At 43.1% G+C, this 288,358-nt stretch overlaps 8 protein-coding genes and 1 long non-coding RNA gene across 18 annotated transcripts; 5 read left to right on the forward strand and 4 right to left on the reverse strand.

The window, feature by feature from the left end:
* Positions 1–23,059: 23,059 nt before the first annotated feature.
* Positions 23,060–140,978, reverse strand: kcnq1.2 (potassium voltage-gated channel, KQT-like subfamily, member 1.2). The gene is made up of 21 exons (XM_049007882.1): positions 140,575–140,978; positions 128,910–129,000; positions 123,012–123,138; positions 121,629–121,707; positions 121,059–121,155; positions 120,050–120,190; positions 118,119–118,229; positions 117,480–117,575; positions 116,981–117,109; positions 113,737–113,887; positions 113,003–113,066; positions 112,827–112,853; positions 112,396–112,531; positions 111,325–111,473; positions 111,139–111,201; positions 56,415–56,490; positions 55,836–55,930; positions 53,882–53,922; positions 53,726–53,787; positions 24,151–24,325; positions 23,060–23,603 (listed from the first exon to the last, which is right to left on the reverse strand). The coding sequence occupies exons 1-20, from the start codon at positions 140,976–140,978 to the stop codon at positions 24,188–24,190; spliced, it is 2,277 nt and encodes a 758-aa protein (XP_048863839.1). The 3' UTR covers positions 23,060–23,603; positions 24,151–24,187.
* Positions 104,904–107,025, forward strand: LOC125738430 (uncharacterized). The gene is made up of 3 exons (XR_007396836.1): positions 104,904–105,016; positions 105,139–105,223; positions 106,730–107,025. It is a non-coding gene; the product is annotated as an uncharacterized LOC125738430 (long non-coding RNA).
* Positions 140,979–153,298: 12,320 nt separating the features above from the next.
* Positions 153,299–160,505, forward strand: mrps35 (mitochondrial ribosomal protein S35). Its single transcript, XM_049007344.1, has 8 exons — positions 153,299–153,457; positions 153,674–153,744; positions 153,947–154,114; positions 155,237–155,297; positions 155,778–155,917; positions 156,888–156,997; positions 157,145–157,214; positions 159,915–160,505. Exons 1-8 carry the CDS (start codon positions 153,349–153,351, stop codon positions 160,176–160,178), a joined length of 993 nt encoding a protein of 330 aa, XP_048863301.1. The 5' UTR covers positions 153,299–153,348; the 3' UTR covers positions 160,179–160,505.
* A 566-nt stretch (positions 160,506–161,071) lies between these two features.
* On the reverse strand, positions 161,072–168,197 carry LOC125738426 (uncharacterized). The gene is made up of 3 exons (XM_049007342.1): positions 167,838–168,197; positions 166,980–167,114; positions 161,072–163,733 (listed from the first exon to the last, which is right to left on the reverse strand). Exons 1-3 carry the CDS (start codon positions 168,055–168,057, stop codon positions 161,953–161,955), a joined length of 2,136 nt encoding a protein of 711 aa, XP_048863299.1. The 5' UTR covers positions 168,058–168,197; the 3' UTR covers positions 161,072–161,952.
* Positions 168,198–172,776: 4,579 nt separating this feature from the next.
* LOC125738424 (DENN domain-containing protein 2A-like) lies at positions 172,777–201,211 on the reverse strand. 2 transcript variants are annotated; one of them, XM_049007337.1, is made up of 20 exons: positions 201,124–201,211; positions 190,188–190,286; positions 183,631–184,545; positions 183,267–183,394; positions 182,537–182,652; positions 182,212–182,373; positions 181,591–181,684; positions 180,662–180,706; positions 179,968–180,155; positions 179,595–179,704; positions 179,057–179,126; positions 178,721–178,798; positions 177,621–177,761; positions 177,226–177,374; positions 175,376–175,553; positions 175,088–175,129; positions 174,540–174,645; positions 174,062–174,334; positions 173,624–173,710; positions 172,777–173,521 (listed from the first exon to the last, which is right to left on the reverse strand). In XM_049007337.1, exons 1-20 carry the CDS (start codon positions 201,165–201,167, stop codon positions 173,490–173,492), a joined length of 3,057 nt encoding a protein of 1,018 aa, XP_048863294.1. In that variant the 5' UTR covers positions 201,168–201,211; the 3' UTR covers positions 172,777–173,489. The 2 variants fall into 2 exon arrangements, with proteins under 2 accessions (XP_048863294.1, XP_048863295.1); XM_049007338.1 differs by lacking the exon at positions 201,124–201,211 and adding an exon at positions 196,541–196,939.
* A 1,756-nt stretch (positions 201,212–202,967) lies between these two features.
* Positions 202,968–210,206, forward strand: adck2 (aarF domain containing kinase 2). The gene is made up of 8 exons (XM_049007343.1): positions 202,968–204,398; positions 204,817–204,963; positions 205,064–205,192; positions 207,771–207,866; positions 207,942–208,187; positions 208,269–208,397; positions 209,214–209,267; positions 209,463–210,206. Exons 1-8 carry the CDS (start codon positions 203,490–203,492, stop codon positions 209,601–209,603), a joined length of 1,851 nt encoding a protein of 616 aa, XP_048863300.1. The 5' UTR covers positions 202,968–203,489; the 3' UTR covers positions 209,604–210,206.
* A 460-nt stretch (positions 210,207–210,666) lies between these two features.
* LOC125738425 (SRSF protein kinase 2-like) lies at positions 210,667–246,308 on the reverse strand. 6 transcript variants are annotated; one of them, XM_049007340.1, is made up of 16 exons: positions 246,200–246,308; positions 245,909–245,975; positions 223,687–223,826; positions 223,207–223,315; positions 222,590–222,677; positions 221,194–221,281; positions 220,971–221,077; positions 219,575–219,740; positions 219,153–219,178; positions 217,622–217,880; positions 216,472–217,185; positions 215,914–216,014; positions 215,697–215,804; positions 215,263–215,332; positions 213,601–213,693; positions 210,667–212,760 (listed from the first exon to the last, which is right to left on the reverse strand). In XM_049007340.1, exons 1-16 carry the CDS (start codon positions 246,213–246,215, stop codon positions 212,576–212,578), a joined length of 2,337 nt encoding a protein of 778 aa, XP_048863297.1. In that variant the 5' UTR covers positions 246,216–246,308; the 3' UTR covers positions 210,667–212,575. The 6 variants fall into 6 exon arrangements, 3 of the variants coding, with proteins under 3 accessions (XP_048863297.1, XP_048863296.1, XP_048863298.1); XM_049007339.1 differs by lacking the exon at positions 246,200–246,308 and adding an exon at positions 246,068–246,181; XR_007396834.1 differs by lacking the exons at positions 210,667–212,760; positions 246,200–246,308 and adding exons at positions 215,470–215,516; positions 246,068–246,181 and having other exon boundaries at positions 213,633–213,693.
* An 856-nt stretch (positions 246,309–247,164) lies between these two features.
* On the forward strand, positions 247,165–257,277 carry pus7 (pseudouridine synthase 7). Of its 4 annotated transcripts, none has more exons than XM_049008980.1 (17): positions 247,165–247,244; positions 247,968–248,303; positions 248,414–248,498; positions 248,652–248,768; positions 248,937–249,081; positions 251,077–251,094; positions 251,753–251,864; positions 251,948–252,025; positions 252,106–252,234; positions 252,344–252,469; positions 252,560–252,621; positions 252,751–252,911; positions 254,757–254,883; positions 255,389–255,490; positions 255,600–255,729; positions 256,462–256,553; positions 256,707–257,277. In XM_049008980.1, exons 2-17 carry the CDS (start codon positions 247,978–247,980, stop codon positions 256,841–256,843), a joined length of 1,947 nt encoding a protein of 648 aa, XP_048864937.1. In that variant the 5' UTR covers positions 247,165–247,244; positions 247,968–247,977; the 3' UTR covers positions 256,844–257,277. The 4 variants fall into 4 exon arrangements, with proteins under 4 accessions (XP_048864937.1, XP_048864938.1, XP_048864936.1 ...); XM_049008981.1 differs by having other exon boundaries at positions 247,201–247,263; XM_049008979.1 differs by lacking the exon at positions 247,165–247,244 and adding an exon at positions 247,298–247,573.
* A 1,095-nt stretch (positions 257,278–258,372) lies between these two features.
* Positions 258,373–267,978, forward strand: rint1 (RAD50 interactor 1). Its single transcript, XM_049008983.1, has 13 exons — positions 258,373–258,631; positions 259,611–259,852; positions 260,193–260,366; positions 260,558–260,698; positions 260,896–261,052; positions 261,846–261,956; positions 262,068–262,293; positions 262,581–262,718; positions 262,906–263,105; positions 264,556–264,773; positions 266,799–266,979; positions 267,268–267,386; positions 267,553–267,978. Exons 1-13 carry the CDS (start codon positions 258,476–258,478, stop codon positions 267,761–267,763), a joined length of 2,274 nt encoding a protein of 757 aa, XP_048864940.1. The 5' UTR covers positions 258,373–258,475; the 3' UTR covers positions 267,764–267,978.
* Positions 267,979–288,358: the final 20,380 nt, after the last annotated feature.

The following is a 288,358-nucleotide window of genomic DNA, read 5'->3' on the forward strand; positions in this document are numbered from 1 at the left end:
TTTTGTTATATACAATTATTTACATCGTTAAGGATTTTAAGTGTTATCATTTTAACATTGTTAAAACAAGTTAAGATTTTCGCGGCCAATCGCACCTCGTCCCGAAAACCACATTTCATTTTTTTAATATTTCGGGGAAAACATACACATCGATTCGATCTCAGATTTAGAGGGCGTGCGATTTTTTATAATTGCGTGTTTGGACTCTTATACAAATCGCTTTCCTAGTAATGGCGTGAAAAAGTTTTCGCCCCCATTTAAAGCGCAAAAAAATCTCGCAAGTATTCAAAGAAAAACACCCTGATTGACGTGTGTTTCATCCAATATGATCATAATAATTCAGATCGCCCCGCCCCATGTAGACCGCCCCCTCGGTTCAGAGAACCGATTGTCTTCGCAGTTATCCGGCTTCTCCGCAGTCCTAAAGTCAGCTTTAATTTACATACTGTAAGGTTTTTTTTCTTTTTTCTTCTGTTGCTGATGTCAGCAGAAAAAACACTGGTGTGTCTTTTCATAGTTTCAGTTCGAAAGTTGAAAGAAAATGAGTGTAATTAAAACATTTGACTAGTATTTCATGATTTGCGGAGAAAGGGGGTGCTAAATAGAAGAGTTAAGATTTACGCCGCGGCCAACTTTCAGATGCCCGCCTGCATGATGAAATTCCCCTTTAGGTTGCACAATTCACTTTTTAAAAATTCTGCAACGTGATCTTTTTTTAGTAGAACTAGGCAGAATGATACCCGCGCATGAAAAACACTTCCTAGTTCACAGGAACTCAGTCTGCATTTGATTAGTTACAGTCCCAAATAAACTACGGCAGTGTATTTCAGTGTTATTTTAAATACAGGGCTTTTTAGTTATACGTTTAAGTGACACTTAAAAGTATCCTAAAGTGCCTACTTCACATTCAAATATTGTGCATGAACAACGTATGGAAAACAATAAAAGTGCTCCTATTTGTTTCGTGATTCTTATTTTGTAATCATTTATCGCAGTCCTTTCTAAATCACGATGACCTAAATTGGTCAAATACGGAGCTGTACATGAAATCCAGCAAGTCACGCTGACAGATGTTTACATATATATTACAATCAGCATTCTAACATAGCATCGATCATGCTTTAGACAAGATGTGAAAATAATAAATTAATCAAACAAGACTGACTTTTATTTATTTAATTCATACCCTCTGATTGTCAACCACCATTTCAAAAAACGGATGCAGTGTAATTCACTAAACTTAAGCAGTACAATACCCAGCCTCGGTTTAATGATTGGCTGCAAATATACTTTTAATCGCTATTTCATAATTGCTGTTTATCCTTTTAAATTTCCTTTCTGAAGAAACATAACCTTAAACAGTCATGAACAAATTATGGTAGTTAATCCACATTATCGCTCACGAGTGCTTCTTTCAGATAGGTGTGTAATGAGGATTACGACTGGAACTGTAATAAGGGACTTACATCTCATACTTCTAGCTGATTTGAGCCCTGCTGTCTGTACTGTTAAATTCACCAATGTATTCTGCTTTAATCTATATTTGATTTGCTAAAAATTTCAAGATGGCTCTGGGTGTCTGAGGGGCTGAAGAGCTGCTCCTAATAAATGTGTGTAGTTTGGAATTTAATTAGAAATGGAAATAATTGTGAAGTGATTCGTCAGTGAACATCTTGTCTTTCTGCTCAGAGGTGAGAGTAAAAGTTATGCCTCATTGTATGCTTTTTTAACAGGATTCTGTTAGCTGGGCAGGTTTTAGCTATGTCAGGGCTTGAAGGATTATGTTTTTGGCCTGTGAAAGTACCATCAAAAGAGGTAAAGTGAACTTTCACAACAAATCTGAATGTTATCCAGACCAGCAGCCTAGCATTTAAAAGCATGTTGTAAGGATGCGTATATCTAGCAAAAACTTAGATGTACTTTTATAGTCATGTTTACCTGTTACCTGGTAAATCTTCAGCGCATAATTATTATTTAGCTGCTTAGCTGATTTATCCAAAATGGCATGCAGTCTCATGTATTAAAATATTTTTTTCAAGTCGAATCAAATCTCAAACTGAAGGATAGAACTGCTGATTCCCCCCCACCCCCGAAAGCTAACTTCAGGACAACCCTTTCATAACCCATGCTTGTCAATCAAAGGGAGGCCAGCTCCCCTCTAGGTGGGGGAAAGATGATAACCTTGCCAACTGTTATTAAAGAATCCCAGGCTGAGGAATACATGGGTGAGCAAGGCTCATCTGTGGCCTGAGCACTGGCAAGGTGCTGAAAGATCAACAGGAGTGAATCAAGCTACGCAAACTAGAATGTGAAACCCTCTGATCATGTGATCTAAGATAAAGACTAGTCAATATGGAAACAGAGTAACATACTGTCTTTATGGTCTGACTAAACATACTGTTAAACTAGATTACTGGAATATATTATCACTATAAAAGCATCAAGAATGCTATCTAATTTGCTGTAAGACAGACATTTTTTTAAACATCAAATCATTATAAAAATCAGTCTGAGATGTTTTCTTAAGAAGGATGTCCACTGTTTTGACACCTCTTAGTCCTAAAATGCTCTAAGGGATCTGTGTGAGTTGTTTAAATCATAGTAAGGTGAATTACTAGCCCTAACAAATTCCTGTGCCATAGAAGAGTTTGAAATAAAGCATATTGCATGTGTATGATGTCAGTGAAGTTACTGTGAAAAATAGGGCCTGGTTGATTCACTAGAATCCCCCCGCCCGCCCCCCCGGGGAGGTATTGTCCATGCCAGAAAAACAACCTTTATCTCTCGCTCCCACAGTAGCCGGTACTTCGGGCCGGCTAGCGCCAGCCTTACAACTGGACCGACAGCGTCTGGAAAGTGGCTCGCTGGTGATGTCACTGCTTCCTGAGGACACGGCATCATCCCCTCTCTGTATTATTCATTTGGCCCTTCGCTAGTTTAGCAACATAGCCCTGTCACCACCAACTTGCCTGAGCGCTGTCTCTACGGGCCATGTATGCAGCAGTGATATCTGCAGGCATGGTCACACTTCGATATCAGCAAATGGTATGGTATGGGGTTGTGGTGAGGAACAGCCTTTCTCACGTAAATGGTTACCACAAGTCCCCTGTCTGTGTGTGAATATGGTGGTAGAAGACCAACCTACAGATCACACAGCTGATCAGGTGTCAGTCACATCAATGATGAAAGACATGGAACTTGCAGGTAGAAGAGTGTAACTGTAGCCTAAATGGCGTCACATTTGCTGTAGTAATTCTTCAGCTCAGTTAGCTCACAGCCTTTAATGAGGGGAAACCCACCAGGGCATCTCGGTTCATTATTTGAACGCTGGCCGAAGGGAAAAGCATAAGTCATTTACTGACAACCAGCCAAGGATATTAACAAGCTAATGGTTGCTAATAGCCCCGTTAAATGTGTCACGTGCAGCCAAGTCGAGTCGTAATGCAGGGTTTACTGCTGGAGTGGTAGGAGTGGCCCACGGTAGGTCTATGACAATGAGCCAGCATCCCTGGGTATAGAGATATGACTGCCTTTGTTTGGTATTAGCCTTTGGTACAACATATCAGGCCTCTCTCTACACCAGCCACACATTCTTGTTTTGTTACGGCCCATCTATAGCGTGATAGAGAAGAGCACTGGTTCAGAGTGAACACCTGACCTCTCCTGACAAATTTATGTAAAGTTGAGTGAAATCGACACTCTCTATACTAGTAGAGGATGTACCTGTAGGCTAGTGCCACCATGATGTTCTGGGAGGGACTATTAGGGCTCTTTTCTGCCTGCCGTCATCAGACTACAAGGCCTGCTCCTGTCAGCACAATTTCTCCATTGACCATCGCACACTAAACAACACAGAAGCTTGTTAAATCAGTTTTGATAAAAATACACATAATTACAATAATGCTTTCACAGAATATCACAGTCAGTATCACTGTGACGGTTCTCTGCACAGCCCCACCTAAATTACATGGTACTTCCCCTTTCGGACGGCAGTGCGGCTTCTAATTCTGCTGTGTCTCTGTTAGGTCTCTAGAATGACTGACAGACTCAAAGGTATAATATAGACTAATGAGAATGAAGCATGGCGATCTAAGGTGATGGGGCAGTAGGAAAGGGCAGCAACATGAGAATAAAAATGCAAAGATGAGTCCACACCATCCTGCATGCTTCCCCTTAGTTGTTACTTAAACCTATTGTCTTTTAATAATTACTAATTGAAGCTTATGTATGTATTCCCCATTTCTGTTTGAAAGAAAGCAGTTCCCTTTAGATCCAATAAGTATGTGTTTTATGTAACAGATTCCTCCTGTTTAGATCTACATCAGGTACCTCGTAAACGTCTACTGTATGCAAGTCCTTTCGTGATGCCAAGCAAAGAAAAAATTAAAATGAATGCTTTGGTTTTAATTTGGTTTTATTTAAGTTTACATGCACAAAACCACAGAAAAAACGGACCCACCTCAAGTTAATATCAGTAGACGCTTAGTATCAGAGCATTGAAGTATCAGAATCAGAAGATGACCCTACTCCTTACTGGGTCCTAGACATTAAGAAATTGTTACAAAATAGTATAGAATAATAATGTCCCAGTTATTTAGTCCACTACTGTATTTCTCTGTGGAAACTGTCCTGCTATGGCCGTTTGCAACAAATACTGAACTGTGACTGTTACTTTTGTTAAAATTCCAGCTTGCAAAACTGTCACTGTACTTTCAGAAACAGCAAGAGAGTATTAACTGTGTGCAAATAATGCAAACATTTTATCTCTTTGCATGACAAAAATATGAATAACAGTGTTACTGACAAACAATTGAAAAATTATTGGTTCAGAGAGATAAACAATCAGATTGTAGAGATGGTGGGTCCACCTACCTTGCTTGGAGCCACCTACTCTACAATCTGATTGGTGATCTCTCTGAACCATTTTTCTTTCTGCCCTCAGAACATTTTTGTGTAAGTAAAACTAATCCTCAGCTAACTATAATTACTGGAAAGAATACAATATCAATGTTATCAGTCTGAGAATTGGGAAAGTGGGGCTTCACTGAAAAAACCATTTGATCATTTGCTGTTTGTGTTCTTTTTACTTCTAGCTTGGGCACTTTGTACATTCTGCTTACACTCTTGCCTCAATTGAATGAAGTTACAGCATGACTGTGGCACTTTGTATCTCTTGGCCACACAAAACAAAGAAACTGATTCATTTTCTTTATCTGAGGGCAAATCTTTGGTCTCTGTGGGTACAGTCAGTGTGAGTCAGTAGAAATGATCTCATTCTTGTTGGGTGATGGCATGTGCAGTTTTCAGATCAGAGCAGTTTTACCGCTCACTATGTCAGTGTGTATAAGAATCGAACAGTTTTGAAACTGTTTTGTTATACAGTAAATACAGTAAAATTAGGAATTTTCTAATAATTGCTCATTAAATATCTGTATATTTAGAAGGTATTTTCTATAATCAAGTATTGCACATCCTAGCACAAGGCACATTTCCGCCTCGTACCCTCTGCTGCCCAGGAAAGACTCCAGCTGTGAGTAACCTTGACTGGAGTCAGTGGTTGGAGATGGCCGGGGGGGGTGGGGGGATGGTTGGACTGATGAAAAATAAGACAACATAAATGGTTTGGACTTATTCTGTGGCTGTTATTCCATTCAACAGTTGAATGACCATAACTGATCATGTTCAGCCGAAAAGAATCAATGAGGATGATGCACACCTACGAGCTAATGCTGGATTACAGGTTTTAGTCACAGGCAGATTTCACATTTTCAGAGGAGTCAGAGCAGATGGTTTTCCAGAAACTCCTGACTATCGATAAAAAAATTACACAGCAGCACTTTGAATTTACATGTAAGAGGGAAGTTCAAAACCAAATATGGCACATCTTGATTTGAAAACAAAGCATCATTAAAAATTACCTTCAAAAAATAACTTACGCCACCATGGACAGAAGGTTGGAGTTGGATGAATGGATGGTACAAAAGTATTTCTGCTTTTCATACATGTGAAACAAAAAACCTCTAAATGCTTCCCATAGACTCATCCTACATTCTGCACTTGAACATACAGTGCCTTGCAAAAGTATTGAACCTCACATTAAATGAAGAGATTTGCCTGAATTACAAATGACACATGAACATATTCTTCTGTCCTGTATTTTTTATCGCAAACTCATAGTCTCTCACAGAATAGAAGTCAAAATCAATTATTAGTAAGAAAATCTTAGAAAGAAAAAAAAAACTAAACTTAAAAGTAGTGCTTTTATAAGTATTCAACCCTGTGTATTAGTACTTGGAAGAGCCACCTTTTGCTGTAACAGCAACTCAAAGTATTTTGGGGTAAGTAGTTACCGGCTTTTTATACTATCCAGAAGTGATTTTTGACCATTCTACATGGCAGACTCCTCTTGGTCCCTCAGGTTGGTTGGATGTTATTGACTGCAATTTTCAAAGCCACAGGTTCTCTATTATTTACATTTGGACTTTGCTCACTGTAGGAGATTCACCTTTTTCTATTTAAATAACTTCTGTATTGCTTTGGATCATTGTCCCACTGAAGCCAATTGGGATGATGCTACCACACATATCGTTTTGAATTTCGGCCTAAAATCTCTATCTTGTTTTTATCAGACCACAAAACTTGTCCCATATCTTAGCTATATCACTCTCAGACATTCTGGCAAACTCTCGACGTTCTTTCATATAGCTCTTCTTGAGTAATGTCTCCTTTCTGGCCACCTTCCCATACCTGACAGCAGTATGCACTGCTTCAGTATGCAGTATGCACTTGAAATGGTGTAGGGGTGCAATTTCAGTCCACTCTCAGGTGTTGAACCCTGTAGCTCGTTTAGAGTCAATTACTTTATCATTGACGTCTTTATAATGTTCTTCTGTTCTTGTTTGCTCCTTACCGACACCCTTTCCTATGATCGTGAAACTGAGGGGGGACACAGGGGTTTTCACAGGTGGAGGCCAACTGAAGGACAATTGCGTCCTTGGTAGGGGGAAGGTTTGTCTTTTTCCTTCTTCATGTGGAGCTTCCAAAGTGCAGGGCTCGAATACTTATGCAGGCAGTATTTTTCAGATATAGATTTTCTTGAAAAAAATGCAAACATCATTAATTTGGACCATGAGTTTGCAATAAATATACTGAGGGGAAGAATATGTTTTTATATCACTTGTAATTCAGGCAAATCTCATCATATTAAGGGGGGTTCAATACCAATGCAAGGTACTGTATTGGTGTCACAATGATCAGCGTTGATTGTAATATCATATATTACCATGGTGTACATGTGTATAGTTCCATCCATCCATTTTCCAAATCGCTTATCCTACTGGGTCGCGGGGGGTCTGGAGCCTATCCCGAAAGCAATGGGCACGAGGCAGGGAACAACCCAGGATGGGGGGCCAGCCCATTTGTATAGTTGATATATACATATCTGTACTCCATGCAAAAGACTTGGTTTGTCAAAACAACCTCAGATTTGTTAAAGTTGGCTTGCAAAACTCACTCCTTTTCATAACATGGTGTATTATTGTTGCTTATATTAATGGTCCAGTGGGTAACACTCAGACCTCCACAGATGGGGTCCGAATCCCACCCCTGGCTCTCTATATGTGGAGTCTGCATGTTTCCCCCATGTCTGCATGGGTTTCTTTCTGGGGATGGACTAGCATCCCATTTTAGGAGTCCCCTGTCATGTGCCCTGGGACAGGCTTCAGGCCTCCTCAGTAGCCGAGTACTAGAAAAGCAGTGAACCAACAGAATTGTTCCTAACATGAACCCTTTCTCCTCTTCGCCCAAAACCTGTAGACTGCAGTTCTAGAACACAGGATCGGTTACCCCACTAAGACTTGACCCCACACCTTCTGTGACCCCCCTATTATTGTTCCTAGTCCCTCTCCTTTGTCACTCTTACTCCCTAGAGACACAATAAAAGCCCCTTTAACCTTTTGCGGTGCAGTTCATAACCCCGAGTGATACATTACAGTGAAGGATATTCCTACTGATACATTTTACTATCGGACAGTTGTTCAACATCATTGAAAAAACATATGAAAATTATGGTAATGAACTTCAAGTGAGAACACAGTAATAACAGAATAAACCACAATGCTAAGTTGCTGTTTTCATAGAACTGAGCAGACATATGAAAGTGTTGCATTCTGAACAAAAGCTAAAATGTAAAGTGTTACATGTTAATTCACATAATAGGTTTGACTTCTTGAATCAGGAGTTATTGAATCAGGAAATATTCCACAGTAGTTATTCCACAAGAACTACGATAGAGGAAAGAGCACAGCATCTTTTAAGAGCAATTTATTCGAGACAGGGTCCCTCAGGAGCTGTGAAAAATGCAAGAGGAAAATCAGAATTGTAAATATAAATGAATCATAATACTTCATGACATGTATCGCTACTAAGTGTATATCCAGGAAGTCAGAGGCAGGTGGTCTAAGCAGATATGCTAAAAGACACAGAAGAATGAATCCATTATACAGCGACACTGGATGCCAGGTCTCTACTCTGTCAAGGCCACAGATCTTAATCACCATCACCCTGAATGTTCTCCCTTCCAGCACAATGCAGAAAAAAACCCCAATGATTCAGCCAGCACCTGCAATCCTCTACCGTGACGTCCCCAAGTTGGCCATTCAATGCGTCCAGTGAGAGACATTCGATCATGAGGATTGCGGTCATATACCAACTACCTCCCTGCAGAAATGAAAATCCCCACTCAGTTCTAGGATGGAGGGGATGGGGGGGGGGGTTACCGTACCTATACATAAGTGAACAGTAAACCATTTCCTGCCTCGATGGAGTGAAATCTGGACTGACTGGTCCTGACTGAACAGCTGAAAGCTAACATTGTCCCCAAGACTGCCGGTAACAGTGTTTTCTCATCAGCAGGTACTGTAAAGAACCTCCAGGAAGTAACCAGCACTCCAAGACCCACCAAGGATGTGGGCAATGACACCATCATCTGATACAACATTGCGAAATGTTGTGCCCCCTCCCCCAGCAGGCTTGGCACATCTGAGGTGGCTGTATGCCATAGAAGGTTCCTATTCAAGTATCAGAATTTACTTCAAATAGTGAGTGGGCTTCAGCTTGGGTATTTTGTGAAGTAGCTAAAATAGTGAATAACTCATTAACAATTACAGTACTTCCTGTATGTCAAATCTGAAACAGACCAGGTGATATCAACACAAGACAGGGAGCAATTTACTATCATCAGGGCTTGTTCCTGTACTCATGCATTCTTCATCACCTCTACAGGGATTTCATGCACAAGCAGATTCTTGTGTCACTGGTCTGTAAAATATTGTTATTGCAACAGAGTCGACGTTGTGAATTTGGCTTCATCCTTTCCATGTGAAGAATGCCAACTGTTCATGAAAAGCACATCCTGTTTGGGGGTGAACGCTTTCCCTCCAGCATGTGGTGGCTGTACACCTTTATAAACAAACACAAGAAGCATCAATGGAATCAACTGCATGTGCTGTTAAAAACAACAGCTTCCCATTCAGTGGTGGCATAGGTAATTTTCTTCCACACCACTGTTCTCGGAATCTCCCATTATGGCGAAGTGGTTTTTCACGCATATTACTGTTGCATAAATTTTACTCCACACTGGGGCACTTGACCCAGCTATAGTGCTACCCCATCCACTCAAACCTTGAAGCTGAAGGCTTCTTCCTGCATGCTTATGGTCCAGTGCAGTATATTTCCAAAGCAGACACACCTTAGATCAGTGTGATATTTTTCATGTCAAGCCACCTCAAAAGAGTTCAAAGGTTGTTCTGAAGAACTGCTGGAGAAAGCCAACACGGCACCGGTGGTTTTTGGGTCCAGCGATGTGAATTTCACCAGTGAGGACATGACCTGATATGGCCTAGCATACAGTTATGTTTGCTGGTATGGCACCTGTGTGGTTCTGTGTTTGGAGAAGTTGCTGGTACCATATTTTATTTCAGGTTTTGTTCTGCTTTGTTCCAGCTGACCCCATTTACCTGTGCAGGTATGTAAATGCTGAGATTCACTAAGATCCATTTACTCCCAGTTACTTATGTCAGTCTGTGTATGTGATTATTTTGGCGTGTGCAAGGCTTTCAAATTTTAGTTCAAATAATTTACTTGGTTTATTTTTGTCCCATTCATTAGTATAAGGACTTTTCTAGTCATAAATTAGCATATGTTTAACATTATCATTAGCTTGATATTTAAAATTGATGTAAAAAAGCACCTAAATGAATCTTTTTCTCTTGGGTATGTTTCCTATTGCTCAGCAGTATTTTCACAAGACATTGCATTTAACCAATTAAAAGTATTACAGAACAAAAGCAGCTGTAATTAATGTATCGCTGTTTTGGAAAGAGAAACCAAAATGATAGGCGTAAAACACTAATGTCAAAAATATACTGTATAAATCTTAAGGGAAAGTAACACACACACTCACACCAAGGTTTGTAATTATATCTTTGTGTGGACTCTCCATTAATTTCTATGGGGAAAGCTCTAATCCCAACATGATGACCTTAACCTCTACCCAGCCATAACATTAACTTATATTAAAATATGAGACTTTTGGCATTACTTTTGATTGTATTCACAGATATTTGTGGGGACCTGAGAAATGGTCCCAGCAACATCAATACGGGTTTTATTATATAGTGGCGGACATTCAGTGCTGGCTGCTGTGGGTGTGGCATTATCTGTGTGGGCGGGACTGTTTTACAGGCACTTTTGGGAAATGGGGGCTCCAAGAAAAAGGGTATCCTCAATTCAGATGAAACGCATTCTATTCGGTCACAAGGCCGTTCTAAGAAACATGGTTCTTAGAGAAAAAGCAGTGGTCATTCTCTGAGAGATAATGAAAGTATTGAAATGAGGTGAAGTACTGTGTTTGCACTTATGTGTATGTGAATGTAAGCAAGCCCTCAGTGCAGGACTGTGAACATTGGCTTTGCTTTCTAGGATATTTCTGTCACATCAGGTGAAGGGTTTCTTGCTCCTTACCCAACATGCACTCTACTGTGTCACCACGGTCACATACTGCAAACATCCACACTGTTAAAAGCCTTATGATTAATGCTATGCTGACTCTAACTATAGGCAGAATTGGCAGTTAACCTTAATGTGTTGTGGAGGAAGTGAAATGATCATGAATATTCTCCCAAGTAAACGTTTGCCTAGGGCACTGAAAAGGTAGAGCTGGACTTGGATATATGTAAAACATCACTTTGAAATTGGGCATAAAAGATTCTGTGAGATTACTCATAGTAACATTTACATTCACATTTTAATTTACATTTTTTTAACATGGAAAATGGATCCCTGGACATTGAGGGCCTGACATTGGTCAAGGGCCTGATAATGAACTTACTCTACCATCCACAAGATTTGAACCTGCCAATAAGAAGCACAGATATCTAAACCATGGAGCCGTACAGGGGTCTACAAAACGTCACCTTCCTTGTGGACTCATGATAATGTTACAAAGTGGAATGCTCCACGTGAGTTGAAAAAGAAAACTGTAAGTTATAAGATCCACCTGGATTAGGGTTAGGTTATACTACAAATATACCTACAGTAAGGTTTTTTGGGAAGATGCCCTGTTGGAACACCCTCATACTCAGCTACAATGCTCTAAGCCACACTGCTGCTAAGTTACACACTGCTAAGCTACACTACTGCAAATGTACCCCATTGCTAAGCTACACCGCATGCAGCAAAGCTTCACTGGAATATGATATCACAGATACCTGCCAGTCACCCTCATTTCCTCACTCCACCTCCTTCCTGGCAGAGGTGCATGAGCTTGGTGACTGATTAGTTTCAGCTGCTGCTGATGATAAAGCCAGCGACTGTGGCCTCTCATAAGTCATGATCTCTTCACTTCATAAAATACCCTGAAGTTTCCCGTGAGGTTTCCTCCGGTGACCACAGTAGTCGTCACTGACGATCAGACGGGGCTGCTGAGACCAGAGGTGTCCACGGATGAGAGGACCCAGCTGAGACCATATTGCTCCTTTTTCCTAATTAATGTAATGTCATGTGATGTAGGATAAAAGCAGAGGTTAATTCTGTAGCATGAGCTCTGAGAGAAGATCTGGGTAATGTATAGGGCCAGTTTTGCTACAAATGAATTGTTCTGAAACCCGCAAAGGATCAGAGGTAAGAAGCACACGAGTAAGACCTCAAAGATAGTCTCATTGATAAATGCTTCACCTGACTTAGACAAAGCACCAGCCTGAACTGTGAGGTCCGTCCTCACGAGTCAGCAACCCAGATGAGTCTTTTATTGTGCTGACAACAAAGCTCAGGGTCCCAAACATAGGACTTCATTTCCATGGATTTCATACCTCATGCGGATAGTCCATGAAGTCCTTGTAGACTGAGAGAGGTTTACAAGGGTTTTTAACTTGTGCCACACTTTCCATTACAATTGTTTGATTACAAACAATATAGCTGATCTTCATAAAAATATACTGTGTATACAAATCCAATCATCGCTGCGCAGGTATGAAGAACCATAGACTATAACCAAATTCTGAAATTAAAATCGAATACTAATAACCAGAGATGCACATAAGTGGTACATAAGTATGCAGTCACCTTTAAAAGTGATATGTGTGGCAATCGATTGTTATGATAGCGCAAGTGCGTATGTATTTTATGTGCATTTGCATTGCTATGACAAGAAGTTACGATGCATTTTAACATTTATACTGCAAAATAAAGATTAAAATTCACAATAATTTCTTGCTATATCAGCATAAATGCACATAGAATAAATATGCATTTGTGCTGTTACAACAATCGATTACCAAATGTATTATTTTTAAAGGTGAATGCATACTTGGGTACCAGTTATATACATCCCTGCTAATAACTAACCCTTAGTCTAAATAGATCCTGTTAAATAACATGCAATCTTGCAGGAATAGGAAGAGGGTTGGAGCACCCTCATACTAAGCTACAATGCTCTAAACCGCACTGCTGCTAAGTTACACACTGCTAAGCTATACTACTGCAAAGGTAGACCACAGCTAAGCTACACTGCAGCAAAGCTTCACTGGAATATGATGCATGCCCAGTCACCCCCGTTTCCTCACTCTGCCTCCCTTCCTGTCTGAGGTACATATGCATGGTGACTGATTAGTTTCCGCTGCTGATGGTAAAGCCAATGGCTATTGCCTTTGTTTTTTCATAAGTCATGATCTCTCTACTTCATAAAAAACCCTGAAGTTTCTCCACTGGATCTCCTCCAGTGACCACAGATTAAGACACTCTCTGGGTGTCTTGTCTGTTGTCTCAGTGTACGCTCCGATGGCAGTGAGTGATGCCTCTTTGAGAGAGACATTTTATTCGCAACTTTGTTTGTTGTTTGATAGGTGCTCGCAAGGTGACACTCCTTTGGTCATGGGTGACCATTCATTGATGCGACCACTGGAACTGACAGTTCTGCCTATGAGGACTGTGTCGGTCCCCACAGGTCTGGAAACTGTAGTGAAAGTGGGTACGTGTTCCTTGACATTGCAAAAGGTCAGGGTCTGGGGGTTGCTGGATCCTGATTCCAGCATCCAGAGCTGCATCGTTGGACTTGGTACTCCAAGAGGCAAAGGATGTTGATCACATCCTCGTGGGCAGATGCTGGAGGTTCCTACAGAATTCCAGGGTCTTCAGAAGTGCCCAGTTTGTGACTTCTGACCACAGACTTGTTGTTGTTACTAAGAAGATTCAGCTTAGGTCCAGTAGGCAAACACATACTAGAAGAAAGAGACTAGAGTTAGCCGGACTCCAAGGCTGTTTCTAATGGGTTTGCATGCAGTTTGTATGAGGAACTTTCAGAGTGGGGTGTGACTGCTCATTCTAATGTGATATGGGAGACCTTCTCGCGAACGTTTTGCCCAGGGGCCCACACAACCCATAATCCGTCCCTGATTGAGAGGACGCACAATACGTGGCTTGCCAGCAACTCCAATCTGTATGGGGAACTGAAAAAGATGCCTGTGAAGTCTCTGAGGGCAGAAATGCAGGCATTTGTTAGAAGTATCTGTAATGCAGTGACACATCCTCTATGGTCTAGTGACCCATGTCCTGCTTGCAGAGGAGTTGAAGCATTACATGCATCTGAATCTGTTTCTCAGAGAGTCGCAATCAGGGCGGGTGATGTAATGGTCCTTTCAGATGACACTGAAGTCATGACTCAATTTGAGCAGCTGATTAAAGCTGATCCTTCGGCTAAGGTGTTGGATATTCTTGAGGCTGATCCTCAGATACCGCAGGGTCTGTGGTATCTGGAGTGAACTTCTCTAGGGTGGTGGCAAGGCTGTCTACTTAGCATTGCAAGCAATTTTTGCTTTCATTTGTGGGGCAGGCATCATTGCAACTGACTGGAAGATGGGATTTGTCATCCCTTACTGGAAAGGGAAGGGTGATCTCCATGGTGATACCATTGCTGTCAGTGTTAGGTAATGCCCCTTACAAGGGTCATCCTTAAAAGAATCTGTGATATCTTTGTCACCTACCAGCAAGTTGGTTTCTTGCCTAGGAAGTCTAACATCGACCACATCCTGGCAGTGAGTGTCAGAGTCGGCTCCTGTTCCACTCCGTGTCCCGTCCCCGTTTTGGCCAGCAGGCATTGCTGGTCATCCTGTCCCTTGTGTTGTCAATCTTTGTATCTTCCCTTGCACCCTGTCAGCCGCATGGCTCAATGCATTGAGCATGTGGCTGCCTATAATCCCCTCTGTCTTATGCTCAAATCCTGCCTCCTCTGTTTTTGTAAATTTTGTTCCCTAGTGTTTCATTGTATGAGTTTTTCCAGTTCTTGTGTCTTCTGATTTGTATTTGGTTTTGGTTAAATTCTTTGTGCTTGTGTTTCTACCTGTCTGTTACTCCCCAATGTTGGTTTCTGTTTCCCTGTTTCCTTGGTTAGTTCTTAGTTCCCCTGTTCAGTTCCCTGAGTTAATTAGTTTCACCTGTTCCCCATTCTTGTGCCTGCCCTTGTGTGTTTTCCTGATTGCTCATTGTCCTGCACCTTTGCCTACTGGCTAATTGTCACTCCTGCTTGTCATTACCCTGTTCAGTTTTTGTATTTAAGTTCCTGCCTGAGTTTTAGTCCCTAGTGGTTTATTGTTTGTGATGGTTTGTCTTTGTTGCTTACTGCCTACTTGCCTGGCCCACTTTGTAAATTTATTCTTTGTCTATCCCTTTAGTTGTTTGACCCTCTGTGGTCCTTTTGTTTTTTTTTGTAGTGTTCTTAGTGTTTTCTGTTTTGTTTAATAAATCCCCATTTGTCATGTGAGCCGCCAGTGGGTCGTCCATTTCTGTTCCAACCTGCATTATGCCTCGTCCCCACTCCAAACCCGCTCAGATTCCTGACAGAGCGGGTTCTTATTGAGCACAAATGTGAATATCAGCTTTTTTGCAGCGTCGATTTTCTTAAAGCGTTCGACTTCGCACAATCCCATTGATGTTGCTAGAGGTCATGGCCGGCTTGTACTCTGGTACTTGTAAGTACTGTGCATAGTGGAGGCAGAACCTCCTCATTCTTCCCAATTGATTCTGAGGTTTGTCAGGGGTTTGTTCTTGCTATTACTCTGTTCATTGCTTGCATGGATAGGGTGTTGGGCAGGGTTGTGGGGTCCAGCGACTGTGGAGCACTTGTTAGCGAACAAAGAAACAATGAAGTTTCTGATAGGGGCTCCCGATCCAGGACACTAACTAAAAATCAAGATCCAGGCCTTAAAAGACCTGTTGGACACAGCCAGCAGCAGTGTGTCTGATAGCAGGAAAGGGGTGTGTGGAGCTCCTGATATCTTTGTAAGGTCCAAGTCTTTAGAGTCCTGGTGCTACCAGTTGTGTGGTATGGCTGCGAGACATGGATGATATCCAGTGACTTGAGATTAACACTGGACTCCTTTTGGTACTGTGTCTCTTTGGAGAATCCTTGGGTACCACTGATTTGACTTTGTGTCAAATGAGCAGTCACTTAGGGACTTCCGATATAAGGCACATTACCTGTATTGCGAGTGTGTGTCAGTTATGGCACTATGGTCTTGTGGTACCACTCCCTGAGGGTGATCTGGCTCGCAGTATTCTCATGGCTGAGGACCCAAGCACCTATATCAGGCCAAGGGGATGCCCACATCAGACCTGGCTGTGGCCGATAGACAGCAATTTCCAGAGGGTGGGATTGTACCACGTGTTGGCCTGGGGGGTTGCTAACCACGATCCTGAGGTGTTTTGTCATGTGGTGGGTGTCCAATTGCTATCTGTGGACATATTGTTACTGTGTCTTTATGTACAAAATGCCACATAATGTGTTATTGACTGATATTGCTAATAGCTAACAATTAACTGGCTTAGAACCGGAGCCTGTTTCAGAAAACAGGATTTCTTGCTTAGGTGCATAATTTGTCAGACTTAGTGTAGGCTAAATGTAAATGAACAAACATCAAAGCCATTTAAAATGGGGGTAAATCCAACAAGTTATTTGGCTAAGCAAGAAATCTTGCTTTTTGGAACAGGTCCCCGGTATCGCTAAATAGCTTTCCGACTGTACTAGAATTTGGGCGTGATGTCATTTCCAGTTATGAGTTCCGATCTCCGGGGTAAATGGAATGCAGCATAAGAGAAGGGAACAATGGAATGTTTGAAATCCATTGGATGTGTGTATGGTAAAGGTCCAGCTGACCACAGCTCATTAGCTTGTGGCTGGTTATGCAAACATAGCTCTTCTTGAGTTGGGCTGGTATCTGCCTGAACCCTTTTATAAAATGATGCAAAGCTTTTCCCTCCCTTTTTCAATCCAGTCCTTCAACAGGTGCTTGAAGAAAATGAAGAAAATGACCTCGTCTGAAGCTTGCTGGATCTTAAAGGCACACCTGTAGCGAAAGAAGATCACGGCAGATTTATTTCATCTGTCAATACTTGTTAGGTCTTGATTTTTATCCATGTAAAATGGTTTCTTCACCTCCAAGGCAGTGAGCGACATTCCCAACTTCCCACTGTCGTTAGGTGCTGGAGTCACAGGCAGTGTTAATTTTGGCAAGAATTTTAAATTTGTTTTAGTCTTTGTCACTTACTGAAAATTGTAGTTGGATTAAAGTCACAGTCATCCTGATCCTCACATGTGCCACGCTCCCCTCTCTACCTCGTGTGGACTCCCCGTGTTCCCAACCATGTTAATTACTGTGGTGTATTGAAGTCTGTGTGCCTTTCGTTAGTCTGGTCATTGACGTTGCGAAGTCAGTTCTGTGTGGTACTTTGTGATGCCCAGTTGTCTTTCCTGGATAACCCCTGTGTTTCTCTGTATCTTTGGACTCCTGTGCCTGATTCCCCGCTCTGTACCAGCGTGTCGTGATATTTTTAGTTATAAGTTCCTCAGTCAGGTTAATGATCCTGAAACCGATTTTGCTGAATGATATTTTTCATAGCTGAATAAATTTCCTTGAGAAGCAAGCATACCCTATGATGGTTAGTTATCTTGCCGGAGAATGTTACTGAGTTTGTCTAAAGTTTTTTAGAAAAAGTACATACATCCATTTTCCAAACCGCTCATCCTACTGGGTCGCGGGGGGTCCGGAGCCTATCCCAGAAGCAATGGGCATGAGGCAGGGAGCAACCCAGGAGGGGGGGCCAGCCCATCGCAGGGCACACTCACACACCATTCACACACACATGCACTCCTATGGGCAATTTAGCAACTTCAATTAGCCTCAGCATGTTTTTGGACTGTGGGGGGGAAACCGGAGTACTCAGAGGAAACCCCACGACGACATGGGAAGAACATGCAAACTCCACACACATGTGACCCAGGCGAAGACTCGAACCCGGGTCCCAGAGGTGTGAGGCAACAGTGCTAACCACTGCACCACCATGCTGCCCCAGAAAAAGTACAATACAATCATATTTCCTTCACAGGTCATTTATTTTCTGCATACATCAACACATACTTATACTTTTCTCAGTTTCATTTTTGTTATCAGGGCATTAAAACACCCATTGAATTTAACTGCATGGCCATTTTGTACTGTAATAATTTTTATTAGGGCATTAAACACCCATTTAACCATGTGCAAAACCTTCAGAATAACACTTCTTGAAAAGAGAAACTACATACAGTAAAATCACTGAAATTACAACAAAAAAAAACATCTTCTCTCCAAGATGACCCTTGCACATGTGTCTGTCCTTGAACACGAAGAACAATTCCTAAGCAAACTAAACTTTACATCTTTATAACTTCATCCCTCAGGTTTTGCCTTAGCCTGTGTCTTGCACATTTCACGCCTACAGGATTTGATGTCGCTGACAGGTCCAGATATTTAGCCTGCTGTCAGGGATTCGGGAGGTTCTAGCACAGAGGCAGGGCATCATGTAGGTGGGGAAAGGAAGTGGCAATCCACTGACGACTCACGGGAACGCAAGGGGTTTATTAACAGAAACTGAAAACACTGGGAACTCTACAAATCAAAACGGACCACAAGCGGTCAAAAAGCAAATAGGAAAAAACAAAGACTACAAAAGTTAAGGGACCAACGTCCAGGGACAAGGCAATAAGGATCAGCCAGGGAACAAAGTACAAATATAAAACAACACAGGGAAACTACTAATATTCTGTAATACACACTGAAGAGCACATGAAATGCATCAATGACGCACTAGGGAACTGAACTAATGCGAGAACATATACAGTATACAACAACTGAACTGGGTAATAATGCAGCAGGAGTAAGAAATGAAACAATTAACCAATCAGGGTAGAACACACAAGGACCGGCACAAGAAAACAGACAACAGGTGAAATGACTAATTAAATCAAGGAAACCAAACTTAGAGAAACTAAGATACAGAATCTAACACTACGGGAATAACAAAGACAGGTAAAAACACAACCATGGGCACAACCAAAGCAAAAGACCAAAACCGAATACTAGTTACAAAACACAGGAACTGTTACAAATGCAACACTAGGGAACAAAATCTACAAAAATACAAAAAAACAGGACACAGGACTTGAACACACGACAGAGGGGTTTAGTGACCACACACTCAGCTCAGTGAGCCATGCAGTAGACTAGGGAGCTGGAGAACTACACTAAGGACTTTGACAACGAGGACAAGATGGCAAGTGACACCTGCTGGCCAAACGGGGAGAAGAGGGGTGCTGACCCTGACAGCCTGCTAGATATCTGACGGCCGTTTGCAATGCACTGGCGACTCTGTGGGGTCGCTTTGTAAACAGTTCACAAATAGCAATCAAGTGGCAATTTGCCAGCTCCGATGGCACACCGATGCCTCAGATCTGGGGGTTTTGTCGGCAATTACCCAAATCGGAAAATTGGGGCAATAAGACAGTAAGAACTGGTATGTGCACTTGTGGATTTATGCATATGTAAATGATTAAAAAGGATAACAGTCAAAGTTTTACATGGCTACTGTTGATCTAGGTTGTCTGCCCAAACAGAGGCAGCAATTTTGCCTCGTCATAATGAACAGAGATTGTGCTGAAATATTCATTGTCAACCATTTTTTCATTTACATCCTCGTTGCAGTTTAGTCAATGAATATTTATCATCAAAATTTTCATTGACGAAATGAGCACTGGTCAGAGGTTTATTTACCATGACCCCGAGGTAATGCATTTACTGGACGAGGTAGTCCAGTGGCTGAGTGTGACCGGGTTGCCGGTTTCGTTTCTGATTTTTCCATGTGTGTGGAGTTTGCATTCTCCCTCTTTGCTGCCCAGGTTTCCTCTGGCTTCCTCCTGTAGTCCAAAGACATGTTGTTAGGCAAAGAAGAGTGGCACATTTCCATTAGCATACGGGAACTGAGCTGTACCGAAAAGAGAGACTAGTTACAGTGTGGTTCCAGCTCACTCCTGTTTTCCACTGCAGAGGGGTCAGCTTGGTAAAGGTGTTGCCCTGTTTGGAGAGCAACAGCGACATAAAACCAGAAATGCTTCTTTACTGTTTACATGGTGTACATTATGATTTACTATGTGCTAACTTCCAGTGGCAAGTCCGTGAGAATCGTCATATTATGTTATAATCAAAAACAAGCGTAATCATCATTCGCTTGTGTAAATTTGCGTTATGAATCCATTCCGTTCAGCTGTTATATTAATAGTCTATTATTTTTAAGTAGGTAGTCTGAAATGTTCAAGTTGTGAGTTATTGAGAATGCATCAATACATTGCGATATGTGATCCAAATAATGAAAGATATATAGAATATGCATTTTTTTCCCTTCAGTTAATCCATGCATTTTAATGCAGATCACCGGTATTTCTGTGCATTTCAACCAATCAGAATGTGGTGACACTACCAGCTCGGTTTGGTCTCACTTTTGGCCCTGGTAGGAAGCAGGGCCATGTCAGCTTGGGGACGGCTCAGATACAGCTCGAATAATTCAGTTTGTGGTATGGCTTGGTTCTTGGTTGCAGTGAAAAAGCAGTATAAATAACACATTGGACTGGCATCCCATCAGGGATGTTCCTAGGATAGGATTCCTCAAACTTGTAATGGATAAGTTACATTCCTCCAGGATTCCCACCTTAAGTCTCAGTGTGCAGTTTGCATGTGCTCCCCATATTTCTCTGGGTTCCTTTGGGCACTTTGGTTTACTCCTGCAATCCGAAGACATGGTGCATGTTTCTGTGCCCTGAGACTGGCTTCCTTGACTTGATACTCTAAGCTAACTAGGATAGGCTCCAGGCTGTCTCAAACTGTGAAAAATACTTGTGTGATCTCAAAATACCTCATATCACCCAGTAATGGAAGCCTGGTACTTTAATTCAACCAGTCCAGTTACATTCTCAAGCTTGCTTTGACCAGGGGAGTGATGGGAAAATGTTCTTCCTTTTTTTTACTTCATCAAAATATTCCGAAACTCAAAAGGACCCATATAACAATAGTGATTGACCCATGACCCATGTAATAAGAGTGTTATTTTAGTTTGTTCTGCAGTTTTATGGAGTCTGTGTTAACTGTGGTTTCTTACATGATATCAGCAAAGCTCCCTCATGGTGAGACCATGGCTGATGACACTTGTACTGAAAGTAGACATAATTTTAGTCACGTCATCCTGTGATGTTCAAAGCTTATAAAAGTCAGTTTTCTGCATGCCACTGTGACATGTAAATAAATGCAGAGGCTCTTGTAGCAATGTGAGCTAGCCTAAAAAAGTTCAGCTCCATGAGACCTACAAACCTCAGGCTGCTCTCTTATAAATAGATATAAACAATTGTTCCCTTATTAATGACTGTGATTGAGTGCTCCCTTTTACATGGTTATGAATGACTACTTTACTTTGGTTGGTTCTAAATGACTGCTCCTTTTTGATTGGTTTTGAGTAATTGCTTACTTCTATTTAGCTATGAATGGCTGCTCCCTGATTGGCTATGAATGACTGCCCCCGTTTCATTTAGCTTTGAATGACCACTTTCTTGCAGATGCCTATTCTATACAAGAAATAATTCTGATCTACAGTATGCAACAAATGTTGCTCAGACTTGGGCCCTGGTGAACTGTGGCTGTTCCTTATAGATGACTGTGCATCTGTGTGGGCTTTTTAGGTACAGCTCAGAAACTAGGCTATGCCACCAGCTGGTTTGGGCCGAGCCCAGAGGGTACTATCTGGTTCCCTCACACCAATGACACACAACACAGAGCTAAGGCATACCCTGCACTGCTGATGTACACACCCCAACACTCACATGAAAGCTCTTTCAGGCCACCAGGTGTAACTTTTACTCACTGATGTAGTGTGATGTCTGCATTGGGGGGGGGAGGCTTACCCCATACCTGATGCTATTATTATTAGGGCACCAATAAACCACTTATGCAAAGGTGTAAAGTGCTGGCATAGAATATAGTGCAACGCTGGTCTTGCCAATTATTGGCAATTTCTACTTGGGCAACTGGGGGGGGGGGGTACTGCCCCCCCAAACTCCTCCCATGCTTTTAGCCTTTCCATCTACTCTAGTTCACAAGCTTGTGGTTGGAAAATACAGAACTTCAAGCACCTTTTTGCTCACAGATTTTAGTTTATTTTTCATTAAGTTGTCACTTAAAAGTAAAATTCTCTGTTCAGGACCAAGACATTTGAAAAAATAAATTATAAATGAACAGCCTGATCTATCTATCCATAGTCCATAGGTGTGATTGTGGACTGAAAAGTATCTGTGATGTCAGATTCAGACTCTGGCACTGTGTCCAAAGCTACCTAAGATCCTTTGTCAGGTTGTGGGCTTGTGGTGGACACTTCAAAGGTTCATTTGAAGAAGGAGGCTCCTCTTAGGTTCATCACATGAAAGTCGCACAAAAATGCAGGAGCACAGTAATGACAGGTGTGCCGTACCCTCCCCTGACTAAAAAACAAAGATTAAAAAGGAGAAATTCCACTTAGCTTCCACCCTCGACGTTCCTTGTCAGCAATTGTGCTCAGTCCTGGCAGTGTTTTTGTTGGACGCTGGCTGGGTTTTTTTGGCTGCCTTGGAGAAAATGTATTTGCTCAGTAATCCGAGACCCTTTCCTTTCCCGCGCTCAAGAGCAACTGCAGCAGAGCGGTTTAAAGTCAGCAGTGGGTTACGGTGTCACCAGGCCCGACTCGGAGAGAAACCAGAGAACAGCTGGTACGTCTAAGCAACAGAGAGACCGAAGAAATAAGCATCCATTCACTGGTGTTGAACGGTTCCCACCTAACATTAAAGGATAAGATCATCAATGAACTGTTCACTGTCTTAAAGAAGAATCTTTATTTTACTGATATTCAACAGGAACTACATAAAATGCAAAAAGCTCTCTGAGGTATTTTTCTGTGCTATTTGTAGTCATTCCTCCACATTCTGCTGTTCCGAGAATGCCTGATAACAATGGGAAACTCAGATCATGTGCCTGTGTTATAAAACGCTACAGGTGACCAGTGGGCCTCATACATACAGTAATTTTTTATCTGTAAATACATTCCGGCTAACAAGATTCATTTTTACAACATTCACAAAAAACAAGAGTAAAATTTCAAGACTGCAGGGGATGCTAGGTAGCATCCCATTTTTCCATTCTGTTCTCAAACATGCTCATGCTCTCATTATGGCAGGAGTCCATTAATACATCGAAATGTCCCCAGATCTTTCTCTAATGTTCTATATGTGAAAGGGCTCCACGAATATTAGAGAGTGCAAAGCTTGAGACAGAGAGAGGAAGCAAAACTCAAATGAAATGAGTGTTAGTTCCATGGATGAAACTACTGGTACCAGTCTTACAGATAGCACTGAGCAACAGAGCGTCCAGTATGGGGCTTACCCGCCATTTCACACCCCCGCCATCAAAACCCATGAAATATGTGGCCGAATTCTCTGGCATTAGTATTTTAATTGCTACTTTGGGAGCAGAATGATATGCCGTCCACAGGGAGGAATGTTAAAATGACCAGTCTTTTGTGGAGCCTTGTAGCTCGACTCCAGACAAACGGCACCGCCAGGGACCCTGCTGCGGCCCTCCCGTCAGCTTCGCCACTGATTCATGGGCTCTGCAGGCCTGTCGTTGGCACAGCGGTCAAACAGGCAGCTAGCACAGATTGTACCGCAGCTGAAAAATATGGGGAACAAAGTTTGTGGACTAGATGCCGCGTGGCAAAACAGTCGACCAACTGGATCCGTGGAAACAGCAAACAGGCAACAAAACATGTGACACTCTAAATAGGAACACATGTATGTGGCATAGATAAGAAGCACAACAGGGGAAAGAGGTTGTATGAAGCTTACTGTGAACTGTGCCGGCAGTAACAGTGTACTTCCAGAAAATTCTGCCAAGTCGTTTGCCCTTGATTGGGTCACCATTCTTTTTGTGTTGCTTTCAAACATTGTCTTTTTTGTTTTCAAGTTTCCAGTTTCATCAACAACCACCCACACACTGAGATAAGTAAATAAATTAAAATAAACTAGCTAGAGGTTCATTTTTGTTATTGAACAGAGAGCATATTGTCGGCCTGTTATGGGACAAACCACTTGAGCTCACACTGTGTCACTCCTGAAGGAGGCCAGAAGACAAGACTGCCAGCGGCACGCAGCTCTGATTTGACCGATGGACACATCAGGAGGTGGTACCTCACTGCGGGGTCGGAGGTCACGCTCACCGGAATCCCGTGTCGAAGTGAGGCGGTGATAGTGAGTTCACTGGCCCTCCTCCATGCTGGCTCCCCAGCGTTTGGTTACGGCGACCCGTGGCTTCGGTGACAGCTGTGCCTGGCTCCGGAACCGCTCCAGTACGATCTTCAGGATGTCGTCCAGCTTCCGATCCATCAGCACCACCTTTTGGACAGGACACTTTAATGTTAGCTTTGCACTGTGTTCGGGTAACACTTTGATATATCTTCATTCAGCCAATGGCGTGTCTTTTGCTTTCGGTCTTTTAGGTTTATATTGACAAAACTCAACATTTTAGTAACAAACAGGCAAGAATCAGGCCTCCCTTCCCCTCTCCCTTTTGTCTGTCGACTGCAGTGAGAGTGATTTGTAGGCATGAAACAAAATACTTCAGTGTTGCCAAAGCATTTACATGCCATTCAAGTAATTCAGAGAAAAATATAAATACTGGTAAAGGGCAAAATAAAGGAATGTAAATCACAGAACACAGACCTAAATATTTTTTATGTGAGGAAGGAAATCATGCCCCCCAGTAATGGTTATTTTATGCAGAGAATGCTGTAAGCTACGATTACTGTCATGTTTGAGAAGCGGACCATTGTCCATTCGGCCCTTGTGTGATTAATAGTGTTCTCACGGTCACCAGAGCCCCGCCCAGGCTGGACAGCAGACAGCCACATGCAGATGCATGCCAAGGGGCACACAGTGTGCCTGCCCGTATCTGCCAGGGACTGGGGGCATGTGCGCTACCTTGTCATGCCTCATTCCCCTCGGTGTGTATGAGCGGAGGGAGTGAGGGGGAGAAAGAATACAACAGGAAATTATAAATGTTTACTGGCTCAAACTGAACCCAAATTGGAGCCAAATGGACCTGATAATTAGAGGAGCTGTGACAAGGCACTGCAGAGAAAAAAACTGCATTGAAGCAAAGGCCTCAAAAGATCCACAAATCCTGTCTTTTAGGACCAAAATTCAGGGATCACACTTAATGAGATTCCTCCAGCTTGGGATCCTGCAGTAAATAAGCAAAGGACAAAAAATTCCCAATTGAAATTTTATTTTCTTCAGTTCTAACACATTTTATTTGCAACTCACGCCTCACTATAACTGTATGCTGCAACATCTATTTTACCAGAGAAAACTGATGACAATACAACAAATGCTAGATAAGACCCACTAAACTCATCTTCAGCACATGTATCTGGTTCAGGACAGAGGCAGGCAGCCCATAATGAAGATGACAGTGTCCCTTGAATCAGGCTCTTTTGCACATTCTCAGTTCATCTGTCCTTACAAAGAGGCAGGGGACCTGATCACACACTCATTCTGTGAAAACAACATGAAAGAAGAGCTAAACCAGGGTGGCGCACCACAACAGCGCTCATGTACGGCTGACTGGTGCAGCTGTCAGACCGAAAGGAAACGTCAGTGAGTCAAAGAGGACACGCCAACTTGCTCTGAAAGATAACACGGCACAAAGGGGCCATACATTGTTTTAGACAAACAAGGTATAAATCTGATATATGAGCTACTGTAAACGTGTGGGGTCATAAACACTCCAGGGATGTTTTTCTGGAAAGGCCTGACCCTAAGGAGACCCAATAAGACATAAGAAAACAGACCCCCAGTCCCAGGTCAGAACTGGTAAAAGAAGTGGTTGGATCGGGGAAGATCTCACATGGATTCTGGATGGTCGATGATGAAATGGGTGAGGCCTCACAGGACAGGAATGTACTATTTGTGTCCCATGTGTGAATAGGCTTAGCTTGTTGGGTTAAATTTTCAATAATACTTGCAGCTGAAAAAGCAGACATTGTGAGATTATGTGTTACTGAGACACACTAAACCACTTTCTTAAAAAAAAATAATAAATAGCTAAAAGTGCTGCCAACTATTTATTTTAGTTTCATTTTACAACGTGTTACATCGTCAAATGTAACATATAGAAGTGTACATGTCTATGTGAACATGTGATTATGTTTGTTCATAATGGGCACCTTGAGAATGTGTATGTTTATATGTGTATATCAGAGTAAACATGCATTAGGCTGATGTGTGTACAGTCATGTGAAAAGAAAGTAAATCCTCTTTAGTCTATGGTCTTTCATATCCATCCATCTATCCATTTTCCAAACCGCTTATCCTACTGGGTCACGGGGGGTCCGGAGCCTATCCCGGAAGCAATGGGCATGAGGCAGGAAACAACCCAGGATGGGGGGCCAGCCCATCGCAGTGGTCTTTCATATCAGGACATAAAATGAAAATCATCTAGTTCTCACCAGATTCGAAAATTATTTAACTCTAACCTCAGTTGTAAAACACACAACAGATTTCACCAGGGCATTATTTATTTTACAAAAAATGAAGCCAAAATGAAGAAACCATGTGTCAAAAATTATGAATCAATAGCTTGAATTTGAAGCACTTTTAGCAGTCTCACACATTTTTGTGGAGGATTTTTGGCCCACTCTTCTTGCAACATTGCTTTGGTTCATTGAGGTTTGAGGGCATTCATATATGCACACCTCTCTTAAGGTTCTGCCACAGCATTTCATTCAGGTTGAGGTCTGGACAGGGGCACTGCTAAGGATTTTGGGCCCCATGAAAAGAATCTTGACAGGGCCCCCAACACATTTATTGGGGTTCAGTCATGGGCCCCGAGAATCGTCATCGTTTACCCCCCCTTTACAGCGCCCCTGGGTCTGGACGCTGACTAGGCCGTTGCAACACCTCGATTCCTTTTTTTTTCAGCCATTCTGTTGTAGATTTGCTGGTGTGCTTGGGATCATTGTCCTGTTGCGTGAACCAATTTCATCCAAGCTTTAGTTGTCTGACAGATGGACTCACATCTATCTTTACAGTACTTTCCTATACAGGGGACTCAATGACTGCCCGGGTCTTGTGGCTGTAAAACAAGCCCAAATCATCACCTCTCCATGACTGTGCTTTATAGCTGGTATGAGTTATTTCTGCTAATGTACCATATTTGGTTTTCACCAAATGTTGTGCTGTGCATTATGGCTAAACATCTTCACTTTGGTCTCATCTGTCCAAATGAAATTGTCCCAGGAGTCTTGTGGTTTGGTCAGATGCAAGTTTGCAAAACTAAGCCATGTTGCCATGTTCTTCCTGGAGAGAAGAAGCTTTCTCCTGGTAACCCTTCCAAACAACCCATACTTGTCCAGTCTTTTTCTAATTGTACTGTCACAAACGTTAATATTTAACATGCTAACTGAGGCCTGTAGAGTTTGACATGTAGCTCTTGGTTTTTTTTTTTGCAATTTCTATGAGCACTGAGCATGGGATACATTTTCTGAGACATCCACTCCTGGGAAGATTGGCAGCTGAAAATCTTTCTCACTGTAGAACGATGGAGTTCAAATTGTTTGGAAATGGCCTTATAACCCTTCCCAGATTGAAGAGTAGCAACATTTGCTTCTCTAAGGTTACTTAGAGGTCTTTCCTCCTTGGCATTTTGTTAACACACACCTGAATTCTCCAGACCAAAACTTCTTCTTGAGGTGGTTACCCTTGCTGATGATCAATTAATCAAGTGCATTTGATTAGCAGCACCTGCCTGCTACTTACCCTTTTATTTCCTATGGAAGCAGTACAGGTGTACTTAATTTGTCACACACTGCTTCTGCATTTTGGCTTACTTTTTGTAAAAATAAATAAATAAATAAATAATTATATATATATATATATATATATATATATATATATATATATATATATATATATATATATATATATATATATATATATATAAAATGACATGGTATGATATGTCATGTATTTTATTCGTCCGAGGTTTTATTTGCCTGATTTTAAGACCTGCTAAGGACCATATGATTTTTTTATGTCCAGATACATGAAACCATTGAAATTTGCATAAAAACTTTTCACATAACTATACAAACACAATATTTCTTTGGGTATTCATGTGGCTGTGAGTACTCCTGGACATGTGAGGTCTTGTAGGTGTGTCTGTTTTTCACTGAGTGATAGTGACACTATCCCTGTGGCTGTCTGCTGTCAGTTGTTCGCTGCAACAGCGTAGGGGTGAAAAATCATAATTGTTCAGAAATACACACAAAACACTGCCATCTGTTGGAGGAACAAAAGAGATATTAAATCACTGAGCTTTGTGGTCCACTGCAGTACCATTAAATCACCAAGCCTTGTGGTCCACTGTAGTACCATTAAATCACCAAGCCTTGTGGTCCACTGCAGTGCCATTAAATCACCAAGCCTTGTAGTCCACTGCAGGGCCACTAAATCACCAAGCCTTGTGGTCCATTGCAGGACCTCTATATCACCAAGCCTTGTGCTCCACTTTAGAACCGCTAAATCACCAAGCCTTGTGCTCCACTGCAGTGCCATTAAATCACCAAGCCTTGTGCTCCACTTCAGAACCGCTAAATCACCAAGCCTTGTGGCCCACTGCAGGTCCACTAAATCACCAAGTCTTGTGCTCCACTGCAGAACCTCTGTATCAACAAGCCTTGTGCTTCACTGCAGAACCACTAAATCACCAAGCCTTGTGGTCCACTGCAGAACCACTAAATCACCAAGTCTTGTGCTCCACTGCAGAACCACTAAATCACCAAACCTTGTGGTCCACTGCAGATACTTACTGATATTTCCATATAAACTCAATGAGATGTACTGGTAAAGCTCAGATGATACTTCTCTGCTGGCTAAGGGTGAAGCCATAGCTACCTTCCTGGCCTTCACTGTACACTATAATATGTCCTCTGCTAATTGACAATTAAGAAATAATGTAGTAGACCATCTCTAAGCAAAAAGAGCCCAAGATTTGTTGGGGTTGGTGGTGTTTTCTCTCACTGCACCTCACTTCTTCTCTCTTGCACATTTGCTTCTGATGATTTGGCAGCTCACCCACGAGCCTGTCCCAGATACTTCCAGCCTCGACACGACTGCATGTGTTGATGTGCCAGAGCAGGAAGAATTTGTATTGGACAAGAGGAAGAGACCCCAGGTAACCCTGTCCTCATGGTCTTCATTCACAAGAGCAGAGCCAGTAGGATGGGGCTCCACCCTACCAGACTGAATTGAATCCTTTTTGATGATATGTTGCACTAAGGCAAGCATGAATCAAGGAATATCATGATTAGAAACAGAAACAGGGAGAACACCTGAAGTACATGAGAGGTATGATGACCTCTACCACAGGCGGCTATGCTATAGCTGTGTGGCTGGTTAATCTCCTTCAGAGGGGGCTTAGGCACAAAGCTGCTTTTGTTTCAAAACTGCCTTCACCTTTAGCTACAACCCATGATCTTTCATAGCTGCATTTTCAGGTCCAGTTTTATGTAGGAACAAACATATCCTCAGTGAATAGCCTGTGGTTTATTGTAGTACTACAGCCTATGATTTACAGTATAATGACTGCCTCTGATTTACAGAATCAACACTGATTTTGTTTTATATTACCAAGACTGCCTTTAATTTACAAAAGTAAAAATACCTTTGAATTACTGTATCAAGACTTCACAATAGTTAGAATGCCCCTGATTTACAGTGTCACAACTCCCTTTACAGTAATAACAATCCTTTTGATTTACAGTGTGAAGACTGCCTTCAACTTGCAATATACTGCTTCTGATTTAAAGCCTGTGTTTGGGGGCTGTCTGGTGTAGATGAATTTGTGATGCAAATTTTTATGAAAGTTGAACTGAACCACAGCCATTGTGAGCTCTGGAGAAAATTCAGAAGAAGTTTCATAAGATGGATGGAATGAGCTACTTGACAGTGTATTGAACAAAATACCCAGTGAGAATTCTTCCTCCAAATACTTAAATTTCTTGTGGGGAGGGGCTTAGTATATAATGGCATAGTGGGGCAGACTGGGGGAAAATGGAGGAAGGACTATAAAATATGGTGCTGTAGAGATACTGGGGCATCCCAATGGATCTTTCCACCAGTCAGTCCCACAGCTGGAACTGCCAAAGCCCCATTTACCTGCATTTTGCCAACACAAAGTTTCCTCAGTCTGCTTTTCACCACAAGCTAACTGACACTCGGAGCTTGAGCAAAGAGTTAGCCAAAAACCAGGCTTGTAAAATGCCTCTGCAAACATTTAAGCAGTTGCCTTTTCCACCATCTGTTTAAAGGGACAGCTGTAGCTGCCCCCCCCCCCTTATCTTTTATAGCCCATGGGGCAAGTGATGGGGCCACCAGATCGCAAACAAGCCCTTTTCACCTCCAGCATCTAGAGCAGGGCTCCATGCGTCTCCCAGAGAACCTAAATTTATGTACCATAACTAATGGGTTCAGCTTTATTATGACTATTAAAATGCTTCTGTCTGCTCCAGCAGGGGTTCTATATTTACTGTCTAGGCAGAAGTTCTTAACCAATGACCCGGTGGGCTGCGGCATTTGGAGCTTTTCAGGGAACTTAAAAGAGTACAAAACACTGGGTAGATCAATTATTACACTAAACAAGCGCTGTCTTCTTTCATAGTGCTGAAGTTGTTGGTGGTGTAAATAGACATGGGAACCTTCCACATACACTGATCAACCAGGACCTTGCCTGAGAACCACCACCCTGGGTTGTAACTACTCTAAATCTACCATATTATTGAGAAGGCAGCATGGGATCACAGATGTTTTTTAAGTCCAAAAAGTATCACAGTACCAGTGCATATCCTTCCTGATTAATGGAATAGTCAGTTACGATATGGAAGCCATTGTACATGTTTGAGTCCCTTTTCATTATTTGCTAATTAGCCAGTTATTGGTTCAGGAAGCTATAGGCAACAAATAATTACTATATACCACCATGGACTCCAAAGATGAAGAATATAAGTACATCATTATATATGCATGCTGTCTCTCACTGTCAAAGTTCATTTTCAAGCAGAAGTCTCCCTGCAGGTCTTTATGTCATAGACTCAAACAGGAAGTTTTAAAAAACAACGCTATATGCAGCATACTCATATAATGCCATAAACAAACTTATACTGGTGACTAACTCCTCTTCAGCTAATGATGGAGGGTTTGTCCCAGCACTCCAAGGCCACGCCCGAGGAGCACTGTTTTCCCTGGCAAGACCTTAGCGCAGAACAAGATGTTTCTGATTATGTGGTCCGCACAAAAAGCCCCAAAACACTGGAACACAATCCCCCCTGTCCCGCTTACACAAGTGCAAATAACCTCAGCTGAACTCCTATCCACAGCCACGAGATCTGCTTTGAAACGATGGTCTCCTTTTTGTTTTTGCTAGTAGATGGGGAAAAGATGGGGGTGATGGGCTGAGCTCTTGCCTACTAATTGCGATGCCTCCGCATCTGCATAGCCACTGGCCCTTTCTGACAGAAGTCTGCCACCCCCAGTAGGAATGACAAATCAGATAGAGCCAGCTTTATGTTCTGCTCCTCAGCTCTTAACTTCATCATTTTCCACGTACCAGAGACATTTCTGCCAGAATCATCCCCTGCTTGCTACGATTTGGCTTAAAGCTTTTGGTTATGTGGAATTGGGGGGCGGGGAGGGGGGATATGTGGCTCTGTGGGCTATACCTCTTCCTGAATAGCTCAGAAGTGACTCTCATTCTGCCATTATCAGTTATGAAATGAATAAAGACGCTTAAGAAAGACCCAGAAGCATGACTTCAGTAGAGTGTGCAAGGCTGAAGAAAAGTACATTTTGATATTTGCTTGGAAACATCCAAGGATGCCCCAAAAGCTGGATTGGTATCAAATATCTTTATTTTATGTTGCCATAGATCATTAGCAATCCTGTGAAGGCAACTGTCTGAACAGATTTTCACACCTCCAGTATCAAAGCTGTACCACGCTTTTGCTGATTAAGTAGGGTCCATGTGACCTCGCTCTGAAGAGAAAGCAGGAAGTTCTGCATTCTATTGAAAGTGAACAGTGAGCTTTTCGCTATAGTTTCCCTATAGTCTCATTGCTTTGTAAGCATTGGGCTCAGTTCGATTCAGAGTCCCATTTTAGCTAGTGTTTTTCTGCTGGGTTTCTTTCTGAATTTGTGGTTGTTTGCCTGTGTCATGTTTCTGGAAGCACAATTTTGAACTTCGTAGCTGTGGTATCAGAACTCTGGAGTAGAGTTGTTGGCAAAAATTCTACTTAAGGGCCATGCTTTTAGTAATTCATAAACATATTCATAATAAATAATAATGCACTCATGAAACTTCATAAACATCAAAAGGCATAACACATTATAGCCATGTGTATTATGCATTATGAATGCTTAATGAAGCTGGCATCTGTAACGCACTATACATAACTTCATAATGCATTATAATTATTGTTATAGCCCAGTTGTGGGTTTCCTCCATCAGTTCTGGTGGTAAATGTGTTCTGCTGAGCATTCCAGTTTTCACTGAGTAACACCTAAATTCTCTGTGCTCATTAGTCAACTTGGCATCACAGGGATGACTCTGGCTGGTTTGAATTACCTATCAGACAGAGCAGTCCAAGAGGTTTGGGGTACAGAGGTGTCAAAATTACATCACATGTTGCTTCGGACAAAAGAATCCGTTAAATATCCATCCATCCATTTTCCAAACTGCTTATCCTACTGGGTCGCGGGGGGTCCGGAGCCTATCCCGGAAGCATTGGGCACGAGGCAGGGAACAACCCAGGAGGGGGTCCAGCCCATCGCAGGGATCACTCACACAACATTCACACCTACGGGCAATTTAGCAACTCCAGTTAGCCTCCGCATGTTTTTGAACTGTGGGGGGAAACCAGAGTACCCAAAGGAATCCCCACGACGACATGGGGAGAACATGCAAACTCCACACACATGTGACCCAGGTGGAGACTCGATCCCAGGTCCCAGAGGTGTGAGGCAACAGTGCTAACCACTGCACCACCATGCCACCCCTCAGTTAAATATGTAAATGTAAATTATATATCTCTCCTCTGCACATTCAATCATCTAGCTGTCTCATCTACTTGAATTGTAATGCCTGGCGTATCATAGTCCAAATTCTTCCAGACCAGTGCAAATATTCTCAGCTTTCCAGATATTCTCAGAACATCTTTACCTATCTTTGCGGTGTCATAAGTGCAGGCAACCATTGAGAGCCTGGTTGCCATTCCTTTGTGGTTCCGCACAAGACTCTAGGCATCCGCAGCCTAATATTCGTGCAAAATTTGGTTGTGTAGCACATTCCGCAGCTTCACAGCCTCGACACCTGCTCTCCTTTTACCCGGGGTTGGGGGGGGGGGGGGGGGGTGTTAGTGGTGGTGGTTTCCAGCTGTCAGGCCAGAAGTACCATGTGAATTTTAAGACCAAGGAAGCACACACGGCCTGGTCTCAAGAAGAGTCCCAGAATGAGTCTGCTGGGAGAAGGGATGGGGGTGCTGGATGAAAGGGGTGCTCCTCTCTGGCCCCCTTCCACACCTCTCCAAGACGGGGCTATCTATTTTTAATCATGAATGTGGTGTCACACTGTGCTACTCACTTCCTGCACCAAGCTTTTTTTGTTTAAGGCTCACTGTTTGCAGCCTCTCTCTGTTTTCCACCACAATGGAAAATCAACCTGCCCACTGCTACTGAAGAGGGTGAACAGCTATTTATTTCTCTGGGGTCAAAGTTCAGCATATAGAGTAGATTTTTTTGCAATGCTTTACTTGAAGGTGTCACCTATAATACACTGGTGTACAGATACCTTTATAATGTGTTCTAATGGTTGGTATAAGTATTAGTAAAGCATTACAGTGTCTTTTATCGACAGTCAGGAATTATAGTGTTGATTATTATACTTCGTAAGCTCCAATGAAGCTCTCATCTATAATGCACTATAGATACCTTCAATTATGTATTTGTGTATTTATAATGTCATGCCCTTTTTTATAAATGTTTACTGCCATGTTTATAATGCATTATGAATGCATTATAATGCGTTATGAATCATGACACTATGATGACATAACATTCATAGAAAAAGTTATAGAGTTTTCTCATACAACCTAATAACTTCATTAATCCAGGCAGAAATCAAGAGAAGATACCTTTCAGAAACTCAGTATAACCCTGGAATATCCACCTATCTAGAATTAGTATTGTGCCTGCAATTAAAGTCCTACTGATAATAAAGGCCATTAGCTAGACGGGACTATTTTTAAGCCGTTATGGAGGTTCAACAGTCTTGTACTGATAAGAAAGGTCAAATTATGATACTAATGCTACCCACTGAGCCTCTGTGCTGTCGTTAACCTGGAATCTGCAGCCCAATACCCACATGAACTAGTACTGCATGAAATGCAAACAGTCTGATTAAACTGCCTACCAAAGGAATAGTGGGCATCGCTCCTCAGTTAGGGTGACACGGAGACCATGGAAGAGCTATTCAGGGTGGTTGGATATTGATTTTACTAAGATGCTGGTCTGCTCTGAAGTAAATAAAAAACCTCCCACTGATTCTCAAGTGGAGCAGTTTTCAATGGGTCATGAAGTATGAAGTAAAATTTTTTTTTATCAACAGTACCCCCCCTCCAGCTGACAAGTTTTATCTACTATTACTGCTCTTTTGATTAATTAAATTTGGTTCAAAATTTAAAAACTTGTTTATGGCCAAGGAAAAATGTGGAACCTGAGGCTAAACCAATTGAGAACCACTGGTCAAGACAGCTCAACAGATTCTCTTGATCTGGATGGCTATATGACCTGTCTGGATGGTTGGGGTGATACCCATACCTACCACTGAAGACATCAAGGTCAAGTCCTCAGTATTTATTCTACAACTCCAATAACTGTGGTCCATTATAGGGTACAATTTGGAAGGGCTAATACTTTTGACCTTTGGTATTTTAAAAATCCTGGTTATGGCCCCGGGTGGCGTGCATGTTGTTTTGGAGAAGAAGTGAGGTGTTGTATTTTGGGCTATTGTGTTCGATGATAAGTGTATTCTTTTTGATGGTACCCAGAATTATGTGGTCACAGAAAACCTCAAAACCAGGCACTTGGCCCCATAGTGCAGATGTTGCCCCCTCCCCTTTGTCCATTTCTGCTTACACAATACCCTCTCCTCTTTGTCCATTTCTGCTTACACAATACCTTCTCCCCTTTGTCCATTTCTGCTTACACAATACTGCTTAGAGTTTTTGAGCAATTTATATGACAACATTTTACATTGTATGGGTCTAACAGGTCACAAAACTTCCATCTTTACCCATCACACAATTCCTCCTGGATGAAGCAAAGGGCACAAGCAAGGGTGCAGGAGGGACATGGATTCAGGTGCCCAGCCCTTTATAGGGGCACCAAATGCTGTTGTACTTAGCGAAATCAGCAGCGGGGGACCGTTCTCCTTGCTCTGCATTTTCTCAGTGGGTTCAGAATTTTTAGCTATGCCCTTGGACACATGTCAGGGGGCCCTCTGGATAGAATGCCGTTCATTCAGTAAGGGAGATTTAAAGAAACCAATTCATATGACCATATGCTTCAGGACCATGGAAGAAGACAAAGGTAATTGGAGAAAACTTATGTAAACATTGGGTCTAGTGCAAACTCTCTCTCTCTCTCTCTCTCTCTCTCTCACACACACACACACACACACACACACACACACACACACACACACACAGTCGGGTATACCTATCCTTTTGGGACCCGCTCATTCACTTCTATGCGAAAGATGCTAACGCTAACTATGACAGCCTTAACCCCAACCCAGCCCTAACCATAACCATAACTAACCAAGCAAAATACAAGAGGAAATCGGTCCCCGTAAGGGGAAAAAACTGATATTTATCATGTTATAGGGACATTGTGTCCCCATAAGGATAGGTATACCCACTCACACACACACACACACACACACACACACATACACACACACAGAACTGATAACAAGAATCTGGTACCATAACTGAGGGCATGAGGCCATAATGCTACACACTGAACCACCATGTTAAAAATGTAAAAATCCATCCATCCATTTTCCAAACCGCTTATCCTACTGGGTCCCGGGGGGTCCGGAGCCTATCCCGGAAGCAATGGGCGTGAGGCAGGGAACAACCCAGGATGGGGGGCCAGCCCATCGCAGGGCACACTCACACACCATCCACTCACACATGCACACCTACGGGCAATTTAGCAACTCCAATTAGCCTCAGCATGTCTTTGGACTGTGGGGGGAAACCGGAGTACCTGGAGGAAACCAAATTAAAAAATTAAACAGAAAAATATTTGCTGTTTCACTGCCGTTGTAAGGTAAAGTTCAAGGCCTTTTGCACAGACTTAAATTCATTACACAGAACATAAACATATGCTTTATCTTGAAGTTTCAAAGAACTTGCTCAAAGATACTTTTCCTGTGTAGATCACTCCTTCATACAGACCACAGGGAGACCTTTGGGGCTTACTTGCCTGAGTGGTTTGTTCTCAACTTCGAGTGATCATGAAGGACCTTCAGAAGGTTAGCAACAGTACTTTTGGAGGCATGCCAGAGTTAGCTGGAACACTGTTTATGTCGTTGGTGCTCTATGAAAACGGCCTTCCCCAAACTGTTCCCACAAAGTTGGAAGCATAGAATTTTACAAAATATCTTGGTATGCCCCTTTCTGCTCCAGCATGACTGTGCCTCAGCACACAAAGCAAGGTCCATAAAGACATGGTTGGGTAAGTTTGGTGTGGAAAGACTTGACTGGCCTGCACAAAACCCTTGCATCAAGCCTGTCGATCTCCATAGGGATAAACTAGACCAGAGATTGCGAGCCAGGCCTTCACATCCAACATCAGTGCTGGACGTCACTTCTGGATGAAGGGGCAAAAATTCAACAGACACATTCCAAAATCTTGTGGAAATTCTTACGAGAAGAATGGCAGCTATTTTATCTGCAAAGGGGGGACTAGCTCCATATTGATGCATATGGATATAAAATGGGATTTCATAACAGTCCCTGTGAGTATAATGGCCAGGCGTCCCATAGTTTTTGTCCATATAGTGCCGATGGCAATGTGAAATAAAAAAGCCTGTTTGACCTTAACAGTGCCTGCTCCTTTCCTCTCGACTTCTGATTTTCATGGGTGTTGAGACTCCAGATGCTGGCAAACACGGTGACGTCTGAATAAAGTAATAATAACAGCAAGGTGCAGTGGGGGCTGGGGGTGGAGTGAGCAGACAAGGTCCAGTCACAGGACATCAGATGACACAGCCACTTGCTTTCCTCCCCCAAGTGTATTTTTAAACATGGAAATTCAGTTGTCAAAACAAGAAGTCACTAAAAATTGTCAGCTATCCCTCAGCGAAAATAAACCTAAGTAAGCAGAGGGCTGAGTAAACAGGTCAACAGGCACCCAGGGGCGGATGCACAAACAAATAGGTCAGGAAGGAACAGGAGAGTCTCTCTTCCGGAACGAAAGCATAATCAAAACATGAAAACAAGTGAGGGCCGCTTTGCCTTTTGACCTGGGCTTTGTTTAAAACAGTGACAATCAAGTCACCAAGCGTGACACCAACAGGGTGGCACCCTTATTTACAGTACACAGGAAGGGTGGGTGACACCGCAATGTGCTACAGAAATATAGGGTGCAGATTTTTGGCACAGAAATGTAACCCAGGCCACATCACCACAGGGGTAAATTTCAGCCCAGGGAGAATGTATGACTTAATCCAAAATAACTAACCTTAACTAATTAATAAACTGTAATACAAAATTTGTCATGACAAACACCCTGTCTATGAATCCATGACATGAGAAGGAAATCTGCAAGGCATCATCAAGTCCCAGTTTTGTTTGTCATTATTGAATCCAGGACGATGCAGATCTTTAGGCTTGAGGGCATGAGCCAGGGTAATTTTCCATGGAAATGATGGAGAAATGACACCATTCCTGTTTATTGACTCTTTTTATCTATGACTTTACAGGCACCAGTATAGCCATTATAAAAGGGCCATCTGGACCCCCAGGGAAGCAAAGCTTCCACTCAGCTGCATGGGAACCTCCGCTGTTCCACTGATTTTTTATTTTTTCTTGGTCACTTTAGTTTCCAATGTCTGGAAAATTACCCCAGGATTAGCTACTGCTAGCAGTGTACATTAATGCTAATCTAATTACTGTTACCAGTGTGTAAGCATTAGCACTAAGCTAACTGATGCTTCCCATCCCTTCCTGTGTTTCTAGTTCTTGTGCTGCATTTGGTTATGAGAAATTGATAGATGGATAAATGGGAGTCCGTCTTGCAAGTATTTGTGTCAGCAGTGAAATAAGCTAGTGCTTCCAGAAAGTAAGGAACCGAACTAGTTTCCTGTGTGGGTGCGTTAGTACTTAAGAAATGAATGGTTATTCTTACTTCTGTCTATGACACACAAAGACCGCTTCTGTTTCAAGTAAGTGAGCAGTATTGTCAAAATGTCTGCTGCTTCCAGAGTGTGAGCATTACTGCTCTGCTAGCTGCTGCATCCAGAGCGTTAGCCCTCAACTAGCTGCCAATTTCACTATGTGGACTCCAAGCTGGGCTAAGAGGCTCTCTAGTCTGGTCTGGCACACATGTGTACACACTCACACATGTGCGAGTGAACCTTTTAATCTTTTTTTCCTTTGCATTAAAAAGGCTAAGAACAATAATACCATGACGATGGTATTTTCTCATAAAATCACTCTATAGTAAACAAGTACCACCCAATAAAAATGATAGAGATGGGTACAGTCTGGTAGGATTTAAACCTCAGAGTATTCCAGTGAACTGACTTTCAAGTAGCATGAGGATGACAACCAAGGCAACTTTGGATTGAATTCAAAACACAATAGATCTGATGATCTTATGCACATATAAGTCAAAACACAAACACAAGCTTCCACAGAAACTGCCAAAAATTAACACTAGAGCATTTTATGGTTTAAAAGAGGCAGTAACTGGTCCTTTGCTTATACATTTTGATTGCTTAGTAGATGCTCTTATTTTAGAGTACTTAGGAAGCTAACAGTTTTATCTGGATATTTTCGCATACCAAAGCATACCAGTGAAAGGTAGAACAGAGCAGCTCCTTATGAGGTCACTAAGCCTTAGCTTATAAATCCATTTGCGGCAACAATTATCTCCTGGCACTACTTGCTACCAACTTTTAATCCATCTCTTTGCTTGAGCCCTTTGGTATCCTTGGCAGACAGACCTAACCTTCATCACATCATTTCAGACTCAAAATTAAAGAAAAATCCAAAGGCCTAGTTAGACTCTAAAGTAAAGCGTTACTCTGTTTACAGGCAAGACAGACATCACAATGGTTATTCCGTGTTAAGATAACATTCATTAGAAAATTCCAAGAATATTTCTCTCTGATTACTGAGTTAGAGCAAACTAGCAATACATTAGAGATGCTGAGTTATCTAAGGTCTAATTACAGGTATGATTAATATGAATAAGTAAAACACAGGGCTTGCACAAACTGAAAGCACACCAAAGGTTTCCCCAACCCAATGAAAACTGCAGGCCAAGACTGCAGACTAATGGAGAAGAATGAGCATCCAAAACTTTAGAATCTCGGATTTCTCCTTCATGAATGTATGTGTATGTGTGTGTGTGTGTGTGTGTATGTGTGTGTGTGTGTGTGTGTGTGTGTGTGTCAGTCCAATTAAACAATGTGGAGCAGAAATGTGGAGCCTGTCCCCCAGCACAGTCAAGTTGTCTGACCTGAAATTTCATGCCTGACCAAACCCATGCTAAATGAGCATGAACCCGGGCACAAACAAGTCTCTTTCTTGCAACAAACCTGATTATAATAATCGCAAATAAAATAGATGGCTTAGTGATTAACATTACTTCATACCTCCAGGGTTGGCCATTCAAATCCTATTCCTAGCCTGAGTGTTTGCATGCTCTCCTTCGGTTGCACAGGTTTCCTCAAGTACTCCAGTTTCTTCCACTGAGCTGCGCATAGTGTTTGTGGACTTTGGCCCTCAAGTGGTATCCCATTTAGGTTATCTCTTGCCCTATATGCTGTGCTTCTGTGGAAAGGCTCCAGGCTCACCATCACAACCCTAAATGAATTAATAAGGGTTAGAATAAGACTTTGAATAGTCTTAGGACAAAACTTTCCACAGATTCAAAACATTTAAGAGACAAACATATGTTTTTCAACATGGTCAATTCTAGGTTTTTTTTAAGGTGGCAGGCACAAGAGGGACCAAAATTCATACGGGGGGGGATAACCTTATCATTAGCCAAAGTTTTCAATTACTGAGTGACATGAGAGGGCAGGAGGCAGCTGGGGCCAGTGGCCCATTGGCCTCACCCCAGTTTACACCCCTGTCTTTCAGCATCATCATGATCTTAACATCAGGAAATAAAACTGTTTTTGTTATTGGTAGACATCTGGGAATTCCGAATGCACACGTTCATACGGAACTGTGTCAATCATGTGCCAACTTGCACCATCCTTCTCCCCATGGTAACCACTGCAGGAAGGAGGTGAAACCACGAGGAACGCTGCTCACCCGGCAGGGCTGCCTGGTGCCCTACGGTAGCGGCATGTTGCCGCCTAATTACCCTACAGGTGACTCTCTGTGATCTAACTCACTTCTCCTCCCATCCCCAGAATTCTGTGATCTGACTAGACCATAATACATTGCCTTCACACTGAATGACTCAGTGATTATGGATTTGTAAACAAATAAAATTTAAAAACATTTTCAGCAAAACCAGAATCTGATATTCCTTGGAGGAAAACAGAGACAGCATCATCTTTTTAAAATGTGGACAGAAGAGAGAGAGTTACTTCTGACGTTACTAAGAAGAGAGGAAAGGTAGAGTATGTCCATTAATTCTTACTAAGACCAGATGACTCAAGTCCTTCTGGTTTTCATTTCCCACTAAGAGGACAGATGTTCTGGTTTTACTAAAGGGGTCTTCCATTCGTCTCTTCTTACTAAGAAGGGCAGACAAAGATGGTTCTTTCATTCTTATTATTCTTATCTCCATACTGAAGAAGAGGACAGGAGAATGTTTTTTTTTGTTTTTTTTATGGAGTTTTCAAGTCAACACTTGCATTCATTAAAATACACCTTATTCTGTTTACAATGAAAGTGGAAGTGACTCAGATCTGCTTGCTCCTACATGGTGTGGGTCACGAGTCTCTTTGCAGCTCTTTTAATCCCGTGCAAACATTAAGAAATCATTATTTGTGGAGCAAAAAAAAACAGGTGACATGCCCCTGACTTTCCTGTGTGAGGAGGGATTACTCAATGACTTCATAATCTGTGCAATTATGCTTCATCAAGTGGTTGCTATTTATGATGAGATGCTGACCCCCCTGGCCAAGGTACATGGAAACACACAAAAAAAAAATACATGTACAAAGCTTTATTTGTGAAGGAAACAACCTGGCTCATGTCAGCTGACATTAGTCTGTCATGCCAGGGCAGGTCTTTCCTAAGACTTCACCCCTTATACTCTGCCTTGCATGGCTTTTGGAAGATGCTTTTCTTCTCAATATCATCTCACAGACCAGTGCACATAATACGTGCAGATAGGATCAACTCAAGCACATTATCGGTGCAGTAAGTCCTGTCACTGATGCTGAGACTGTTCAGTATCGTTCATCTCATGGGTTCTGCTCTGGGGAATAACCTGCAACCCCTGATGACAAAGCTTAGCCAATGAGGGTAAGCAAACCAGTACGATGCTTTGCAACCAGGACAGACTTATATCTCAGCTGCCAACATATGGGGAACATGACAAAATAATTAAGAGACTGCACCAATGCAAAAAGCAGATGGATGTCAGATGGGTGCTGACTGACTGCGTGAAGACAGAGGTGTAAGCATGCTGCAGAGTGCACCTGCATGTCCAGTTAGACATGGGTATGTGTGCCTGCCAGTCTGAAGGTGAGTATCCAATCAAAGCAAGAGCTAGCACGTCTAACTGATGTATGCCTGTCGAGGACATCACTTTTTCCAACATCGTTATTGACATCATCACTGTCACATCACTGTCTTCACGTTAATCATCACATCATCATGAACATTTAATTGAACTCTCTCCCAATGTTATGCATACAGTTCATCATTTCTCTGTTTATACAGCTGGATACTTTACAAGAGAGGTTCAGTTTCAGGCTATAATGGCATAAGATCAATCCTTAACTACGAAACTGTTAGTGTCTTCCTAGTGCCAGGCATCTCATGTAATTATCAGTTATGACCTGATGCCACGTGGACATTTCTAAGACCTCGCAGAGAATCCACAGACCTGCAGAGCAGAAAGAAACAGAAATTTTCGATCTTTGTTATGAGTATTGGTTTTTGCCTGTCATGATCCTGGTTTTCAGACCGACCCTTCAGCCATCGATGCTGCTGTTTCAAAAAGGTTTCAGCTGAATCATTTTAGGTTAAGCAGCCTGGTCAACATACCAGCAGCGTGTCCCCGTCTATGGGATTTCCGGTAGAACCGCGACGCTGCACAGCTGCTGCAGCTATGTGGAAATAGTTCATATCAGGTGCACCCATCCCCCCCCACCCGCCAAAGCATGCCTCTCTCAGGCTAGCCCGAAGGAGCGCATATATCACCTGACCAGGGTTGATACTTCTTTGGCGAGGTCAAGTCGATACAGGTCTGGGCTCCTTGTTTGAGGTCACAAGTCTCTGCACGCTCAAACAGTTAATATCCCAGTGCATGTCTACACTCGTGCCAGCCAACCTGACGCCCATCTAGCCAAGCAGGAAAAGGCGGGAAAAGTCTCTGTAGCTCCTAATAGTGAAATCCCTGCATGCACGTTACTGATGCTCCTGCATGGAAATCACAGGTATTTTAGCTAAAGTAATGACCGCAAAAAAAGTTTAAAATGAAAATCTTGGCTAGATTACATGTATTTGGACACACTTGAATAACAGGTCATGTCAGGCGAGGGAGTGTTTGATCTGTGGAGACTGGAATAGGTTGACTGTGGTCTCAAAGATCATTAGCAAGTCTGATATTTACCAAGAAATATATTACTTGTCTCGTGAGAGGGGTCGACTTCCAGGAACCAACCTGACATAGTCTTTTACTCCCAGTTTGTCGGAAGAAGGGGAAGAGCATCAGTAATCTGGAAAGGCAGAGTGTTTAGGAAACACAGAGTGGGGTGGTGGGTAACGATTCGGAAAGCTTTTGTTCTACATTTAGCTCACAAAGGCGCCCATGGAGCGATGTGGTGTTTCACAAGAGTGGCCCGCCGTAATCTCAGAAGGCTCCTCCTCGGTCGGCGTGCTGAGCTTCTAATTGGCTGTAATTAAAAGGATCTTGGGCATCTTGTGTGCCCGGGCCACTCGGAGAGGCGCCACCCCTGCTGTCTGTAATTAGGCTGCCCTCAGCCCATGTCTGGGGGGGGGGCGGCACGTTTGCTGTTGTGCTTCTGCTGCTGCCGACCACGCCCACCTTTAACCTGAACTCCCTTGGCGCCACCAGGTCCCTGCATGGGCAGGGCGATCGAGGAGCATACTGGTGCATCAACACATGCATGCACGCACGCAAGCACACATACACACACACACACACACACACACACACACGCACACGCAAAACTTTCTCTTTATTATTTCCATTTGCCATTTCTAAATGCAGACAGACAGAAAATAAATGGTTCTGCAATTTAGTTTTTGAGAAAATGCCATTTGCTTTATGTAGAGGTCCCAAGCAAACCAGTTTTTCAGGATTGGTTGCACTCACTGGGACATTTTTTCAAAAAAAATTGTCCAGACAGACAAAAACACATACACGCAAAAAAATAACAGAGACACCATGCATGTGCACACGCAGCCTGCTCCTTGTTGTTTGGCCATATTGTGGAGCTTCGCTGTAACAGAGGGCTCATGTTGTTGTCTCATCGTGCATCAGATGACAAAGCGAATCCGGGGCCATCTCTCCATGGCAGGAAACACCCACTCTGCCTTGGAGATTTCATGACACAGAAACTGCTCGCCCTGCTGCTTGTCCCCTCTGGTCCATTGCCCCTCTTCCCAAAAACCTGCGTGTTGCCTCACAGGCATTTCAGACCATGGAATATTGTGAAAGTACATACTCGAATATCAGATCATTTAAATGATGATTTATAGAACACAGAGCGGTTTGCTCGGTCTGAATCGACACTCTGTCATCTCCCACGTGTTTGTCATGCCAGCCTTGATCATAGCAGGGAATTTCACAACACTGTAAAATCCTGGGTGAAATGACTCTGGTTTACAGACTGAAATGACTCAATAAACAGCTTTAAATTCAGAGGATGAGGAAATTGATGTTAGGCAAGGTGATGATTTGACAGAACTGAACAAGCAAACAACCAGGATCTACTAGCTAACCCTGTCCTGAAGAGTTACACAATTAATGTGTCTGTTTCACGGTTAACTTATTATATGCGAATATAAGACAAAGAAATAAATATGACATCTTTCCCAGTTGATTCATAGCCAATGTGAATAATCTTCTAATAGAATGTGTAGCATTATACCAATAAACTATAATAATTAGCTAAGATTCTACTTTAAAAGCAAATGTGTCTGCAATAAGGTAAACATTTATATGGACCATAATTACAGTAAAACCCTGATTTAAGTGGGGTCAAATTTAATAGCTTTTTTAAGCTTGCAACATGACCTGAATAAATGCCTTTTTACTCATGTATAATCATTAAGCAAGGACAGACTGATAAGAGAAGACGACAAAGTTCAGCTCAGGACAAGTACGGTGTGGTGTTTACCGATATTTGGCATGTGTGAGTGTACTTGGGTTTTTCCATCTTGGTGGGGAGAAATTTTGAGAAACTGCCCCCACAGTGATAGCAACTCAGAGTAACTGAAGTGGAAAATTTAAGAAACATTAATAATATTAAAAAGAGAATATTTGAGCATTAGTGATGCTGTTAGCAGAAGGTGGGGGTTTTAAAGTTCCCAGCTGTCCCTTTGCCTGCAGTAACAAGTTATTTGACAAAATTCTTTGGCAATCTAAGCCTTTTGTTATTCCTGTGGAGTTCCTTTCAATTTTGAAACTGGGAGAAACAGAAAGAAAGGCAAAACTGAAAAAAAGAGGAGAGAAACAGAAAGCAACAGAAAATGAGGCATTCACAGGATGATTTGCTGCCTGGTGGATTTTGCTTGGGATATTGGTATTCCTGTTTACTTGAATGTTAAGTAATCATTATTGTAACACCAAATTGCCTGGGCATTAATAAAGTTGCCTTTGAACTGAAGATCCGGATGGAGACGGACAGAGTGGATGATGGGAAAGGATTGCAGGCAGGGGCGCCGCTAGCAATTTTGGGCCCTATGACAAAATATGAGGTTGGGCCCCCCTACCACACCCATTCAGATCTCTGGGGGCCCCTAAAGGGCGTGGGCCCTTAGAATTGTCCCAACTTTCCCCCCCTTAGCGGCGCCCCTGATTGCAGGTAGCCCCAGGCTCTGTACAGGCTTCCAGCCCCAATGGCATAGTCCCCTGTGACCCATGCGGCTGTTGCCACAACAGCAGGTAGAGGACACTCAGGTGCTAACAGACAGTCCACCGGTCAAGGGCGAGTGAGAAAACAACAACACTGTAATCGAGGAGTACAATGCCCCAAAAGCCCACCACAATACAACAATAACTGAATGAGCCAGTCAGCTAATTAGTGACAAAAATAACAACTGAGTCGTGCCATCAGCACCACGAGTATCCTGAACTCTCCTCGCTGACTAGACATCCTCATGAAGTTTGTAAGTCTGAGTTTTGGGGCCAGGACCCTTGTCTTTATTTTAGACTCCCCACTTAAAGATGACCCAACTAAGGGACTTCCACAGGATTCTGATCACTCATTCTATCAATAAGAAAGCTCACACAGTCATGTATGGATATGATGATGGGTTTGCCACAGAACAGTGAGGTGTTCCTGCTCTGATATCAATAAGCCAAATAACTACATAATACATTATAAGGCATTATTTCTTGGGATCAGTTTCACAACAAGTGTGTTACTACTATCATTGACTGGTACTGTTATACACCCAACATACACTTTCACCAGTGTAGTACTACATGAACTTATAATAGGCCTTAAATACAAAAAAAGCAGATTATATTCAGACCTGCCAGTGCTGAGGATCAAGTCAGGAATTCAAGTCATTTTCATCCAGGCAAAATGAGCTTGGAATGTTGTAAAATCGGCAGACTTTCAGATTCTACTTAAAAGCTTTTGTTACAGATCATAATGATGGACGGAGTTTTGATCTTGTGGATCCATCCGCAGTTTAAACAAGCTTTTAATGGCTGCGGTTCCTTACTGGAAACACACTGGCCACAGCTGTGACATTAACAAATGAAAACAGAATGGAGATAAAATGGAGATAACTGGGGCTTTGATAGAGTAAAAATTCTGACAAACAACATATGGTGGGCAGTGAATTCCAGAAGATAAACTAATACTGCTGTCTAATGTTATCCTCACATTACAGTATAGAGCTGGTCGTGTTTTGCCTTTTTGGTTGTATTTTTATATGTTCTTGCTATGTTTAAAATGCATTGTATAGCTCTTGCTCTAATTCTGCTTACACTTGTTGCTGGATTTAAATTGAATGCTTAGTCTAGCTACGTTTATTGACTCCTGGGCAACTGTATGTTTGTTATGTACTACAGTATTTGCCTCACTTGTATGTCATTTTGGACAAAAAAAAAAGTCTGCTGAATAAATAAATGTAATGTAATGTGTTAATGTAATGCTACGTGTTCACTTCTGGAGTTACCTTAATACCACCAAACACTGAAACCCATCTTAGTGTGTCCGCTATAAGACAGACACAAAAAACAGAACTGCAATGAAGCAATGAACAAATGTGTCTGCACTTCCCTGGCACGATCAACGCAGGCACGGTTAATGTCTGACGAGCTCAGGACAGCTGAGAGATAATACGTTTCCTTACTGCACACTATAAACTCGACAGTGCTGGCTCACTACCCAATTTCCTCTATAAGCTGGTTCTTCCGGTCACAACACACATGGGAGTATTGCCAGCAGTCTGTCAGTTTATAGTAATTCTGTTCCACGATGAGATGTGGCAGACTTTACTTTACTCTAAAGCAGTCTTGGAGGACCTTATCCTCCTCATTCGAACCCTGGTTTTTGTGAGGAGGGTCGCTCCATTAAGCAGGATCACCTGGCTAGCACATCTCAGTGATGGTCATTTCCTCTGCCATCTCTCCTATTGGTCATGAAGAGGCAAAAGACCCATGTAAAACCGATCTCTTCCTCACTCCTTACCAGTATCAATGTCCACCATCACCACACCTGCCCAGAAACATACCCTCTGTGTTCAAATGATGCTGACAAATCTGGAAATGAAACTGAACCAGACTAATAATGTCAAACACCAAACAGCCTGTACAAATCGGACGGCAATCTGGCAGCTGCTTCAATCCTCTGATTTACACGCCTGTGTTTCACTAATTGGTATTGTAATAAGGGTGTGCACCTGTGATTTAACCTACCAGAATAATTAACAAAGCTGCATTGCATGTAGTTAGTTGCCAAATTGGTTATAATCCTGAGTTACCACAGGGGCTGAAAATGAGCAACTAGACCAGCCATGTTGTCATAAATGAAAGCCTATACGTTCATGTATAGTCATGTACATTGCATGGGTTTCCATACGTGGTCCAGAGATATTCATTCAAGCTAACTGATCTCTTCCTAAAAGTGCCTACAGAGTTTGACTGTGTATTTGTTCCCTGTGACAGACTGGCATTCCATTCAGTGTGTTGCCCAGCCTTGTGATCTGACAGCTTGAGGCTCCAGGCCTCTTCCCCTTGGACTTCACTTGGATAAGCAGTGAATGAATGGAGGTACATCCAGTTTTGGAAATAGAATACAAGGGAAGGGGAATACTTCATAATCGGCCTCTTTCTCCTGTACTTCTGGCTTGTATTTCTATAATCCACATCCAAAACACAGCAGGAATAAAAAACTGAAATTAAAAACAGACAATTTGCATTAAAGGACCCAGGAACAGGTTGATCTATATTCAATCTATCCTGGCTCATGAACAATAGCTCATCAAAGTAAATTAACACTGAAATGCTTAACACTTTACATTGCACATATACCCTTATCTACGTTTCTATGGACTGGACCAAAGATCCAGAAAGCATGAGTATTTTGTGTGGTTATGCAGTTACCACATTCCACATTACCAAGGAGCGGGATACGACTTAAGAAAACCAGACCAAACCTAACAGAAACCCATCACTGCTGCAGCTTCACACAAGGCCTCTTACAATCAGAGGCAAAATTTTATCATCTACCCACGTTTGGTGAAAATCCACCTTCCTGTTTCAATCAGAGCCCTTTTCGGTTAATTATTCACCATTTTGCTTTCCCTTATTTCCTTGTTCCCCACACTCCGTCACCTGCGCTGTGCCCAGCTGCCTGCGGTGGGAGTAAAATACGGTGAGTTTCCTCTGTTTATGGAACGCTTTTCCCTGAAGCCCTGACTGTGTTTTGAATTCCTGCCTCCAAGGCGCAAACCTTTTACCGGCAAAATTCCTCACTCTATTACTGAAAACTGCGTATAGTATCAAAAGTTAAAAAACTAGACATATTTGAGCTATTAGTCATATTGAGGTCTTATTGTAATATTATTGCGCAGGTCTTTTTGCAGGTCTTGTGATTACGTAACAACAAGAATGAAACTGACCCTAATAATTTGTGTCCTGGTGCACCTCTCATTGTCTGCGGGTCCTTGAGCAAGGCCCTTAACCCCCAGCTCCCTGGGTGCCCCAACAGGTGGCTGCCCTTTGCGGACTGCTTGCTCTACAAAGAGCAAGTTGAGGGAGGTGTAAAAAGAATTTCCCCACAGAGACAAAAAAGGATTGATTATTATTATTATTAACAGACAATGGGACAATTAAGTAACTAATAGCTGTGCTGTTCATAGGCCATAGATGAACTAGAATGTTGCTTAATCTCACAGCCAGTTCATCAACTGTCACATGCTCTGTGAAGCTGATGTGAGGTAATGTAGGACTGCAGCTAATGCAGATTAATCAGGCTCTCACAGAGAAACCACTAGCTTCTGGATAACCAGCGTCTGTTCTTTAAACCCTGACTCAGCTCCTAGCCTTGGAAACAGAAACACATTTCCTTCATGAATCACTTTCTTTTTGTCATCCAAACAGCAGGTGCTGAAAAAAAGTGTAAGGGTTGCTTGGTAAGCTAAATGTACCACAACTGGTAAGCTGGAGGCAATACCAAGGCAGCAAGGCAGAAAATCCACCCATCGTATATGCAGCAGCAGCAGCAAACATTATAAAATAAGATTTCTGAAAATGCTATCAGCATCACCCAGTGGCAAAAAAACACCAAGAACAAACCCATGTCATATGATTGGAGTGCATGTAAAAGCAAACGGCATGACGGAATCAGGATGGGGGGTATTCAGATGGGTGGGGACCAGCAGACAAGCGGACAGATAGACAGGCGAGTGGACAGACCAGTGTTGCTATGCCACATATACTGCAGACCTGTGTTCCTGCTTGACTGTATAATCTCAGCAGTGGGGTGCGTTGTGCCTGCTTGCAACTCATTTTGTTTACCAGTATGACCTAAAAACGGAAAAAAAAACTCTCTGGTCTGTTCTTTTACACTGAGGTCATAGTTAACCACCACGGACCAGGCCTGGGACTGAAAGCAGGGCCGCAACGCACCAGTGAGATAGCTACTGGCCTGATTCTGCCTGCACCCCTTTAGAAAGCTCCAGGGTTTCATTTCTCCATCGCGTCACTTGCCATCGATTCCTGACAAAAGCAGAGAAGTACCTCTGGAATTTTCTCCGGTCACATACAGAGGACATGTCTTTTACTACACTCTAGACGATAGGTAGACAATGACAGCCTGAGCATGAAAGATCTTTATGCTATCTGTAGATCTTAATATTAGTTCAAAAAATATTTATGAATCAAGTGTTTCTTTCTGCTGCTTTTTTTGATCATTCATAATGCATTTGAGTTTACTAGTAGTGACATGAAATGAACAAAAAAAGTCATGGGTACCATCTTGAGTTTCACACACTTCCTGTGTCTGTCACATTCTATGCCAATCCCAAGGCCTTCTGGGAAGGAGGAAGACCAATGGACAAGGGAACTGCACCTATGGCCGGGTGAAGGTGAAATCTGTCAATGCTCATTCGGCAGGTGAGTCAAAACTCTTCAACAAACCACATGAAAAGGAACACTACAACTTTTAACTGTGGTGCCTAATACCAGCATTGTTTCCAATGAGAGACCCAAATCAACTGATATCAAGCATGGTCTCGAGAGATCTGAAATAAACAGATCTTAAAAAAACATTCCTACTTTGCCCTGTACAGTCACCATTTTATACAAGCTTCTTCTACACTGTACACCACCTTGACTGGTTATGAGATGTAAACAGGGCTTTATTCCATGTTCCTTTTTGATCCCACAGTGGGCCCTGAGACACACATCAACAGAAATTTTTAAGAAATGAAGAATCCAACATAGTTTCAGCCAGAGATTAACTGCAGTGATAAATGAGGAGAATGTGAGGTTTAAAATCTGACGTTCAAGGTGCCTAGTGAATATAAGCCTCCATGCGATTGTGTTTCAGCTCTAATTCAGGCCAAAGGACTCACAAATGATGCACAGTATACAGGGGATTAAGATTAATGGCTGGTATCTGCTTTCCCACCACACAGAGCCTCAGTGTGGCCACCAAAAGAAATAGGCACTATACCCAGGATCTAATTAGTGTAAAGAGGCGGCGTCTTCTGTCCGTCCCCTTAACATTCCCACCAGCAAAACTCAGTCTCACCAAGCTACAAAAAGCCCTAATTACAGAAGCCAGTTCCCCTCTTTGAGTGGAAAATTGTTTGAGTTGACTCTGCTGCCACTCGGTCTGCACGGGGTAAGCACTCAAATATAGGCGTGTCTTTGCCATCCTGTACGGTAGCTCCAACAGAATGTTCCAATTGTGTGGTTTTCCAGGAAACATTCTGGTGAAAGGGACTCACAGTGCCAGGGACACTCGTCAATCGGCATTTTACTCTTTGATATGCCGGATCTTTGACAGTGAATGGGTCCTTAACACTAACTCAGCAATTTTGAACAGTCATTTTTATTTCAGCTTTTTCAGCCCAGAACTACCTTGATATATTCTTTTTAGCTTCTTTAATTTGGCTTCTTTTTAGGTTTACTGATGACAAGGAAAATGTCCCTTTATTTTACGTACTTAAAATATGGATCACATATTGAAATATTCTTTGCCGATTTTATTTATTCCATTGTGATTAAAAACCGAAAAATTAAAAATCATTGCATTTACTCTGACAAAATACCTGTCTGTGTTCAACAAACATTGTGTAAATATGAGTACAGAATCAGGGTGGGACACTCAGCTGTGTCTACAAATTACTAGGCAGTACCTTCTTCCTTAACAATATCCACTGGGATTTAGCATTCCTAGTGTGCATTTCTAGTGTGTACTTTAATCCGTGGATGCTACGCTTGACAATGGTAGGTTATACAAACTGCTTTACAATGCATCATTTATACACCATCAATTAGCCTGTCTCTGACTGCTCCACTTATTCATTTCCTCGTCCTTCCATGCTTTACGACAGGGGGATAATGTCTGTCTGTAATCCATCTCAATGAAGCTCCCGTGCAGTGCATTTAGGTCAGACCCCCATTGTCGGTCTGCAAAACAGAAGTAGGGCTAGCGTTTCGTGTACATGTGAATTTCTGAATCAGTCACTGTTCCACAGTGTACTGGACAGAGACACTAAGAAGGCATTATGCATGACACCACACAGAAATGCCAGACAATAAAAGATGAATTTGTCTTGAGGAGAGAATGAAACTGAAAAAAAGAAGCCAAATAACAACCACCATTAGGCACTTGTGAATGGCGCTCTCACAATAGAGGGCAAAGTACCTTGGCTGGGCCCAATGACATGCAAATGTAGGGGACCTAGGAGAAGTATGATGGGGAGATGCATTCAGCCCTGACCTATATAATCCAGATCACTTTATGTCCTCCTGTGGTCTGACAGGTTCTTCCTAATAACCCTGACTTTATTCACTGTTCTTGGTCTTGTGGCCAGTGGTGGCAGCTCCACTGAGGAACACCTATCAAATCGCACGGATGGATTAGGATAGAACATCTTGCTCTCAATCTTGCCCTGAGTGTCTGGTGAAAGATGCTTCAGCACAGGCTTCCAGCACAGCAGGAGTTCCCTTTTTTTCATAAATATCAGTTTCTCCACTATTTTAGGCTCTTCTTGGCAAATTTGTTGCCAGTCTTTTGGAGTTTTGTGGGACAATTACAAGTTTTCCATTGCTTCCCGATCAAATTATGTTCAGGAATTTGAATAGGCCACTCAATGACATTCACACTCACTTTACATTCTTTTATAGTAAGAATATGGTAAGAGGGGAATAAGGATTAAAGAATGAACATAGTCTGGCAGCACCTGAAACTCTGAACAACAGTGAAATTTGGGTTCAAACATCTGCTGCCTGCAAAGTTCTGAAACCACAGGGGCTTCCACCTCTGAAATTAGCAGGTGCCCAACTAGTAAATCATCTTAACAGCCCCTATCACAGGTGCCGACACAAGGGCAACGGGTAAGCAGTAATCCGTGTGCTGGCGGGTTCTTTGTTTCTTCCTCAGTCAACATTAAGTTAATGAGGTTACTATCTATTAGGTCACATTAGTAACATTTCCTTGCAGACATGCATCATGGGTAATAGCTGTCCTTTGGGCATTTCAGAAGTGTTTGCAGGTATGGGTTCGTGAAAGAGAGAGAGACCGTAAACAACAGGCAGTGCAGAGAAGACCGTAGACAAGATGAAAAAATACTTTCTGGTATTCAAAACTTGCAGAAGCAGCTATATGTGATGTCATCATGTAAACAGAGGAATGTGTGTCATTGTTTTGGTGTAAAATCACTAAGACCAGAGCAGCGACAGGGGGAAGACTCAGAGGACTCCATGAGGAGAGTCAGAGGGACAGTGACGAGCACCTCTGACTGGGATGACTCCATGTCGTTTTGTTCAGTAGAACGGTCCGTTATACTTAGTCACCTTTGTGTGCTTTGAGTCAGACTTAATATATTTGATATTAAATCATTTTTAGCCAGGAAAGCGTCTCCCGGTTTTAGTGTCTGTTGTGCTTTGGGCTCTGCATGACCTGGACGTCCATTTAAATCAGAAAGTCTACAATACTGTGACTCATGAAGGAACTGTGTCAATATGTTTCATTCATTTCCCTCCTGCAGTATATCCCCTTTCTTGTGGCATAAAAATCTGTTTTGACTGTCTTTCGTAGAACAATGTAATGCAGCCTGTCATAGACAAAACAATAGAACGACTAAGCAAAGCCGGGGAAGTCTGTAACACCTTGCTTGTCAAGTAAGAGGCAGAGATTAGAGAGATTTCAGTCAAAAGATAATGTTATTGTTGAGTGCAAGGAGGGAATTTGTCTGTTTGATCTGGAGATGTGCTGTGCGGAACAGCAACACGTACTGCATGAGAGATAAAATCACTGCTTCTGCTCCTCTTTAGATCTGTCCAGTCAGAAGGCTAGGAGAGGCACTTTTTACTTACCTTATCCTCCAATCGGTTCAGTCTGGCTCCAACAGTGTAGTACTCTTTGTCTACACCTTTTTCTGCAAAAAGTAAAATATAAGTGGGTCATGGAATGTGCTTTAGAGAACCCAATTTGCCAGACGCAGACTGATTAGGCCTCAGCTGTTGCTTTACCTGGCAGAAACATTCCTGGTTTTCCTATAGTGTGATCCAATCTGTAAGAAAGGGGGGAAAGCAAGAAAACGCTGTGGTCATCAGCTAAACACACCCTTGAAAGTCTATGGCTGCTGCTTGTGGACTGATCTCTTGTCATCCACAGGGAAAGATGGTGAATTGGAAGATACTGATATACTGAGCAAGTCTGACTGGATGTGTTGAGAACTTGGACATTAGTTACATGAGTAGAATGTGAGATCCTATATAACCGTTATAGGCACTATAGTTAATAAAACACACATTGAAAATACATTTAGTTTGTCTTTCCCTTATCTCAAATTCTTATATAAAATTAGATTGCATGTTTTTCTCCAAGCTGAGTAAATTCAATCCCTCTGACATTCATCCTTCTACATAGGTGTAGCCTTTCCCTGCCCCAAGACCTATTGTGTTTTCTTAATTTCCTCATTTTGATGCCAAAACTCATCATCCCACAATTTTATTGTAGTTCTTTATTTCGTGTAGTTTTATTACAGTATATAAGTATATAATCCTTCCACTTACACCCAAAATCTATTTTTAGCTACACACCTGCTATAAACTATAGCTATATACCCCAACACTACATTATTCTTGTTAAGGAAGTTCTCCATGGCCAGAAGGTTTGTTTCTTTTCCTGTACTGCTCCATCGTCTGTACCTGTCTTCCACAGAAACCCACATCACTTTCTTCTAATAGTATTATATAATAACCCCCCCACTACTATAAAATGCAAAATGACAGCAAGATGTAGAAATTAAATTAAGACTAACTAATCAGTTGATCACCTCTGTTTTAATTAATTACGTCACACAGCTGAGGAATTGAGGAATACAAAGAGCTGTAGAATATCAACATAAAACATCAATTTTGAATGGATGACCGTGCAAAAATTAAAAGATAAATGCCTGCTACTTGTGTAATTATGGTTTTCTTTCTTTTAATATGTATACTATAAATCTTCCAAAGAGCAAATCTCATAAATGCTGAAATTAAAAAAATACTGTTCTGAAAGATTGTACGAGGACAGAGCACATGTCCTGCCCCGATCGTCCGCTCCTTCCGAGTGCCACGCCCTCCTCGTGAGCCTCGTGTGGCATCCCGTGTCATCAGCTGCTTCTGGTCATTAGTCCTCTGTAGGACTAATTTAGTCCGCGTTTCAGTTTGTTTCCCCAGTCCGGTCATTGTATTGTCAGTCTGCATTTGCCTGCAATTAAACCCCGTGTTTTCCCCCATTCCTGGGGTCCTGCGCTTCTGTCTGCGCTCCGGGTGCCTTTGTACATGACAGCACATAACCAATCAAGGATTACAATGTAAAATGACTTCAGCTGAAGCCGTTCTGTGACACTGATGACTCCTCGTGCAAAGAGCAGGATAAATACTCAGTGAATTTCACAGCTTGTCGCACAAGAGATAGAGCTGGAATAACAAATCATTGCGGTACATTCAAACATGGCTCAACGAAAATCACAAGATGATTTGTAGCAGAAATAAATGCTTTGAGATGAAGGTGGATCAGAAAAAACAGGCAATAAAAAAGGGAAACAGTTAATCTGCTTTTGAGATTCATCAGTTCAGTTATTCAATTCAGGCCTAAGGCTCAGATCAGGACACCTCTGTAGAAGCAGTAACGAACTTGGCCTACAGCACAGAGGAGACACTTTCAACAGTGAGTCACTTCCTTAGTTACTACTGCCAGCAGCCAGCTGCATGCGGGCGAAACCAAATGAGCTCCCCACTCCATTCTTCCAGTAACTGTGGACCCTCCTTTCCCCATCTGCCTTACAGATCTGAGCAGGAGTAGTGAAATGCAAGTTCAGAGGTACTCATTGGCTTCCCTCACAAGAGATGAAATGCCTAATTGATGCTCTCCTCGATAGTCTTCCTCAGTTCAGCAATGAGGCATCTCATCGCCGTGACATCAGACCCATACCTCCTCTGTAGCTCCTTGATCCGCACCATCATGTTGAGGTGGCCCTGGGAGTACTGCTCGATCACATCCCGCACGTCGTATGGCTTCCGCGCTTGCTGTGGAGACAAGTTGCCAGAAGATCATGGCTGTGTCTCCCATCATTACCATATTTTCCCCATTAACACACCTGATGCAAAGGCATATGTTCATGCAGTCTGCTCTGAGTTTTTAAGAGGACTCTTACTGCTTTTTGAAACTGTAAACCCATAACACTATTCTGTCTTTTACTTCTCTTAGAGGCACCTCTTTTAGAGTTTTTCAAAGTTTGTATTATTAAAAATCCTCCGTAAAATAACATCTTGATACATGTAAACTTTACAAAAAAAAATAAAATAACAGAGTTAAGATATGGTTTAAAATGTATTTGGCTTCTGATGTGTGTGTATCCAATACATGATGATCTTTGATGTCTGACCAGATGGGTCAAGCTCTCCCCAGGTCAGTCAGGGTCCCCAAGTTTAACCGTGAAGATATGGCTACAGTGTCTCTCCCACCCATCCTACTGCACACCCTGTAATCTGAGCCCTTTCCCCGTTATACCTGAAACTTTCGCCTGGCCACAAAGTACTGCATCCTCCTCATGACTCTGACAGCAGACCTGTGGGCGTTAGACAACCTGGAGGAGGTGAGACAAAGTAAGGTAAACTCTGCTTCAGTCAGTCTGGACCCTGCATGCAGGCCACCTTCAGATCCTCTGACACCTTGTCTGGCAGAACATTTATAATAATTTAATATGTGCCTTAGAAATAACATTTGTAAACTGCGCATGTAAGGACATACAAGTGTGGTAACATGGTGGCTCAGTGGATAGAGCTGTTGCCTCAAGCATTCTGAGTTCTGATCCCACCACTGCTTTGTCTGTGTTGAGATTTTACACATCCTCTCCTCCTGTTCCTGTGGTTTGCTCTGCGGACTCTGGCTTCCACCCACAGTCCAAAGACATACCATAGCCGGTGTCTTGACATTGGCCAAAAAGTAAGACAGCTTTTTTGTGATCTCTGCGATGGACTAGCATCCTGTCCTGGGTGTTCCCGAGCTTCATGTCCTGAACTGCTCGGGATGGGCTCTAGGCTTAAAGGGCAAGAATTTGTAAACATGTCTGGTTTAAAGATCATATTTTAGTAGTAGGAAATGCTCTTCCATCATCATTTCTTACAGTGGTGGTGGTGTGTGAAGCTCAGCGCTATGCCTGTGATCAGAACGTCATCGGTTCCTATCTGGTGGTCAGCAGAGGGTTTTTTCCACCAGGAACTTGAGCAAGGCCCTTAACCCCAATTGTTCCAAGGACTCACTAACCCTGCTTTCTCAACTGTATGTCTCTTTGGACAATGGCATTTAACAAGCAAATGTATGGATGGATGGATGGATGGATGGATGGATGGATGGATGTCCTATTCTTGGTGATTAATGAGATTCATCTCACTATCATTTCTATTATTTTTTCTGCCCTTTCAATAACAGCTGTCAGTATAAAACGTAATGCAAAATCATTGAGCTGAATGTCATATCTTTACACTGTTTAAAGTGGTACATTGCACTGTCCAGCATTTCTCAGACGCAGTACTCTCATCTCCCCGTTTCTCATACACTGCTCACCACTCCACTGACACCTCAACACCAACAAACTGCCAACCGCCAGCTGAACGGAACCACATGTACAAAAAATACTTGGAAAAAACAGTTTATGTTTTCTCTTAACCACCAAAGAGCCCTGCATGACCACATACTTCTAAGTCACACCAGCTCTTGATGGGCTTTTATTTGTTTCAGGGTTAGAAGAGCTGTTTCTGCTTTCTCAGTTTGAAGGGCTACACTTCGTTGGTTCCTTAGCTTGGAGGGCTATGATTGGTTACAGAGTTTAAAGGGCTGTAACTGGTTGATTCCTTAGCTTGAAGGGCTATGATTGGTTATAGAGTTTAGAGGGCTGTAACTGGTTGGTTCCTTAGCTTGGAGGTCTATGATTGGTTACAGAGTTTAGAGGGTTGTAATTAGTCCACTAGTTTTGAGGGCTATTATTGGTTCTGTGATTTGGAAGACTATGTTTTCAGAGACAGAGCATATACCTGTTTTCGAGGGCGGTACCTGGACAGGGGATTGTTCGTTGAAAAAGCCCCTATAAAATCTTATCTCTGTAAATATTACTTTGAGATGCATTATTGTTCTTTATTTGGCCAGACACATCAATGGTTTTCTTTCTTCTAGCTACCTGAAATAATAAGGCCTTATTGAAGTTTTTAATGTGTTTGTCTTTCTACTAGTGCTGACACACATTAACCTATCTACAGACAGATGACTCACACACTACAGATAAAACAAAATCAGGAAGATGGAACCTTACGGTTTGAGTGCACTGTGGCCTGGAGTGCTGGGAGGGGAAGCACAGGTGGGTAAGTGGTGTGGGATATAGGATGAGGAGGTGGATCACTCTGCTTCACAAATAAACAGTGGAAGTTCGTGACCATTCTTTCCTAAAAAGGTTATGACCCATAAGTAACTAAAGGCCTTTTGTTACAAGTTGAGCTACAGAAGGTCACATGCCGTACACATAACGTTGACCTAATAAAGAAACATTCTGTAATTATCTAATGGTAAAAGCAGGGGGGTAAGATCAGGAGCTGCTAAACAAACTCTGAATAATCGCAAAGCGGACAAGCGACAATGAACCCAAAGACCTGCTCAAGGCCACGTATGATGTAAGAAGGGGTCAGGAGTGGATGGAAGTCATAGGATGAAGGGAAAAGGGGGTGTCAGGAAATGAGGTCACTGCTGCCCAACTGCACCTCACGCACTATTAATTGGTCTGGCTCCTTGTACCACGTTAGAAGACGGGCTTGTTTTGACTACAGCACTTTCTAGGTTCTTCCCATTGTGAACTCAACAAGTCAGTCTAGGCCTCAATTAGAGGGGCGGATAAGAGAAGGGTTTAGCTGACAATAACAGAGCCAGGAAACATAAATCATGGATCAAAGAGAGCTTTAATAAACACGCCTTTCCTGTCCCTGGGGAGTGTGACCAAATGTACACAGACTCATTGGACGGCGGTCGGGACAACCACCTCGGGATGACGTGTCACAGCAGACAAAGGAACAAGAGGAGCAATGCCACACGTTGGGGCTGCCATCTCCTCTGTCCCACTTCCCTGAGCTTCCTGTCAAATGATCGACTGTTCTCTGAGACTGGTCAGAGCTACTATCATCCTCCATAGGTGATGCCTCATTCATTTAATATCACATATCTCAAACAGAACTCTGTGGTATATTATTTTGGTCCAAACTGTGCACTGATAACAGATAACAGTGGCTCCTGCAGACTCGTCCTCGAACTCCCCTTCTGTCTAGAACTCAAAACATCACCAATCAACTTGAGAAACCAGAATGCAAATTTCTTCTATAAGTATGATCTTTCACCAAGGAGAATTTCTTAGAGTTCTCTCCTTTCTCAGGTCATTGCTAGCTCCGTCATCCCTGTCAGACCTTCTTCAGAGAAATGTAGCCCACATAGAACTGCAGCTTAAATGGCATGCAGAGTATCTCATGTGAGGATTTTTGAAAGAACTGTTGCTGAAAAAGAATGAATAGTCAGGCAAGATACAGGGTTAATTAAAAATAATTCAATAGTCTGCAAAAGCAGAAAATTGCACAAGTGGTCATAACTTGTAAAGCAACTGCTATCTATCAAGTCAACTCAATCATTACATTTTAACAAAAAAGAGCAAAAGAAGGGAAGGGGAAAAAGAAGACAAGTGCCCGTAAAGTGTAATAAGTTGCAATTCCAGGACCGTTGTGTGTCTGCAAGTTACCAAACCACCAGAAAAATAGATACTGTAAAAGGAGAGGATTGCTGGAAAAAGTTTACTCAGGGTGATGTGTGACAGTTGATCTCTATATAATACTTTCACTATTAGCAGGAAACAAAAATAACCTCGATTAGCATGTCTGCAGTTGTGTACGAAGGCCATAAATGATGAGGTTAACCCTAATAGCGTTGACGCAGCCCCCATACACAGATGACTCAGCAATGGTGCGACTTCATCCAAAGTGATACGCTCATTTTCATGTCAAGGGTGAGAGGAGTCAGAAGCAGAACGCGCTGACAGCGCTCAACATCCAAATGTTTCATCTGAGGCAGATGAACGAGCGCGTCATAGTCTTTAGTTCACTACAGCAAAGAAAAGCGCCCCCCCCCCCCCCCCACCCATGTCTCGTGCTTTTTGACCACAGAACAGGATAATCTGTCGCTTGATTTCTGAATCCCTTGTACATCGCCTGAAACAGTGAGGCAAGCAATCATTCGACACAAAGCAAACACAGACATGGATGGGAGGAAAAGTGAGTGAGTGTGCAAAAAGTGAGAGACACGAAGGCCTGCTAATACACAGCTAAAAGTAGGTGTGGAGGCTGATCAGGTTATAACCTGGGATCCTCTCACAAGAGAAACTGCTAGAAAATGATAAAGAGCGCACAGAGAATACCTTGTCTTCTTTGTGGGACCTGCATGCATTAATCATCGTGGCAAATATGAGGAGCAATGGATTCTCTTCTGGAAAAATCACAGCTAAAAGACTTACAGCAGGGAAGATCACTACAGGGAGTACACCCAGAAATATCTAGAAATAGCTACATGGAATATGATTATGCAATAAAACATAATAAACAAGGTCTGAAGAGATACTGTACCTGGACTGGCTGGATTACTATTACTATTACTTTGTCAGGTGTGATAGAGGTTGTGTCATGTCACTATCATTTTCACCAAGGATCTCAAGTATTGTAAATAGAGTGCAAATTTTTCCCTGGGCTGGGCTCTGAAACTCACAAACAGACATTCACACACAGACAGGATGCTGACACACAAACAGACACACATATACAAACAGGCATAGACACTCATACACATACACAAAGATAATATACAGATATACAGGCTTACAGAGTGACACACAAGCAGACAGCTTGCTCACTCACACACACTTACACACACGTCCTTGCACCAACCCTCAACATCCAGACTGCCGCAGAATCCAAAAGCAGTTCCAGGCGAAGGACCTAGACGGACTGAGGGAGGTGGTGGCGACCTGAGCTCAGTCAGCGGCTTATCGAAGCCAAAGGACAAGTGAGGCGCTGCAGTGAGATGTATAACTCACAGGCTAATAGGATTGTGCTGTTTAGCGGGATTAGGCATGTCACAGAAAGATGCTATTTACTGCGGTTGGGGGGACCACACAGAACCATTGTTTTTCCAAGCAATTTATGGGATTACTCCTCTCCTTAGAAGCGCCTCCATTATCCAGGGTTGCTTTTCACCCCCGTGTGATAATCCTGGCATATGAACCGAGCGTGGGTTCTGGGGGGGGGAGTGGATGAATTCTCTGACTGGGTTGTGAAGAGGTGTTGACCTGCTCAGCTTGTGACATCATTCTTCACCTTTACATAAACCCGAGGTTTTATTCACTCCATTGCTATTCTAATGTCTCGTTCCCAGTTCTGGTTGACTACTATGACCCAAACTTCCAAGGTGGACCCCTCCTGACGTAACGACGGAGGGCCGGTGAAATGGGAGGAGTCACACCTTTTCAAATTGCTGCCAAGGGATCTCTCAGGAAGCCGGACCCCCCCGCCCGGCTGCCTGTAGAGCACCGCTTCTCTGTTGGGGCTGTTAATGGCTTTTCGGCATGTCCTAAACTCACTGCAGGTGGGAGTCCGTCAGCCGTTGTCGCGGAGACATGAGAAAGGGAAGAGGGAAGAAAAAAAGGGTGACAGGACAGCAGGAGCAAACAGGAAGCAAGATGAAAAACAGGAGAAGAAGCACTTAATACTCCTCCTTCCCATTACACGCTCAGATTTGAGGCCAGTGTTGCCATACTCCTGACGCAAGATGGAGGTGTGGGGGGCACACACCGTGAAGCCAATAATCTAATGCAGTGGTTGGCAGACTGAACCTTGGGAAATACCAGGAAAGTAAAAAACAGATACACAAAAACATACTCCGGCCAACCTATTTATAGGACACAGAAGAACATTCCGGTTTCATTGCGCTACCTCATAAACAGGTTCCCATTTGCAATAATAAAGTCCACTGTAACCGGCGCCCTGCTCTGACTCATTGGCGTCTAGGGAAAGTCTGGTGAGAAAATGACGACTATTTACTTCCCAGCCTGCCTTGTATTTCAATACACCTGAGGCTGGTAAAGAGGAGGGGGAGCTGAGGGGGGGGAGTAACAAAGGTCTGCTGGTTCACACAGATTACAAAAAAGGCTTTGGGACTAGCCATCGACAGAGAGCAGACTGGTATTGAACCCACACTCTATAGCTGACGTCTTCCCTACACAGTGTTCTCTCCACATGACGTGTCTTACCTGGCGGGATATTTAACATGCTACATGACCCTGGCTTGGAGACCATCCAGATCTGCTTGTGTCCTCCAGGTGCTCCTCAGGTACAGCCTGGGGCCTTGGGCAGATCATGCTGTCCTAGATGTTGTCGGTTCCTTTGTCTTAGGGATTTAAAATAAGGTGCATAACAAGACAAAAAAACAAGGGCTCTAAAATGTTTTTTGACTGAGAGGACTTCACACCGCATTACAGGTAAACCTCTCATGACCTCTCAGCGTAATGTGTCTCTTCATAGTGTGTAAATCTTGACCAAGAGCAGCCTCTGTATTATTTACCATTGTTTCTTATTTAATCTTATTCATCACCGGCTACTGTACTTATTGTTTTGTGCTTCATATTTTGTTTGGTATTTATTACCTTGATTTATCTGTCACTATGTCTGCAGATGTATATGTGACATTAAAATACTGTGAACCTTAATGGTTGGGATATGCTGTGTGACAAACAGTGAAATGTCACTTTGTAGCGAAACTTCTACAGTTCCCTTGCTGGTGCAGATGAATCGTGCCTCTGAGGATGACTGTTTCTGCCCCTGAATCCATACAGCTGCATGAGGAGAGATGATTTAGAACCCTATCTATCGGAGATAGGGCAATGCAGCCATATACACACTGCCCACATCACAGTCTCCACGGCGATGGAAGGAGGCAGGGTTAGAGGTTGGAGGGAAAACCTTGTGATGAAATGGGGAAATTCTGTGTAAACTATAGCATAAATCCCAGTGGGGGGGGGGGATCCAGTTACAATTCGCTGTTGTTCTTCAAAAGACAAAGTTGTGGAACAGCAGGGAGAACATGTTGCAAAAGTGTTGTACAAACTGCTAGTGGAGTATTTCATACTCCATGCCAAAAAACAACATATTCAGTACCAGTTAAAATAAGCAGATCAGGTTTGCTGCTTCTGATTTGTTCCCAGTCAAATAAATGGAGAAAAGTCTTAAATGACCTTAAAATCAGACTTTCAGATAAATAATCCGATTTCATGCTAAAATCAAACCAAATGGTCAAAATTCAGGAAAAGGCTAAATGAAAGGGATGTTACAGGGCTCTTTCGGGTTACAAATGATGCATCTCAGAAATGACTTTATCTCAGAAACGTCTGTTCTCTCTGAGAGGAGCCACTGAGAAGTCAGGGATCAGAGTCCACAGCCCAGATAAAACCATGCACACACACCAAAGGACGTAGAGGGGGGCAGCAATGGCAGCCTGTCAAGCTCAAATACAAAAATAAATAAGAAAAATTACTGAAACGGGCCTCTGACCTCTGACCTTTAACATCACACCCGTTCCACAAGAAACATATAAGGCAAACATATTTAAGTAACATATTTAAGTATTTAACGGGGCACAAATAATATAGTATTATGCTATTACTTATCTATTAATTAACCACAAACTAAGTTTAAATTACATACTGATCTCATGTGAATACATCATTAATGAATCGTGATGCATGTTTTATCTCAAGCAGTTACTATAATTGTTACTATATCCGTTAATTCTGTAAACCATTGTGGACTACTGAAGGAACAAGTAATGAATAACAAGTAAAATACTGATCTCATGTTTGTTCATCATTAATGAATTATGACACATTATTTCAAGTAGTCTATATTTGTTCATGATTTGTCCATGATTTGTGTTTTAGTAGTAACTGAGTTGTTACTAAGTATTTATGCCTCGTCAAGTAAGGTGTTACCAATATTCAATTATGTGCCTCTCTTTTATGTTGTTTCCTAGCTGGCTGAACAGATTCCCGGCCTCAGGCTAAACTGTACAGTCATACAACGCAGGCAACTTCATGGAAGCGAAAGCTTGCAAGCCAGTGAGGGCATCCGAACTTGCCTTCCACCTTAGGTTGCTAAGAAACTGCATCCACAGACGCAGCCTGAAGCACTTACGTGACTCCTGGGAGTCAATGACAGGATGCTGCCAGAATGAGCTCTATTTTCAAGCACTGATGGCTTAACTTCACTGTTAACATTAGCTTTTCCCACAACACAGCAAAAGCAGGGAGGGGGCAGCTGGAGAATCACACTTTGCCATTGCAACACTTTTGCTTTGGAACAGCCTACCATGGGCATCGCTGCCATTAAATCTGAGGGGGACGTGTCCCCCTCACATTTCATAATTATTCATTTGGACCCCCCCACATTTAACATAAAACATTAGTTTTATGCCAGTGTGTCCCCCCCCCCCCCCCACATTCAAAATGCTTCTGACGCCCCTGCAGTGTACCCATCCATATTAGCGGTGCCTCCTCAGTTTCTGATTTTTAAATTAAACTGAAAACTCATTTTTATTCTTTAGCATTTAAAGAAACTTGGGAATATTTGGAGCGGGCCCTTTACGTTATGTAATGTGTGTTTCTGTATTCTATTTTATATTACTTTATTTTATTTTTAATACTTTGTATAGCACTTTGGTTCATGAAGGTTGTTTTAAAAGTGCTTTATAAATAGAGTTCACTTATAAATATAGAGTTTACTTATAAATAGATTTACTGTTGGACAGCATGTTAGCAAAGCTGCTTGAGGCTTTAGCCACATCCCCAGCACAGCAAACATATCAAGCACTGGCACTGACCAAAAGAGCGTGTCTTGCTACTCAGACATTTCACAGCTTGCTATTGTACGATGCTAATCGATGTCTTTGACCTATGAGGCACCAGCCTAGCCACAGCTGACACCAGATCAGATCTGTTGATTTGGAACTGCTCGTTTCAGCTTTGGCTACCTGTTAGCAAATCAGGTCTGAAATCAGGCAGCTTCCTGTGCATGCAATCCTCCAGACACTCAGTTGAAGGAGATCCATCTCATTGACATTCCACCAGCCTGCACACTCACATTTCCGTCAGATAAACTCTTTAGGGCGGGGTATGATAAGGATATGGTATAACCATATACACACTATCATCATGAACTCAGTGACATCGTAACACACACTAACCTCACAGTATACACATAATCACACAAATACATCTTCACACACATACAAATCTCATCATACACACAATCACACATACACAGACCCTATCACATCAGACCTTATCACAAGTGCAGAACTAGGCAGGCTGTGAATGTCCCAGGGAAGTGGGCCTCACTGCTCTTACTCTGCCCCCCACACCGAGGGCCCGCCCCCAGAACCCAGCGCCCGCCTCCAGCACCCAGCGCCCGCCCCCAGGTCTTAGCACCTGGTCTGCTTTCCTGTGTTTTCCTCAGGTTATTTCTCATTTCCGTTCATCTTTGATGTTTCACAAAACTCCTCTGAAGTCCCTGTTCCCTCCTCCCTTCCCTATGTCACATGGTCTGCTGTTCTGCCCCAAGAGAGTCTTACACCTGGCCTTTAGTTGGTGTTAAAATTGTAGAAATGATTGAGAACACTCCAGCAGTCGCAGGGGTAGAAACCAAGAGAGGTGATCCTTACTCAGATGGGCTATTAAAGGCTACCTGTTACTGAGGGCAACTGTCTGACAGCAGATTGACTGTAAGGCCATCGGGACACAGCCGCTATCTGCTGATTAACGGAATAAAAGTAGGGAGGGATACTGTTACAGAGAGTATGCTGATCTCTGATGCTGGCTCAAGCACATGTGGTAGTCAGAGCTGGTGTTCCCTTTGTTCTTTATTTTATTTGCATATTCCTCCAGCTTCCAATCACAGCAAAGGCTTCAAAGGACACCAGCACCTTCAAAAAGACCCACAGGAAACCAGGAGACATTGAAAAGGAAACAGTTACAAACAGGCCCTAGTGCCACAGTTAGACCTGTACACAGTGCCCCAGTCTCACTGTTAGGCCAATCCAAAGTGCCTTGTTCTCACTCTGGGGCTTGTCCATAGTGCCTTGGTGTCAATACTGGGGAGGCACTTACAACGATAGCTTGCTGATTTTTTTACCATAAGCACTGCCACTAACATGGGAGTTATGCGTAAGTGTAGAAAAAGAGATGTTGCAGAGCAAAAATTGAGCAGATGGAATTGTTTTTATACCCCAATTACATTTAATCCATCAATTTTCTTTTTGCTTGCATCTCCAATTTTATCGCTAACCAATATATCTTTGTGTGGTTATATATCGCTGGTGGCACCGGTGAAATTTCCTATCGCTTATTAGCAGGATAATTTCACATGGTTTTTTATTCTGTGGAAAACGAAAGATCAATCTGGTCATAGTACTTGTTGTGTGGTATTATTATAGCGACACACAAAAGTTCTAGGTAACACAACCCAGGGACTTGTTAACCAGGACCAGGTTCCAGAACTTCAGTGTGAAAGCGCCTACTGTAGACTCGTCCATAATACCCCAGTCTCACTGGTAAACCCATCCACAGAGCCCTAGTCTAACTCTCAGACCCATCCATAGTGGCCTAGTCTCACCAATCAGCCCAGTCACAGTGTGACACTATGTACACAACTAAATCCATCTACACTAACCTAAGCTCACTGGTAGGTCCACTACAGCCTCTCCCTCACACTGTTAGCCCAGCCCAAAGAAAATCACAGGTTACTACAATAAAGGGAGGAAGTATGACAATGTGAAAGGGAGCGAGAGAGACTGAAAGAAGCGGAAGGCAAACTGAATGGGTAGCTTTGTCTTTCATTGTTTATCTGGCCATGCAGGTAGGTGACCTTTAACGTGATGTGTGACACGGGTGTGCATCATGGAACACAGGGAACTGCACGACAGAAAATTCTACCAGGCAGCTGGACTTGCCATTTCCACATTTCTCCATCTGGCCCAAAGCCTATGAATTAAAAACATATGATTAAGACCTTTAATCTTTTAGCAGTAATCTGAAAGTATGAGAAACACGCATGTAACTCTGTGGCAATAACTTCCCTGCCTTCCATTCACCAGTCCCTGTTTTTTGTGGATCAGTACATCATTCTGAAGTGTCCTCCACCATTCCTCAATCTGGTGAGTATACCCAGAGAGATCAGCTATGTTTGATGTACAGTACAGGGACCAACTATTGAGGTACCGGTCAGTCGGCCCTGGTTCTGACCCACCACAGGTTGCAGTTGAGCAGGCATGTTGAAGAGGACCGTGGATTCCCTCTGACCCATGGTTTCACATACTGTACAAGGAGGGTTGGGGGGTTAGGGGATGGGGCACAACAGTTACAACTGGCATTTGTATTTTCACTAACAATTCCTGGAAGTGATTATTCACTTTTTAAGTACCAGGGATAATGGTACTTCAGATTTTACTATCATATTTTAATGGGTAATTAATGGGCTTAAATTACTGCAGACAATAAACCTCCAGAGCCAACTGAACCATTTTCATTAGGAGAAACAGGACTTCCTGTAGATAAAACAACACATCACTATTTGTTTCCCCTGTGGGCTATAAAGGTTAGTAAAATAACTTCCTTAGTATATTCTCTGAAAGTAAAAGGAGATTACAACAGATTTAGCCAGTTTTAATGTATTTGTTTTTGCCTTGCAATAAAAGGATTCTTTTTGTGAAAATAAAAATATGGCAAAATATCTGAAACAAACGTGAAAACGCACCTGGCACCAGGCTAAATGTGAACCTGCAGTTACTACATGGCTCAGCTCAACATCATGAACCTTCCTCCACCTGGGAGAGACTTAAACATGACTTAGACTCTTTACCCTTGGGCAGGTTAACCTGTAAGAGCAGCTTTGGACGCCATGTGTAAAGCGGAAATACAGCAGCGAACCAGGAAACAGGGGCTCTCTCACACAGCACAGCTGTTTGTCTTCATCTCACTAGTTTTAGGTCAAGAACTGAAGCCTGGCATCAAAGACGAGGAAGTGAGCTTCCTGAAAACAAGAAGGCAAATCCCCCCCCGAGCCCCCCTACCACCTGACTGGTCTAACGGGGTCAGATAACACATACAACAGAGGAGGCACATCCTGTTAGTCACTTTGGGGCTTTCTTATGGGCTCCCAACTACGACACCTCTCTGTGGGGACTCTCCCAATGTGGCTGTGTTTTTTGGAAAAGCCCTTTCCTGTGCAGGTAGCACTAAGGGTAGCACTGTGGCTTCACAACACCTCAGTCGTTGGTTTGATTCCCACCCGCCAACTCTGAATGTATGTGCAAGCTTGCCTGTTCTCCCCCATGTCTCTGGGTATTCTGGTCTCCTTGCACAGTCTTGCTCACACTGTATGTTGTTGTGACTATTTCATTGGGGGGACCAAATTTCCCCAGAATGTGATATAAACCCGTAACTTTTTACCCGGTGAAGACATTTTTGAGGTTCCCACAAGAGAAAACTCACTTTTATAAAAATTTGTGAATGTAATGAAAAAATGTAATATGTCAAAAGTCTTGTATTTTGTTTGGTTAATTATGGTTAAGGACAGGGTTGGATATGGGTTAAGGTTATAGTTGGGATTAGGGTTATGCTCATAGAAATGAATGGAGAGTCACCACAAAAGTTATACAGTATTTACCTAATTTGTGTGTGTGTGTGTTTTGTGATGGACCAGCATCCCATCCATGGTGGTCCCTAGGCTTGTCCTAACTGGGTGGGATCACTATGCCTTTGTTCTGGGTAACTACTCATGGAACATGGGTAGATATTGTTGAATTTTGATGATCCACTAAACACAACAGTAGAACTCTATACTGAATGTACCTGTTCTGATGAATATAATAAGTAACATCAATTTTAAAACTTGTGTGTGTATGACAGTCAAAAACTAGTATCCTGGAACTACGCTTTATCTTCTCATACCACCAAGGGTCAGGGTGACAATTTAATATTAAATCAGAATTAAGACAGTGTGCTGAGAAGCAGGGTAACATGGTGGCTCAGTGAGTAGTTCTAATGCCTAACAACTCCAGGGAAGGCAGTTGGAATCTTGTATGTGTGGAGTTTCTGTGTTCTCCCCATCCTAGACCAGTGCCCTATGCTGCATAAGACAGCCAAACCCTTCCCAGAATAAGGATTTGGAGGGTGGACATTTCAAAACGGTGAACATCTTATTTGATGGAACAGAATCAGAAATGATTTAGCAGGTGATGACACTGAGATCTATCAATTACCCACAATTCTGCATATGGAAAGGAATACGTTTTGAAGACACTACAGGCTAGCACTGCGCTGGATCTCACCATGTACACCAATCAGCTATAACATTAAAATCACCTGCCTAATATTGTGTATGTGCCCCTCGTGCCACCACAATCAGCTTGGAACCTTCGAGGCATGGACTCCACAAGATCTCTGAAGGTGTTCTGTGGTATCTGGCACCAAGATGGTAGTAGCAGACCCTTTAAGTTCTGGAGGTTTCCATACACTGGACGTCTTTGTCCAATACATCCCAGCAATGCTAGATAGGATTGAGATTTGGGAAATTTGAAGGCCAAGTGAACACCTTTTTTCGAGTACCTCAAACCATTCCTGAACAACCATTGCAGTGTGAAAAAGACCATTGCCATCAGGGTATACTGGTGTCATTAGGGTTAAAGATAATTCAGATATGAACGCAACAATTTCAATTCAAACAAGGAAATGGAATTGGAATTCAACAACAACTACAGGAAAATTAATTGGAATTGAGTTTGAGTGGGTGGCATGGTGGTGCAGTGGTTAGCACTGTTGCCTTACATCTTTGGGACCCGGGTTCGAGTCTCCGCCTGGGTTATGTGTCTGGAGTTTGCATGTTCTCCCAATGTCGTCGTGGGGTTTCCTCTGGGTACTCCGGTTTCCCGCCACAGTCCAAAGACATGCCGAGGCTAATTGGAGTTGCTAAATTGTCCATAAGAGTATGTGTGTGTGACTGAATGGCGTGTGCCCTGTGATGGGCTGGCCCCCCATCCTGGGTTGTTCCCTGCCTCGTGCCCATAGCTTCCAGGATAAGCTCTAGACCCCCCGTGACCCAGTAGGATAGGCAGTTTGGAAAATGGATGGATGAATTTGAGTTTCAAGAAGTGGAATTCAATTTAATGATATTCTACTTTATTCCATTTATTGTTACACCTGAGCATTTATTTGAGATAACAATTAGTGACATATATTTTAAGCTTTCAATACTTATGGTGCCTTACATATACCAGGTGATGCATGAAAAATAGTTTATGAAATGTAAATTAAATAAAACTGAGAGATTTGAATTACCAATTGATGAATCATGAATAAGCAGTGTGTATATATATATATATATATATATATATATATATATATATATATATATATATATATATATATATAGTAAGGAAATTTCTGTTTGGTTTGGTTCTGTTTGGTTCTATTTCTTTGTTGTGACAACAAACCATGGGTCAGAGGGCATTCTTGGCTCTTATACCATTGGAAAGCCTTTTTATTCCCCTTTTAAATGGTGCCACATTTGGAAGGAAAAAGCATTTGTGGACTGAGCAGCAGAGGTTGCGCCCATGAAAAACTTGCCAAATCTTCTCTGCCGAGGTCAAACGGCTGATTCTGCCACTGACTCTTGTTTGGTGTCGTTTAGTGGACTGGATGATTGAAGTCTGAATAAATAAGACATATTGGCAATTTAACAATTTATTAATTTACCAAACAGGAGCCGTAGTAGTGTGTAGAAGAACTATACACAGCTACAGCAGCTTGGCACCTCCTCCTCATGCTTGTCGCCAGTTTGATGCTGCGAGGTGGCATCCTTTTCTTCGACCAGCATTTGTCGCAAGTCAGCCATTGTGGTTGTGTTGGTCACTCTGGCTTGAACAGCACACCCCAGCTGATCCCACAAGTGATCTCCACCCATGCACCCATCAAATTTAAATCTTGGGTCCAACTGAAACCACATCATACTTTCAAACTTAGTCAGCCATTTCTCAATCAAGGATTTTATGGTTGTGACCATTGTACTTGGTATGACTGTTGGTGCGGCATGCCGAAAACCTCTGACACATGGAAGAACATAACTTGTAATTACGACTTCATCAGCCTGATATTTATCTGTTGTTTCATCCAAAGGCTCAAGGGTTTGAGTTCATCTCTTATACATTGAACAGGGGCTTGCAGTTCTGACAACATATGTGAGGTATCATATGAAAAACCCTCATCATTTTCAACTGGCGGTTCCATCTTGTTGCATTTGAAGCTAGGAACTTTGTATAAGCTTCAGCAATTTCCACTGCCTTTGTTGTTTTCTGGCAAAATGATGTGAGTCTCTGTAATGCATAACATGTGAATCATACATTACTCTTGTATTGGTTTCAGGCTTATTTGTATGTGTACATTACATATTATGAATAACAATTTAGAAAATAAAGTCAAATTATCTAAGTGGAATTTTGTGGAATCTATTTCAATTCAGTTCTGTTTCCTGACATTCTAATTTATTTCCAATTCCACTTCCCGCCAGCTGCATGCCAATCTAATTACAATTCCAATTCCAGGAATTGAACTGGAGTTTACCAGGCATTCATAATTCATTAAATGAATGGGCCCAACCCTGGTTGCCATGAAGAAGTGTACTTGGCCTGCAAAAATGTTTAGGTAGGTGTCAAGGTAACTTCCACATGAATGCCAGCAACCAAGGTTTCCCAGCAGAACATTGCCCAGTGCTTTACACTGCCTCGGGTATACTCATTTACACTTTACATGCACCCAATAGTCCACATGATGTAACAATAAAACTTGACTTATCAGACAAAGCGACCATCTTCCATTACTCCATGGTCTAGTTCTGATGCTCACGTGCTCATGTTTAGGCATTTTCAGTGGTAGACAGGAATCAGCATAGGCACTCTGACTGGTCTGTGGCTATGCAGCCCCATTCGCAGCAAGCTGCAATGCGTTGTGTGTTCTGGAACCTTTCTATCATAACCAGCATGACCTTTTTCAACAAATTGTGCTACAGTAGCTCTCTTAAGGGGCCAGACCAGACGGGCTAGCCCTCATCCCCAACATACATCAGTGAGCCTTGGCTGTCCATTACCCTGTCGCCAGTTCACTGGTTGGCCTTCCTTGGACCACTTTTGGTAGTTATTGATCACTGCATACTAGGACCACCCCACAAGACCTACTGTTTTGGAGATCCTCGGATCCATTTAGCCATAACAATTATTCCAAGTTGCTCAGATCTTTGCACTTGCCCATTTTCCCTGCTTCCAACACATCAGCTTCAAGAAGTGATTGCTCACTTGCCGAATATATAATGGCACCCTAGGCAGGTACCATTGTAATGAGATCAGCAATATTACTCACTTCACCTTTAAATGTTATGGCTGATTGGTGTGTATGTATGGCTCTTTTCTTTAACATCTAAGTACTCATGAGTGCTTTGAATTCGGTGGAATTGTGGGAACTAATTCTAGCTCATTTGTCCTGTGACAATCTTAATTAAACAGGCAGTCAACTGGTGATGAAACTGACCTTCACTCACCTGAGAAGGTGCCAAAGTGTTCAAGGCCACAAGAAAGCCATTGCGTCAGATTCCCCAGACCGATGCCAGGGGTGGGGATTATGAAGTCAATCGTTCACGTTGCTAACATATTATCTGCTGCGGCTAACGTCATGCACACTCTGGCAGCTGAAGGTCAGTAACAATCTGTACTTTTTAAAGATATAAGATTTGTCAATAACAATAACTTAATTTTAAGGAGACTGTGTAGCTCCGAATTTCTATTCTAGATCTTTTTATATTGTTAACTTACGAAAGATGTTCAACCCAGTGATCAAGCAATGCTTACATAATGTGTTATATACTTATTAAACATTGTCAGATGTACAATCTCTCACTTATAATGGGAAAGTATTTTGTCAAGCACTGGGAGGGGCATAAGAACTGGGTGGGGGGGTGTGCCCCCCAAAATTTTATTTGGATCCCCCCAATTACTATACCATTGTATTTAAGTTTTTAAAGTGTGTCCTACACTGTGGAATACAGGGCATACTTATTACAGACTACAATACCTGTCTACCACTTTTTTTTCATCAAATGGTTGTCCCATTGTGGCCCAATAGCTAGTGAAGCGCAAGTACTTTGCAGTGGAGTTGGAGGGAGGTGTTGTGTGCTACAGTGCATTATTTGGGTTGCTCCAGAGAGGTATGAAAATTATAGGGAAAATACCTACGTCCCTCCAAGGTGGCTGCTTCACCACATGGGCTAAGGAGACATAGTAATTACCCCTCCCGTGTACAGCAACGCACCTGCCGACCGTGCTGTGCTTTACTGGGGAGAAAATGGGGATCATATGAGGACACTCTATCTGCCTGCTCACATTCCTGGCAGACGCAGATGGAGTTGACTCAGGTCACCGAGGTTGCTCGTTACGAGGCCGAATAACAAGCAGGTTCTTCAACCCTAGCAGGCTTCGAAACGCAAAAACTGATCTTGGTTGCACCACATATTAGAAAGAAGAAGAATGCCCAATAAAGGTATTTCATAGACAAGGAACAGGTTATAACTTGCAATTCATTAATACAAATATATCCATCCATCTTCTATATCTGCTTGTCCTCCAGGCAGGGAATAAGCCTGGATAGAGAGCACACACATTCAAACGTATGGACAATTGAACAACTTGAATTCACCATAGCATGTTTTTGGACTGTTGAGGTGGGCTGGAGAACCCGGAGGAAACCCATACTGTAAAAAAGAAAAAGTTCAACTTTTCAAGAACTTAAAATTTCAAGGCAACTTACTACACTAGATTTTTGAGGTCAACTCAAACTTCCACATATTTAAAAAAAAAAAACACCTATTGTTTAGTTGTACATACTAAGAATTGCTAACAACAAAAGCTGTTCCAACCTATTGTCTTTTCTTAAGATTTATCTTTCATATGTGTAAAGACTTAAAAATTTAAGTTTAGCATACTAAGATGTCACCCATTGCAAAAACAGTGCTGAAACATGTGCTGGGCTGGGCTTAAACTGGCAATCTTTAGGCCAAAGGCATAGAGGTTTAACCCACAGAGTTTACATGCTGCCCTCTCTGGACTAGGACGCTGCCAAAACCATGAACAGTTATAAAACTGTAAACAGTCTGTGCTAGCACCTCATTCATTATGCTCCTTACACCTGGGCCCGTGGCTCTGTGAGCAAAGCCTCTCTTCTCATGGACGAAAAGTCGCCAGTTCAAGCCCAGCATCAGTGCATGTGGGGGCCCTTGAGCAAGGCCTGTGGCCCTCATCTCCCTATAGGCACCACAACAGGTAGCTGTCCTTCACAATTAAGTTTGCTGTCATTCCCCACAGGGATCCTCAAAATGTATTTGCTATTATTTATTACTATCATGTTTAAAGTAAACACGATAATTGAACTGTTTTGTTATCTTCATTTATAATAATTAGTTGTCACATATTTTGTGGTTTTGAAGTCTTAGCATGTTCAGCTCAAATGTTTATATTTTTACGCATATGAAAGAAATCATCTGAACAAAAGAGAATAAGTTGGCACAACTTTTGTTTGTAATTCTTAGTATGCAAAACTAAAACCCATAAGTTTTTATAGGTATGAAAGATAGATTACCTGAATAAATAATAATTAGTTGTCACAACAATAGGTGGCTTTCTTCAAAACCTAAAAGTTTGAGTCCTCAGAAATTAGTGCAGTACGTTGTCTTGACATTTTAGATTGTCTTACCTTCTTATTTTTCACAGTGCAATGACAACATGCAAACTTCACATACATGGAGCCAGAATTGAATTGTGAACTCTGGTGTCTGGAGGTGTGAGGCAACAGAGCTAACCACAGCACCACCATGCAAATTTATAATAAATAAAATGTAAACTTGTGCTATTGTATCAAATTTTTCCCAGTACAAAAATACAAGATATGCAGGTGGAAGATGGATGAACGGATTTTCAAAGGACTGGCACTGGTTTAAACAATAATCCAAACACACTTTTCTATTTGGAAATCAAATCTGAAACTAAAAAATTCAAAACATAAGAAAACACAAGACACAAGAAACAATATAAGGACAAAAGACAAGCCTTGTAAAACATTTCCTGTAACACTACAGTTGGCTCTTTGTGTATCGCTGTAGGGGATTGCTTCTGGGACTCCTGGCAGATACCAAAATCTGTGCATGCTCAAATCCCTTATATAAAATAGCAGAGTATTTGCATATAACCTATATAACCTATGCACATCCACCTGTATACTTTAAATAATCTCTAGATAACTTATAATACCTAATACGATACAAATAACAAGGGAAAATACAGAAGCTAAATTAATACTTTATAATGTAAAAATGTTCGATATTTTGTTATTTCTGCCTTCACTCCAAAGACATGGGGTCAGTCTTAACGAGCATCCTTCGTTATGAGCACAATGAAGCAGTATGAGCAAACAAGAGAGGAGAGCAGCTCTGGAATTCAACCTCAGGAGAAAAAAAATGAAGCCATGTTACTTTTCAGCTGCCCCTGAATGAAAATTTTGATAGCCTACCCAAATTAAACTTTGAAGGTAGTGCACTGCAAATTCAAGTTTTGCATTTTTGAACTTTCTGAAATTCTTCTTCTTCTTTTTTTTTTTTTGTTGTATATCTTCGATCCTTAAAAACATAAGAAATTTACAAATGAGAGGAGGCCATTCGGCCCATCAAGCTTCTTTGGGGAGAACTTAACTAATAGCTCAGAGTTGCTAAAATGTTATCTAGCTCTGATTTAAAGGAACCCAGGGTTTTAGCTTGTGCTACACTAGCAAGAAGACTATTCCATACTCGAACTACACGCTGTGTAAAGAAGTGCTTCCTCAAATTCATTTTAAAATGTTTTCCCACTAATTTCCACTCATAGCCATGAGTTGTAGTATTTAAACTAATATCGAAGTAGCCATTTGACTAAACAGCATCCAGACCTGTTAGAATCTTATATACCTGGATCATGTCCCCCCTTAATCTCCTTTGTGCAAGGCTGAACAGAATCAGTTCAGCTAACCTCTCCTCATAAGATGTTCCTTTAAGACCAGGAATCATTCTCGTTGCCCTACATTGCACCCTTTCCAAGCCAGCAATGTCCTTTTTAAGGTATGGTGACCAAACCTACACACAATATTCTAGGTGGGGTCTTACCAAGGAATTGTATAATCGTAGCATCACCTGCCTTGACTGAAACTTCACACACCTTGGGATGTAACCCGAACATCCTATTCGCCTTTTTAATTGCTTCCCCACGCTGGCAAGAGTGGGATATAGAAGCATTAAGATACACACCAAGGTCTTTCTCAAAATCAGCTACCTTTATTTCAGTGGAACCCATAAAATATCTGTGCTTTATATTTCTGTTCCCTGCATGAATTACCCTGCATTTATCTACATTAAATTTTATCTCTCAGTTATCAGCCCAGTTGCTAATTAAATCAAGATCCCGTTGTAGTCTCTGCAGTGCTAGTTTAGTATCTGCTACACCACCCACCTTGATGTCGTCTGCAAATTTAACCACTTTACTGTATATATTGGTGTCAATATCATTAAGGTAAATAGTGGTCCTAAAATTGAACCATGCAATACCCCACTATGAACACAGGCCCACCGTGACATTGTGACTCTAATAACTACCCACTGCTTCCTGTCTGTTAACCAGTTTTCATTGAAAGCTGCTACAGTTTCTAAAATCCTTGCAGCTTTGAGTTTAAGCAAGAGCCATTTGTGTGGGACAACATCAAAGGCCTTCTGGAAATTTAAGTAGATCATGTAATAGGTGTTTTTGTGATCAATTTCTCTTGTAGCTTCTTCAATGAACTCAAGTAGATTAGTTAAACAGGATCTACCTCTCCTAAATCCATGTTGGCTATCCCTTGGTCGGTTGAATCCGCAAATGTGGAACCCATGGATATGGAGGACCGGAAGTATTGTATTCATTGGCTCCTATTTTTGGTTAATTTTAGTTTAAGTGTAGAGTCATGGTTATATTGGTCATGTTGTATTTCTAACCAGCTTCCCTTTGGCTAAAAATCTAACTATGAGTTCATGCTATATCTAAAAGAGCAGACAAGGGAGGGTAACCTATGGCTTATGAAAAGGCATACTAGCACACATCCCTCCTGATGATGAATATCTAGGTTACTTCTCTGAAGCTTCAAAATGAGTAAGCAAGGTACAGTATATTGATATGGTTTAATTTATTTCATAGGCATCAGTATGCTTTATCTGGAGAAACATCATTCTTCTAGTAAAAGGATAGTCTCACTCAGTATATCAGCCAAAATGTGCATATGATCCCAAAATCAATATTTTTGTGTATATTGTATGGAAATACTGTACAGATCTTACAAGAATGTCAAGAATTTTTAAATATTTGAAATAGAAATTACATACAGAGAGACATAAAAACACATTATTCCTGGGAAATTTTACCACTAAAAAAAGTGGTATGCAGAATTTGGAGCAGATGTTCAGAGAGGCTTGGTCACCTGACGTATTACCTGATGTCAAACTTTATTCCTTACTATAAACTGTCTGAAACTTATATCCAAGAAGTTCATAAAGCTGGAGAATCCATGTAAATATTTGTTTGTTTTTCCTCAAATAAGCAAAGGTGCTGAATGCAGGCTTGGACTAAATCATTGGTTTAAACCACACCAGCCAATTTGACAGCCAGCAAATAAACACACATGTTGCCCATAACAATTAAACAGAGAAGAATGTCCTGTAAAAAACAGCCATGAATCAGTCCTCCTGTGTTTCCTTCACTTACTTTAGGGAAGGAATAAATTCTTGCTTCAGGGAACATGTGCTGGATATAATTGGTTGTTATGTTATTTTAGACTTTCTTTGCTTGTACTAGGTTCTTCGCTCCCACTCTACCTTACAGATGGTCAACTGAGCTCAGTCATGTGACAGAGCCAACGGGAACCTCAGAAAAACCTGCACTCAAAACTTCCAGGGACTCAATCTTTCCAGATGTTTCCTTTTCTCCCCATCACACCCAGTGGTAATGTCTTAGCTCACTCTTCTAGGTTAGTGCCAAGCAACTCGGACAACCTTCCGTGTGAGGTGACCCGAAACCCTTTCAGGCCATGACTCATTTATAGACATACATTACACTCCCTGATGACATTTTACAATGGGCAAACTAATTCTGCAACTGAAACCTACGTGGCAATGGGGAGCCAAAATTCTCTGTCACATGACCTGAATCAGCAGATCAGTATTCTAGCAATATCACTATCTATAAGGGATATTTCGAGGAGCTTGGACACCACTGCTGGAAAGAGGAGGGGCTGCCACTGCAGAACTGGGTACAGGTGGGTTTTTGAACTATAAACACTGAAAAATCTAGCTAACAGTTCATACTATGTCTGAAAGAGGAGACTTCTGCGAGGGGAAGGTAACCTGTGACCAACCACAACCCTGGGGCCTGTACAATGAAGCGGAATATGAAGTCCATTTAAACTGTGGTATCCGACAAGTTACACCGATAGACCATTAATTCCCCTTAGTAGTACAGGCCACTGTTCTGATTAGATGAAGAATTGGATTAACAGTCTATGTCACTATCACTTTGGGGAATCTTTGCATAACAGCCCCAGTTACTACTCATAAGAACATTAGCAATGACCAATCAAGTCCATGTTCATTCACATTCATAACATTTTATGTTTTTGACATACATGGGATCTGAGACAAAGCCACAACAGAAGGAATTAATAACCATTTGAATGGCGGACTGTTGTGCTATATTTTGAATGCTTTGAACTGAGCACATCTCAGATCATGTGTCACTGTGTACTCATAACTATGGGTGCCTGGAATGAATGCCATTCCTTTCACATTCCATTTTTGTGGCATTTCGGTTTATTTTGCTTGTTAAAAAAATGCATATTAAACTCAGAATTGCCCGTACATTGTGGAGATCAATGCCATACACCACACGAAAAAGGCATAGAATGCTGACTGTAACAAAAAGACACCTCAACCACATGATGTTCTACAGCAGACAGATTGCAAGGACCAGCGAAGGACTTAATCAAAAGCTTCTAGAAAAAACACAAGGCCTCTGAATATGTCACAGAACCCCGGCTTTTAATGGCAGACATGGCTACTAGATTATAGTGATTTATATGAACTGACCAAAAAAAGCCATAAAACAAGCATCAGTACAGTCAAACTGATGGGGAAAGATCATGAAACTTTAAATTATTTATGAGTGTGAGCAACAACTGCAATGTTTAGCCCTGTTAGCTGGGGCCGTTAGCATAGGTGGGCTGCAATACGATAAGGTTAGTGTGAGGAATCGGTCCATCACATCCTGAACGGCAGGAGAGCTCATAAATAGAACTGAGAAAAACACCTGAAAGCACGACGCAGCGCGGCTACAAGCAGAAACACGTCTATAAACAGTTTAGACTGAAATCACTCATACAAATGAGGGCAGATGGTAATCAGCAGCCACTCGGTCACGATAAACAGATGAACAATACAAACAATTAGTTATTACTGTTCCTCTTCAGCCATTAGCTGTAATGAAATTTTGTTGGCACCGTTTACTAATATACAAACAAATAAATTAAGCTCAAAACTTAGTAACTATTTCATACGTTTAAAAACCTGCTAATCCTTACATATTTTTTTTCTCATTTATAATTTGCTTCTCTGGAGGGCATCCATTCAAATACATGCTCCCTATACAAGACAAACTTGAAATGTGTCTATGTTGAGAGTAATCACTGTGTTTAAACTTTAGAAGTCAAAAATACTTTACCTAATACAGAAAAGATAATGGTTGCATTTGTTTTAGAAAGTTTCAATCTTTAATAAGTCGATTGTCTTCGATGTTCCAAACACAGTACAAAGGATTGTGGGTACATTGTCTGTGGGGATTCACCCTTTGACCCCTGGTCACTATCATCCTGGCAAACTCCCTGCTGTGGTTATGTCCCACAATCCTCCCTTCCACACAAGCCCACTAATCAGCCCCCAGCCTGAAACTCCCCACAGCCACTCTGGTGCACAGATGCTACGGAGTAGCGGCTTGGCGGAAACATGACACTGTGGGGCTCAGAGAAGCATCCCCCACCCCCCCAGGTGCATTTCCTCCTGTGGTGAGAAATACTGACAAGGCCTTTAAAAAACCTCACAAGCCATCTTACCCTATGGCCTGGTGTTCTAGAAGCTTGCTCTCTGTCTCAACTCATCCTCATCCTCATCCAAGGACGAGGGCGTCAATTAAATATAAATAAGCATGCTGGCTTGTAAAACGATCACACATATTGTTCTCCTGCACAGCCCCTCAGCATTCTCACTAGGACAATTTCTTAAGGACTCCAACAGGCCAACAGCCCAGATGTGTCCGTGTAATTTTGGCTAATTGGCAGCACATTGTCTCCTATTTAATAGGCACAGTAAGACAATTGTGAGGCGTGCTTACAGCCACACCAGCTGGTGCTCCGAGACGTCCAGGCTGCTAGCACAGCCGGCTAGTGAGGGATGAGTTTGCTCACCTGAGAAGCTAATTAGTCTCAGAAATAAAGAAACTACTGATTCAGGGCAGGAAACTGAGAAGGAGACGGAGAAACATCAAGAGGAGACAAGATGGCAAACGGCACGCTTTAACGTGACACCGTGCTTTAGTCTGGCTTGATAATGGCGAGACAACCTGAATAGCAATAAAATAATTATGCTAATTGGTTTTTGCCAGAAGTCAAGGTTCCCTGACTATCCCTGTCAAACAAATATAATGAAAAGCAGATTTAGATTTAATGTGACCTAAGGTTTAGATTTATGAAAATGCCACTTCTCCAACTTACAGCATCGTTGGGGGGGGGGACACGTAGCCAGGGGATGCCCAGGACAGTATGCTTGTTTGCATGCTAGAAACACGAAGTCATGTGCTAGGCTCTTGAATGTATCTTCACAGTCTTTGGATTGTGTGAGGAAACAAAGTACGCTGAACAAACCCAGAACAAACATACAGAGTGGGGCAGGATTCAAATCCACAACCATGTGGCGCTGCCCACTGTGCCATCATACCACCTGTCTCCTTTCCTATTCATTAAAAAAAAAAAAATCTGAAACACATCAACGCCTCCCAAAATATTGGCAGGTTGGCCAAAGACGTTTGACAAATCTGAGTAACCCTGTGTGACACTCATAGGACCTCACTGGCCGCTCAATTGGCCCATCTACTTTCCCATGCATGCGGGACTGTGGGGGCAGCCAGGCAAAGTAGCACTCCTTGTGTAACCCAATCCTCATACACGACACGACAGCAGCTCTGTAATGCAAGCCCCCGCAGCATTCAGCATACATGCAGCCACATGTATAATAGATGGCTGGGAACCTGTATACACTGGGCTCCAACAGGCCTCATCTATACACTAGCTGGCCATATGGTAGCCATTAACCCAAAGCAGCAATTGTTAGTGTCTCTCTGTGACTCCTGGTCTGAAAAAAAATTATTTCCGCAAGGAGATGGCTAGTGTTTCAGCCTCTGGTTTTGTACAATAAGACAAGGCACTAACTGTCCACCCCACCTTTCCTTATTCCCCAGTCCCGATCACACACAGCTTTCTCCTCCCTGTCCTCCTATCAGGTCTAAGGACCTCCTTCCAGCCCTTGCTATGGCCCAGAAAGCCTCATCACCCTAAACCATATTCAGAATGCAATACCGATCTCCAGCTGTCACCTGTGGCCCTTAACCACCCCTTTCTAAAGATGCATGAGGCTATGGTGTTGATGCATAGACATTTCATGTAGTGAGCCACTGCATCCCATAACACATATTTCAAAAATGCTTGCAAGTCTGAAGCTAAGTACTCATTAGGAACTGGGGTGGGACCATGGGCTAAGTCCCAGGTAAACTTGACTTAGAACCTGATCTTTTAAATAGCTAGAAACTCCCTTGGGTAGAAATGAGTTCCCTGTGTTCACCTTGGCTATATTGCTAAGTATATTGTTAAGTTCCGGTACCTGATTACAAACAGTGATGTAATATTAACGGGTAAAAGACAGACAACAAGCCTCAAAGGAATCAAGGAATGATGAGAAATCAGAAAGTGCTGAAGCCTGTGGTCACTTATAAACAGTATTCTTCCCATCTGGCACCTGTCCTACCCATAGCATCAGGACATTCAGTGAGACTGGAGTAATATGTGAGCAAGTTAAATGTAAATCAGTGTGTTACTCCTTGGAAAAATTCAGAGACATTCTGTAAAATCATCGCTTCACATTCCTTCTGTTTATGGAATTTAACTCGAATTTAGGCTTCTCTCGAATTGAAAATCTCACACTAGAAAGCTGACCAAAGTTGACAACACTGATATAACATGGTAGAACAGTGTGATGAATATCATAATGAAATGTTAGTATTTCGTAAATAAGCTTATTGGAGTATTTTATCATTCAGAAAAGTTTGATACATTTGAGGAGTTATTGTGGTTTCAATGATGTGGGAGGTGCTTATTAGCAATTAGTAGCATACATTTACTGAGCACTTAATTAGGAATGTATACAGTACCTGCTTATTCAATCATCTAATCAACCAATATATAAAACCTTGCAGATACAGGTCAGATGCTCCAGCTAATGTTCAAATCAAATACTAGATCAGGAAAAAAAGTGATGTTATTGATTTTGACTGTGTCATTATTGTTGTTGCCAAAACGGGTAGTTTGAGTATTTCTGTAACTGCTGATCTACAGCAATACTCACATACGACAGTCTCTAGTGTTTACTTTGAATGGTGCAAAAAACAGAAAACAACCAGGAGTGGCAGTTTTGCAGATGAAAACACCTTGTTAATGAGACAGGTCAGAGAAAAATACCTAAACTGGTTTGAGCCAACAGAAAGGCTATGATTACTTAGATAATCACTCTGTACAACTGTGGTGAGCAGAAAAGCATCTCAGAATGTACATGTCAAACCTTGAAGCAGATGGGCTACAATAGCAGAAGACCATGTCAGGTTCCTCTTCTGTTAGTCAAAAACAGAAATCTGAGGCTACAGAGGGCACAGGCATATCAAAACTGGATAGTTGAAGACTGTAAAAATATAAATTAATCTGAAGAATCTTGAATTCTGCTGAGGCACACAGATGGTGGTGTCAGAAATTGACATCAACAGCATGAATCCACGGACCCCACCTGCCTTGTGTCAACAGTGGTGGTGGTGCAATGGGGTGGGGAATGTTTCATTGGCACATGTTGTGCCCATTAATACCTATCATTGCTTGAATGCCTCATCTGAATGTTGTTGCTGACCATGTACTTTCCTTCATAGCCACAATTTATATTTACCCATCGTCTAATGCAGGGGTGGGGAACCTGTTCCATGGAGGGTTGGCATAGGTGCAGGTTTTTGGGATGACCTCTCAATCAGCCAATAACAAAACAATGGTTCTCAACTCCAGTCTTGACGACCCTCTTTTATTGGTTGACTGAAAGGCCATCCCAAAAACCCGCTCTCCATGGAATCCCACTTCCATTCTAATGGTTACTAACAGCATAATAATATACAATGTACCAAAGCAAAAGCTGCTTCAAAATTATTTAAACTATTTCAGTGTTCTTCAGTGACCTTCCCAATTACCTTTGGGATGTAGTAGAACAGGAGATTTGGAGTATGGATCAGTGTTGCCCAACGTACAATAATTATCGTATTTGTACGATAATTTTACCTGATTAAAAATTCCAAAAATCCCATAATGTATGATAATTTTACCTCTTCATTTTATGGGTAAGTTATATCATTACCATGACATGGTACAGATCTCTGTTTTCATCCGGCTGCGCAGACATACTTGGCTTGTTTATGTGCAGTCGTCTCACGTGCCTTTACAGCCAATCAACGCACAATGTAACACGTGGTGCCGCACAAAATAAACAATGATGAGCGGTTTAAGCGCGGATTTGCATGGCGGAGTTGCAGTTACGGAAGACGCAAAGAATAAGCATACGCAACATCGCCATCAGACTTACGGAAATGAATGGGAGAAAGACCCCAGTTTTACTGTGCTAGAGGCGCTGTTCTGCCCTGAGGTGGTTTTTACAAACGTTCTGTAGGTAAAAGTTTCATTATACACTATAATATGCACAGTCTATGATAATATGTGTTGTTGAAGCAGATTTTCTGAGCAACATCAGAATGGAGATTGTATGTGTACGATAATTTTCTCAAAATACAATAATTTTAAGCTGCTGGTACAATACTTCAACATTTAAGATCTGGCAACATTGGTATGGATATACAAATCTGCAGAACTTGTATGATGCAATCATGTCAGCATGGACCAGAATCTCAAAGGAATGTTTCTAACATCTTGTGGAATGCATGTCATAAAGAACTGAGGTAGTTTTGGGAGCAAAAAGGAGGCCTTATCTAGTTTTAGTGATTATTTCTAATAAAGTGCTCTGTGAGTGTACATTAAAATGGTAGGTTAGCAGTTATCAAATTGTATAATATTTAAGCTTAATGGTGCAGGTTAGTTACTTTAGCATGGTTGCTTTGCGGTTACCATGGCAGGTTACAGAGTGGTGTTAGTGGCACCCAGAAGGAGGCAGTAGGTCACATCCTCTGTTATGTGCTTCGGGGATGGCCATTGGAGGATCAGGCCCCGAGTACACAGTTTTTGTTCAAGCAGTGTTTGCATTTGTTGGTGGGCACACAGAGTCCAAGAAGGCTCTGTTTAATGTCCACAATTCATTCAGCTCCATGCCTGACAAACCTACGCAGTTAAACAAGCTACTTTTAACCGGTTATTCTACCCAGTGACTATGGCATATGAGGCCTACAGTCTCTGACTAAAGATGTAAGAAAAACTGTTGAAGGAAAATAATGATTCTGTCCTCGGGGTCAGTAACTGTAAACAGCCCTGATAACTTTCACAGTGATACGGAACACACAATATCTCTATTCTAACAACGCCATGAACCCAAAGATCACTCCGTACTTGTATGCGTGAAGGACACTAGCCGGACATGGGGGGGCGGCATGTTTGTCTGGAAATAAGAAGCCTGAGGACCCTAGACTAATGACTGCCACTCCCCCGCCGCCATGGTCGTCTGTGTACCTTAAACTCGGCGCACCAGCTAAGCTCTACCATTCAGATTTAAATGGAACAGACAGGGACAATGGAGGCAAGTCTCCCCTAGCAATTTGTACACGACCCCCCTACCCCCCCGCCCCAAAGCTGGCGTTGTTGCTGGCCCCTTTCAGCCCTCTGCCAGGGGATAAAGGGAGCTCTCGCCAAGGTGGGGCGCCTAGCGACTGAGTGGGCGCCCGGAGCATCACTCAGCACTGACAGCCATGCAATTGACTGTTAGTTTACTCGCTGCCTTCTGTGAATACAGCCCTGGTGGGAGGGCCTGAGCCAGTTGGGGGGGGGGGGGTTGCTGAAAGGGCAGTTTATTTCACTTCTACTGTCTGGAAAGAAAAAAACTGTTTCCATAAACTCTTGTTGAGTGAAATTTGGTCATAAATACCATCACAATACGTTCTAAAAATTATAATGTGATGTACTGTATATTTGAATTCTAATTCATAAATTCCCAGTGATAAACATATTATTTACTTCTGAACTTCCTTAGGTACACCAGTCCATAACAGGACAGGTTTCTTTTACGGTAGCGCAGCACTGGATGTCAAATCAGTGAGATTTCAGCTAATGGGACTTTAACCACCCCCCCACAACGATGTGGATATGCATGCAGCGGAGGATATGCATGCAGCATTGTGTGGAACCAGGTTCAGCTGAAGCAAATCTGTGCCACACCATCAGCTTCCACATAGTCTTATACTTTTGCCCTTCACACTGCAACATGACAAGGCTGAAGGTCCCAGAAGCAGAGCATGTTGTGAACCAGCAGGCAGGCTTTTATATCACATGAAACAAAGTCACATGACATTAAGTCATATGACATGAGGTCTCATATGGGTTTATATTCTATATGGTTTTGGTCAGCCTGAACTGATGCACTTCTATGTTTTTGTACTTGACGCACTTGCACATTATATGACGCAGAGGACCACAAAGAATGTAGACATCACTGTCACGGCACACAGACACACATACACAGACACATATGTTGTTTTATGTCTTTGTGGAGACTGTCCATTCATTTCTATCAGCATAACCCTAATCCAACCTTAACCTCTGCCCAGCCCTAACTTTAACCATAAGTAACCAAAGAAAGTACAAGACAGGCAGGTATTTTTAGTTTTTCATTGCATTCACAGATTGTTTTATAATTATTGAGTTTCTCTTGGGGGTGGCATGGTGGTGCAGTGGTTAGCACTGTTGCCTCACACCTCTGGGACCCGGGTTCGAGTCTCTGCCTGGGTCACATGTGTGCGGAGTTTGCATGTTCTCCCCATGTCGTCGTGGGGTTTCCTCCAGGTACTCCGGTTTCCCTCCACAGTCCAAAAACATGCTGAGGATAGTTGCAGTTACTAAATTGTGCATGTGTGAGTGAATGGTGTGTGAGTGTGCCCTGCGATGGGCTGGCCCCCCATCCTGGTTTGTTCCCTGCCTCGTGCCCATTGCTTCTGGGATAGGCTCCGGACCCCCCGCGACCCAGTAGGATAAGCGGTTAGGAAAATGGATGGAGGGATGGAGTTTCCTATTATGGGCACCTAAAGAATGGTCCCCACGATGTCAAAATAAGTTTTTTTTTATCACATTGTGGGGATATTTGGTCCCCACAATGTTATCTATACATTAGAATTTTTAGAATTACAATTTAGTGATTAAATGTCATTCTTGACACACCACAGCACATAGTGCACAACAACGAAATGTGTTCTCTGCATTTAACCCATATGTGACAATGTGACATAGCAGGGGGCAGCTAATTCAGCGCCCGGGGTGCAATGCTTGGGGGCGGTACCTTGCACAGGGTACGTCAGTGATATGCATGACCACACACATACACACAAACAGACACACTGAAACACACATACACACACACAGTGTCACACACACAAAAGGCACATCAGAGACATGCAGAAATGAAAGGCACACATCCATAAAATTTGAGTTTTATGTGTTTGTATCCAAACTCATACACATTTTTACATATGAGCACATAATCTAAATCCATCCATCCATTTTTATGCCGTTTATCTAGTACAGGATCACTGGGGGGGGGGGGGGGGGGTATGGCTGGTATTAATATGGATGTTCTATAGTATTAACTGCGGCATATGAACCCATATGGAGTCTACTTTGTTCCAAAATTGGGACTGATCCTGAGCCGCTGGATGACAATGCATCTGCCACAGGATACAAGCCCAGAGAAGCAGTGAGCCCCAGCTGAGATGTGATGTAGCGGCCTGATTACGGTGGTCTGGTCCATGTATCACTTTTGAACCTGACTGAACAGACAGTTAGTGCTTTCACAATTTTCACCGTCATTCTGCCTTCATGGGACCATCGGTGACAGTGGCTGCTGAAAGCTTGTTTACATGGTTTGTAAGGTATCCATTCACATTAGCACTCCTGTATTTCTCTTTACCACTTTCATATCCCACAAGCACTCTATCCCCAGAAGGTGCTGGCATGACCCTCTCTGCTGACGGTATTCCAGCCACTGGCACTACCTGCCTGTCCAATGCCACCTGCAAGAAGTCCGGCCCTAGTGTCCTAAAAGACCAATGAGAAAGCCAGAATAGACCTTGGATCCTAGAAAAGAGAACCAATCACATTCTTGCCTGGATTCTAGCCAATGATGTCACTGGGGTATTAAACTTGTCTGAATAAGCTCTGATTGGCATGAATGGGCTTGGTCAAATGCAAATTAGCCCTATGCCAGGTACCAGATTTATTTTTCATAAAATTACAACATCTTGCTCTCTTTTCATGAACGTTTTTCATTGAATGTATTAGACTGATTACCTACTTTGGGTATTTTGTTCTGTGCCGCGTTCTCAAACAATACAAAGCCCACTTTACCGAACGTGAGTCTTGGATGGGATCTCTCCTGGCTGGGATCCATCATTAAACATCTGGATCCCACCCACAGGCACTAAGTCTCATTGAAATCCTTCACTGTTTATTCATTTCCAGGCTGCAATTGCAGTTTTTTTCACTTTCAAAAAACTTAGCATTAGGCTGCGTATAAATTTCTAATTTTATGCCCATATTCAAAAACTGTGGTCAGAATGGCATTTTAAAAATCATTTTTTGACTTGAATGAGAAGGGCTGAATGATCGTCATTTTTTTAAAACTGTTCAATGCTTCAACCACATGAGTATGTCAGTCAGAACCTAATATGTCTGGAAAAATAATCCTTCAACAAGAACCAAATGCTTGGGATTCCTCTGTGTACACAAAGCTTGAAAATAACTTGCCAGATTTCTGAATTCCCTAAACAATATTGCATTCCTTTCTTGTAGGTATTCCGGGATTTTCCACGGAGTTTCTTTGAATGCCGGGAATCGCTTATGGGCTATGGGCAGAGCGTGTTGTTCCAGGTCCCAGGAGACACGAGATGGTGGGTCACACGTCCCGTCGAATCTCTGCCCCAGAGCTGCTGACTGACGAACCCCTTTCTGAGATCTGGCTATCTCTTCACCGGACTTACACACACGGTCACCTTAATGGTGAGAACAAACACGTCCATGAGTCCAGGAGTATTGTGCTCTATATTTAAGTTTCATGAGCGCAAGTGCAGTCAGTGGCGTTTGAACGCTGGGTCACTGCAGACACTGTTTCGACAGGTTCAACATGGAATTTCACAGCTCCAGCCCAGAATGGTTCACATCAGCCTCCAAAGAAAACGAAGGCAATCTACTTCTTCTGTGTGCCACCATGTCAGGCTCGTTCCAAGCCTATTTTTTTACACATTTAAATTTAAGGCAACCATTGCAAATCATTTAGTTTCCATCATCCTCATGTTTGTCTGATCCGCCTGGGACCCCTACTAGGGCTTGCCTATACTGCAAGGAACGTACTGCCAATTAACAAAACATAAATATGATTTCACTTAACAGAAAGATGACTGTATTTCTTGAATTCATGGATGTGGTATTTGTAACATTTTTACTGCTTCTCAGATAAGTCACGTTTACAAGTATAGCTTTATAACATACATCAGGTCCTATTACTGCTCTGTGTGTTTGTGTGTGTGGATTAGGTTTATATTACATTGTGGGGACTAAATGTTTCCCAAAATGTAATACAAACCTTTTTTTTTTTTACATTGTGGGAACCATTCTTCAGGTTCTCACAAAGATTTGTGAATGTAATCAGTACAGTAAAAATTCCAAAAGTATTTTGTTTGGTTACTTATGGTAAAGGTTAGGACTGGGTAGGGGTTAAGATTGTCATTGACGGATTATGGTTATTCCCATAGAAATAAATGGATAGTCCCTACAAAAGTGCCCCCGCCAACAGAGGGCCCAGACAAACTTTTACTCAAAGTCTTCCTTTGGTTAAACATAAAGCTTTCAGTTATCTGGGTCTCTGTATGGCCTCTGTGTGCCCCATTTACACAACAGCTGGACTGAAAATGGAACAAGTCTGCAGAACAGCAAAAAGAACCACACAAGGGACGGACCAAGACCACAGATCACCATGAAAGTCCACACACACCAGACAGACCATTCTGCAGGGTCTGCAGATCCGCATGAAGATCCACACACACACGGAACAGACCATTCTGTAAGACCTGCTAGTCACCATGAAGGTCCACAAACACAGAATGGATCATTCTGTAGGACCTGCATATCAGTGAGAAGGTCCCCACACATGAAACAGACTATTATGTAGGACCTGCTTGACAGCATGAAGGTCCACATATCTGGAACGGACCATTCTGTAGGGTCTGCAAACCATTATGAAGGTTCACAGACATGGAACGGACCATTCTGTAGGGTCTGCAGACCACTATGAAGGTTCACAGACATGGAACGGACCATTCTGTAGGGTCTGCAGACCACTATGAAGGTTCACAGACATGGAACGGACCATTCTGTAGGGTCTGCAGACCACTATGAAGGTTCACAGACATGGAACGGACCATTCTGTAGGGTCTGCAGACCACTATGAAGGTTCACAGACAAGGAACGGACCATTCTGTAGGGTCTGCAGACCACTATGAAGGTTCACAGACAAGGAACGGACCATTCTGTAGGGTCTGCAGACCACTATGAAGGTTCACAGACATGGAACGGACCATTCTGTAGGGTCTGCCTCACACTACAAAGAGGATCTAAAAACAGTCAGCATATGTATACTGTGTGTATGCTCTGTGTGTGCGAGCGGGTATACCTATCCTTATGGGGACACTATGTCCCCATAACGTGATAAATATCCATTTTTTTCCAGTTTCTTGGTCCCCATAAGGAAAAACTCAATTTTATAAAAATCAGTGACTGTTATGAAAAAACTAAAAATGCAAAAAACTCTTGTATTTTGCTTGGTTACTTATGGTTATGGTTAGGGTTAAGGTTGTCATAGTTAGCGTTAGCATTTTTCCCATAGAAGTGAATGAGCGGACCCCATAAGGATAGGTATACCCTACGTGTGTGTATGTTTGTTTGTGTATGTGTGTTTGTAAGTACTGTGTATAAAGGCCAGTAAGAGAGAGGCTTTGTTTTTTAATTCCAGCCTCTTGGGTAAACGTTAACAGTGCTCCAGGCAGGAGAGAATGGCTTGCATGCTATCTGAGTGACTCTGGCTCTGGTTTGAGAAGCGACACCCCCCTCCCACCCCCACTGATATGAAGGAACTGCTCACATGACACCCTCAGCATGTCGGGACGCCTCCTGCAGGCTGTCCCCGCCAGCTCGTTGCTGAGCAGCGCTCTGCGCATCAGACAGAAACACTCTCTCCGCATTGGCATCCAGCTCGTCTCAAAACCAGCTGCTGTGGAGCATGACTCAGGATCACCTCGCAAGAAGCTAAGCAACAAACAGAGTGATGATGACATCATCTAATGTGGACGCCAAGGAACAAAAAAAAAATCCCCACAACAAATATATCACAAAACCATTTATGAGCATGGTGGCTCAGTAGGAACCATAGCTGCCTCGCGCCTCTAGGGTAGGAGGGTTTGAGTCCAGTCCCTGCTCTTTGTATTTTTAATTTACGTGCTCTCCCATTGTTTCCTCAGATTCTCCACTTTCCTCTGAATTTAGGTGATATTTAGGTTAATTAATGCTGTTAAATTGCCCATTATGTGTGATTATGAATGTGCACATCCAGTATTATTCCCCAAGCTTCCTGGAATAAGGCCCCACATTCCCCATGACCCTGTATTAGTTAAACGGTTGGAAGATGGACAGATGTTAAAGTCAGGTTTTTACTTCCTAATCCTCTTATGAATAGGTACAACAGTTGCACTAATGTTTTGTCTTTGGAACTAACTGAGCAGTATGGGTAATTGAGCGGTATGGCTCTCTGAGCAGTATGGGTAATTGAGCGGTATGGCTCTCTGAGCAGTATGGGTAATTCAGCAGTATGGCTCTCTGAGCAGTATGGGTAACTGAGCCACATGCCTCAGTAGTTTGGTCCACCAAATAGTACAGATAACTGAGCGATACAATTAATTGAGCATTACAGCTGACTGAGTGGTTGGCTAACTGAGCGATATGGCTAATTGAGTGGTATGATTAACTAAGTGGTACGGTTAACCTAGCAGTACGGCTAACTGAGCAACATTTCCAACTAGGCGGTATAGCTAATGGAGTCACATGCCCAACTGAGCAGTTCAGCTGTCTGAGCGGTACGGCTAACTAATTGATACAGTTAACAGCAGTGTGGCTAACAAAGCGATATGGCTAACTGAGCGACATGACAAACAGCAGTACAGCTGACTGCTCGGTATGGCTAAGCGGTATGGTTAACTAAATGGTACGGCTAGCTGAGTGGGTATGACTGACAGAGCAGTATGGTTAACTGAGTAATATAGCTGACTAATCAGTACAACTGAGTGGTTAGTAATGCTAACTGAACGGTACACCTGACTGTAATCAGGACAGTCACCATGTCAGGACAATCACCATGGCTGCTGGGGCTGGTTATACTGCTAGCCAGGTCAGGTCAGTTAGATGCATTCAGTATTGGGGGCGTTATATGACATGAATGTGGGGGAAGAGTTGTTCCAACAGTGGTGACGATATCCACATTCATAATAATCCATACAAGGAAGAGACCCTAAGGAGTCAGTAGTCAGACACCTGAGAGGAGGTTGACATGGAGTTGGGGACATTTAGGTGATAAGCAGGTGATGTCCCAGAGAATGATTAGGCTGCCGGAGGTGGAATGGAGTCCGATTAGAAGCAGAGGCCATACGGATACCATCTACCTTCACACTAATGTTTTTACCTCAGTTTTCTGATACATCATGTCAGGATTAAGTTCTACAGAGAATCCAGAAATTTAATGGGGTCTGTAGACAATGTGTCCAGGCCTTTTCTAGAAGCTTCATCAGCTCGAGTGACAGAGTCGACTGGCGTATAGATCAAACGCCATTTTTTCAGAAACTCTTCCACAGGACAAAAAAAGAAAATGAGTGCTGAATGCGTGTCCTTGGCTGACCCCATCATAGCAGCACACAGGGCTTCCAGTAAGCCCAGCACCAGGGGGGAGGAGGGGGATCTGTAAACAGGGGCTGACAGGACATGTTCATTTCTTCCACTTATGCTGACTCCGCCTTCTTCAAACCTGCCATCTGATATCACTCCCCCCAACCCCACCCCCACAGTAACTCTCTTCTCTGGTCTGCGTTAGTCACGACATAACCCCCCACACTGCCACTGTGATGGGCTCTTATGCCCCTCCTTTGTCCCCCTCCTGATGGCTTTCTGTTGTATCCAGAGCGGAGCTTTGGGACATTAACGCAGCACGCGGCCCTCGCCTGTCCGCGTGAACACTCGGCCCGTCAGGAGAATGTTTCACGGTCTTTTGAGAAATTACTCTGCGCGAGTCAGGCCATGTTGCGAGATGGAGGAAGAGAGAGCTTTATGCTCTTGAGGGCCTGCCCCAAAAAAGGACTTAGAGCCAGTGTGGCAAATTAAAGTGAAAAGCCAGACAGAATTAGTTCCAAGCAGCCTGAAGGCCAGGCTGTGCAAATGAACAATTAGGAGGATTAAAAGTAATAACTGCACACAGGGGCTAGGGGAGATACAGGGGGGAGAGTCAGGGGAGAGCCAGGGCAGATACAGGGCAGATACAGGGCAGACACTGGGGGACAGTAAGGGGAGAGCCAGGGCAGATACAGGGCAGACACTGGGGGACAGTAAGGGGAGAGTCAGGGCAGACACTGGGGGAAAGTAAGGGGAGAGCCAGGGCAGATACAGGGCAGACACTGGGGGAGAGTAAGGGGAGAGTCAGGGCAGATACAGGGCAGACACTGGGGGACAGTAAGGGGAGAGCCAGGGCAGATACAGGGCAGACACTGGGGGACAGTAAGGGGAGAGTCAGGGCAGATACAGGGCAGACACTGGGGGACAGTAAGGGGAGAGCCAGGGCAGATACAGGGCAGACACTGGGGGACAGTAAGGGGAGAGTCAGGGCAGATACAGGGCAGACACTGGGGGAGAGTAAGGGGAGAGTCAGGGCAGATACAGGGCAGACACTGGGGGACAGTAAGGGGAGAGCCAGGGCAGATACAGTGCAGACACTGGGGAACAGTAAGGGGAGAGCCAGGGCAGATACAGGGCAAACACTGGGGGACAGTAAGGGGAGAGCCAGGGCAGATACAGGGCAAACACTGGGGGACAGTAAGGGGAGAGTCAGGGCAGATACAGGTCAGACACTGGGGGACAGTAAGGGGAGAGTCGGGCAGATATAGAGGGAGAGTCAGGGGAAGGCAGGGACAGACATAGGAGCGAGAGTCAGAGGAGAACTGGGGCAGATACAGGGACACAGTAGAACTGAACAGGGGGAGAGCCATAGCAGATACAGGGCAGACACTGGGGGACAGTAAGGGGAGAGCCAGGGAAGACACAGGAGGAGAGCTGGGTCAGATACAGGGGAGGGGTCAGGGTAGATCCACACAGGGGAGAACTGGGGCAGGTACAAGAGGAAAGCCAGAGAGAGTCAGGGCAGATACAGGGGGAGAGCCAGGGAAGATACAAGGCGAGTCGGGGCAGATACAGGGACAGTCAGAGGCGGATATACTGTAGGGGGAGAGTCGGGGCAGATACAGGAGAGAATCAGAGGAGGATATACTGTAGGGGGAGAGTCGGGGCAGATACAGGAGAGAGTCATAAAAAATAATGGAGGTGAGCCAGGGCAGATACAGGGGAAGAGTCAGGGAGATTCTATATAAATAGAGGGGAGGGTCAGGGGAGAGGTGGAGTAAATACAGGGGGAGAGTCAGGGAAGAGCTAGGACAGATATGGGGGAGAGTCAGGGGAGAGGTCGGGCAGATACGGGGAGAGAGTCGTTGGGAGACTCAAGGGATAGCTGGGGAGATACAGGGGAGAGTCAGCGGAGAGCTGGGGCAGAACTTGAAAGTTGGAGAGAAAAGGGAGAGAGCAGATAAAGAACAAACAAAATATAAAATCATTTTAAAAGCACCCGTGCCTTGATGGCCTCTTTGGAAAATGCCCTCCATAATTTTTTTCCCTCTGTATTTACTTATATACCTACTACCTACTTAGTACCTTCTATATGTTTCAAAGGCTCTTTCATCTCAGTACAGATTTCCCTCAGTCGTACTTTATTCAGAATCATTTTAAATTAAACACAAAATATATTTTTGAAAAAGTTAAATGAAGCTGTCATATGGAAAATGGAGCATTTAATATCTGATAATGACTTTGCTTCATGATGATGATGGATGCCTGAACCTCCCCCCCCCCAAAAAAAAAAGAAAAAAAAAAAAGGCTGGGTTGTGTTGCTACAGAACCGCCTGTGGGCCTTAAGACACTGGCTTTAATTAGAAGGAATGACAGGACCGAGTCATGCTAGCCCGCCTTCATACACAGCTGGCTGAATGTCCATGGAGTCCTGCCCGGAAACACACTGAACCTGCAGTGGGCTGCGTTCGTTTAAGCTGGTCAGCCGTTCAGTATCGGCAGAAGCTCTCGGTAAATATTTTCACTTGCATCTGTTCAAAAGAAAAAACCCAAGCAACCATAAAACTTTAAGCTGTGTTCCGAATGCACCTAGACCTCCAAACCTTGTGCCAGTCTCCTCTGGGGTTCTCAGGGGGGAGGCTTGTTACGACAGGGGCTTTGCTCATTTGTTACCTCATTACCCTGTTTCCTAGCAACAGTCCTGCCTTTAATGATTCCCGCCGAACTACTGCTGAGTCAGCAGACCCACCCGTTACTGGGCTGTCTCTGCTCTTCTCCAGCATCCTCCATCTCTACTTCATATGCGTATCCCCTTTGTCCTGCATCTTATCTGCACCATTGACTTTCTGTAATCTCCTCCTTTCCCTCATCCAATGTTTCTGGTGCCCTGTGACATTCAAGTTATCTGACAAAGTCCTTTTTCAGTTTCTTTTTCTGTAGCCTACTTCAGCAAAAAAATGCCAAATGCTTCTACAGAATGATGATGTTTATATTGACCACAGAGCCACTGCTTCCCCAAGTACATTTTATGTATGTTTTTATTTTCATCTCTTACTTTTTCTTTCCTCCAGTTAGCAGCCTTTTCTCTGGCAATAACGCAAAATTTCCAGCAGTACCCCCAAACTAAAATTGACACACATTTTCATGTCATCCAAAAGACTTTTTTCTTTTCATCCAAAAAAAATCAAGCACGTTTGTTGTAAATGTGTTTAATATGTTAAAACAATTGTACTGAAGCTATGCAAAGTTTGGATCATTTTAAGTTGAAATGAAGAAATCTACCCTGACAACAGAATTTTCTGGAAGGTAGGAGGGGCAACTATCAGAGTCACCCGGTGCAGTGGGTCAGTGTTGAGAGATTAGCAGATTATTCCAGTCCAGGGTTCCCTGACTGAGATACGCACTAAGGAGCATAACAGACTTATCAGCTGGTCTGATAGCGCGCGGTCTTTTTGCTTAGCTTCTTGCACACGCACTCACACACATACACAACTCGCAAATTCCTCAATTACCCACAACCAGCTAGCATAGAAAAATATATGCGCCCATTCTGCCGAAAGACATAGAAGCATGGTTTTGGATAACCTGAATGGTTGTTATGCTCTGGTACCCCAGCGAGAATGCCCCATTACCCTTGCATGTACTGTGTTGTTTGTGGCTGAGGTCCACCATGAGGATAGGACAGCACAAACGCTGAAACAAAGGACGTTACTGAAGGAAAAAAACAAACAAGTGTCCAATCTGCTCAGCTGACCTCATTCAATCAATAACAGGGTGATCAGTCCATTCAGGGTCAGCAGGGTGTCACTCTCGAGGACTCTGCAGGCACATAGCCGAGGCAGTGCAAACATGGATCCCTCCAGGGCTACATCGCGACTGCCGTTTATTTCCATTACCTTTTATAATTATCTTAAAAAAACAAAATCATGACTGGTTGTTGTAAACATTGTTTCTTTTAATAAGAACCCATGGAATGTCGTAAAATAGTGAACCAGGTTTATAGATTTATAATGATTAAATAATAATCCATTCGTTCTATAACATTTAATAAACAAATAACAACTCTTTTCTTCCAGATATTATTATATTATTATAGAAAGCTTTCAGACTTTGGTAGTGTTTCTCTCCTGTTGAAAATATGCCACCCCTGCTATTGTAATTGAAAAAATATGTTTCCTCCATTGCGGAACAAAAACCCGGATGTTGGAACTCAATAACAAATGTCACATGTAACGTTTAATAAAATTCAGAATTTTATGAAAAGACTAAAAAGTAAATGAGGAATATCGAATGTTTCATTACAGAAGGAATATTTACTGAGCTTGCAAAAACTGAAGGTGGATTAAGCCAAGCAGACGAAATATTCAGCATAAACAAAAGAAACAGGTACATGCTGTAAAATGTCACCCAACAGGTCGCCCCAGTACCTGACCAAAACACAGACCTCCCCCAACCAAAACATGGAGCTGCACCTCCCCTGCCAGAAAACAGAGCTGCCTCCCTGACCAAAACACAGACCTCCCCCAACCAAAACACAGAGCTGCCTCCTCAAGAAAAATACAGATCTGGCCACTTAAAATATAGAACTTCCTCCCCTACCAAAACATAGACCTGCCTCTCCAACCAAAACAGACTGATCCAACCATGATGTAGAGTTGCCTCTCTGAACAAAACACAGACCCTCGACCCCCCAACCAAAATATAGAGTTGCCTCGCAGACCAAAACACAGACAGCCCCAATTTAAACATAGAGCTGCCTTCCCGACTAAAACACAGACTCCTCCCAACCAAAACATAGAGCTGCTTCTCTAACCAAAACACAGACCGCCACCCCACCAAAACATACAGCTTCCTTCCATACCAAAACATAGAGCTGCTTCTCTGACTAAAACACAGACCCCCACCTACTGAAACATAGTGCTGCTTCTCTGACCAACCACAGACAACCAAAAAAAGAATGGCCTCCCCATACAAAAATTAGAACCACCAGCAAATCAAAAGAAAGCATTCCCTCCCCAACTGAAACATAGAGCTCCATCCACAATTAAAACATAGAAATGTCTACTCAACCAAAACATCGATTCCCCAGGAAACTAAAACACAGGAACGCCTCTCTGCCCAAAATATAAAGCCCCCCCCCCTCCTTCCCCCAGGAGATAGAGCCCCCTCCATGCAAAGCTCCCCTCCCCCATCACACCCTCCACACCTCTGATGCTCTGCACAAGCTGTGAGACCCAGTTTAATTCTGGCAGCCCATCACTGTCCCTGGAGGCCTGGTTGGGGTACCGCACCCCTTCTGACCTTTTCGCATTGCCTTCACCCCCATTTCTGTCATCGGTGCTTTTTTTCCTCCGATACCCTTGCAGTGGTTCATACCAAGCGTCCCTCACATGATCACATCGGTGTATATGGGCCACGCTGTGGCCCCAGACACTCCAGCAACAAAGCTGGTGTCCCACATATTCTGGGAAACTGGAGCACTTCATGGCAGCAGTGAGGCTTTAATGAGATGCTACATTTTCTAAAATTAGTCTCCCTGGAAACATTTGCTTTTCCTTCTGAGACGACACAGCAGCCCCACGACCCCGTCTCGATTGTCCCGGATCGTTCCATTTGCAGCGGGGTCAAGAATGTGAGCTGTATGTAATCAGTCTTCAAATAAATGATAAAAAGTTAAGGAATCAAATTTTTGTATCTGTAGAGCCTCCCTCATATGAGTTTGTGGTATTTGCCTTTTGATGCACTGCTCACGGATCATAACCATCCATCTTCCATAACCACTTACCCAGTGCTGGGCTGCGGTGAGCCTGGAGCCAATCCCAGGAAGCGCAGGGCAGGGGACACTCAGAATGGGATGCCAGTCCGTCAAAGGGTACGCATACACTCACACACTACGGTATAATTTAGAGACACCACTATACCTAATCACATGTTTTTGGACTTTGTGAGGAAACCATAGTGCCCACAGAAAGCCCACGCAAACACAGGAAGGACATGTGAACTCCAGACAGTCAGGGCTGGGAGTCAAAGCTGCTAACCCTCGAGGTGTGAGGTGACACTGCTGACGAATGAGCTCCCAAGCTGCCTAAATGTGCTGGGGCAGCTACTCAGAACCAGCACCCACAACTCTGTGCCAAGCTGGAGCTAAAGAATGGCACAGAGAAGGCACAGCAGAAGCAGTCAGGGTGTAAATGCTGTGCCCTGCGCAGAAATCACACGTTCATGAGCTTCCCGGCTCTGCTGGTGGATTTCACTCTCAGGGATCGACTGCAAACACAGTGGACGTGTGATTCACTCCACTGCATAGTGACTAAAATACAAGGCCTGTTCATGACTCAGAAAAAAAAAGTTATTGTCAAATATTGACACAAAATACTCTTCCCAAGACAGGTTCCATTGTAAAGCTTTTCACCAACATTGTTCCCATGAAGGAAGCTTTGTAAGAAGACGGCAGGAGTGAGGACAACAAATGATTTTTAAAGATGGAATCTTCATCATTAAAAAGGCACCAAGTTGTGGGTCACTGAAACTCCGGCGACGTTTGGATATGACATCATTTTGTAACACTATAGCATTGACTGTATAGAAGCACTATGACTTAATTTTAAAGCATTAGAGCTGGTGAGTAGCGCAGCGGAAAAGGTCATGACCTCTTAATCCAAAGGCTGCTTGTTCAACTCCTGGGACGGGTCTGTCTGTAGCAAGACCAGGACATTCATTATAAACTTATCTAGCAAATATATCTAGCTATATAAATAGGTAGCACACATATGTTATTTCAGGTAAAACTGTGTTAATCTCTAATATTTGATCTCTATAGGAAAATAGGACATCATTTGCAATAGCTATGGAAGAAATAAGGAAACACTTTCTATCACTTGTCCACCATTTGACCTTTCCGTGAAAAAAGATATAGGCTCGCTTTGTTGACTTTTAAAGCAAGATATATATAGACCCGCAGATCTCTGCTTAAGGCCGAGGCGAAAAAGAGAGGACCACAAATTAGTTTCACACAATTATATCCTTGGGCAAGTAAGAAATGGGAACATGAGCCTGGGAACTAAAATATCATGTTTTCTTGCTTGTCTGATCAAACCCTGTGGCTTGTTCTTTCAAATAAACATTAAATTCAAGATTTAAAAAATAATTAAATACCTGTTGTTGTACTTTCGTAATACTTGTAGGATAACTGCCAAATGTGGAACTGAATTCACTGCCTTGTTTGTGAGTAAGTGTCTTTTTCTTTTTTGAGAGCTTGCCAATTCAGAAAAATAGAGAAGAATAAAACTAGACAACCAAATTTGTTTTGCCAGTGTCAAACTTTTGCAAAGGAGTGCAGGGAGATTGGATTGGAAGTGAGGAAACACTGACATTCACAGATGTCCCCCAAAAGCACACACACCAGGACCCCCACCCTGTAACACAGTGGCACAGTCCCACAGTCACTCCAAGCAACCACGTGGAACAGTCCCACAGTCCTACAACAGAACACAATCTTGGGCTAAATTCCCTGTCAGATTTCTGAAACTACCCTTCTGTGTGGACATAGTCTTTACAACTTACTGAAATCACCATTTAAACGAAAGCTACCATAGGAAGCCTTAGAATAGCAGTATTCATGGCCCTGTGCTGCAGGTAAAATTATAGCATGGCACACTCCGAAGGCCTTCTTTGTTAGCCTTGATTCATTTTTATTTCTGACAATTTTACCTAAAATATGCAGTGATTATACGGTCCTTCCAAGTGGTTTTATTCCACACGGGGCAGGGCTACAGAAAAGATTTTTGTTTTAATTCTCAATGACTGTGTAATTTAACATAATTTTGGGGATGAGAGGGATGGACCACCGTGGTCACTTCAGCTCAGATGAACTGCTGTTTGATGAGAGACAGACTCACTGAACAAGGGCCCCATAAAGTCAGCAGAAAACACTTAGCGGGTTCATAGTCTTAGCGCTTCAGTGCTAAAATACTTCCCGTTGTATATTTTAATAAGAATTCCTGCTCCTAAAAGTCTGTCTTCTTGTCTCAGGGCCGAGTATCGCGGCACGTGGTCAGTGCATTTTTAAGGAACAGCTGCAGTGCCTCCTTGTGGAGAGGGAAGAGATTTACTCCACTTTGACGTAAGCCTGCTAAAATTAGAACATTCAGAACACATTATACGAAACACGTTTGCCTTTTTGTAGCGCTATGATATTGTTTTGATCAAATCAGAGGGCTTTTCATACAATCTAAAATTTTGTTTGAAGTGGAGTATTCCCCCGAGGTAATTCAGATTAATTACCCTGCTGCCACTACAGTATGTACGCTACCGCGACGGCCCACATCTTTGATGGCGCAGACAGCAGCGCTCAGACCTCCCAGTCTGTAATCTGTCATTTCAGGCACCTGATCTACCCCAACCTGGACCCATCACCTCCATCCTTTTTAAAAGGATCGTCCATGGTGATAACAAATTCAGAAACACAAAGAAAAACCCCTAGTCACCTTTCTCTGTCTCTGACAGATAAATAGCAGAGAAACATGATGATTCACATTAGGATCTTAGCTGTGATACCCTGCTCGGGTATCTGCATAGGCCACACTAACATGAAACACTTACATTTCTGTTTATATTGACACCGCTTCTTTTCCATAGTTCAATGTAAAGTTTCCGTACTCAACAAAAGCACAATAGTTTTCCCATCTGATCCGGAAAGGGATTATACCATAAACTGCCATACCATTCCAAAAATATATATGAGCCAAAAACAAACTAAAATCCAAAAAAATTGTTTTGTATTTCCTTTTAACCAGATACTTTCAGTTTACTGGAATATATGCCAGTTTCTGCAAAGGCCACCAAACAAACCTTCGATTTAGAACAGTTTCTGGTCCACGTAGTCGTATACTTATATGTTTTCCTAATTTCTCTGTCCCATGCCCAGTTAGAGGCCTCACACAGCTTTTTAACACTTTAGGACACTTGGTTGAATGTTACTAGTAACTCCTCAGTTTGTGCTTGTGAAAGCGTGTTTATTAAATCTGTATGGAGCTGATTAGCGCTAACCGTTAGCATCATGTCCGAATCAGGGCCTAGTGCAGCCTTTAAACAAAAACATCTGGATTTAAAGGTGATAAAATGAGTCCAACTGTGGCAACTACTCTTGTTGGATGGAAAATGGTCCCAGGTCAGGGAAAGTGTGCGATTTGTGATATGAGATATGTAGGCTGCAGACATATTTATGTGCAGTACATTACTGACTGTGGCATAGTGCCGCCTATAGGCACTGACTTTACTCATCATTCTGGGAAACATGTTTCTGGAATCTCTGGGTTTTCAGCTCTTTAGAAGCAATTCCGTCTATTTACAAGTTCACCTATTATGTAATTATGAGGTATGCATGAGTTTCTTCAGCTCATGCTTTAATGGAGTTATGGCTAAAGCAATCAATACAGATGAATAAATGGTGAATCCGAGCTGAGGATTTTACCCTTTAGCTTTCTCATCTTCACTCTGAATAGTCTAATAGTAATGAATAAAAAGTCTGATTCCCGCTTCTACATCAATCAGAATCACCCTGAATCCAGTATTTTGCTTTAGACAAGAACTGTGAGGTCAAGTTGTTGTTCTTATCGAGGTAAGGATGCGATAAAAGAACATAAATGGAATGCTGTGAAACGTTATCAGAAACCGAACAGCGATATCACATATGGCTGGCATTAGCAAGATAGTCTTCCCTGGATTTTTCTTGACTATCTGTATTATTTGTAGTGTCAGCCAATTTCAAAACTGCATACATTCTGGAAGATACCACTGAAAGTGTCAAGAAAGACATAGACTGCAGGGTTTAGACACAATGCTGTTCCTCTTCTAGAACTCAGTGCCTGGGTCCTGGCCATTTCCTGGTGAGCCTGAGTGAGGCACTGAGGTCAGACGTGCCCAGGGAGAGGAAAAAATGGATATGAAACGTCTGGCTTGGATCATCTGGGTCACACAGAAACAATGGGTGCCCCACCAGAGCCGGGGGGGTTAGGGTGGAGACAGGTAAAAAGCGCAGGGTGTGTTTGTACAGGTGTTTCCAAGCAGCATGTGGACAGAAGAGACTTTTTATTAGAGCTCCAGCTTAGGCTATTGGCCAGCAGGCTGATGCAGGTCGACCCACTTGATAGGCTTGCCTGCAGGGTGTCTGCAACTGTGGAGAGTGCCACACACTCATATTTATTTATAACATGCTTTTATACACAGCAACATGCATTTGTATTTTTCAATAAGCTGGATAAAACTAGACCCAAGACAAAATGGAACATATTTGAACCTATGACCTTCTGAACACAAGTCTAGCCTGCTACCCCACTGGGCCACACACAAGCACACCCATAGCCCTCTGTGTATGCAGTTTGCATGTTCTTTCCACACATGTCTAAACTGGTCATTGTTTGTGTCATTCAATGATCTGGCATCCCATGCCTTGCCTCATGCCTCCTGTTTCCTGGAATAGGTACCAGACTCACTGTTACTCAGCATTGGATAAGCAGTTATGATAAATGGATGGATATGCAAACACTCAGACATTCACACACACACACACACACACACACATACACACACACATGTAGGGTATACCTATCCTTATGGGGCCCGCTCATTCACTTCTATGGGAAAAATGCTAACGCTAACTATGACAACCTTAACCCCCACCCTGCCCTAACCATAACCATAAGTAACCAAGCAAAATACAAGAGTTTCTGCATTTAAAATTTTTTCATAGCAGTCATCACCGATATTTATAAAATACACTTTTCCCTTATGGGAACCAGGAAAAAACGCATATTTATCACGTCATGGGGACATTGTGTCCCCATAAGGATAGGTATACCCGCTCACACACACACACACACACACACACACACAAACACACACACACACACACACACCTACACATACACACTTTTACTACTGCGGGGGTGAAACCTACTGAAATACACAGAACACAGTAAAACCACTGTTTAACCATCTCTTAACATCTTTATACCACTGTATTCATTTGTAACTTCATCATTATTATGTTATTTTAAACATAATTCAGTAATACTTTATTTGGATAGTCCACCTACAGAGGGTAAAATTTGTAACGTTTCAATTATTTAGAAGTTGAGATTAAACAATTAATTGTCACAATTCTGGTTTACGGGGCGGGGAAAGCAGGTACCGGAATCCGGGGAGTCAAGTGAACGTTGGGATTATTCTAGGTAAGACATACTGAGGAGCACGGAACAACAAGATTTTATGACATTAATGACCGGAGTAGGGAAGCATTCAATGAAATACACTTAAATACACTGAATCAATTAAACTTAACAAGAGTCAGCTGAAAACATGAGGATTCCACACGAGGTAAATGAGGGGGCGTGGCACACAGCGGGATCGGAACAGTTGGGGCATTAATATAACATTGATTGAGTGAGTAGTCAAATTCAATGAAATTATTCTAAGATATATGTTCATGAATTGTTACATGTACTTCATATACTGTGTATTCTGTTAATCATCAACAACAGATATAGCAAAACAACTGAATTGTTGAATCCCAACTAAATGATTGAAATGCTACAAATACTGTAGCATTGTAGGCAAACTATCCAAATAAAGTGTTACACACAATTCCATTATCCTCTGATTTCCACCTTTATACCAGGGCATTTGTTACCATTATTCTGTTTTCACTGATATTATTCAGATACACAATACTAGACTCTTGATTCAAACAAATAAATGACACAAACAAATTTAGTAAAAAATTTGCTGTGAGGTCATCTGTCCCTCAGGGTTGAGGCTGAGGCAGGTCCAGCTTCCCTTGTCAGCCTAGGGCCCCCGAAGTGGGAATCTAGCACAGCAGACAAACGCGGGAGCAAATCTTCACCGATAAAATTAACTGCCATCTCGGCACGCACAGGGCTCTCTTATCAGATCAGTTACTGGCACAGCATAATGCCCCCCCCCCCCCCAAAAAAAAAAGCTGGCAGCATTTCAAGAAACTGTGGGCTGTTTTTTTCTTTTTTTTTAACGTCCAATACTTATCATGATGATAGGCGAGCTGCTAATGGTCAAGGCCTTGCAGCCACACACAGCACCCCAGAGGCTGACTGGACTCAACACATTGACACATCATTACCCTGCCTAACACATACGCATATCACTTTCAATTGGAGCAGCTCAGCTGATGTGGGGAAGGGGGCAGGGTTAAAGGGGGTCTGTAAATAACAGCCCAATGCCGGCTTCAGGAACGGGGGGAACTCCCCCATACACACTTCTCATTTTTAAACACTGAGCAGGGCTGACATGTAACCCTGAGCTCGACATTTTATGGAGACATTGACCAACTTCGGTAAGGTGTTCCTCCAGAACTTTCCATTGCATATTTAGCATAGGGTGAGAATTATGTGTTTCTTCAACGCCGAATGGTGGAGTGTGTTTATCTTTGGCTGGAAGGTTTGTCCTTTCTGGCAGGTGAGTGAAATCCCACAATTAGGACATGGTGATCTACGAGAGAAGGCGTTGATGGAGCAGTGGAGGGATGCTGGGAATCCTGGAGGTCTGTGGTTTACGAACCGTTTTTTTTTTTTGGTTAGTTACGCTGTTAGTGCGTCGGTCCTGAATCATTAAGAACTTCTATATTGGTCTGAAATTTGAAACGTTCACGCATCTAGTTTCCAGACCTAGGTTTCTCAGCCCTTCTTACCATGGGCTACAGTCCCGAGCAATTACACAGAAGGGAACAGCAAAATCAAAAAATAAAACCACATCGACTGTGGGAGATGTGGCTGTATCTTCATGTGTATGAAAGGACATCTTCAAGTCACGTTTGTGAAAATCAGAACCTGAGAAAGACACTGGCTAGCATACATATGCTGTCCTGCTGACTTTTCACATAAACATGTTGGGTAGCCATTTCCGTTTGCCTTCATTATTCAAAAAGCACGCACATAAATGTTGTACATGCCCACATGTACAGCTTGTCAACTGGGATGCAAACTGGAGATCTACCCTATATTAAACTGGACATAAAACACGGTACCGAATTCATGCTGAATATCGGGGCCTGATATGGAAGCAGAAGAAGCAGACTGGAATTCATTCTGTGGGAGAACAACCTCTGAAATGCAGGGGGCCACAGGTGGGGGTGGGGGCTCTTTACTGTATACTTATCCAAGAAGCCATCAGACACACACTCCAAAAGCAGGTTCACCATATTAAAACGAGGAACACATGTCATTCGTTTATCCTGAAGATGTTATATTACACTGGAGAGAGTTAATGATGCAGTAAGCTATTACAGGACCTTTGCGATTATAGCTAAATAACGCAAATAACTTTTATGATTATAGCACTATTTATGAACTATGGGAGTAAAGAAAACACCAATAAATCAGAATGCACTAATCCATGAAGCAGGCCATATCACTGGCAGCAGTAAAACAAATGCTGCTTCTTATCCACTCTGTTACCTGCTGAGTTTATCTCCAGACAGAGGATGGATCAGGCAGTGCTGCTGAGACACACACACACACACACACACACACACACACACACACACTCACACACACACACACGCACGCACATGTTGGGTATACCTATCCTTATGGGGCCTGTTAATTCACTTCTATGGGAAAAATGCTAATGCTAACTATGACAACCTTAACCCCACCCTGCCTTAACCATAACCATAAGTAACCAAGCAAAATACAAGAGTTTTTGCATTTTTAGTTTTTTGATTTCATTTACAGATCTTTGTCAGGACCTGAAAATTGGTCCCCACAACATTGAAATAACAGGTTTTTATTACATTGTGGGGTACATTTGGTTCCCACAATGTCATATAGACATAATCCACACGCACACACACCTGAATGGATGGCCATGCCCTTTCATTCTGACCATAATTCCTGCGAGGATCACTCAGCTCAGGCCAATTACCCTAAATCCCAGAACACACAGCCTACAAGAGAAGATCTTAGCGCCTCTTACGCCTCTTAGGCGAGGCAGACATGTACCTGGGAACAGAGCGGACCATATAAAAAAGAACATATTTCTCTTCCAGAATACAGGATTAAGCTAGCATGGAGGATGAACACTAAGCTTTTCATCTCAGCTATGTGATGTGAATCCCATCAGACACTGAAGTTAATTAGGTCATGCAAAATTTCATTATTAAGCAGCCAGTTTGATGTGGAACCCACAGACAGACTGGCTGTCATGACCTGCGCATCCAGTCCTCGTGTGTGCCACGCCCCCTGATCATCCACGTGTGCTCCCTCGATTGTGCCCAGCTGTTTCCTATCAGTCTGTGTATTTAGTCCATGTCTGAGTCCATATTCCCCATATCTGTCATTGATGTACTCCACCGGAATAAACCCCATCTTTTTGGATTTCCGTTTGCCCGATCCTGATTTCCCCGCTCCGCGCTCGTTCGACCGGCACACAGTCGTTACACTTGCTGAGTCTACTAAGAGGGAGACAGGGGGTCATGGCTGTGTAGTGAGAAGAGAATCCCAGACATAGTAATGTCCAGAAGGTATTTGGCTTGAATCCCACAGCTGGTGGAGTAATCATGCTAACACTGGGCACTTGAGAATGGTCTTTAACCAAAATTACTCCAGTGGGTGCTGGATGCTGGCTGACCCTGCTCTATTACCCCAAATCTTCCTCACTTGTATAGCTCTTTGGACAAAAGAAATTGCTAAGTAAATAAAGGTGAAGCAAACCCCTCTCTGCAGAAGCAAGAACTGGGCTGTCAGTGATTCTGATACTGACTGCCTTTGAGAAAACATAACAGTTATTTGGGTAAGATGGATGCCTATTCAAACTGTGCTAATGCAGACTATCAACAAGATCCCCAGAGTGCCTGAGGATTAGGAAGTTGTAGTAGCAACATCTCGAGTCTCAGTTAAGTCAATTCTGGGTAGGTATTCAATTCAAGAAAAAAACAGCCTCCTTTAAAAATATGTGTGATATAAGATATTAACTTGTTAAATTTTAGTGTTTAACTGCAAATTTGCAATACTAAGGGCAAAGTCAGCAAAAATCCAGAGGAATCCCGATAAAACTTTTCTTAAGGCGGTCATATAAATGCATTATAGATACCTTCATAATGCATCACAATGTAACACACACACACACACACACACACACACACACACACACATATATAGTATTATAAACATGGCTATAAATATTTATAAAAAGCTATATATAGCCATGTCTATTATGCATTATGAATGTTCTATGAAGCTCATCTATAATGCATTATAGATACCTTCATAATGCATTATAATGGTCAGCATTAGGATGCTTTGTAGTGCATTATGAATGCATTATAATGCATTATAAAGGCATCTATAATGCATTTATATAACTGCTTTAAGTAAAGTGTTACTGGAATCCCTTTTAAAAGATTCAAAAGTATGGGCTCCATTTGGCCTTCATGTAAGATAAGGTGGTCTTTGGGAGAACAGTGCCACCTACAGGTTCTCAGAAGAATGACTGTCCACCAATCAAACTGGCCCTGTGGCGCCTCTAGTCACATAAATCAGGCAAAATACTGGCACTAATGGGTCCCATACACCCTGTGTCTTCAAGGATAGTTCTCAGTCTGCACACTTAGATCAACTGGCCTGAGTGTCTTCAGCCCTACTTAATCACAATACAGATAGCATCACAGCAAAACAAAATGGACTTGCCAAAAGCCCCTACTTAGGAAATATATCTTCAGGATGCTCAGCATGACAGGGTGCCCACTGAACAGAAGAGACAATGAACAACAAGCATCTCCAGCCATCAGTTTTGATCTTCTGGTAAATATGGCCTCACCCTCAGAATTATAACCTTCAAAGCCTGTGCGCTTGGTTTCTCTGTGAATTTATAACTCAGGCAGAATGATTATCATCATTAACAAAAACTACAACTGTAAGAAAACATTTTCATTTCCATCCATTGTCTGTAACTGCTTGTCCTTTTTAGGGTCACAGGGGGTCCAGAGCCCCCAAGACAGGGAACAATTGAGGACAGGGTGCCAACCCATTCCAGGGGAGGGGGGGCACCCACATCAGAATGCCAGACACAGAGGCATGGCGGACACTTGAACCCTAGCCTCAAAGGTGCGATGCATTGATATAGTAAATGAGTTTAATGATTATTTACACGGGTGTTCACAGTAGAGAACACAAGTAACTTACCAACAATTGGTATGACTACAGCGTAATCTATAACCAATATATGTATGAGACTGAGACTGCTGTGGTACGAAGTCTAGCTAAGCTCAAAATAAACAAATCACAGGGGCCTGATGGCATCTTACCTATAGTTTTAAAAGAGATGAGGAATATTCTTAGTCAACCTTTAATTTTACTATTCCAGAAATCGTTATCTGCTGGTGTGGTACCTTCTGATTGGAAGCATGCTAATATAACGGCCATATTCAAAAAAGGGGATCAAAGTAATCCAGAAAACCGTAGGCCGATCAGTTTATGTTACATAACTGGAAAGTAATGGAAGCTATAATCCAAGTTAAAATGGTAGATTACCTGGATGCAAATAACATTCTGAGGGATAGCCAACATGGATTTAGGAGAGGTAGATCCTGTTTAACTAATTTACTTGAGTTCTTTGAGGAAGCTACAAGAGAAATTGATCACAAAAACCAGCGAGTAAATATTAGAAGCACAATGTCATACTGGGCCTGTGTTCATAGTGGGGTACCGCAGGGTTAAATTTTAGGACCACTATTGTTCATAATTTACATTAATGAAATTGACACCAATACATACAGTAAACTGGTTAAATTTGTAGATGTCACCAAGGTGGGTGGTGTAGCAGATACTGATCTAGCAGCAGAGAGGCTACAAAAGGATCTGGATTTAATTAGCGACTGGGCTGATACCTGGCAGATGAAATTTAACATAGATAAATGTAAGGTAATCCATGCAGGGAGTAGAAATATAAAGTACAGATATTTTATGGGTTCCGTGGATATAAAGGTAGCTGATTACGGGAAAGACCTTGGTGTGTATGTTGATGCTTCCATGTCCCACTCTCGCCAGTGTGGGGAAGTAATAAAAAAGGCCAATAGGATGTTGGATTACATCTCTAGGTATGTGGAGTTTAAGTCAAGGGAGATGATGCTACGGTTATATAATTCCCTTGGTAAGACCCCACCTAGAATATTGTGTGCAGGTTTGGTCACCATACCTTAAGAAGGACATTGCTGCCTTAGAAAGGGTGCAACGTAGGGCGACGAGAATGATTCCTAGTCTTAGAGGAATGTCTTATGAGGAGAGTTTAGCTGAGCTGAATCTATTCAGCCACGAGCAAAGGAGACTAAGGGGGGACATGATCCAGGTGTATAAGATGCTAACAGGTTGGGATGCTGTTTAGTCAAATGGCTATTTCAATATTAGTTTAAATACTATCCATCCATCCATCAATTTTCCAAACCGCTTATCCTACTGGGTTGCGGGGGGTCCGGAGCCTATCCTGGAAGCAATGGGCATGAGGCAGGGAACAACCCAGGATGGGGGGCCAGCCCATCGCAGGGCACATAGTTTAAATACTAGTATTTAAATATATATTATTTAAAAATAAATATATTAGTTTAAATACTAGCACTCGCGGCCATAAGTGGAAATTAGCGGGAGAACATTTTAAAATGAATTTAAGGAAGCACTTCTTTACACAGCGTGTAGTTCGAGTATGAAATAGTCTTCTTGCTAGTGTAGCACAAGCTAAAACCCTGGGTTCCTTTAAATCAGAGCTAGATAAGATTTTAACAACTCTGAGCTATTAGTTAAGTTCTTCCCAAACGCGCTTGATGGGCCGAATGGCCCATGTAACTTTCTTCTTATGTTCTTTAGACTGCTAACCACAACATTACAATACCACCTCCTGAAATAAAATTAGATACAAAAATAAAACAAAAACCTACAGAATAATGAAAACTAAGTATTATAAGTATTGTTTCTGAAACAAAATAAAATAAAATAAAATAAAATAAAAACAAATGTAAATTATTTCTGTCACAATTTTTATATACTATTCAGCTAAAGTGATTTGTTTGTCCTTAATTACTGGTACTGTAATAACACCTGGAACATATTTGCCCATTCTGAGGCCATTAATACATAATGTGCACAGTGTATTGAGGTAGAATTCTCTAAAGATTAGGCACATAAAATTGCTCTGCAACTTTCAGTCTATCCCTAGAAATAAAATTACTAAAATTTAAACTGAAACTAGAACATCCATCCATCCCTTTTCTGTACCCACTTGTCCTATTCAGGGCTGTGGAGGAAACTGAAACATATAAAAACTTAATAAAAAATATTTCTTTAAAAAAAAAAAAGCATTAAAATGAATAAAACCATACTGAAAACCAACGAAAAACTGAAAACAATATAAAAATAAAAACAAAATTAAAAAATCAAATACATAATAGCACTAAAACCAAGTATGTACCTTTCAGTGTTCAAATGGCGTGTGGAATCCTGGAGGTTGTCTACTAGGGGGCTGGTGAGCAGGCTGAAAAAGGAGAGGCAGAGGTGTGTGCTTAACGAGGTCTGCATGCTGTGCCATGCTGTGCAGTAATGTGAGTTTCAGGGAATGACTATGGGAGGGAGGGAAGATGGGGAGAGTGAGACTCACCCCGAAGCGTCAGCGACCGCTGGCAGGGCAATATCTTCACAGGCCATGTCCATATCATCCACAAAGCTGCTGGCCCGAGATATGTCCGGGGAGGGACTGCCCAGCCGCTTCTTGGCTGCACAACATGCACGAAGGTCATGTTCAGGTAGCTAAACTTAACATTTCTAGTTACCACAATTATGACATGTGGGCTGGTCAGATAGCTAACCGGACAGCAGGGTGAAGCCATCAACAACTGAATTGGAGTTAAGCTGCCTTTCAGGAGATCGAATGTTGATCTCTCTCTTCCCAGAAGCACTGACAGGTTCATCATATAACATATGTTCAACGAACACATGTTATACGTTTTCTCTCTTGCTTCAGTGCTAAGACTCATGTTAAATACGCTGCATGTTTCAGTGGTGTCACCGGAATGTCTTCCTGGGGTGGGGATGTGGGTACCAGTACCTGAATTGTGCCAGAGGTCTTAGAATTCTCTGGTGGGCAAAATTTGACATTCTTGGGTGGGAAAACAATGCATTTCCCCAGTCCCCGCCCACCTCTAACCATGTCTCTGATAAGTTTACATAACACTTATTCAGCAGATCCTTTTGTCAGAGGGCGGGGTTAGACAATCCCTGGAGCAACTGAGGTTAAAGGCATTGCACAAGGGCCCAACAGTGACATCACTCTGCCAGTCATGGGATCTAAATTGCTGACCTTCCGATCACAAGAATCCTAACATGCTGAGTCACACACTACATTTTTCATAAGTCTCTTCTCCTTTCCTGTGAATTTCTACACATTAGTGAGTCACATTCAGTCAGCTGCTTGTAAAGGCTATAATTAATCATTTTCTGATTTTATGAAAATCGAAAAGCCTTGTGTGATTGCGCATTATGAAGGGATTTTCCTGGGCAGTGGCAGGACAGAATGATCTCCAGCCTCTGGTTCAGACATGCATGAGGGCAACCTGTGGCAGAAATAAGCAGGTATGAGAGATACGAGTCTGTACCTGGGGAACTAAGGCAGGTCAGAGCTAAAGAGGAGCAGGAGGACTCAGGGTCTGGTGTGGGGAACAATGCAGGAAACACAGGAGCAGAGAGCAGAGAGAGAGCACCAGGGAGGGACAGAGAGGGCAGGGTGAATTAGGAAAGCAGAGGTGGCATTCACTCTGATGACATCAGTCATGTGACTTGACCTCAAATACACAAAGATACGGAAGAAGCTGATAACGGAGAGCAGGGAGAAAATTATATTATGTTTATTATGTCTGCCCGGTCTGTATAGAAAAATGAGACTCGAAATTCCAGCGTTTGATAATGGGGGGTCTGGGAGGTGATTTAGAAATTACCACAAACCTAAGAGACAGACATACAAGACAATAGATAAGCCAAGCAATGCCAACAAAGGCCGCTGCAGCAGAGCTGTCACACCATCTTCTTCTGAAGCCCTCAGGATCAGGGGTCTAGCATGGTCTTTACCGACCAATCATCCATCAATCCAATAAGTAGGAAACTCACCTGACTGCCTCAATGTCCTTGGAAGGCCTGGACAAAAACAAGGACAACATAGGGAACCAATTAGAATAAACTGGCACCCCGATATAAAATTGTCAAAAGAAATTCAAAATTCTGAAGTGTATGCATGACATTTGTTTGCTTTGAACCTAATGCCTAACATGCAAATCTAAAGTTACGTGAACTCAGTCTTAATACAGAACACAGAGGAACTGAGAGCTGAGTGCAGGCAGAAGACCTCAGCTGAGATGAGAGGCCACATTCACTGATGTGTTAGCCTGGTATGTTAGCACCAAGGCTACCACTCTGCTCCCCCATCTGATGGTCCCAGTCAGTTCTTCAGATTCCCTGCCTCTTAAACCCCATTATTAAATCTCATTACTGTGGCAACTCATACTGAGAAACCTCTAATTAACAAGCAACACCTTTCCTCACGTTTATGTCATTCCTCATTGCGACAATGATCAGATTTTCTGTCATATTCCAAATTTCCCAGAAATCCTCCAACTTCACATAACAGAACCCAACCTTCACAGAGTGGAATCCCACCTCGCTCGGTCCCCTCGTCTGTCTGCCCGACTTTGCTATGATAAAGCAATGTGGGCACCATATTTCTCATGGTAATTTTATTTAAATATTTATACTGCTCTTTCACCTACTCAAAGAACACTCCAACTGTCCTTTCTGTACTATAGTCATCCATTACCTTTGCCCTTAAGTTTAGTCTCTAATAAAATGCTAATCAACCTATAGATACCAGAAATATTCACCTCTTTATAGATGCTTGGCCACACATAATATTTGCTAACTATAAACACAATAATAATCATAATCATCTTAAAAATATTCATTTAAGTCTCACTTATTGAAGACTCCCCTTCGCTTAGCTGTGAAAACAAAGCTACTTGGATACCTGCTGACTCCTCCACAAGGAAGGGGTCCTCCTTCCCCTCGTCTCTGTCCTCGATGTGGTCGTATGTGATCTGAGGGACGGACAGTCCTCGGTCGGCGGCCGCAGAGCCATTGTCTTTGGAAGCCTTAGGCTTCCGTTTGTAACGTTTGCTCTGAGGAGACAGGGCACGTCTGACCTTGAATACAGGCTGGCCATTTTAAAGCGAGTTACCTTTAATTACTCTGATTTCTGAAACTAATCAGAGCTAATTTGAGAATTACCATAATTTTGTCCTTATCTCAATGAAAATGATCTCTACCATCAAATTAATTTCATTGTGCTTTTACACGTTTGCAGCAAAATTAAAGGCTTTTGCACACTCAATTTAACAAAGTGTTTAATAACATTTGCTATAAAAATAACATTTACTGTAAAAAAAACAATGCAAGACAGGGGCAGAACAACATAAAAGGGCTAAACAGATATTATAGCATACTATAATATTACACACACACACACACACATATATATATATATATATATATATATATATATATATATATATACATACATACACACACACATGTACACATACATAAGTAAGCATACAGCAGTATAATATAATGTAAAACCAAGTATAATAGTGCAACACAGTGTCAGTGGTTGGTTTGCGGTAGATGAGCTGGAATTCAAATAATGATTTTCATACTCTTGTTGTCAGTGATGGTCTGAATCTCATGCCACATGCATCAAGGGTCTTTATTTTCCCGTGTTTGTTTCTGTCCTCTTGGTGTCATTATTGAGATTAATCCTGGCTGCCACGGCTTTGGCAGATCAAAAATGTTCATTGAGTGCTTTTATTAGGTGTATCCCCTCATTCATCCATAGCTTTGGGTTCTTCTCGACATCATCCTGGTATATACCACCTTCAAATCTGTATCCTTTAAAATACTCTAGTTCAGTGGTATGTAACTTATCGTACAGTGAGAGCTACTTTTACTAAGAAAATAATCTGGGGAGGTAATGAGTCGTGATGCTATCGGGGCGTGGGGGGGGGGGGGGGGGGGGGTTTGGGGGATGGGAGGTTCCCCTTCGTAAATTTTCCTGTGGGGCAGAGGGGCCTTCATATGTTTCATCGACCTGGAGGGGTGGCTCAGCCAGTTCTGTGGAGGAGTGAGAGTGTTGCGATCAACTATAAATGTCTTGATGGTCGACCCCTGCTGAAGTCTATATTTTCAATGTAACTCTAGAGGGCTGAACCTGATTGGTTAGGACATGCTTTCGCAGATCTAATAAACAATATGACTTTTTAGTTGTCTGAAGGAACACTGAGATGTGGTCAGACAGCCCAATCCCATGTAGCCATCCTGGATATTCATGGAACCAAGGTATAAAATATGTTTTCTTGCAGAACTGGAAACATGCTGGTAAAGACCAGGGAATGTTCATTCAAGCTTGCCTGACTGTATATTTACATAATGACATTAGCATAAACATACTTACTTAACCATGAAATATGTAATACTCGACTTCATTTCCAGTTACGTAGACTTGACTTTTTACCTCATTTAAAATGTCATCCATCACTCTGTGTTATTTTTACTTAGCTCATGCAAGCCCGGCACTGCTTGGCAAAACAAAGCTTGTCAAAGCGAAAAATTTGAAAAAGCAGAAAAATGAAATGGAATCAGTGTCCAGAGACATTTACTCAGAAATATGAGCAGAGTGCTCGCTACCCAAGGGCCTTTGGGGGAAGAAACACCAAACGTTTTCCTATAAAAACAAGAGCAGCAGGTGGCATGGCAGTCAAATAATCAACATGGTCCTCTGTCTGCCCTACAGGGATTTGCGTTGTGTTCTAACAACTTATCTTTTTCACTGGTTATTGTGCACTTCCTCCTCCGCTTCCCTGCCCCCAGTGAAGTCAGGACCCAAGAATTTTCAGTTCAAAATTTCCCCAAAATTTCACTGTTCAAATCGTATTTTCATCAGAAGAATATTTTGTTTTTCCCCATTTTGGTTGTGAGGTTCACAATTCTACACTTTAGCCTTCTCCCTAAAAATGAGAAAAGCAATTAAAAAAAAAAAAAAAACTACAAATCTAAAAATTGGATCTCAGCATCTGTTAAAGACATCACTAATGTAACCCAAACAGCAGCAGACAGCAGTGAAGAAAAATTATTGAATTAAATATATTTATTTTATGGTCTCTGCAACCATTCAAGTATTTCAGATCATAAAGATGAAGAACTGCCAGTGACCGCATGATCCTCAGGGAGTTGAGCTGCTGAAGAGTGACCACATGATCCCCCGAAAGTTGAGCTATAAAGCAATGACCAGCTGACCCTGAGGGAACTGAGCTACTGAGCAGTAACCACTTGACCTTCAGGGAGTTGAGCTTCTGAGGAGAAACCACATGAGCCTCAATATGTTTAAAAAAATATAATGTTGCAGGTCAAGGGCTTGAGGTCAGGTTTCATCGTGACCTGACTTTCACTCTCCCAGAACAGATACAATGGAAGTTTCTTTTTGGTGTTATGTGACATCATAGTGCCTGATTGTGTCTTTGTGAGCAGCAAACAAAGACACCAATGACCCTGTTGGCCAAGGGCGTAGGTTTGGTTTCAGCATTCGTAGAGGGAGGCCAAACACACCTTGAGCCCCTTGCCCCCCGAAACACACACAATACCCCCTCAACTGGTAGGGACATGTCGCTAAGCGTACCGTCAATACCCAAATCTATGCCCTTGCTGTTGTCCAGGAGGCCCTGCCTTTGTAGTGTCACCAACACAGGCTGATTCCTTACTGGAAAAACCCACATGTCTTATTCAGCAGCTTCAATTTACAGCCTTGTTTCTATGAAGGGCAAAACTTTTAATGCAAATTTAAAATTAAATAAAAATGGAAGCACAACATTTAAATAATTCACACCCAGAGGACTGGAGAAAATTCAAACTGGTATAAATGTTGATGAATCAAGTCTTAAATGGAGTACCCAGAGGTGTCTTTAGTATTTTATTACCAGGAGTTTGATTTGTGTGCTTCCATTTCCAGCGCTCCATGGCAACACGACACTGCTCACCTTGTGCGCTGTACATCAGTTGGTCTTACATTAAAATAAGCAGAACTTTTCAGAATGCTGACAAAGATCAAGAATACGGACTGACAGTCCAAGATGATACAAGATGCTAATGCTCTAGATTCATCCAGCAGCACACAGTAACACCCCGAGCTGACTATGCGAAAACCAAACTAAGATGATTACCAGCTTCCGGAAGTTGGGAGTGGAATCCTCTGAGCCAATGGTGGGGGTGAGGTCACTGGAGAGAACATACATCTTCCATGTTGCCGGATATCCTTCTGGCTTCTCAGCTGCGTAACAGCGCCACAGAGTCTGGAGACAGGGAAGAGGTAATCAGAGGTCCTGCCTCAACACACGCACATAAAGATGCACATAAGCATAGCAGTTCATTGTCTTCTGCCTTCAGTGATCCAGGTGGTCACATCTGGATTTTCCATAGGGTTTGCATAGGCTAACAGACCTCTGGGCTACTGAGTGATGTTCCTGCAGATGGCTGCTGCTACAGTATATGAGAATCCTAAATTTACCCAATACCATTAGTCACTTGGAATCCCTCAGAACAGTATCAGAACGTCACTGATAAGAAGAGCACCTTGATGTTACTGTACCCAGATATCCTAACTCTACCTCTGTGAATGGCAGGGGTGTCGGAGGACCTTGGCCTACCACAGCCCTCCAGTACCTGAATGAGGGATGCGGCGGCAGGGATCTGCCTGTTGAAGTGCTTCTGCCTCTGCTTCTGTTGCACCTTAAGAGCGAAGCCAGAGCCCAGAATCCCCTGCAAACAGAAGCCAATCAGAAAGACCTCACTTCCCAAAAAGGAGTGTTTTCAGCCTCCATCAGCAACATAATTATAGAACATTAATACTTTATTTGTCCTGGTGGGGAAATTTTTTTTGTGTACCCCAAGAGACATAGAGACAAATTTACAGGTGAGACAAACTTGGGGGGGGGCTGTCACAACACAGGGTAAGCTAGTGTGCAGCACCCCAGCATCAGTCTGCCAGTCCTGGGATTTGAACCTGTGACCTTCTGATTCCATCCTAACCTGCTGCGCCACACCTCGCCCCCAAAAGCCACTAATTGTTTTGAAAAGATGAGTTACATGACCAGCACACATAGGCTACATGTGCAGGATTTCTTATCCACAGGTCAGTCTGCTTCCATAAGTCTCAACAGGGCTAAAGGGGTTAGGGTTAGACACCACCATCTGCCGCAGCAGCGCCCAGCTGGGAGCAATACATAATAATGGAACCAGTAAGACATACCAGCCCCCTCTGCCATGTGACCCATCAAGAGGATGAAGAGAATGGCTGGTTACCGCAGGCAAGGCGAAGAAGGAGATGGCGAACACACTGAAGCACGACGCTATGGTTTTCCCGATCCAAGTCTGTGGGACCTTGTCTCCATACCCAATGGTTGTCACGGTTACCTGCACACAAGCATTGGGATACACAATCAGATTGCATAATACGTAAATCGTTGATCACTTGTCTTAAAGCTGCCCCCAAGACCACTTCAGTGTTGCTGAGGTTGTACCTAAGCAACGCGTGAAACCATAAATCTGCTGCATCAAAGGAATTAAAATGCGCTGGATGTGGTTACAGTCCCCAGTAATTACAGCAAGTATAAAGTGAGCACACAAATGCATTTCATGAGCAACCCTTTTATAAGCCTATTCTACTAAATTGTAATCCACTCTTGGCACAGAAGAAGTCAGTCATAGGGTTTGTGTTGACTTTCATCCCCAATAAAGATGAGGAGTGATGTAAGAAGAGGTCTCTAGCACAAGCCCAGTGACTACCAAGAGCAAGGAGCGTGGAGGTAACCGCAAGCAACCCCAGTAAATGCAAAGTTTACATTTATAAGAGCACTTTGTGGGCAATTACCCATAAGCCTCTTCATCTCTCTCTCTCTCGCTCTCACTCACTCTCTCTCTTTCACTCTTGTGTGAGCTATGACTCCAGGTTACTGGCAGTGATGAAAAGAGGGTCATTATGAAATACAGAAGTAACGATTGACAGTGCTGGTGTACCTGAGCCCGCTGCTATGGAAGCCCATCCTCCTGACCCTGCTCTCCAAGAAGGGCAAAGGGCTTCAGTTACAAGCTAAGCCTAGAGCCCCAGGGAAGATGTGAGAAGGGATTTCTGTAACCACAAGGGCAGCCAAGTCTATTGGCTCTACAGCAAAGACAATAGAGTAACAAAAAGGGGTAATCCTGCACTTGGAAATCTAATTAAAAGAACAAAAGGGCTAAAAACCAGCAGAAAACAGAGGACATTTGCTTAAATTGTTTTGCAGCATATATGTTTCACTCATTAGGATGCCAGTGGCTCTCATTACCAGGAATTACTTGTTCTGAGGTGGGCCTGGTGTTGGAGTAGGCAGGGCTACTGTTTGTGGCACCATTTATAACTGACTGCAGAAAAGAAGGAAGATGAACCCATTCCTACAGCCCCATTCATAGAACATTTATGCACTTACTTCCCGCTACCAGTACAACTTTCCTTTTTGATTCAACAAATGGCCTTTGCATCACCATTTTTTTGATTTTGATGATATTCGACATGTTAATGGCACATATTTTCCAGAGCTCAGAAATATGTTTTGCTTTCTATTTTTTTTAATTCCCTAAACAATTTAGCACCTTTTCTACACCATGGATAACAAAAGCTTTCTTATCAGCTATAACTATTTTTAAGTATTAAAGTTCAACAATGGCTCATTAGAAGGCTCAAAAGTTTAAAATGACCTCCCTGGATCTATTTGTGTTTAAAAGATAAGATTTGAGTAAGAGGGACAGAGTAAAAAAAATCATGTGACAAAGGGAAGGCATAGTTACAGAAGAGGAGACAAGAGGGAGGAATAAAACCGGGACACTGGTAGCACAAAACACACATGAAAACAATACCAGCATCCGGTCTTGGAAAGGGTTACAAAGGGGTGCACCGTCTGGGGTCAGAAGAAGGAACATATCCCTACCTTATATTAGCTGTACTGAAGCTCAGTCCTGCAGTCTGTACACTAACTACTATAACACAATAACCACAGTTAGAGAAAGCTTTAACCCCCCTCCATTTATCTCTCCAAAGACATGGTCCAAGTTCAAGTGTTGGTCAATCTAAAATGTACTTTCATTGAATGATTACCAGTGACTCTCCCAGCGGCAGTTCAAAGAGTGATGACAGTAATCCTCTGTAGGACCAGGACTGAGGAGCAACAAGAACTGAGTCGCATTCTAAGGTGCCTTACCACACCCCACCACAGGGCGTCTGCGTAGCTCGAGAAATCCGTCTTCCCCTCCTCATCTACAGCATCCTTTTCAGCCAGATACACGAAGTAGGAGGAAAAGATCAGGCCAAGGAATCCGATGTACAACGTGGTTATCAGCTCCTGCAACAAAGAACCACAAATAATCACTGAAATTCCCTACATGATTATCAGATAAAAAGAGTATTTTTCGCTCTGTGAGGATTTCTTTAAAACCATGGGCTGAATGTGCTTTGTGCGGTATTGATTAGCTTCATTGTGTTTAAGAGTCCCAACAACCACCTTTGAGCAACTGATCTCATTATCAACCTTATATTTCATCTTATTGTGGGAGGGGGAATGAGCGTAAATGACAGGAAAGATTATCACCTTGAATTATATACAGGTGTGCAAAGTGAAAGGAAAAGAAAACGAAGGAGTGACTTTGATGACATCTGCCACATGCTGTTTGCCCATGTAGCCATACCGCTGCATTGTCTCATGATTCATTTTGGGGATAAAGTGTGTGCTGATTATAAGAACATTCCAAAATGGTAGGGATTTGGTTCCCCGCATGTGACTTTGTCTGGCTTGCTGGGTGTTCCAGGAAAGCCATGTTCACATCAGCGAGAACACCCTCTGACCCCCTTTATGGTGAGCGTGTATTATGGAATACACACGAACTAGACACACTTCAAACTGTTTCCATTGTTAAGAGTTTGCAGTCTTCCACACAAACATAGCAAAACATTCTAAGGACACTTTTTTCCCATGTGACACATTTGGATATGGAACAATCTTGTCAATATATTACTAATGTGTTATGTTCAATTAAAATGATTAATTTCAGGCAAATAGGAACCTCCAGGGAATGTGCCGCAAATTTCTGGGAATGCTCACTGAAGGGCTTCCTTCATGCCATATTGCAATATGCCATCTAAAAACTGTTTTCCACACATATGCATTCCAAATAAAACCTTGTACCCTGAGAAACAAGGCAAGTAAGTTTCACCTGCCGATGGATGAAAACTACAGATCCCAGAAGCCTCCAGGTGCCACCTTGTCGATCCACGTGTAGCATGCGAAGAATCTGTAAGAATCGTATCCCCCTGCAGGATTGGGAGTGGAAGAGGCTTCAGAAAGTCAGCTTCAAAGTATTGTATATCTGTCAGTCTCTAATCCGAAGAATAAGAGGTCTATTCCATCAGACAACAAGAATATGGAACACAACTCTTACATGCACAGTTCCCTTCTGAACTTAAATACAAATGCCATGGTAGCATGTCTTCAGAATTAAGGATATTCCTTTATGCTTATGCATGACAAAATTGCCTTATAAGAACCCCCAGACAGTTTCCAATGTATTGAAAGGTAAGGAAATAGGGTTATGAATCTGCTGCCTTGGCTGGAAGTGACTGTCATTCCTTTTTTTTTTTGTAAAATATACACACTAATTCTACAGAGCCTATAGGAGTCCTTACATAAAATTAAAAACGGATGGTTTTAAATTAACCAGTTAAATGGTATTAACCCCTCTCTTCCACCAACACATTCACACCAGGAGCCTCAGCTCAAGCTGTACCTGATGGCAGATGTTGCGAACACCTGGCCATTAGATCCAACCCCAAGGACGATGATCGAGGCGATCACTACAATCAGATCTGTTAGAAACATAGACCATTTAACAGACTCACTGACCACTGCCTCACAGATCATTTAATAGACTGAAATGTGCTGAAAAGCACAATTATTACAGTGACAAATACAGTCACATCATTAATAATCATGTACTAAACTCAAACAAATCAACATATTAGGAATTTATGCAGTCATTTTAAGTCTTCATTCTAATTCAATGTACAGAACAATCATACAAATATAACTGCATTTTATTTATCTGTGATTATTAGTTTATTGCTAAGCAAACAAATTTGTTCAAAAGAAACTAGTCCACACACGACCCATTTTTAGAGCTTAATCTGAGCCGTTTCAGTAAAGTTCCTTAGCAAAGGGTCCAAAATCCCTTATGGCACATGAACCAGGACCCAAGTGATTCACTGTGCAGTGATGAACAATCATTAAAAAAATCACCTACAGTCAGTCCTGCTACAATGCTACAACGCGCTCCTGAAAAACCATGTGTTCACTAAAATTGCATCAAAGTAATAAAAACAGTGATACCAGTGGGCAATAATGTAATTATATGCATTTTAAATAAGAAATAATAATAATATATTCAGAAATTATATCATAAATGTGCTATGAGTCTCATGAGAATTACCTAGCAACTTTAACCTAATGTCCCCAAATCGCTGACCTATCGAGTGCAGTCGGGAGTAGTGAGCCAAGGCCACTAAGCAGCCAAGCACGCACACAGCTCAAGTCCAGTGGATTAGAGTATGTGGAGAGGTAATAAAGGCAACACGGCTACAGTTTATAACAAGCAAATGTAAGTGGATTTAAAAAGTTGCTGTGCATTTTAATATAATTTGTCAATTATTTTTGCATTTTTACAACCTAAGACTTTGACATGTGCAATGTATGGATGTAGCATACAAAAAGTTCTGTTGGTTTAGATTTGAAAACAGGTTCCAATTCACTGAAAAGAACCAGATCAAACCAGTAGTGTATCCAACTAAGACCGTATCACGTTGTAGTTCGTGTAGTGCTGTATGTACAATAGAAAATCGCACACATACAAATGTGATTCAATTAGTAACAACTGATTCACGGTGCGATAACACTCCTTATAGCAGGACTGACAGTACAAATAACTCAAGGGAAATTACTTTATGACCCAGTCCCCCCCCCCCCCCCCCCCCCACAGATGTGTTTCACGGTCCATGGTTAGCACTCTAAATCCACAACTTTAACACTCTAAATAGTAACGTACTTTTCTGGTGCCTGAAAGTATATTCTGGAACAGGCTGAGAGGTTAAAGGTGAAAGATCACAGTTACCGTTACCTATTATGGAGATTGGCTTCCTGGCAAAACGAAGTCTGCCTCTAATGCCCACATATTTACTTCGGCAGCCTGCTGACCACAGCCGAACCACATACTCCGTCCCAAAGAAGACCACCAGGACTATTTCCTGTGAACCAAACAATACGGGCGAGGCATGAAGTGTCTGGATAGAAAACAAATTTAAATATACTCATTAGTATGGCATTCTATCTAATACTGGCTGTCAGTCAGATCTGGAATCATTTAATGCTCAAGTTCCCCTCCACAAATTGCCACCTTATTGTTCTGCAGCCCGGCTTGGGGGGTAGTTCGCAAGCAATTGCTTGGTGGTCAGGTCTGTACACACAGGGCCTGCCTGGGAATGCCCTGAGCTACAATAAGTCCACCCTCCTATGGGCCCATCACCTGCAGGGAGGGTCATGGGGGTCTGATGCATTGTGAATCAGATGGCAGTCAAATGTAGGGGCCTTAGTGGACTGATCATAAAATTAGTTTTAGGCACATGGAATGTAATCTCCCTGGTGGGAAAGGAGCCTGAGCTAATGCGGGACGTAGAGAGCTACCATCTAGATACAGTGAGGGTCAGATTCTACAGGCACCTATGATTAGACTCTGGAGTCGCCCTTTATTTTCTTTTTACGTGCTGCCATTAGGTAACATGATGAGAAAACATGTTCATTATTACTCCAATGCCAATGACACCCAAAAATACATTTCAGCTCTGTCTAATACCACTGCATCTATTGTCACTTTAGCTAAATGCTTTAAATAAGTAAAAACCGGGGAGAAAAAAAACTTTATATCACTAAATGCTCAGGAAACCGAGGCTGTTTTGTTTGGAGGCAAGTCTGTGGATAGGAATGTTATAATCTCTGCAATCCCCTCTAAGGGGCTGAACTTTTCCCTCACCACCTCAGCCCATGACTTAGACGTCATCTTAGATACAAGCCTCTCATTCAAATCACATGTGGATGCAGTATTGAAGGTGTGCTTCCTATAGCTACGTGTCATTGTGAAACTTTGACAATACCTTACTATTTAAAGCACTGAGAAATTGATACATGCCTTTGTATACAGAAGGTTAGATTTCTGTAATGCTATGTTATCTGGGAGCACACACTGCACATTAAACACCTTGCAGTGTATTCAAAATGCAGCAGCTCGAATTGTTACCAGGAGCAGGAAGTTTGAACACATAAGCCCTCCTCTTACTTACCTGTACTGACTTCCTGTTATTTTCAGGAATAACTTCAAAGTTCTCCTACTTACATATCTTAAAGGTATAGCACCTTACCTAACAGAATTTCTTCATGTATATTAGCATCATCGTCCACTCAAATCAAAGAATGCAGACTGCCTTGTCATTCCACATACAAGTAAAGTAACAGTTGGCGGTAAAGCATTCTGCTGCAGGGCCTCTATATCGTGGAATGGTTTGCCAACCTATGTTTGGGATGCCAATTCAGTCTAAAGTGAAGACCTATTACTTCAGTTTAGCTTACCTGCATTTTAAAAAATAAACTGTAACTTTGGCTGCTGGTGGTGCTGTACATGCCATTTTTATCTACTATACTTATTCATTAATGTGTCTATGCACGTTCTGACCACCCACGCTCTCTGCCTTCATTCCCACATGTCTGGATGGTGCCCAGGGGGTGCCCTGAGCTGGACTCATGGTTCAGTCCCATGGAATGGTGACATTGTGGATATTGTGCATGATTCAATCTGCCACCCTACACAGCCTGATGTAACAAACTGACTCATTGTTGAACTTAGGCTTTGATCACAATTTATACCTTGCTTTTAGCAAGCAAGCAGTCTCTTTTTAAATAATGCTAGCATGTCCAGTGGGGTTGGGCAGCTAGTGTACCTAGGATCCACAGAGGTTATTTTCTCCCTATTTGGGAGTTTTTGGTTCCTCTCTTCCATTGTCATCTGGCTTTCTTTCTTTCATGTCTTTGTCTTTCCTATTCCTTGTTTTTTGCATTATTCTGACTTAATTATGTTGTGATGTATCACAACATACCCATGTAAAGCACTGTAGGGCAACTCTCTTGTGAAAGGCACCATATGAATATAATTTGAATTGAATTGCCCTTTGTCACTAGTTTCATTTATAACTTTCATGGGCAGAATTTCTAGGTGCAGCCAGCTAGTTGGTGGGGGTTCAGTTTGGTGACCTCATGACTGATTCTTTGCAGATGATGTGGTTCTACTGGCTTCATAGAGTTGTAACCTTCAGCATGCACTGGAATGGTCTGCAGTGTAAAGCAACCAGGATGAGGATCAGTACTTTCAATTATGAGATCATCGTTCTCAAATGTAAAACAGTGGATTGCTCCTTCCAAGTTTGGGATGAGTTACTGCTTCAAGTGGAGAAATTTAAGTATCTTGAGATCTTGTTCATGAATGCAGGAAGAATGGAGCAGGAGATCGACAGGTAAATCAGTGCAGCTTCAGCAGTTATGTGGACGTTGTACTAGTCGTCATGGTGAAGAGAGAGCTGAGCTGGAAGGCGATTTACCAGTTGATCTATGTGAGAAAGACCTTGGTGTGTATGTTGATGCTTCCATGTCCCACTCTCGCCAGTGTGGGGAAGCAAGAAAAAAGGCCAATAGGATGTTGGGTTACATCTCTAGGTGTGTGGAGTTTAAGTCAAGGGGGTTGAAGCTACAATTATATAATTCCTTGGTAAGATCCCACCTAGAATATTGTGTGCAGGTTTGGTCACCATACCTAAAGAAGGACATTGCTGCCTTGGAAAAGGTGCAACGTAGGGCTATGAGAATTATTCCTGGTCTTAGAGGAATGTCTTATGAGGAGAGGTTAGGTGAGCTGAATCTGTTTAGCTTCGAGTAAAGGAGATTAAGGGGGGACATGATCCAGGAATATACGATTCTGGACACTTTTCAGCCAAATGGCTATTTCAATATTAGTTTAAATACTAGAACTCATGGTCATAGGTGGAAATTAGCAGGAGAACATTTTTTAAATGAATTTGAGAAAGCACTTCTTTACACAGTGTGTAGTTACAGTATGGAATAGTATTCCTGCTAGTGTAGTGCAAATTATAACCCTGGGTTCCTTTAAATCTTTAAATTCTCACCAAATGAGCTTGATGGGCCGATTGACCTCCTCTCATTCGTAAATTTCTTATGTTCTTATGTACGTTGCTTCCTCATCTATGGTCATGAGCTTTGGGTAGTTGCTGAATAAAAGAGATTAGAGATATAAGTAGCTGAAATGAGCTTCTTTCGTAGGGTGTCTGGGCTCAGCCTTAGGAATTGAGTGTCTGGGCTCAGCCTTGGTGTAAGAAGCTCAGACATCCAGACAGCCGAGGTGGTTCAAGCTTCTTTCTAGGACACCTCCTGGACACGTCTCTGAGGAGGTGCATTGGGCAAGTCCAACAGGGTGGAGACCCCAAGGCAGACCCAGAGATTATATTTCTCGGCTGGTATCCCCATGGACGAGTTAGATGTCGTGGGTGGGGAGAGAGAGGTCTAGCCTTCCCTGCTCAGACTGTTGCCCCTGTGACCTGGACCCGGCTGAGTGTCAGAAAATGGGTAGAATGATGGATGGATAATAATGCTCAAGTTATTGAGTACTTTTAATTTTTTATCTTTTATCTATCTAACATTTTCAAGTTTCAGCTGAAGTTAACTGGTGTTACGTTTATTTTTCAATTGCAAGACCATCATATACTTTGTCAACTTGTGTGAAATCCATTAATCACATAACTTAACAGTGTCACGTGATAACATTCAGCGAGCCAATGGACAGCATCCCATTTACCAATACCAGTGCTTAATTGCCACAGTGACAGACAGGGTGGTAAACGGTGTGGCTCAGGTCACCCAAGATGAGGAAAAAGGGCCTGATAACATTTCCAGTGATGAGGACATCATCAACCCTGCCTGTTCTCATCCAACCACTGTAGTTATCATGAAACGTGTTTGTCTGGGCTTTGACTGCTGAAGAAACTTAACAGAAACCCAACTCTGATTTCTGATTTCAGCCAAGAATCATTGTTGCTGATTTAAAAGTTATCACAGCTATACCAGTCTAAATGACACTGACTGTGATTTTGAGGTAACTCCAAATGGTTTTGGCAGAATCAGGCAGAGCCTGAGGTGACTGGAACAGGACTAACTGAAGCAGCGGTATGATGATGCATTCAGGTCATTCTTCATGCTGTAGCTCAAAGATAAATGGATGATGATGACGATGATGATGTCGGTGGACAGAGGATAGCACTGATGGAAAACGAAGCTCCCCAAATTTCACCGTACATAAACTACCTGACAGGTGCTGCCAGAGAACATCAAAACCCACAGACCTGCACTGAGGGCGGCACCCCCCAGACAGACTCCCTGTGGTCTCCCCACCCCCTGGCCGTAGGTTTGCCTGGGTGGTCTTTTTTATTGCTTTGACTGGTTTTTGGCCTGTGTGTGACATATGATATCTGCTGCCTGTCAGCCATAACACAGCAGGATTTGATATCTGTGGGGGAGTGGGGGTGTTGGGGTACTGTCAGTCACCTGCAGAGAGATCCCATGTCACTGTCACCCTGAGACTGCTTGGGATGGCCTATCTACCACTCTTCCTCATTAAATTTCACCGTCTCAGCTTGTAGTCACAGGACAAGCACCATCCTGTCCCTCGTTACATAACACCAGGTAAAGAGCAGCTCTCTCTTCTGAAATTCCATGGTTCTGGTCTGCTGGACCACAGAGATGCACTATGATTGTTCTGCTTCACACTTTCTGAAGGGTGAGGAGAATGGCTCCCTGCCGCTGTTAAGAGGGCTGGCTTCACCAGCCCGGAACAATAATATTGTCCTAAGTCTTAAGCAAAAAAGTCACATTCAGACAAAGGCATCCATTCCCCTCAGTCGTAAATGTTTTATTTAGCTCTTCTCATTGAAAAAATGTTTGACGCCAGCAAACACCGAATCCATCATTTTAAATACCATCTGTAGCAATGTCCCCTGGCCCATCTGTCAGGTCAGCTTTCCAAAGGACAGTGTGGGGACAGAGCATGGCCAACCCACCCCACACCCCCACGTGGGATGGTAGCTGGCAGATGCTCTAAGTCACATAGGCAGCTGTCATGGACACCAGCCATCTTCCAATGATGAATTTCCTCCCCTTATCCCTGATACGTAAGTTGTGCAACCTTAGTAACCTGAGCTAAGGTAGCTACAGAAATCTGTACTGATTCAAGGCACAGGCTTAGAAGCCCATTGACTAGGTCAGGCCCTAACAGAGTGACATTGGGGCAGGAAACCAGTTCCAGAGCACCTTGTCAATATGGTCAGAGTGACTGCTGCTTTGGGAAAGGCGAACGAGCAGGCGGAGCGACTGCACACTCTTGGGAAGTGAGCGAGTAGAAACCGGCCTGCAGGGTCATGCTGAATAATGTATGTACACTTAGGAACATGTGATCATCTGCTTGAAGTAAAGTTAAACAACAGGAATTAATTTTTATGTCACTGACAATACCTGTCTCTCCATCATCCATCCAACCAACCATACATCAATCCACCAGTTTATCAATCCATCAGTTATTTTTTAATCTATTCTGAAATCCACTTATCCAAGATCTGCAGTAAGTTTTCTATATATACTTGTAAAACCTAAGAAAATCTTACATTTTACGGTATACTAATGCATATATTACCATGACCTTCTGCAGTAACTCACTTACAGTGACAGTAGATTAAAGGATATGCAGGCCCAGCTACAGCCCGGCTAGTGTTATTTAAAGGTTTTCTTAAAGTTGGCATAGAGCATTCTTAATGTTCCATTAACGTTACAATATTTACACATGTTACATACTAATTTCATAATGTGAAATAATAGGTAGCAGGGATGGCCTTAATACAATCAACAAACTCACCATCCAGAAGAGTGTCCCGGTGGCAAATTCTGCATAGAACTCAATGGTAGACAGCACACTAAACAAAAGACACACCAGCACCATAAGGAATCTGTGGAGTAAAGTGAGAGGAGTTAGTCTGATAGTTAGGCAGATGGTTAGCATGACAGTTAGCCAGACAGCAAGCATGGCAGTTAGCCAGATGGTTAGCCTGCTAGTTAGCCAAACAGCAAGCATGGCAATTAGCCAGATGGCTAGCATGACAGATAGCCAGACAGCAAGCATGGCAGTTAGCCAGATGGTTAGCATTACAGTTAGTCAAACAGCCTGCCAGTTAGCCAGACAGCAAGCATGGCAGTTAGCCAGATGGTTAGCATGACAGTTAGTCAGACAGCCTGACAGTTAGTTAGTCAAACAGCAAGCCTGGCAGTTTGCCTGCCAGCTATTCAGACAGTTAGCCTGCAAATTAGACTTAGTTAGTCTTCCAGATCGAGGACATATGTTTCAGCAATTGTAAACTGCGAAGTTGAAATAGATGCATAAAATGATGTCCCATCAGTACATTATTTTAAAAGCAAAAGAAAATCCACCTCACCAAAATCTTGACTTACTGAGAACAGGAGTGAACTTGACAGAAAATATCTGGATCAACTACCGTTTAGCACAGCTAAAAAAGGCCATCTTCAGCAGCATTTTTTAAAGGCAGAATGAAATATTACACCAGCTGACATTAGTTACGTTTTCTGAGAAATGCGATGACATCAGCTTTGTAATAGGAAAGAAGGAACAGGATGTTTTGACATATAGAATAATTCAAAATCAGGTCAACATTTAACTACAGTAATTAGGTTTTATTGTTGATCATTCATCTTCAGTTGTGTTTCTTTGGAAAATGCTTGTGTACTGCTGGTTGGACTTTGCGTCAAACGAGTGATTGTTCAGAGAGTCATAAATGAGGTAAATTACCTGCCTTGTGAGGGAGCATCAATTATGGTACCACAGCCATGTGGCACGATTCCCTGAGGGTGATCTGGCTTGCAGGATCCTCATTGCTGAGGATGCAAGCATCTGGACCAGGCCAAGGGGACACCCACGTAACATCTGGGTGCGGCAGATAGATAGGTATTTCTGGAGGGCGGAAATGGCCCATGTGTTGGCCTGGGGGCGTTAACTGGAATCTCGAGGTGTTTCATTGTGGTGGGTGCAGCAACACCCACTGTACCAGTGCATGCTCCATAACCTGACCTGATTCAGTTTATCATTCTACATAACCTATTTGAAACCTGATTTGCTGTCCTCCCAAAATCATATTTGTATACTTATCATGTTCATCCACCTCTGTAAACATGCAACTATAAATCACACTCAAGGCACTTTAATCATTATATCACTAATGCACCTTGTGTATCATTATTGATTTATTTGAATTTATTGCATTCCCAAATACATTTTCTATAGGTGACAGCCTTTTTGTGGTTGTTATTAAACCCTGACTGTCAGAACCCCCACAACAACATGAGCAGAACATGCAAACATTACACATGTATAGCTGGGGTACAGGCTCCAATCTTGGTCCCAAAGGTGTAAGGCATCAGTACTAAGCACTGTGCCACTATAGTAACCCCAAACTCCATTCCATTCTTTTCAATATTTCTATGATTAAGCCTGTGCATGTGTGGGAGGGACTAAAACTGTGTATATGTAAAACTCTGAATACACTATATTGCCAAAAGTATTAGGACACCCCTCCAAATCATTGAATTCAAGTGTTCAAGCCACTTCCATGGCCACATGTGTATAAAATCAAGCACCTAGGCATGCAGACTGCTTATACAAACATTTGCGAAAGAATAAGTCGCTCTCAGGAGCTCAGTGAATTCAAGTGTAGTACCATGATAGGATGCCACCTATGCAATAAGTCCATTCGTGAAATTTCTTCACTACTAAATATTCCAATATTACAGACTTCCAAACTCTGTGTGGCCTTCAGAATAGCTCAAGAACAGTGCATAGAGAACTTCATGGAATGGGTTTCCAGGGCCAAGCAGCTGCATCGAAGCCTTACATCACCAAGCATCGGATGCAGTGGTGTAAAGCATGCCACCACTGGACTGTAGAGCAGTGGAGACGTGTTTTCTGGAGTGACGAATCACGCTTCTCTGTCTAGCAATCTAATGGACGAGTCTGGGTTTGGTGGTTGCCAGGAGAACTGAACTTGCCTGACTGCATTGTGCCAAGTGTAAAGTTTAGTGGAGGAGGAATTGTTGTCAAGGGTTGTTTTTCAGGGGTTGGGCTTGGCCCCTTAGTTTCAGTGAATGGAGCCCTTAATGCTGCAGCATTCAAAGCCATTTTGGACAATTTCATGCTCCCAACTTTGTGGGAACAGTTTGGAGATGGCCCTTTCTTGTTCCAAAAAGACTGTGCACCAATGCATAAAGCAAGGTCCATAAGGACATGGATGAGCAAGTCTGGTGTGATGGAACTTGACTGGCCCGCACAGAGCCCTGACCTCAACTTGATAAAACACCTTTGGGATGAATTAGAGCAGAGAATGCGAGCCAAGTCTTCTCGTCCAACATTAGTGTCTGACCTCACAAATGCTCTCCTGGGAGAATGGAAAATTCCTATAAACACACTCCTAAACCTTGTGGACATGCTTCCCAGAATAGTTGAAGCTGTTATATCTGTAAAGGGTGGGCCAACTCCATATTAAAGCCTATGTATTAAGAATGGGATGTCATTAAAGTTCATGTGTGTGTAAAGGCAGGTGTCCCAATACTTTTGGTAGTATATTGTACAGTATATGAAGGAATTTATAAGCAATCCCAGGTTCAGAACGTCCCATTTATGGACAATGCATACTTACAAACAGACTACCCTAAAGTTTATTATATTAAAAATTCAGGCTAAATACAGTCGTTTGTAATAATGAATGCACACACTGAACGCAATAATGAATGCACGCACTGAACATAATAATGAACGCATGCTTTAGCAGTTCATTGGCTCGACGTACAGTGCAGTGCCATATGTAATTAGTCTTATTATTACTAGATTATTATAGTAATTATTATAATAATAATTATTATTATTGTTCCAACTTATCTACATATTTGACTTAAAGACAGACTTAGGTAATGGATCTGGTTTGTAACCTGGGGACTGCCTGTAATACTGGACATCAGCATTCCTAGGCCTTGGGGCTTGTTATGCAACGTATTACCTCCCCCCCCCAAGACATGGGATTCCATAACAGGGGTCAATCACAGGGGACTCTAGCCCGGAACGGCATCGTAATTAAGCTATCATCCCTCTCTTGGCATGACATGATCTCCAAATGTCAGCCCAGAGATGTAGGGGTAGCCAGCTGGTAGCTTTTGTTTGTGGCTGAAAGACATGTAGCAGGGGTTCACTTCAGGACAAACATCTTAGGATAATCTTTCCAAGTTGGGGGGAAGGGACTCATGGCACATGCGGGTGCTGCAGAGTGGGGAGGGGGCGGTGCTCCCCAGCTTTTTCCATGACACACACAGGCCAGATGTGCACATTTCCCTGTGATGAGGATTAAGGGTCGTCTGCAGAGCATTTGTGATCGTACCCATCTGCAGCAACAGAAGAAATAGGATGAAAAGAAGTCAAATTATTCGTTATCCCCCTGGGCATGACTGGCATGGCGCCCACTGGAGTTAGGGCTTTGGGACGGCTCATCCAGAGGCTGAAAGATTGTAGTTCACAATAACCATAAAGAAAATAACAAAACAGGAGAACCTGAATGGTATTTCGACTGTACATGCACCCCCTATAGGCCTTTTGGTAACTGCATGGCAGCATATTACTTGTGGCATAAAATGACAGCCATAGAATGCCACCATATGACAGAGAGTAACAGAAAATATGCTTTCATTCCACACACAGGAAAATCTAACCCCACCTCTCAAAAGTCCCCCAGGGTTCCATGTTTGTGAAGTCTGCATGTTACTCCCCATGTTATTCTGGGGTTTACTCCAGTTTCCTCCCACGGTCCAAAACAATGCTGACAATGCATACTGTAAGTGTGCCTGTGTGAGTGTGGATTGGTTGGTGCCCCATCTTGGGTTGTTTCCTGCCCATGGGCTTCATATCCGCCTGAATAGAACAAGTGGTTTTGGAAAATGGATGGATGGAGTAGTCATTGATGATATGAAACCTTGTCAAGCCCAATGGGTTGCCAGTTCAGCAACTTTTTTTTTTTTTTAAAAAAAACATTAATTTATTCTAAAAATGAATGAATCTATAAATATCTTAAGGAAGATATTGGTCTGATAAAAACAAAGCTTTAATTTGTATAGACCCCTGAACAAAGAAAAAAATCATTTCAAATGGCTTGTCCTTTTTAGCATGCATACAGACACATCCTGTCTTTGTAATAAACTGCTGTTGACTCCCATCTTTTTGATAAAGCTTAAAATGGGAGCTTTACATTTTTTAAAAGGATGAATTTATTTTGAAGTCTTTGTCTTCTGGGGATACCCTCAGGGTGTCTGCTTTTCCAGTATTTATGTCTGTTTAGGCGCATCATACTCAGAAATAATTGCTCGAAATAGAGAGAAATCTTCAGGTACACACACATGCATGCACAATACAATAATAATTAGCAAAAAACATAGTCATCTTAGCAAACAGCTGTGTCCACTGCTTGTTTCCAGGTCTACAAATGGATGCAGCAGGGTGTTATTTCCAGAGGGGTGCAAACATACACCCTTGTTGACATTCAGTTCTGTTCAGGTAATGCTCTGCTGTCTAATTTAACCAACTTTACAGACTGTTAAATGGCAGTTTGACTTCAAAATCAGGAAGATCATGACATGATCTTAATGTCGAGAGACATTCCTGCATTTACTCATTACTCATCCATTCTCTCATTTACTCACTCATTCCCCTACTAATTTATTCTATTTTTGCACTCATGTACTCATTCACTGTCCTTTACTTATATTTTTTGGTTCATCCTCTGACTTCTTACTGATGCATTCTTTCACTTCTTCCTTTCGGATTCACACATTCATTCGGTTATGCTTTAATTGGCTCCTAAACAGGAAAGACTCGCATAAACCTTTCTGCACTTTTCACACAATGCCACTCTATACATCGTTACCTCCTTTTTTTACCCAACATGCAACTTGCAATTAAAGGTTACTCTAGGAACTGCTGCCAAAAGGATCACCTAAATCCATCAGGGTTTTTTTGAGCAATTTCATTGTTTGTTTTGATGGCAAAATGCCCTTTAGTATAGCAGAAAATACATGTTCCTGAACAGACTTTGCTGCTGTGCTTAATGGCAAACGTTACATGGCATTAGGCCAAGAGTTAATGCGGGCCTGCAGCACTAAATGTCATAGCCTGCCAGGTCTGCAACTGGGATGTGTTTCTGTGCTCGTTTTACCTTTGGGGAAGTGGCTCAGCAGGATGTAGTTTATACAAGAAAGTGGTTCGCCTTGATCTCCAGCCCTGGCCGTGACATGTGGGACTTTGCTGATCTCTGGTTTCCAGGGACAATGTGGGTTTTATGCAGAGGACCACCTCAGACTGCACTGGGGATTTCACAAACACACGCCATTATTACGGTGCCACACCAACTTCCCGTGGTCTCCCATGGAGCCCAGTGATTACCTCGTCGTGTGGGTTCTCAATACCGAACAACACGTTTTGTAATACTGTAATTAATTAGGAGTCTGTTTACAATAACATACTAAGCCTAACTCCAAGAAAGACCAGATACTGGGACAATACTGGGTCTAACAGTTAAATGGGCAGACTGACATGAAACAAAAGTATACCCTAATTGAAGTCATATAAAGACTTAAACACTCTCAGGCTGAGGAATATGTGTAAACAGTGCCCCCTAAAGACGAAATGGTGCTGTCTGCCACCCATTCATCCTCCACAACAGTTTATCCAATGTTGTGCCAAGAGCCAAAGAAGCACAGGGAGAACCATCACAAGGCACAAACTCTGCAGGCAATTTAAAATCACTGATCCATTTAAGCTCTATGTTTTTGAATTGTGGAAGGAAATACGGAGAACACAGAGAAAAATCTCATGCGCAGAGCATGGACTGGATTCAAACCCACAACCCTGCAATTGTGAGGCCATTTTCATGCAAACAAAGTCCCCATGTGTGAAAGCTGACTGGGTAAATGGCTAATGTATTAATGTCAGGGATGAAGATTCTGGAAAGATTCTTGCCTGTATTCCTGCCTGTGTCCTCAAACAAACACATGAACTGTCCACAGAGAGCTGTGTGTGGGCTGGTTTTCTGCCCCATAACAATTTGTCCTTGGCAAACCTACACAACTGAGAAGTTTGATGGGATTGTGGGATAGCTAAACCTGACCAAGTTTTATTAGTCCCCTAAAAACCTTGCTTTGTAAATGGATTTAACTAGAGATGCATCAATTGCAATTGTTGGCTGATTCCAAATCATGATTTTTTTGCATGATACTGATACTGATTTTTGCCGATTTCGATTTTCTTTCTAAGAACTATAATTGACAGCACATGCAAAGAAAAATCAGCTTTTTTCAATGCAAATTTTTATTTTCATAATAAAAGAAATAGTTAAACTTTACAATTTCCCCCAAACTGCACTCACAAGGTCTTACAGGATCTACTCTCACTTAAACAAGTCTCAAAATAAAGTGCTCTTTGACTGGAAAAAGGTACAAATAACAACTAACTGAAACTTTATCTGTCATAGGCCATATTTTACGTTACCAAACAAGAGCACGTGCAACAGGTTTAAATAACAAAACAAATGCCAGTTACTTATATAAATTTCCAGTACGTTTAAATTCACAAGATCACGACATTGACCTTTTTCTCTTTCTTTACTCGTCTTAAAATAAAAAATTCCATAGCTTACAAATCTCTAAATAAAACTTAAATTGTACTATACTCTTCCAAATTATAATAGGTGCAGGGTAATATTATTAATACCAGTATCGCATGTTAGGTACATACAAATGAGGGTGTCTGCGCCGCTGTGCGTATGACGTGTGTTGCATGCGTAAAACGGTCCGGTTCGGTATCGGAGATACAAGAAACTGACCCACACTTGTTATACCGAAAAATGCATTCCAGTCTACGGAGCGCGCACTATTGAAAAATGCGAAAGGAGAGCTCTTTTTTTGTAATTCGTGAAAACGATCATTTTTGTTTATTTAAACTCATAAAACGTATTTAACATATCATACCACGTTGTATTTTGTTGAAATAAAGATATACAACATATAAACACATAAAATAGGTCGCAGATCTGAAAACGGTTTGTTACGTACTGTAAGACAGTCGTCCCTCGCCACTTCGACTTTCGCGGCTTCACTCTATAGTGGTTTTTTGTATATTCATAAAAAGTTGATCAAAACTGATGATACATCGTTACGTATGTATAGGAAGCATCTTTGCTCGTCGTAATTAAATGTGCAATAATAATAATGTGATATTCGTAGCGTCTAATATGTCTTATTTTCTCTTATTTTGTCTAATATATTGGATAATAGGAGTGTAATTTTCATGACCTGCCTGTAGGATCTTCTTGTGTGCCACGCCCCCTTATTAACCACGTATGTACCCTGATTGTGTCCAGCTGTTTCCTGTCAGTTTGATACCTTCGGTGCATTTAAGTCCACGTCAGAGTCTGTAACCTAAGATTTGTCATTGACGTTTTGATGTTACATGGTTCTGTGTCCTGCATTTGGAGTGATTCCAAATAAACTCTTCGATTCTGATTCCTCGTCTCCCCGTTCCTGCTTCCGTGTCCAGCAATCATAACAGTAATGGTGACTAAAGGGTGTTAGGGTTCATGTCTAATAATGTTAAAAACCGTATTTAGAATGTCGTAAACAGGTTTTCTATGCTCTAACTACGAAAATATTCGATTTATAAATAAAGAATCCTACTTCGCGGAAATTCACTTTCGCGGTAGTCTGGAACTCATTAACTGCGATAAACGAGGGTACTTAGGCTATCACAAACATGTTAATACCGGTTCAAAACAAGAACGTGAAGGATATAACGCTTGTTACATTATAAGTCTGTATCAGGTGTCAGTAAAGTTGTTCTTGTTTTCACGAAGAAAGAAATACATTGGTTGCTCAATCTTTTTAAAAAGCTGTAGTCTATGGCTAACATAGTGTTGCATCACGTAGCTCAGAAGATACTTGACTCCAAATTGTATTAAAAACGTGCGTGACGCTGAGGTCGGTGCAAATGTAACGACGAAGGGGTGTGGGGATATATTTTTCATGTAGGCCTACTTGAGGGGAGATACAGAAATGCAAAATTAAAGGGGATGCGTTTTCGGCACCCCATGTTAATTCTGGCTTTACTGTGACTACACCCGTGAAACTTGCACAGGTTAGTTAAGACACTCTCACATTGAACATACAAAAACACTTTATGATGGCAGCTACAGAAATGAAAAACTGAAGGGGATGCCATGTACTTCTTTCAGTGGTGCGCGCTCGGGGGACTGGCCTGCATTCTACGGCAGGGACGCCTTTTTCGCCATATCTCAAGTGTCCGGTCCGGCGGAGCATGCTGAAAATCTGGCCGATCGATCGGTGCATCTCTAGCTTTAACAGCATGTTTCTGAACCCTGTACTGTAATGTGAGACCAGAGTACACACTGTATTTCCTTCAGTTTTACCACAATATTCCATGAACCCTTTTTGACTTCACTAATAACCTGGGCCCGTATTCACAAAGCATTTTTTCTTACCATTAAGCGTACTCCTCAATCGCACAAAAATTTTTCCCCCTAAAACCTATTCATAAAGTGGCTGCGAGGAAAAGAGCCAACTCCTAAGCTAAGACGCTTACTGACGTCTCTGTGGCTGACGTCAATTCTCATGCACGAGCCTACCTGCTATGACTACGCCGATTGGTTATTGAGAGGCCAGTATGTGCTGGTGAAAATGTACACGCAACATACGATAAACACGAATAGTGGTCATGGTTATGGAGACCGCTTATATGGATCAAAAAGCTTGAGACGGAATCATTCCTGTACAAACACTGTTTAAATAATTTGCTTATAGTAATTAATCAAGTAGTCCGATTACTGTGTTAATTTTTGGTCTTTTGAAACATAACAACATATGGAAAAAAATTTAACTATAGTATTTTTTTTCACTTTACTTTGATAAGCCGACTTTACCTTGCGATAACCATCTGCTTCTGGCTAGCTACCTGAGACTAATGCTGGGTGCATAGAAAACATGACGGGAAAAAGAAAGTAATTTTCTTTCAATGAGAAAAATAGACTCATCAAAGTTTATGCTAAACTGCCAAAACCGAGTCAACGAGATGCAGCAGGGACACTACAATAAGGTATATTTTATGTACAATACAGCATTGTAGCGTATTTTAGTTATACACTGTTCAGATTTTGAAAAGCGTTTGGAACAGCTGTACTGTATTTTGAACGAGTCATTAAAATTCAATACATAGCTACTCTCAATTAGATGGTAATCTGCCTGAGGAAAAAAGCGGTTGTGCGGATTATGCAGTTATAGTGATTAATTTCACCCAGAGAGACGTGATCACTATATGCAGTTTCCACTGTCAATGATTGGGTTGTTTCGGATTGTTGGATATGTTATTGTATCCATCACAAGCTCCACAACAATCATTACTGACTCCCGACTGAGGCGGTATTCTTTAAGCAATTCAGCGTTCGTTTAATGTATCCAATGTCCGATAATGGATTGTCATTATGTGACTGTTTAGTCTTAGTGACTTAATTAGGAGTCCTCACGACTATTTTTTTAGTTCTTCCAGACTTGGGTGCTACTTTTAAGGGACTGTGAATTGCTCTTAGTCAAAAATAATTGCCGTCCTAATTTTAGGACTGACATGCTCATTATTTTTTAGGAGTTTTTCCTAAATAGGCAAGTTACGGGCTACTTTTAGCCTTAAGATGCTTTGTGAATACGGGTCCTGGTGTCTGCCCTTAAGACATTTACACAGAATAAAGAAATACTTGATGCACAATACATTTGTGGTAACCAAAGTAGACTGCGCATTTTCAATCTGCAGTCAGCTGGTCATGCAATTTTAGATGCCGGCCACTAAGGGGAGCAGTAAGTACATATCTACTTGATGACTCCCACCAACCTCAAACCCCAGTGAAGAATATTACTGTGAAAGACAAACTATCCCACTGAGACCGATTACAAACAAAAACAGCTGGTTTTTAATCCAGCATTATCTTACCCATGCTTCTTCTTCCCAGGGGGAAAAAAAAATAAACATTTGTACCCAATCCCCTGTCAGCCTGAATATGCCCTTGAGTGCTGTCCCTGAGGGAAAACTGAGCCTACAGTATGTGCACATCCCAGCATGCAGCAACAGGGCAGGGAGGCATCTGGCCAGAAGTCACTTGCTATGAGATTTAACAAAGGTTCCATGTCACCAGTCAGTGGCTGATCAGTTTTAGGGCCATTTGCTAATGGACCCGTCTCGTCACTGAAAGATAGCGGGACTGGCTCTAATATCCATGCTTATGTTTGGTTCATCAAGACATGGGCTGATAGTATGAGCCAGATTCATATTGTGTATGGTGGGAGTTCCTGTCCAGTTGCTCAGGCATCAGAGGGTGCGTGCCATGCTGAGTGGAGTTACCAAGAAATTTTAGATGCAAGTGCTGGGATTCTGGGCCAACTTGGTGGAAACCCTGGATGGTGCATCATGACCTTGGGCCCGGTTTTAGGTTTCTCACCACCCATTTTTTGATTGTTCTGATACATCTCAGGATTTCATGACAGGTCCTGACAGGGACACTAATCCCCAAATCTGAGGGGATGGGGGACGGTGAACAGCCGGTACAGACAGAGAGCATTAGCTTTACCTTCTTGGCCCCCAGAGTGACAGTTGAAACTGGAATCGTCTCCAGTAGCCACCTCTGAGTAAGAGTTACTTAAAGGAGCTCGGTGGAGCATCACTAGATAATTCATTATATATGAGTTCATTCACTGACCCGAAATATTATAGTCTCAGTTAACATCAGAGGTTTTTATCCGACTCTGCCTTCCAGAGTGTTCTACATCCTGCCTGTGGTCAACATTGTATCCTTTGACTCAGAAGGGATGATGTCTTTGCTTTTGATGAAGAACTTTTACAAGCCTGCATTTTCCTAAGCAGGACACATACAGAAAACCAGGTTGCAGAGAAAATCCACAGCAAAACTCTTGGAAAGAAATCCTGCCTTGCCAGCAGATATCACACAGCTCACAGAATCACACATTGGAAACATGATATCCACTGTCTTCCTAAACAAGTTTGCAGTCATCAGCTATCATCATTTATTTTTAATCTCGATTCACAGATCAAAATATTATTATTCTATGTACTTTAAAAAAAAATAGCAGATTGTAAATGTAACTTTTGAAAACATGTCCAGGAGCGATGTCAAATTGATTTCGGAATTTAATAATAAGAATAATAAATAAATAAATAATAATAAGCACTTCCTACAGTTTGACGTTTTCCACAGACAATGGTAAATTTGTTTGATTCCCTATTGATACAGTAGGACCCTTTTCATTGACCGGCACTGCATGATATCAAGGTTTACTGGCTAAAAGTTGTTCATTTTCATATTATTCAGTATATCTCTAAGAAACAGAAAGGTATTCATGTTACTCACACCAAGAAGTGGTAAAGGAAGCATCTCAGCCCGACCGGCCTCTCCAAGAAGTTGTAGACATCCCCTTGCATGCTGGTGCGAGTGTGGTACGGGTCTTGGAAGCATCCTGAGGGGGGCATCTTGTGTGGTCCCTGGGGGGAAAGGGGGGGCTTGATGGGGATCTGCAAGGCTGGGTCCTTTGTGACTGAGTGGAGGCCACAGGAAATGCCTGATCCATTATTCACTGAGGAGTCCTGTTCCAGGAGGACAGGTGAGTAACACGTGCTGATGGTGGTCTCCAGGTGGGGTCCTTTGCTGCATGGGCAGCTGTCGCCATATCTGCCGGATTCGGGGGTGTGGGATTCCTGAGAGCTCCCATGGGCGTGGCACAAAAGGTACATAGGGCTGCTCCGCCTCTCGCCCATTGCGTGGGCACAGGAGCACCTATGAGATGCTATCTCAAAGGGACTTCTTGGTGGGAGCTCCACAATGGTCAATAGATGTGTCAGAGACAGATCACCTGTTGCGACCTGTGAGGTAAAGACAATTTTCAGCAGTGGTTTGACAAATTTAACACGCAAGTTAACTTATGGAGAGGTCCTTTTTAGACACAAAGAACAACCACCATGCTTCATTAAACCTGGGAAGACAAAGCAGGTGTTGAGCATGAGATGAGGATGGGGAGGAGGATTTAAATGTAGGTCCTCTGCAGTAGTATTCTGCATCTTCTGTACCAAATATGCAGTGCTCTCTCACAATGAGCCTGGAGTCTATCCCATGAAGCACAGAGCACAAGGCAGGGAGACACCCTTAACAGGATGCTAGTTCATCACAGGGTACACAAAATGGGCAATTTAAAGACAACAAATAACTGCATGTTTTTAACTACAACAGGAAATCCATAAAATAAAGCAAGAACATTCAAATTTCACACGTTCACATATAGAGCCACACAACGGAAAGAATGAGGGGAGAGGAATGCCGGGCGTGACACGTATAATGTGCAAAAAATAGGACAATAACTAAAAGAATGAAATGCACAATGAAATACAATTTAAAACAAACTCCAAAACGTGGTAAGAATCTAGTGCTTCCAGTGCTCGATGTAGGCTGATGTAAAGGTCTCCTCCAGACAGGAGTGAGAAAAATTCTACAATCCCATGGCCATGGAACAGGAGATGAGATTCAGACCCTCAGTCCTGGAGGCATGAGGCTCCAGTGTTAGCCACAAAGCCATCTTACTATCTTCAATAAGCACCTAATATTAATTTAAGAGTTACTAAAATATAAATTGCACTGCAAAGGAAATGTGGACAAGCATTTAAGTTCTTCACTGAAATGTGTGAGACATCATATCAAAAAGGAAACTTATGAAAGTTATTCAGAAAACTAATTTGTGATAAATATATCAGCAGTTCTGTGTCACTGCAGGCATCAATGAGCAACTTCTGCTAAGCATTTGCCTTCACCATTCATGGGTTCTGGTACTAGGAAATGGCACCAGCTCACATAATCAAATGCATTAAAATGAAACAACTTTTTTCAACTAACTGAAAATTTTACAATCAAATGTAAGATGAATACATGTATTCAGCAACATATCACACACACACACTCATTTGTAATGTTAAATCATATCAAATCTGCCTGTTAACCGGGCTTATGGTAGCCTTTGTGCCTCAAACAATCAAGCACTTGGAAGCCTTATAGCAAAGGATTTGCCGTCGTACTGCAACTATTGTCACTTTTCCGCTGCCAGCAAGGACCAAACCAAGAACCAATATCCAACTCGTACCATGAACTGATGATTTTCCATTGTAAATCAAATAAATGATCAGAGCGTTACCTGGTTGTACCAATGCTGACCTGGCCAAAAGTGTCACTGAGTGTATTACCACCATCTGATTGGTCGAAATGCCATTGAGATACCGGTGATACGCATTAATATGCATGAATTATCTGAAGGACAAAGGAAAGGGCCTATATTTATTATTAGTAGTATCGCACATTTCGATGTATTGATGCATACCTGATAACTTGATCATGAAAAATTCCAACATCCTACTTAAGTATTGTAGCGTAGCAGGTTGGACTGATGCCAGCCCTGTAAATAGTTATCCATAGTCTCTTTTTAATATGTAAATGTGCTGTGTTGTTATGTCACATAAAGTGTTGAATGTTTATTATTGTACATAGCGTGTTGTTGTGTGTGTGTGTGCCCACTGTGTGTATTAAGAGTAATGATTGTTGTGGAGCTTGTTTTCCCGTTTACCGTAAGTACAACGCCATGTCTCCTGTTCCGTGTTCTGAGTGCAATATGTTTAGCTATTCTTCTCCAGTCATTAGCGGTACTTATACATGTGAGAAGTGTCCTTTAGTCGCTAGGCTGACGGAGAAGATTGTAGTGTTAGAGGGACGTATCCGGACGTTACATAACATTCAGGAGAATGAGAGTTTTTTCGACTCAGTGTTAGCGGCCCCGGATATGTCTGCAATAGCCAGTCAGTCTCCCCCCACTCCGGCACAGAATTCCTCATTTAACTCGCAAGTCCCGCGAGCTCTTAAGAGTGATGACTTTCTTACATTTTTTAATGGTAAAATAACTAAGATTAGACAGACCATCCAGTGCACACCCTTACCTACTTACGGCTGCCAGCCTCCTGCTAGTCTTATGCCTACCAATAATGAGACCTTTGAATCATTCATTCCTATTACACACTCAGAACTTTTGAGTTTAATTTTCTCCTGTAAATCCTCTACTAGCCTTATAGACCCAATTCCTATGAAATTCTTCAAGGAAATTGCACCACAGATTAGCACAACCTTGTTAAATGTGTTAAACTCTTCTCTTAGACTTGGATATGTTCCAAAACCTTTTAAAATGGCTGTTATTAGACCCGTCCTAAAGAAACCAAATCTTAAACCCAGTGTTTTAGGAAACTATAGACCTATCTCAAATCTTCCTTTTATTTCAAAGATCATGGAAAAGGTTGTAGTTCGTCAGTTGTCCTCTTTCCTACAAAAAAATAATGCCAATGAATTATATCAGTCTGGCTTTAGACCAAACCATAGCACAGAAACTGCTCTAGTCAAAGTAATGAATGATTTACTTGTGGCTTCTGACCGTGGCTGTGTATCTCTGTTGGTATTGCTAGATTTAACTGCAGCGTTCGATACTGTGGACCATAATATCCTCTTGGACCGGTTAGAAGGTGTAGTTGGCATTACGGGGACAGCACTTTCTTGGTTCTGCTCATATTTAACTGATCGCTATCAGTATGCCCATGTGAACAATGAATCATCCAAGGCCACAAAAGTTGAATATGGTGTCCCACAGGGATCAGTCCTGGGCCTGCTACTGTTTACCCTATACATGCTACCTCTTGGTAACATAAATCATGGTGTTGGGTTTCATTGTTATGCAGATGATACACAGTTGTACATGTCTGTTAACCCTGATGATACATCACTACTATCTCGGTTAGAAGACTGTCTATCAGATATCCGGTGCTGGATGGCAAAAAATTTCCTTATGTTAAATACAGAAAAAACAGAAGTTCTGGTAATTGGTCCCAAGGCTGCAAGAAATAGGTTTCACCACCTCAACGTTGGTAGCCTTCCTACACAACCTAACACAGTGGTTGTTGATTCAGATCTATGCTTTGATGCTCACTTAAGAAGTATTACTAGAACTGCGTTTTATCATCTAACATAGCCAAGCTTCGTAAGATGCTCTCACTTCATGATGCAGAAAAACTAATACATGCCTTTGTAAGTTCCAGACTGGATTACTGTAATGCCCTCCTATCGGGTTGCCCGTCTGGATCCTTGCATAAACTTCAGTTAGTACAGAATGCTGCAGCCAGAGTTCTTACAAACACTAAAAAATGTGATCATATTACACTGGTCTTATCCTCTCTTCATTGGCTGCCAGTTAAGTATCGAATTGACTATAAAATACTGCTATTAACATATAAATACCTTAGTGATCTGCTGACCACATACAACCCTCCACGCTTGTTTCGCTCTCAAGCCATGGGATATCTGTTAGTGCCTAAGATAGAAAAAGCTACGGCAGGCTGCAGAGCTTTCTCCTACAAAGCTCCTCAGCTGTGGAATGGTCTTCCACCGGATGTGCGGGTTTCAGGTTCACTCTCAATATTCAAGTCTAGACTAAAAACACACCTGTTTAGTTTAGCGTATAGGGACACTAGTTCTAGCTCTAGCTAACTCTTCACTCCCAGTCAGACCTATAGTGTGAGGTGTAGAGCTGGGTGGGGATCGGTGCCATTGACTATGGATAAACTGGACTGTCAGTGCTATCACTCCAGCTTCACAATCCCTTGTGGAATTGGAGTGCTGACATTTCAGGGCTCCCCATGCCTGAATTCCCACTTGCCTCTCCCTCCTACTGATGCTGCCATAGCCATATCTGCCGGAGCTTGCACATTGTACTTCATATTGCACTCACCTAGCTGTTAGCACTGCCTATAGCCTCCTCTACTTTGACTAATTGTACATTTTATTTCCCCTACTCCTCCTGGGGGGTCTTGCCTGGAGACCTCAATCTATCAAGATGTCCTGCATACCCTACTACAGTACATGTGACGTCGCCACCACCAGTAACGTCCCTGCATCCAGTTCGGCATTCTGCCTGTATGACCTGCTGCCTTGCCTCTAGTTGCCTGGCCACTGTCGCTTTTGGCTTGCTCACTGGGGGCTTTGGGTGCGGATGCTGTAAAGCGCTTTGAGACAATGTAATGTTGTGATAATGCGCTATACAAAAATAAATTTGTTGTTGTTGTTGTTGATGTCTTCCATCAACTGGAGAAAGGGTTCCTTTGCCAGTGGTGGGGAGCATCAGAAGACCAGGCAGAAATCCAAGGAGCCATGCAATGAGTCTTCCTGGAAAGATCTGATAGTTCTCATCTCTTGTAGAGGCAGCCAGCAGTGTTCCGTGGAGGCAGAGAAGACAGAGCTGGTAAACCAGCAAAGGCGTGACAGTGAGACCCTGTGGGTATACGCAGTGGACCGCCGAAACCCCAGCGCCGTACAGGAAGATCTGGCTCGGCAGGCCTTTCTCAAGGCATTAACTATGAAATGGCTGCACCAACACATCCAATTGCTAGTGGCAGCCATGCTCACTGAGACCTTGGTGGAGGTGGAGGGAGGCGGAAATTCTGTCCTCACCTGCAACATCATGCCGGTCACCAGCCACTATGCACAAGCTGCACCTGTGCAGCAGAGGGCTCCAACAGTGAGGAGAGAGTATATGCATGTAACTTGCATTGAGCCACGGCAGAGACGCTGCCCGCCAGCAGCTGCCCCCTGGCACCACTGTGGAGAGATTAGGCACTTTGCCCATGACTGCTCCACCCCAGCCCCACATCTTTGTCCCGAACAGCAATCGAGAACCACCGGGTGGGTGGCGCTGTGAGGGGGGCGCCACACACAACACATGCCAGTCTAACCCCAACAGCTGCACCTAGAGTGGGCCAGCTCAGCGAGTCTACAAGTCTGTACCTCGACTGGCTGGTAGCTGAAACACCTTACTGAGCCCTGGTGTACATGGGGTCCACCATCACCCTGATCTGCCCAGGAACCGGCAGAGCTGTGCCAGCTGGCTGGGAAATGGCCAACATGAAGTTGACGTTGGTGAATGGCGTGTGCATGGCCATGAAGAGGAAAAGGCAGCTGCAAGTCCAGCTGGCCAGACACACGATGGTGCAAGAAGTTTGGCTCACTAACATCGCCGACCCCTGCATCATCTATCTGGACTTGCTGACTTGACTGGGGACCACCATCGACATGCTGGGAGCAGCCCTCCACTTCATCACAGTCATAGCAACCATCCAGCATGATAGCAGTAGCCAGTGGCGGAGAGTGAAGAAGACCACTTGCGGTGGGAAGGGAGCAGCCCACAGCACCAGGGGAAAGACCACCAGTGACACAGCCCCAAGCCCTGCCCCGATCGCAAAACACAGTAACATAATAGCGGGGGTGTCTCCCAAGATGGTGCAAGCCATGCAGGAAGTGTGGCAGCTTAGCAGCAGGGAACTGATGGCGGAGCAGCAGGACAAGCTCAAGGCTTTATTAGACTTGTTCCAGGACATCTTAGCTACCAGGAACAAAGATTGTCAAACTACTTGATGCTACACCTCATCGACATCGGGAATGCCTGCCCATTCGCTTGCGTCCACACAGATTGCCCCTGGCAAAGTGACAAGCAGCAAAGCAGAGGATCAGAGAGATGGCAGCAGCAGGAGTCACAGAGCTGTCCGACTGCACGTGGGCAGCTCCAGCAGTGCTTATCATCAAAAAGCACTAGACGTGGTGATTCTGTGTCGACTACCGATCGCTGAAAGTAGTGACAAGGAAAGACTTCTATTTACTGCCACGCATCGACAATGCACTGGACTATATCACTATATCAATGTAGTTCAGTACCCTGGACCTGCAGACTGGCTACTGGCAGGTCAAACTGGTCCTGGAAGCTCGCCCTAAGACAACTTTCTCCATTAGTCACAGACTATGGCACTTCCGGTCAATGCCGTTCGGCATATGCAATGCCCAGGCCACGTTTGAGAGTTCTGGCCCACGTCTCCCAGACCTAGTGTGTTGTCTAACGATTTCCTGGTCCAAGACGCTGACTTTGCTGGGGCAATCTGTAACCTACAGACTGTGTTGTCCATGGTCTGCCAGGCAGGGTTACGATTGAATCCCCGGAAATGCTCCCATCTCCAGCACTGAACACACTACCTGGGCCACGTCACCAGCGAGGAAAGCATGGCCACCGACCCGGAAAAGATGGCGTCAGTGCGGGACTGGCTAATCTCGCGCAATGTGAAAAAGTTATGTCGGTTCCTGGGGCTGGTGTCTTACTACTGATGCTTCATCAAGGACTTTGCCAGCATTGCAAAACCGCTGCACCATCTTACAGAGAAGGGAAGCGGTATCGGAAGGACGGATGCCTGTGCTACGGATTTCATCCAATTTCATGTGGTACTTGCTGATGCCCCCATGCTAGCATATCCAGATTCGTGTCTCCCTTTCATCTTGGACACACCTGCTAGTAATGTGGGGCTGGGTGCTGTGCTGTTGTAGGTGGGGCCCAAAGGAGAGCGTGTGGTTACGTACTTCAGCCAGACACTTAGCCTATTGTATAGGAACTGCTGGCCGTGGTGCAGGCGCGCAAACACTTTCGTCCCTACCTCTGTGGCTGGTGGTTCCACTTGCGGACGGACCATGCATCATTGTCATGGCTTCTACACCTCTGCAACCCAGCAGGACAGTTGGCCCGCTGGTTGGAGGTGCTGGCAAAGTATGACTTTAAGATGCAGCCCCGCCCTAAGAATTTGCACGGAAACACTGATGCTCTTTCTCGCTGCCCTTGCACCACCGAGAGCTGCCATCACTGTTGTTGGGCAGTAATGTTGCTATGGCAGTAATGGCCATCCGCACAGCACCAGGCAACCATGCCCACCAAAAAGTAGGGCTCCAGCAGCTCTCCACGGAGCAGCACAGTGACCCCGTGCTGGCCAAAGTGAGAGAATGGATGAGCGAGGGCAGATCACCGGCGAGGAACTTCAAGATACAGGTGTTCAGCGAGGTCTGCCAGAAGCTGGGGATCGTGAACACCGGCACCACCCTCCATTACCAGCAGAGCGACAGGCTGGTAGAGTTGTTTCACCGTACCCAAGCCACACAACTGGCAACCCTCATGGACGAACTCCCGCGCAACTGGGATGTCCACCTTCTCCTGATCCTGTAAGCATATCACGCAGTGGTGCAGAAAGCGCATAGTGCATGAGCTGACCAGGGACCATTAAGGCACGGCCGTGGGCAGACAGAAGAGGGCATATGATGTTTGCTTCTGGGAACAGGCCTTCCAACCCGGGGACCCTGTTTGGGTGTACTGCTTCATCAGGAAGAAGGAGCAGTCACCTTGGCTAGACAGCCACTGAAGTGACCCTAGGGAAGTCCTGGAATGGATCTTCAAGGTGGTGTACAGGGTATGGATGCCTAAGTGGTGCAGTACTGTACTATTATGGTGCACCATGACTACTTGGCACCGTACCAAACCCGGCCCACTCGGAGGACTGGTGGTGAACTGGGGGGCTCGCAACTGCAGAGTACTCGCCGCTGTTCAGAGCATTTCCAAGACTTTGTGGTGGTTCTGGGACAGATAACCCCCTGGGGGGAGGCAATGTGGCACAGAGGTACCGATGAGCAGTGTGGCGGGTTGGACTGATGCTAGCCATGTAAATAGTTCTCCATGGTCACTTGTGTTGCATGCAAATGTGCTGTGTTGTTATGTCACGTATAGTGTTGAAAGTTTATTGTTGTAAATAATGTATCGGTGTGTGTGTGTGTGTGCTCCCATATTAGGAGTAAGCTGGGTGACGGGCACAGTGAGCAGTGCGAGTGCCTCACAGTATGAATATAGCATGGTGCCAGTGGAAAAGCGTCATATGTTGATGTATATACCTATGCCTACAGATTATTTGTTGCATTTGACATTATATGTTGCCATTTTGTATTAAAATTGCAACTTATTCAGCATGTCAGTTTAAAGAAAATAAATTTAGAAAATGTATCTGAAATTCAGTTTTTATAAAGTGAATCAAGACCATGCTTCGTAAACCGTGATACTGTCATGTCCATGCCACGAGCCAGTCAACAGCTAAGGGGCTAACAAGCCGCACCTCTGTTGACCCTTTAAGAAAGAGCTCTCTCCCTCTGCACAGCGTGAGGTATTGTTATGTTGTATGGTGTTGTACTGTCAGCATACCCAGGGTCCCTCTCTCTCTTCTCATTGCACCATATTATATCGTGGCGCCGGGTGGACCAAGGCATCGCGGGAGCAAAGAGAGACATGGAGACTTGCTTGAGGCATGCTGAGACATGTCCCCTCCTCAGAGGTCGACCATCCTGGCAACCACCACCCCCAGTCCCCACCTCAGTTCTGACGCAAGTTCCAGGAGTCCACTTGCAGCCGATGGTGCGTCGCATTCGATGATGGGGCGGGTCACTCCCCGTGCACTGGTGTGGCTAGCTGCTAGCCGGCACTGGCATATCAGATTCCCTCCAGCACCAACCCTTCCTCTTTTGCACCTTGAGGGGACCCAATACAGCTTCCAGGGGGTCCACACCCAGCAACTCCCACAGTCAGGCTCCCTTCTCCGGCGACAGCCAGCGAAAGGGGCTGGTGGAGACTTCTGGTCGGTGTGGCCCCTTCCTGACCCCAGTCTTTCTTCCTACACTGCTTAGGAGGGCCCTGCTGTTGTGGGGCCTCCTGCTTGCACGGTTGGGCGACCCTACATAGCAGTTCCCACTCCAGCAGCTCGCAAAGTGGCTTGCTGGGACTCCAGAGCACGGCACAGCTCCTCCCAGCCACGCAGTGTGACCTCCGCCTCCTGTAGCCCGCAGTATTTCTCTGCCAGCTGGGCCTCCAATCTGCGACATGTCTCCTCCTGGCCGAGCAGCACCGTCTAGTGACCACACAGCACCGCCTCCACTGCCTTGGCCAGGTACTTCTGGCGGTCGCGCTCCTTCTCCAAGCTGGCTAAATTACTGCTCAGCTGCTCCTGCTCTTGCCGCTCCAGCTCCCTGCCGCTCCTGCTCCAAGGACTGCTGCAGCCGCTCCCGGTCTTCATGGTCCTGCTCCCGCTGCTCGTCAAGCTCGCGGCAAACTTGCTGGGCCTTCCAGCTGCGGCACGCCTCTTTCTGTACCCTGCCCACTGCCTCTGCTGGTTGTGCTTGCAGCCAGAGTCATGCTGCAGCTTCTCGTCACTGTTGAGCAGGGAGCTCTTGATGGCCGGTGAGCAGCTGGAGTCGACTGTGGTGCCCATCCTCCTCGATCGCCGACTTCGTCTTCGCTGAGGTTTTGGCGGGTAGGCAGGAGAGGCTTCGGGGCATGGTGTGTGGGTCCAGTGCCTCCTGGATAGAGCAGAGGGGGCCTCTCTTTCCCCAGCGTCCCCTGCTCTTCTACCGGAGGCTCTGGTGCGAGCTTCCAGGCATTGGCAAGCCCAGTGCCTTTCTCTCCTGCAGCACCAGCAGATGAGCTTCACGTCTCTTGTAGGTTGCTGTCGCTTCTTTGCCTCCTTGAGGTCCACCAAGCTGGAGCAAGCTTTTCGGATGATGGTAATCAGCACCCACTCCAGCTCTGCCAATGGGATCGCTTCCGGGATCCCATTTCTGACACCAATGTGGCGCCGGGCGGACCGAGGCAACACGAGAGCAGAGAGAGACATGGAGACTTGCTTGCCGGGGAAAACACACTCTTTATTAGCAGTCCTTAAAAAGACTACAACAGGCACCCAACCAGCACCAAACCAAATACACAGATGGGAAACATAAGGTTGTCAGATGCCAAATTGAAAGATGAACACAATTCATCTAGATATACATAAGCTAAATACACGCGAGGATCGGACCGGGTACACACAAGACATGGGCAAACACACGCACAAAAATAGAGAAATGCAACCATTTACATTATGAACAAAAACAATACAACAAGGGCTATTTACAATTGCATGTGGGGCAGGCCGGGACATGTGCCCTGCCAGTGCTACTATTATTATTATTATTATTATTATTATATTATATTATATTATATTATATTATATTATATTATATTATATTATATTATATTATATTATATTATTGTACTCCCTGCGACCCGGTACTGTACTATACTATACTATACTATACTATATAAGCGGTTTGGAAAATGGATAGATGGATTATATTATAGTGATGGACTAGCATCCCACTGCCCTTATCCCTGTGGTTGGAAAAGATATCATCACTGCCCCCCATTCGACAATGGCAACTGTCAGTTGAAGGGTCAGAAGATGTAAATGATTGCAAATGAGTACAGACGCTCCTCTACTTGCGAACTTTCAACATACGAACTTTCAGACATACAAATGAAGAGGACTGTAAGTCCAAATTTAGTTCATTGGGTTCCCGTTTCCTGTGAGCAACATCAATTTTTTTTTCTGCGTGCCAATTCCGCCTAGTACGACTTCTGGATGCTACTCCCGCCGCGCAGCAGCATAGCTTGCGTACCCCCAGCATCCTAGTTGAATAAGACCAATAAGGTATTCATGTCAGATCAACCCCTATTATTAAATTGTTGTTGCGGGTATTATTCATGAGGCTTTCACTGAAGAGCCCAAACGAAACAGGAGCTGCTTTCCCATTAAGTGCATGCTGGTCTCAACCGCGAAGTGGCGAATACATTCACCCACAGTTTCTGTCCGAAGGCTGACATGCTCCTTTGTCTTACACTAAATGGACCATGGTAAATTACTTCTAATCTTTGTCCGACAGAATACCGAGGTACAAATGTATTGGGTTTCAGTTGGATATATAATCAGGTAATTCATTCGTACATTCATTTACGCTGTGAATTTTTTGTAGATTGTATTGTTGTTGTTGTTGTTGTTTTATTATTGTTGTTGTTGTTGTTTTATTGTTGTTGTTGTTATTATTATTATTATTATTATTATTATTAGTAGTAGTAGTAGTAGTAGTAGCCTAGTAGGCCTAGTATTAGTAGTATTTGTAATAGGCCCAGTAGCTAGTAGTAACAATAATATTAGCCAGTTCTAAATACACCCAGAATCTATTTCAAATATATTTCTGTTCAGATTTCAAATATATTTTTATTCAAATTCAAATCTATAATACAAGATTTTCAAATTATATTACACTGAAAATAATGCAAAGAAAGAATAGAAAAATTATTCAACACGCGTCCAAAAACAATGAAAACCCTGATCCCACGAGGTTCGTCGTTTCACACATCTTAATTTATACACTTGCATTTTACAAATAAAATATCTCATTATCGACCCGGATTAAGGGACATCAAAATTACATTAAGAAAACAGTTTTTAATGCATGCTTCTACAATTAAAAATGATAATAGCTAAACATGATTTACCTTTTACTGGTAACTGCAACGTGCTGAGTGCCGAGTAACCCAGTATTGTACCTTGGAGAGCGAAATGAGACTTCGGCAATATGAACTTTATCAGGCGGACTACGGGGTCCCCGTGCCAAATGTCTTTCACGCTGGAGCTTGTGTGACAGCCCTCTTCCCCGCTGTGTAAAACCCTACCGCGAAGCAGCACACCTCACACGTGTGGACAGATCCTTTCAAATTACGCGGTGAATGACTGACATTTAATCGTGCTCAATGCATTCATGTAGCAATACCTCACATGAGTTAAGGGGTTGACAGCTGTGGTAATTACAATACTACAGGGACCTGAGACTGAAGAATACTTTGTACCACCGCTTAAAGTTTCTGAGAAAAGAGTTATAAAATGCAAAATATACATTTTAAAAACTATACTTTTTACTATTAAGCTAAATCATTTTTGTTTATATTTCTGCTTATAATGTTTCAATAGCATGTATCATTTGACTTTTTCCGCAATAATCGATTGGAGGTTGGATGGCTGAATGGATGGACTGACGGATAGCTGCAAGGGGGTAACTTTGGTTTGAACATGGAGGGGGGTCAGGTCTCCACCTATTTGGGGTGATTATTGAGGGGTTGTATTCACTGGTTTTGATTATTGGGGGGGGGGGGTTACAACCCCCACCCCCTGTAATTTACGCCCCTGGATGGAAGTACTGTATGTTTTGAAGAATTGCAGCAATTCATGAACTTACTTAACATCTACCAGCAGGTGGCGTTGTGCATATAGAAGTGAGCGTAGCTTTTACTACATTTGTGCCTTTCAGGTTGCCGTACGCGTTTGACTTATTCCAGTTATGGCTGCCCTGGAGCTGTGTACGGCGGCAATGTCCTTAAACAGAATAAATCAACATTTAGGGGCTATAATATTAATTCCAATGCGAAGAGGGTTCGCAGATTCGGCGGGTAAGTAGCTTGATTATTATTAATTGAAGTATTCAGAAATGCAATTTAATCAAGACGACAAGTGTGGCGAGCTTCTAGGTCACCGCGAGAGGGAATGATATTGAAAATCATTTTATATTATACATACAGTCTGGTATTTCACATAAATCGGGTGTATCGGAAGTGCAGTCAGTTTCGATATGTTACGAATGCATGACATTTTTGTTGCATTTTAAGGCGCCTCCACAGCTGGAAATCCACGTTCAGCTGGAAGGAGGGGGGCCCCAAACAGAAAACCGAGGAGGGAGGTACAAATGCCGGGTTTTTAAAAGGGCCGTAGTGTGGCAGCGTGCTCAGTGCACTCCATGTTTTAAACGTCTTAGCATTGTGATAACCTTGACTATGGAGACCGATCAACTAATCTGGCTGTACTAAATAAATACCGTGCGGTATAGTCACCGTTGTAAATGTGACATTCTTATCTTTCAAAATCCGTGGACTTTTTTTCAGAGTGGACCGCCGCGATATGAGAAAATGTCCGCAGACCAGGACTGGAGCAGCGTGTATCCGACTGCGGCCGCCTTCAGGCCAGGCTCCGTGCCCCTCCCTGTCCGCATGGGCTATCCGGTGGAGAGGGGGGTTCACCCGGCCAAGGAAGGCAATTTGGAGCTTATAAAGGTTTGAAGACTCTTTAGCAGGATGGGGTCAGTGTGCTAGCGTCTAGGCATCTTATACTGGCATCAGGTTAAACTATTTTAATAAAGTTAAAAGCGATTCTTGTATTATCTGTTTTTAAAACATTTCTATATCAGAAAATCTGTTTCTGATAGCTAGGGAAAATAAGATTTGGACGAGTTCTGGAAATACCTTCTCCATGTTTGTGTTTTGCTGGATATGTAACATACCACAGACTTGGCTCTAGTTTAATATTTTAGCTGAATGTACCTTAAACCATTGGGGAGGCTAGTTAACCCTACCAGCTTGGTATGCCCTCTTCATATTTCACTTACACTTTTGAAGGGTGGAATCAATGTGTGAGATAATGACCATTAGAGGCTACTCTAAGCTGGCCAATAAGCAGTCCTTGTTTGTTTTGTGTGTTTAGGTGTTTTGACAGTAGTGATTAGAGTTGTCATTTGTTTTCTAGAGATGGTTAGTTCAGATCTATAAGGTAAAAAATCCAAACTAAGATTTTGGTTTCAATCAACCAACCAACCAAATCAAAACAAAATCTTGTTCTGGAGACCTCTGCTGTTCTCACAGTTACATGTTATTGGGTCATCTTTCCCAAAACGTGCATTTGCTCAAAATTTATTTATGGCTGCTGACATTCCATTTGGTCACTTAAGTCCACTTCCATAAGAGACAGCAATTATGATGAAGAAGCTGCAGATGGAATATCTGTAGTTAATCAGGAGATTCCTGAGCAACAGTCCTTCATACAGCAACTTCCAGCTGGCACTCAGTGCTCTGTTACTTTAAGCTTTACTGCTGTGGTCAGGCTTTGGAGACCCCCTTTACGTTTATATTTGATCTCTGACAAAAGATCTGGGAAAGTGCCATACTCTTAGTGTTCGGTACTATGATCCACAGGAAGTGTGCAGATCAGATTTCCATTGGGCTATGATAAAAAACCTTATGCAAGTTCTAGGGTTATTGAAAACAATTTTCTGCTTTGTCAGAAATGGTTTAGGATACAGTTAGAAGCATCTTAGCAGTCCTGCCCCCACAGGACTGGTGTGGTGGTCTGTTTTTAGGAGCTCAGTGATGTGCGACTGATGTGACAAATGTCTCTTTCAGATTCCCAACTTCCTGCACATAACTCCACCTGCGATAAAGAAGCACTGTGAAGCTTTAAAGCGTGAGTATGAGTGTGCCTGACATCTGTGGCGTTCCAGTGATGTTCTGAAAATGAATGCATTTATTTCCAAATGTGCTGTAATTAATTCTATCATCATATCTCTTATTCTGAAATGCAACATTATAAAATACGAAAGTTAAGATGGAACTAAGATTGGGCCAGTCATTTTAATGACCAGGTAGGCTTGGTCACATGTAGAGATTATACTGCGGTATGTGGTATTTTGACAGTGTTTCCCAGTGCAACGCTCAGGTGACTTTCCATAGTATTTTGAAAACTTGCCGATAAGATTTTGCCAATGATAAAATTCACCAAGCGGTGGGATGGGATCAACTTGATTGTGGCGAACGCCTCCCCCCCCTTGGCTCTGACCAGGTTCACGAGAGACCTTTAGTTAAGTATGACTACAGCTTTAACTGAAGAGTATGGTGGTTGATGACAGGACTTGTGACATCAGATCTGTGTTACCCTGCATGGCAGAGTTCTGCACAGAGTGGCCATCCACCTTGGACTCGGACGTCAAGTGTGAGGAGCATTTTCCCATCCAGGTGGAGACCAAGGACTTTGTGTTTGCTGGACCGTCTCTGAGGAACCCTACCAGCCGGGTGGTCAGGCTCAAGGTGCGGGTGGATGGATGGGCCAGGGGGGAGTGATTGGTGGATGTTTTGTAGTGCATGATCATAAGATGTTTCGTTTGTCATTTTGGAGTCTGCAAAGCAATAAACACCACATCCTATCTTTTTGTTCGTATTAAATGGTACATTTTTGCTCTGTTCTGAATGCTTAAAGGAATTTGTTCTGGTTTTCTCCAGAGATTTGATGTTCCAGCTCAGGTTGTGATGTATTGAGTTTGGCCAACTGCCGTCCTGACACTAGTGTGGGGGTCGTGACCCTGTCAGAAGCACTGCTTTAGCCAGTCATAACTGTGTATTAAAGTGGTGGTGGGAGGGGCAGTATGGAAAGCAAGAGGAAATGGGTCTCAGCACACTCTGACCCTTATCCTATGTGGTATGGAAAAGTATGGGATTTTTTATATTGAAACTGGATAAGTAGGAATCCTGAGCAGTAAAAGCGTGATTCCTGATAGTCAGTGTGGATGAGTGAAGCTAGTCTGCTTCTGAAGTGTGTCTCTGTTGTGTGTTTTCTGTGTAATTCACCTGGATCATGGGCTTTTTGGGTCAGCTTGTTTGGCCAATTAGGGTGGGATGAAAATCAGAGGATGGCACGTAACCAGTGCCTCCTTGGGATGTGGGAACGTGGATTTAAAAAGGAAAAAAAAACATGTGTGTGATGATCTTCTGCTGTTCTCAATCAGAGACTGGCTAGAGACACCCTGTACTGGGATGTTGCTGTAAACAAAATCCCCGGAACGTGTCAGATTATGGGAATTCATGCATTTGGCTTTGGCAGAGATGACTTGAGATAACAGAAGCTGAAGTACAGGGACTGTTGGTCATTTTCTATTAAATTTATTATTAAATTGGACAAACCAGTGAGACCATTAATGCTGCAGTTTCCTGCCAAGACTGGGTGTGATGTTTGAACTGGGGGGTGCTGAGTTGCTGTGATTGGTTCTGGGCTTCTCGCCAGGTGAAGCTGTTGTGCCTAAATCTGGATATGCACGCAAGGAGGAAGCTGGTGAAGCTGGCTGGGCCCCGGTACTGCAGGGAGACGGACACCTTGACCCTCACGGCAGACAGGTATGCTGTGCTTGCGGATGCTTCGCACCATCTCTACGTTGGTGGTTGGTTTACGACTGACTGTACGTCAGTGGCTCATCCTGACCGTCAATGGCTGCATTATTAGACGGCGTTAGTCAGCATTTACGTCCTGTGTTCCCTACCCAGGTGTCCATTGAAGAGGCAGAACAGAGACTACGCAATGTACCTCCTGACCGCCTTATACCATGAGTCCTGGGTGAGTCCCACCTTTTCAGGGCTGTGGCCTAGGACCAGTATGACTTATTTCAATCCCCATATATGGTAAATTACTGTTCTGAAATTTGCTGATTTCTAGAAGAAAATCTGGCAAGTTCCCAAACCACCTCAGGGGCACCCCAGCCATTATATTTCACCCTCTGCTCTATAACTTAATTAGTATTGATTAGCCAAACATTAGTGGTCAGTAAAGTCAGCAAATAGGGTGTATTGGATGGTTCCTGCGTTGAATTTAGGAGAGATTTGAAATGGCTGAGCTGATGCATATTCACAGATAGAAAATCATAGTTTTACATCAGCATGAAAATTATGTAAACATCATTTTCTTTATCTGCCAACACAGTACTGTATGTCACAATGTCCTCATTACCCACTAACCCCCCCCCCCCAAGCAGGGATCACATGCCCCCGTCCATCTAGTCCTTTGTCTTAGCCCTGGGGCGGGGGACACCTGATACAGGGGGCTGCCCCTTGTTGAGGGGCACAGTGAGCATTAAGTGGTCTCCCGCAGTGAAGGGGCCATGTTTTCATCACCCCCCCAGCTCTCTCATAAACTTTTCAGCAGAGTGCCGTTTGCCCTCCATTCTTTAGGAGGTCACGTGCCCCGGCGAGCAGGTGTGAGAGCCCCCCTCAGACCAGTGGCTCTTTGGTCTGTTGGCATCTCCTCTGCTTTTTACTCCACCATCCCCTGGCTCTATGCTGGAATAACACTGAATGAGCTGGGATATTGTTTTTCATTGCAATCAGGAACCGAGACAAAAGAGAATTTCTCTATTACTAACTGAACTCAGAGCTTGACGCTCATTAAATTACATTAAATTGCATTAAATAAAAATGGAAAATAAAAACAATAATGTATGGAGGTGTATTCTGTTCGGATGCATGAATTTAGCTAATTTAACAAATTAAAAGCAGCGTTACACAACTATAAAACACTCAGTTTAGAAATAAAATGTGAGTTTTTTTTAATAAAATATAAATCATTTGATTTGCTTAAAAACGGTCAAACAAGATTTACAAATGGCTAATTTTTCTGTAAGTCACCTTGACCCCCTTGTGGTGGTACGCTGTATTGCCAGGCTTGGAGCATGAGGAGACCCTGTGTGAAAGACAGCTGCCTCAGGTTCTTCTCGGTCTGTAGTGCAAGCAGAACCCCTCAGTATCTCCATATATAGCCAGACTGATGAGAAAAGACCCGTAATTAAATCACGTTATGATGTTTCACTGAGCATGTTGTCATCACAGCTATATTGTTTATTTTATTTTGTTAATAATTTTTTAAAAATTTATTTATTACGTTTTTGGGTGACCAGTCAAAGATTCCGGTGTCACATCTGACGGTGGTTGGTAACTGGTCTGCTTACATGTACATATCCTCCTCCCAAAGTGATCGTAGATACCAGACGGATAGAGGCTGGTGATTGGTTGTAGTTTGGATAAGCTTGGGCAGGCTTTGTCTGATTGGTTAAGCCCGTTGGGCATGGGAGGTGCTGGCCACGCCAGAGAAGCTTGCCCGTTAGCTGTACGTGCAGCAGTAATGTGACCCCGTAAAGGAGCCCATTGTTTGTCAGCGTGGGACCCAAATTGTCTCCACAACGCTCTCTAAGACAGTCTCTCACTTAGCAGGGTCCATGGGGGTATCTGTTTGGGAACTGCCCAGACCAGCTTGCTCACGGGGGCTGAATGTTCACGGACCGGCAGTGCAAGTGCAGTAAACACAGCCTACACCTGAGTGCGTCTTCTCGACTTTGCAGCAATTTAGGATTATGTTTGACTGCTAACATGAACACCATAAAGTTTACAGGTCACTCTTATGTGTAACTCAGATGTAGCACCTAAGAGAAGCTCACCCCAGGGTTGAAAGAGCTTCAGACTATGTTGATGTCACTCACATCCTAAAGTTGGTTTGTATGGTGAGCACTACACGCTCTCCACCAGAACTACTTTCCATTTTCCATCGTTGTGTATTAGTATTGGTTTGTCAGAGAGGAAATTAAAGTGACTAATTCTTTGTGCCAGGAGCGCACAGTAGAGTCCTTGGTGTGACTTTTTCAATAAGTAAAGTAGCCGTATCAGTGCTGTCTTTTTCCAGGTGTAACATCAGCTCTCTGGCCTCCCGGGGCTTAGACACCCAGCCGGAGGTGGTGCTCCCACATCCATGCAGACACCTGTTCCACTGTGGAGACATACCTGACAATCCAAACCGTCAGTGGGGGGTGATTCTCATCACCTGTGCATCAGACTAGCAAAGGAGGTCCCATGGAAGAAGGGTTTTAGTGGCTTCAGATGTCATGATAGGGGTTGGTCCCTGGGCCAGGGTCTGGGGAGCAGAAGGGACCCACACAATGGGTCCTTTGTGGACTGTGAGGTGAGCAGTGCAGGCTGCAGGGAGGCAGTGTGTGTGGCACTTGATGCCGGGAAACTCTAGCTCTGTACAGGGGGCGGTGTTCCCCAAGAGAACGGACACTGCACGGTATTCCAGATTATTTCAGTCATTTAACAGTTATTTTTTCAGCCTTGCAACTAAATGCAGCCAGTCACAGGCTGACGATGCAGTTCCTGGCGTGCCCATAATGGGCTGGTACAAGAAAAGGAGAATGGCCATTATTTCCTGACTGGTGGTTCTGGTGTAGCCTTGATAGAGTGCTGACGATGTTTCCACCCCTTCTTCACTGTCCAGAAAATGGAGGCCTGGGAGCAGGAGAAGACCGAGGAGGACATGGAAGAATACGTATGGGAAGGCAGCTCCTCACAGAAGAACGTGGTGGACACTCTGCTACGCATGCGGCCGGATGCGGGGGCAGAACCCTACCGGGACGAGCTGCTCACCTCTGCTGAGGTGCGGGAATATGGTGCCGCAGTCAGCCATCTGAAGAACGAGGGCGAGAGCGAGGAGGGTGTATTGCGGTACAGGGAGGCTGTGAGACAGCTGCTAAGGCTTTGAGCTCCTCCTGCATAAACAGGCTGACTGAGGGCCTCACTGACACCTTCATCAAACAGATGCAAGTGCTGAGACTGATGGACTGAATCCTTGTGGCTATGTGCCATTGTGACATCATAATTGCACTGGTTCTGTTGATTTGGGCAGAAATCTGTGTCCAGATCAGAAAGCCTGTTCCCGAAGGTGTGTTTGTCATCAGATTAAACTGGATGCCTCTTCTCTCACATATGTTTCCATGGTTCTGCTGGGCCCTATAGTAACCACTCACTCAGAACAGATTTAATAGTTGAAGCCAAAACTGTAAACACATTAAAATCGTGTTTGACATCAGTTGCTCTGCTTGAGTTGGATCTCTTCATATGCGGATATTGTTTGGTCATGTGGGCTGTAAGCCTCCGGCAGATGCCATCCTATTCCCCAGTCGTTTCACAGCTCAAAGAGAAATCCCAGTGCACACTCAGGGCCCTGAAGAAAGGATGCATTCAGCGGTGCAGCGAGTGAAATACCAATAGTTTGGGGTTGATGGTGGAAACTTGATTCCCTGGGGGATGTGACTCATGGGGATGGCTCTCACCCAGAGAGGGGGCATTTGCTTACCTTGGTCTTGTTTGAGTGAGGCTATTCACCAGGGTACTGACACAAAATATGCTCAATGTTTGCCCAAGTTGGTTCCTTGCTGTCATATCTGAGAGTAGCTTTGTCCATTTGAGACCTGCTCAGGTGCCTTTCCATAATCTGGCCACTGAAACTGACAAGGAAATGTAACAGTTGAAGCTCAGAATGTAGCTCTTATGCTGTGATTATATATTGGCAGCAGGGAAGGTTGAACAGAAAAATAAAGAGATCATGATTAACAAAAGAGTACAAACATGGGAAAAAATCTCCAGAACAAGATGAAAAATGTAAATCAGTTGTTTAATGACAAAATAATTATGGTATTTTGGTCAGTATTTCTCCAAAGCACAGGTATATATACCTCAGCATATTACCAGCATGATTTTTAGAAGTAGAAAACATACACATTTATTCTTAGAGAGGTAACTAGTGGATCAAAGCAAGGTTAAAGTAAAACAAAAAGTCACTTTTAACGATTATTTTGATGAGTTTAAGGAAAAAATAAAGGCAAAGCTGTTTCTACCCCATGTGAAGCTAAGTGCTGTGGATCTTTGGCCTTGATTTGCCGCGGTCTTCCATTGGCGTGACCTGCATGGTAGCTTCATCCTCCAAAATGTGGAACTTCATTATTACACCATTAAGATTATAAAACCATGACCTCCTTATAAATGATGCCTTTAGGCTGAATCATGTCCACAGTTAAAGATCATTCAGATCATATTACTCTGGGAACCCTAAGAATCTTTGCGCTCTCTTGTTATTTTAAATTCCTTTGAAAATTGCTTCATAAAAAAACTTCATTATGAATCTGTTGTAAGAAACGTGGCAACGGAGACTTCGCCAATGCAGGCTAATACTGGAGTCACCTCTGGCTGGCGAGCTTTAAACCCCTGCTTATATGATGGTCTTCAAGGGAGCAGTTAACTCCAACTGCTGTCCCAGATGGTGAAGAATCTATGTATGCAGCATTTCCAGAAACCAAACCTCTGCAGTGTCTCAAACTAGGCGAATCACACATCTGCCAGACCCTTCAGTTTAATCTCTTGCAGTCTTCTGCATTCTTCAGTAGAAAAAAAAATCACCTGAAATCTGCCATGTTTTCCAAGTACCCCCAAGACCTCCACTGTCCCTAGTTTCAAACCATCCACACCCACATGCCTGCTCAAAACCTCTCCCTGATGATCACATACTTGACAAGTTGCATGGAGCCCTTCTTCTTGCCCCAGGATGTCCTGTAATGCCCCTTTCTCTTGCCCCTCCAGTTGATGGCCATCAAGGTGGTACAGCAGCAGGTCAGTAAGACAGCACTGACTACCACTATTGGGACCAGGAGAGCTTTCACTGCAATGTGCCAGGTTGGAGTCACTGTGTTGGGATTATCTCTACCCCCCTCCACCTCAGTGTGGTTCCTGCTGACATATCCTTTGGTATCATTGGGATACTGTTTGCCACTGTCAATGTTGGCAGGACCAGCAGGAAGGGAATGAGCATGAGTGCTTGTGGGGAGTAGAAGGGGGCCAGGATACCGTGGGATGGCAGAGGACTGGCTGTGGGTGGTATGGTTACCCCCAGTGCTGTTGGTATACAGGGCCAAAATAGTGGTTTGGACATTGATGGTTATTTTTAGTGGAGATGTGGAGGTGACAGGTATAGATCTGGTCATATGAGAGGATATGGGGCTTGTCAAGGCAGAGTTGGACTTGGACATGAGAGAGGAGGTGGGGGTTGCATGGTCAATGCTGGCCAAAGTAGATGATGGTGTTTTAATAGTTGGTGGTGTGAGCACCACAGTGGGTGGGGTGATGGAGGTAATGGGGCTAATCATGGAATTCAAGGGTGTGTCTGTGGTGTAGGAAGAGTTTATCATGACGGCTGGAGCTTTGGAATGAGACGATGTTGATTTGACCATAATGACTTGAGGTGCTGGTGTAGCGGTTATGGGTCTAGCTTTTGCTGGTGAGGGTGTGGAGTTAATGGAACTGAGCCCAGTTGTGATTATTGAGGATATGGATTTGATGGGGGTTGGCTTGGTTTTCATTGACAGGGGTATGGATTTGGTAGATATAGGGCTGGTTATGACTGGTGATGGGGTGGAGTTGAAGGTAATGGGCTTGGTTATAATTGGTAAGGCTGTGGAGTTGAGCAAGGTGGGTTTGACTGTGAATGGTGGTGGGATATAGGGAAAGGAATTAGAATTAGTCGTAACTGGTAGGGCTGTGGAGTTGAGCAAGCTGGGCTCGTTTATGACTGGTGGTGAGTTTGACTTAAAAGAGCTGGGTTTATTTGTAACTGGTGGGGCTGTGGAGTTGACGGAGGAGTATATATTTATAGAGGATGGTGGGGTAGAATGGAAGGAGGTGGCCTTGCTTGTAATTAGTGGGGATGTGGAGTTGAATATGGTAGAATTAGGCATAGCTAGTCGCTGGGTGGAGTTGAAAGAGGTGGGCGTGTTTTTAATTAGTGCCGATGTGGAGTTGGTGGAGGTGGAACTTGGAATTGGAGAGATTGTGGACATAATGGAGGAAGTACTAGTTGTGACTGGTGGAAGAATGGAGTTCATGAAGGTTGAACTAGTTGTGATTGATAGGGGTGTGGAGTTAACAGGGGTGACAGAGGTGGAGGCAATCATGGTGGATAGAGTAGAGTGGGTGGAGCTGCTCCTCAAAGCTTGTGCAGGAGAGGTGGAGGTGGTCATGACAGGCGATGGTCGGAAAGTAACAAAGGAGGAACCAGTTATAACCTTGTTAGAGTTCTTGGGTGAGGTCATTCCTCCTTTTGGGGACAAGGTGGTTTGTTTCTGAACAGGAGACACAGCTGGCCGGTTGAACTGGCGCTTATCTGAAGCCTGGAGGTCTGAGGAGTTGGGCCTGGAGGACAGGTGAGGCCACACACGTACATTGGAGGGGAAATACTTCCCAAAAACCAGCAGGTCAGGGTCCACACCTAGACGACAGCCCTAAGGTTAGCTTTGGAGAATGGTATAACATCTCACACACATGCAATCATCTAACCAATAGTTTATCATCAGCAAGGTGTCACATTCCCATAAGCTGAAATGACAACAGCAATTCTTTTCTGAAGCTTGAAGCTAACAACACTTCAAGCACATGTTTGTGACTTGTATCAGGTTAGCATGTTGAAGGGGTTGGGCAGCCTTATGGGATTGAACCTCTAGTCTCCACCTCTGTCTTCTGGATTTTCTATCCACTCAGATCTTTCTCACAATATAACTGCAGTGTCAGCCGTGGTTGATTGCTTTGGCCAGCTGACAACTATATAAAAATTTTATTCAATTATACTAAATTTAGAAAATACCATTTAAATTTTTATAACTTTCAAGGGTTGTGTCCAGCTCAAGTGAATAGGTTATAATTCTGAAACTACCATCACAAAAGCTAATAAATGTAAGTTATGGAATCAACTAATGGAAAAGTTTGAAAAAATCATCACAGAACAAAATCAAATATTTAGTCTTATTAATGATTTATGACCTCCTACAATTATACAAATTCATTTATTGAATGTATGCATAATAATAGTCTAATGCAAAGCACTGGATAGGTCATACATTTTTTAAGCATGGTTTGGTTGACACTGATTGGTGCATGATGATGATAATAGGCATAGGTTTGGTTTCAACACTAATGGGGTTAAATCAGCCCCGAATGCCCCGCCCCCCTAAACACACGGTATTCCCACAACATTGGTAGGGACATGTCTCTACCAATGTTATTATAGTTATGATTTTAGTGTGGTTTTATTTCTTTCTATTTCAAAGATATATTTCTGTTTAGTTTTTTACATATTTTAGCTTCAGTTTAAATTTTACTAATTTTATTTCTTGGGACAGACTTAACGTTACATGCATCTTACCATTAGAGAATCATACATGAATATGCAGTCCATATTATGTACTAATATTAGAGATACACTTTATATTGGTTAACGTATCAGTATTGGTGGATATCTTTCTGAAATGTCAATTTTGGCTGATATCAGCTCATTCACTAATCGCCCAACCCCCTACCTCCGGCCGGATCCAGACAGGCCTCTACACTGTGACATTGTAATCAAATATGCAACTAAAAATCATGTGTGCGAAAAATATTAAATTGCTCATATGTGAATTGGACTGAGTGATGACATTACACTATTACCTGTAATTATTTTTGGAAAGTTACGTTCAGTTGACTAGTAACTGTTTGGTAGGTTAAAACTAGTATTCCAAGCATGCGTCACACTGCTAAACGACCAAGTACTGAGTGTTCAAAACAAAGTAACTGGTGCTCATTCTCAACAAACGGCATAACATTTGCCTAAATATTTAAATGACTATTTGTGTCCATCTGTAACAGCCTAATAGTATTAACTATCAAAAAAATGAAATTGATTGCTCATAATGAAGGAACTGGGTGATGACATCGTCTCAGAAGGAGGTAATGATTATATGGGATACTAATTAAAAAAATAATGATTTACGGCAGTGGCAGCCAACCGGTCGATTTCCAGCGCATTTGTAATTGATCACGAAATCTAATATCTAATATATTGAGGGGGACCCTCCCCCCTCCTCCTCCCCGATCTGCAAAATATACCTAGGGGGACTTCCCCCCAGACTGTCCCGAGTGTTTAGCTCTTTGTATAATTAGCTCACACTATAAAGAAGATTGGACACCAGAGGTCTAATGGTTTTATACCTTCCAGCGGCTGAAATTTAATGGCACACTAATGTTTTGCATACGCTGTGCTTGGAGGGACAAAGTGTAGGGTGAAAGAAAGTGAGAGAGCGTGAGTAAGCGTGTGTGCATGTATTTGTGTATGTACACTTATCTGTATATAGTGTTTATAAGCATGTATTTATTAGCGCAGACTCCCTTTGTGTTTATTTTGGTCTTCAAATTAACTGGCTGATTTGTGCCCTCTTTTGAATAATTTTATAAAACTACAGTAAATGATTAACTGAAATTATAAAAGTTTATTAAGGGAGTAATTGTCAGCACCATTCTTGGACCTCACTGAAATTTATTGAGTTCTTCAGTTTTTTGTGCATGCTGCTAAAATTTCTTGGGTGCTACAAACTTTTTAAACTTAACAGCACACGGACTACTTGGAAAAATGGCTATTGATGAGCCATGCATCGTGATCAAATTTGCAGAGTGGGGTGATTGACATAGTGGTCTTATTCAGTGCTATTGGTTTAACATGGGACACAGCATTTTATTTTACAATCCCACAAAACATGAGACAGGTTGGTAACACAACTTAGAAGAAAGAACTGGCCCACCAGTTTTTATATGTTTTTAATTCTTTATTAAATCTGCCCAGCAGATCGACCCCTTTGCCCTCCTCAGTATCAGTTATATTAGACAAAAATATCTGTTACGGCTATCGGTCAAAATTTCCATCTCCTCAAATCAGGCAAAACTTGTTCACTGTATTATTAATGGAAATTAAAGATGAATCTAATCTAGCTAAATGGTATTAAAAATTGTAACATTCATTTTTATTTCATTTCAGTTCGTTTCTGTAGCAATGTTTATAGTTTTTGTTTAGTTGTAGTGTTTTATTTTATTTTTAGTGTCTTCTTTTTTTTTTGTTTCTGAAAATATTGTCTTATACTTCTAGTTTTTGTTAGCAGTAGTAACTGTGGTCCATAGTGTCCATACCCAGATCTACACCCTTGGGACTGACCTTCTGTGATTAAAATAGTCAGTGATTGGTGCATGAAGATGATAGGCTAAGACTGACTTTCTGTGGTTACACTAGTCAGTGATTAGTACATAATGATGTGATGCTGTGATGGCTACAGTCAGTCTTAGGGACATGATGATGTAAGGCTAGAATTGACCTACTTTGCCCATCAATGATTGGTGCATGGCAATGAGCCAAGTCTGCCCTATGGCCATTTGAGTCATCAGTGATTGGTTCCTGGTGACAAGCTGGGACCTGCCTATGGCCATTTTAGTCATCGGTGATTGGTGTATGGTGATAGGTAGAGGCTCATCTTTGGCTATCTGAGCCATCAGTAACTGGTACATGGCGATGATCCAGATCCGACCCATCATCATTTGAGTCATCACTAATTGCTGCCTGATGATAAGCTGGGGCCGACCTGAAGTCATTTGAGTCATTGGTATGACTAGCAATGACGCTCGAACAGATGCGGTGCGACGTGAGAGCAGTTCTCACCTGCACTGATGTTGTAGAGGATGACATTGCCCCTGTGCCTTGGGGTGCAGCTCTCCAAAGTGGGGCAGTGCAGGTGGAAGCAGTTAACACTCTCCTGCACGGTGTCATAGTGGAACATGGCCAGGTTACAGGAGACTGTAGTGTAAACAAAGCAGAGTCACAGCTTCCTCTCTGACTCGCCGGTTCCTTCGTGTTTCACACGGCAAGTAATATTTACATGTCTGGTGATACTTAGCAAAACCATTTTATAATTTTTATATAATTATATTGGTACAATATCACTAGTGTCTCATTTATAACCCTATGTTATACCTAAAACTGTCTGAATATCATAGATGTAACATATGTAATAATGTAGTTTGAAATGTAGTATGAAATCCTACGTCCCATTCATCCATACCTACGAGCTACTTATCCAGTACAGGGTTGTTTGCGCGTGTGTGTGTGTGTGTGTGTGTGTGTGTGTGTGTGTGTGGGGGGGGGGGGGGGGAGTGCAATGGGGCTTACTGAAATATGTAACGTGTAAACATGAAATAAATGTATCTATATCAACTGCGCAAACAATCTTTATATGTATATTTAACCTAGGTAATTATACTGTACACTATAGCATCACATTTGCTAAATATCAAACTATTACGCAATTCCATCTAAACTATAACCGCAATATGCCTAAATAGTAAATCCTTTCATAACAGATAACACAGATACATATTTTCATTATTGCTTGTTGATTTAGGTTATTAAATGTGGGTTATTAATAACCAGATTCTGCGGAATAACTAATAAACACGCTATGGGCCACGACGTTAAGCAGTCGCCGTTTCGTTTTAGATTAAGATTTTAAAAACAACTTACAGTTTCTTGTGAGGCAACAGGTCCGGCTGCATTTCAATGCCGTTTCTTCCTGATAAAACTTAAGAAGCTGCGCGCCTCTGCGTTGGGACTCGTCGATATCGATGAAAATGCCGGGGAAGCGTCTAATCCAGCAGTTTTTATAAAAAGTGGTCGGGGAGCACTTAGTCTCCGAGCTACAGACTAAGCTTAGGATCATGAACAAATTAAGCGTAAAAGTCATGTTTCACAAATCCACATGAGCTCTTCAGACAGGCATTCAGACAATGTGAAACGGTATATTGAAAATCGACATTTCGTGACAGGTGTTCAAAGGACCCGCAATAAATGCCTGATATCAGCAGAACACCAAGGCTGTTGACTAAAGAGCGGACGTCAGTCTCCTGGTGCCTCGCTACCACATTGCGGAATGCGGCCCCGTACCGCACCTGTGCACCCGCCAAGGAGTGTCTCCCCCTTCTTTTTACACTTTCCGAGACTCGTCTCATTTGCAGTTTGTCGTCACTTAACTGTAAGGAGGTGTGTGGTGACATGAATATCATATGCATGTGCACCGAACATAAAATATGCGAAACTTGTCTAACTTACATATAGTGCACCAGGTTAAAGGTTCTGAAAGATTGATAATTTAAAGAGTAACTGTGGACAAATGATTTTATACATAGCTGAATAATATAGAAAAACAACATTTTTGTGCATTTTGAGAAAATGCTGGTTATTTTTATTTTTGCTGATTTGGTTCATACATGAATCCCATAAAACGATAACCGACCGATAGAACTTCGAAATACGGAAAATCTAAAACGCTAATATGATAAAAAAAAAGCAGGCATTTCAACTCTCATGCATCTGGCGTGACACTCACGCAAGAAATCTTACGGCAAATCTATGTTATTCAATTATATATGGGGCGCCGTTTGTAAAGGTAGTAAACATTTTTGTACTTGCCACTTTTTCAACATTTAGTGCAATTTTCTGACATTTAGCTAAGTCAATGGTGTTGTGGATCATCAGATTTTTTTGCTGTGTAATTTATGTTCAAAATTGTTTATCATATGTTAATATAAATGGTATGTCTATATATAAATATTATAGTTTTATTAGTCTTAAATGATAGCTTATATCTAAATCAATCCATCCATCTATCCATTATCTTCCGCTGGATCCGATGTCGGGTCGCGGGGGCAGCAGTCTCAGCAGGGAAACACAGACTTCCCTCTCCCCAGCCACTTAATCCTGCTCCTCCGGGGGAATCCCGAGGCATTCCCAAGCGAGCCGAGAGACATAGTCCCTCCAGCGTGTCCTGGATCTTCCCCGGGGCCTCCTCCCAGTGGGACATGCCCGGAACACCTCCCCAGGGAGGCGTCCAGAAGGCATCCTTACCAGATGCCCGAGCCACCTCATCTGGCTCCTCTCAATGCGGAGGAGCAGCGGGTTTACTCTGAGTCCCTCCCGGATGACCGAGCTCCTCACCCCGTCTGTAAGGGAGAGCCCAGCCACCCTGCGGAGAAAACTCATTTCGGCCCCTCGTACTCGCGATCTCGTTCTTTCGGTCACTACCCATAGCTCATGACCATAGGTTATATCTAAATGTTATATGTAAAACTTAAATGTAAATATAAATGTTAAATGTAGACTATGTTGAGAGCATATGCAAATTAGCCACGTCTATCTACATAAAAATGGGTGGTACCGACGAGCGCGCTAGGTGGTTGCAGGTTGGGGCTGATGGAAAACAACATGACGAATTCCGCTCATTTAGAGGCCATAGAACGTGCAGTTTTGGCAGGTGTTCACGCTACATCACATAGTATTGCTACACCACCGGGAGCGACATCATGTACACCTTCCACTGTGATATCGGGAAGTTATGAATGTATTTTGGTGTGGGAGGGGGATCAGTAGTATCGTATAATTTGGCCTTAAATATTTCCCACTCTGCTTTCGTTGGTGGCAGCAGTTCATAAGATGCTGCTGCTAAACGTTTTGTTCGAAAATGGCAAGAAATCGCATGCAAAACGGCATGTCCAATCGCAGGAACTATGAGGAGCATAATCCATTGCGGTTATCGGTCACTGCTACGCGTCCCTCGTTCGGATATTGGTCAATACTGACAAACAAACGTGCAGTCACTCAATCCAGCCAGCCGACCAAAGTTGGTAACTCTTTAAATGTGAGCGTTGTATAGGAGTAATTTGTCGAATTGGGAAAAAGCGTTAAGGTGGGCTTTGACTTGGGATCGACCCCAGGAGACGCCTTACATGGTTTTCTACATCTGATCAAAGGGCTTTGTGTGACAATACTATACACATTGGCCAAAACTCCACGTCGTTATTTTTTAAGAGTCTCTGGTTAAGCAACACTAGGAGGAGGTGTTTTTAGGATAAACTCACTGAGCATGTCGGGGGAGATTAAACACGACTATAGAACGTAAACAAGGTTACTGATGATGTTTTTTGAGAAATTAACACAACTGAGCTAAGGTAGGGGTCACCAACCTTTTTGAAACTGGGAGCTACTTAACAGGTACTGAGCCATACGAAGGGCTACCAGTTTGAAACGCCCTCCTAAACTCATCTAAACTTCATGTATAATAAACATGAAGCAAGTGGGTTGGCGCTGTGTGTGGCACTGAAACTGTCTGTCTAAAAATTGCTTATCTTTTTTAGATATTGTCATTTTCAAATCTATATAAATGCAAATGTGATTAAAGAAGAATAGAGACTAATATATAGGGAATATTGGGAATAAAATTATATTTTAGACGCTGCTCACTGGTGAGATGCTATTTTTAGTACAGGTCTGTAGGCTACTCATGTGTTCCTTGGGGGTATCCTGGTGCCCACGGGCACCATGTTGGTGACCCCTGTGTTAAGGAATAACACCTTTCACCAGCACCTACAGAAAAAAAATGATTTATGACATAGCAAGCAAAACAAGTGTTGCGCTGACGGTTCCGGTCAGCTTGGCCAAAGTTCACTCTCTAACTCTAATGCAGTTTTAACCATGCATGCGTTGTCCATCGGGTGAAACGTGGATCTTTCTCTTTTGTCGATTATACAGTGCGGCGATGCTGTTCAAAGGAGTCCACACCACAGAGCCTCCTTTCTGCCTGGGACACCGAACAGCACGGCGCTTTGTTTCCTATGAAGAGAAAACGCTCTCTTTCGAAAGGCGACATTTGAGAAAGGATTACCATAATTGCCGCAGCCTGGTTTCAAACGGCTTTATATCTATATCCCGTTTCTGGCCAATTTCGTTATGTTTCCTGGCTCCCTTACTATAATCTGCAGCACACCGGCCACGACACCGTACCTTAAAACCAGCGGTGGCGCTTGCAGGCGGTATTTAGCTGCGGATCGCCGCTGGGAACGGGTCCAGCTGGCTCAACGATTGCTGGATTGTTCCAAACTCGGGGACTGACCCTGGTTCAAATCGGCACATTGGCGAGTTTTCTGAATTGTTCGAGTACATCCTATTTCACTCATGACACGGACAGGAATCTCAGCGAGGCTCTAGCAATAATATGTCCTTAACTAAATCTCAAGTAAAAGGGAGGAAACGCTGTGTGGGGGTACTGTTAATCTTCCTTGCTAAAGATGACATTAAACTCCTTTAAAGTAGATAATAGACTTACCGTTGCACAGAAAGCCTTTTATATGACTGGATGGCAATAGCCTGCAATGGGGAACTTGGACTGTGTGTCACAATTAAAGGGCTATAAATTCCTTAGAGCTGGTGTTAATATTCATAGGCCTATCTAAACACAGACTCATTGTTTTGCCCCATTTCTGGAGAAAGTTGTCCCGTTTGTTTAAAATCGAATATTAAAGCATTTTTAATTCATTTATAATCTAACATGCTCTGCAAAGGTAGAGGTATGAGAGTAGTATTAATCAGATATTAATGGTGGTGTTGTCCTTAACATTCTTGTGTGGATTACTTCTCTCTGGATATAGTTACTCTAGTTTGTTAGAATACATGCACTTAGGGTAAAATCCTGATTATCAGCATTGGTGCCCTGTGTTGGCCTGGGGTCTACGGTATACACTCTATAGCAGTGGTTCTCAATCCTCTTCCTGGAGCACCCCCTGCCAGAATGTTTTTATTCCAGCCCACACTGCTTTCAACCTGCCACATTCGTTATTAGCCAGTTATGGGTCATCTGAGCCTAAGGCAGGGTTGTAATGAAAACATGATTGAGAATCACTGTCTTATAGCATAGGCTGTGCGATTTGTTGTGTCTGAATTCAGGGCTGCATCCTTCGAAGGAAGCGGTCTACATAGCCTTTGTGTGCACGTGCCTTGTGATGGACTAGCATCTTGTAACAGGGCGTGCCCTCCCTCGTGTGTTCTGCTACTGGTTGCAGGCTTAGGGCAACCCCATCCTGCATAAACGGTTATTGAAAATGGTTTTGGTTTGGTTATCTTAGCATCTGGGGCAGTCTGGTGCCCGGCCTGGAGGCTCCGGCACAAGGTAGGTAACGACCCACAATGACATGGGGAGAACATGGAAACTCCAGAAACAGAAGCCATGGTGGAGACTTGAACTCTGTTGTGAGGCAACAGTGCTAACCACTGCACCACTGTGCCACCCCTACATTTTTTGGTTTTCCCAGAAAAACATGAATATTCTGGCAGCTCTGTGGGTAGCTATGATCTCACGCCCTGAAAGATGGTAATTTTCTTTTAAAATCACATTTTTACCATCTGATAAGAATGTTATTCTTCATGCTAAAATCTCAAGAAAATAGTCTTACACCTCAGTTAATGTTTTTAGGCTTTGCATGTTCTACAAAAGCATGTGTGGTGATGTATTATGGACTTGAATAATTTACTGTAGTGAGGACCATGAATTGATAAAGTGGGTTGGTGACTTACTGTAATTTCCATAAAATCATGAAACATGGATCATTGAAGTTCAATGGATAAAAGAGTAATCTTTTGTTCAACATTATTTAATTGATTCTCACAGTATGTTTAGAAATCAATTAAACAAAGCAAATTTCCTGCATTTAGTCTTTTCCCAACATTTAGGCACCATCTCTGTTGTTTCGGTTTAGTTATAGTGTCCTCATGTTTACCTGACAACCTTCAGTTCTCTCACGCAAGGATTATCACAATAATTTCCCTCCCCTGACACCTTTTCCTTCCATATAATATACTTTTTACCTTAAACATTCAGAGCTTACTGAAACCCTAATCCTGTGACCCAGAGTGGGATTTGCATTGCATTTAACTGATAAACGGATCACTTGCTGGGGACTTCATTTTAAGTGAAGAAAAAAAATTGGAATATAAATTAAATCTGCTGAAAAAAACAAGCTGTCCTATGTTAAATCCCACTGAAAACTGTACACTAACAATTTTTAAAAAGACACCAATGTATTTTAAAAATGCACTGCAAAATGTCCAAAATCAAATCAATGATAAATCTCATTAAAAAAAGAAGACTCCACCCACATTAGTCCTCATTGTTGGGGTTGACAGTGGAGACGCCGTATGGGCAGTAGATGGAGGTGATTTTCAGGTTTAACCACATTTGTACCACAATTTTCATAAAGACAAGTGTCTCATTGAGAGGGTCAGCCTTCATCCAGAGGACTTTAGGATGCCGTTCCCGTTCAGTCTAGAAAGTGGCTCCTTGGTTGAGCCTCATTTTCTGGAAAGAAGTTTCATTTTATGACCTGAAATTAAAATTGAGAGTGGTGTGAGGAAACCCTGTCAAAGGTACAAGACCAAGAGTAATACATATGTTAGGCTGGTCACTGATACACCAGTTCCCTTACCTAGACCTTTGAGAAATCTGTTGACGCCACAATGCTCAATCCAAGGAAGGGAATCCAGGTATTCCTGAACTCTTGTTTCAAACAGACCTGGGAGTGGGGGGTATGCCAGTCACCACTAACAACAGCAGCTGCAGCAGTGGCATGCAAAACAAACTGCAAACTAGAAAGGAGAAAACTGAATCTGTTGAACGCAGGGTATGTGGGGTTACTCTGCTGTCATTCACTCCCTGGTTTTGACCAATGATGACCAGCAAAATAATCAATAATGATGAACCACAGTGCCACCCACTTTGGGTTTTGAAGAATTTTTGAAGAGTTTATCCTATCACTCCTGCCGACCCAATTTAAAGACACAACACTGTTCATCCAAAGATACACACATAGCTGCATCTTGTAACACTCCCAAAATGCACTGCAAACCATGTGTTGCTACAGTACCTTTTAACCCATGTTTTCGCTGCTCTCTCTCCTGGATAAAGCCTGAGAACATTTGTGTCTCCATAAAGACGTCCAGAAAGCGGCGCAGGCTCCTAGAGTAGATGGCCTTGCGGAAGGCTTTGCGCTGCAGGCAGTAGGGTGTGGGGGAGGATGAGGAGGAAGAGGAATCCTCTTCCCGCTCTGTGTTGCCCATGAAGAGTGGGTAATGGCCCACCATCTCCACAAAGAAGCGCACAAAAGTTTCAGAGACAACAATGCTGAGGGAGTTGGAGTCTGTGAAGGACAAGGTAGAATGTTCAAGAAAGATCAGAGTCTTGTGTCCTCTCTGTAGTCCAAATGGGTTGGTGCTGTGTTTTGCACTGAAACTTTGTCTAAGTTCAAGGTTATTTGGTGGATGGACCACAACCAGCCAATAGGAAACTGCTCAGTGACTTACGTTTGAATGACATACACCATCAGAAATGCCCATGTGACTCACCGCTGGGGAGCTCAGAGCTCTCGCAAGCCAGTTCTGTCCTCCTCCCCAGGATGTGCTCCAGCGCAGCCTGCAGCTTGTGGGGAAGGATGCAGTCCTCGTCACCCAGCTGGGAGAGACCAGCACAGGAGTCAGAGTTTAAAAACGAGAGCAACACAAAGTCGTCACAATCAGACATTCAAATCAGCTTATTTAAATAAAAATAATAAATGGCTATCAGACTCTAATGCTCTTTTCTGATCTGTGATTCAGATTTTAGACCCTCACAAGTCAAAGGGATTACTGACTACATAGAACAAGTTCAATTTCTTTACAGAATTCCATTACTCATGACCACCGCTACTTTTCTGAAGTATAAAATTACCAAAATGCACTTAGGAGGACACTGTCTGGCCACTGATCCCAGGACAAGCTCTACATGCTCTATAAACCTGAGTGCTAAACAAAGTCTTATTGTTACAGGCATTGATCAGTCATCTGTGACAGGTTCTGGTGACCGCAGATTGATGTTTATATCAGAGACGTCCTCTCTCAGAAGGAGATGGCTTTACCTGTCGCAGAAAGCGGCCGCTGTCCAGATTGACCAGGAGGACCTGTGGACGGAGCAGGAAATGATGTCACTTCCTGGCAAAAACTCTATTTTCTGACTGTGCTGAGGCACAAGGAGAGGCGGACAGGCAGAAACACGTGCCATCTCTGCTGGCAAGATGGAAAAATCAACAAACAGAAGGCCTCATCATATGGACCACCTCATATTATTGAATCATGAATATGGAAGATATCAGGATTATATTTCCTGTTCTTCACGTGGGCAGTGGGGCAACAGTGCATTGGCTCACCTCCTCGAGGGGTAACTCCTTTAGCTGAGGCAGTGAGCGGGACAGCAGACCCACAATGAAGGGGGTGGGTGTGCAGACAATGTCCATCATGGCGGGTGGTAGCACTGGGATGTGGGTGTGCTGCCAGGTGAAAGGGTAGAGCAGGGCAACGGCAGCGTGGCAGCACTGGGACAGTGTGCTGGAAATGAGGAGAGGGAGAGGGAGAGAGAAGGAGGGACAAGGAAAAGAGGGAGGCAAGGAAAGAGGTAGAGGAAAGGAGATAGCGATGAAGAGGGACGGAGAGGAGGGTAAAGGGGAAGGGAGAGGAGAGGAGGAGAAAGGCAAAAGGAGAGAAAAAAGGAAGAAGAAGTGGTTGGCAGAAGAGGGAAGGGGAGAGGGGAAGGGAAAGAGAAGAGGATGGGGAGAGGGGCAGGGGAGAAGCGGGAGAGAATGGGATAGAGGGAAAGGAGAAAGGAGTGGAAGAGAGACAGAGAGAAAAGTAGAAAGTAGGAGATGGTAAGAGGAAGTAAAAGAGGGAAGAAAGAAGGGAGAAAGAGGCACCGAATGAGGAAAGAGTGACAGAGGCATTAGTGTCCGGGTGGAGAGGAGCGAATTCCTTCACTTCTTTAGCAAATATTTTACCCATATAGAACAAAAAAGATGGACATGACCGCTGGTCTAATACAGAAGCGAAAAAGACAGACAGTGAGCTGCCTCAATCAGGCCAAACAAGCTCAGCCCTAACCCTAATCCTCTCTGATCCACAAAGCTGCAGATACCCAAATGTTACTGATCCTGACTCTCACGGTGCAACAACTATACACATAACCCTGTAAAATGTGCCAGGACAACACATCTTGTTAATAGACTATGGCGGATTCAGCCTGTGACAATGCTATTCGTCTTTCCTTGACGTTTCACCACTGGAGGGCAGTGTACTGTCATTTTTCGATAAAATTAAAACCTAAAACCTGCAGTATTTTTTCCACGTTATGTAAAGTCGGTGGAAAGGGACAGCTATACTGAGCGAAAAGTACTTTTTATACAAACAAAATTAATAGAAACATTACAAAGGCATGTTATTGACAAGTGAATATAAACTGTATTGTGAAGCTAATGTGTACAGTATGCGTCAAATCTGTTTTCATTTAAGTTTCATTTAATAAGAAACAATCCCACACTGGAGTATTCAGTCTTTTTGGAAAGCATGAATTTTGATGCATATGTGTCATAAAATGAATTGTGCATTTAAATTGCACTACATACAAATTGTTTTTAAAATACTTAAATACCGGAAATGAACAGAGGCTGTGCGTTGCTGGTCTGGCCAGATGAGGGCAGCATACTTGCCAGTCAGACTTAACATTAATGCCAAGGTAATTCAGCCTGTGTACTTTCCCATTATTTTTGTCTGAAGAAAACATGCTCCACATCTATCATGCTAGAGCACACTTTTCTTAACTTTATTGTGTTTTCTGAGGACATCTGCCTTTGTACATTTCTCTGCAAATGCATGTTCATAAAGACTAAAGTCTCTATATGTGGGATTTGACAGGCCAGAGGTCAGTATGGACACATTCTATCCAAAATGACCCACAATAGGGAAACTGCAGACCTCACTCAATTCAATCAGAAATCCTTAGGGTTAAAAGGTGTCATTCTGAGCTAGGGTGACCACCTAATCCACATCAGGAGGGACACTATGAGCTTTGACAGTTTAGCTGAGCACAGGAGCTGTTCAGTTTTAGCCTGTAAAACCTTAAGTAGCTCATAGTGTCCCTCCTGACATGGATTAGGTGGTCACCTCACCCTTTGTCACCAAGCCACCTGCTGGCAGGAAATATTCACCAACCAACCAAGGAGAGCCACACCTGAGCCTGGCGGCGGTGAAGATGACCCTGCGCTCTAGGAGCAGGGAGGCAAAGACCTGGAGGAGGAGGCGCACACTCAGGCAGGAGAAGAGGCACTCGAAGTCCACATGCTCCAGGCGGGAGTCCGCTGGCCGACGCAGCTCCATCACCTATCACGGAGACAGGGGTCACTGGGGTGAGAGGTCAGCAGGGTCACGGCAGAAGTGCAATGGCTTGGCTAGCACACCAAAGCAGTACCGGAGCAGTTTGAACAGCAGGGTTTCCCCTTTTGACTTGTAACCGCAGCCTTTGGATCTGTCACATGGGTGTGACAGAAAGTGCTCCATGTTCTGACTGCTGGTTGGCCTGGAAAAGGAGGGCCTGAGAACAGCGTGAGGTGTCTATCATGCCCTCACCTCGGTGCCGGAGCCTGGCAGGAAGCTCTTGACGGGGATGGTCCGGCCCGGGGCTGGGAATGGGGCCTCCAGGATGCCCCTCATGAGAGGAAGCACCAGAGCAGGTGAGAGAGCCCTTCTCTTCTCGACCTCGTCCAGAATCTGGGGGGGGGGGGGGGGGGGGGTTGGCTACACATGTACGCACCCAGAGAACCCTCTTTGACTGTATATGCAGTACTTTGCAAAAGTCTAAGGCAATGAAAATGATGTTTAAATGATCTTTATACTAGTGTAACACCATGATATTTCAAGTGTGTCACCATTTCCCCTAAAATTACCCTAGTGTTACAGTAACCATCCAATACAACAATATTTTTACTCAACCACTAGGGCACCATGATTGCCTAATCCAGTGGTGTCAAACTCCAGCTCTGGGGGGCCGGATACCTGTGTAGTTTAGTTCTTTCCCTGTTCCACCTCAAATGATTCAGCTCAAGGGCTGTGTGGTAATTAGCACAAGGAGTTATCAGGGAAAACCCTAAGACTAGAGTCTGACATCGCTGGTATAATCAATACCTTATTGTATTATTTAACTAATTATTGAACTGGTGAAATGTAATGAATATATAACATGGTTGGAGTGCCCCTGAGGAGAGAGTTGGGAATTGAAATGGTGTTCTTCTAGCCATTGCGCGCGCGCGCACACACACACACACACACACACACACACACACACACACACACACACACACACACACACACATACACGGACGGACCCATACACACAGATACACACACAGGTTTGTAATTATATCTCTGTGGGAACTCTCCATTAATTTCTATGGGGAAAATTCTAACCCCAATATGATGACCCTACTGAAAAATGGTACCTAAAACATCAAAATGACATCTGGTCCTCAAAATGTAATATACACCTAATCCACACACACCTTCACTATAAATAGCCAAAGAAAATACAAATTTTTTTTTGATTGCAGATTTTAAAAAAATTGAGTTTCCTGGAAAATGGTCCCTACAATGTCAAAATCACAGGTTTTTCCATCACATAATCCACCCACCCACACACACACACACGCCAGCACCTCACACCATGGCGATACCTTAGAGAAGAGGTCGAAGCAGCCCAGCTGGCTCACCATACAGTAAACCTCAGGCAGACGCCTTCCCTTCCCACTGGGCTACAAGGGGATGTCACACAAGGACATGGTTAGGCCACCGAAGCCTGGCTCTGTCCCACTGGACACCCACCAACTTTGCTGTGCTGTTAGTGGTTTTGTTTTAGCACAATAAAGCCCTCAAACACATATTTAAAAGTACCACTGGGCAAACGGAGCGTGGTCAAGATGGGCTGTGGCCCAAGTCAAATCGTTTTATGAAAGGAACCTGTCCCATAGCTGATCCCTGCTTAACATTCCCAGTGAACACACCATACTTACCAGTAAGCGGCGGCAGTAACCAAACCGTCTGCTGCCGTCTTCGCCGGTCAAGACAAATGAGAAGGTTTCGCTGGAATAAGGGAGTATTCTTAAGTGGACTGAGAAACAGGGTGACATCTCTGTATCAGCACATGGGTGAGTTGGGAGCTAAAGAAACAGTCGTGGCTCGATGGTCATGAACAGGGACAGACCTCTGATGGCTAGACACTTTTAAACAGAGTCACACTAAGGCAGGCTTCATAATACAATCAGGCAGTTAAATGTGTGTTGATTTTGGCTTTTCCCTCCTTATATTTTCATCAATCACCTATTTCAATAAAATTTACAGTGACAGAATTTTCTCTCAGTAAAATTTCCCTTCCGTAGCGTATACCCACATGTAGCACGTTTAAAACACAACAAACCTCGAGGCTACAGACAGACTGCTTACTTATACTGAAGTCTGCATGTCCTAAGTTTTAGTTCAGATGTTTTAAAGGCGATGCTGGCCACTGTGCACACTGAATCACACCCCCATCACTCAGAGCCAGGGTCTGACCTGGGGAAACTCTCGACAGGTATCCAGTCCTTGGCATCTGGGAAGCAGAACTGGGGAATGACCTTTACTTGATCTTCTGTCTCCCGCATGAATTTGAAGCTCCTCTCGAGCTGCGAGTCCAATCACAAACATAAGCAACATTCAGCACCATCCAATTACAAAAACGAACAACAGATAGCACTGTCCAATCACTGCCTCAGAAAAAAGAGAGCGCCCAATCATAAACAAGAGAACTCCAGTATGCAATCACAACATTGTCCAATCACAAGCACAGAAAAAGAGATAACAAATAGATGAGTGGACTTTAATTTTCATAAAAATTAATAATATACAGATTATAAAGCAATTTTTTTATCTGTCTTCCCATTCTTACCTTGAGGGGGAACTGCTGTATGACGACAGGCACATATGTAGCCCCGCTCTTGGCTTTTTGCAGTGCTACCACCAAGAAGTACTCAAATAGCTTCCTCTCATTCAAGTCCAGTGCATCCCGATCCAGGAGGCGGCTCCGTCCCATCTGCCTCAGCACAGCCTGGACCGACATCAGCCGCTGGCTGTCGGCTGCCCATGGAAAGGAGGGTAAGCTAGTGTGAGATGTGACACTGGGACTCTATCAGTACCCCAGACCGTTCCCATTGATCCCAAGTGTGCAAGTACTGTGACAAATCAGTAGACTACACTCCCAATAGTCAATCTACTGCATAGCTCACACGGCCATACTAATGAACGGCCATTACTACACAATCGTAATAGTGAGTGGGCAGCGCTTACAACGCAACCGCACTAGCGAGCAGCTCTCACAACACAGCCATACTAGTGATTATATACTTATATGCCCGAGGAGCATTTCTGCTGTACATAGAATTAAAATCCCAACTACAGGCCAGTATGCAATTTGTTATGTTATTACTGCTACAAAAGTATGTTAAATAAATAAGTGGTGCAATTTAAACAGAATAAAACACAGGAAAAACATCCCAGAGTTTTGCCCTTGGCCTGTGTGTGTCAGTGTATGTCCGTCTCCTTTGCACATGAGCAGCCCCATCAATCCACACAGGTCTGCTCACCTTTTTGTCTGTCGTCCGTGTCGGTCTCTGATTCACTGTTCTCATCTGATAAGAAAAGTACCCAGAGAGAATTAAAAACATGACAGAGCCCCATTTAGCTACAGCCAGCCACAAGCATACACACACACACGCACACACACACACACACACACACAGTCAAGTAATCATATCTTTTTGGGGACCGCTCATTCATTTCTATGGAAAAAATGCTAATGCTAACTATGACTACCTTAACCCCTACCCAACCCTAACAATAACCATAAGTAACCAAATAAATACAAGAGTTTTTGCATTTTTAGTTTTTTCATTGCAGTCATGGATTTTTATAAAATTGAGTTTTCCCATAAGGTAAAAAAAATGGGTATTCATCACGTTGTGGGCATATTTGGTCCCCACAAGGTAAGGTATACCTGGACTGCACGCACACACACATACACACACACACACCTGTACTCATGTTTGTGGGGACCGTCCATTCATTTCTATGGGCAAAACCCTAATATCAACATGACGACCTTAACCCCTACCGTGCCGTAACTTTCACATAAGTAAACAAACTAAATATAAGACTTTTGGCATTTTTAGTTTTTTGATTGACCATTGTGGGGACCACAAAAATGGTGCCCATAATGTCAAAATAACTGGTTTTTATCACATTGTGGGGGATGTTTGGTCCCCACAATATAATATTAACCTAATGACACACACACACACACACGCACACACACAGAATGAAATTCCCACACTCATTGGTGGTGCCCATTACCACAATCTTCACTAGCTGTGAAACACGAAGTGGGGGAAATTGTTTACAGGGCTGAGAGGGAGCTGTCCAGCATTCAGGAAGGAACAGACAGAGGCTTTGGAGCAGAGAAGCGAGGTCAATGAGACATGGGACAATGGGAAGACATGGTGGCCTGACCGCACACCTCTGCCAGAGCTGGATTCTGTGGATGGAGAGATCCTCTTCATACGATTCTTGCCCCTTCGTGCCTCGAAGATGCTGTTGATCTTGATCACTAGCTGTGGACCAACACACAACTATAATTATTACTATTATTGTTCAATGGACTCAATTAGAAGTGTATTACCTGTTTAACGCCCATGATACTTGCATAAAAAAAAAAAACTTACAGCCTTTAAGTGTCTGGATCCTTAGCCTCCATGATACTCAAAATACAGCCTTTCAGTGTCTAGATCAGGGGTGGACAATCTTATCCACAAAGGGCCGCTGAATATGCAGGTTTTCACTGCATCTCCCTAATTAGATTACTAGTTAGAGGGCTGAAGAGGACTGTAGAGGACTGCCCGTAGAGGACTGCCCGTAGAGGACTGCCCGTAGAGGACTGCCCGTAGAGGACTGCCCGTAGAGGACTGCCCGTAGAGGACTGCCCGAAGAGCTCTCACACCTGGGTTTGAATAGCTGACTTAAAGGTGATCTCAAAAACCTGCATACACACTGGCCCTTTGAGGATAAGATTGCCCACCCCTGGTCTATATCCTTAATACTGATACTCAAACTAACAGCCTTTCGGTGTGTGGCTCTCGACCTTGGAGATTTTCCTCTGCCTGCGGTTGTAGGGGTTCCCAGAGAGATGGGGGGTGTCGTCTGGGCTGCTGGGGGTGGACGGGGGACTGGGTCCATGCAGGTCCTGAAGACAGTGGCTATGGCCATCCGTATTCTGCCTTACGAGTCCCCGCCTGGAGGACACCTGTGGAACAAGGTGCATTCTTGGAAGGGAAAACACTTGCACTAACCTGCTCTGACCCTGCTCTTAATTGTTCTTAGTGAGTCTTTGGTAAATAGTTACCAAATTAATGTTGCTGAACTGACACAAAAAACTTGGTTATTTTGTTCCTCTGTCTTTTACTCACCGGTGTGGGGTTGCATGGGGCAGGGGATGGGGGTGATAGGGGCCGGAAGCTTCCGTTTCCAAGGCAACCTGCATCCAGTTGGATGTCTTCATACTGGTGCTCCTTTGAAGGGAGGTCTGTGGGGGTTAACATAAGTCAGCACTGAGTAGCCCCCAATACATGGGTTATTACATCATCACACACAAATCCAGAGCCTGGAGATAAAGGGTGACATTCCATCGTGTCAAAGCTCCCAGACTGACCTTTCAATTTACATCATGGCATCAGTTGTCTGGGTCACACACACAGACCTCATGTAAAGTACTTGGATTAACTGTGTAAGGTGATGTCTCTGCCCGTGCAGTGACCTTGAAACTATGACCAGCCCAAACAGACATTCTGACTGACCCCCCACACAAGAAGCACGGTAAAATACACACAGTGTATAAAATACATGGTTATGGAAATTGGATGCATGGATGAAAGCAGGAAGTGCGATAAGCATAAAGCAGCAGGTAAATGACACTCCACATAATATCCCACCTGTTCCTAGACATGACCTTGTAGTTAAGTGGCTGCAAGATGATTAGATGGATGGATTTGTTCCTGGATATTTACATAGACATATCGAATTCTGCCCAAACAGCCCATGGCCTACAAGCCCCCCAAAAAAAAAGAAACCATAGGCCCATGCCACTTCCATAGCCCCCCCCCCAATCCATGTCCCGCACCACGTGTTTCTGGGCTTCACCTAGGATGTCCTCGTAGATGTTCTCCTCTGACTGGGTGTGAGTGAGGGACAGCTTTGCTTGGGCATACCATTCCACCCTGCCATCTCGGGGAGAGCACCATAAAACATCTTCAAACTCTTTTGACTTCCTGTTAGGAGTGCACAGGGGAAAAAGACAAAATGTATTTCAGTCAAGAGTGGAACCAAATAACATCCCTTGCTTCCTACATCACACACACACACACACTCATCAATAAATACATCACAACAGTGCTTTAAAAATTGAACTGTAAAACACTTACATAAAAGATGTGACGTAGATTAAACTGAACCTAAAGACAACCTTGTGATTTTAAGATTTAAAAGGTCATTCTCCTCCCCCTACCTGTGGGTAGCTTTCCCTGTTCCTCCTTGCTGGGGCCTTAGGTTCACCCCCAGAGAGGGAGGGGCTGCGGAGGGCAGTGGTGGGAGGTTCCTCTGTGCTTTTTCCTTGCACAAAGCTGGGTGAGAGCCCCCCGCAGGCACGGGGTACTGGAAGGTGCGCTGGGGTTTGGGGACAGGGTTGATGGCCATCTCTTTGGCCTTGCCTTCCAGGTTCCCCCTGTGACCCCAGAGGGAGCTCTTGGATCTCGTGCCATTGAGAGACCCGAATATGGGCTCCTGTTCCTCCCTGCCAGCCTGCTCCAGCTCCTCCTTATGGGGAAGGCAGAAGTAGCTTTCTGGTCGAGTTGCGGGGGGGTCACCTGGCCCCTCCTTCAGATCCTGCTCCAGCTTCTTGACGTGAGTTAGGACTGACTTCTCTTGCAAAGCATTCACCGCTTTCCCATGGTTCTGCTTCCCCGACATCTGCTCCCTGCTTCCCCCAGCTGCCTCATGGGATCTGGGCCTTGAACCCCCCAGCCTTCCTGCGTTCTCCTTCCCAGATTCTTGTTGCTCCCAGATGGCGACCCTCTTGTCTTGTCCCTTTGGTTCCTCTGAGGTTTTGCAATCCACGTCCCCCGCAGCCTCTGGTACTTTCACGGTCAGTGCTGGGGATGCGAAGGCAGCCTCGTTCTTGCTCTCCCACTGGGATATTTTCTCCCGGATGCTGTCTCTGATCTTGACCCCTGTTTGGCTTTGGGGGGCAAGGTCTCCTACCAGCTCATTTGTTTTGGGCGCCCTCTTACGGGCAGGCATTCTGGGATACTCTAGGTTGTCCAGTGAGGAGAGGGGGGACTTAACGTGACTGTCCCAGCTGTAGCCTGGCCTCTGGGGGGGCGCAGATGCAACTTTTTGGACTTTGAACCCACGGCACCGGATCCTGTAGCCAAACCCACATTTTCAAAGAAACACAAGCAGAAGGAACCCAGAAATCTGAATATCATCAAGTTTCGGTTATGTGTTTGGCCAACTCAGCCAAAATTAAATATTTGCAGCTGAAAGACAGGCACTGACAAAAAGATGCACAGTAAACTGCGGCCCTGAATATTTGATATTTGTGGGATGCAAGTTTCAATACCTTTCCTCCGCATGACATGTCACTCTCACAGCGGCCAGAGGTTTTGTGTCAGACTCAATTACATCTGTACAGCCCTGGATACTCATTACAGAGAGCAGTGCAAAATTTAACGAAGCATTTTTCCAACATTTTTGAGAACAATCTGAAATTTCTTTCTTTTGTTTCTTTATGAGCTCTGACATGAGCAGAGACTAAGGAGAGCGAAACTTTCCCATGGGAACCCTCTATTATTTCAAAAGCACTATGGCCAAGGCTGTCAGCTATTCCAAAGAACCACCCTGCTCAGATCCTTAGCACATCTTTCACCCTTACATTTATACAGAAAAGAAAATTATAGTACATCACATTATCTCCATTATAGCCCAAATTCCCCCTTTCTTTGGGCCATTACCAGTACTTTCCTTTGTACATTTGTTTGTACACATTCTGTAGACAAGTAAAAACGCAGGGACCGGAGACAGAGCGAAAAAGATCAGCAGCTGGCAGGGGAAGAATCATACGGTTACTGAATTTAAGAAATTAAAATTATATACGATAGATAACATAAATCCCAATATTCAGAAAGCTTCCAAAATGTTCTTTACTATGTATTTTGAAAATGTCACTTCAGTGCCAGATTAAATGGAAGCAAAGAACAAAGAACAAATGGAACAAAGAGTTTAATCCAGGACTCTCAGTTATCAAACTTTGCGTAAATTTCATAGTGATGGAAAAAAAATGCATTCTAACAAAATGAATTGCATGTACATACACTACACAAATGAGTGCTTTAATGAATTTACTATTTACAAAGGCTGTAACCCATGTCAGCCTTGTACTGTACAGCTCTCACACTGATTTCCCTGAAAACTCCAGAAACACATTAATCAAGGAATGTTTAAACCACAGCAACAACCCTCGACACCTGCTTATTTACCCTGCAGGTATTCAGTACATTTACCACAGGGTCACCAAGGTATGTTGAATGCAGCACTGCTGAAGAAAATTCCATCAGCTCTACAGAACGCACAATGCACCCGAAATAAACTGTGGTCAGACCTGAAGATAGAGGGAGAGACCCCACTGTTGAATTTACAATATCAGTAATTGCCATTTTAATTAGCCCCAAATTCCAACTCCCATTGTAATGAATAATGTTTTGAATCTAAAATCGAACTTCTGATATCAAGAATTGGCATTTTAACTAGTCACAATTCAATTTCCAGTATCAATCATATGCATTTTAACTAGTTAAAGTCAAATTTATGATATCAGAAATGCGCATTATGACTAGTCACAGCTGAATTTCTGATAACAAGAATTTGCATTCTAAGTACTTGGAATCCAATCTGTGATATCCTCTTAAGGTGAATTGAATCTAAATCCGGTTGCCATATATTTGATAAGGAAACAAGTTTTGAACCCCTACATTTTTTTTTACTTGTTTACTGTTTGCACTATGTGTCATGTCTTTGCATGTTGCCCATTTTGCATTAAATGCATTTTCAACTGTACGTTCCTTGCTACTGAAGAATTTCCACCCGGGATCAGTAAATTTGTCTTACAATATTTGTTTGTGATGATCAGTGGCATATGAGCCGATGTAGACTTTCAAGAGTAATTCTTTTATAACTATGTGCTCATGAGAGACCACCTGCTCAAACTTGATGGCCTAGGTCAGCTCTTTATTCATTCCTTTTGAGTTTCACGTACCACATCACTATCACTCAACTGCTGTGGCACAACACTGCATAATAAGGCATTCCCAGTGGATGATTTGAGGGCAGATGAAGGGGGATGCCATCCATAATATTAGCAACATTTCAAAAATACACCCCCTTGGTAACCTGGCATCCCCCTGTATCCCCCAGCAGAGAGTGCTGTTTTTCGCTCTGAGCAACCTTGCGGTTTTGTGCTAGATAAATTCCTGGACCTGTTGTATATTTTTCATCAGTGCTCCCCTACCTGCAGCAATTTTAAAACCACCTCCTCCCAAGAGATTTGCGTTGGAGAAACAAACGCAAGCTGGGAAGAAAGGCAGACCTTAATGCATGCAGTGTTGCTTTTATTCTGAATCTGTGAAGTCAACATTAAATTACACAAGCGTACTTCATACTGTACGTCATCTTAATCACAGATTAAATAGCCCATGACATATTTACACATCAAAATGAACTTTTCTGTTCATATATTATTTACACCGTGGGTCAGTACAGTAACCTATAAAACAAAGTAAAAACACACGACAATACATTCTATCATTAACATATTTTAAAGTATTTTTAACATTAGCATAATTAAAGTTTTAGCAAAACACATTTGACAGCTGACACATAATTTCAGACGGTAAAGGAAAGAAGCTTCCAGATGTATTATTTCCCTTAGAAGTTTTTGATTATTCAAATGTTCAGTAGAGGGTCCCCTTTAATAGCAAAATTATATATTATTTTTCCAAATCAATTTTTTCCATTTGTATAGAACAAAACATTTAATTGTGCCACATCAATAAGCATAAAGTTTGTTACAACTATGTAACATTACTGGAAACGGTGTTATATGCAACTTCATAGTTTTCTTTAAAAAAATAAATAAATAAATAAATAAAAAAAATTTGTAGTTTGTAATCAAACTCACCACCTTCATCATATGACTTTGAAAAGCATATAAAAAATGTTTGTCCCAATACTCATACAGTTTAGGGCAGAACGAAAAAACATGTACTACTGAACATAGTAATTTTATACCTGTCACGCATTGAAGATACAGATGTATAAAATTTGGATTAGTAATTAAATTGAGGACTCTATGCAATTTTTATATCTGTATTTTCCTGGGACAAGTATTTTTTGAACAAAGATGGGTGTGGGACAGTTCATAGCTCTTCAGACACTTCTACTCCCAAGTCTTTTCCCAGGCTTCTCTAATATGGTTTGTTGTAGATGAAACACCAACAAATCACGTAATTCACTGATTACAATCTGGGAAAATTAATCTTGGGATATGAATGAATTAATGGGACCAAAAGAAATTGATCTAGGTTTCTTTTTTCCTTCACATAATCAGTCACAGTTATGGATAAGATTTCCGGCAACAATATCCTTTGGAAGGTGTTCATTTTAGTTGGGTGTGTTGATTGGTCGTGTGCGGTCAGGGGTGTGCCCCCATTGGGCCGACCCTGTTAAAAAGTAACAAATCACCTACTGGACATTCCATATCCATAAGAACATAAGAAGTTCATTTGTAGATAATTCAACTAGCAGCTTAAAGTTAAAAATCTTATCTACCTCTGATTTAAAGGAACTCACAGTTTTAGTTTGCACTACAATTACAGGAAGACTATTCCATACTCTAACTACGCACTATATAAAGAAGTCCTTTCTCAAATTCAATTTAAAATATGCTCCCGCCTATGGCCACAAGTCATTGTATTTGAGCTAATATTTAAGTAACTATTTGGTTGAACAGCATCCAGACCTGTTAGAATCTTATATACCAAGAACATCTCCTCTGTTCAAGGCTGAACAGATTCAGCTCAGCTAACCTCTCCCCATAATACAATAATATAATAATAATAATTCCTCTAAGACCAGGAATCATTCGTGTAGCCCTACATTGAACGATTTCCAAGGCAGCAATGTCCTTCTTAAGGTATGGTGACCAAACCTGCACACAATATTCTAGGTTGGGTCTTACCGAGGAATTATATAATCATAGCATCACTTCCCTTGTCTTAAACTCCACACACCTAGAGAAGTAACACAACATTCTATTGGCCTTTTTTATTGCTTCCCCAGACTTGCGATAGTGGGACATGGAAGCATCAACATACACACCATGGTCTTTCTCATAATAAGCTTCATTTATTTCAGTGGAACCCATAAAATATCTGTATTGCTGCTCCCTGCATGGATTACCTTACATTTGTCTACAATAGATTCCATCTGCCAGGTATCAGCCCAGTTAAAAATTAAGATCACACTGCAGCCTCTGCGCCACTTATTCAGTATTTTCTACACAACCCACTTTGATGCTGTCTGAAAATGTAACCAATTTACTGCATATATTAGTGTATTAAAATTGAACCCAGGGGTACCCACAATGAACGGAGGCCCACTGAGACATTGTGTCTCTAATAACTGCCCTCTGCTTACTGTCTGTTAACCAATTTCAACATAAGCTGCTACAGTTCCTAAAATCCCTGCTGCTTTTAGCTTAAGCAGGAGGCATTTGTGGGGGACAACACCAAAGGCCTTCTGGAAATCTAAGTAAATCACATTGTAGTCCTTTTTACAATCAATTTCCCTTATAGCTTCCACAAAGAATTCAAGCTGCTTTTTTAAACAGGCCCTACCTCTCTTAATTCCATGTCAGCTATCCCTGAAAATGTTATTTGAATCCAGGTTGAAACCATTTTCGTTTGGAGCTTCCATTACTTTTCCAGTTATGCAAGTTAAACTAATTGGTTTATAGTTTGCTAGATCCGCTTTTTTGAATATGGGCGTTATATCAGCATGTTTACACCCAGAAGGTACCACACCAGCAGCTAAGGATTTCTGAAATAGTAAAAGTTAACGATCGGCAAACAATATCCCTCATCTCTTTTCAAACTATATGTAAGATGCGATCAGAGACCTGAGATTTATTTTTTACCTTAGCTAGGCTTTGTAGCATATCAGCTTCAGTTATACATTAGGAATATTGCAGATGCCATTGGCATGTTGGAATTGGAGGGTGAAGTGTGGGGTTGCCTCTGACAGTCACAAAGGCCCTGTAAGCTGCAAGCAATTTCTCCCCCCCCCATCTTCATATCTGACCACTTCTTGATTATCTTGAGTACAGTGCGTTCAAAAGAGCTTTCAAAATTTAGCAGCGGTGGTGTTGTCATTCCACACACCTTTCCACACACAACAAAGTGTGGTTTGGCATGTAATCCCAAAGTGTAAAATAGTACAAAAGTGCTAGAAACAGATGTAGAATATATGCATGTGATATAAATAAATAGGCAGAAAATGTACATCAATACATTAAATGTGATTAGAGCTTCACATATAACGTTTTGTCGTGCCTCTACTTTACACTGTTCAAAATTCCTCTTCGTGATTTTTTATTTACAGATGCTATTGTCGGACTTAGCAATTAAAAAGGCTTTATTTGCATATTATTAGCAGTTAGTTAATTGCCATTGACCATTTATAGTTTACGGGTTAGGGCAACTGAGAAGGTTCTCAGGCTTGTGTATGTACAGTGCACACATTGATAAGATCCAATTTATCAATGGGAAATTGTGTACATACAGTATGTGCATACACTAGATTGGATAAATCTGAACTTTTTTTGCGAATGCCAATTTTTTGTTTATACGTATTTCTTCCTGAGGAAATTCACACAAAGTTTGATACATGAGACCCATGGTCTCCACCTACCAGTTCTAATGAGAATATTACTTGGCCATCCCTGGAACTTACCCGTCAAATGATTGGTAAGCACAGCTGACAGTGTTTGTGCAGAGCTGCAGAGCCTGCCCACCAGTCATGTTATTAGCAACTGGCATTCTGAGTACATTGCTGCAGAAGAAAGGAAGACAAGGACAGATCTAGAGTCAGGCAGACACACAGAGTTAGACATCTCAATAAGTCCCTAAGTTGGAGGCTGGGTCCAGCCTGGACAGTGACATGGAGCAGTAATGGGACTGCATGTGTCCATTCGGAGGCCAGCAGTAGTGTCACTTCCTGACCAGCATCTTCAAATAAATTGGAAGGAAACTGCTATTGGGAGTCTTCAGAAGACTCTTTAGAAGACTCTTCAGAACTTCAGAAAGGCATTGTGAAGGACTGAGGACTGGTGATTGGGAACACCATGGAAAACCTGCGTCTTTGCCCTTGTGTTCATAACACAATCGAATGAAGGAAATTTGTTGAGACAGAGATAACGATGTAAAAATAAACTGAAGTCTTGACAGAATGCAAGGAACAACATTCTGGTCATTCAGTTTGTTTTGGAACCACCAGAACCTTGTTGGACTATATTATAGTCCCGGCACCACTGGACCAACAGAGTCGGCATCTGCTGACATGGGACGTTTATGACACAAGACCTTAGTGCCAGATTGCCCACTAACATTCCCATGATTTAGCACCTCTGGGTGGAATCCATCTTTAAACTGCGAGTTAGCACGAGTGATTTATGCAACCAATGTCACTGAACCTTCTGCTAAACTCAGGGCAAAAATTTCAATCAGTTTAAATTTCTGAGGTTGCAGATACGACCTTCTGCATATAATTTTTATTAAATAACACTGAACTCATGAACCATTAACTCATGTATATGAGATGGCACATGTGTGGAAGCCAGACACAGGCCATGTCTCTCTACTGACCTCGAGACCCTGTTATATTTGTTTTCCCCCCTTTTTGCCTTCATCAGACTCTCCCTCCTTGCTCATTTCCTAGAGAAGTAATAGGCTCACAACCCCAGCCCCTTCACTCCAGGATATTAAGAAGTTCCATTGAGCCGGGGGGGGGGGGGGGGTGGGGGGGGGGGGGGGGCAGGGGAGTTGCATCAGTGCTGAGCTAGCCAGCACACACAAATTACTTTCAGCTGTACAAGGGTTACACGTTTCAGAAAAACATCACCACGCCCCCTTACTCCAGCACATTTCCCTTAGGAAACTAACACAACATAAATGAGAAACTGAAGACCGAATATGAACCCGAACGGCCAAAATGTCGCTTTATTGTCTTTTTTTTTATTCTGGGTTAGGAATGGGGTCAAGAGTGTGGGCGAAGAATGAGCCTTCAAGCCGCATTGTGTATATCTGGAATCATTGCAGAAGTGAAGGCTGTTAAATTGATACACAGCTTACACAGATAATAACTCTTGCATTTACACGATCATCAAGGACTACAGGTGGCATGTTTCAGGGGCTCTGTTTAAAATGCATAGAATGCAGTATATATGCTTAATCTCGGTCACCTTGATGAGTGATGAGAACCCACATGCTCCACATGATTAAAACATCACACGTGTGTGTATTCTCTTTCGTTACATTCACATAAACTTACATCAGAGCATTGATCATGGGCAGACTCTATAACACCTTCTACTCTCAGGCAGTAAGGCTACTCAAAAGCTAATCCGACAATTTATGTTTTTTTCCTCTTATTTTTCAATTTTATCCATCACTTATTACTTTAGGAATAAACAACAATGCAGAAAAACAACAAAGCAGTACAATCTACAGGGTCACAGTCTGCCCATAGCCCTGAAGATACCAAACTCAAGGGAGAGAGGGCTAAACTCGACAATTCATAAAATGTCCTGACCCTAAACTCTGCCAGGAAGCTATTCATGTACGGAAAATATGGATTAAAACTATGTGTTTTTACAGCAGATGGATAACTGTTCAATAGCCAAAGACACTCTAAATTCAACAGCTGAGGATTTGTTCAATTTTCTCTATGCTGTTTTTTGGATTAACTTAGATTCTGGACCGACACCCTGTTTAGGTTATGTCTTCTTAAGACCTATGCTCCCCTTGGCAAAGGATGGATCAGGTGCTGAGCCTAGCTGATAAATGTTGTTTTGAGACAGGACATTTCACTTGTCATCGTAGATTTTTGGAAGAGTAAGCATGGCCTGATGGGACAATGAGGAAATTGCACTTTTGCATAGGCTGTGTTGGTTCAGGGATACAGGCCAGACAGAGTGTGTGAAAATATATAATGTGGTCAGACCTACAGCTGAACTTATAAGTGTTTCGATGCATTAGCCCAACCATCAGTTTGACCAGTTTGGCATATGGAACAGGAAAGGCTTGTGTGTTAGTCAGAGTAGTTGTGGAAACTGGAAGCAGTGATGAGAGAAACAAGGAGTGAGATGGCTGAAAGCAAGAGTGTTTCAGGGCACAAAGCCCTCTGCTCACCTGAAATTAGTGACATCGATCACGGATGTGAAGTGAAGTATTCGCTTTCGAAGGGAGACAGAAAGCAACTGACCCAGCTTCTTGATTTTTCATTTTTGTTTATTTTTGGCTGACCAGCAAATGAGTTATTCTTTATGGACACCTACTGTAGATCATCTACCCATGAAACCTCATATATACCAATAGATTTGTGGTTAGCACTGTTGCCTCACACCTCTGGGACCCGCGTTCGATTCTCCGCCTGGGTTACATGTGTGCGGAGTTTGCATGTTCTCCCCATGTCGTCGTGGGGTTTCCCCCCACAGTCCAAAAACATACTGAGGCTAATTGGAGTTGCTAAATTGCCCATAGGTGTGCATGTGTGAGTGAATGGTGTGTGAGTGTGCCCTGCGATGGGCTGGCCCCCCATCCTGGGTCGTTCCCTGCCTCGTGCCCATTGCTTCCAGGAAAGGCTCTGGACCCCCCGCGACCCTGTAGGAATAGCGGTTTGGAAAATGGATGGATGGATTTACTCAATCTATACTCTTCTCCATGTCTCAGAAATCCCGAGGAACACATTTACATAAGACTTTTCCATGCAAAGTCTCTGTCAACAGGATTAATTATCATTAGCACAGGAGATTATATTTTCCTCAAAACGTGACTCTGGATCACAATGTTCAATAGAAATCTTGGAATCCATTTGAAGGGCGGAAGTATCCTGCTTTGTCTGGAGATCAGTGCAACCATCTGAAATGTGCTTTAAACATCAAGGGACAAACCTCCTTAGATACAGCAGTGATAGTGATGATTTCTGCCTGTGTGCATGTCGCTCCAGCTGCCTGAGCGTTAATGTCCATTCCTGTGGGAATGTGTTCATTCCTGGGTGTGTGTCACTTAGAGGCAGAATAGACTTACTCCTCTTCGCAGCTGTTCCTCATCTGAATAACCTCACTCTTATGATTGGCATCAGGCTTTCCTCTGATGGGTGTAATACATGTCCAGAGACTGCTCAGTTATATAACTACCACCTTACTAGGACAAAGGCTAGAGCAGGATCATCACTGGGCTGAATACATTAGCATTTGAGAAGTACTCGATAGCAAATGAGCATTTAGTGAGCAGTGTGTAAGGGTGTAACTTTAGGTGAAATACTGGGGGGGTTCTCCACCCATTTAGGGGGGTCCAGGGGTATGCATTGGCCCTGCATTATTGGGGAGGTTACAACCCCCCTTGTGATTTATGTCCATGACTGTATGTTTAATAATTTTGCTATAACCACTTCTCTTAACTACCAAAAGTAGGACAATTATTTAATTAATTACCTTTAGGCAGAATGCTGAAGGGACCTGTCAAATCACACTGTAGAAATCTATAAACACTGATAAGAGCTGTTAGCATCACACTGAAAAGGAACCAACAATGCTGAAGCTATTCAGCTTAAGAGAGAATACTGAGGCCAGTCAAAGGTAAGCTGGAAAAACCATCAACAAACAGCAAGAAGACCATCCAGCAATTCTCTCAGAGTTCCATCAGCAATTTCTATAAAAATGTTGGTTTGTTTTGATTTTGACATGTCCTACTGCCCAACTGAGTGAACTTATGCCCTGAAAAGAACAGGGGAACAAGGAGTGTGTAAAGAAAAATCCTATATAGGTATGCAAACTGCAAAAGTAGAAGTATCTTAAGATTGCAGTTCTAGTTTAATAGTTAATCCATGACATAAAACATGTCTGAATGGGGCCCAGTCTGTTTACAGACAACAAATGGCAAACAAAATGCGGGGAATGTGTGGTGACGCAGGGGGGTTTGTGTGTCTGGCTCTGGCTCACTGCAGCGACATTACCGTCTTTAATTGCCCCCCCGTGATGCCTGCCAGGCAAAAGTCTAGTGAAAGGGTGCTGAATTTGGACCTTTTTGAGATTTTCCATTTGTTTTTTTTTAGATAGGAAGCCTTTTTTTCCTTTGCATTTCTTTATGAGTTTTTTTTATCATTTAAATATTTTCCCTATTTTTCTTATGGACCACAGCAGGATTTAAAAGCACTGTTTGGTTTCAAAGGTTTAATTTCAATGAAAATGTTGGTTTGTCTATTTTTTCTTGAATATAATGAATTGTGTTTTGTTAAGGGTGATATTAAAATATTTTGTTAAAAAGCAATAATGTCTTCTGCGTGTCCCTGCTGCCCTTCCAGAGCCCTCACATTTCCAATGGCAGCCTAAACCCAGGCAGAGTGAGAGCACCCTCACGATGCCAATGCTTAGTTCACAGAGAAAATGGCAAAACCATGGCAGGGCAGGAAGCAGAGGGGATTTGGAGGTGCAGCAGGAAGGGAAGAAAGACAATCCCCATTATTAAAAATGGCCTCTAAGCTTTCTGATAAAAAAACTGGGTCAAAGCAAAAGGACAGTGGAATCTCTGGATGTCTTATTCGCCGGCATGTCTGTCTGGGTCTGCACTCCACACTGCAAATCTGAAAACACTTGGAGCTTCTTTGAAGCCAGCTTGATTTGCATTGAGTAATCTGTGAGCTGGGTATTTGAAATAGTGTGCATTCATCCAACGTTAATAAAAAAAGAAAGAAAATAAAACAAGGATTATAATATTCATAACCAGGATTTTGATAGTTTATACCATAAAAGCAACACAAGTGATTCTTTCCCTGGCATCTTCAGGACCTATAAACATTTATGACCCTTTCTTTCCAATAACAGAGCCTGGAATGTATTCCGGTTCAATCTGATAAACAAGTGAGGGTCAGAGGGTTCCCCTTAAAAACAGAAATAACATCAGTTGTCTCTAACTTCCTGTTTGCTTTTATTGCTGAGCACCGGGCTGCTATTTTTTATTTTTCCTATTTGGGATTTGAAACATGCAGGCATCCCATTTAACGTGGTTGTCTGACAGCAGTTTTCTGCGCGGTCCCACAGCACAGTGGAATTAGACGCAAGTTTCACTCAGACATATGTGTTTCACATCAAAACCAGGCCGCATGCCCGGTATGACTCAGACAGAAGAATAGCGGCCATTTTCATTTTATAAACAAACCAAAATTATTTTTTGGTGACAGTATGGTAAGTTCTGCAGTACTAATTACCAATGACCGTTTCACAGACTCAGTGAATCAGTTTCTCTCTGAAGAAAACACAGGGATTAGCTCAGTGTATAAATAAACCTTAGTTGGAGTCACATCTTTAATGTACAATAAAAAGGAGCTACGGTTAATTTGGAGCATTCAAAAGGCAGCAAGGAAAGTAAACTTGCACAATAGTTTCTAAAAGTTTTGGGTTCAGATTGGGGAAGGAAGATCATCTCTGAACAGCCAATCAACTGTAGCCACAGGGAATCCTTTACAGTCTTGAAATCCACTTCATCCCCATCTCAATATGCCAGTTTCTGATACCATAATGCGGCATGAAGTATGTCTCACCCCCAGACAGTATGCTGCCTTCCAGCAGATAACAGACCACACAGCATACCAGAGTTTTCACAATGTCCTTTACACAGATGCATTCAAACCACATGAAATACTACACCTGTAACCCTTGTCTGAAAGACTTCTCCAAGGTGTACAGTGTATGCACGTGCTCCTAAATGGGTTTCTGTTCAAAAGGACTGTAGCAACAAAACAATCCTTGGCAGGAAGAATATAACCCACTAGTATATTTGCCTCCATCTTTCCTGTACCTATCCTTTTAATGAAATTAACAATTCCAAACCCAATTACAACAACATAACAAATGTTGACAGAAAGAATTTCGTTTTTCTTACTTTTTTCACGATTTAAGGCATTTGTATTGTCCCCGTAATGTCTGTTTTATTGTTTGGGTAACAATAAAATATGTGTCTCCACAAGGTGTAGCAAAACAGGGATACAAGACAGACAGATTGACAGAGGCACAGAAAGACCTTCCTTACCTTTCTCTGCCGGAGAGACCCTGCAGAGACCCAGTCTCTGTGACCCCTCATTCTCTGATGTGACCTGGGCAGATCAGCTGCCACTCTCATGACTCTGTCAGACAGCTTGGGGTCTCAGCTTGGGGTCCTCAACTTTCCCATCACTTCCTGTCCTTTCAGGTACCACACCAATCAGTTCACTTCTCCTTACTGTGAGAAAAGCTACTGGTTTTTCAGTGCAATAGTAAACAATCGGGTTCTCTCAAACGTGAGTGAAATGCAGCCAAATCTTGCTGGATTCAATCCTGTTTTGTCCTTTTCCACTGTCTCACTCTTGTCCTTTGTCCTCTGAAACTGCAGTTATCTTTTCTTAGAGTCACTGCACCCCTCTTCGCTTCTCCAGATTGTTTCCCACCCCTCCCTCCAGTCCCTCTCTGTATCCGTCACCAGCTCTGGCCCCACCCCCACATCCCATCTCTCCCACTGAACTAATCTGCAGCTGGCTGGGATCGTGGGTCCCCAGTCTCCACGGAGACCACGCATTCTGCTCAGAACAGAAAGGGGCAAGGCAGCATCACTGAATACCTAAACAGCAGCTTCCAACAGAGGAAAACTAACAAAAACCAAAGGGGTTTCCAACCTCTCTTTGAAAGGACTTTGAAAGCTTACCCTTCCTGCCGAGTACTTTACCTCTTTGTGTCATTTCCACTCAGTAACAGGTCCGTCTCAACCATTCCACAAAGCTACTGTGTTAAGTGTCTCCTAGCTGTCAAAAGGTAGAATAACACTGAGACAGTAAAGTAATGAGTAGTGAAACACCTGGGGATCCATCAATGTGACCTGCCCCAAATATCCATAAGCCCCCCCAGACACCCCTCTCTCCATGTTAGGTTTGGCTGACAGATTCTGCACAAAAAAGCAATAGTGGTAAAAAGACATGAACCATACTGACGAAAATGTCCACCGTGTGCTAGACAAGGGCAATCAATGGAAAAAAAAATGCATTTTTTTTCAATTTAGGTTTTATCCAAAGAGATGTACTGTTGAGAGGATTGGGTCAGGGAGCAATTGAAGGTTAAGAACCTTCCTCAGGGGCCAAACGATGACTTGACTAACCATGGGATTAGAACAGTCTTACATTGTTGCTATTTTGCCACTTTTAGCCTATGCTTGATTAAAGAAGGAAAAGTTATAAAGATTTAAATAAATTTAAATAAACATAGCCACATATAAACAAGTGAAATACTCCAGTTCCTCACTTGGTTGGATTTTACTGTGAATCTGCTACCACCTGCTGGTTCTGAAGAGGACTTTGATACGCCTGGTATAGTTAAACAGGGACAGTCTCATCTGGGAAACTGCGCAGTTTAAAAATACGTTCATAATCCTGATTGACAAAACAGGCTTGATGATTAGCGGAATACATAGAATCCGGTTATATTCAGCATACAAAAAACGCAACTGTATATTGTTACAGTTACAGAGGAAAAGACGTAATCAGATTATCCTATTTTCTAAACGTATCGTTAATCAGGATTTACAATAAAGTTTAAAATGAAGAACGGATTTCTGTAGACACAGCACCCGCACGTAGTACGCTTCTCTCAAGGCATCACTCTGCTGTAACGTAAATCACTAACCATGGTAACCGCTGGGAAAAGCTGTTACTGCTTGGAAATTTCGCCAGTATTTGCGTCGTTGCGGATGTGTCCGCGTGCGCGCTAGTTCGTGTAGCCATGTTCCTTGTACCAGTTTTAATGGTGAAATACAGACCGGTAGAGCCCTGTAATTTCCATGAAATATGGAATTGATAGCAAAACGCGAAATCTCATTAAATGCAACAGATTTCTAATGAAAGTAATCAAATGACATTATGAAGTTAATGTGAAAACTTTTTTCCGCAGTGGTTTCATTAATACTAGTTCATATGTAATGTTCTGATTTTATGGTTTTGAGCCGAAACCCTACCCCCTAGCAAATCCATCCCTCTACCGCGTGCACGCGCATTCTCCGTACCGCGGTGTTTTAACCGCATTTATACTACGGGACCGTTGAATGCTTGAATCTGATTGGCTAACGAACGTTCTGAGGTGTGCAATTATTTTCAGATAAACGCACGGCGAACGTAGTTCCAGGTAGCTCTCTTGACCGCATTACAGTTCCATATCACTTCGCATAGTTAACTGTAATAACGGAAATTAGCATACAGTACCTATACAGCACACAGGACTAAGAAAAACAACAACATGACAGACGATTTTCCGAAAGTAAATTTTAATATTTACGGTGAATATGAAACTTTCAACAACTGGGCTGCAGCAGTATTAGTTAGCCTAGTGTACCAACTTAAAGGCTACACATGACATTTCTCACTAGCGAGGTAATAACAGCGCTGCATCTTAAAACAGACTTACAGTTTAGAGACGGTGCTTCAGAACACTGTTGAGGGACACACAGAGGTAGCCTAATTGATACAAGCTCTCTCTCTCTCTCTGTTTCTCTTTCTCTGTGTCTCTGTCTCTCTCGCTCTCTTTCTAATAACTTAATTGTTAACTGCATTAGTCTGCTATTAATGGCTCAAGCCTCCATTGCCAGCTTTAAAATGACGTTTTGGAACTAGCAAAAGAGTCATTGGATGAGATGCGGAAGAAATAATCCTACTCACAATAGCGATTTAAGTAGAAAAACCGGACGAATCCCTTGAAATATATCATCTGATCGATGTCTTGAGGTGTGGCAACCGTAGTATAAGCGGAATAATTGACTCCGGACCGTTGAATTATTAGAAAATAATGCACACCCGAGGTGTAACGGCCACTCCGCTTCGCGTCGTGGCCGCATTACCACCTCGGGTGTGCATTATTTTCTAATAATTCAACGGCCCGTCGTCAATTATTCCTTACTTAATTCACAAGAAGGTTTAAAACGAACGGTTTAAACTAGACTTAGTTTATAAATGCAATTACCGAAGTATAACGCGAACTATCGGTTCTGTCTGTTTTATCGTCTTTGTGTAAACTTCCGTGTTGTTCAGCTTTAAGGAAAGTTTAAGTTAGTGCGACAAACATTAAATTATCTTCTATGTACTGCTCCCGACTATACACAGTTCTGACCCTCTGAAATTGGCAACGAATGAATATTTCTGTTGCATGATTTTATTGTACCTAACAATGATTTCAATAAAGAATGTGTTTATTAAACGAGATGGGTTGAAAACAGTGGGTTGAAAGATCTTTAGTTACATACTGTTACATATAAACGAGGGCCTCCTGAGCAATAAATTTTCACTAAAAATCCAAAAAAATCTAATTATGCAACAATGGTAAAGAACATATCAATGAAATCTGCTGTTGAAAAAGTATTCGACCCCTAATAGCTTGGAGACTGTATGATTGTTAACAATGCAATGAGGTTGATGAAAACAGGTGTAAACAATAAATCAGTTAAATCACTAGCTGGTTGACTGACCCATAAGTGATTATTTAGGCCAGTTCTTAGGAACATACAACTGAGAAATCAGTACAAGTGGGGTATTTGGTGAAACCTCAAAAACTAACAAGGGAACTTTCTAATGACTTGAGAACCACTTTGATTATGAAGTTTAAAGATGGCAATGGTGCTAAGAAGATTACCAAGCTCCTTAACCTCAGTGTGTCCACTGTGAAGGTCATAATAGCGGAGTGGAAGACAACTGGAAGCATAGTGAACCGGCCTAGGTCACTTAAATTTGAAACATTATATTCCAAAACTTCGCACCTACTGCCGAAGACTATGTTCAGTGGCGTTGGTATGTGTTTGTGGAAGGGGACACAGTTTAATAATTTGAATATAAATGTCTTTAATGGAAGGATGAATGAAGCTAAGTTAAATACTTGGGGGTACACGTCCCTCCGCCCCCCGTTTCATATACGATCCTGTATATGCCGATTGCTTACTGACTCTGGACTAGAGGCACCGTTAGTCTTGGATATTGAAGAAGGTTACAGAACAATTTAGTGTCTATTCCGCGAGGCAACTGCAGGGTACACCCCGCGCGGGATCCAAAGTCCTTAGAGGACTCATAGCTTAGACTTAACGAAACGCTTATCTTTAAACTGAAACGAAACCCCCGAAAATATTAGGAAAAAGCTGGCGTTTCCTCACTGAAACAGCTGGAACCGGAGTCTGAGACCCTAATGGTGTTGTACGGGTAAAGGACCGTGCCGCCCATACAACTTCATTTACTCTGATCTATACTTTTACCTAATAACTGCCCAATTGATTATCTTTGAACGGGGTTCCCTCCAAAACCCAGCTGTGGTGCATTGTGTCCCTGGTCATTTCCCAGCTGGCGATGACAGCTGCTAAATGTGACTCCGCTTACAAAACTTAACATCTTGGCTACCGGGACCAAATAAAATGTATATAATTTAACAAACAAAAATGAACAAATATGCGCTAGCAAAGCATTTTCATGACAATAGCAATAAATGTTTATGATTATGGAGCGCATGTCGTAGTTTCACAGCAAATAGATGCCACATGTTTCACTTAAGTTTTCTCGTTAATTTATCATACATTTTAAACAAAATTACTTTTATAACAATTAGATAAAATAATGTTACCTGCTTTCCATGATGTTCAAAAACAGCAGGCTGGACAGAATCATGTGAGCTCCCGCTTTGGGTTTTAATTTCGATTGACTGCTGGCCAATCGAGTGTGAAGGAAAGCAGCTAATGAAAATACGAAGGAACACAGCAAACAACCAATAAGAATGCTAAGCCTCAGACAGGTGCGGAGCCCGCAGTTGTGACTCGTCTGTCACAGACCTAGATTTAGTACTACCGTAATTTCTGCTATTGTAATTCAGTAACACTACCCTAATATCACACATACGTCTATATTAGGTCACGCATACTAGGCAGCTTTAAAAAACATAGCAGGCAGATCCAAAACTGACCACATATATGTCTTGGCAATTAGCAAGCGACTTGAATATTATCTCGTTTAGATGTAGCTTGTGTATGTCGGGAAGACGCTGGCCAGACGTATGTGTGCTTTGTGGGCACTGTTGTGTACTAGTAATATAATAATACCATATTACCACCAACCGATTTTTTAGTGAGGGTCAGAGTTGGGGGAAACCTGGCGAAGACAGCGGGCTGAACTTAAGTAGCAGGACCAGGCAGGGACGGATTATGGGTTGTGTGGGCCCCTAAGCAAAACGTTCGCGAGGGCCCCCCTCCCCACCACAACCACCACAATTCAAGGGCCCTTGGCAGCCAAACGCCCTCCCTATAGGGTTAGGGGCCCTTGTAGGCAGAGGATCAAAGAATGTAGGCCCTCTAAAATAGACAAACGAAAATACATTGTTGATAAGCGTTGCAAATTGTTTTGGGCTAGGGGCCCCATGGGCCCCCTGCACCCCAAGGGCCCCTGGGCAGCGGCCCCGCTGGCCCGGTCCGTAATCCGTCTCTGGGACCAGGCCGTGGAGACCCACACTCAAAGCAAAGCCTATCCGCTCAATCCGCACCTTAACTACAAACTTGCCTCTGCTTTCTCTGCTGATGTTGGGTTACATCTCTACATCTCTAGTTGTGTGGAGTTTAAATCAAAGGAGGTGATGCTACGAATATATAATTTATTGGTAAGACCCCACCTAGAATATTGTGTACAGGTTTGGTCACCATACCTTACGAAGGACATTGATGCCTTGGAAAAGGTGCAACGCAGGGCGACGAGAATGATTCTTAGAGGAATGTCTTATGAAGAGAGGTTAGCTGAGCTGAATCTGTTCAGCCTCGAGCAAAGGAGATTAAGGGGGGACATGATCCAGATATAAGATTCTAACAGGTCTGGATGCTGTTCAGTCAAATGGCTACTTCAATATTAGTTTAAATACTAGAATTCATAGCCATAAATGGAAATTAGCGGGAGAACATTTTAAAATGAATTTGAGGAATTACTTCTTTACACGGCATGTAGTTAGAGTATGGAATAGTCTTTGTTATTGTAGTGCAAATTAAAACCGTGAGTTCCTTTAAATCAGAACTAGATAAGATTTTAACAACTCTTAGCTATTAGTTAAGTTCTTCCCAAACGAGCTTAATGGGCCGAATGGCCTCCTCTCATTTGTAAATTTGTTATGTTCTTACACTCTGGATTATTATCATTTTTATTAACAGTACACATTATTTATTATTATTATTATTATTATTATTATTATTATTATTAATTGAGAAAAAAAGGTAATTGCATAAATATGTAAAAGTGTTCCTTGGGTAGTGAAAAGACTCTTAAATTGTATTTCTGTTCATACATCTTGCATATATAATAATAATAATAATAATATTAATAATAATATTAATAATAATAATAATAATAATAATTATTATTATTATTATCATTAATAGGCTCCAGGTCGAGTGATATATGTGTGTGCGCCTTTAAGAAGGGACCAGCAGCTTGCATGACGAGGCACGAGCAGGAAGTACGACCTACAGCAGGCGGTGAGTCTGTCTGTATCTGGTGCAACTGATCCAATCCAACGGAGGTTAAACTATTTTCATTTGCCATAACGCGGTCTTGTGAGTGATACAGATGTCTGCAGAATAATAATGAGGGGGTGAAAGATTACCTATACACATGTATGTGATTCCACTCACAGAGCGGAATTGTCCAGAAGCGAGGGTTAGGCGTGCAGCATTACGCGAAAGTTAGACACTCGCAGCTACTTGTAATGGCAACACGCGTTTCTTATCTGTCAGGTAGTGCTCCGGATTGATGTATTCTCGCTAACCACGTTACCTCTGCGTGTATAGTCACTCATACTCATTCATCATGTCCACCGACCCTTTGATCCACAAACTCTGCAGCATATTTGACCCATTTAAAGATGTAGCTGTTGTCTTTGAGCTTTTCCAGTAAAATAGGAATCAAGAGGCACGAATTAGGCTTGAGTTAGGCTTCAGAATTTTGCTGTAATTTTTTATGAAGATAGTCATTTTCAAAGGAAAGGACCATACAACAATTACAATCATGTACTTTAAGTTGGCTGCTTTCAGTGGCAGAAGATTTTTGGTCAATCTAAAATGTACTGTAAAAAAAGTCAAAATGCCTCATTTGGTAACCTTTAGATCAGCGTCCTTCCAGCCCTGTCAGAGGGGGTCCATGTTGATTAAGGTGCCTTTGGCTGGCTTGCTTTGTTGGGGCACAGTGAATGTGGCCAGCTGCCAGGAGGTCCTGGCCCCTCAGCAGAGAAAGTTTGTAGTTAAGGTGCGGATTGACCGGATAGGCTTTGCCTTGCGTGTGGGTCTCCGCTCCCTGGTCCTTCTACTTAAGTTCAGCCCGCTACTGCTGTTGTACCCGCTGTGCCTGTTCTCATGGCGGCTTCGCGGGCTCTGGCTAGACGCCCTGCTCTGGGTCACAGAAACCTCTGGGCCCACCTTCATTAAACTAGGCCAGTGGGCCAGCACCCGGCGTGACCTCTTCTCCCCAGAGTTCTGCGATCGCTTTTCCAAGCTGCATGTACGTGTTCCGGCTCACTCCTGGACCCACACCCAGCGCTGCCTAAACCGGGCCTTTGGCGACACCTGGAGGCAGCTGTTTGTCTTTCAGAATCGGGAGCCTGTGGGCTCAGGCTGCGTGGCCCAGGTCTACAGGGCCATGGCCCGAGTGGACCGTATGGAGAACCCAGCGTTCCACCAGTGGCTGGAGCAGCTGGAGGGGCAGGACCTTCTGGAAGCCTGGGAGATCCCTGGGCTCAGTGGAGTGCTGGCGCTCCTTTTGGGGCGTGGAAGGGATGTGGGGGATGAGCTCAGAGAAGCAGAGACCCAGAGTGGGCAAGGAGAACGGGGACCCGACCTGGCTGGAAACCCTCTTATGCCAGTGGCTATCAAGGTGCGTATTCATTTAATCAAGAGATCATGTTGAGCAGCTGAAGTCTAGCAGCATTACTTTGGGAACACAAGTTAGATAGAAGACAGGCTAAGGGAGAACTTTGATCCCAGGGTGAAATTTAAGGGATCTGTGAGTAAGTAGGACTGATCTAGGAGCACAAGCCATGGAACAACACTGAGTAGTTGTACTTAGGGAGGTGCTAATTAGTGATGGTTAGACAGTTTAGGTCTAGGATTATTGTTTAGTCACTGTGTGCTACAGTCGGCTGTTGGCAGCATATGTCAGCTCCTGAATTTCACTTACCCTTAGTTTAAACGTTTAGTATTGTTATTCTGTCTCTAAGGTTTGGTGAGTGTTATTGTGTGGTGGAAAAGGCTGTGTGCCAAATGAGCTGATGAGCCCCTGTCTCCCTACGCAGGTGCTCCACCCAGGCATCAAGGGCCGGGTGCAGGTGGACTTGCTCCTCATGCATGTGGCCAGCCGGCTTCTCTCACTCCTGCCAGGACTCAGGTGGCTCAGCCTGCCAGAGGTGGTGCAGGAGTTTGAGAAGCTGATGACCAAGCAGGTGAGCAGCATCTTGTGCTCCCAGGTCATCCTGGACATAATTGCTCCTTTTTCATTTTTACTCGCGAGATGAATCTAGCAGATTCCTTCCCTCTGGTCAGATCGACCTTCGGTATGAGGCAGAGAACTTTGAGCGATTCCAAGTCAACTTTCAAAACGTGGATGCAGTGAGGTTCCCGACACCCCTGAGGCCATTTGTCACAAGGGATGTTTTGGTGGAAACATTTGAGGTGAGTGTGAAAACTAATTACCTCCAAAGCTTCATCATTATGGGGTTTTGGATCGTCAGTAGTTATTTTCACAGGCCTGCGTTTGTCCTCATGTAAAGGAGCTTAAACGATTCTTTTATATTTAATATTTACTTTCTACACCGATGAGCCAAAACATTATAGCTACCTCCATATGACGCAAATAATGTTGAATATCTTGCAAAAATTGCACTTCAAGGTCTGGAATATATTAGACAGTAAGCCAGCATTTGGTACTTGTAGATGACGTGTTTAATGCAGGTGAAATGGGCTGAGAGAAAAGGCCTGAGTGATTTTGGGCACTTTTTCACTGCACCAGGTATTATTATTTTGGTACTTGAAGAAAATACCAAAAATACGGTAGTTCAAGGTGTTGGTTTTCTACTGGTGTAAAAAATGATGCTGGCACCGAATGACATTACAATGTGAGGAGGGGTATTTTGTGCTGAATTAAAAAAATAGTATATTATATGGCTGGATTATGTGCGATATTAATGCCAGCACCGCATGTTATGCATGTGCAATTCTTACATTGCTAGTCAGTTAGATAAAGATCTGGCTTTTTCATTCTTTCATACTGTATGGACATTATAGCACAAGGGGTTTAAAATTTCACTAAAACACTTTTACTGCCATAGGGGAAAAAAACACCAGGTAAGTTTTGCATGTGTTCTCCGAAACAATCACAATCATTTTCATCCTTGCTGTTTATATCACTCCTAGACGGGTTTTTGAGAAGTTTGTTGAATTATTTAACTTTTTTTTATTTTTTTTTTGATTTATAAATACCCCAATTTTTATTGCAACTAAATCACAGCGCAAAATTTGAAAATTTAATATGCTGCCCTAGTAAATTAAGCAAAATATTATTTCTTGTTATGCCATCCTGATTGTATCTGTTCTTCCGACCAGATTGCAAATAAAGATTGAATCTCACATCCATTGTTACTTTTATTATTATTTTTTATTACTTAATTATTGTTTCCTGAGTGTGTAACTTTTTTTTTCAAGATGGTGGTTGTATTGTGTTTATTGCAGGCTATTTGCATAACCAGTTGACAAATTAAGTGTTTGCAGGTCCCACCTCAAAATACTGAAGTTCCAAAAAAGTGTCCCAGCTGATTTGGTACTTTAGGTATTGGAACTTTTGGTACTGACACTTGACCGGAAGTCGATGGAACAGGGAAAGTACCATACTAAAAGTACTCAGTCCTAATCAAAGGGTTGTTTCTACTGCACTATCTTGTTATAGGCAGGGGACTGTGTCATCTCTGAAACTGCAAGGCTTATAGGGTGCCCAGTTGTAGTGAGTTCATACTGAGAGTGGTCTGAGGGGCAAAACGCTGTGATCCACTAACGGGGTGTTTGACGGCTAAGACTAATTGAAGCATGATGTGAATGAAGGCTATCCTGTCTGGTACAAATCAACAGAAGGGCTACTGTGGCACAAATTGCCAATAATTGTAATGATTGTAACCGGAGTAATGTGTGACACACGATGCACTGAGCCCTGCTACATATGGGGCTATAGTGTGTCTGAAATCATTATGCAAATGTGATCATTTGAAATCTTTTGAACACCCTGACCAAATTGGTCAATAACATTTAACAATGTTAAAAAGACTGCATGAGAGAATATGTTTAGAAGATCAAAGTTGGTTTAGGCTTTTCAAATGAATTAAAAAAAAAATTGAAATGGCTGATGTTATTCAAGACATGTTATACTGTATGAATGGGTAGGATTTTGAAATCATATGCAAAATGTATAAACAGAAATACAATTTGAGTCTTTTCACTACCCAAGGAACAAACACTTTTACATATTTATGCAATTACCTTTTTTTCTCAATAAACATAATCAGGTTTTCATCCATGAAATTTCTAAGAGTGTTGATGGTTTCTGCAGTTATAACTTGGACGGCACATTGAATGGCATCCCACAGCTCTGACATGCTTGTATTGCTTTCCACCCCTATAAAGCTCAAAATCCTAGACCTTAACATGTACCATTTTTTTATGATATATTCAGCATTATTTGGTTTACATGGAGGTAGTGTTTTAGCTTATCGGTGTGTAAACAGGCAGTCCCCAGGTTAAGAACGTCCGGCTTATGAACGGCTTGCCATCATATAAAAAATTTGGGTTAATAATGAATGCGTGCTCTACTTTGTGACATTCATGAAAACATTGCGTAGCTTCAGCAAGTCATTGCTTCAAGGTACAGTACTGCATGTACAGTAGTTATGATTACTGTATGATTATTCTTCTGTAGTGCATTATTATTAACTGGCCTACAAATCTGACTTAAAGGTGGACTCATTCATAACCAGGGGACTGCCTGTATTACTGTAGCCACTCAATTTAGGACCCTTGCTAATAGTTACAACATCAGGGCCCTTCCAGGGATTTGAACTACCAACCATCATATGACAAATTTTAATTAGTACTCTAATAGAGGCCCCCCTGGGCTGCTTTACCTAGTGGATCCCTGGAGGAGTACAACCAATGGATGGCCTGCAATCAGGTGATGTTGGCCTTCACAGTGCAATTACTGTCACAGGAGAGCGAGCCCATTTCAAGCTTCCTGGGTCAGGAGGTGCCAGAGGATGTCAAGCGGAAGATAGCCCGGATGGGAGTCGACGCCCTTCTGAAGATGGTGAGCTGGACGGACCAGGGGGCAGATGCCTCAAAGGGGAGGTGGATTACTTTGGGACCATCTGTCTTTTCCCAGGTGTTTGTGGATAACTTTGTACATGGGGACCTACACCCAGGGAACATCCTGGTACAGGGCGATGGGGGACCGCCTCCCCCAGGCACGATGGCACTGACGGATCTGTGCGACACGGTGGTGGTGACCGTGAGGCCGTCCGGGCCACCCATGCGCCTGGTTCTGCTGGACGCTGGCATTGTCTCATGGCTCTCAGATGGGGACCTTCGCAACTTCCGTGCCGTCTTCACGGCTGTGGTCCACCGTCAGGTGGGTCCCTAAGATCAGAATCTCAGGATAGTCTTGGCTGAGCCTGTGTTCCTAATAACACTTCCCATGCACCATCCACAGGGCGAGAAGGTGGCTGAGCTGATTCTTACCCACGCCAGGGCGAGCAAGTGCACCGATGTTCCCAGGTTCAAACAGGAGATGGCAGCACTGGTGAATGAGGCCCTTAGCCACACACTTTCTCTAGGGAAGGTACCGCTCTGCTCCTTCAACTTTTATCCACAAAACACCTGCTCCCCATACCCAGTGGATCTCAGCTCATTATCTTGCTAATTTAACATCCACCAGATATTTAACAGCTTCATGAGTGAATCGATAGCTAAATATGCAGATCGAAGAAACTCAACGACAGGATCCTATTCCTGGTTTGTGTGCAGGGTTTCAGTCCACCTCAGCTTTCTCATGTTGTTGTGCAAAGTTTACCAGTTTAGATTCTCTGTACTGAAGTTGTTGGCAAAAGGATACTGGAAAATACAGTAGTGGGTGCGTAATTGTATGTTATTAGTAAATTAAGAATGTGCTGGTGCTGATGTGTAAATTCACCAGAAGTCTTGTGCTTGGGTCACCACAGAACCAATTTGTATTAGCAATTCATTACAGCTGAGTGCTTTCAGCATTTAGCGCCTCGCCAGAACTGAGCGTTTTCCATGTTAGCGCCTCGCCAGAACCGAGCCCTTTCCGTGTTAGCGCCTCGCCAGAACCGAGCGCTTTCCGTGTTAGCACCTCGCCAGAACCGAGCGCTTTCCGTGTTAGCGCTTTGCCAGAACTGAGCGTTTTCCGTGTTAGCGCCTCGCCAGAACCGAGCGCTTTCCGTGTTAGCGCCTCGCCAGAACCGAGCGCTTTCCGTGTTAGCGCCTCGCCAGAAACTGAGCGCTTTCCGTGTTAGCGCCTCGCCAGAACTGAGTCCGTTCAGCATTAGCACCTTGCTAGAACTGAGCATTTTTATCACTAACACCTCTCAATTCAGTGCTGATGATGCAAACTGACCCATGCTTGTCTCTTTTTAAGGTGCAAGTGGGTGATCTGCTCACCAGAGTTTTTAAGCTGTTGATGGCCCACAAGGTAAATTAATGTGGTAACCAGCCCAAGATATAACCACCATGATTTATGAAGCATATTAAGATGGCACTTTATCAGAATTTCATTTTCTACTCATGTCCAGCAGATGGAGCCAATGCTTGAAACCATGCAGTGTGTCTGAAATGCCTTGAATGACGGCTAAATGCAATTTCATTTTTTCTTGTTTGGGTCTCATAGGTGAAGCTGGAAAGCAACTTTGCTTCCATTGTGTTTGCCATCATAGTGTTGGAGGGGTTGGGGAGGTCCCTGGATCCCAACCTGGATATTCTGGAGATCGCTAAGCCCCTGCTTCTGAGGAATGCTGCTTCTCTCATCTGATGCCCCACAGTGCCATGCAGCTCATTGGCTCAGACGGCGTGTGCTACTTTAGCCATAATGTTCAGACTGTAAGTTTAGTAAAAGCAGAGTTCAGGATATTAAATCACCAAATAATGATTGTTGGGACTATAATGTTAACAGTAATGTCCTACAAATCTATGCATAGAACACGGGCCCACTGCAGCTATACTGTGAGTTTATATCCCCTATCGTCTCTTAATGTCTGTGCATTTATACTGAAGATGCAGTTAATTACCTGCATGTCTCAGTACAAACCTGAGCAAACTATCTCAGGAAATAGGGGTTTACTTTAATCAAAATTTCATTAGACCAATTAAAATGTTTAAGACCAGTTTTTAATAATGAAGAGCACATCCTCTGGAAGAGTTCCAGTAACCTCAAGCTCATGGTTACTTATGCAGTGTTGAGTTTAATGGTTATATGCTTTGAAAACACTGAAAGTCATTCTGAAATCTAGCATATTTACTCTCGTGTTCTTGTCTGTCTGTATCGTAATCGTAAATCATCTTATACTGATCTCATTGTTGAGAGGAAGCGTTTGAAAATCTCCTGTGATTTAAACATTGATTTTTCTGTATGAAACCATGTCCTCACATTATCAGTTCAGTCATGTCCTTAATCCCAGACAGTTATGGTGACCTCCATTAGTGCATGTTGTCAAAAACTGTGATGGGTCGGTTTATAATACACCATTAGGCAGTGATCGGATGAAACAACTTCCTATTTGTTACTTGGAGGATTCTTATTGGGTGAAACCTGCCAGTGAGTTACAGAACACAGTAACCCTGTCCACTACTGTTTCCGAATATAGTAACTCCACCCACCATGGGCTCAGATGTTATATTTTCTCTCTGTCATTAGTGATAAGATTAAGCACGCTGGAAAGAGAAAACCATGCCTGGAGAAAATTAAATAGATAAAATTAGTGCTTCAGCAGATGCAGATGGAGTTGGTGAGGATGCAGAATGTACATGAATGAGCAAAAGAGGGAAGCCACACTTTGACTCTGAAGCACAGAGGCTGAAGCTAGTTCACGCCAAGCTAGCAGTTTGAACGTTTTGAGTTTTATTAAACCTCTTAATGAGAAACAGGACATTCCTCTGACGCATGGAAGAACGGTCAGCATGGCTGAAAGAGAGATCCAGGAGCTTCTGGTGCAAAATGTCATGGTCAGAACTACTGTTATTGCAAAAATGTTGAACTGATTTCACGACCATCACATACATCCAAGAGCAGCACTGTTCATGTAAGACTAGGGTGGAGGTAAAGACTGTAAAAATAATAATAAAATAATTGGGGGAAAAAAGATGGAGAAACATCTAATGAGCAAACACAATCACCTCAACACTAACAAGATTTGGTCACTGCCACAACACCAGTGAATTTCCTACTTTATTTTGATAAAGGTATTGAGGTTTATTAACAAAAGAGCAAGTTGACATCTACTTAGTATTTATTGTGAAAATAGGCAATTTACTAATGGGGATGAGCAAGGGGAGGAGGAGTGATGTGGTCTGGGGTCCTTGGAATGACCACAAAACCAGGCTTCCTCCAATATGATAAGAAGCATGGAATCTGTCCATGTCTGTGACCCTCTGCCATTGAAACAGAAGAGCCCTCAATAGGGGTATCTGCAAACTCCTTTTTAAACACCAGTTCTGGAAATGGCAGCTGGGAGAACAAGCGACGAGACAGTTTAGAAGACGGTACTAGAAAAGTGATGGAATGGGCAGTGCAGAGGATGGCATCTTGGTGAAGGACCTCATAATATGTCTTCATTGGAGGTGAGACTTCTCAGTGGGTGAATGGTACAAATAAAACGCGGAGAGAACGAATGAAGTTTGCCAGCACAACCGAATAACGTTCTTCACATTTAAAAAAATATTCAGACTGTACCTGCTGTCACACTCGTTTTTGAAAACCTCAGAACAGGAAGATCAGTCTCCTGTCACACTGGCAGTGGCTACAGTACCCCCTGTTGAAGGATAGCAGAATGTCGCAAGCAGTTCTGCTCTGTAAACACCCTGTGGGAAGGCTCTTGGCACCACTGGGAGAGGGGGTACTTTGTCAAGGGTCTCCATAGGACGTCAGGAATAAGTCTCGTGGGGCAGAGCCTAAGTTTTGAAGGCTTCACACCAATAAAAATTGTACTTAACATTTCAGCAGCAAACTCAAAAGATGCCCTGGCTGTGTGATAATTGTAAAAGAGGTATACTATTTGAAACTAGATACAAGGATTGGCCAAATCGAAATAAGGGAGCAGACATTAATTCCTCTTGTCCAAGAGCTCAGAGGCAAATTGCTCCAGTCCACAGTCAAGGAGATCAGGAGAGTTTGACTTCTAATTCCTGACTAAAGCCTTCTAGCAGTGCTCCCTATACCTGCAGCTCCCCTTGCTGGCTGCGAGGTCTGTCCACAGGACTGACAAGTATTTGTCTTGGAAGACACAATCATGTTTATCATAGCAACACTCCTGCTCCCCTAACTGTAAAACCTCCTGACCTACTTTGGCTGGAAAACATGCCGTAAACACCAGCAGTCCAATGTCCACCACAGGCTCACAGACTGACACGTACAGACGTGCTATGTTGGGGGGGGGGGGGACAGCATGCGTGACTTATGGGTCACTGGCACATGGAGGAAGACAGGAATGGGCAGAGCTGTTCTCCTGTTGGTCACATCGTGGGCCTGTGGGTGGACCGCTCCTGTGATAGGCAGGGTGGTGTGGCCAATTGGCCGCGCCCTTAACAGCCACACCCCTACAACAGGGGCAGAGTCACAAAGCTGCACTTATGTGCTGTGCTAGTCTCTGTGAATGGGGTCTATTCAACGCTCCATCTGGAACAGGGCGGGGGCAGACCACACCCACCAGTCCCGTCCCCCACCCTCCTCCTCCGGCCCACATGAGGGGCAGCAGTTTCGAAGCCTACCCACAGAGGGGTGGGGCACCGCTACGAGGTGAGCCAGGGGTGCATGAGGCACTCCCCAGCAGTGGCTCTTTTCTCTGGGACCATTTCCAGCATGGGCAGGAGGAAGTGGGTGAAGTGGGCCGCATCTTCGTGGGCCCAGCCATACTTCTCCACCAGCACATCAAACAATGACCAGGGTTTCAGCTTGGTGATGTGCCTCAGCTCCCCTGCAGAGGGCAGCACACAGAAGCAAGTAGAGACTCGCGTTAAAGCCAATGGGGTTAAAGCCAACAGTAAAACAAAAGCTATAAAGACAGAGAGACTAAACAATAGTAAGTGTCACATATTCACAGTAACAATACATCACAGGGAGATACATAAACCAGTAGTCACAGCAGAAGCTTCCAGTTATTTAGATGCTAAATTGAATGGATGGATACACCAGTCTGGCTACAAAGCAATGCGGAAAACCATCAGAGAACAAGAAAAATTCTTTATATCAAACCCAGAAAGCTGTGTGTGTATGTATTTCCATATGATTTTCAGAGGAAACAAGTATGAATGGGAATCAGGCAGCTGTGTCAGTGTGCAACAATCTGTACTGTGTTACTGTAATGTAGATTGTTAGTGTGACAGTCCCTCCCCCCAGCATTGCCTCTCATACTTAAGAATTTGTGGTGGTGATTACTGACAGAGATCATTTTTTGCAGCAGCTCCATGATCAGCACAATGGGGCTCATGAACCAGTATCGACACAGTGCATGTGGCGGATCATGCTGGTACGTGACATGATGGGTACTGTGACGTCAGCAATACAGACATGAAGGGCCCAGTGGACACCCTTAGCCAAAGGCACAGGCCATTAATCCTCTTCATTATATAAACTGCTATTCAATCCAATGCATTCTCAATATACACAGACAGTACCACTCATTTGTCATTAAATGGTTAAGCTGATGCACTTTATATTATCTAGTAATTAATGTTTTTTTCTTAAATTTAAGTTTCAGGTTGCATGCTTGTCAAAGAATGTCCACCAGTCCTATCCAGCTCTGTGCCTGTACTACCTCTCCGGTTGAAGAATTCCCGGGAATATTTTCCGGAAAGTGCAAATTGTCTTGGGATGCAGCCCAACAGCTCAATGATGTGAGCTATGTGGTCTACAGGAGAAAGGACAGGAGAGTTAGTGACACAATCAACCAGCAGGGGGCACTGGAGCAAAGGAGCCAGCCAGGAGTAAAATCTCGCAAGTCAAGGTCTGGAATAGCATGGTTCATGGAAGAGCACTGGGTGTTACAGTTGAGAAGCCATTTTACGGCATCAATACTACATTTCATGTTCACTGAATCTTAGAACAAGCTATCAATATTGCTACATGAAGGCTGAAGATACTCCTGAGATCTCTGGTACCTCTTTTCCACCAGTACTGTGCCAGTGAGGGTGCTGGTGCTGACAGGAACCTGGTTCTCAGGTGGTGCCGAAGTGGCATGACCTGAGAACTGGCCCGCATTTCCACTAGTTAAAAAAACATTAATAAGAGAGAACCTGTTCTTTTCAGTGAATCTGTCGAACTGGTTTTCTAATTTAAAAATCAAACTTTTTGTCAAATATATTCTAAATATATTTGACAAATTATATAAAAACACATAGCAACCTTTTTAAAATAGTTTAAAAGGTTTCATTTGCTTTTCATAGACTGTCTGAAGCCATGTTGTCTTCAGAGCCCCTTAACATCTGTTTATTTGTGCTGTGTGCATTTTAGCGAGTTCAGCACACTTGGTGGTTACTAGGCAATTCTTGTGCGACTGATAAGACCCATAGGAGTTGTTTATGATATCATTTATTAATGTATTATTATTTTTTGTTATTTAAAATGTATATAATTTCTTTATTGGCTACTGGTATCAATTATTATTATTAGATTTATTTTGTTTGGCGTAAGTTAGTACATTTTGGAGTTGCATTCCCCTAACCCTATTTTTCCCATTGAATATGTGTATTTTAGTATGAAATTTTAGTGAATGTGAGGTTATTCAAGAACATATTAGTGACATTGTAGCAGGACTGACTGTATATCACCATCTCGAACATATACTCAGGAAAGCAAGCACCAATTTTCAATTTTGTGCACCTGTAAGGAAAAGTGTTTTAGTTTTCACTTTGAGTGCTTGCTACCACCAATGAATACAGACCAGTGGAACACTTCCATATATTATACGTCCTGCACCATTTTTTGTAGTTTTGGTAGTCTTTTTAAAGTTTTTTTAATCTGTAAATAATTTGTTCCATATTAAGAATGCAATCTGCATTCTTCTGCTCTACCTTAATTTCTCCATTAACTTTCACTATTCTAAAACAATTTTCTGAAGTATTCTGAACTTCTGGTGATGACCAGATTGCCAATAAACCATTTGTCCCTTCTGCCTACCATTAATTAAATTATCCCCTGCTACTATCGATGTCTGTGGTCATGATTTCAGCAAATGAGACTCTGCTGAACTTGTAGACCCTCCATGCATGCTGACATCAAGGGTTTCTAGTTTCAGACCAGCAATTCTGTGGACTAGGGTAGGAGCCAGTTTTTGGGGACAGCACCAATTAATTGGCAGTGGCAAAGCGTGGAACCAGTTCTGAATTAGGTACTAGCTCAGCACTGGCACCAGTACAGTGTTGCTGAAAAAGGGCTAAGGGAGTTTCATGTGAGAACTGTGTGATTAACAACAACTTACCTTCATCCCGGGAATAGTCCTCCCCAGAGTGTGGTTCAAATAGATAGTCTCCAGTGGCGAGCTCGAATGCCTGGAGGAGGAGAGGTACAATCACGCGCATATCTGTGTATAATCAAACACCTGTCTGTCTGTAAACAAAGACCTGTCTGTGCAAAGAAATACCTGTCTTTGTATATTGACATACCTATTTGTGTGAAATAAAAATACCTGTCTGTGTATAATCAAACACCTGCTGCCTGTGGTCAAACACCTGTCTGTAAACAAACACCTGTCAGTACACAGAAACACCTGTCTTTGTATACTCACGTATCTGAGTATGTGCAATGAAAATACTTGTCTGTGTATCAAACACCAATCTGTCTGTAACAAAATACCCATCCTTAGAAGCATAACATGAGGAGAATTTGAGAGTGAATGATGATCGCATGGCTCACCATGCAAGCGGTGCTCCAGATGTCAGCGGGGGTGCTGTAGCCTGCCCCAACCAGGACCTCGATGGAGCGATACTGCCGTGTCTGGATGTCCTCAGTAAAGTGTTTATGCTGGGTGAGAGAGGGGGCATCTGAACATCACACAAGACTTTGTCCCCCTCCTCTGGATCACTGAACTGCCCCTACCCCACCCCATTCCAAACTGGCTGCTTATCCTCACCACCCAGCAGGCGTTGCCAAGGTCTGCAATCTTTACTCTCAGGTTGTCAGCATTTCGGGGGTCCAGAGGGTTCACCAGCAGATCTGCTGCACGAGCCTTGGCTGGGGCGGGGGACATACACAAACAGACTTTTAAAATAAGCAGGTAAAAACCTATGGGGATAAAGGGAGTGAGAGACAGGATGTGAAAGTGTATCTGTATGTCTGTCAGGTGTGTTAAAAGATTGGTATGAGGCAGCATGTCTGTAAGGTATGTGAGGCTGATCATTGGGGGTTTGCCTGAAAGGTGTGTGAAGCTGATCTTTGGGGGGGTGTGCCTGTGAGGTGTGTGAGGCTGTGCATTGCCGGTTTGTCTGTGAAGTGTACGATGCTGTCCTTTAGGAGTGTGTGTGTGTGATGTATTTGATGATCATCTTTGGGGGTTTGTCTGTGAGGTATTTGAGGCTGAACTTTAGGGGTGTGTCTGTGAGGTGTGTTAGGATGATCTTTGAGGGAGCGTGTCGATGAGTTATGTGAGGCAGACCTTTAGGGGTGTATCTGTGAGATGCGTGAGGCTGACCTTTGGCAACATGTCGATGAGGTGTGTGAGGCTGATCTTTGGGGGCGTCCCCAGTGCTTGAGGAGGACACAGTACGGCTGCGGTCAGCAGGAGCGCTGTGCAGAGGGATTTCCCCACTGGGTAAGGGGTCCTGGGGCAGCTCTGGGTAACGAGGGCTGGTACCTCTGTGCTGCGCCCCATTGACAATCCCTGGAGTTTCCCCATTAAAGAGGTCATAGGAGCAGCTCAAGGACACATCCCTGTCCGTTATACTAAGCTCCGACTCCACCAGGGGGCACACTACCTCTTCAGCCTCCAGCACTACATGCCCATTTGCTTTTGGACCTTCCTCCTCTCCTCCTTTCTCAGCCTCTTCTTCTTCATCTTCATCATCATCATCCTCATCATCATCTTCTTCGTCCTCTTCTTCATCCTCGTCATCATCTTCTTCCTCTTTCTCTTTGTCATTCTTGCTCTCCGTCTTCTCTTCCTCGCTCACTGTCTCTTCATTCAGACTTTCTTTCTCCACAGGCTCCTTGCTCTCCGCCTTTACCTTCCTTCTCTCCTGGTCCACGTTTTGATCTTCGCCCACCTCTTTCTCCTGCGCCGCTATTTCTTCCACTCTGGGTCTGCCTTCGGGCTTGGGTGGGGGCTCTCTCTCTGCGGTGTCCCCGTCCTCAGGCCCCTCAGCACCACATAGGTCCTGCAGAGGCTGCCGGTAATCCAGTGCTGCGCCTGCAGCAGAGAAAGGGCAGAGAGAAAGCAATGAAATGGGAGAAAAGAGTGGCAGAGCACCACACCCTGTCTCCATGGCTGAGCTTTATTAAGCGCTCTGTGAGTCAGAGAGGAGTCAGCGGAGGCTGACTAACACTGGTGGGCTCCTCTGAGTCGCAGCCGTCCTCTATGACACTCCGCGGGTCACGGGTTGTGTAGCAGAATTAGCGCCATCTGGCCCGCCTCTCACTACAGGTATCCAGGCCAGGGGAGGCTGGGACGTTGGCCAACTGCAGGCACTCTTTTCAGTTTTACGAATGAGGGTTTTTATTACAGTTAACTTGTGCAGGCTAATTAATTTACTGCATGTATTAATGATTAAAAAGCAGTATCAACTGTGAAATATAAACGATGGGTTTTTTAATATAATCCACCAAGTGTTGCTGACAGCACTCACAGGTGTGGTTAGTTAGCAGGGCATGTCTTGTCCGTTCCCTGTCCCCTTCCTCCTCCTCGTCCTCCTCCGCCTCTTCAACCTCCTCCTCCTCATCCTCCTCTTCGCTGTCGGCGGTGGCGACCACACCAGACTCTCCCCTCAGCTGCTCGGCCTCGCGTTCCAAGGCCTCGATCTCCAGCAGGCGGCGCTCCAGCAGCTCGGCCTGTCTCCTCTGCTTCTTCTTCAGCTTCTTCTTCTTATTCTTGGAAATCTTTCCCACCTGGGGGGGGAGACTCTGGAGTTTTCCAGCTGCTTCTATACACAACAGCCTCATTACATACTGATGACTTTAGATTAGATTAGTTTAGATTAGATTAGACTAGATTACATTAGATGCAACTATTTTCATTACACAAAGTACACAAAGTATTCAGACAACCAAATGTGGAAAAATGTTCTATGATCTATACAATGGTATACATGGTGCGGTATAAATATAAGTATGTACAACATCTGTGATTGCACACACATACACCAATGAGCCAAAGCAATAAGACCACCCCCACGTGAAGCGACTAATGTTGACCATCTCGAATAAATGGTGCATGTCAAGGTCTGGGATCTATTAGACTATAAGCTAATATCTGATGCACTGTGACGTGACACATCACTCAAATGACCATCATCAAAATTACTTGCTGCTTGTGTCCATCTGTCCGTTTCATACCACAAGGGATAGTCTTCATTCATATCTTGCATGGACGAGTCTTGGCAACTCTTGAATTGTTTGGTTCTTCGTGGTGTTTCCCTCCTCAGACCACTCTCAGCAGGTATTCAACGAGTTGAATGTTTGTTTACCATGTAATATATCCCAGACTATGACATTTTTACAACATAGGCAAAGATATTCACATCATATGGGGGTGATAATGTTTCAGTTCATCGGTGTGTGTGTGTATGTGTTTGTATACATAGATGTATATGCATATGTATATATATGACATACAGTATGTTTAAATAGCAATGCCTAGTATTTGTGGGGGCGTATTGTAGTCCATAGTTACCACTGATCTTCAGCCAATCCAATTTCTGCAAATATATGTCTCTGCAGGCTGGATAACTGGGCATGTAGAAAGGTTTGTGGGTGTGTCAGCAGGAACAGAGTGTGGTGAAATGGGTGGAACCACATACGTACTTTCCTTTGTGCTTTCTGGAAGTCTTACGCTATATAAACAAATATGAAACAGATATTTAATCACAGATATCTGTCAATCATAGTTATTGCATGACCTGTACGTTGGCTGAATGTTTGGTCAGAAATAACGTTTCTTGACAGCCAGTATAAATACCTTTGGTACTTTGGCATGTCTGTTCTATTGCGTGCACCACCTTTCAACACTCCCACCTTCAGATATGCCCACTATTCCATCCTGCATAGACTGTGCATGTGTGCAGCCATACCCTGACAGGTGACTGCCATTGGTTTCATGTGTGTATCTGTGTGTGTGGCATCTCCAAACCTGGACCATCCTTGAGAGTAAAGATGACTTACTGTCCTCAGCTGGGGAGCAGTGCTGACTGTCAGGGACAGAAGAAGAGCAGTATTAACCACTTCATCCTGTATCAGCACCAACAGACTGACTAAATGACACAGGTACTAACCACCCACAAAGTTTCTTCCAATCTTAAAACATCTCATCAACATCAATACCCTTCATTCAGATCCATAACACCCTTTTACAAGTAAGGTTCACTCAACAATCAAAGTTAATGCAACTTCTTCCTCATTTTCATGTCCCGGATATTGGATGACCTGCCAGTTGTTTGAAGAAAATAACTCCTCTATATATAAACCAATAATGCAGAATAGTACACATCAGGATGTTTCCTAGGGTTGTCATCTGTCTGAAGGGCAGGCTTGCCTCCTCCTTAAAGTGTAGTTTGGGGGGTGAGGGACAGTCGAGCCCGGGGTACCTGCGGAGCCAGAGGGAGGGGGCGCCCCAGCCCTCTGCCACTCGGTGGCCTCCACGGCCATCCTGCGGATAAAAGCATCATCCACGCACATGAGGATGTTCTCGGGCTTGATGTCTGTGTGGATGATCTTGCACTTTCTGTGAAGGTAGTCCAGTCCCTGCAGCACCTGGGGGGGAGGGGCAATTGTTTGTATTTTTAAAAAAAAATTTAAATTGCTTTTGTATTATTTTCCATCCAGACTGAAGTATGAAATGAAATGTACTGATTGATAATGTAAGGAAGAGAAGGACAATTAGGCCAGCAAAAGGGGCAACGCCATGAGTATTTCCATCCATCCATCCATTTTCCAAAGCGCTTATCCTACAGGGTCGTGGGGTCCGGAGCCTATCCCGGAAGCAATGGGCACGAGGCAGGGAACAACCCAGGATGGGGGGGGGGCAGCCCATCGCCGGGCACACTCACACACCAGTCACTCACACATGCATTCCTACGGGCAATTTAGTAACTTCAATTAACCTTAGCATGTTTTTGGACTGTGGGGGGAAACCGGAGTACCCGGAGGAAACCCCACGACAATATGGGGAGAACATGCAAACTCCACACACATGTGACCCAGGCGGAGACTCGAACCCGGGTCCCAGAGGTGTGAGGTAACAGTGCTAACCACTGCACCACCATGGGTACTTCATAGATACATATAAGTAATGAAAAAATGTCAATGAAATGATCCTTTATTTGCCATTTGCACAAGTACAGATGCTCCTCACTTTATGATGGGTCGATTTACGATATTTCGGCTTTACAATGGAGGATTGTAGAAGAGGATTCACACACCACTTTAGTAGTCATCAAGCTTTGAATTTTGATCTGTTTCCAGGCTAGTGGCACATTATATGATACTTTCTACTAATGCCGGGTGATGGCAGCATCCACATAGTCTCTGAAATATCTCAGAAAGTGTTTAACATATCATATTCATATTCAAATTACGGTATTTTCAATTTACAATAGGTTAATCAGAATGTATCCCCATCATAAGCTGAGGAGGGGCTATATAGTTACGTTGGAATGCTTTTTTTCACATATTCCACCTTCTTGCCTTTGAGGAAAAAGGGAGTTAGGCACCCATGGAGAATTTTGGGGGTGAAGATTGGCCAACTACTTCTGAGGGTGGGGCTCATCTGTGACCTTCAGATCACACCACACAGCCCTACGATGCTGAGCTCCACACCACTCCACGATAGGATATACTATCCCTTTCATTTTAGCTGCATCACCAGTGAGACTGGGCTCTCAGACCCTGATGGAATGATGAGTAAACAGGCCAGAGAGTGAAACCAGGGTCCCGTCTGAGAAGGAGCAGATGTGCGTGTTCAAGGCTACAGTAGCATCTTACCTGCCGGATAATGCTCTTTACACATGGCAGCGGCAGACCCTGGTAGTTGGACTTGATGATCCATTTGAGCAGGTGGTGACCCAACACTTCAAACACCATGCACACATCTGAGAGGAGAGGTCAAGGGTAATGGGCAGCTTAGTGAAAACACTCGTGCATGAAACTACAGCAGAAGAGGATTCACACACCAAACACACAATGAGCCTGTCTTCAAGCAGGATACGAGTTCCATTGACTCCAGAGATTTTGAAGTCGTCTATTAGCTGTACCACCATGTCCTTGTTGGAGTCACTGGGGTCACTCTCCCTGACCTGATGACACAAGCATGGCACGATTTTAAATAATGCCAGAAGTAATCACTGTTAATGAATAGACAGAAACACTGACACAAGACTTGACACTTGTCACTGACATAGGTAATCAATGATAGCAGGTGAAGCAGGCAAAGGTAAATACTTTACAGGTAAACGATTACAGTGAGAGTGGAATTACATGAAATATGGGTAAACTGACACAGGTAAACAATGACAGTAAAGCACATACAAAGTAAACAATGACAGTGAAAGCATACATAAGGATAAACAGTAACACAAGAAAACAATGACAGTGAAGCACATTGAGAATGAGAGTGTAGATATGGGTAAAGACTGACACAGACAATGACAGTGAAGCACAGACACAAGAAAACACAGATACAGGTAAACAATGACAGTGAGAGTATAGACAAAAGTAAACAATGGCAGTGAAGCACACTGAGAATGAGAGTGTAGATATGGGTAAAGACTGACACAGACAATGACAGTGAAGCACAGACACAGGAAAACACAGATACAGGTAAACAATGACAGTGAGAGTATAGACAAAAGTAAACAATGACAGTGAAGCACACTGAGAATGAGAGTGTAGATATGGGTAAAAACTGACACAGGTAAAGACTGACACAGACAATGACAGTGAAGCACAGACACAGGAAAACACAGATGCAGGTAAACAATGACAGTGAGAGTATAGACAAAAGTAAACAATGATAGTGAAGCACACTGAGAATGAGAGTGTAGATATGGGTAAAAACTGACACAGGTAAAGACTGACACAGACAATGACAGTGAAGCACAGACACAGGAAAACACAGATACAGGTAAACAATGACAGTGAGAGTATAGACAAAAGTAAACAATGACAGTGAAGCACACTGAGAATGAGAGTGTAGATATGGGTAAAGACTGACACAGACAATGACAGTGAAGCACAGACACAGGAAAACACAGATGCAGGTAAACAATGACAGTGAGAGTATAGACAAAAGTAAACAATGATAGTGAAGCACACTGAGAATGAGAGTGTAGATATGGGTAAAAACTGACACAGGTAAAGACTGACACAGACAATGAAAGTGAAGCACAGACACAGGAAAACACAGATACAGGTAAACAATGACAGTGAGAGTATAGACAAAAGTAAACAATGACAGTGAAGCACATTGAGAATGAGAGTGTAGATATGGGTAAAGACTGACACAGACAATGACAGTGAAGCACAGACACAGGAAAACACAGATACAGGTAAACAATGACAGTGAAGCACGGGCAGAGGTTAACACTAAAACAGGTAATACTGACACATCGCAACAGCTTGATCTCGTCCAGCGCTGTCTCAGTGTAATGTTGAGCACTCTTCACCACCTTCATGGCCACAAAGCGCTTTCCTCTGGAATTGTCACACAGGCACACACACACACACACACACACACACACACACACATTGATATTAACAAGAGAATAATATCTTTAAAAAAGTAGCTGAATGACTTCTCATGTCTGAATATTGTTAGACACGTCTGACCACAAAACATTACGCATTAGCAAAAAAAAAAAAAATGTGCACAAAAAAGGAGTGTCTGAGAAAGCTGGAGAAATAGAAACTGGTAGAAAGTGCCAGAATAGCAGAGTGCGTGTATAATTAAAGCAAAAGACTCTACCATCTGTGGCGTGATGACAACTGAACATACAGAGTTAATTAAAGATGCATTCAGAATTAATAAATGTAGAATGATCAAATACTGATTAAAAAAATAAAGCCACATGTTTCATATAAAGAGGGATTAAACCTGTCAGCTTAGTGAATAAAAAATGGGCCCACTCTGTGCTAAGCATGCTGTTGGCTTTGTTTTGGCAGATCTGGTTCAATACTGTGGCTCATGCAGTTATGTGATGCTATGGGTGAGCTGCACACTCACTGGATGTCCAAGCACAGCCACACGGTGGAGAAGTGGCCCCAGCCGAGCTTGCGGATCACATGGTACCGTCCATTGAACAGGTCCCCGATCTTTACCGGATGGTACCCCCCTGCCAGAGGCAAGTGTGTAGATACTGTATGTCAATGTGCCACTCGCTACCAAGTAGCCAATGTGGTTTAAGAGCGGTTAAAGTTCTGTGGGTCGAACCTTGAGAAAGGGCACTTCTAAATTCCCCCAATATCATCAGCCAGCTGTTTTAATTGCTAAAATTAAGAAACGGCAATTGCAACAGTGGAATATCCTGCAGGTGTACAAACATAGAAGACAGCACAAGTTTGAAGAAGTGAGTCAGCCCTATAACGCTAGCAGGAGTGACAATTGTGGTGGAATTGAATCAGCAGGCAGTCTGTGGGGTGAAGGGGGATTACTGCTGTGCATCTCCTATAACTCCTGCTGTACGGAGGTACCCATCGCCCTGACCTTTGCAGTAGTCTGCAGGGTCCTCCTGCTCCTCATCGTCAGATCCCAGGATCTCCTCCTCCGGCTCTGGGGGGGCCGCAGGCTCTGGTGGTGGCGGCGGAGGTGGGACCACCAAGGGAACCTTTGGCTGAGTATCTGGCCTTTGGGGACAGTAAGACAGAAAGGAAATCTGACTAGAGGCTTTCACCACTGGAAGTGGCTTCCAGCTTCTGTGTCATGGCCATCTCTTCCAAATGAGCATCTCCACCACATCCATCTTCACAAGTATCTTCTTGACATGAGAGTCTCCACTACAAAATTAACTTCTTGATATGAGAGTCTGACTCTTCTCCACCACATCTTCACCATAAGCATCTCCAACAAAAAACAACTTTTGTTTCTACAAGGAGTGTATTCCTAACAGACAGATCTCTGCTTGGGGAGGGAGTGGCATTGGGGGTTGAAACTAGGCCGTCCAGGAGGTTTCCAGAGAGCTGAGCTAGTGCTCTCTCACAGGGGGCTGACAGAGTGAACTGACTGGCAACATTTCCAACCGCACAAACAAATCCCACCGCTCCTCACTCGGGTTCCCTGTTTCAGCAGATTGGGCCCAAAGTCAAAACTTAGCGGGTCACATTATCCTTTGCCGTACCATTGGGTCAACCCTTAGTGTTGAATGGATGTCAGGATCATACCAGGTGAAGACCCCTGTGTCCCAGACACGAGGGGTACCAAACCACAAGATGACACTGGGCGACGACAATGGCTGTGAGAAAATATCACGGATCACGGAAAAACGGATGTGTATACGTGCTCACCCACACGGAAATGCGGGCACACACACATACACTCACATTTACAGGGATGTTGGAGCCTTGTGCTCTGTTGCCAAGGAAACCAAACTGGGGCGAGCGTTTCAGTAGTCTGAGCAGCGCGGATACAAAGAGCACACACGCAGACATGGAGCAGCCTGGGAATATTCCAGGCAAGTGTGTGTGTGTGTGCGCAAGATCACTGCCCAATCCGGCGGCCCAGCTGAGAGGACGCGGTACGTGTCCTGCATGCCAGTGTCTCCAATGAGTGGCTGGGCTGCACATTGGCAGCTGGAGCCAGAGGCCGTTTCACTCACTAATATGATGCTGACATTATTCCTTCCTGCCTGTGTCTGTATATGGGTGTGTCTGTATGTGAGTGTATGTATATGTATATATGTGTCTGAATGTGTTTGTATGTGAGTATATAGCTGTGTGTCTGTGAGTATATGCATTTGTGCCAGAATGTGAGTTTATATATGTGAGTGTAAATATGTGTGCCTGTATGTAAGTGTATATATGTGAGTGTAAATATGTGTGCCTGTATGTGAGTGTATATATGTGAGTGTAAATACGTGTGCCTGTATTCGAACTCCCCAGAGCTGCAGATCCGTCATTGGCAGCAGGAGCACAGTGAGAATGAGTGAATGAGAATGGAAGAGTCAGCAGCAGCTCAGTGTGGAACCACAGGTCGCTCATCACACCTAAAGGACCTCCTGGAGCCAGCCACCACCCCCCCTCAGCCCCCGCTGAGAATGCACAACAGCCGCCTGACTTCAATTTAGCATTAACCCACACAAACCCAGACCTAAGCGGAATACGTAGCCATTTTACGAGAAACTCTGTTTATTCTTAATGCCAGATTTAACATCCTACACTAATACCAATGGGACATAAAATACCCAGGTAACCAAACAGAAGCACACACGCTTCTTCAGACGTCATGTACATATATTCTATTCTCAGTAGCAGGAAAGAGCATTGGTGAGTCCAGTCACGCATCATCGTGTGTGCGCATCTGTGAGTGTATGTGTGTGTGCACTCTGTACTGCTGTGCATAGTCCTCTGCAAACCGACCGATGGTCCATCATTAGTGATGCCAGCTCTGCTCTGGCGCAGCAAAATAACTCCATCCTAAGTGTATTTATTAAGGATGCAGTTGCCTCGTACATCTACATCCTGCCCTCTCCACTTCTCCACCCCCTTTGTCCTCTCCCTGCCACACCCTCTAATGAAACACTCACTGACAGCCCTTCCCATCTTTGATGGACACATCTCCATGGTAAATAAACAAATCACAACATGATCCTTCTGCTGCCTTGCCCACCCATTCAAATTAAGATACACTATATGCAGGGATGCACATAACTGGTACACAAGTACACATTTGGTGTATAAAGCGATTTGTGTGGCTATTTCTTGGCATAACAGTGTAAATGCACATAAACAAGTATGCATTTGCGCTGGTATAACAAAAAATGATCATTCAGTTTAATCTATCTATTAGTGAAGTATGCATTAGCCATGAAAAGGTTAGAATGCATGTTGTTATGACAGCACAAATGCATACTTATTTTACGTGCATTTGCACTGTTACGTCAAGGCATTGCAAAGTGTATTGCTTTATACGCCAAATGTGTACTTGCTTACCAGTTATGTGCATCCCTAACTATATGGACAAACGTATTGGGACACCTGGCCATTGCACCTTCAGTCATTTTTATGACATTCCATTCTAATATGGAATATGGAGTTGGTGCCCCCTTTACAGCTATAGTAGCTGTCACTCTCCTGGGAAAGCTTTCCACAAGATTTTGGAGTGGATCCAGAAGAGCATTTGTGAGGTCAGGCACTGATGCTGAATGTGAAGGTCTGACTCACCATCTCCATTCTTAGTTCATCCCAAAGGTGTTTGATGGGGTTGAAATCAGGGCTCTGTGAGGGCCAATCAAGTTCTTCTACACCAAACTCACCCAACCATGTCTTTATGGACCTTGCTTTGTGCACTGGGGCACAGTCATGCTGGAACAGAAAAGGGCCTTCCCCAAATTGTTTCTACAAAGCTGGCATTATAGAATTGTCTTGGTATTCGGAAGCATTAAGAGTTTTCTTCACTGGAATTAAGGGGCCTAGCCCACCCCTGAAAAAAACTACCATTATCCCTCCTCCACTAAACTTTACACTTGGCACAATGCAGTCAGGCAGGTAATGTTCTCTTGGCATCCACCAAACCCAGACTCGTCCATCAGACTGTCAGACAGAGAAGCGTGATTCATCACTCCACAGAACACATTTCCACCGCTCGAGAGTCCAGTGGCGATGTGCTTTACACCACCACATCCAACACTTGGCATTTAACTTGGTGATGTGAGGCTTGCATGCAGCTGCTCGGCCATGGAAGCCCATTTCATGAAGCTCTTAGCATACAGTTTTCTTTTGTGCAGGGGTTAATGCTAGAGGAAGTTTAGAACTCTGCAGTTATTAATTCAACAGAGTGTTGGCTCTTTTACATTCTATGTGCCCCAGCACTTGGCGAGCTTGCTCTGTTACTTTATATTGATCTGCCATTTCGTGGCTGAGTTTCTGTTTTTCGTATATGCTTCCAGCAATAATAACACTTACAGTTGACCGTGAAATATCTAGCAGAGAAAAAAAAACATAAACTGACTTATTGCAAAGGTGACATCCTATGAAGGTACCACTGAGCTCTTTCACAAATGTCTGTAAACCTGACTGCATGGTTAGGTGCATGATTTTATACACCTGTCACCTGGCAGTGGGGATGAATGAAACACCTCAATTCAATGACTGAGAGCTGTATCCCAATACTTTTGTCCATGCTTGTGTATGACGGAAGGGTCTTGTTTTTAAGTTGATCATTTTTGATACAAACATCAGCCATTCAGGAAAACACATCCCAGTCGATGAAAAATCAAGCTTAACATTATTTTTGGATTCTATTTAAATTGATCTTCCTTCTGTTATTAGTGTACTGTATCACGATATGTATACACTGTCCAAGTGTGGAAACACTTCATGGCTGCAAGACGCAAGGGGGCTTCGGCTTGGAAAACCCCTTCATGGGACATTTTTATCCAAGCTCAGACCCATACACCCACTAAAATTAAAGAGCAATGTTTCACATGCGCTAGTCTGTAGAGAAAAACAGACTGCGGCAGAACAGGGAAAGGCTTCACTGCTAGACAGAGCCTTTATCAGTGGGGCAGGAACACACTGACACACGGAGGTCCTGTCATATCTGACCACACTCCATTCCCACTGAGATCCAGACCTTCTGTGACATCTGTACGCCTGCCGTGTCAGAAAGGGATGCTCCGTCTATGGGTCTTCTTTTAAATGCTGGAAGGAATTATAGAACATGCAGCAGTGATGCCAGCAGGTGGCTATAGGGATGGTATGTTTGGTAGGAGCCTGAAATCCATCCATCTTTCCATGTCTGACTCTAAGACTGTAAGCTGAGTATTTTGTTTCAGATAATCAAACCATAAAATAACCAGATAATAAATAAGAACAGTAATTGGAAGAGCCATATGGGAAGAATGGGTTTTTGTTGTTTGTTTAAATTATTACGTTATTCAGTAGAATATGTGAAACAGTATTGTTTAGTTCATTATTGTGGACTGCACTTGTTAGTTTAACACTAGGTAGAAAGCACTTACGTAACGGCACGTAATATATCATGTGATATTTTTTTCTTCCTTATGAGACAGTCAGGTGTAGAAGTAACACAGTTTTCTCACTGACTACGATTAAACTTAACAAACTAATTACTGGAAGTATCAACATCTTAAATGTTTTGTTTTGTAAATGTTTCCTTTTGATATATTTCACTAGTAAACGTTTTTTAAATGAAGATTTTCAGTTTCGGAATTTTTCTGTCACGTCAGGCTAGTTGCTAAACACCTGCTCCATTGGTGACATAAAGAAGAAGGAGTGCCACTTACAATAATAGTAACAGTCCACAAAATCTGCCCACCAGTGGTAATACCACAAAACAAGCTAGCTGAATGTAGTGCTGTATGAGAAGATACCTGCAAGTGGCTGCTAACTATCATAATTTCCACTCATTTTTACAACCAATTGTCTCATTTTAGCACCTTTAGCACAAGGCATCTGCTCTTAACATGTGTGTGGTTCATCAGTCTTGAATGCCATAGGCAGAAGATGTCAAGTAATTACACTTAACCAGAATACAACAGTCATAAGGTATGTGCCAATCTCTAACAAAAAGATACTAGTCATAAGGTATGTGCTTAATTCTTATCAAGAAGAAAACAGTCGTAAGGTGTGTGTTGATCTCTAGTTTGAAAAATCTGTTTCCCATGAACACCTGTTACTAAGAGAACAATAAAGAATGGTGCATATGTTAAAATGCCAACTGGGAATTGTATGAACATGCAAAGTACTGATTGGCATTCAAAGAACAGGCAACAAAATGTCTCTTTGCATTAAAGTTTTACATGGTTTTAGGAAATCACTGGGCCAGTGTCTCTGTTTAAGGTGATTGCAAAACATTTCCCTTTTGACATATCGGAAGTCATCTTGACACACATAAGCTGTACATCACGCTTAAGTGTGACTCTCCTTATATTGTATGCAGTTCTCTTTGTCGGATTGGGACTTACTGCCTTAAGTCCACTTTTTAATCACTATGCCACAACTATAATTACAGTACAAGCACAGAAGCGAAAAGCTAGGTGTTTAGAAAGTACTGCCTGCTACTGACAAGAATAGTTCATTCAGCCACACAAAGTGATTGTGGAGAAAACACGCCCCCACAATCCTCCCCCCCTTCCCTGCTTGCTGTGTTCAGATGCTCTCGACAAGGCTCCAGTCCCCCAGGCAGACTGACATGACAGAAGCCTGAAGTGGTGAAACATTTCTGACTGAAAAGACTTCAGAGAATGGGAACAGTTTCCCTACAGTGTAGAAGTACGATGTAGGTTACAGGAAGCTAACCCAGATAGGGAGGAACACTGAGATGAGAAGCACGGCATTATGGGTAGGACAGATCCATGCGTCCTCGATTCTCCTTCCCCCCAGTGTTCTCTCGTATGCCCGTGACTTGTATTCAAAGCTGGGTCCCTGCCTAAACGAAGTCATGGGGGGGGGGGGGGGGGGGGGGCACAAACTTCCTCTACCAAGCTGGGACAGTAAGTTGTGCCTTGGGATATTCTAGAAGGACCTCTGGAGGAAATCCTGTAATGCAGGGTGATGTGTGTAAAGAGTCACACACATCGGAAATACACACCCAATCAACATTACAAACACACGCACCCACATGCATGAAGGTTACTGCACACTCACAGACATCATGGTACAAATCCAATATAACGACTTTAAGTTCTATAAAAGCCCAATATAAAGATACTAAATACTCTACAAATCCAATGAAATGATGCAGAACTATGAAAAGTCTATGTAAAGGCAGAAGGCCCAAGGGAAAAGGGACCAGGTCCTGTACTAACGTTATATAAAGACAAAGGGACCTGTCATCCTCTCTCACAGCAGGCTGCAATGTTCCCTTGGAACGATGCGCAGCACAGCATGTTCCAAAACACCCTCCCTGTGATCTATAGAACATCTTGACACTCTCTGTTTGTCCATCCATCTGTTTGTCTTTCTTTAAGCCCATAGCCCAATCTGTTTCCATACCCACAGACCAACCTGTCTGTCTGTCTGTCTGTCTGTTCATTCACCTGTCTCTGTCTGTACAGATTCCGACCTCTCTATCTACCAGTCCACACCATGAAAACTCCGATTGTGTCTTTATAGCTCATGGGAGTTTCACTTACACAAAAATCTTCTGAGGGCAGAAGGAAAATTGATTGGTCCAGAGCGATCACCAGATAACCAATCAGATTATAGAGGAGATGGGTCCTGTCTCTGTCTGTTTGTGCACTAACAGCCCTGTCTGTTTCTCCATCTGTCTGTACAATGACAGCCCCATCTGTCTCTCTGTACACTGACAGCCCTGTCTTTCTCTCTCTGTACATTGACAACCATGTCTGTCTCTCTGTCAGTACACTGATAGAACCATCTGTCTCTCTGTCTGTACACTAACAACCTGTCTCCCTCTGTCTGTTCACTGACAGCCCCGTCTGTCTCTCTGTCTGTATACTGACCGCTCCATCTGTCTCTCCATCCGTCTGTAAACTGACAGCCGTCTGTCTCTGTTTACACTCTGACAGCCCCATCTATCTGTCTGTACACTGATAACTTGTCTTTCTCTCTGTCCATCTGCACTGACAACCCCGTCTGTCTCTGTTTACAGAGGGAAAGCCCTGTCTATTTCCCTGTCTGTCTGTACACTAATAAACCCACCTGTCTCTCCATCTGTCTGTACAATCATCTGCCCCATCTCTCTGTGTGTCTACATATTAACAGTGTCATCTGTCTCAAGTCACACATGGAACGAAATACCGTGAAAGTCCATCTCGTATCAGTGGGACCTTTGTGTGTTTGGGTGATTGGCAGCTTAGTGTTTCCCCTCCATGCTGCTACCTTATGCTTTGAGTGGACGATGAGGAATGAAGAGAAAACATACATGGGAACAGGCTGTAGTAGGAAGGTGAAAGAAGATAAGACAAGCAGGTAGACAGACGGACTTACAAACTAACAGACAAGCAGGCAGACAAGCAATCTTACGAAAAGACAGCCAGACGGTCAAGCTTACAGAAAAAAACAGAGAGACAGGCTTACAGGCAAACAAGCAGGCAAACCGACAGACAGGCTTACAAATAAATAGGCAGACAGACAGATTGGCATACTGACAAGGAGGCTGACAGATAAACAGACAGGTATGCTGACAGACAAACAAGCAGACAGACAGATAGGCTTACCAACAGCCAGCTAGGCAGGCAGAGAGACAGGTAGACAGGATTGTACACAGGTAGACAAAGGGACAGCCAGGTAAACATACAGTCAGGCTTATGGACAAACAGACAAAGATTCTTAGTGATGGAGAGACAGACATCCAAAGAGATTCACAGGTAAACAGACAGCCAAACAAACACAAACAAACCTTCTTACAGACAGACAGATGGGTTAACAGGTGTACAGGTAGATGTACAGGCAAACGTGTTACCTTTCAGAGGAGGAGGATTTCTCCGAGTTCACAGACATGAGCAGCGCCGGCAAGCTGCTCGCTAGCTGTGTGGCAGCAGAGGCAGCAACAAAGCGGCTTCCTGTCTTCCTGTGGCTCCTCACCTCTTCTACCTGCCCCTGTGTATTTTCTGTGTGCGTGCGTGTGTGGAGGGGGGAGTGCTCTTCTCCTTTATCCAGTCAGAGCAGTGTATGAAGTGCGACTTTCAATGGGAAAAAAAACCCGATAGCGCTGGTGTGAACGTTGGCTGGTGCTCATGAAACGAGATGGGCAGTGTTAGACACCCATTCCGAGGTCTCACTCCCTCCTTTCTTCCTTTTTGCCCCGTTCTCTTGTTCCTGCCTCTTCTCGTTCCTTCTGCAGCTGTGAGGAGCACACACTGTGTCCTACACTCTCCCAACCTCCCCTCCTTCCCTGCCTCTCTCTCTCTCTCTCTCTCTCTCTCTCGGTCGCGCTCTCTCTCAGTGGTGTCTCTGCACAACAACAGAGCCGTGCGCATGCAGGACAGAACCACTCTAACCATGTGGGGGGAGGCAGTGCCATGTAAAGGAAAGGGGGGACAAGAAATGGGGGAAACTAAGAGCTGGTTTCTCTGTGCCACTTTTTTGTAACTCCCCACACCCACACATATTCCCTCCCCGTCTTACAACATCCCATCTCTCAGGGGAACATATCAGAAAAGACCAGCTTTTCCTTTCCTCTTTCATCTTTCTTTAGTTATATCCTTTCTCATCCTTCCATATCTATACCCTTTCCTCCCTTATCCTTCTCTCTCCATACCTGTTCTCTATCATCCTTCGTAATCTACATATTTTCCTCTCTCATCCCTATCTACACCCATTATGCCCATCTATGCCTTATTCTTTCCAGTCTTACACCATTTGCACTCGTTCTTTCTAATCCGTCCTCACCAACACCCCTTTTTCTTGCCACAGCCATAAATGTTAAATTCCCCTAAATAAATTAAACTGCTTCATTAGCTTGCTTCTGTTGCTTCCTGTAAATCTACAGTCTTCACCATAGTTTTGTAGCTGTTCCTTTTCCTTTCTCTTACCAGATGGGATGGTTCTACATGACTGAGCAGGGGGGTGGGGGGGGTGCCCAGAGTGCAGCAGTCTTACAGGGGTCTTACTGGGGGCATGCTGTCTTTCACTATACCCTAAGTTCTGTCCTCTAAGCAACCTGAGCCCTACACCTGAACATACGTATTTTCTTGGGTCAGCACTAACCAGGGGGTGGGAGGGGTTTATGTTTATGGAGGGAAGCCCTGTGGAGCTTCCTTAATGGGTGGAGGCAGAGCAGGAGGTAATCACCTCCCCCCCAGACCTCCTACAGTACTGCCAGAGGGGGAAGCCAGACGCTGTGCGTCACCAACACTTTCAGTCAACAGTGTCATTACGGTCACCATGGCGATCAGGCAGCCTGTATGCAAGGAGCTCTGTGGGCAGCACTGGCTGTCTATGTGGAGTGTGTGTCCAACCTACATTAATGCTACTTCAGAACCTGTGCCTGCAGGTCATATCCACATGTGTGCATGTGGGTATCAGTTGCGAGTTAGATGCACGCCTGGGCCGGTGTGAGCCAGCCATGAGAGGCAAGCAGGCAGGTACCTGTGGATAGCAGCTCTGCTCATGTTATCCTGTCATCCACACTGTGGCACTCGAATGGGCAGTGTGCAGATAGGGGACAAGCATTCAGAGCACACTGACACCGATACAGCTGGAAAACACAAACGTGTAACTGATGTAAAGGCCAGGCACACACATATACAAAAGCAACACACATGTTAATACTGAGAGACACATACCCACGGGTAAACATACCCCATCACAGACACACACACAGAACACAGTCACTCACTCAACACCCACCCCCACCCCAGACTTGAAGGAACAGGCTGCCCCTCCGCAGTGCTCCCTCCCCAGGGCAGAGAGCTTGCTGAGAGATCACTGTGTACATCATTTCATCATCACTGCCAGATATTTCTGGAGAAAGGACTTGTTCTATCTTTAGCCGGCCTACTTCTCCAGGACAAAAGAGGGACCAGGCCCGTAGAAATGGGGAAGATATACTCCTTCACCCCTGGTTCCCTGAATCTCCCAATTCCTGTAACTGTTACCCTAGCCAGTAGGGGGCAGAGTAACTGCTGGCATCAAAAGCTGTAATGACCATCACCACATGGACATTCAATGTGGCTGCATTCAGCTGTGTTGCTCCCTGGAGTTTAGCAGGTACCTGGGCAGTGACTCAGTATGGAGCTTTACAGTGACTTGTGTCGGAAGAGAGACAGAGAAGCCCCAGTTTGAGCTGACTGCCCAACAAAAATCGAAAGCCTCAGCTCAGCTCATGGAAATTCCACATGCAGACTGTACCATGTGCCCGTCAGAGAGGTGGGGATTCTCGCACTCCACCCGGAGGGTTAATTCAATTCATGTTTGTGTGAAGATGTGAAGTGAAAAAAAGGAGACAGACCAGCAAAGAAAGCAAACATACAATGCCACTGACGTTTAGACCTGAAAGGAGAAGAGGTAAATCTGCGTGTATATAAACATAGAGACAAATAGCAATACAGATCCACAGATGGACAAGCAACGTTCAAACAGAAAGATGGATAGATAGATAGATAAATAAACAGAAAGGTACAGAGATAGACAGTAAGAAAGACACAGATAGACAGACAGGCACATACAGACATGATAGATAGATAGATAGATAGATAGATAGATAGATAGATAGATAGATAGATAGATAGATAGATAGATAGATAGATAGATAGATAGATAGATGTAATGGTTTGGTACAAACCTTGTGTTCATGGTGCAATTTCGGTACAGGAGGAAAAACTGAATTTGTTTTGACATTTGAACCCAATGTAACCGAACGGCAAATGATGATGATGTACCATTGCAACCCTAGAGTCTTTGTCTGCATTTCAAATTTTGTGTAGCCAGCTTTGTGCTTGTTATGTTTTCCCATTGGCCTGGAACTCCCCTCAGAACTCATAACTTGTTGTATATGGGTGGTGTGAAGCCTTAGAGGGGGCTTTGATGGATGACAGAATTGATGTGGGGTAACACTGAAACCTGCTGGGTGCAGTGACCAGAATCTGTGGTCTGGGCTCAGCTACCCGTGACATCAACCAGTACACTCCCCAAATACCCTACGGTCCCTTGGGATATCCATTGGCAGTTGGAATGTAGCAAAGTATTATCTACCTGAAGCCACCTGATTGGTGGGCAGATAGTTGGGAGGAGTGGCTTCAGTTGGGACCTGCCCACTGGGGCTTTCAGACAGCTCATTGGTCAGACTGATACCACCAATACTGCAGCAATGCCGTAATACTGTATGCAATAATTCATACAGTGTTACTATTGTCATCCATCTCTTCACAACAAAGGCAGGATCTTACAGCCTTTTTTGGTTTGAGTGCAGGAACAAGCTATACAGTATATTCCAAACTATTATACTAGGTTTACTGGCCTTACAGGTACCAGCAAAGCATTGAGACCCATCTAGACACAAGATGTCCTAGTGCGATTTCTCCACATTTGTTTATAATAACTACCATGATGAAACTGTGGTCTCTATTCACCTCTTCTTTTTACTCTATACACTAATGAATGCTCATCCAGGCACTCGATGAATTATATTTTTAAATGACAATTCTGCTATGTTAAATCTAATCTGTAGGCATGATGCTACAAACATCTATCATTATCTATCATCTATCAGAAATAATTTGTTGATTGGTGTGACACCAATCACCTTGTCCTAAATGTTTAAAAAAGAACTGATCATATTTGATCCTAAGGAAGTGGGCGATCATAGTACAATGGTTATACATAACCAGCCAACCACAAAAGTTCAGTCCTAATATATTGGTGTCCATATCAATAGCACTTTGACTTGGAATGTTCATGTTGACTGGGTATGTTCTCATTTCCTTCAGAGAATGTATTTCTTACAGTACTTAAATTACGCCTGTATGGAGTTGAACAAAAAAAAATGTTTCTGTTTTATCACGCTGTCTTAGAGAGTGTACTTAGATACAGAATGACTGCATAGTTTGGGAATCTTCCTGCTGTATTAAAATCAAAATTAATGCATGTGGTACAGACTGCTAGGAAGATCCTTGCTCAGAAGTATCAATATAATCTTCAGTCTATTTTTGAACAATGTGTACTCAAACAGGTAGAGAATCCTCAGTGATCCGTCCCATATTCTATACTCCCAGTATGAGCTGTTACCGCCAGGCAGAAGATATAGAGTCCATCGCTGCAAACTGAACTCTAAGAACTCTTCTTTCCTATAACTGTCAGTATTCGGAACAGTAGCCTAAACTAGCAGACGTAGTAATGGGTATTGCTATTTCTTTTTTCTTTTTTTTTTGTAATAAATGTAGGAATGTAGGAATAAATGTGGGTCCAGCTTTGTGGAGTCCAAGTCAAACTTCTCTATGGGGACCATAAAGTATGTATGTATGTATCTGTCTGTCTGTCTATTTATCTGTAATGAACTATTGGCAGGTAACAGTTGATGTGAAGGTGGGCAGTGCATTACAAGGAGTCTGACAGATCCTATGCTGGACAGCAGAACACAAATTAAAGTGAAGCTTTATGGCCAATAAACTTTCTCCCATAATTCAATTTAAACTCATTTCGAGGTTTGTCTGTTTCGCACACACTTTCGTTCAAAGCAAGTACAAGTGAGGAGGATAACACATCAAAAACATTCACTTGAAATGAATCCCATTTCAGCCATGAAAAAAGCAAAAATTAATGTGTGCGTATTACAAATCATGTTTTCATAACATATCAGCTGTGACTGACAGTGGCCTAATAAACAATTCCAACCATGAATTTCCAGAATATTCTGCCTGGTATCTTTAAAATATGTCTGCCTATCTAAATCCAAAATTCTTTCTTGTCTGTTTTATCTATGGCTTCACTGGTCACAGAAAATAAAAGATTACCCATGTTCCATGTAACCTCGCCATCATTCCCGATGAAGATTACAGAGGATGCTCAACTACTTCTGCAAATGGAAACACTCCATAGTGTTAAATCAATCTTTGTCAAGGAACATTACCAAGGATTCAAAGGATAGATATAGATGTGATATCAAAACGCTCATCTCACTACAGATTTATCATATATTTACTTCAATACAACTGTACTTGCCTTTGGCCCTTAATAAAGAGACGTGAACTGAAGGGCCATACACTGAGCAGACATAGCAGCTCCTGCCAGAGTCCATGATACAGTCAAAGGCTCAAGCAGTAAAATGATGCAAATTGTTGAAAGAAACAGCTCAGAGTAAACTAGTGCTGCCCTCTTCTGTCTACTGTAGGAAAAATCCTCATCTGTATGCTTCGGTAGTATTTTGTCAGTAGTAGTTGCAGGAACCCATCGTGGATAATATAATGTATAAAGTGAGGATCAACCAGTATCCCTGAAGGAACTAGTGTTAAAGGTCTTGCTCAATCAGAATCACTCTGCCAGTTATGAGATTTGAACTAACGACCTTCCTATCACAGGCACAGTCATAACCTCACACCAGTTTTACTCCCATTTCTTTGTTCAAAAAGTGTGATTCAGCTGTTGATTGACGAGCCCTGTATGGTTAAGGCCCGACCCACCTGTGCTATACACTTGGAGCCTGAAGCATCCATGAGGCTAGTGCGACTTCAGGCTTAAATGAATCTAGAGCAGGGCAATGCAGGCTAACGCTACCGTGCCCAGCTCCTCAGGCTATGATTGTCCCTGACCTAAACTCTGTACAGGAAAGGGTTTGAGCTGCACATAACACATTACGAATGGCCTGCATGAGCTTTCCCAGTCAAATTTTTGAAAATGTTGATGTTTTTCTGTTTATTATTATATTTGTATAACAGTTCATCTAGGCAATACCAACAAGGCAAGAAGTGTGACATCATGTTCTATTGATTTTTGTAATTTCATTTGACTAAATTTGGTGAATGGAGTTTTGGAACAGGGCAGAATCTGTTTGGTACAGGGTGTTCTATCTGACAAGTTCTGGAGGGCGGAGTTTTGGAACTGGGTGGAACGTGTTTGGGTCAGGCTGGTCTATCTGGCTAAATCTGATGGGTGAAGTTTGGAACAGGCTGCATGTATGGCTGTATGTCCTTGCATTTGTATTGCATGCCAAAAGTAGAACCTACTCCACAGGGTCTGTTACATTTTATGTTTGTTGCATAAATGTGTGACACTTGGTGAGCCATAGAAAACCTCACACTACATACATAATGTGCTAAACCCATTTTCAAAGCCCTTAAGTCAATGTCTTCATGGGGTATTTAATTTAAATGCCTCCATGTTTTTCAGCAGAAAATTCATTTTTCAATTTTACAGAACCAGAACTTTCCCTGGAACATGGGATTTGAACCAGGGACCTTAGTATGGGACAACGTACAAAAAGGGGACTTGAACCAGCATCTGCCAGTCGATGTCCATAACCAATACACCACCTGCCATACCAAGCTCTCAGGATGTCATGGGAACCTGCTTTCATTTTAGAGTGTTACTGCAGAATCAGTCGCATTGGGTTCAGGTTCACGTTGGACTGTTGACTCTGTGCTGTGATTAACTGTTATATGAATACTTAGTCACGTGGGTGTATTTGGACTGGAGGTCTTGGGTATTGCCTGAAAAGTAGAGCTGACATGAAGTATTAACCCCTACCCACCCCTAACCTTAAACATAAGTAACCAAACAAAATACAAGTCTTTGGGCATGTTTTAGTTTTTTGATTGCAGTCACATTTTTTTTTTAATTATTATTAAATTGAATTTCCCTTTGTGGGGACCAAAAAAATGGTCCCCACAATATAAAAAAAAACAAGTTTTTATCACATTCTGGGGATATTTGGTCCCCACACTCTAATGTATAACTGGAAAACACAGATGCAGACACACGCACACACACAGTTTCTATTTACTTAAGTACTTCAGAACTAATATTAAAATGGAGTCAGGTTATAATACAGCAGGCAATGTACCACAAGCAAACAGTAAAGTAAATATGTCATGCTGCTGTGCTACTCTTACCTTCACTCTGCATGTGACTCCGTGTATGCAGGCCATTCCACCAAATCAGTGCATTTCTGTCCCCAGGACATTATATATGTAGCTTTATAATGCATGTCATTATCCAGCAAATGTCCTCATTGCAAATTTAACATACATGTAAAGCAGCAATGAAACCTACCTAGAACACTGAAAAAATGAAGTATGTCACCTGTCCCTACTCACTAATGAGTGAGTCACCTGTCCCGACTCACTACTCGCCTCTCCATGAAATATAATGATGAAAAACCTTGTTTAAAAAAATCGATATTTTTGTGTATTCTTGTGTTTAGGGGTGTCGCTAACAACTGTTTTTCGGTTGATTAATCTAACGACTATTTACCGATTGGTCGATTAATCTAAATGACTGATTTTCCTCCACAAAAATTAAACTGACCATTTAATTTATTTTATTTTGACAACAACATACTGTATGTCACTGCAGGACTTTTGATAATGGACGCCGACTTTTCGGAACTATATGGACATTATGTTCGCTCACAATCCGATATTAGTAGTATGACTAAAATATTAATGGTATGCGTACCCTAATGCTTAATGAATTCGTTTACCGGAGCACGCCACATGCAAGTGTTTAGGTATAGAAGCGAAAATAGCAGTAAAAGAAAGGGACGGCTCAACAGCCGCAAAACAGGAGATATTGTGGTTAAACAAGGTAAAAGACGTTGGTGAGTGCCGGCACTTTGTGCAGTCCGATACTTTTTTTGCTAAATGTCGTTTTCATTTTTATTTCATTTCACTAATTATTTTCTTTAGTGTCCGTTTTCGTTTCAGTTTACGATAACAGGTCTGCAGGGTTGTAGACTCTCAGACGTCTGGCTTGACACACACTTTCAGACACTCACGCTCACGCAAGGAATCTTAAGGTATATCTGTTGTTCCATTATAAATCTGAAATTAGCCACATCGAAAGCTTTGGGGTAGTGTGCAAACCATACAGACTTTTAAAGTAATAAAACTGTTACATATTTATATGCGTGTGTAGACTTATCACGAATTTAAAATCTCACGCCAGACAAAATTGGCAATCCAGGGTCGCAACAAGTACAGCGGGCACGAACTAATTAACCCACTGGGACCGTCAATCAACGTGGAATATACCCAGATATAAGCCTAAACATTTTCTCAAACATGTATTCGATGGAAATTCTTAGGCAGCAGGCAGGCAGGTTTATGGCTTTAATAATGAGTGTGTTTAGCCCCTACAAGGACAAAAAAGCTCTCCGTACTAATGGTAATTTAATAAACACGAACAGACTACAGTTTCGGTGGTTTTGCCTACTAAGGCGGTCATCCAGAATAGCGCCTGTGTGTTTTTTCTTCAGGAGCTCGTGCTTAGTCCTAGTGCGACTGTAGTAAATCATCGAACTTTCTACGATGTGCAAACCATCTTTTTCTTTGGTAGTAATTTAACTTACTCCCATAAGGGATTCATTAAAGATTCGTTTGATATAATGCAGCGTTTTACAAATCATAAAGGGAATTTCTTTAAAATATTTTTTTAAATATTGATGCATTTTCAGCGTCGACGTCATCGACTAATCGTTGCCCGATTGTGTGACAGTATTTTCCATTTATGCTTTAAATACATTTTCATTACATTAAATAAGTAATATGCCAATGAAAATACACATTTTAGTCGTGTCCCCAGGTTTTCACTCAGTTCTGTTACCATAATACATTTATGCCACAAATGGCATGTTCAGCTGGAAATCGCATCATCTCAGTCACCTGATGACCACAGGGAAACCAAAAGTAAGTTCTCTCACTTTCTTTATTGTATTTTTGATGATAGGCGGTGAAACTCGATGTTCCGCCCCGTTACGCAAATTATTTCTGAGATTTAATTTAAAGTTACGTGAAAGTACTCAATGTTAACATCTATTAGGTTTGATGACATGTGGCTTTGGCTCATGAATTTGCCAATTTTGTGATATAACCCAGTCCTGTTACTTTCTGTTCTGTACAACTTGCATGCATTTATAGTGATTTTTTAACATACATATATATTTTAGCACCTACAAAGATATTTAAGCAGATGCGTGAGGGTTTGGTAACAGGATTTAAAAAAATGTAACCATCTTCCATTTAAAAAACTTTAAAAAGTGAAATAAAGTTACCTGAGGTTGACCAGTGCACATTTTGAATTGCTGAATATATGTGTTATTAGATTCAGTGTTGAAAATGATGAAAAAATGAAATTTTGTTTTGAAGATTTATAACAAGCAAATGGCACCAATTAGCGGAACCACCAAAGCACATTCATGTAGGGCTGGGTGATCAAACGATGGTAAATGGACTGCATTTATATAGCGCTTTTCTACTCCTACGAGTACTCAAAGCGCTTCATATTTTATGCCTCCCATTCACACACTCATTCACACACCAGTGGTGGAGGCTGCCATGCAAGGTGCCAACCTGCTCACCAGGAGCAATTCGGGGTTCAGTGTCTTGCTCAAGGACACTTTGACGGGGTCAGGAGGAACCAGGGCTTGAACCTGCAACCCTTCGGTTGCCGAACGATAGCACTACCTCCTGCGCCACCATCTTTCCCCGATAATGATAATTAGCACGATACAATGTTCCTTGATATCAATAGGACAAATACTCCATAAAAGTTTGATATAATTTAAGATCAAACGTATTGCCAGCCACACGCTGCATCACAAAATGGCATCACTTTCTCTGTGACTACTTATCACGATCAGCAAGGCAGCACAAGCATAAACACAGCCACGAAAACGGGGGATTTATTGAACAAATAAGAGAATACAATAGCAGGCAGACAACAGACAAAACCATCGAAACAACACAGCAACTCACCGGGAGAGCAGGTAAGTCCAAAGCAACCCATTCAATAGGGTTAATCCAGCGAGATCCAAAAGGAAAGTCCACAGTAAAATTCAGCCCATGAGAAATCCCAACAGTAATAATCCACAGAAAATAAAGATAAATAAATAAAGAATGCCAGCACAGACGTTTTTTCCACGCTGACTAAAATGAACAGTTTGTCTTCAGGTGTGAAATGCTGTTTGGTAGCTATGGCCAATACGACGCTTCATGAACCACTTGCAATATTTTTTGAGCCCACATGGTGCGTCTGGTTTCCGTCTGGGCATGATTTGAGCCCTTTTTTAAACAGAGAGCAGCATCTAATGGGGTCAGAAACCATGCAGAGCAAATGGCTCCGAACACGTCATATTGGGCACCGCTACTGTTTCGCAAGTGTTTGTCACGTTCTGACGATAAAGAATAGTTTTGAATTACAATTAACCATCGGGTTTCTTCAACATTAATGCAGGAGTAAAAATCAGCCTTTAAACTGGAAAGAAAAAATGATTTGACATTTATTGTGATAATTATCGATATTGACTGATAGAAACATTTTTATAGTGAGAAGATTTTTGGTCATATCGCCCAGCTCCACCTTTATGATGGATCACACAAACCCCTCTGCCTACAGACACCCAAGGTAACGAAACCCAGATGTCCCTGATTGGTTTGATTACCACGTTACAGTGAAACAGGGTCAGCTAGTCAGATTTGGGAAGAGTGACCTTTGAGGTGTACTTGAGTGGCCATAGGTCAGATGCAGTGAGGCCAGGGTTTAAGTTTTGCTGTTGCTTCACACCTCCAAAGTTGTGGGTTCAAATCCTAGCCATGCTTTATGTGTGTGTTTGTATGTTCTCCTTGTGCTAGGTGGATTCCTCCCGTAGTCCAAGGACATGCAGTTAGGCTGTGGAGTCTCTAAACTGTGTGTGACAGTATGTGCGCTGTAATGGCCTGGCATGCCAGGGCTGGCTGGGATTAGCTCTAGACTCCCCAACAACCCTAACCATTACATCGTTTATTTAATTTAATAAAAAGGTAAATTAATAAAATAACAATTATATATCTGAGCATAGTTGATACTGAGTATGTGCTGACTTGTATGTTTAACAGAAGATTAGATTGTTACTTTTTATATATACTTTTAAAAGTGTGATTCATTTAAGATATATACAAAACAAACAGTTGGCCAACTACACAAACTACTTATGCATGAATTATCCATATTACACAGAGAAATAGCATTCCAGTCTTACGATCAGACAGAATGACTTGACCTAATTTTACCTCAAAATCCTTACTTTATGTCAGAAAACAGCTGAAGCTAAAGTGCATTTATTTGAGAATGGCTAGAAAATTGTAAAAGTTTTGAAAAGCTCCCTGAAACCATTTTCTATGGCCCAGTTCTTGATTTTCACTTATAACTGGAAGTCTACAAATCTGGGAAATCATTTGTTGCTTCATAAAATACTCTTTCAAATAAATCAAGGCATGTTTTTAATAGCCCCTGCCGCTATAGGGTCACGGTACCATACTGGTGTGCTGCAGTATGATATGGTTTTAACCATAATTCACCACTTTATCTGTGGATTATTCTATATTTCGGCAATTCAATTACAAAAACGGGCACCTATAAACATTTTGCCATCACTATTTCACATTCCTTTTCTCATTTTTTTTCGCTCGTAGCCCAGAGACCCACAAAAAATTGGGGAAAATATCCAAAATCTAATCCAGGGCAAGAACTGAATCCATCATGCAACAAAGTTACAAATCATATTAATGCATTATGCTTCTATAGTGTTTATATACAGAACTATTCAAAAGTCTGTTTAAGTGACCTTCATGGAATAAAACTAGGATTTTATGTCTGTCAAAGTGTGTTAGCTTAGCCCCTGCAAAAGTGACCCCAGTATTTGCAATAACCATGCAATACAGCCATATATTTGTTGGCTGAGCCACTAGCATACCAGGCTTGGCTAATCAATATGTCATCTATTTATTTAATCCATCCATCCATCCATTTTCCAAACCGCTTTTTCCTACTGGGTCACGGGGGGTCTGGAGTCTATCCCGGAAGCAATGGGCACGAGGCAGGGGACAACCCAGGATGGGGGGCCAGCCCATCACAGGGCACACTCACACACCATTCACTCACACATGCACTCCTATGGGCAATTTAGTAAGTCCAGACAGCCTCAGCATGTTTTTGGACTGCGGGGGGAAACCGGAGTACTCAGAGGAAACCCCACGACGACATGGGGAGAACATGCAAACTCCACACAAATGTGACCCAGGCGGAGACTTGAACCTGGGTACCAGAGGCGTGAGGCAACAGTGCTAACCACTGCACCACCATGCCGCCCCTTATTTAGTTTATGAATAAAGTTAATTAATGGAAAGCGCTGGTGGTAACATGTAATACAAATATATATATATATATTTGTGTTTGTGTGTGTATAAATCAATGTGTGTGTGTGTGTATGTGTGATATAATGTACAGAAGTAGGCAAAGGTCACTAAGCTCAAAAAAACATTATGACTCCAGCTATACAAAATATTATCCTAATTTATATAGAGATCACACCCATAATCCATTTCTACACGCAGCCACTCCCCTCACTATTCACCCATATTACAGCTAAACCCATGGCCACCATATCTTCACATACACTGTTCACATGTGGGCAGAGGCCACACCCCCAACCCTTGTATGGAACACACCCATTTCCTGCATGTGCATTCAGATATAGACCACTCCCACATCCCAATAACCACACCTTTCCCAGCCATACCTACTATTTACACTATGTTCATTTCTAGAAACAGTGTTATTCAGCATGCACTGTGTGCTGGTGGGTGTTCTTTCAGGGGTCTTTTTTCAAAGTCAGAAAGCCCTCCACCTCCTATCGCACAGAATCCCCTAGAGGCAGCTGGAATGTCAGCATAGAAAACAGTGTCGCACAAAGACTGATTCAGGCTCAAAGTGCATTGTATTAGTATGACTCATATTGGGGGAAAAAAAAACAGAATGAATATTTAAGTCCTCCTTGCATTTAATTAATTCTCATATCCATGGCAAAATAACAATCTTCTACCAAAACTCCAAACCTGCATTATGCATTGTAAATTTTTAAATGTGTTTTTAGGCATAGTTAATATTTACCCCCTGCCTGCTCCCTCAGAACGCACCCACGCATCCAAGCCAGCCCAGCCTGAATTGGGCGGTTGCATTGTCCACTGGGCTGCACCCACAGACCAAAACAGACTCTGCATGTCATTATTTGACATACACACATGGTGGAGGCAGAGGTTGATCGTAACTCCCCTGTTACATCTGTCCTGGGGGCATCTTATAATCAGAAGGGGTATTAAGTGTAGCAGAAATATGCAGTATTCAACAGGCAGAGACATGTTAGTGATCTAAATCAACACTACACTTTGCAAACAACCCTACAGTAGACATTCATTCCAGTACTATTTGTGATTAAGCTAATGACCCCTCGGAGTATCTTTAATGTTAAGTTGCACTGTTGTTGTCCAGCATGTAAGAAATCGGTCATTGTGTTACACACACTAAAATCAGCAGAAGTTAATAGTACTATTTATGTCACCAGATAAAAAAAAGTGTCCGTGTTCATACCGGCATCTTATCACCGACTTGTCCCAGCTACGGAGCGATTCCAGCAAGGTCCTAAGGACTACTTGGCGGACTAGGGTTAGCCCCTGATCACCGTGGAAGATTCCAGTATGTTCTGCCCCACACCTAGAGCAATGCCTCTGCAAAAGCCGTGACGGCGGTCTCATAATACCGAACCCAGGGGGCCGAGTCGGTCTTCCCCTGGAAGGTTAGGGAGCCTCGGCGATCGCACGGCCAAAACCCGCAAATACGCTTTTCTGTACATTAGATAACCGGCTTTTTGCGTGACACTTGGAAGCGGCCACCTCCGCCGATAACCGTTAGCGCCGCTACTGAGGAGCAGCGCGGTCGCATGTGCCAAACATTGTTTACTTTAAAAAAAAAGCACAACCGTAAGATAACCACAGTGTGGAAGCGAAAAGCTGTTTGTAACACAAACAGCGGATTTCCCTACCAGTGAGCTTTCGACATGCATGAAGCACTGAGATTACGAAACTGGATCGCGGAGTCCACTTCCTTGGGGACAGTGAAGCGTCGCCAGCGGAAGCCTAGGTCTCCGCACCGACAGAAATGAGGGACGTTCTGCCGACCCGCAAACCCTCCCACCCCGCGATCCTTCATGGGGTCTTTTGGAGCGATGCTGTCAGCAGGAACGCCGCGGGTTGCAGGGACCACTGTGATGTAGGGAGCGCGCATACAGACACGCGTCTGCCGGGACTTCGCCCGATTACCTGCGATGATGGAGCGCCTTGTCTTTTTTCCCTTTCGGCCTCCTCTTTCGGGCCTGGATGGCCATCACTACGAAGGAGATGATCATAATTCAGCAGAAAGATCCGCAACAGACACACAGATAATGAGACTCACATGTTACATTGGCTTATCAAACATACCGGTCCGAAGCATCATTTCCATACAAAAACGCACAAATACCAACAAAATTTGCCTTCTCCTCTCTGTGTTTACAGGGAAGAAATATAGTCTGCAGCAAATAATCTTTCAAGTATTTAAATTAGTCTGGGTACCTTTGCGGGAGCTCATGTTATCTTCCTTCCCTGAACGGCAGCAGCTGCTCGGCACCAGCCGGTCTATCTCTCTCTCCTCTCTCACTCACACCGGATCTGTAAGCCTTATGGCCACTAGGGGGCGCGTGATATCAAAAGCACGGACCCCGACTGCAACCGCTCACAGGCGACAACACCGCTTTGCATCTGCATGTGAGGAGGGAAGCTCGTCCAGACAGGTGAACAAGCCCTTTAAGGAGACAGCTGGATATGCCCCACATGCGACACATTCGCAAGACCTTTTCGGAAGTAAAGGACGAAGAAGTATGCAGCAATCGTCAGTATTCAGAAAGTACAAAGTTACTTACAGAATACTTTGAAATATAATTTATTAATCTTAAACGCAAAGCATCATATAATCTCGCAATATCGCAGTTAATGACAGTGGTCATGATAAGAAGTGCATATACATACGAACATACACACACGCAGTGGTTCGTTTGGAAGCACAAGCCCCCCCCCCCCCCCCAACCCAAGCCAATCAAATTATGCTCCAATTTATTTTTTAGAAAAATAATCGAGTCCCACCGCACATGGGATTACATTCAAAGATCACTCTGTCTCATAAATTCATTAATCAATCCACCAATATTTCTGTAACGAGACTTTTTTTTTCGAGTACTGTTTATTAGTCATTCACTGTTGTCGCGCACCCTAGACTCGATTACATTGATTTGATCCTTTGCTCATCTAGTGTTAAATTTTATTTAATTATTATAATAGTTCCTCTAACGCAGATAATTATGTAGAACTGATTTTAATCCTGAAATTACTACAAATAATGAAACCTCTTTTTATATCTTCTGACACTGTAAAAAAAAAAAGAAAAGAAAAAAGGAAAAGCTATTTAATTTAAGATTTAATCTTACGATCGTGTATGATGACTGACAGATATGAGAGCGATTGAGATGGAAGCATGGGCGGGCCTCTTACTTGTTACTGCTTCCGGGAGGAGCGGCGCACGTGCTTCCTGGGAAACGTTTGGTTAGTTCGCACTGAGGAGCAGGTGAGATGTTAATGAGATGGTTAGTCCAGTTATTGTCAGTATGTCACTTTTATACATTGACAACATAGCCGAAATTAGTGCAAGCCACAAAGAACGGCGAGCTGTCTTTTGAGGGTAACGTGTAAACCTAAGAGTGCGAGTGGGTAGCTAAACAGTTAACCTACGGCATCGCGAATGCTATGCGAAGTTACCTCCTGATCGTTGCCGTAATTCCGTAGGAGTCAGGGATGGCACCGGTATAGTCAGCTATGCACAAAATTGCCACTCCATGAACGCATTTATGTGGTTTGCCGTTTCCCTGGATGACTAAGTCCTCGGTAAAACGCAAGGTAGACCATTGTCTTGATCTGGTCTTGGACTTGTGTGATATCCGTGTTAAAATAACTTGCTTCATTAAACTCCTGCGTGGAATAAAGAACGGCAATATGCATTGAGAAGCGTGTGTTTAAGTTAAGATGATTATCGTAAGATCCTAGTTGATATGACATGGATTTGAGTTTTACTGCTGGTAAAACAGTGTAATGCACTGGCTGTTAGTCTTTCGAACCGTAGAAGATTTATTTGGTGCACCTCAAAGGATCCTTACTATAGTACAGCATTCACTTGACTACCAGACAGCAGTCAGTCACTTTTCCTTTAAATGGCACCTTGTTCCTGTGTGGTACTTGCAGAACATCAGAAGGACATTCTCTCTGTTCCTCATCATTGCTCCATTCCTTCTAGAGTTGTGTTCATGGAAACATCAGAGCCTACTGTGCTCAGCCCTGGAGGGGAGAAGAGGGCCTGCCCAGAGGAGGAGCTGGCCCATCCCATCAAGAGACCCCGTATCCAGGGAAAGGAGGGAAAAAACGGAGGGGGTGGCTCACAGCTTTCCTTGGATTTGGAGGAGAATGATAGGGAGGAAGATGAGGAAGAGGAGTTGGTGGAAGGAGTGGAAGAGGAGGAGGGAGATGGGGAGACGTTTGCTGACATGATGAAGCACGGCCTGACAGAACAGGATGTGGGAATCTTAAAATTTGTCAGTGACCATGAAGGCTTCTCTGGGATCCTGAAGGAGAGGTCAGTGATGTCACCTTTTTGTTTTTATCTTGGTGTGTGTGAAGGAAGTTCTTTTTTCCACCTCACGATGATTGACGTGTGTCCATGTGTATGTGCCATTGGACACTCAGGTACTCTGACTTCGTCGTGCATGAGATTAACAAAGATGGGATGGTTGTACGGCTTAATGACCTGACGATCCCGGCTGAGGAGCAGGTAAGCTGGTTGGGGTGAAGGATTTGTTGAGAGCTTTTGGCATCTTTGACGAAATATGGTTGACTAGAATGGAGATGAATCATTTTAATATAGTGGTTTGTATGGACAGTGTGTGTTGGTGATGCAGTAACAGGTTCCCCCCTCCCCATCCAGGAAGTGCCCCAAACAGAATCAGAAGAGGTCCAGGTCCAGGTCCTTACAGAAGAACAGAAGAAACAGCTAGAGGAGCTTCAGCTTTTCAAGAACAAAGAGGCTAGCGTGCTGATAGAGGTGAGTGTGGCCCGGTGCCGTGTTCCAGCACACAGCTGTGCAGTCATGGTGTTCCCAGCTTAGCCTCCAGAGCCCTCATCCTGGTGCTGTCATCATAGCCTGTGGTGGCTGTGCCCTGGTGGACTTGGTTACTGTGGTTACAGTAAGCCTCCCTCTGTGGCTGCACAGGTGATGGAGGACACGAAAGAGAGGCGTACCCAGCTCCACAAAGCAGTGAAAACCCTGTTCCCAGGCCTGGAGACCAAGACAGAGGAGAGAGACGGACGCAAGTTCATTGTCGCTTACCACGCCGCGGGAAAGACAGCCCTCGCAGGTACCACGCCGCCAATCTCGGAGTGGGGAGGGGGATGTCCATTAAGCGTAGCATGTCAAACTGGATGAAATCAGATTATTGTAGTGTCATAGACCAGGTGCACCTAGCAGATATACAGCAATGAAATGTAGAAGGCAGGGCTGGTGAACCTCTCAAATCACGTTACTCTTAAAGGGGCAGTTCACGTGAAAACTGGGAAAAACATGAATGTTTTAGAGGGACTGTTATGCTGTCTATCCATCTAGGTTGTTCTGCTGGGAGTTGCCTTGTGTTGGAGATCTTGGCTGTAGTAAAGTTGGCCTTCTCTCTAATATAATAGGTGGGAATGATGGGGGAAAATTCAACAGCCATGTCTCTTACCAGAAATCATGACCCAGATACTGAAGTTAACTCACATACTTTATAGTTAGCAGGTTAGTGTAGGAACTATACTCCACACACCAATCATATAACTTTCTCCGAACATACGAGCACATGCACCTCGGCGGTATCTTCTGTGCAGTAATATGACTGGTGTGTGGAGTTCGGTAGAAGAAAATAGTTCCTACATTAAACTGCTCACTACGAAGTCTGTGGGTTATCTTCAGTAACCGGGTCAAGATTTCTTGTAAGAGACAGAGCTGTTGAATTTTTCTAGAGTGTTTTCTTTTTGACGCTTTAAACACAGCAGAAAGAATTCCGTTCAGTTCCATTATATTTGCGAGAAGCCTGACTACGGCCAATATCTTCAAAACTAGGCAACTCCCAGAACAACCAATCTGGGATAGATGGCACTAAAGCCTATCTAAAACATATCTTTTTCAGTTTAGGGGTAAACTGGCCCTTTACTGTAAACATTTGGTGTGCCTAATCAAAGCTAGGAAACTGAGATTTGACCATGAGTCCTCTGGAATTTTATCTGGATTTTTCCTGATATATTAATAATGCTGATTTTTAATCCGACTTTAGTCATTTCTATGTACTGTCACTCAACTCTAACGCAGATGCATGGTCTTCAACACCATTAAGGTCATGGTTGGCAAATTGATGTTGCATGACCTGCGCTGTTAAGCTGCACTTTCTCACTGCATGTGACCCTGGTCAGCTTTCTTCTGCCCTGCCCTGCCTGCTCAGTGCATGTGGAAGCCTGATGTTTGCATGACACTGTTGAAGATCCAGATTAAATCCACTCCCCTTCCACTAGTGCGGCCGGTCGTGGTACTCCTCATATCTGGATCATAACCTTTCTGCAGACTGAAGGCTGTGTTGAGCCGGAGGTGTCTGATGCAGCTGGGAAGAGAGGTCCCTGAACTAGTCTGGTCCGTGCTCCAGCTGTGCTGCTTGAGACCACTTGCTAGAGCAGTATTTTCCAACCCGGTCCTCGAGGACCCCCAGACATTCCATATGGGGGACCCAAGAACCGGGTTGGGAAATACTGGGCTAGAGTATCAGTGAGAACTACACAGGCAAACTAGCGTAAGGTTGGTCATCTAACTGGTCTTCATACATGCTGAACCAGCCACTCTGCACTTGAATTGCCAATCTTTTTTGATCACAAGCGGTCATCTCACTCTGGACCTTATGTCCCTGGAAACTAGGAACAGCATGTGCTGTTCTTGGGTTGGGCATCGCCTCATTGATGTTTCACCGAGCTTTTTGTGCTATACCGAAAATCAGCAGTGATTCCCCCAGTGTTCAAGCGCTCATTTTCCCGGAACCTGTTGTTCAGATGTCAAATTCTATCCCCCCCTTGCCGAGTTGCTGGGATCAGCAGTTTCTCTCCGGTTTCCTGTGCCAACCATAGATGGATATAGAGGAGCTCCTTCAGAGAAACATGGACTCTAGGGATTTTCTTTGCCTAAGGGCAGCACGGGAAAGCTTGGCTCCTGCCAACCACCCCATGCCCTGCATGCGGACCGATCCGCCCCGCCTCCCGCCTCTAGGCCTCTGATCATCTTTAGTAATACTTTTCTTGTCCCTCCCCCCTTCCCCTTCCTTGCTCTTCTGTGCGGACAGCGGTCAGAACCGCGGCAGGTAAGTGCGTCGCATCCACTCTGCACCCAAAGGTAAAGAGAGAACTAGGGAAGTAGTGTTGGGACACCTTTATTTTTGGTGTCTCTCTGACCTTGAGCATTAAGTGGGTTGATTTCTCCCGCTTCTGTTTTGGTACGCTTTACATGCCTTTTTCTTGCTCCTGTTCACATCCCCAAATGGAACTTGCTAGTTGACTTAATTTCCAGGGGTTGGAGAAACGGACACTCTGTTTCCTTCCTAATTGTTTACCCAGTGTTTTTTTTTCCGCTTCTCAACAAGGACGAAAGGTGACTTTCAGGTGTTTGTCATTTAGGATGAACTTTAAGCTGATCACATGATCCTGGCTTACATACAAGCGAGGAAGCTGAGTTTCTTCCAAGGTTTTTTTTTTTTTTTTCTTCTTCTCCATTCATGTCGACCTGTATGCACCCTGCAGTGAGAGGTGTTAGCCATAGGCAGTTTTTGCTGATAGGCAGTGGTCAGACTGCCTTTGTATTGCAGTGCATGTCATGAATTTCACGTCAGTACCAGGTGAGATGTAGATGTTATTGCCTGGGCAGAGTGTGATGATGGGCTGGTTCCTTGTTCCCTGGCACCCTGGCAGCTCAACACCCTGTCTGCTCTGCCCCTTTCTGCCCTTGCCCCCAACCCCTGGAAGCCCCTAGGAAACACTCATGGCCCAAGAGCCGGGGCAGTTTCTGTCACTGTGTGCTATACAAGGAGAACAAGGACACCATGGATGCCATCAATGTGCTCTCAAAGTTCCTCAGGTTTGAGACCTCGGCACCCTAATTATCAAAAGTATCCAATCACTGATAGGGTATGCAAATAACATGCTGTTTTTTCCCCACAGAGTTAGACCAAATGTGTTCTCCTACATGGGCACCAAGGATAAGAGAGCCATAACTGTTCAGGAGATTGCCGTTCTCAGGTGAGTCCTTCCTTCACATTCACGTTCGTGTCTGAGTGTGCAAGAGCAAGTTGGCCATCTTGCGGCATCTGCCTTTTTAGGATCAGTGCTGAACGGATCGCCCACCTCAACAAGTGCCTGATTAACTTCAAGCTGGGCAACTTCTCCTACAAGAAGCACCCTCTGAAACTGGGGGAGCTGCAGGGCAACCACTTCACCGTGGTGATCAGGTCAGTGTGCGGGATGCAGGCTGAAGAGGCTCCATACCACCCTTCCCCGGAGGCCCCAACGGTGGCTCCCCAACTAATGCGGGACTCTCTGTAATCATTGTTTTCCCAGGAACATCTCAGGGACAGATGAGCAGGTGCTACAAGCCATGACCTCTCTCAGGAATACTGGCTTCATTAACTACTACGGTATGCAGCGTTTTGGCACCACCGCTGTCCCCACCTACCAGGTGGGCAGGTAAGCTGGGGCCCATCGTGGTCTGCTGATGCAGGGGTGGGACCCAGGTTGATGGGCACATGACTCTTTTTTTCTTTGTCTCTCAACCAGGGCCATCTTGCAGAACAACTGGACAGAAGTGATGGATCTGATCCTGAAGCCACGTCCTGGAGGTATGCCGCTTGCGGCGATGGTGACTGGCCTCGGATGGGTAGTTTGTCACACCCTTCTTGTCGACGTAGGGAAAGGGGCAGGCATTTGTGAGGAATGTAGAGGTTTTATCCATGCCCTCCCCCCGCCAGCGGAAAAGGGCTACCTGGTGCGCTGCCGGGAGGAGTGGGCGAGGTCGCAGGACCCGGAGGAGGCGCTGAAGAAGCTGCCTGTGAAGCGCTGCGTGGAGGGCCAGCTGTTGCGGGGCTTGGCCAAGTATGGCAAGAAGAACATTGTCACGGCCTTTGGACTGGTGAGGACTGATATCTGAAAGCTGCTCTTAACCACACAAGAGAACAGTCCTGTTGTTATGGAAATGAACCCTAGGACCCAGAGCTGGTTTCTGGCTCTGGAACATAGTGTTTAAAACAGTATTTTCCATACGTGGATTACTCATTTAGCCAGATGTAATTGTTGACGATTTGGCATGATCCTGGATCTGTAGGTTTTTCAAAACTCTTGTTGGATGTGTTGTCATGGCAGCACATCCGAATTCTCAAACCTGCTCCAGGCAGGTTTGTTCTACGTAAACAAGGATCAGCTCACACATTTAATCAGTGTCTGTGCAAGGAAATCCGTTCAGTCATGGCCTCGCCATTCGTGGATGAGCGATCAATTGCAAACAGTGCACAGATAATAAGAAGGGAATTTCAAATTGAGAGGGTTTTGCGCGATCGGCAAGATCCTTTATTGTTGCTGCATGATATTCTTTTCAAAAGATACCTCTTTAGCCGAGATGGAATATTATATCTTAAAGATTCATTAGCTCCATACAGTGGCCCAACTAGACGAAGTTGGGCTCTCACAGCCACACAAACAGTGTGCATTTCCTTGAGATATTTTGCATTCAGCACTCTTTTGTATACTGTAGGTGATGCGAAAACACATCAGGCAATTCGCAATAGTTTTTCTTGGACACAATATATATATATATGAATGAAATGTCGTGTTTGTACTTCACTTTAAGTTGTTCCCATGTCCTGCATGATTGTGCTTGTATTTAATCTGTAATTATGACAAAATAATAATGAAACATTGGAAATGTAATACTATATTCAAGTGATAAATACAATACCTAAAAACTACTTACACATTTAATTTGTCGGACACTTTTTGCCGGCCGTCTTTTCTGGTTTGGGCCGTTTGATGCGTTTCCTTTAGTACATATTAAATATTTGAATTCGTCATACCCCTCTAATGAAAGGTCCCTCTCAAATTGCGTGAAAAATTGCTCTGTTTTTTGACATTTTGTGGAAGTCAATGAGAGGCTTGCCGATCAAGTTTTCTAGACTCGATATATATGGGCTTTTCAAGCGGTGCGGGCTTGTGCAGTCATCTCAGATGAATGGATCCAGCTAGACTAATCTACTACACAGTTGCGCTTGGAAAAACCAACTTATCTCAGATGAAATTCACCAGCGTTAACTCATGCAAGATGATGTATCTGATCTGGATTAAAGGTGCCTGATTTGAGGCCCTGGAAAGAAACCACCATTGTATTTATGGAGGTGTTCAGCTGAAATAGCTTCCAGAGGAATTCTGAACCCTTTCACGCTCATGAAGGTTTGTTGAGCAATAACGATCATAAAAATATCCAGTGTCATGGACAGCATTGAGTGTGTCACCGCAAGGGTGAAACTGTTTGCTACACATCTGTACATCTAGATATATGTGGCACATCTGTTTACTCGTCTATAGTACGTCTGTATATTTGTCCTTCTGTATAGCAATATAGAATATCTGTATACCTACCAAGCTTATCTGTATATGATTAATGCTAATTTATCCCCATCACTTTCACTGCCCTTATCTGCTTTACTTATTTGTACATAATCTGTACATCTGTACATAACTATTCCCACCTCTGTATATACTCTAAATTGTATATACTCTTAAGCGTACAAATTGTACATACTGCACTTATTGCGCTTGCTACTCTCTGCACTTCTGATTTAGATGCTAAACTGTATTTCGTTGCCCTGCATTTATACTTGTGTAATGACAATAAAGTTGAATCGAATCGAATCTAATCTAATCTAAAACTGTGGTATGCAAGTGTAGCATGTCAGTCAGGCCTCTGCTTATGACCCTGTCTCAGATCCCTCGCAACAACCGGCTGATGTACATCCACAGCTACCAGAGCTATGTATGGAACACGATGGTGAGCCGGCGCGTGCAGGACTTCGGCCAGAAGGCTGTGAAGGGAGATCTGGTGCTCAGAGGAGGTGAGCCGAATGATGGCCCTATTTGGAGGTCCCAATCATTTGCATTCAAGGATTGATAAAGAAGTGCAGATTGATACTGTAGAGGAATTGAAAACCTAGGCTATACTGTACACTGTGACTGAGCATGGGTGTCATTGATTTGGGTTCATTATGAGAATGGGCATGTGGTAACCAAAGTTCTATCCTAGGTGGCTCCTTGGGTAGTCAAACTGACTCCCTAGGCTCTCTAGAAGTGTTTCCAAACACAGTTTTCAGGGATTTCCAGGCAATCTACATTTTTGGTCCCTATCAACTCCCTGCCACAGTCCACATATTTTTTCTGGGATGTGGGAGGGAGCAAAAATGTGGACTCTGTGGAGTTACCCAAGGACCGGGTTGGGAAACACTGCTCTGTAGTACGTTGCTGATAAGTCCCAACTGGATCTTCATGAGGAGCTTTCATAATTGAAGGGAGGGTATGGTCATACCCAAACCACACTAACAGCCCTGCCATGTCTCCTCTCAGGGACAGCACATGTCCTATCTGAAGAAGAAGCTGAGAAACACACCATCCATGACGTGGTGATGCCCCTGCCTGGGTTTGATGTCATTTACCCCACACACCATAGTGAGTTCCCCATTCCCTTCTGTAGTGTTGCACCCCATAATTAAGGGCACTGCCTTCAGTCTTCACATGTCGTTACCTGTCACTACTTGTTGGGTGTTTCCTCCTGCAGTTGGTCAGGCCTACAAAGACATGCTGGCCTCTGATGACCTGGACATCAACAACATGAGGCACAAGATCCGAGATTACTCACTAGCAGGGGCCTACCGACGCATCCTCATCCGACCCCGGGATGTCAGCTGGTCAGTGCCCATCAATGCTGTAGTGACAGCATTCTGCCAATAGGGTGTTATCTCTAAATTGGCATCTGGTACTTGCTGCAGTTATTTAGATTTGTAAGTGTTATTAAGGTTATGTAAATTTTCTCAACACGTCCTATCATCAGGCACCTCTTACCAATGTATAGAAACTTTTAAAATCTACTCAAGCATAAAATCACCCTGATGTGGGCCTATAGTCACAGTGTAGGAACTATTAATCTGAAACATTTGTGAGTCAGAAATGGCTTGAGTTGAGGTTTCCATGTAGGCCAACTATTATCCTAGACAAATTCCAGTGTTTGATGTCACAAGCCAACGTTCAGCAGTGGTGAGCTATCACTGGCAAAAAAGGCACTTTAGTTTCAGTTTAGACAGTCTGCATCAATATTAAGTTGCAGACCTTTCAGTGAAGTGATTGATTTCACTTAACCTCAAATCTTACATGTAATTCAGCACATATAAATCAGTTAATATTCATGAATCAGCATGGTACTGAAACCTGTATGATTCCAGTAATCGGTGAGTTTGAGCTGGAGAATGTCTTTTAGTCTCCTTCAAAGGGCTTTCATGGCTCTTTCAGTTTTTCTTGACCTCTAGTCCTCCACATAGCAAGAGAAAGGGGAGGCGGAAGAAGAATTTGTCAGTCTGCCCAGTGAGCTCTTATCCACCATTAACAGTAAAGTGCTGTGTTTCCACCCTGTCCCACCCTTACAGGGAGGTGAGTCATTACGACGACCCCAGAATCCCGCTGGTGCATACAGATGTGGAGAAGCTGGAGGGCAAACCTCCCCCTGTGTTCCCCAAAGGTCAGCTCCAAGGTCACCCTGTGATGTTCACATGAGTACTTATAATTTACACCACTATTCACATGAGTACCCACTGCGCAATGTGTTACCCCTCCATAAACAATCTGCCTATTCATGGGTTTGAGTTCTGAGATATTTGTGGTTCTGCTGCAGAAGGGAAGTACAGGGCCCTCCGTATGGAGTTCTCCCTTCCGTCCTCAACCTACGCCACCATGGCCATCAGGGAGGTGCTGAAGATGGACACGAGTATCAAAAACCAGACGCAGCTCAACACCACCTGGCTGAACTGAGACTGCACAGCTGCAAGGGGATATTCTGTGGGCTCTGGACTTTGTGTGCTGTTGTACAGGGTTGTGTGTGCTGTCCCCAGGGGAATCTCATAAGGGGAACAGGCTGCTCGTGTTCACACAGACCTTTTGCAGTTTTTTTTTTTTAAGTTTCATTTAATTGTATTTTAAAGCTTGTCAGAATTTAATTCCAAGATGAATAGCTTCAGTAACTAGGGCATTAAGTGAGTCTGAGGTCATTGTCCTCACCCTTGGTGCTCTGAACATTCTCTTGCAGATGAAGGCTGGAGACGCTCCAGTGGTCCCCAGTATCTTTAACTTTTGGCCAGGTTGTTAAATTGCTAAGGAGCATACTATTAACCCTGCCGTTAATATGACCTGTATGGCTTTGTTCCCCTAAAGTGACCTTTCTTAAATAAAGCTGCCATATCACTGTACCTGACCCAGCTTTATTTAAACCTTAAGTAACTCCATGTGTTGTGGTATTATTGATTTTACGGTACCTTTAGTAACAACGAGGAGAACACTTGTATGGGAAGATACTCTGCATTATTTCAGTTTGAAAGGATGAATCAAAAGCCCTTCAGTGTCCAAGTTGTAGAATAGGGCCTATTTCTAGGAAACTCTGATTTGACTTGGTTACAATCCAGTCTCATACACATAGACACAAATTAGGTATCATACCTTCGTAGGGAGTATCCACTGATTCCTATCAGCAAAACCCTATTCCCAACTATGACAACCTTAACCTCTACCCAGCCCCAACCTTTACCATAAGTAACAAAATACAAGACTTGGCATTTTCACTTCTCAGATTGCATATTTATAAAATTAGTTGCCCTTGTGGGAACCGAAAAAAAATGACACTACATGGTTAAAATAACAGGATTTTATCACATTGGTCTCCACAATGTAATTTAGACATGACAGCGCATACACACCCAAACATTTGGGAGTTGTCCAGCAGAGGGCAGTCCTCAAACACAAAATAAGAAAAATATCTGCTTAAGGTGGACAATATGCAGGTCCTGCCTGTCTACAGGATTAGTCGTACCCTGTGAAGTGGACGCCGGTTTGGATGTCACAACTACTTGGAGCTTGCTGTAACCTTAAATAATAAGGTGTCAGCAGGGACCTCAAAAAGATGTAACATGAGGAATCGTATTGATCAACAACCAAAAGTGCTATAATTATCCAGATGGATACGGTTTCATTATAAAAGGTTCTGTGTATGCTGGTTAATCCCCAGGATGAGGATGTTGTCTTTCCGGAATTATTCCAATTTAGTTGCCGCTGTGTTGATGTTGATTTTGGTCTACGTGTGATATGGGATAATCTTTATTAATTCCAGGGGGGTGTTCTTGTTCATACATCAGCACCGCATATAAAGTGCACACAGACACATATAATGCAAAACAATGTAACATTTGCTGCCTGTGATAGTTTTCAGACCCCCTCAATTCCATATTGAATACGAATTTGGGTTGTATTCTTTACGGTTAGTTTGATATGGCTGATGTGCCTCGCCAAATACCGAATTTTCAACCTGAAACGTGTGGAAATGCGCTGACGTGTCGCTTCTCTCCGCCAGGGGGCGTACGAGCTGTTGACGTGGAGCAGAGGCGCGTCACAGACATGGCGGCGCTCACTGAGGAGCAGTTCGACCAGGAGATGCCTGACTGCGTTATCCAACTGATTGAGGGAGAAATCGGCGGCGATTTGAAATCGCTGAAGAATGTCAAGGGTCTGCTGGAGAGGCTGACGGCGGAGAACAAACGCCTGGAGGAGCAGGTAGTATGTTGCGAGTTGGACTGGGGCATTTTACATCTGCAAGCAGACATTGCGCTGTACTAAAGGACAATTAGTTGTTAACAGTCCAGCTGCTGTTTACATAATCGACCTTTACCAGTCATTTAAGTCAGTACTTGGATGTTGAAAACAAGAGAGGTGTCCACTGTGTTTTTCCCTCTGGGAAGTTAAGCGTTTAATCCACTTTGGCTCCAAATACCATGGCTTACCCATGACGTGTCAGAAAACTGTTTAGGCAGACATCTGACGGGTTACTCTCCGTTTTAAGTGTATAAAACCAAAATAAGCACAGGTGGTATCTGTTTAATCCGTGTGTAAATTAAGTAGTATTCGCGGGAGTAAACAGAGCTGAAGTGAATTATGTTTTGTTATAGAAGGTCGTATGGGATACTCCTGTTCGTCCTTTAGATTTAGAGCGTTTACTGGACGCAAGCTAAAGAGCATCCAGCAGAGCCTGGCTTTATCCCAGAATAGAATAGGGCTCCTATTTGAGATTTCAGTGCTGAGCAGACACAGGGTGATCACAAAGGCGATGTCAGGGTCTAACACGTGCAGGAGGCAGTGTTTACCATCAGTTCAAACCACACACTAAATATTAAATAAACGCCTTCTTTGTTTCGGATATGCTGAAGCAGCATATTCTGCCAACCAGCTAGCTAGCTACAATCTTCTGACTCTTGCCTCTAGCTAAGGTTAACATTGTGTGTAACCAGTTATCAATCAACCCAGTGAATGAAAATCAAAGATGGGACAGTGATGTGGTATCATATAGATCTATCATATATATCTATCTAATTTATCATCTATGTTTGCCTGCAATCTGCTGATTAGTATATACCCAGTGTAAACACCAGCACCATGAATAATTCCTACTGGGTTTATGAAAACTAAGCCTGTAATAGAAAATTTGCATAAGCTGACCAGTTTCAGACATGACTTTTTAATGGACCCCTATCCACAGGTGCTTACTATCTCCAGCTCTGTGCCCCCCCGCGTGTCTGCGGCATTGTCGGCAGCGGAGGACTCCCAGCAGGCCCTGGAAGGGATCCTCCAGAGGGAGCGGGCCCTGTCCAACACCCTGCAGCAGCACCTGCAAGGCGCCCAGGCCTGGGCCGACAGCCTGGGGCAGACCCTGGGCCAGCTGGACACCATCGAGCGCCACCTCAAGTATCTACAGTGCCTCTCCTATATTGAGGAGCTGAGGTAAGGACCAAATCTCGTGCTAGTGCTGATGCGCCAGCATGGCCATTGCCGGGGGTGCTCTAGAGTGTTAGACATGCAGTCTATGCAGATCTTCCTGCTTTACTCCTTGATTGAAGATTTACATTGATATTTGGTTAGGATTTAATTATTAAGCCTTTTTTCTAGCATATAATTATAGATTGGAAATTGATAACGAAAGTGTTATCAGTAGCAAGGTGCTGTCCACTCCTGTTTGCCCCTGTTTTGATCTTATCTGGGTTTTGTACCAGCTTCTCTGTAATATGTTTTTGCTTGTGCGAATCTATGTACGAGTGTGGTCTTTCTCTGGCCAAATGGCCAGTGACAGCATCCAGCAGTTCCTCATGACCAGCAGCATATGGGAGGCAGTGGGGGCTGTGGGGCAGATGGCCAAACTGGACCTCAGCCTGCAGGAGTCGGGCTGCACACACCTGAAGTCCTATGTCCGGGAGACGCTGCAGTTCTGGCACAAGATTCTCAAAGACCGGCTGTCTGGGTAAGGAGTGTGGCCTTCTTGGTGTGAGGGGCATGGCCTGTGTGAGGGATGTGGCTTGTCTTTGTATTATCAATCCCCTTGTTGTTTTGGAGGACATTGACCTAAAGAGCTTTTATTCAAAATGGCAGAATGTCTAGACACTTGTTGAGAAGTTATGTGTTTCCAACTCTGCCTCTCACTCTGTCCTCCAGTGACCTTGAGGAGGTGCTAACCCAGCTGCAGTGGCCATTCCTGTCTCCCCCTGTGGCCTCCCTCTCGCCCCCCACCAATGGCCCGGACCTCCACACTCAGCTGGAGCTTCTGGTCTCCCAGCTTCTGTCCCTTCAGACCTCATATCCTTCTGTTTCGCTGCTCCACCCACCTGTTAGAAGGTTCTATTAGTACTCTCTTCGGAGTCTTAGTACTGATACTTCTGTGAGTATTAATACACTTGCTACTTGTCTTGTGGTTCCTTCAGATTCATGATATCAGCATGACCACAGGGCTCCAATCAAAGTCTGGCTTAGAGTTCCCTGACACTTCTCCTCAGTGATGACCTCATTTCAGAGAAGAGGTCTCCCCCTCCACGCCCAGGCCTCGCTCCAGGTCCACCCCTGTCTCTTCCTATACAGATTATGATGTTGCCGCTCAGCAAGAGGTTCCGGTACCACTTCAGCGGCAACCGGCAAACCAATTCACTCAGCAAGGTCAGACCTGGGATGTATGTTTCCCTTAGATGTTGTAGAGAACATGCTGCAACCAGAATAGACAAGGGTTTGGTGGCAGAGACTGAGAAACTCAACATAAAACAGCATCGATTCTAGTTTGTTCATTTGGTTTATTTTGAAGACACTTCTGATATAAGAGATTTTACAGATATCTGCTAGCTGATGGTATGTTTTATGCTAATATGCCCTAATAAAGGGCATACTTGAAAATAAGAAAATGCGTATAGAAGGTGATCTGCAGATTGCTAGTTTAAATGCTGTTAAATCTTAAGCAGAAATTTTCCCCAGGATTAGTATATGTCATGTTATTGAAAAAGGTCTGCTTGGCTTTGGACAGACTGTCCATCCATCTATCCATCCGTCCATCCATCTATCCATCCGTCCATCCATCTATCTATCCATCCATCCGTCTGCCTGTCTATATATCTAATTTATCATCTATGTTTGTCTGCAACCTGCTGATAGTATATACGCAGTGTAAGCACCAGTACCATGAATAGCTCCTCCTGGGATTATTAAAACCCAAGTCTTCTCCTCTAAAGTCTCTCTAAAGCACCGCAAAAGGACCTGAGGCAGGCACCAGAAACCCTGGGCTGGGTCTGACTGTCCTGAAAGTTAGGGCTTGCGGTACTGCTTCCGAGAATGTCATACCTGGCCTGACAGGTGTCTATAGGGAAAGTCTACAGTCAGACCCTCCTAGCAGATGAGCACAGCCCTGTGTATTGGTTCCCATGAGCTCATCTTTAGGTATGTGACTGTCTCCGTCTTACAGCCGGAGTGGTACCTGACACAGGTTCTCATGTGGATGGGATACAACTCCAAGTTTATGGAGGAGAAGATCCAGCCCATTTTGGACCATGCTGGAACCAAGACCAATGCAAAGGTGCGGCAGCAGGTTTACATAAATGTTTCTTTGCCTGTTATGAACTGAGGTTTGCCTGCAGCCATTCTATAAGGCAGTGCTTTATGGGCCATTTTATCTTCCCACCATTAGGTGGAGCTGTGCCGTGGGCTTCTCTGTCTAGTGCAGGAGAAGCTGGCGTTGGATGCACCGAGGCTACTCTATGATGACGCCCTCTTTTGTCACCTGGTGGACGAGGTTCTGCAGTTTGAGCGGGAGCTTCGCGGCACACACACATATCCCAGCATCCTGTCCGGCGCTTTGCCCATTCTGCTAGAGGAGTCTGTCTTTCAGAAGTGGCTCAGTGTGGAGAGGAAGAGTGAGTGGCATGTGGAGAGGAAGAGCGGGTGATGTGTGTTCCGGGCCTGGTCTCTGGGTGCGGATCGAATCATCAGTGTGTGTACTCGCCTATGTAATGTCCTTATGTTACTGTTACTGGCTAAATGCCCTGTGCCAGCGGGTTGGCAGTTATGATCCTTTTTATTAGAGGCCAGTGAGTGTGTATGAGTCATAGAACCTAAATTGTCTGGGTACTGTGTGCCTTGGGCTTTTGTGTCTTTCGCAAATTGTATTCCTATTTTGCCTCTCATCTATTTTCCCCCTTAGTGGCCCTGGAAAAGGTAGATGCCATGCTCTCAGCTGAGGGTGCATGGTGCTCCCAGTACAAAGACATCACGGACATGGATGAGCTGAAGGCCCCTGACTGTGCTGAAACCTTCATGACCCTACTGCTTGTCATCACAGGTACAGCCCCCTCTGGTGGCCGTGACGGGTACAGCCCCCTCTGGTGGCCGCGACGGGTACAGCCCTCTCTGGTGGGCATAGGTGTAATTATATGCCATAATAGGTGCAGTTGTAAATATAACAGGTTAAATAGTGATTAAGTACATCACGCTGATCCCTGGTCTTTTATGGTGCCTCTTATTCCCAGACCGATACCGTTCACTGCCCTGCTCGCGGGCCCAGCTCAGTTTCTTGGCCCTGCAGAGAGAGCTGGTGGACGACTTCCGCATCCGACTCACCCAGGTGATGAAGGAGGAGTCCCGCAGGCCGCTGGGTGGGCGCTACTGTGCCATCCTTAACGCCGCCAACTACATCTCTACCGTGCTGTCCGACTGGGCTGACAATGTGGTAAGTGCCCTGTCCTATAATACTCCACAGGTTTTACAGACTACTTTAAAATCAAAAGGCTCCAGCGCTTGGCTAACTTGTTTGGTTCATCTTGTACTTTTACTGGTTTGTTTCCTTGATTGAAAGACTCGTGCAGCTGTTTCAGATAAACACTTGCATGATTATAGGAGACTGACCAATCAGCACACAGCAAGAACTTGGTGATTAAGTGAAATCTGGACCTTTTTAATTGAAATGGTAGTTTACGACCCCTGTCGTAGCACATAATATCCCTCCTGACATGGATTTGCTTGGATTTGGAGTCACCATAGGTCTAGGTTGAGTCATCTTCATTCAGAGGGAGTATTCTGGAAAGTTCTGCTTAGTGGTGGAAATAGTACTCAAAATACTGATACCACCCCAAATTGTTACTTAAGTATCATTTCATTGGATGACTTTTACTTTAAATAAAAGTAAAAAAATACCTGCTTTTAAAAGTACTTAAGGCTCAAGTAGAAAGTACTATACATTAAAATCTACTGATGTTATGAAAACCCATTTAAATACAATCAAGGCAGATTTGAATATAGCACTTTAAGTTACTGTCACAATAAGGAAAACTGACTTGCAAGGGTATATTTTGTCTTTATTTGGGAAAAAATGTTAAACTTGTGGGGCTTGATGGGGCAGACTAGCAGAATTACTTTTTTATTTTTTGGAAAATGAAAGGTCGATCTACTCGCCAGATTTGATAATGAATTATAAACATTTTGTTGGCCAGTACTTCGAGACCTCTTATAAGTGGTGAGATTATTAAACCCTCTTCCTCCACTATGGAAAATGGCTGATCGTACAGTGAAATCATGATCTTTATTTCAGTAGTAGCTCTAGTACTGCTAACTTTGAATATTGATAAAGATTAAATATCGAACATTTTTGGTATGGCAACTGATATATTGTACATCTCGATGTATTATTTGTTCCATCTTCATAAAGACAATCTGTAGGGTAAAATAATAAAGAAAGAAATTGCAATTTTCTCTCACATTTCTTGAGTAGTCTCGGTTGTGAGTGAAAAAAATCGTGATTCTCATTTTACCTAGAATCTCTCAGGCCTGTTCAGGTGCACTGGGTAAGTAATGATGGTCGTGCTGAATGTATCAGAGTAAAAAGTGGTTATTTGGCTCAGAGACTTAGCGAAGTGAAAGTAAAAGTTGCAGGAACTTAAAATACACAAGTAAAGTACATATCCAGTAACAGCTTAACAATCCTAGCAGTATGCATTGTACCTTTGAGAAAATGCCTTGAACTAAATTTATCAGAAAAATGGCGGAGTAGCTAGTCACAAAATTTCAGTGGCTGGTGATTTGTTAGTTAGAGGCTGTATGCTGGTACATAGAATATAACTATCCTGTGCATGTTTGCATGGCTGCCAGTCCATTAAGATAACTGTGAGACCCCCACTCTCCAGTTCTTCCTGCAGCTGCAGCAGGCGGCCGTGTCCCTGGGGGATGAGGTTTTTGGCCCCCTGGGGGCCACTGAAGTAGGACGGCTGGCCTCCCTGGAGGGGTCACTGTTTGAGGAGCTGCAGGCACTCCTGGAGCGTTTGCGGGGTGACATGATGGGCCGCCTCCTCGATGCCGTCATGAGAGAGGTGCAAGAAAAGGCCCAACCCTACTGTAAGGACAGGTCAGTGAGAGGCCACCGGGTGGCACTGTAGAGCACCCCAGTCTGTGTGTCAGCAGTGCCTATTGGAAGGACATGACTGGTTGTTTTTCAGTAAAGATGCGACTCTTTCAGGTTTGCCATTATATGTCATTAAATCCAATGAGCTACAGGGTTTAATTGTTTGATTTGATGTAACTGATTGATTTTTTTTTCTCTTCCTAATCTTCAACAAGTTATGGGCGATCAGCTCACCTCATTTAACAAACACCGTACAGAAACTCATTATGCATTGAACAATTACAGTTTGAGGGACCTTGGTGAAGGCCTTTGAACATCACAGTGGGGTTCAGTAAGAAACAGCAAGCCTGATGTCAGGAGACCACATTCTTGGGGTGGTCTTTTTGGTAGAGCCTGACCAATACAGGATTTCCTGATACCCATATCTAGTTTGATATTTGAGGATTTAAAAATCTGATAATATATTGGCCGATATTCAGTTTTTTTCTAACATACATATGTGTAGTTATTTTAAAGTCCTGACTAAGATAATATACTGCAGTTTAAAAGTAAGCTTGTTTGATTGTCATAAATAGTACTTTGAACATAAATACATCCATCCATCCATCCATTTTCCAAACCGCTTATCCTACTGGGTCGCGGGAGGTCCGGAGCCTATCCCGGAAGCAATGGGCATGAGGCTGGGAACAACCCAGGATGGGGGGCCAGCCCATCGCAGGGCACACTCACACACCATGCACTCTCACATGCATTCCTACGGGCAATTTAGCAAGTCCAATTAGACTCAGCATGTTTTTGGACTGTGGGGGGAAACCGGAGTACCCGGAGGAAACCCCACGACGACATGGGGAGAACATGCAAACTCCACACACATGTGACCAAGGCGGAGATTCGAACCCGGGTCCCAGAGGTGTGAGGCAACAGTGCTAACCACTGCACCACCATGCCGCCCCAACATAAATACAACAGTAATATATTAGTTTTGATAAATATGAAAATACAAGAAAAATGTCACACCATATACAATGCCCTCCACGATTCCTGGCACCCATCAACTCAAAGATGTACAATTTACATGGGAAACATGCTTCAGTTACATTGTGTTCAGTATAATGTCCAGGGGTGCCAGAACTGTGTTTTGTTGAAAATAATTATTTCTTGACGAAGGATTTGTTTTCCTTTTTAATAAATTTCTCAGTGAAAGGTCAGATTTTTCTTGCTTTTTTTTCAGTATGAGATGAAACTACTTCACCAAAAGGTGGATTTTTTTCTAACCCTTTTTGCAAAAACAAGGGGTTCCAGTAATTGTGGAGGGCGCTGTGTGTATGATCCATTATAAGCTCATAGTGTGTTGGGGTGGAAAACAGCACACTGCCACCTACTGCCAGAAACAGCCACTACACTGGTGCTCCCTGTTTTACTGTATGGTGGCAAAACATGGATGCTGTCCAGAAATCTGAGATGAGGATGGACTGTGTCTCTTCAGAGAATCCTTGGTATCACCTGTTTGACTTTGTGTTCCTCAGGGAGTTTCCAACAAGGCACATTACCTGCATTATGAGGAAGCGTCAGTTACAGCACTACAGTCAAGTTCACAGGATCCCGATTACTGCGGACCTGAGCGACTGGACCGGGCCAGGGGGATGCCTATGCAACTCCTGGCTGCAGTAGATAGACGGCCATTTCTGGAGGGTGGGACTGGACCATGTGTCGGCCTGGGGGGGGTTGCTAACCAGGATCCCGACGTTGTTGTATGTCCAATTAACTCATATTGGCCAATAATATTGGCATGTTGAAGTATTGGTCGGGCTCTACCTTTTAATACACTACACTGCAATCTCACTGAGCTTCAGTGTAGTGGCTGTTTGTGGAAGCTGGTGGCAGTGTGCCATAAATTGGCGTCCATGCGGATTATTCATCATTATTACCTATGTGTTCCCTGGGTTGCTGGCTCTTAGTGCCTGTCCCTTTATCACTCAATGGCTGTCATTGTGTTTGTGTTTGTGCATGTATGTGTGACCTCCGCAGGTGGCTCTCCATGCCCATGCAGTCTGACCAGGCCGCCATGTCACTGTCCAGCTCAGCGTGTCCCATGATGCTCTGCCTGCGTGACCGGCTGCTACAGCTGCAGCAGCTACTCTGTCTGCCGCTGTTCCAGAGCTTCTGGCAGGGCCTGGCTGAGAAATTAGACCTTTTACTCTACCAGGATGTGAGTTATACGTTGGACCTGGGCTATGAGTTGCTATTCATGCCTGATCTCTTGTATAAATCACTGTGCCGCATTGAACTGGACTGGCATCAGTTTAACGGAGGCAACAAATTACGGGGGAACAAATTGCAAATCTCTGGATAAATTAATACCTTAAATGTGTCCTTAAAACTGTCATTGTTAGATTATTATGCTACTCTTTTTGATTTGTTACCTATAATGCCATCTTAGCCAGCTGTACATAGATATATAAAAGTGAGCAGCTCCCTGCACTTCTGACTGTCTTAGGTGATCCTCTACAACCACTTTAACGAGGGTGGGGCTGCACAGCTGCAGTTTGACATGACGAGGAATCTGTTCCCCCTCTTTGGACACTACTGCAAGAGGCCAGATAATTACTTCAAGCAGTGAGTGTTGACCGAGAGAAACCTGCACCACCTGCTTACACGACTCAGCCTTGTTTCATACAGGTTTTCTCAAGCAAATTCACTCACTCACTCCCCCCACAGAGACATGTTTGCTGGATATGCTGTCTGTAATAGCCCTGAGCACCACCTCATCCCTCCCTCCCAGGGTGAAGGAGGCCTGCATCATCCTGACCCTCAACCTGGGATCCGCCCTCCTGCTGAGGGATGTCCTGCAGCAGAACCAGGAGGCAGATGGGGTCTCCAGTGCCAGTCAGCCCCTCCCGGAGTGCGCCCTCAACGAGCTGGGCGTGTACCGCCTGGCGGCTAGCGACGTGGAGATCCTGCTGGGCTTGAGGGCGTCCTGGCCAGGCCAGTGAGATGTTATGCAGAGTGAGCAGAGAGAGGCAGACTCGAGGCTGGATGGATTCTGTTCCACCATCACTAGGGCACCTGCCCATCATCTAATGCAGCATAACTGGTACATTTTGACTGCTGTTTTAGGCAGTCTGCTGTATTGTACCATCACTGAAACTGCCATATAATCACAATGATCCTATGTTCAGTAAGGAAATAAATTTTTCCAGTGAGTAAATGAGAAGCGTTATTGGTTTTCTCCTCAAGTTTAATCTAAGAGCCCCTCTACAATTCGTGCGTCCACAGCTGCACCTAGTGAGGTCACTCGGCTCCTATAAGTACAGAAGGACCTAAATAGAGATGACAAATCTATAAGCCATGAAGGGGACCTTGCACAGCGGGGCTGCCAATTGCAATCCAGGTTCTACTTGCACTTGGACACCTAAACACCTGATTGAGTTTAATGTCTCAGTCTGAGACTACTTTCCCCCAATCGGGTAAAGCTTGGAAAAAGACAACCCAAATGGCAATTGCCTGGCTGCGGTCTTCTAACAATGGGCTTGTTTCTATGGAAACAGCTGCTGCGCAGTCCTGGGTGTTATCATGCAGCTTACCGGGCTGCTGGGTTGGTTTTGGGCGATCCTCATACCAATGTCCTCAGGGTCCACAACCAAAAAATACATTCCTTCTCCTCACTGACTGCTACTTCTTTTTCGTTTACCTGTTCCAACCGCTTTTCTGCTCTTTGCTGCCAAACCCATTTCTTGAACTTCTGTCCGTGTTCTGCAGCCTCCTCATTCTATATATTCCAAGTAACAGTTCACAGCACCCCCAGAATTAAACTTTTCAGTAAATATCTGCCCTTGCACTTTAAAATAAATGAATAATCAAAGAAATTAACCATTGCCAGGAAGGTATTGGTCTAACTGCATAACTTAAGTTTCGGTTTCAGTAGCCAATGTGAACTGCTGATCCCTTCAACTTCAGCCTGTAACTTAGCTTTACAACATGAGGTTATCAGTTCTGATATTCATTGTGCAAGCATTTGTAAATTTGGCAGTAAAAATCTATAGTATTGGTCTTGGCTTAACTTTTGTGTAAAAATTATTTTTTGAAAGTATTCACTGAATAAATTTTGTATCGAACAAAGTGTTAATGGGATGATCCACAACATAGCAGTATTGTGCCATATTAAGAATGACTTAACTGCTAAGAGATTGCTACTAATCGCAAAAAACTGTAAACAATTGAGAAAAATAAAACATGCATATGTACCCAATCCTTGCAAGGTGAACCCCTGCAAGTGTCTAGGTTTGGGTATCGATGGTAGGGTCATGTCCCAACCAATATCGTAGGAGTACTGTGTGATTAGGGGGGTATGGCTTTGGGGCTGATTTGGTCCCTACCAGTGTTGAAACCAATCCCCTACTTCATGTCATGAGTGGTGGAATCTCCGTATGTTGCTTAAATCATCCGAGATCAGATGAGTCTTGGATGAGTTAATGTAAGTAAAACTCATCCAGGATAAGTTGGTTTTTCAAATGCAGCTGTGCAGTAGACTAGTCTAGCTTGTGGATACCCAATTCTGCTCCTGCTAAGCTACCACCCTGCTGAGCTACCACCCTGCTGAGTTACCACCCTGCAGAACTTAGGTGCAGCCCTAATTTAACACACCTGATACAGATAATCAGGTACTTCAGTTACATCTCAGAGTCAACATAACTGACTGTAATACTGAGGTGATACTGGAGAACTTAATTATCTATATCAGGTGTATTAATATGGAGCAGGATTGGGCACCCGTGGTCTAGCTGGATCCAATCATCCGAGATGATGCGTGCGCCCGCGCTGCTTGAAAAGCCCATATACATCGAGTGTAGAGAACTTGATCGGCAAGTTTCTCATTGGCTTACACAAAATGTCAAAAAAGAGGGAGCAATTTTTCACGCAATCCGAGCAGGACCTTTTATTAGAGGGGTATGGTGAATTCAAAGATTTAATATGTACTAAAGGAAACGCATCAAACGGCCCAAACCAGAAAAAACCGGCCGGCAAAAAGTGTCCAACAAATTAAATGTGTAAGTAGTTTTTAGTTATTGTATTTATCACTTGAATATAGTATTACATTTCCAATGTTTCATTATTATCTTATCTTATTGTCACAATTACAGATCAAATACAAGCACAATCATGCAGGACATGAGAACGAGTTAAAGTGAAGTACAAAAATATATTTCAAACTGGTAAATTTCATTCATATATATGTCCATCCATCCATCCATCCATTTTCCAAACTGCTTATCCTACTGGGTCACGGTGGGTCTGGAGCCTATCCCAGAAGCAATGGGCACAAGGCAGGGAACAACCCAGAATGGGGGGCCAGCCCATCGCAGGGCACACTCTGCGCACACCTACGGGCAATTTTAGCAAGTCCAATTAGCCTCAGCATGTTTTTGGACTGTGGGGGGAAACCGGAGTACCTGGAGGAAACCCCACGACGACATGGGGAGAACATGCAAACTGCACACACATGTGACCCAGGCGGAGACTCGAACCCGGGTCCCAGAGGTGTGAGGAAACAGTGCTAACCACTGCACCACCATGCTGCCCCCTCATATATATGTGTGTGTGCTTATTTATTTTATGTATATGAAATGTAGGAAAACAAATATTTATAAAACATTCCTTTCGAACCTAATAAGAAGAAAGCAGACAAAACCGTTGTAAATACTGGGTAATGAGAATATTAGTGTGATTTTAAAATTCTTTATAGAACTGTAATTTTATTGCGTATACGTTACCTGCAATGGCATAAAACGCCTCTTTAATTGCCTGCCCTCGCAGTTGTCCGGGAAAACAATTGCGAATTGCCTGGCAAACTATACTCTTTGATATATTTTCCACATCGCCTACAGAATACAAAAGAGTGTCGCTTGCAAAATATCTCAACGCAATTCACATTGTCTTTGTGGCTGTGAGAGGTTGGCTTCGCCTAGTTGGACTTCTACTATACAGAGCTAATAAATCTTTAAGATATAATATTCCATTTCGGCTGAAGCCGTATCTTTCGAAAAGAATATCATCGGGCAACAATAAGGTTCTTGCCTTACGCAAAACCCACTCAATTTAAAATTCCCTTCTTATTATTTTGGCACCGATTGCAATTGGTCGCTCATCCATGAATGGCCAGGCCATGACTGAACTGATTTCCATGCACGAACCCTGATTAAGTGTGTGAGCTGATCCTTGTTTACGTAGAACAAACCTGCCCCAAGCAGGTTTGAGGATTTCCATGTGCTTCTATGACACCATATCCAACAAGAGTTTCGAAAACCCGACAGATACAGGATCATGCCAAATCGTCAACAATTATATCCGGCTAAGCGAGTAATCCACGAACGAAAAATACCCCCCTGCTCTGTAGCGAACAACAGTTATTTATTTATGTTGTTTCCCTCTATGTACAGCAGATGGCAGCAAAATGCTGCAGATCTAACTTGCATGAGCGACCCAATGTGGATGGCCCAGGCAGCTGTGACTTTCTAGACCCCAGGTCTGTGTGTGTGCAGTTCACTGTGTTCTTATGGCTTTCCTTTCAGATTCCAAAAGCATTAGGTGGATTGGTGCCTTTGTTGTCTGTAACACGTTTATGTGTGGCGTGTGATACAATGGCATCCTATCAAAGATGCCCTGTGTTTCATGGACAGGATGCAGGCTCTCTTCAATCCTTCAGTAGATAATAATACATAATTCTTCCTTTGTACATGTACAGGTACACGGGAATTCTTTAGGTTCTGCATATCCCTTCTTAATCTCTCACACAAACACACATACAGGTGTAACAAGGCTGGACTGGAAGTAAAAATGGACCCTGGACTTTGAGAACCCCAGGATGAATTCTGACAATGGGGTGGGCCCCACAATACATTTTGCAGATCTGGGGGAGGGCACTATATTGCCAAAAGTAATAGGACACCTGCCTTTACACACACACGTACTTTAATGACATCCCATTCTTAATACATTGGATTTAATATAGAGTTGGCCCACCCTTTGCAGCTATAACAGCTTCAGGGCAGGCGGTCCTAAACAAGGTTTAGGAGTGTGTTTATGGGAATTTTTGACCATTCTTCCAGGAGAGCATTTATGGGGTCAGGCACTGATGTTGGACTGATGATGAAGGCATGGCTTGAAGTCTCTGCTCTAATTCATCCCAAAGGTGTTCTGTCGAGTTGTTGTCAGTTCTCTGTGCAAGCCAGTCAAGTTCCTTCACATCAGACTTGCTCATCCATGTCCTTATGGACCTTGCTTTGTGCAGTGGTCATGTTGGAACAGGAAGGGTCCATCCCCAAACAGTTCCCACAAAGTTGAGAGCATGAGATTGTCCAAAATGGCAAAATGGCTGCAGCATTAAGAGGTCCTTTCACTGGAACTAAGGGGCCAAGCCCAAGCCCTGAAAAACAACCCCAAATCATAATTCCCCCTCTGCCGAACTTTACACTTGGCACAATGCAGTCAGGCAAGTACCATTCTCCTGGCAACCACCAAACCCCAAACCCAGACTCATCCATCAGATTGCCAGACACAGAAGCGTAATTTGTCACTCCAGAAAACACGTCTCCACTGTTCTAGAGTCCACTGGTGGCATGCTTTACACCACTGCATCCGAAGTGCTTTGCATTATACTTGGTAATGTAAGGCTTGGATGCAGTTGCTCGGCCATGGAAACCCATTCCATGAAGTTCTCTAACGCACTGTTTTTGAGTTAATCTGAAGGCCACACGAAGTTTGGAGGTCTGTAACTCTGCAGACATTTAGAAACTTTTGCACACTGTGCACCTCGGCATATGTTGTCCCCGCACTGTGATTTTACGTGGCCTACTACTTCGTGGCTGAGTTGTTGCTCCCAATTGCTTCCGCTTTGTTATAATACCATTAAGAGTTGACCGTGGAATACAGTAGTGAATAAATTTCGCAAATGAACTTACTGTACAGGTGGCATCCTACCACAGTACCACTCTTGAATTTACTGAGCCCCAGAGAGTGACCCATTCTTTCGCAACTGTTTGTAGAAACAGTCTGCATGCCTATGTGATTTTATACACCTCTGGCTGTGGAAGTGATTGGAACACCTGAATTCAATGATTTGGAGGGGTGTCCCAATACCTTTGGCAATATAGTGTACAAGATGAATAGTGAAACAAACATATTAAGTGAATATATGAAGTTGCTATATTGACATCTAATTGGCTAATTTAGCTAGTTTGGCATCCCTACAAAAACAGAAACATTATAGCACAGATGGATTCTGTGATGGGGAAGCCTTCTGTATGTTGTATGTTCATCTCATGACTACAGGTGAACATTACAGAATTCATTTATATGTGTCCAGATACTGCAAACACGTTATCAACTAGTAGTACCTAGGAACCAAAAATGCAACAGTGTTCTATCAGTGCAATTTATGGAATATAATCTTGAATGTTTTGTGAACTACTTTACAAGTGGTGGCTTACACAGTGATCACTTACATATTTTTGGCTGTAAAATTATTTCACATAATCTATTTTGTCCAGCAACTGACAATTATACAATGAGGACAACTGTAAATCATCATTTGCATACATGTACTAAAAGATTTTGAATAAATGGAACAATCAAATATTTTGCCACAAATTTTTCATTGTGTGTTAATGCAGTGTTCACATTGTGATAAATGTAAGTAACAGAAAAACTGGTAAACAAACAAAATTATGGCTGCAGTTATGATTCACTGCTGTTGTAAGTCATGGATTTCTGACTGACATGTAGGATGAGATAGTTAGGCAGATAATTAGAGCCATGAGTCATGCTTGCTGTCACACTTGTCTTTTTCCTGGGGGTTGAAACCAGAATGTTTTCATTATGGTAGATCAAAATAAATTCAATTTTTATGTTAGAGATTTTTTTGTGAACTGGTCAGCCTTATTGGAGAAATAACTGTAAAGTCATTACCAGTCTTCACAAAATGTACCTGCTGGAAAAATGTATCAGGCACCAGATGCTCATCTAAAAAGGTCAGGACTAACTGCTTGGCTGCGTTTGGGCTTACTCAGTTTAGACTGATTCTTAAGGAATAAAAGTACAGTTTTTCAGAAATCAACAAAAAATATGTTCTTTAGTATTTTTGTGAATGTCAAAAGTCACATGACTGTTGCTGTAATTATAATAATTAAGACTTTGAAGGTGTAAATTTAATTATGTCTTACAGTAATTATCTGTTTAGGCTCTTCTACTGTGGATTCTTACAGTTTTTTGCCATTTGATTCTTTATGATTTTCGAAGGGCAGATCCTGAGCTGCGTGTGGATGTTCTCCCCATGTTACTGTATGTGAATTTCCTTCAAGTGACACTTAATTGTTTTTGTTTACCTTACAATAATTTAGTCCATAAAGAAAAACTCTTTTGGTTAATAAAACAAAATGCAAGAGATACATTTAAAATGTTCTTGGGTAGGCAATATTAGAAGTACAGAAAAAATTATAAATAAATAAAAATAAAAACAAAATACAAGACTTTTGGAATTTTTACTTTTTTGGTTGCATTCAAGTGAAAGCAGGATTCTATCCTGGAGGTGAGGCAGTAGTTCTAACTGTTGAACTGCCATTCCTCCTGGAAGCAAAAATGAAATGATAGTGATTATACCATTACTGTAGTATACTTGTGTTTGGAAGGTTGCATAAAAGCTTCAGCACTTGTGAGGTAATTGGCTCATAAATGCTTCATTGCCCATAAGCCAATTTTTAGCAAATTTTGAACCATTTTGTCCCCCACTGTAGAATATAAGGTAACTGTCTTCCTGTTCAGGTGAGCCCATTAAATGGCAAGGGGTGAGGATTAAAAAAATGCAGGGAAAATAGCATTTTCTCAGAGGGAAAATGCATTACAGGAAATTCTTTCACTGCAGTAGATTTCTATTTGTGTACACGTCATGTCAGTACCTAAAATCCGTGTTTCTTTAATCTAAGTCTCTGAGGAGCTACTTAACTTTCTGTCATCTAGACTGAAAAAAAATAAATTCTGACTAAAAGAAAAATCTAAGATATTGTGTATCATTATCTTTTCCTTACTGACAGCCAAATTTCATAACATTCTCATTATCTTACAGATAAATATTTTCCAGTCCTTACTGCAGAAAGGGCTGACTCAGAAGATTATGGGTAGAGCTGACTTCCCATTTAATATGTTACTGTGGGTGTGTTTGTGTGTATGTGTACAAGGACAATCTTCTGCTTCCTATCCATTATCCAGTACAAGGTCATTAGCACTGGGAACATAACCTGAGCAACTTAGAGATACCAGTTCATCTCCACACACTTTTTAGGACTGGGGGCAAAAACCAGGGAACCCAGAGGAGGCCCACATAACAATAGAGAGGACATGTCATGCACAGAGAGTCAGAGTCAGCACTCAATGCCCCAGCCCTGGAAGTGAGGTGAAGCGATATCCCCAGTGCCTTACATCCCAAGTGCTGACCAAAAGCGATATAAAATGCATTTTTCTTTGGCAGCTTATACATCCTGGTTTCCATATACCGTCCACTTTGTATTTAAAATATATTTTAAATACAATAACATTGCATATTTCTTTATAACTGCATCCCCATCTGCTACAAGGTTACTTGTACAGTATATAGCCAGTTTATAAAGGTGGTTTTACTGGGAAAAAAAAAACAGATGAAATAAAAAAAAAAACCAAAAAATTAAATTATGGCAGTCCTGGGATTTAATTAATCTTGCCTTGGTGTTAAGGTGCATGTTCCTTATTACTTCTGTAAGCCACCAGGGGTTATTCAGTTTTACAGATGTCATGTTACTTTCATCGGCAGCTAACAGTCCCCCTTTTGTCCTGTTGTGTGGTGCTGGAAATCTTTGGTCATGAATTTTGTCTGGGCTTGTGGCCTGGCCACATTTCAGCAGTACGCTTTCATTGGGAAACATAGGAGAGGGAGGACGAGAGGACAGGAGAAGTTCCAGGTTCTACAGCAGGCATGGGGAGCGAGGAAAAAAACTGAAAAGAGGACTGAAGAAGGATTGTGAGCATCTTTGTTTTACTCATGAGTTAAACGATGTTTTGTCATAGTGTTATATGTAATATGGAGCAGTATGTGGCTGTAATCAGAAGGTCACCAGTTCAAACCCAGCCTCAGCCTGTTTGCAAATCCTTGAGCAAGGCCCTTAACCCCCAGCTCCCTGGGCGCCCCAAGGCCCTTAACCCCCAGCTCCCTGGGCTCCCCAAGGCCCTTAACCCCCAGCTCCCTGGGTGCCCCAAGGCCCTTAACCCCCAGCTCCCTGGGCTCCCCAAGGCCCTTAATCCCCAGCTCCCTGGGCTCCCCAAGGCCCTTAACCCCCAGCTCCCTGGGCGCCCCAAGGCCCTTAACCCCCAGCTCCCTGGGCGCCCCAAGGCCCTTAACCCCCAGCTCCCTGGGCGCCCCAAGGCCCTTAACCCCCAGCTCCCTGGGCGCCCCAAGGCCCTTAACCCCCAGCTCCCTGGGCTCCCCAAGGCCCTTAATCCCCCAGCTCCCTGGGCGCCCCAAGGCCCTTAATCCCCCAGCTCCCTGGGCGCCCCAAGGCCCTTAACCCCCAGCTCCCTGGGCACTCTAACAGATTGCTCTTCCCAGACAACTTACCCTAACAAAAGCAAGTTGAGGGAGGCATAAAAAGACAATTTCCCTATGGGGATCAATAAAAGTATCAGCTATTATGGTGTTACACATAAAGCACATGATATTATGCCATATACTTTGACCACCAGGGTATCTACAGCTATAGTCTGAGGGTAGCTCTGAAATTACCAATAGCCAATACAGATGATATCAGTTGGGATGATATGTTTGCTAATTCATATGTAGTGGGGAAGCACATAGACACAACACATGTAGACACACCACTTTAAAAAGCATTTCTCTAAACTCTGTCTTTACAATCAGTGCCCTTTCCAAATATTTTGGCTATAACTGTCTGTCTATTAGCATAAATAATCAAGCTGGCATGTGCCTGAAATGTCATTTTGTTTCAGTATAGCACCCACTAACCATTAGTGTTAAGTTACTAAATAAATAAACACATTTTACACTGTGAAATATGTGCTTGGAGTAAAGGTATAGCAAGCACTAAGAATATGAATATGAATGAATATGAATATGCTTAAAATACTATAATAATTAAACGCACAAAGAAGGTTTGAATTATTCATGTGCTCCAGAAATTAAATCATCAACACGTCATAATCTAAGTAATAATAAAATGAATGACAATAATGATAAATAACTTCGGGGGTGCTTTCATGATGTCACAATTTTTCTCAAATTGAAAGTGTCACACCAGTTGATCACTGGCCCATCACACACCCATATTCTCTCCTTAGGCACTTTTGTTAAAAAAAAGAAAATAAATAATTGATTATCCTGAAATTAATAATCCCAATACAGTAAAACCTCAGATTGCGAGCATAATTCGTTCTGGAAACGTGCTCGTAATCCAAAGCACTCGTATATGAAAGCAAATTTTCCCATTAGAAAAAATGGAAACTCAGATGATTCGTTCCACAGCCCAAAAATATTCATATAAAAATGATTAATACGAAATATAAACAATATCGGTTTAAATAACAAATAACAACGTTCGGAAAGCGGCGCAGCTGAAAATATATCGAGAAAGATCAGAAACGGAAGATATAGCTGACGCTCTCAAAAATCGATTTTCAGATACTATCCATCCATCCAGCCATCCATCATCAACCACTTTTTCGGGCTAAGGCAGCAGGGGGCAGCAGTCTAACCAGGGAAACCCAGACTTCCCTCTCCCCGGCCACTTCACCCACTACTAGGAATGTAGGAATGTAGATTGACTGGTAAATCGAGAGCTTTGCCTTTTGGCTCAGCTCCTTCGATACCATGACATACTAATGCAGTGCCCGCATCACTGCTGATGCCACACCGATCCGCCTGTCAATCTCCTGCTCCATCCTTTCCTCAATCACTCATGAATCCGAGATACTTACTGTAAACTCCTCCACTTGGGGAAGGACCCCCTCCCCGACCCGGAGAGAGCATTCTACCCTTTTCCAGCTGAGGACCATGGTCTCGGATTTGGAGGTGCTGATCTTCATCCCAGCCGCTTCACACTCGACTGCAAACTGTCCCAGTGAGAGCCAAAAGTCACGGCCTGATGAGGCCAACAGAACCACATCATCTGCAAAAAGCAGAGACCTAATCCTGAGGTCACCAAACCGGGCACCCTCAACACCCTGGCTGTGCCTAGAAATTCTGTCCATAAAAGTTATGAACAGAATCGGTGACAAAGGGCAGCCCTGGTGGAGTTCAACCCTCACCGGAAACGAGTCTGACTTACTGCCAACAATGAGGACCAAGCACCGGACGTACAGGGACCGAACAGCCCTTATAAGGTAGCTCAGCACCCCATACTCCCGGAGCACTCAAGACAGGACTTCCTGTGGGACACGGTCAAATGCCTTCTCCAAGCCTACAAAGCACATGTAGACTGGTTGGGAAAACTTCCACGCACCCTCCAGGACCCTGCTGAGAGTATAGAGCTGGTCTACTATTCTACAGCCCAAGCAAAAACCATACTGCTCCTCCTGAATCTGAGGTTTGACTATCCGACAGACCCTCCTCTCCAGCACCCCTGAATAGACTTTACCAGGGAGGCTGAGGAGAGTGATCCCCGTATAGTTGGAACACACCCTCCGGTCCCCCTTCTTGAAGAAGGGGACCACCACCCCAGTCTGGCAATCCTGAAGCACCTCCCCCGATGTCCATGCGATGCTGCAGATGCGTGTCAACCAAGAGAGCCCCGCAACATCGACAGCCTTGAGGAACTCTGGGGGGGATCTCATCTACCCCCGGGGCCCGGCCACCGAGGAGCTTTTTAACCACCTCAGCGACCTCCGCCCCAGAGATAGGCAAGTCCACCCCCAAGTCCTCAGACTCCTTCCACTGACCCACAACATCCTGAGCTGAGGTCAGCAACGGCCCATCCCCACCATAAAAAGTGTTGATGCTGCACCGCTTTCCCACCCTGAGTCGCCGGATGGTGGACCAGAATCTCCTCGAAGCCGTCCGGAAGTCATTCTCCATGGCCTCACCAAACTCCTCCCATACCCGAGTTTTTGCCTCAGTGACCGCCGAAGCCGTGTTCCGCGCCCGTCGGTACTCATCGGCTGCCTCCAGAGTCCCATGGGCCAAAAAGGCCCGATAGGACTCCTTCTTCAGCTTGACGGCATCCCCCACCGCTGGTGTTCGGGGATTGCCACTGTGACAGGCACTGACCAACTCCGGCCACAGCTCCGGTCAGCTGCCTCCACAATGCAGATACAGAACACAGCCCATACGGACTCAATGTCCCCTGGGACATGGGTAAAGATCTGCCGAAGGTAGGAGGTGAAGCTCTATCTTCTAATAGGGGATTCCGCCAGACTTTCCCAGCAGACCTGCACTATACGCTTGGGTCTGCCAGGTCTGACCGGCTTCCTCCCCCACCAGCGGAGACAACCCACCACCAGGTGGTGTTCGTTTGGCAGTTCTGCCCCTCTCCTCACCCGAGTGCCCAATATATACGGCCGCAAGTCCAATGACACGACTACAAAGTCGATCATCGAACTGTGGCCTAGGGTGTCCTGGTGCCAAGTGCACATATGGACACCCTTATGTTTGAACATGGTATTTATTATGGACAATCCGTGATGTGCACAGAAGTCCAATAACAAAACACCACTTGGGTTCAGATCAGGGGGGCCGTTCCTCCCAATCACGCCCCTCCAGGTCTCACTGTCATTGCCCACGTGAGCATTGAAGTCCCCCAGTAGAACAAGAGAGTCCCCAAGAGGAGCGCTCTCCAACACCCTTTCCAAGGACTCCAAAAAGGGTGGGTATTCTGAAGTGCCGCTTGGCGCATAAGCCCAAACAACAGTCAGGACCTGTCCCCCCACCCAAAGGCAAAGGGAGGCTACCATCTTGTCCACTGTGGTAAACCCCAATGTACAGGGGAGGGCAATAAGTATGCTCTCCCCTGCTCGGTGCCTCTCCCCATGAGCAACTCCAGAGTGGAAGAGGGTCCAACCTCCCTCAAGGAGACTGGTTCCAGAGCCCAAGCCATGCGTCAAGGTGAGCCCGACTATATCTAGTTGGAATCTCACAACTTCGCGCACCAGCTCAGGCTCCTTCCCCACCAGAGAGGTGACATTACATGTTCCTAAAGCTAGCTTCTGAAGCCACCAAGTTCCCCGCCTTCGGTGATCGGACCACCAAGTTCCCCGCCTTCGGCCACTGCCTAAATCACACTGCACCCGACCTCTTTGGCCCTCCTACAGGTGGTGAGCCCATTGGAGGGGGGACCCATGCGCCTCCTTCGGGCTGTGCCCCATGGGAGCAGGCCTGGCCACCAGGCGTTCGCCATCGAGCCCCACCCCCAGGTCTGGTTCCAGGGGGGGCCCCAGTGACCCACATCCGGGAGAGGGAAAACGTGAATCTATGTTTGTAATCATCAAAAGGGGTCTGGTGAGCTGCACATCATCTGGTTCAGTCACCCAGGACCTGTTTGCCTTGGGTGACCCTACAGTACCAGAGGCATAAAGCCCAGGGCAACTTAGCTCCTGGGATCATTGGAACTCACAAACCCCTCCACCACAATAAGGTGTCGGCTCAAGGTGAGGATTTTCAGGTACTAATCCATATTAAAAATTAGTATCTGATTAGATAATAAGACGATATCAGGATTATGAGTAATAAAAATGATGTGGTGGTTATGGGTGATTTTAATTTACTTGAAATACAGTGGGACACAGTCTCTGGCTCTTCTGTAAATGAACTTGAGATGGTGGAATTAGTACGGGATTTTTTTTTACTCAGTTTGTTAATACCCCTACCAGGGGAAAAGCCCTTCTTGATCTTGTTTTCTCTAATAACCATGATAGGATTGGAAAATTAAAGGTTTTAGAAGCATTGTACAGTAGTGATTATAACATGATTAATTTCTAGGTAAATTTTAATATTTGAAGAGCAAAGTCCAAAACAAAAGTATACAATGTTAGGAAGGCTAACTATAATGGTATGAAACTGTAAACAGGATGGAGTTAAATAGGTAAATGGTTGAAGAGGCATGGGAATTTTTCAAAATGCAAGAGGACTTCATACCTGTTTCCAGCAAAACTATCCATCCATCCATCCATTTTCCAAACCGCTTATCCTATTGGGTCGCGGGGGGTCCGGAGCCTATCCCAGAAGCAATGGGCACGAGGCAGGGAACAACCCAGGATGGGGGGCCAGCCCATCGCAGGGCACACTCACACACCAGTCACTCACACATGCACACCTATGGGCAATTCAGCGACGCCAATTAGCCTCAGCATGTTTTTGGACTGTGGGGGGAAACCGGAGTACCCGGAGGAAACCCCACGACAACATGGGGAGAACATGCAAACTCCACACACATGTGACCCAGGCGGAGAACCAAACCCGGGTCCCAGAGGTGTGAGGCAGGAAGATAGCTAATGATTTCAAAATAAAGCAGGAGTATCTAAGGCTACAGGTTGACTTAAAAAAATAACATTAGACTCTCCAAGAGGAATGTATAAAGAAAAATTGCATTGGAGGTTAAGGATGACAATAAAAGTTTATTCCAATATTTTAACTCCAAAAGAGCTCTAAAAGCTGAAATCACGCATTTTCAGAATAGTAAGGGCCTTATAATTGAAAATGAAATTGATATAGTAAATGAGTTTAATGATTATTTTACATGAGTGTTTACAGTAGAGAACACGAGTAACTTACCACCATTTAGTATGAATACAGCATCGTCTTTAACCAATATATGTATAACTGAGGCTGATGTGGTACTAAGTCTAGCTAAGCTCAAAATAAATAAATCGCAGGGCCCTGATGGCATCTTACCTATAGTTTTAAAAGAGATGAGGAATATTCTTAGTCAACCTTTAACTTCAATATTCCAGAAATCGTTATCTGCTGGTGTGGTACCTTCTAATTGGAAGCATGCTAATATAATGCCCATATTCCAAAAAGGTGATAGAAGTGACCCATCAAACTATTATCCAGTCAGTTTAACTAGCATTACTGGAAAATAATGGAAGCTATAATCCAAGTGAAAATGGTATATTACCTGGATGCAAATAACATTCTGAGGGATAGCCAACATGGATTTAGGAGAGGTAGATCCTGTTTAACGAATTTACTTGAGTTCTTTGAGGAAGCTACAAGAGAAATTGATCACAAAAAGGGCTACGATGTAATCTACTTAGATTTCCAGAAGGCCTTTGATGTCCCCCACAAACGGCTCTTGCTTAAGCTCAAAGCTGCAGGGATTTTAGGAACTGTAGCAGCTTGGAATGAAAACTGGTTAACTGACAGGAAGTAGCAAGTAGTTATTAGCAACACAATGTCACAGTGGGCCTGCGTTCATAGTGGGGTACCGCAGGGTTCAATTTTAGGACCATTATTATTCCTAATTTACATTAATGATATTGACATCAATACATGCAGTAAACTGGTTAAATTTGCAGACAATACCAAGGTCTGTGGTGTAGCAGATACTGATCTAGCAGCAGAGAGGCTATAATGGGATCTGCATTTAATTAGCGACTGGGCTGATACCGGGCAGATGAAATTTAACATAGGTAAATGTAAAGTAATCCATGCAGGGAACAGAAGTATAAAGTACAGATATTTTATTGGTTCCACTGAAATAAATGTAGCTGATTACGAGAAAGACCTTGGTGTGTATGTTGATGCTTCCATGTCCCACTCTCACCAGTGTGGGGAAGCAATAAAAAAGGCCAATAGAATGTTGGGTTACATTTTTAGGTGTGTGGAGTTTAAGTCAAGGGAGGTGATGCTACAATTATATAATTCCTTGGTAAGACCCCACCTAGAATATTGTGTGCAGGTTTGGTCGCCATTCCTTAAGAAGGACATTGCTGCCTTGGAAAAGGTGCAACGTAGGGCTACGAGTATGATTCCTGGTTTTAAAGGAATGTCTTATGAGGAGAGGTTAGCTGAGATGAATCTGTTTAGCCTCGAGCAAAGGAGACTAAGGGGGGACATGATCCAGGTATATCAGAATCTAACCGGTCTGGATGCTGTTCAGCCAAATGGCTACTTCAATATTAGTTTAAATACTAGAACTCATGTCCATAAGTGGAAACTAGCGAGAGAACATTTTAAAATGGATGTGAGGAAGCACTTCTTTACATACTGTATAGTTAGAGTATGAAATAGTCTTCATTTTAGTGCCGTGCAAGCTAAGACCCTGGGTTCCTTTAAATCAGAGCTAGATAAGATTTTAACAACTCTGAGCTATTAGTTAAGTTCTCCCCAAACGAGCCTGATGGGCCGAATGGCCTCCTCTCGTTTGTAAATTTCTTATGATCTTAACATTAGCCGTTTATTTTATTTATCCTTTATTTTACCAGGAAAGTTCCATTGAGATATAATATCTCTTCTTTGAGGAAGAATATGGCAACAAATAAGACAAATAAGGCAAAAGTTTCATATACATACACACAGAGATGATTACAGTGTTATGCAAAAGTTTGGGCACCCCTGATAATTTTCATGCTTTTCCTTTATGAATCACTGGTTGTTTGGATCAGCAATTTCAGTTAAATACATCATATAGCAGACGGACACAGTGATATTTGAGAAGTGAAATGAAGTTTATAGGATTTATAGAGAAAGTGTGCAATAATTATTTAAACAAAATTCGGCAGGTGCATAAATTTGGGCACCCCAACAGAAAAATTACATTAATATTTAGTAGATCCTACTTTTGCAGAAATAACAGCCTCTAAACGCTTCCTATAGCTTCCATTGAGAGTCTAGATTCTGGATGAAGGTATTTTGGACCATTCTTCCTTACAAAACATCTTCAGTTCAATCAGGTTTGATGGTTTCCGAGCATGGACAGCCCACCTTTAAATAACACCACAGATTTTCAATAATATCCAGGTCTGGGGAAGATGGCCATTCCAGGACGTTGTTCTTGGTCCTCTGCATGAATGCCTTAGTAGATTTTGAGCAGTGTTTAGGGTCCTTGTCTTGTTGAAGTTTCCAGCCCCAGCACAACTTCAACTTTGTCACTGATTCTTGAACATTGTTCTCAAGAATCTGCTGATATTGACTGGAATCCATGTGACCCTCAACTTTAACAAGATTCCCAGCACCTGCACTGGCCACACAGCCCCACAGCATGATGGAACCGCCACCAGAGTTTACTGTGGGTAGCAGGTGTTTGTCTTGGAATGCTGTGTTCTTTTCCCACCATGCATACCACCCCTTGTTATGTCCAAATGACTCAATTTTAGTTTCATCAGTCCAGGGCACCTTATTCCAAAATAAAGCTGGCTTGTCCAAATGTGCTTTAGCATACCTCAAGCGACTGTTTGTGGCATGTGTGCAGAAAAGGCTTCTTCTGCATTACCCTCCCATACAGCATCTCCTTGTGCAAAGTGCGCTGAATAGTTGAACGATGCACAGTGACACCATCTGCAGCAAGATGATGTTGTAGGTCTTTGGAGCTGGTCTGTGGGTTGACTATGACTGTTCTCACCATCCTTCGGCTCTGCTTATATCAGATTTTTCTTGGCCTGCCACTTCGGACCTTAACTAAAACTGTGCCTGTGGTCTTCCATTTCCTCACTATGGTCCTCACAGTGGAAACTGACAGCTGAAATCTCTGAGATAGCCTTTTGTATCCTTCCCCTAAACAATGATGCTGAACAATCTTTGTTTTCAGGTCATTTCTGAGTTCTTTTGAGGCTCCCATGTTGCCACTCTTCAGAGAAGATGCAAAGAGGAGAAAAACTTGCAATTGGCCACCTTAAATACCCTTTCTCATGATTGGATTCACCTGTGTATGTAGGTCAAGGGTCAATGAGCGTACCAAACAAATTTTGTGTATCAATAATTAGTGCTAAGGGTATTCAAATCAATGAAATGACACGGGTGCCCAAATTTATGCACCTGCCTAATTTTGTTTAAATAATTATTGCACATTTCCTATAAATCCTATAAACTTAATTTCACTTCTCAAATATCACTGTGTCCGTCTGCTATATGATATATTTAACTGAGATTGCTGATCCAAACAACCAGTGATTCATAAAGGAAAAGCATGAAAATTATCAGGGGTGCCCAAACTTTTGCATAACACTGTAATATAAAGACAAACCTAAACACATACAAATGCTCAAACTCTCCAAAAATACCTAGAATAAAATTAATGTATATAAAACAATGACACTGTTCTTTAAGCTCAGATTTTGAGATTTTTAAACACATTCAGTGAAGGCAATGTCACGCGGGGAAGGACGGGTGCGCTGGGCGAGCGCAGCTTGTGCGGCTCGAAGAGCAGTAAAAAGTATGCCGCAGGCAGGATACGGGACGAACTGGGTTTAATTGGGTGATCGGGACAGGAAACGAGGCACGGTAACAGAAATCACCCACAGGCTCGAACAGGATCACCAACGTCAATGACAGACAAAGGGTTAGTGCATACCAGAGACTTAAATACACTGAACTAAACAGCAGAGAACAAGACACGACTGGGCACGATCAGGAAATCACACGTGGGTAATTAGGGGGCGTGTCACACGAGGAGCGGACGGGCCGGGCGTCACAGGCAAGAAATCTAAATTCAATTTATTTTGTAAAATATTCCATTCTTGTGGTGCATAAGAAGAAAAGACAGAATTTCCAGTTCTGTGCGTGTGGTGGGAGGCGTGATAATATAGTCAATGTGGGAACAACACAAAAACGTAAAACAAAAATATCCTGTAAAATGTGTTAAATGCCCAGTCATACTTAAAAAAATGAATAAATACCGTCGTATACTGTGAAACTGATATAAATTTTTGGTCATACCACCCAGCTCTAGTGCTTTTCTACTAAATTGTGACTATACGAGTGAGGCTCGCCAACTGAGACCGAGCATGGGAGACGATTACCCACAATCCTGCAATGAGAGAGAGAGAAGAACCATCGGCTCAGTTGTGATTACGTGAGGCTAGGCAGACAAAGCGTATACATAACACTCGTATTGCAAAACCTCCCTCGTTTATCAAGTTAAAATTTATTTGAAAATTTTTGCGCGTCTTGCAAAACATTCACAAACCAAGTTACTCACAATCCGAGGTTTGACTGTGCAAAATTTAGAACAAATACTTTTAACAGCATTATTTGCTATTGCAGTCTACCACCAAAAGCAATATTCAAAGTAAATGAGAGTTACAAATCTGAGAAAGTGTACCCCAGCACAGTGAAATCCCCAATTTGTCAGGATTGGTCCTTGTCTTGCCCTGTTCAGTCCATCATCTTCCCATTTGGCCAGCAGTGGTAAATGGCCATTCTCTTTTCCCCAGGTTTCCCTCGGTTGCCGTTGCTCTGCTCCCTAGTGTGTTCCCCTGCTCTTTTGGCCGCCATTTAGCTGTTTGAGCTAAGCATCTGTCTTAGAACCATGAATCCATGCCATCGTGGGTTGGACATGTTGTACAGTTTGAGTGTGTTTTTTTCCTCTGGTTATTATGTGCTTGTATTTTAGTATAGGTCTGTGTTTTTGTATTTTTGTTTCTGTTTATCCCTGCCTGTGTCTGGTTTTATAGTATGTCTTGTTTCCTAGTGTTTCCATCCTTAGTGTTTGTTAATTACCCTTACCTGTTTTTGTGGCTTCTATTCCCTTGCATGTCATTTGTAATGGTGCACACCTGTCCCTCATCATGCCCTGTTTTCTGTACATATAAATGCCTTCCTTTGCTTTTTAACATTACAAACAAACCTATCAACTTTATATTAGACATGCTTTACAGAAACTACATGATCGGAGACTGTAGCTCTTATCATCCTACTGAATAGATTAAAAGTTTGTCTTTTTTTTTTTTTACCTTGCCATCATCTTTTTCCATGGTGAAACTTGTAGATTCAGACTTTGCATCATCTGAAGAAAGAACTTTTGTGATAGTGTTTGAGAATCTGACATTTTTTGTTGAACTCAAGGGTGTTCCTGTGAAGATAATGTATGTGCAAACACACACACAAATACGGTTTTGTAATTATATCGTTGTGGACTCTCCAATAATTCCTTTGAGAAAAACTCTAATCCCAACATGATGACCTTAAGCTCTACCCAGCCCTAACCTTAACTATAAGTAACCAAACATAATACGAGAGTTTTGGCATTTTTAATTTTTTGATCGCATTCACAGATCTTTGTGGGGACTTGAAAAATGGTCCCCACAATGACATGTAACAGTAGGCAAAATTACTTTGATATGATAGGACTGCCAGAAACTGAATAATGCCCTCCACTAACCTGAGAAAATACACATGAAATTTTGTGAATTGTACACCTGTTTCTTTTTGAAGGGGCTGTTCCTGAACACAGATATTAAGTTTCCTTAATTTTCTAAGCTCATCATTTATTTCAGTCAGTTTCTTTGTAGTTGTATCTTTCTCAGCAATGTTGGAATCCTTGTCCCCAATGCTGTTTTTAAGTAAAATTTTGTTATCCTGTAGTTCCACATATAGTTTGTACATAAATAAGTGAAGGGGCGGCATGGTGGTGCAGTGGTTAGTACTGTTGCCTCACACCTCAAATCTCCGCCTGGGTCACATGTGTGTGGAGTTTGAGTGTGTGAGTGTGTGTTCTCCCCATGTCGTTGTGGGGTTTCCTCCAGGTACTCCGGTTTCCCCCCACAGTCCAAAAACATGCTGAGGCTAATTGGACTTGCTAAATTGCCCGTAGGTGTGCATGTGTGAGTGAATGGTGTGTGAGTGTGCCCTGCGATGGGCTGCCCCCCCCATCCTGGGTTGTTCCCTGCCTCGTGCCCATTGATTCCGGGATAGGCTCTGGACCCCCCGCGACCCAGTAGGATAAGCAGTTTGGAAAATGGATGGATAAATAACTGACTCTTCTTTTTTCTATAGACACAAAAACAAACAAATCTAATATGTTTTAAGGCCCTGAGAAATGTGCTTTTATACAACTGTGTAATTAGATGCCTGTCTTAAATAGGTCTGTTATAATTACGCTTATGCTGTCCCTGTGAGACTCTCAGTCATCCTCCATTTCTTCCTGCTTACTTTCAATTTTTGAATTTGTCAGGATTAATCCTTGCCTCATCTTGCCCAATGTTTCCTCATTTGGCCAGCAGGGGTCACTAGCCATTCCTCTGTTTAGCACCTTCACTATCCCCTGCTACCTAGGCCACCATATGGCTGATTGTGAGACTGACTATGCCCTGTTACCTGGGTTTCTCATCTCAGTGTTTGCATCCTCAGTGCTTTGTCATTTTTAATAATCCATTCCTGGCCCTGATTTAACCTTTGTAATTATTGTATATTTGTGCTGCCCTTGCCCTATTCCTTTGTCAGTCATTGTGGATGTATTAGGTGTTATTTCTTGTCTTCTACTCATGCTAGTGTGTTTCTTGTGTGTGCAATGGCAGGGCATGGCAAAGGAGAGACGATCCACATAGTGGCTTGTGGGCTTGAGTACTAACCCAGACAGCAATTCCCTCTGTGCTGGATCTGTCTTCAAATCACCAGATTCACG

This window comes from Brienomyrus brachyistius, chromosome 3, assembly GCF_023856365.1.
Source record: "Brienomyrus brachyistius isolate T26 chromosome 3, BBRACH_0.4, whole genome shotgun sequence".
NCBI classification, from domain to species: domain Eukaryota; kingdom Metazoa; phylum Chordata; class Actinopteri; order Osteoglossiformes; family Mormyridae; genus Brienomyrus; species Brienomyrus brachyistius.

Excerpts from the sequence above, each read along its gene's own strand:
- LOC125738424 (XM_049007337.1), bottom strand. The coding sequence starts at position 201,167 with ATGATTCTGTCCAGCCTGCTGTTTTTGAACATCATGGAAAGCAG. Across the intron at positions 181,685-182,211 it reads GGCAGAGGAAAATCTCCAAG|CTAGTGATCAAGATCAACAG; the intron begins GTCGAGAGCCAC and ends GTTGGTCCACAG. Across the intron at positions 180,707-181,590 it reads AGAATCCAGCTCTGGCAGAG|ATGAGAACAGTGAATCAGAG; the intron begins GTGTGCGGTCAG and ends TTTTCTTATCAG.
- rint1 (XM_049008983.1), top strand. The coding sequence starts at position 258,476 with ATGGCGGCGCTCACTGAGGAGCAGTTCGACCAGGAGATGCCTGACTGC. Across the intron at positions 258,632-259,610 it reads ACAAACGCCTGGAGGAGCAG|GTGCTTACTATCTCCAGCTC; the intron begins GTAGTATGTTGC and ends CCCTATCCACAG. Across the intron at positions 263,106-264,555 it reads CCGACTGGGCTGACAATGTG|TTCTTCCTGCAGCTGCAGCA; the intron begins GTAAGTGCCCTG and ends CCCACTCTCCAG.
- adck2 (XM_049007343.1), top strand. The coding sequence starts at position 203,490 with ATGAAGATAGTCATTTTCAAAGGAAAGGACCATACAACAATTACAATC. Across the intron at positions 207,867-207,941 it reads TCGACGCCCTTCTGAAGATG|GTGTTTGTGGATAACTTTGT; the intron begins GTGAGCTGGACG and ends GTCTTTTCCCAG. Across the intron at positions 208,398-209,213 it reads ACACACTTTCTCTAGGGAAG|GTGCAAGTGGGTGATCTGCT; the intron begins GTACCGCTCTGC and ends TCTCTTTTTAAG.
- pus7 (XM_049008980.1), top strand. The coding sequence starts at position 247,978 with ATGGAAACATCAGAGCCTACTGTGCTCAGCCCTGGAGGGGAGAAGAGG. Across the intron at positions 252,235-252,343 it reads CACTTCACCGTGGTGATCAG|GAACATCTCAGGGACAGATG; the intron begins GTCAGTGTGCGG and ends TTGTTTTCCCAG. Across the intron at positions 255,730-256,461 it reads CGACCCCGGGATGTCAGCTG|GGAGGTGAGTCATTACGACG; the intron begins GTCAGTGCCCAT and ends CCACCCTTACAG.
- mrps35 (XM_049007344.1), top strand. The coding sequence starts at position 153,349 with ATGGCTGCCCTGGAGCTGTGTACGGCGGCAATGTCCTTAAACAGAATA. Across the intron at positions 154,115-155,236 it reads GCAATTTGGAGCTTATAAAG|ATTCCCAACTTCCTGCACAT; the intron begins GTTTGAAGACTC and ends TGTCTCTTTCAG. Across the intron at positions 155,298-155,777 it reads GCACTGTGAAGCTTTAAAGC|AGTTCTGCACAGAGTGGCCA; the intron begins GTGAGTATGAGT and ends CCTGCATGGCAG.
- LOC125738425 (XM_049007339.1), bottom strand. The coding sequence starts at position 246,089 with ATGGAAATGATGCTTCGGACCG. Across the intron at positions 223,316-223,686 it reads CCCTGCAGACTACTGCAAAG|GGGGGTACCATCCGGTAAAG; the intron begins GTCAGGGCGATG and ends TGCCTCTGGCAG. Across the intron at positions 215,333-215,696 it reads TCTGGAGCACCGCTTGCATG|GCATTCGAGCTCGCCACTGG; the intron begins GTGAGCCATGCG and ends CTCCTCCTCCAG.
- LOC125738426 (XM_049007342.1), bottom strand. The coding sequence starts at position 168,057 with ATGACTTTTACGCTTAATTTGTTCATGATCCTAAGCTTAGTCTGTAGC. Across the intron at positions 167,115-167,837 it reads CTGTTGCCTCACAAGAAACT|TCTCCTGTAACCTGGCCATG; the intron begins GTAAGTTGTTTT and ends TTTACACTACAG. Across the intron at positions 163,734-166,979 it reads CCTCTACAACATCAGTGCAG|GTGTGGACCCTGACCTGCTG; the intron begins GTGAGAACTGCT and ends GCTGTCGTCTAG.
- kcnq1.2 (XM_049007882.1), bottom strand. The coding sequence starts at position 140,978 with ATGGGCGAGAGGCGGAGCAGCCCTATGTACCTTTTGTGCCACGCCCAT. Across the intron at positions 111,474-112,395 it reads TCTCTGCTCTCTGCTCCTGT|CTACCTGAACATGACCTTCG; the intron begins GTTTCCTGCATT and ends TGTTAAGTTTAG. Across the intron at positions 111,202-111,324 it reads GCGGTCGCTGACGCTTCGGG|CCTGCTCACCAGCCCCCTAG; the intron begins GTGAGTCTCACT and ends CTCCTTTTTCAG.